The sequence below is a fragment of the Mercenaria mercenaria genome, chromosome 2 (assembly GCF_021730395.1).
Source record: "Mercenaria mercenaria strain notata chromosome 2, MADL_Memer_1, whole genome shotgun sequence".
In the NCBI taxonomy this organism is placed as follows: domain Eukaryota; kingdom Metazoa; phylum Mollusca; class Bivalvia; order Venerida; family Veneridae; genus Mercenaria; species Mercenaria mercenaria.
Window position 1 is genome coordinate 62,587,134 of NC_069362.1, and position 243,793 is coordinate 62,830,926.

Consider the following 243,793-nt stretch of genomic DNA (forward strand, 5'->3'; position numbering starts at 1 on the left):
CTTATATAAATACATTTACGAAACTAAATAAAAAGATCTATGTAGAGACAAAAATAAATGAATGAAAGCATTTGCAAACCTGAACTTCAGCATTTGGAAATTGCAGCTAAAACTCACCTGACCTGCGACTATTTCATTACATGATTTTTGGCTTGAGTCAACTTTTAGATCATACATATTCATTATATTAATATCAAATATTCAATGCACGGATTAATACTCTATACGAATTATTATTCCTTGTCGCCCTGCTGTTAAAACTTGCATTTCACATTAAAATGTCTTTAAAAAATGGATGAATACACATTGGCATAGAGGCAATTTGTAATGAATATACATGAGTCTAAATGGTGGCACCATACTGTTAATCGGGTATCTTTGACAGTACCCTTGTATCCATTACCTGCTCAGTCAAGTGTGAAATGTAAATGTCAACCAAACAGTTCCTTATCTTTAGAAGCAACGACAAGTTAAAACCGACATAATTGAGCCGTGCCATGGAAAAACTATTAGTTTCTCTAATTCCGTTAGGCTTTGAAAGCCAACAGCATGGATCCTGACCAGACTGCGCGGATGCTATGTTGGTTTTCTCATGGCACGGCTCATATAGCTAAAATGTGTAGTTTGTGATTTTCAAAATTATCTAATTTCAACTTCTAGTAACACAATTCTCAACAAAAAGATATCTATGACTTCGACACAGGAAGATTTCGTGCTGAAATCCAACGTATAAACACAAACGCCTACTTGGAAATGTAACCCACTTGACTTTCCGATAAGTCGGACTGTAGGCCATTGCCAATGCCAAACATGTGAATGAAAGAAAACGTGACAAGAAAAGTAGAAAATAGTGTTAACTCAGTATACAATGCAATAATACTATGTCTAAGATAATAATTGCTTCAAGAATGTGGTAAATGTGACAAGCATTCCAATCCGCCAGTTTTTTCATACAGGATCTTCATGATGATTTAGCCCAATGTATTATTTCTAGAACAGTTAATCTCTCAGCATTCCATACGGAAATGAAAGTTCCAGGGCTTGTAATTGGGAAAGCATAGGGATTGTTTGCAATTACAGATAGACATAATGTCACTTTTAGGAATATAATGAAAATACCTGAAGATGAGATGAAAAGAGATGAACATAATCATACAGAGATGTCAATTTTTCTTCGTATATACTACATTTCAAAACGGAACAAAACATTTTTGAGCCTTCAGTTCGTGACAGATATGTTTGTCTCTAAACATTCAGCAGAATGCAGGGTTTATCGTTAAAATCAGCATTTCTTCGGGTAAAATATCACCGTACCACACCTGTGAGACGGGGTCTCCCTTTTACACTTTCTCCCATTCTGCCAACCCCGCCCTCAACTCCTGCGCCAGTAGGATACATACACTTATAACATGGACACATCCTACGCACTCCCTAAAATCCACTTAACGCCTAAACTTCATACCTAATGACATTTTCTGCTCGCTACACTCGTAGAATATGATACAAGTAGTATTTATAATGTTAATTCTATACGGTCCACAGCTGCAAAAGATGACAAAAAGATTGAAGTTGCTCGTTAGCAGCGACAATGAAATCTAGGATCTTCAACAGATAAATGTTCTCTTTGTAAGCCAAGCCATGTAGTTTAAATAAATAAAATCCATGAAAGCAAAGAATTCGATTTGTTTGATTCTGTCCAAGACATGTAAAAAATTGTGCAACACCTTTCACGCCCACAAGCACCGGCTTTACTGGAACTATATTGTACATATACATTAAATGGATTCCATGGACTCAAAGGACTTGAAAAAAATATCGTCATCGCCTGTAAGAGATGCATGAGTTTTCTTTTAATACTACCCAGATTTTAACATTTCAGTTAAATTATGAATCTGCTAAAAAACGTTTAATTTGGTCAATGAATAAGTAAAAACAGAAACATTTTGAAACATAATACCAAAAGACCAAATAATTACATACTGAACCTTAATGAAATAATGCAAAGTTTTTTGATAACGAACATTACAATTCGAACAATTATACACAAATATATAACTTAAAGAAATGTCAAAGATCCGGCAACGTTGTAATTTAATGAAATTCTTCAGCAAAGAATGACATTGAAATAACAAAATGAAAACTAGTTTATTTTGCAACTACATCAAAAGGTAAATACAATGTTAATAATTAGGCGATTTCAATGTTTAATAATAAGTAATTGAGCCGTGCCATGGGAAAACCAACATAGTGTGTTTGCGACCAGCATGGACCCAGACCAGCCTGCGCTACCACGCAGTCTGGTCAGGATCCATGCTGTTCGCTGTCAAAGCCTATTGCTATTAGAGAAACCGTTAGCGAACAGCATGGATCCTGACCAGAGTGCGCGGAAGCGCAGGCTGGTCTGGATGCATGCTGGTCGCAAACCCACTATGTTGGTTTTCTCATGGCGCGGCTCAATTATTGTTTATCCTTTTTTCTACATTTCAATGTCTTCTCTAGTGCTGGAAATTCTGGTAAGAAATATCAGGAATTATATGTTATAGAATACAGTACATGTGAACTACTACCTTATATTATTTTAACCCTTACTCTAACCCTTGCTAAATTTCTATAATGAACTTATCCATCTTTCAATTTTGACAGTACCATTAACTGTTTATAGGAGTGCATACCAAAAATATACTGACTTAATGGCGACCAGTGTCTACACTGGTCGCAAAAGGCAGAATCAGTCGTGTCCAGCATGATAAGGGTTAATATAAAAATACCACATTTATACCTTCAGATATAAAAGAAAATACGCAGTAGTAATCCCGTTTTCATGAATATCTATATTCAAAAGAAAGTAAGAACATCTGCCTCAAGTCCTAAATCTAATTGAAAATATCAATCTCAGTAGGAAATATTATATTCTATATAAATTGATGCAGACTGGACAAAAGCATTGCTGCTTCAGCAAAATGGTTATTAAAAGGAAATGTGAACCTTATAGTTTAAATTATTGTTTATCTGGTTACCTAAACCCTGTCATTTATTCTAGATTGACTGGAACATCCGTTATAGTAGCTACTTTTTCATTGTAACTGTGATGATATGTAGATGTACTAACTTGAGACTTTTTTAAATAAAAACAGGGATTCTTCTTTAATCATTTTCAGTGATGTTTCGTAATAAAGAAAATCTAATTTTAATTAGTTCAAAAGTAATGGGTAGATCTAACAAGGGTGTCTTTTACTAGAAGTTCAGCCATCATAGCTAAGTCTCCCAGTCTTACTTTAAAATTGAATTGTCCCACATTTCAGGCGTCCGCTGTTACAGATAACTCTGTTTTGCATTTACCAATGGTTCCGGATGAGCTATTAGTGTATGCAGGTTGATTGCCTTTTATTCACATTTTTCTTAAACATCTATTGCTTAGAAACCACTGCTCAGAATAACACCATCTTTGGTATGTTAGTAGCATTCTGATATGGATATAAATGATATCATAGATTTCATCAAAAAGTATCTATCAATAATTTTTCGGCGACGCCGTCTAAATTGGTTTTCGTTACCTATGCCACGTGACTTCAGTTTGCAAATCAAACTACTTGATAACGCATTATAGATAATTTATCAAAATGGAAGATTTATGCAACACTCTGCCTGATTGGACGAGAGTGTCAATTTCTTTCACTCTGTTGATTGTGCTACGCTGAGTGAAATGTAGACAAAGCGTTTATCCTAAACGACGCTGTTCACAGTTTTAAAGCTTACTTTGGCTCAGTATATTTAGCAAGAATATTGATATATCTCAAAATCATAAGTAAGTTTAATAAATATGATAAAAACCTGTTCAAATACCAACATATATCAAATTAAAGAAAGAGCTGAATACGGTCTGCGTATCACATGAATAAGGGTGTGATAAGAGTCTTTTATGTAGAGAAGTGCTTTTTAAAAGATTTTCCTTGTTACTATTTCTCTTTTATAGTATAAATAATTTTAGCTGTTTACTGCAGAAATGGGCTCAATGTAAATAATATGGAGCAAAAGTCATCATGAGCCCATTCAAGAGTGAAACTATCTTATATATGTTCAACAAGATAGTTTCACCACATACCAGGCAATACAGACATTACTGATAGCTAAATGGGGCTTTAGTCTACAACTCAAATTTTTTAGAGTTGTTAGAATCTCAATGTGATATCTGGCAACATTGTTATTCTTATATGGTCATCATCAATATTCAGTAATAATAAGGTCCAGATATTAGTTAAGTATGCCAAAATAAAATTTAGGCAAAATGACAGAGGCAGTATATAAAAATGACTATGACTTATGTAAAAACATATTATTTAACATCAAAAATGATCTATTTTCTATTTACAGTAACAATCAGGTGGTTAAATTCGTTTTTTCTGGTTTTTCAGAAAAATCGGATTGACCTACTTGATTTGTAAAACAACTTTAGGACAGCCAATCACGACAAACCCAGACAACGCGGTTTTAACCAATCAGCTTTGGCCTGCCAAAACCGTGGTTCGGCTGAAAAATGTAAACAAACAGAAGTTTTTCAATAAATTTAGGACTTTGCTGTCTCTGTCAGACTTATAAATATAGTTTTAAATATAAAATATGTTTTAATAATTAATATAGTATAAATTGGGGAAAACAAAATGCCTTGACACACTAAATGAGGTACATGAAAGAAGATACACATACAAAAATGAAGAAGTAAAATAAGTTAGTCTTTTCTTCTAACTGTAGTTTTTATAATAAATGTATGGGATTAAGTTCCCATCTTATTCACAGTCCACTGGAGGTCACTTTGACCTACTTTAGACTGAGAATTATGGTACACACTCTACACGTAGCCTATAAAGTGTTGTTATATAATTGAAGCTATGCTCGCCCATATGGTCTTAACCGGTGGCGAGGGTAAACAAACTCAACACACACACACAATTGTCGTCTGTATATGAAAAGGTTTCTTGCTTTTGTGACTTATTCAGATTGCATATTAAAATGAATACTTGTTTGTTTTGATATATTTGTTATAAATTATTTAACTGATTTATTATATATGAATATTTTTCTTTAGTATGGTATGCAAATATTGAACTCAGTTGAAATCTGTTTTATTATATATATGCTATATAATGACTGAATCTCATTACACTGAAACGAAGGTACGCTGCATACAGTTTATCTATGTGATATGACTACGGTCAAACTTTGCTTATGAAACAGAAATATTGAAATAATTACAATTGTATGTTTTGCTTGACCTTCACTTTTTTATAGGTGTGACGTCATTGTCCAAAGATTCATGAATAGCGAATATGCATTTGTTAAAGCGGGATCAGTTGGCCTGTTTTAGAAATAAATAAAAATAATAAATAAAAAATCCTTTAATTGATTTTTTCTCATGTATTCTAATCAAACTTGATTTGTAGCATCTTTATTAGGCCCGCAGCCAACTTTGTTCAGCTGGGACATTTGAGCCCTTTTAGGGGCTGCTAGAGCTAAAACTAGAAATGCCTTTATACAGCGTCTCATGAACAGCTTGGTGGATCTTTGTCATACTTGGTCTGGAGCATCATTATAAGGTCCTCTTCCAAATTTATTTTATTGTAATGGATTTTTATCAAACTCGATGTGTAACAATATCGTAAGGTTTCCTGCTATTTTGTTACAAATGGGGATAGGGACCAATTTAGCTGAAAATATAAACACGTTTAATGACCTCTTCTCATGAACCGCTTCATGAATCTTCATCAAACTACTGCTGTAATTATTCATCTAAGGATAAACGAAACAAAATTGCAACCCTACGAAACCTTTGCGAAAAATTAAAAGAGAACCATTTAAATTGTTAAAGTGCGGTGTTTAGTTTTGCAATTTGAAAAATGTTAGATGAAAGATGAATGTTAGATGAAAAATTCATAAACTTCTTTCCTTATTACAATTCGCCGACCATCATTTTTAAAGATATTTCTTGGTATCTTCTACTTTTTATCCAAGACACTCCTGAAATACATGAACGGAAGATAAGTTGCGTTAGCAAAACACATACATTGTGTATTGACAAATTTCTCCTTCCCAATCGTCCTTCGTGGATATCGTGAAAGCCATAAAGTTCATATGTAGGTTAAATGCCTCAATTACAGTTGGTTTATATACGGTTGTCACGTAGGCAAGGCTCTAATACTTAAGGTTACGTGAAGATTTTCATTAAACGTATTGTTTGCATTTCAAACGATAATTTAGACCACATGTAAAAGCAGGAGAATATTTCAGAATATCGTATTGCTATGGAATATAATGTAACAAACTTCAAATGTCCTGAATTTGTGTCGCCTTCTAAAATTGTATACGTCGGTTGTTAACCATTTTGTTTTAAGTGTAAAACCTCCAATTTTAAACAATCTCACTAGGAACTGATGAAAGTATCAAGAACATAATTCTTAATGAAGACTTAATAGAATGTGAGTGTAATCTATTTGTTTGATATATCTTGTTTGATACGTCAAACTATCGATATGTTACAACCCAGCGAGATGTATGTTTTAAAGGCTTTAATGAAATCATCCAAGATGTGACAGAAATGCATATAATATAATCATTTATTAGTTCAACTGATTAACAAACAGCATTATGTAAAATGTGACATATACTTTCAAAGTCCGCTATATTGTTTTATGTATACATGTTTATGCGGTAACCAAATTATTCCTTTATGCTCCCTTTGTTCTAGTTTTGTTTTGCAGCAGCAGATACATAATTCGTTCAATATATTATATGGCGGCAAAACATGGAATTTATCTTTTTAAATACTGTCAATGGTGGGTGCAATGTCTGTTTAAATCAATGAAAAGGCTTTTCTGGTTTTCTCTTTTATGTTCATTGCTTGTCTTCAAAAGATGTTGCAATCCTCATAAAAATCATATGTAATACGGTTTGTAAATTATTTCGAAATAAACATCACCTAAACTTCTCCACGAATTTGTGTCATATTATCACACAAAATATTCAGCCTTTGATTTAATAGTTTACCGAAGAGTGATTTGAAAATTATAAAACAGGTTTATCGCCATTACAGGTTATAATGTTACTCAAAAATAATAGAATGCGGATCCTGAATGATTTCATGTCGATTACCGATTCGTATTTCTCTATCTGCGTTATTGTGAGATTTGACAACTATATCAGTTGTTTTCTATGTCTTCTCAATTCCGACAAAACTAAATATCCGGAAGGTTATAGCACTATTCTATCAATCAAGGCCGCACCAACGTCATAACAAAATGAAATATTGTAAAATTAGGTGAAACTGACTTCTTGGTAAATTAATTGACATCATTCGAACGTCTTGCAAAGCCGGAAATATTGGCTAAATTACTGCTAGACTGACGACGAACGTTGCGGTCACACACACACATATATATATATATATATATATATATATATATATATATATATATATATATATATATATATATATATATATATATATATATATATATAACTATGACGCAAATATAACTAAGGAAACAAGTACATGTATGTAAAATGGCTAATTTGTAACAATGTGCAAGAAAATACAAAAGGGCATAAATGTAAGAAATCGGACACACACTTACGTAACTGAAATATAAATGTCACTCAACTGTGGATATACGTGTCTACAACAAAATATTGCAGATTATTTGAAATTATCGCCAGCAAGACTTCTTTCTTCACAACTATGTATTTGACACGGGCGCTGAACGACTACATGTTATTTTATGTGTGATGCCACTTTTAATGATAAAATGATTGTTAATAAATATTCTCTCTAGGAAAGGAATGCATAGTTCTACACTGTTTTCTACATATTCGTGTGTTCGCAAAATGTCGCAGCACATATATTGGTTTGATTTCTATAGCAAAATCACCCTTTTACCCAATTTATATCTGCCAAACTTAATAGTTTTAAAGGATCATATGACAAGTAGTTCATTTACAAAACTATTTTTATTTGGAAATTGCGCGAAATCGATATTTCCTATACTAGTGAAATCATTAATATTCGTGGGGGGCTAATTTCCGTGGATTTCGTGGCTGAGTCAATCTATGGAATTCAATCTCAACGAACAAGTAAAATTCCCATTCATTTTATGTTCAGAAGTTGAAATCCACGAATTCATATCCCCACGAAATCGCTGTTTTGACCAAAACCAAGTAATTTCATGCCCATGAAATTAAATGATTTTACAGTAATATGTCTGATTGTATTGACTTATTTACCCAAAACTTCGGATTCAATAGTTACACTCTGCTTTAAATTGTCGATTTGACTTAGAAAATACGTCAAAAATGTTTTCTTTTCTTGAATACTGAAGATAATTTAAGCCGCACCATGGGAAAACCAACATAGTGCATTTGCGATCAGCATAGATCCAGATCAGCCTGCGCATCCGCGCAGTCTGGTCAGGATCCATGCTGTTCGCTTTCAAAGCCTATTGCAATTAGAACAGCATGGGTCCTGACCAGACTGCGCGGATGCGCAGGCTTGCACTATGTTGGTTTTCTCATGGCGCGGCTCAGTTATAAAAAATACTCAATAATATAATTCTAATGAATTATTTTGAATTATCTGCCTTTTGTAACAATTTAATATATTTCTAACCACTGAAAAGAATGTAACGTTTCTTAACTCAAAGAAAGATGACAAGGACAGGAAATGAAAAGCAAAGGAACTATAACTGTTTCATAAATATTTAAATGAGCCGTGTCATGAGAAAACCAACATAGTGGGTTTGCGACCAGCATGGATCCAGACCAGCCTGCGCATCCGCGCAGTCTGGTCAGGCTCCATGCTGTTCGCTTTTAAAGCCTATTGGAATTGGAGAAACTGTTAGCGAACAGGATGGATCCTGACCAGACTGCGCGGATGCGCAGGCTGGTCTGGATCCATGCTGGTCGCACACCCACTATGTTGGTTTTCCCATGGCATGGCTCAAATGATTATTTTAGTATTACTTGAAAAGCACAAGATCTATGACTCCTACTTAAATGATTATAAATTTTCTACCAATTCGATGTTACTTCTGGCATTTTTAACAATTAATACATTTACATTGACTCATCTGATGTCGTTTGATACATTCTTGCACGGCAAAGTGAGAAAAAGGCGAGCTGAAGAACAATAGGTCTTAAATTGAACCATGAATTGCATTTAGAATGATACATTGAGTATTATTTCTACCATACCAACAATAATACACAAAAACGTGCACTATCTCTGTATTGCTGGATTTTTTAGGAGTGCTATAATTTGCTGTTTTCGGGTTCGTTCTACAATATTAATCGAGTCATTATACGGTGGTTGTGCTTGTTAAGTGTATGATTGAAATGCAGTCGTGTTCGTTTAAAGATATTTATGATTTCCAATTTTTGCATACTGGACAGGAGTTCCCGATGTTTTCGGCAGTGCTTTACTGCAAATGATATGTTACAACGAACTACATTCTATGTAGTAGACTCGTACGGTATTTTTCTGGCCGCAGGTCGGTATTGAATTCACCTTTACTTCCTGTAAATATCTTGAGTGAAGGTCATTTAACAGTTGATTAAAACAGAACATTTTGATTAGTGGATGAACAATTCCGCAGGTTTTCAGATAGAATGGATAATATTTTCTTAAGGGGTGTGTGGGTGCTCTTGGCTGTGTTGTTGGGCAGTATAATCCGTTGCAAGGGACTTGTGGAAATAGCTTACATCATAAACCTGAATAAAACATCATGAACCTGTGGCCGCTATTACATAGTCAACTCGTCCCCTAGTCAATTCGTTCCTCTGTCAGTTCGTCCCCATTTTGGTTATTTCGTATTCCTTGACGATTTCAAATTGGTCATTCCGTCACCTACTTTTCGGTCCCCATTTTTAGTCTTATTTTTTTTCTTTTTTGTCAATGTTTCCTAGATTATGATTAATATAATTATAATATATAATGTTTGTTCTGTAAAAAATTGTTTTACATAAAACATGAAAATGTTACTTCAAAATTACCTTTTGTTTTGCTTCATTTCGATCGTATGTAAAAGTGCAGAGTGTATGCACGTTTCATAGCTAAAAGTGTACATTTGCTAATGAGGCAGTGTATCATTTTTAAAGATACTCCTTCTTAAAAATCAAATAGATTGATAGCTCCTCTTTCTTTCTACATGTACATTTCTGGATTTAAAAAAACGCTTTTATTTTTTACGTCGTTAACTTATTTATTATTTCATTTCCTGTTAATATGACATGCAAGAAAAAGCACTCACTGGTTGTACGTGAGGTTGAAATTTTTAACTTGGGATACTGTATGTAGCAAAAATCTCGGCAGTTACTTTCGAGCCGGATATGACAACAAGTGAAACAATCTTATCTAGCACCAGTTTCATTTAGAAATTAGGTAAAAGACCAATCACTGTTGGAAACAATCAAAAAAACTTATGAATAAACTTATGAAAAAAGACGTAAAATAGATAAAATAGTTGAAACTAGATATCTCGAACACGCTTAGCTCAAAACTCCGGTTAAGACATTTTCAAGTCCCTTTCCAAAATATGCTCTATCCCTTAAAAGTCGAAATACCGAGTTTCAGCTACATTTGGGAGATTGCTTAAAAATACAGTTTAAGGATAATGACATTTTACCGGTTTCCAAAAGAAAATTACTATTATTCATAATTTAAAAACATCGATATCGATTTCTATTTTCATGCCAATATAAATGAAATAAATTCTTACAACCTGTAAATCAGGTTTATGGTGTTTTTTACGTAAAATATACCTAAATACACTAATCATTTGACAATATTAATAGAGATCCATAGCAGCTCCGACTTATTGACTCAAAGTTATCTGGACAAAAGGTTCGTTCTTTGTCCAACAAGAGCTCGTAGAACACGAAATACTCACACCAGACACACACTCAACCTCCCCCTTATGCATTCAGTAATCTGTTTTTTTATCTTTTAAATTATCGTTCGGAAACCGTTTAACTGTTCCGGTTCACTGTGACTTTGACCTTTGATCTACTGATCTCAAAATCAATAGAAGTCATCTGCTGGTCATGACCAACCTCCCAATCAACTTTACTGATCCTAGGCCCAAGCGTTCCTGAGTTATCATCCGGAAACCAACTGGTCTACGGACCGACCGACAGACAGACCGACCGACATCTGCCAAGCAATATATCCCTCTTTAAGTTGGCTGACACGTTCTTGTTGGATATAATACATGGGTAGACAGGCAGGTGTTTTGCCAGAAAAAAAAAACAACAAATTTTTAAGCTCGTGTTTCACATTGAGCCAGATATACAGATGTAAGGCTCCGAACAGGCGTAATCAGACACTCGTACATCTGACGCCTGTCTTGTAAAGTCCCCCTCTCAAAAGGTACTTTTCAATAAACACGGTTTCGTGTCAATGACAAGTCACAAGCACATTAATGAGATAAAACATGTGCGACACTGATTACCTAAGAATACAGCCCATGTAAGAGTGATAGGCTGGTTTATCCCCCAAAAATACTGATTAGCGAGAATACGTACGACACTGCCTTACGCTGAAATTCTCCCTATCAATATGTACAAATAAGAGTACAAAAACAGCAGAATAAAATATTGACAACGGTTTGATTATTCGCTATTTTCATATGTGTACACGTCAAATCTTATGAATGTTTTCTTAGAAAAAAAAGATGTCTTTCTAAAACAATAGCTCTCTAATGTATATTCAGGAACAGGAACCTATAAATTGGGTGGCACATCTGGACAGTATCTTAATATGTTTCTTGAACTGATTTTATGTATTTGCAGCGAAGCCCGAGTGATAAAATTGCACAATAAGAGGTCGGGTGATTGCTTTCGAAGGTCACCATTTGCAAGACAGAAAGGGTGGCAACTTAACAGTGTAAATGATTTTGTCCGTTTTTGGAGAAATTAAGGTACAATATACTTTTAAGAAGCCTCTAGTTGCACAATTTAACTCTATGTCAGCTAATTGGATCCCTAGACATTATCTAAAATGCAAGTTAACCAGTAACCGTAGCCGATTAAGGGTCGCTGACTTCAAATCATTTGCCTATCATCGATATGCGTTTGAACCTCGCTTTTCAAGTAAGGAATTTACCCAGCTGGCTTACGGAAGGTCGTTGATTCTTCCAAGGTACCCGTTCCCGACAAAATCATGCCCGTAGGGACACTTTGGGTCTTCTTCCACATGACAAGCGGGAAAGTCGCCATAATGACCTATAATTGTGTCGGTTTTACATTAAACCCAACAAAACAAAAAAAAGTAACCGGATGTATGTACCGTATTCATATAATGTAATAGTTTTAGTAAATAAAAAAAGAAACAATAATGTTGTAAGCAACTGTTCAGACGTAGTTTTTTAAAGCGACTCGTCGTTCACATTTTTCCTCCAATAAATTGATATAATGAGAGTATTGTGAAAGTGACTTGCGGTAAAAAAAGAAAACTTATTTGCATATGAAATTTTGCAAGATATCCTCTCATTTTACCTCAATTAATACGCGATAAGGAGTACATTTAAACCGTTCAGGATGCTATTTTATGCCAAGCCCGCTCGCTTAGCTCAATAGGGTGAGTGTAGATCTACGGATCGCAGGGCCGTGAGTTCGATCCGGGACGAGGCGTTAGTTCTCAATGATTATTTGATAAAACTTCATAAAAGGCATTGTGTCTCAAATCATTCGTCATTTTCCACTGATTCATGCGGAGAAGTTGGCAGTTACTTGCGGAGATCAGGTTGGTATTGGTACAGAATCCAGGATCACTGATCAGGCTAACAGCCCGCCGTTCTGTCCCGCTCTATGTTTCATTATGTCGTGGTGTTAGTTTTGTTTTATCGTGTTTGCGCGAATGTTAATAACGACACACAAAACTTTCAATATATTGTTACGGCCTGTTTAGGCGTGCTAGGACAACACTACGAAATGTGCAACAGTGAACCGGAACATCGCGCGCACGCCAACGCGACATAATGAAATGTCCTTAGTCAGCCACCATATGTAAAGAATGGAAAATAAACTCGGGCATCTATATAAAACCTATTTGCACGAATTAAAGCAATCCGGTGTGAAACTAAGTCCGATCCTTTAACGTTGTTTCAAATTTCTCGCGGGAGGAAAGACGTGATGATTTAACAACAATATGAGATGGATTCTTGGTTAGGATTGAATCGTGTGATTTGTACTTTAAAGATAGATGCATGTATATTAAAAGAACATTGGAAATTAAACGTACAAACGTTTGATATTTTATTATGCTTTAAGATTATGTTGAACGGCTGTAACAAAATAGCACACTTTTATTACATTTTATAATAATATCAAGTTACATAAAGATGTAAAGTAAAATGTACCTTTTCAAAGAAGTGGTTCTCTATCATATTTTACAGTATATGTATTTATCAAATTGTAGATCAAATTTATTAGTGTTAGGAAATTTATGACTCCATTCTGATATATATCTCTGAGTACAGAGTGTCACTTTGTCATTGGTAAATATTTGCAAATTACAAAGGAACAATCAATTAGGTGCTGTTTTTTTTTTTTTTTTTTTTTTTTTTTTTTTTTTTTTTTTTGCTTTGTCTATTCTCTGTGGCGTTTCTTTCTTTGGACAGATTTCATAACAAAAAATTTATGAACTTTTTGTTATGCACTTTTTGTTATGAAATCTGTCCAAAGAAAGAAACGTATTCCCGATTTCAAAGGTTAAATTTGTAGACAAAGCAAAAACAAACAAGCACCTAATTGGTTGTTCCTTTGTAATAGACAGAGGTCGACCTTCTTGACAAGCGGAAATCCTTTCTCTTAAGAATTTGGCAAGAACCGTAGCTTTGAAATAAAATGTATACCATATATATATTGTTCTCTTGCATGTCTGTTGTGGTTCAAATTACACATTTTGTAAAGGGTTATGGCACATTTTTATTTTCTTGCCAACTGGTATGTTATATTCTCTGTCACTATTAGGAATAATATCATTACTCTGACTTGTAACTTTTGTCAAGTTTAAATCAAATTTATGAGTCGAACTTTACTAATATACATATGTATATGATTTCATTTATATAAAACATACATTGACGTGAGACCCGGAACTAGTTTTTTGGTGAATGTCTTTTTTCTAAATATTGCGAAGAATTAACTGCCTTTGACGTGTTTGTTGCCAGGGGGAAGGCGGTATACTTCGTCAAAGGCTTGAGAACACGATGGGAAAATTTCGTTTATTAGGTGTATTATCTGTTAAAAAACAAGACACTGAAATATAAATATAGAATTTTTATCATTAACTAATAATATACTAGTCATTATCAAACCTTTTTTTTCAGAATTAGCAAAATTGCAGATAAGTATGTTAGTTTGCTCGCTTCTTCTTCCTTTTAATTTTTCACTTGTTACTTCAGTCTGTTTTAATTAACTGGAGATTTCAAACATACCGCATTTTAAGTTAAATATATAAGTTACAAAAGTCATTGTCAAATCTACCATTGTAGTTAGAGAATAACATAACATAACATAACTAACGTAACGTAACGTAATGTAAGTAACGTCACGTAACGTAACGTAACATAGCGTAGCATAGCATAGCATAGCATAGCATAGCATAGCATAGCATAACATAACTTTACATAACATTACATAACATAGCACAGCACAGCATTACAAAAAATTGAATTACTCAGCAAAAGTACCTATTAAACACGAAATATAGATTAGTAATCATAAAACAAAACAGTACTCAAAAACAACAGATACACAAACAGTGAGAATAAACGAACACTTTACATAAATGTATAAAACTTTTACATACTATTTATGCTAAATAAAACATATGTGTTATAATGTATTAATTAATGTCTCTGTAAAAAATGAGAGAAAAAATACTAACATTAGGAATTTTGTTATTCTTGGAGTTCACCATTAATTATAGTGATATCTAAACAGGGATATAAACTAGCTATTTTTATTTAGGGACCTACTTTGTCAAAAATAAATGTTTAACATTAGGTATATGGGCATTTTCTCCAAAAATTTAGGGGCCCAGCCCAAAATCTAGGGGCCGTGGGCTACTTGGCCCCTGCTAATTTATATCCCTGTCTAAATGCCATGTATAAGACTTCAAGTGGAGAAATGAGACGACTGTTCAGTCAAAATGAACTTCTGAACGGTAAGTAATAAAATACATCTGCTGTAAAACTTTCAACGATCGTGTAAGATCAAAGTAATAGATATCCTGTTAAAAACACAAGCAAATCCAAATGGAACCAGAAATCGATTCCTGTATTTTCATTTGATGACAAAATTGGAGTGACATGTTTGGATCTGAGAGCTACTAGTTTGACCTTTCTAGGGGAAATTGCGAGCTGTCCGAATGATTCCTGGACAGTTATTGCTGTTTGGCTAAAGAAAAAAACTGGAAAAACGATGTTTCCTTTCCTGCCATCAACTACATTTACGAGATGTAACGGTTTTCACGTGGTTAAGCTCGCTTCTTAAACCGGAAGTCATGTTGTCATTCGATTTTAGACCTGACTGTCTCTAAGGAGCTAGGAAAATCTATTCAGGGGGATTCTTAGTTCTAAAGACGCCATAAACAACAAATTGAATATAAGTACCAATAAAATACCTCTATCGCTTTAATTCAGAATTCGTACCCGGTCCACAATACGTAACGCGCCGTTGTCTCTAAAGTTTCAACTTAGCGTGTCAGGAAATTCAGGGAAATATATTTTCTACAAAAAAAAATGAAGAAAATTAATTTCTCGTCCACATTTTCTTCCTTTATATCCCTTTAATGCTTGAGCATGTTTGGTTTAGGTAAGTAAACCCTAAAGACCTTCCGTACAATGACACTTCGATATAATAGACGAGAGTAATTGACTTATTTTCTTGAAAACAAAACAAACCTCCAACAAGGCTTTAGAAAAGTAAGCTATGTTGGTGATCTATATATTGTACAGGCTGTATCACGCAATTTCTAATTATTTGTTTTGTTGGATCGACAGAGTGTCTTATAATATTTGAGCCGTGCCATGGGAAAACCAACATAGTGGCTTTGCGACCAGCATGGATCCAGACCAGCCTGCGCATCCGCGCAGTCTGGTCAGGATCCATGCTGTTCGCTAACAGTTTCTCCAATTCCAATAGGTTTTAAAAGCGAACAGCATGGAGCCTGACCAGACTGCGCGGATGCGCAGGCTGGTCTGGATCCATGCTGGTCGCACACCCACTATGTTGGTTTTGTCATGGCACGGCTCATTTGTATTTTTCACACCAGAGAAGCATTAGTAAATCGTCTAGAATGTGCTGAATAAGCAGTGCTTGAAATGAACGAGATAAGATAAACATCACGTAAGCTCTATTGGTATTAAGATATTTTCTATGACAGCTTTTCACTGGTCCTTTGCAAGAGAGGTTTGCGATAACTTTGCAATTCACATAATAATAAATATTTTTCTTTTAACCACTGTCTTTGTAAACGTAGCTGTTAATGTTGCCCTACTACCCTTTCGTTTTCAAATTTTATGAACAATGGTGTTTTTAGCGCTTGTCAGATATTTTCAAAATAATATTTTAAAATATAAAAGCACCAAGCAAGAAAGTATTTTTGCAAAATGATCGCAAAGCTGAAATGCATTTTGTAATAAAAATACAGTCAAGGACAAACTTTGATTATTAATAAAGTGTCAGATCTGTTTATAGCTTTCCTATGGTGCCCCTAAAGTGACATGTTACGCACTTTTTTTTCCACTTAGGTAATGTGAGACGTTTTTTTATTTCGTTTAAACGAAATGATATTGTTATTTCGTTAAAACGAAATCATTTTGTTTTAACGAAATAACTATTTCGTTTAAACGAAATCATTTCGTTTAAATGAAATCATTTCGTTTAAACGAAATAACTATTTTGTTTAAACGAAATAACTAATTCGTTTTAACGAAATAACTAATTCGTTTTTTCCACTTAGGTAATGTGAGACTTTTTTTATTTCGTGTAAACGAAATAGTTATTTCGTTAAAACGAAATCATTTCGTTTACACGAAATAACTATTTCGGTTAAACGAAATCATTTCGTTTAAATGAAATCATTTCGTTTAAACGAACTATTTCGTTTAAACGAAATTACTAATTCGTTTAAACGAAATGATTTCGAATTATTTCGTTTAAACGAAATTATTTCGTTTAAACGAAATAAAAAAAGTCTCACATTACCTAAGTGGAAAAAAAAGTGCGTAACATGTCACTTTAGGGGCACCGTACTTTCCATATCAAGCCGTGAAAAAAAAAAACTGTTACGAGCGTATAATTCCACCTACTTTAAAATTGCAGTTACATGTTAGTCTATACGTGACAAATTTAAATACTCTCAATGCGTTTACTATTTTTGTCTACTCTTTGAAATTATGATATTTTAAACCACTTTGTACAAAGGTAATAAAAATTCTATAAAAGTAAAATTATACTCGTAAAACAACACGTTACGTGTTTTAATATCTTAGGCCATTATATAAACGGTGTGCTATAGGTTTTATCAACAGATAAAATTAAACAAAAAGAATCGGATCTAGAATCGTCGTGCGATGAGTTTCTATAAATATCTTAAATAGAGGATATTACATGAGTATCTTTTCATATTAAATATATTCAACAAGTTTAATAAATTCAATGTGGAAAGACACAAATGTAATATTCTTTTTATCATGTAAGCTTTTCCTGTTGAAACCTCAAAATTTCTTCTTTCTTTACCTATTATAGACAAAGTAAATTCGGCCAACGTCTTCTGTAAATAAACGATGACAATGTCAAAGCTTTAGTACACAGAAAAAAAAGCTAAGTGTAAAAAAATAAATGTGAAACGTCCCCGAGGAATAACACGTGAAATTTCCCGAAAATCTCCAAAAAAGAGAACATTTGGCAATGGCGACCAGAAATTTCCATAGAGAAACTGAAATTTAGTCGCACGGGAATACCAGACGATTGTTGCAAAAATCCTTGAAATTCTCGAGGGTGACTTTTTTTTAAATTCGAAAAAAAAAAACACATTTTATGTTCTTTGATCCCGTTCCATTCCAAAGTTGAGATCCAAAATTAGGTGGGGCAGACTATAGTGTATTATCAAATATGTAATGGGTTGCTCTTCTATGTCTGTATAATCATGGGAAAACCAAAAGAAGTCTTAAAAACCTTACATTATTTATGAGAAAAGAAGAGACACTCGATGTTAAAGGCATTCAGGTGCAGAGATTTGATTCTGCAGTGCAAAATTAACTTTTTATGCCCCCTTCGAAGAAGGAGGGGTATATTGTTTTGCAGATGTCGGTCGGTCGGTCGGTCGGTATGTCGGTCGGTCGGTCGGAATGTAGACCAATCCGTTTCCGGATGATAACTCAAGAACGCTTAGGCCTAAGATCATGAAAGTTAATAGGAAGGTTGATCATCACCAGCAGATGACCCCTATTGACTTTGAGATCTGTATGTCAAAGGCCAAGGTCACAGTGACCCTGAATAGTATAACGGTTTCCGGATGATAACTCAAGAACACTTGGGCCTAGGATCATGAAAGTTGATAGAGAGATTGGTAATGACCAGCAGATGACCCCTATTGATTTTGAGGTCAGTACGTTAAATGTCAAGGTCACAGTGACCCTGAACAGTAAAACGGTTTCCGGATGATAAATCAAGAACGCTTAGGCCTAGGATCATGAAAGTTGATAGGGAGAATAGTCATGACCAGCAGATAACTCCTATTATTTTGACGTCAGTCTATCAAAGGTCAAGGTCACAGTGACCAGGAACAGTAAAATGGTTTCCAGGCAATAACTCAAGAACGTTTAGGCCTAATGTCAGGAAAATTGATAGTTAGGTTGATCATGACTAGCAGATGATTCCTATTGATTTTGAGGTCATTAGGTCAAAGGTCAAGGTCACATTGGCCAGGAACAGTTAAACGGTTTCTGATCGTCTTGTCCAAAACCATAGGGTCTAGGGCTTTGATATTTGGTATGTAACAAAATCTATTGGTCCTCTACCAAGATTGTTCAGATTATTTCCCTGGGGTCAAATATGGCCCCATCCCGGGGGTCACATGGTTTATATAGACTTATATAGGAAAAAGCTTTAAAAAACCTCTTGTCCAAAACCACAGGTCCTAGGGCTTTGATATTTTGTATATGACATCATCTAGTGGTCCTCTACTAAGATTTTCAAATTATTCCCCTAGGGTCAAATATGGCTCCGCCCTGGGGGTCACATGGTGTACATAAACTTATATAGGGAAAAACATTGAAAATCTTCTTGTCCAAACCACAAAGACTATGGCTTTGATATTTTGTAATGTAGCATCATTTAGTGGTTCTCTATCAAGTTTGTTCAAATTATCCCTCTAGGGTCAAATATGGCCCCGCCCCAGGGGTCATATGGTTCATATAGACTTATATAGGGAAAAACTTAGAATCTTCATGTCCATAACTTACTTCATTCAAATTTGGACCACATGTATAGTTTTGAGTGGCAAGATGAACCTTGACATGAGTTGACCTTGATCTTGACCTAGTGACCTACTTTCACATTTTTGAAGGTACAGGCTTCAAATTTGATCCACATGCATAGTTTTTTGTTCCAAAATAAAATTTGACATTGATTTTGACCTAGTGACCTACTTTCACATTTCCCAAGCTACAGCCTTCAAATTTGAACCACAAGCATAGTTTTGTGTACTGAAATGAACTTTGATATTGAGATTGACCTAGTGACCTACTTTCACATTTCTGAAGGCACAGGCTTCAGATTTGGACCACTTGCATAGTTTTCTGCCGTTGATGTGAACACTGCTGATAATTGCTTGTTGAAGCCTCTAGTGGGACTCAATGCTTTTAGGACGGGACAAGGGATGTTGGGGGTCGAAAACAGATCTGGTCGTCATTCCTTACAATCCTAATGCCCAGCGTTATATTGACAACGTTCTTGCATTAGTATTCCGATAAGCTGATTCACAAAAATGCTATTCCAAAGAATATTTCTGCAGCCGATAAACGATGGGGTTTTTCTGTATATATATAGAAACAAAAAGGGAATGTACACATTTTACCTAGTACAAAAAATCCTGAAAATTATACCCTTATGAGGAAAAAGTATATCCATTTTCAACTTTCTATTTTTAAAATAAATCTTATCTTTTTCATTTGGATTAACCCACACCTGATTTATAAAACCATCATTTCGTAATTTTGTCCCCGGCAAGGCTGACGCAAAATTACTTCGTCATAACGTCACTACATGAATCCTATCGACCTAATGAACATTGTTAGACGGAGTGCAAGAACAATTATGTTATTAACAATATTCGTGAGCGGGTTTCTGTAGCCCTTGTCCAACAATGGTCGGTCCAAAAGCCGTCATTTAATGTTACGTACATTCAATGCGGTTAAGAATTTGAGAACACAGTCGGTATTGAACAAATTATAAAAATTCAAAACATATTTCCATTAGATTAATCAAGAAAATAACTTAGACAATTGACAATTCTAAAATTGCAACGTCTTTTATACTTTGCTATGACAGAACACACTGCTTCGTGTAGACAGATAAATATCGTGAATTTTGTAACCAAATTTATAAACCTTTTTACAAGAGGTGCCTGTATAGAAGAGTAAAACATAAGTGCACAGTGTCTATTTTGCGTAAGCACTAAATTAATGTACTCCATGATCCGAAAAAACCAGAAAATATAACAACACTGAGTGCAAGTATACGAGGCATTTTACGACCGCCACATGGCACTTATAGACTACTGTTGTGATACTTGATAAAATCTATTAGCAGATCTGAGCAAAAGTTTGATCGAGTCTTTCATGACAAGAGCTAAGAAGCTTTAGATCCCATAAAATGATTGACTTTTTTACCCTTTATTTTCATGATATTTGACCATGAGAAAAAGTACAATTCTACTCTAAGGGTGTCCCATTTCTATGAAGCTCAAACAAACCTGTAAAACAATACATGAAGCGTATTACTGCTTTCTCAGATGGATGAACAACTGCTTTCAAACGTTTAACCGACCATATGTGTTTTGTAGTGTTGTTCGGCAGTTAGTCGCATCGACAAGTATTAAGTAATTAGGCGACAGTCAAGCTTTTAATGGTAGATGAAGACCCAAGGTCCCCTTTCAGGCAATATTTCATGCACGGGCAAGCACCTGAGTAGAACCATCGTCTTCCCACAAGCCAACAGGATGCTTTAACATATCAATGAAGCCTGCACCACAACCGAGGTTTTGAACACAGTGGTAAAGGTCAAGCTGTTCAAAGTCAGCGACCTATACCTCTCGGCCTAGGTGGTCCCTAAGAGACCGAGTGTAATATTGTAAGATCAAGAAAGAAAGCACAGTAATCGGTTAAAAAGTTACCCCGAACAGAATAAAATCAGAAATCGATTTCCTTATTTTATTCGGTGACAAAGGAGAACTGACAGCTACGACGTTGACCTTTCTAGAGGAAATTGAGATGTGCTTGCAATTTGGCTAATGAATATTAACGCGGATGTTAGAGAATCGGAAAAATGCAAACATACATGTATGACACATTTTAATGATGATACTCTAAAATACCAGCAACGAGTTTGAAAAATGTACGTATCATGCGTTATTTCGGTTATCACAGTTCTGTAAATAACATATAGAAATACCATGAAATGATACCGTTTTATTCGTTTTAAGAACACTAATTTTAAAAAAAAATGTCACAAAAATACACATTAAAATGTTTTCCTTTTCAACAAACGTTCAAATATCGTTTATAAGGAGTGTAGATAAGAAATTATTTCTTATAATAATAAAAATATGATCAAATATCAAGCCGCATTTAATTTTCTTCTAAAAAATGGGACGATAAAAGTGTAATTTCGCTTTTGTCTGCGTTAATATGAAATCCGTTCGTTTGTTAATAATAGACATTTATTTGCATTTTTGTAACTTAATGATAAGATATCAGAGCCTTTTTTTTCAATTTCGTTGAAATTTTAGTATGTAATCTAAACCGTATTGTTGTAAACATATAAGATATTTCATAAATACACTGTTTGTAGATTAAACTTAAGTGTATATGGCTTGATTTCTCTGGTCTCGTATATTATTTTATTACTCAAAATAAAAACCAATTATCTCATACAACACTCTTTAGTCATCAAGAATATGCATTGATACTTACAACGATAGTTAAACATACGCATGATACATTTTGTAATAATTTTATTAAATTCAGTAAAAGTATTTTGACAATATTGGGAGTTGATCGGCCGCTCATGACTCATCAAGGGTCTCACTGTGTAGAGTCGTTAAAAGCACAGCAAAATTCGTCGACCGAGAGGAGAACAGACGCACCAACCCAAGGCTTGCAAAAACAACGCAACTGCGCAATCCATCGAACTTCGAATTGTGAATCCAACCCAGCCCGGGTGTCACCGGGATGCGGTCAAATGCACAACCCTAGCCAATGTAAAGCGAGGCAATATAACACAACGGACCACAAGGCAAAGCAATGCAAGACACTTTGTACTTTGTAACAGGTATCACTCAAACAACGCAAAGTAACGCAAGACACTTTGTACTTTGTAACAGGTGTCACTCAAAGGCAAAGCAACACAAGACACTTTGCGCTTTATAACAGGTATCACTCAACTGCAAACACACAACAATTTCAATTGAACGTCGAGCTACCATTCCACCCATTTCGGGTTTCACCGAGAATGAGCGAAACCGCAACACGAGTCAATGAAATGCAAGGCAAGGCAAGGCAAAGTGACACCACTGAGAGCAACGCAACATACGCAACATACGCAACTCACGCAACACTAGGAATTGCCAAGTACTAGGGCAAAACCTTTTACTATCCAGTTAACAAAAACTGGTAAACATATGATACCCCAAAGTACGCAACTTGAATGCAAACATACAGACACCGTATCCGCTCACCTCACGGCCGACAGAATTTTACCGCCACAATAAATTTATAATTTATCCGCCAAAATTCTACGGCCTTTCAAACTCTTCTTTAAAAAATCGCATCTTTTATGTAATCACCAAAAAACTGAAGTCCTACTTTCTTATACTGTATTTCATCTGACCGAAACAAAATGTGGCATAGCATCAATATCGAGCCTAATTATAATGAATTTGCCACCTGAATAAACTATCTTGCGGTAGGCCATATATTACTAAATCTAATCTTACCACTTCCAAAGCTATGATTTTGATATAACTTGCATCAACACTTAGACAGTACAAGCTCCCCTTTTAAAGATTTGGCTGAAACGGCAGAAAAAAGAAAAAAACTGACATTTTACTCCAGATTAACGAGTAGAAGTCCTGAATTTACGATCATTTCTCTATTAATTGAGATAATTAATGCACATACAGAAGACATTTTGTCTGCGCCTATAGAAAAATTTATGTGACCCGATTTCTACTCCTTAATTCTGAAATAACGGGTTTTGATAGATACATATTTCATTGTTTTGAAATTTTATATACGCATATTTGTTCTCAAATACGGACAAGTCTGAAACTTGAACAATTTGTATGTTAATCGTTTGCTCACATAAACAAACCAAAGTATGATACAATAAACAAAGTCTAACATATTTTCAACTAGTATTCCTCGTATATCGTGCACGGGAAGCAGTCGCATTTGACCTTTATTAAAAACTTTGTCGATAGAGCCCGCTTGTCTCGGGTAGCACAATTATTTCGACAGCCGTCTAACAGTTTATTTATGACGAAACCCGTATGTAAATGAAAAACCCGTGCAGTTTGTGAAATTAATTTAAAGCCCTGCTCCCGTCCTACATTTTAACCTTGAATCGTAACTGAAAAAGCAAGAAAATCCCGACTATGAACAGTGACACCTGTCAAAATAGAGTCTATTCTATATATAATTCTATATGAAATACCATTAGTTTTGCGTGCAACAGTGTGGTACGTGCCTATTATAATCATGGTTGCATACACACAACAGAATTAATTGAATAGCAGCGGGGTAGGATTTTAAGCCTGTAATGTAAGTTAAATTCGTCTTTCACAAAACAACATACACTTTAAGAAAATAATGTGATGGGGACGAGGCATTGCAATGATAAATCAAAACATGTAAATAGTTTTGACGTTACCGACGGTGTAGCTAGCAAAATGTGAGAGAACTGCACGAGATATTGGTATTTATATTATATCGACTGGGTACCAGTATCAATAGGAACCAGTTCAGATCAGCCAAGTGTAACAATATCGATGACACGTTTATCTACGAAAACAGACGACAATTTAATTAACTGGCAGACGGTAATTAACGAGCAACAATTTGAGAAAAAATAAATTAAATTATTTTAATTCTAAAATAATTTCCATTATCCAAAAGTGTGATATTACCTTATGTTCTCATGTTTGTTTGGTGATAAGGAAAAAAAAAACGAACTTGTAATTGGATATCAAGTGACAGCACGTTGTGTATTCAATGTCGTCTGCTCCTAGAATCTTCCAAAGTACCTTGTATTGTAATAACAGAATGGTTGGTATTTCATTATAAAATGGAAAAGTTCATTTTTTATTTCAATAAACATCATAATGTTACAAAATAGCTATATCTACTAATGATGTGCGCGTGAAAGGTCCTTAATATAGCATGGCGGGCATCAGGAGAAAAAGACGTTTTCAACGTGCACTTAATTGTCAACATGTAGACGTACACGTGTGTCTTAGACCCCTACTTCTTTAATATTTGAAATTTCATGTCGAAATTTACGTAGTAATTCAGTCTTAGTTACATATCAATTGACCGTAAAAAACGAGAAAAAAAACACCACAAGTAGTTTTCTGAAATATATCAGATATCGTCAAAATACAATATCCTTAGGAAGGTAAGATCCATTTCACTGGTATGACCTGTTTCATTATAATGATATTGGCAGATAATGAAAACCATATTTTCGAGTCAGTAATAAAAGGAAATTATAAAAGAATTTCCCTCTCTGAAATATGTTACTTTAATTTTCTATTGATTGTTGTGTTGTGCAAATTGAATATGCTGGAACCAAAATTTGTTTCATTTTATACAAAACAATATGTCCAGAGTTTTCCTTTGTCACTCTGTAAATAAGTAAAACTATTGCATAACACAATATTTTCCTTCAACTACCCTCTAGAGTGTCAACGAGCATTTATCTGGTGGCCTAGTTCTCCAAACAGCCAGTCGAGTTTATAAATATCAGATTGACAAACTTTCTGGAAAGTTCATGGAAACAAGGTAGGAAAAACGGCCTCTGAAAAGCTCAAACTGTTTCTATGATTTAAACTAGTGACTTTGTTTTTTTTTCCAGATGACCCTGTTTAAAACTGAAGCTGTTTTGCATTAAAAACATTTCTTATAGAGTTTCATAGGTACAAATGCGGCCAACAGAGTAACAACAGTGTGCAGTAAAGCGTTGCTCATAATCACTGTCAAGTTCGATATTGAACCAATATGTATCATATTTCAATTTCATGTTGCTGCCGTGTGGGAAAGCCTAATTTATTGACTGATCATTGCACAGTTAATTTTGGCATAAAATGTAACGATAAGCGAAATGTACATCAAACTGAAAATGAAAGTGGAATTAAAATCGATTTCACTTACAAGTGGGACCCAAATAAAATTGATATATATAAACAAGCGTTAAAAGATGCATCTTTTCAAACGTCTATCCAATCATTGAAACAGGATTTGGTGAATACATCTAGCACTGTAGACATTGATTCAAATGTCGATAGATTCTCTGAAGTTATGAGCACTATTTGTTCCCTTTTATTTGGTAAACGAATTTTTGACATTTCTGAGTCAAAAAAGAAATGCAGTAAACCATGGTTTGATGATGAGTGTTCAGTTAAAAGGAAGCAGTTCTATAATGATGTTAATATCTATAACCGAAATAAAACTGAGGAAAATTGTAACAGGATGATCAACTCACGAAAACAGTATAAACAAATGACAAGAAATAAAAAATATTTACATAGAAAAGAAAATACTGATAAATTTGTAAATGCAAGGTATAAAAATGCAAAACTGTATTGGAAGCTACTTAAGGATAGTGTGTCCTCTGCTAGTTCCCCAAATATAAGTGTAAATATGTTCGCCCGTTATTTCAAAGCAATAAACAATCCAGATAGCCAATTTTACCAAGCCGACGATGATATACTGTTCTTTAACGAAAGATATTTAAACGGAGAGATACAGGTTATGTTTGAAGAACTGGATGAGGAAATTACGATCTTAGAAATTGAAAAAGCTATCAAGCAGCTGAAATGTAACACTGCAAGTGGCCCAGATTTATTTATAAACGAATTTTTCATATACGGTATTGATCAGTTAATTAGTTATTTCCATGTGTTGTTCAATAGTTGTTTAAGCAAGGGTTATTTCCCTGAGCAGTGGAGTCAGGGTTTTGTTGTTCCAATTTTTAAGGCTGGGGTTATAAATGACCCAGCCAACTATCGTGGTATTACGTTATTAAGTACGTTGGGGAAACTGTTTAGCCGTATTTTAAATAACAGACTTGATCGCTGGGCTGAAAACTATTCCATCTACGTCGAAGCCCAGGCTTGATTTAGGAAACACATGGGCACAACTGATAATATTTTTGTTCTAAATGGTCTGATAAATAGTCCACGGCCGTTTGTAATCCCGCTCGAAAGTAGTTGAGAAATATCGCCAAATATACCAAATTATTCCTTGGTCTAAGGCAAAAGCAATATACATGTATCTCTTCTGGGGACCGCGACTGGATCCGGAAATGACGTCATCAATATGGCAGCCGATTACGAAATTAATACTGCTGAATAATTTATGAAAAAAATCAGTAAAATTGCTGATAATATCGAATATCATATCATTAAACAAGCCAATGGGACATTTCAAATATCTATATTTACACTTTTTCAGGAAACAATATATATTCAATTTATTTTAACTGTTTAATTTGTATCCCACCCACTTAATTTACAATGCATTTTTACACGTCGCTTCTACCTCTTGATCTTAACTATTTTCGACTATTCTTTTGGAGTTGAATTTTAAATAAGTTAATTTCCGAAAGGTTCAAGAAATATAACATACAATATGGGAATATATGTTACCAATATCTGCTTTTAATAAGTACCTAGAAGGAAAGGAATTTGAAATGCAGTAAAAATCAATGTCGGTACAAATAGTTGTCCATGCTCTTATTATTAGATTATGTGCAAATTACATGCATTGTTTGCAAGTTTAATTTGATTAGATTTAAGCATGATCAAGACGATTATGCCAGTAGAAGTTTAACAGATCTTTTTTAATTAATGCAAGTGTTAAATTCATGATAGTCTTCTTAATTATTCTAAATTACTGGTTAATTATATTATTAAGGCTTGACATCAACTCTGAAAGTGTTCTACTTAATTCGTCTTCAGTCCGCGATAACAAAGCTATCTACAAACAGTATTATTCATTACTCCTGCATATAAAACGTTCTAGGTTTAATATGGGCTTTCCGCAATTACGTTCAGCTAATTGCAGCAGGAAGAGCATCAGGGGCATGGGGTAGTCATTTCAATGTCTTTTTTTTTCATCATTCCTTCTCTGCAACTGAAAGTATTTCTCAAAAGAACCGATATGTGATATACTCTGCAACGCCTCTTTAAACCGTAATACTGCAGCAATGCATGTATAGTTTAGAACATGATAAATACATGAACAAAGTAAAGCATATAGACAGAAAGCTCAAAACGTAAAATAAAGGAAAAGAACGAAGTGCGGCAACGCCTTGGAACGGTCAATTGTAAAACAACGCTGGTGTGCTTAAAACAGTATTTTGGCAACAATGCTCACACTCTATATCCCCCACCATATTTCAGTGTGATATAACAGCATACATAAAAGTAAGCCGTCGGCTGCTGAATGTCTAATACACGAAAGGAAAACTAAAGGCACGTTATGTAAAAAACAAAAATGATTGGGTAAATATCTATATGAAATGCCTCTGGTCCTTTAGTTTTATGGAGTTCATTTAATATTATCACAATAGAATTCCGCTTAAGCTGGTGCTAAAGGGCGTGAGGGTATTTCACCTTTCTAATTCCCTCATGAACAAATTTAGTCAACCGAGTCTTTTATTATTTTGATTAGATGAGTTCTATACTTTCAAGGGATTTTCTTGAAGCTTTTAACAAACCATTTGCCCATGTTCTCCATGCCGTTGCAGAAAGTAGAACAACAGCAGAATATTATTAAGGATCCGACGAATCAGGAAAGCTAAAACATATCAAAGCAGCTTAGTATTAATGGACTTTAACAAGTATCATGGCGTCGTCCACCTCTTTCGTTAGACACGATCAAATAGGAAAATCTAGCATCAAGCTGACAAAGGACTGAACACGAAATATGCAATATATCTCGAAATAAGTGGGTCAAAACCGCATATGATAAAACATTTCATCATTTTACCAAATACATTTGGGAAAATTTACATTGAATTTGATAAATAAGTATTGTTTTGATACATTTAGTAATAGAAGTGTTTTAAATAGCTATAAAACGTAAAAAGCACACACTGAATTGCGATACTGACATTAAGTAGAATATTCTCGCAGCTGATAATAGCGGTATTTTTGCAAAAGGACATACTGATAACGTTCACTGAATTCTTGAAAGACGCTCTTGCAAAGATATGGCGATTACATAAAAGTAAAGGAAAATGTATTTATTAAACGTCGCATATAACCAACAGACAACATGACCTACAGCTATTGTGAGACAAACCACGCATCTAGTAACAGATACCTACCTGGTCCGATATCTTTTAAAAAACGTGTATGAGGAACATCCCCCTCCCATCTTAATAGAATGAAAGCTTGGGTAAATCAGTGTACTTAAATCGATTTCAAATATGGAGATACATGTATGTCATCCCAAGTGATGCAGTATTGTAGTCTACATTTAATAATTGTACCTCCCTGGCATAAAAAATGTCAACTATTCGAGCAACAACTAATAGTCCGTATTTGAAAACATCATCAAGAATGCGTGAATTATTGTTGATATAGTAACCACAACTGACTGTGTATAACGTTTTCCAAATCATACGAAAAAAATCTGCGACAAGCTAGGCAGAAATAGTTCTCACGGATTACTTATTACATCTCAAAAAAATGCATTCCCTAACCGGACATCAATGTTGTTCAATATGGAGAGTGTTTGACAAACTGCTTCACATGGTCACATGAACAAATAGCAGCACAAAAGAGAAAATGCTAAACTGAACTTATATGTATAAAAATGCGTTTAATTTAAGCAGTTCCTTTGTCATTCATTAGATTATTAGGTAAATAGGTATAAAGAGTAAAGAAATGATATGAAACAATTTACTGCACACCTTGTAATTGTTGGATTTTAATTTATCTAGGAATGTTTCTTTTTTTTTGCATATACTTTGTCGCGATATCGTTTCACGCGGGGTAAAATATCAGTTAGGCATGAAGTTATACGATAAAATAAATTGGTATTGGTACATGTAAAAGGGTTAAAATATCTATAAAACGAGCTTTATGTGATTGTATATGCAATTAAGGAATCCATCATAATCTTGCTGATCATCTATGCGAACTTTGAAAATACAAACTTCAGGGAAGTGATTAGAGGCCAAATCCTGTTCAATAAAAGGACTCAATATGTAGGTTTATCTACTATAAATTTCCTTATGTAAAACGTAACTATACTGTAGGCGTTAAACGAAGATGACATCATAGACCGCCTAGTATGCTGGACTAAAACGTACACAGAGAAATCTTCTGATGATTCCTTTCGTAGGTGTCTTTAACTCAGGTTTACGGGTGTGTATGTATTAATTGGATTTATCAATTTTAATAGGGCAATCTGCACTATAAAATAGTTTACGTTTAAAAGCTGTTATGTCATTAGAAACAACATTCTTAAGATTGCATTATGTAACAGATTTTTTTCTATTGATTTTGCGTTCTGACCAAATTGTCGGGACGTTAAGCCAATCTGACACACTCATACAGATAACAAGCGTATATAGATATATATAATTATGTTATTTGACTATGGAAGTGATAGAGTATTAGACTATTTCTATTTTTAATAGAGCATACTGTGCCATTTAACAGAAATTTTCTCACTTAATATCGTTATTTAGTCATTTTCGTCATTTTCTGATATTTATGGATATTTTTCATTTTAAGCATAGTTAATTCCATCTTATTTCTCACAAAAGTGTTTTATCTGCTAGAATAAACATTACCTTCACTAAATATATCAGTTTTACAATCTTAACATAGTTTTCAAAGACGTTGTCACCGTAATTATTAAGCAGTCATACATTTTCTGCCTTTCTTATTTTCTCTTTAGCCGCCATATTTATGACGTCATAACTTTTTCCAGTCGCGTGTCTGGAAAGAGATACATGGGAAATTACGGTAACTCACTTCAATCTACAATGTGGTATAGGTCTCTATATTTCTCAATATTTTTCTCACGGCGGCCTATATTCCCACAAATCGACGTGTACTAAACTACATGAAGTAGATCTAATTGTTCATGTTTTAAATATGAACTAAATTTGGATCTATTATACTTATTAAGAAACCATCAAGACCAACCAGACAAAAAAAAATTGATACAAGACGAGACAATTAACCGCCGCAAATAACTTTTGTGCTTGAAAACAAACAAAACATCGTAAAATCTGAAGAAAGCGAAAGTCACGTACGCGGTCTTAATGTATCACGCAATTTCTAATTACATGTTTTTGAGTACCTTCAAATTGTCTTACGATATTCGAACGTTCCTTGATGTCATTTCACACCAACGAATACAAAACCACATGTAAATGTACTGTATTAAGTTAACATTACGCAAGTAACCTATAAAATTGTCCTGGTTTTGAGGATATTAGTGGACTTTGATTATAGCAATCTTTATATTTCAAAAAGAAAGAACAGGGTTTCCGCTATCACAAATTCCAAAATAGGCATTCCCTAAATTTTACCCTTTATCAGTTTACCTTTTTACCACATAATGTCATAAAGGAAAAATTGATGTCATTAATTGAGAGATTATTTGCAAAAGAAAATGCTAATAATCTGACATGTAATGAAACAAGAGCATTTTTTCCAAAAGTAACTTTAGCAAATACACCTTGTCGACCTCTGTTCAGAGATGTGAAGCGTTGTGGTTTCTGATGGATGACATATTGATTGAAATTGGAAATAAAACATAGAGACAAATATTTGGTATCCCAATGCAGACTAACTGTGCTCCACTCATTGCTGATTGATTTTTGTACCGAACGTTATGAACAAGATTCCCTGCTTAGTTTTTTCCAATGAGACGCAGTTTAACACCTTTGAAGCTTTAAATGAAACCTCAAAGTACCTTGATGATATTTTGAATATGGGAAATCTATATTTTTTTAAAGAAATGGTGAAACACATTTACCAAAACGAATTACAAATTAACAAAGCCAATACGTTAAAATCTTAAGCTTATTGTTTGGATATACATTTAAAAAGTGTTAGTCGTTATTTAGAAACAAAAATATCATTACCATTAATATGATAAAAGAGACTATTTTTATTTGCCCCATCTGAACGGAGATGTCTTCAAGCAACACCAAACGGTGTCTATATGTATCATGATTTATTCGTTTTGCAAGAGGTTGTTCCAAGTTAGAGGAATTAAGTTATAAATCTTTAAATTACAAAAATAATTTATCACAGGGTTACATCAATCACAAACAATTGAAGACTACAACACAAACCCTAAACACTTCTTTTACTTAGTCTTACACACAACATATGCTTTTAAACTACAGAAAATCAAATACAAAGCTTATTAAAATCAAATATTTGTAAAATCTGTATATACGATATAGTTCAAGCTAATGTTAAGACTTTCAAAATTTAAAAACTGTGAAAGGATCAAGAATAAAAGATCGCGGTCGGTCTGTCAAAACATGCCAAGTTAAAATTAATTTTCGTATTTGTAAACAATTACAGTTTTTAATCTGAGAACTATCAGGTTGAACATTTTGGGGGAAATTAGCAGCCGTATGCAGTTTTGGCAAATGAGTCGGGTGTATATCCAATTTGCTAGACTGCAACACAACACTGTTGAGATGCTACTCTAAATTACAAACAACAGCTTTTTTGGAAAACATCTATTATTTATTTTGTTAATCCGAAACAGAAGAAACAAAATACATGTACTTCTTAACAAATTTGCAAAATGCCTTGCTGTTTGATTTTTTCTACAGAAAATACTGAATATATGATATAAATCACTTATTGACCTTGTAAAGAATTAAGTTATTTCTTTCACTTCCTGCGCTGAGTTACTGCAAAACCTAATTTCAGTAGAAGCTATATTAACATCGAAACGTTTTGAGAAAGTTTATTCAAAGAAGTATAAAATACTATTTTAATATTATTTTTATAGCTCTTTGGTTTATTTAAGTAACTGATCATACCTAAATAGCGGTCTCAATAATAACGCTTATTCTATTAGTATATAACCTTATTTACATATGGCTTGTTTATCTTTATGCTAACAAGACCAGTGAAACGAGTTCCCGCACGGACTAACCTTGCACAGACAGAGCCGCTTGTCAACATCTAGCCACTTGTGTCAATTAAATAAGAGGTTATTTGTGATTCCTAGACAATATGTTGTTCCCAAGCTAGCCATGTATAAATCAGTGTAGCAGTCCAACCGACAGTTAGCTAGACTAATATAAACAAAACATTATTTTGATCCAAGTAAAAGTTATTAGTATCCCCCACATCGCTCATAACAAATAATACCAAGAACATGTGCAGCATTTGTCCATTGTTTCCACAGATTGAGGTGTCATGTGTTTCCCACACATTATGATTTGGTTCTAGCAGTATTGACAAAGAGTAGAAGTATTTATCTAAATATACATTTTATCGCTTTAAAGTTTAGATATACTATTCTATTAATGCTTACCAAGAGGGTTGTAAGGGTTTTCTATTATATCCGTATGAAATTAGTTTATACTAATTTATTTTAGGTCCATTGTGAAGCAAGTTCTACAACTTATAGTAATCACTCTCAACACCTCATTCCTGATGGAAACCATCGCCACATCGGTATAAGAGAAAAGAGGCCAGTTTCCCTTTTAATGCTGGTGCAAAGCAAGGGATCTACTGGTACCATTTTTCACAATGAAGCACAACATGTATTTCACTAATGAATTAGAAAAACTGTATTTAACTACCATTGTAATATTCGCAGGTGTAGCTACTAGCTTTAGTATGAACGCCAGATCTTAACGATTCAGATGAGTTTTCAGTATTATTTATCTTACATTATAGCCATTTTGACTGACGTAACACTAGAATTAGAAACATATATATAATAAATGGGTCATTAAAACAGTACATTGATCTACAATGACGCATTCAGCTCTCGTGGATATTTCCAGGCTCACTTTCAGCACAAGCGCCTCGTGGGATTATCCACTCCAGCCGATTATAATAACTTTATTATACGTACTCATCATGTATATACTGTTTTTTATAAACTACATTGCGGTGATCTGATTGCAATTTTAGATGCTATGTTGATACAACTCCGGTCCAGTCCGGAATCTAGGAGGCAACTGAAACTGAAACTGAAAAGTCTATTACTCACAAAGTACAAGCAATCAAAACAAAGTTTATATCAACAGTTGATATTCTAGACGTTTCAATATCACATATTGCAACTTGTATAAGCACAGCTATCAATATATGTCTCCCAGTAAGCAAGTCTTGTCATCTTCTGGCTTTGATACAACAAACAAACCATTATGTCTGATATTTGCGTGTATATTTTGAAAGGTCATTGGATGTACTTTTATAAGAATTAGTTGGTATTTAATGCAATGGTTTTTAAACCTTTGGAAAGTCTGTAAACAACGAGTGATAGATTCTGTCTGCTTTCCCTGACCAGGGCGGACGGACGATATCCTCATTTCATTATATAAACAGATGTAGATGTTTGTACAGTCTCAGAATGATCAAAGGGCAAAGTAACAAAACGTGAATGCAGGTGAAATTTTGTTTCATCTATTGAACAGCCATTAACGGCGTTTCCTGTTTTCACTCACCAAGTATTTGTGAGAAGAAACAAAAAATGTCTTTCAAAAGACAAACGGCGTAGAGGTAATAATGTTTGCCGCATGAAAAATTCAGTATTAAACAGAATGTACAGACAGAAAATATTTGGATATGCATATACGAACACATTATTCATTTGCAAATATTCCAACTAAGCAGCAAAGTTAAATGATTAAGAGATATCCTTTCAGTGATAGAAGGTCAAAATGATATGATGTCCTGGGCTGATTCTGAAATAATTTCGTGCTGGGTCAGAATCCTCCGTAAGTAACCCACTAGCACAATATGTCGACCATCGTACAATTAGTTGGACTGAAAAAGGCTAAAGCAGTTGACATAAAAATAAAACCCTAGCTTTTAAATCACTAGTGACCCCCATAACTCTAATTACTTGATTAAGTTCTCAGTTAAAAAAAAAAACTTAAAGCAAAAAATCAAACATTTGCAGATTAGGATACTTCAATAAATGTTGAAATCTTATTTATTTGGGTAAAGTAATAGGTAAATACTTACATAATATATGATGGAATAGTGATTTTTAAATTTAATTTGCATATTGTTGTAATTGCATAGTCATTATTTTCATGAAATTTAAAATTTTTCAGCTGACCTACTGGCCTCCATTGGTGTTGTTATTGTTTTTGTCTGCGCTTTCCAGAGCGAGGCTCCAATGGGGAAAGACCTCTGGTGTCAAATTATGTAAGGAATAACACAGTTTCGTGAAATAATAACAAAGAATTGTTAAATTTTCTGCTTTATTTTCACGAAGAGCATGAATTTGCAGTGTGTGCGAAACCGCGTACAGTCCGACACCGGGTACACTGACTTACAACCAGCCACCACTCATTCATCCATAAGCGAGGTACGCAACGGGGGAAGAAGTTTACTTTCGATTTCTCTAGCGGTGATAAATTACTAAAAACTTTAAATTAGAATATATCATTTTAGTTTAGGGTAACAAAACTACTAAATATGTTCCATTTAATATGTGCCTTCTGATCATCAATGTCATTTAAGACATAATAAATTGTTTATCTTCTCAGCGCGCACCTGTTCCGTGTCCCGATCACTACAGAATCTAGGTCAAAATCCATGTTATTCAGCTAACGCCGAAAAATGTGGACTTTATAATGTTTTATTAGCACACAGGAAAGGAAAAAAATCTAGAACATTGCAGAAATCTTTTATAATTATCAATATTATCAGCTCTTCAGACAATAAAAATATATCGGTCGCATCTTTATTTCAAATCAGACCTAAGAAAATAAAATATTAATATACAGAAAACACCTGGTACGTAAAAGTTATAAATTATTCATTTTAATCCCTAAATCTAAAATATATTGATCAATAACGTTGATGAAATATTATAGGTCATCAAGAATTGCTTTAGTAGCCAATGCAGTGAATTCACGCACTCACTCACTTGAGCTATATGAATGTGTCCGAACCATTCGCAGACAATCACGCGGTCCCAATGCAGCCATGCATTAACCAAATGTGACATTTCCAACAGACTAGTCAAGAAATACTTTGATGAAAAAGTCGATCATATGTTTCCGCCATATCCTCTTTAACCAAGAAAATTCTAAATAACAAACAAAACAAATCCACAAATTGAGATGTTAATAACAATAACCTCAACATCTATAAACGAGCTGCGCCATGAGAAAATCAACATAGTTTGCGACCAGCATGGATCTAGACCAGCCTGCGCATCCGCGCAGTCTGGTCAGGATCCATGCTGTTCGCTAACGGTTTCTCTAATTGCAGTAGGCTTTAAAAGCGAACAGCATGGATCCTGACCAGACTGCGAGGATGCGAAGGCTGGTCTGGATCCATGCTGGTCGCAAACCCATTATGTTGGTTTTCTCATGGCACGGCTCAAATGATCCATAAATTCAATGCTAGATGCCGCTAATTGCAATAAGTAAGAGAATATATTGAGACTGAAGTAAAATAAACATTAAGATAATGCTTCCAGTAGCGTGATGATATTTTTATGCTAAATTCGTACAGACGTCGACTTACACATTCCCCGCAACGTGCCTGTGTCACATTACTAGTTAGTCTCATCTGTAGTAATGACTAATTGTATTTTGTCAAGTTCTTTGCAACTGAAATTCGATAAGTGATTTTAGCGTTCCAGCTGAGAATCAATCTTTATAACAGATTTAACCGATTTTTATTTGAATAAACCGTACAGTAATGTGCTACGAAATAATTCGTTTATAAATAAAATGATGTAAATTCGTATTGAATTACCTGCGAAAACAATAGTACAAGTATTTTTTGTTGTTGTTCGGCCTTCTTAATTAATTATGTCAGTGTCTACATGCTAATAGACAGGATTTCTTGTACAAAATAAATAGTTTAAATCGCAAACATTGAATATTGGTTGAAAAAAACATACTGAAGAATCGGTTAAAAATCGATTCTATTATCTTTCCTTGTTTATCGAGGCTATATACCAATAAAAGAAATTGTTCTTTGTTTCATATAAAATTCAGCTACTTGAGAACAATTTTGTTACAGTTTCTAGATTTTCACTCCGTCGTAGACCTATTTTCCACAAGATATCCATACAGTTGCTTCTAGAAAACGAAAAGAAAACGGGGTGTTGAATAGTATGCAGTGAAATGCAAGTCAACTGAAGTCAGGTACCCTCATATTGCCGCATTTCAGAAAGCGGTCCGCAGAATAAACACCCTACTTTCGTTTTCAAGTAAACAACTCGAAAACATGCGAATATTAGCATGAAAAGTGTCCTATTTTATGTAAAATTCATTCCACGACTGAAATAATGCCCATTTGGTCCCCGATTTACGCGCAAATGTGCGAAAAATGGAAAAAAAAATAGGATCTATTTATTAGGCACTTCCTTCGACTACACCACGGAAGCACATTTTGGACCGAATAACTGCATTATTACCTCGAGATCAACGCTATACATTGTTGTCTCCCTTAGATCGTGTAGCTAAATATCGATCACTATCAGATATTTTTAGGGAGTGTTGCAAACCGTTATGGTTCGGCTATCTCCGCTTATCATATCACGGGAGGTGCCGATCATAAATAACTAGGATCTTAGAGATCTACTGTAAAAACGTGGGACGGGGGAATTTATTTTACACCAATTTTAAGTACCGGTAAAACAACAACAAGAAATATAGTCATCTTTATATTTACAAGGTTACATACAATGCAACAACTTGGTTTAATTCTGTTTTTCATTAATGTAAAATACAGAACGGAAATAAAGAAGACACTACGTTATTTTATTCTTTTATTTTGCATGGTATATCAAAATATGATCAATCATTTTCAATTATAATAAATAGATGTGAAATACGTTTTTTTTTTTTTTTTTTGTTTTTTGTTACATTCAATGGAATTTTAATTGAAATGAAAATTTAACTAATTAATCAATTATTTGTATTTAATCATATTTAATTTGTCAAAACTAATTTTGCTATGTAATGAACATTTGAAAAACATATTGTCACACACTAATAAAAAAACAACAACAACCCCCCCCCCCCCCCCCCCCCCCAGAAAAACAAACTAACAAATATACTTTACAATGTAAAAGGTATCTATTTATGACATCAGGGCCTGTTAATAGGAAGTGTGACGCAAAAATATTTTCATCAGACACTATTGTGCAAGTTTCCAGTTAAGCTATTCAATGGGGGAGGCATATTACATAAAAATGAACAATTCAATGATAGATTTCCAATACAATATATTACGACTGGTCTGTTATTGTCACATTCTCTTTTAGGAAATCCGGTTATGTCCAATAAATCAGCAGCGACTTTAAAAAGACTAGAGAAAGGGCTCGGTTCAGTTTTGCCAAAATTTAGCCTCTTACCAATCCATACTAAAGTATACGCCATATTAAAATGCAGTTTTCTAAAACACAAATGTATCTATACAGATTTTGTTATGGTCGGATTAGTTCAATGAAAATCGGCTTTGAATTGGTTAAAAAAAAATAGAGAAACCCGTAAGATTCAAGAAGACATAAAAGCAATGTCTACAGTCATAAAATTTGTGTCAAAATCAAGCATTGGAATTAAATTGGTTCTCTTGCCAGTTTCAATATGGCATATGCAAACCTATTCTTCAGTTATGGACAGGGAAACGTTTTAGACTTATAATTTCACAGTACACTATCCACGAAGTGTTTGGGGCTACAAAAAGCGCTAATAAATCAGGTCAGTCACAACCGCTGAGCGTGGGGTGCTTGTTACGATGTGTGATTGGTCGTCCGTACGGGAGGGACACATATCTTGGCTGGATGAATCATTGTTTAATGATGATCTTGAAACTTTCCTTAACGAAAACGAAACAATCAATAACGAAAGAGACAAAGTGTTGCAACCAGGAGTGTCATCTCCACATTGATATTCTAAACTATGCACAAGCGAATGGAGTACTAGTAATCAGTTTATCATTTCCATTACATTGTTCACACAAACTGCAACCTCTATATCGGTTTGTAACCCAGCCTTTCAAATGGCATTTAGCAAGTGTCTAGAATGGGTTTACGCGTAACCAACCCGGAAAACTAGTGCCCATCTTCGACATACCAATTATCGTCAAATAATTTTGACAAAAAGCGCCCCCTCCTGTCAATACTGAACATAGATTTGAGATGTGTTCCACGAAGATACGTTTGCACCTAGTAGCGTAGCCACTGATGCACGATATACAGTGAATGCATATGTACGCAGTATGATGAGTCGTCTGCTAATAAAGGAGATGGCCATTTTCTCGTGCTTTTCATGCGCAGGAACCATTGCTGAAGAAATATCAAGGATATTACGTGTTATCAAATTAATTTCAAACTGGCAAATGAGATAAGTGTTACCAGGCGGTCTCTGAAATACAGAAATGGATTTTAGCAGCACCCTGCATAGCATCAAAGGTGTACCAATATCACCGCGTCCATTCGTTACTTGGAAAAACCGGATCAGTAACGCATGATCTCGGATCAAATGGAGCGGTTTTGGTGATTTTAGGTAAGAAAATTATATTTTTCTGTTATTTAGCATCTGTTGTCAAGGATGGCATATAGCGCAAGATGTGCTCCGAATATTATGAAATACTATTTGCTATTCATTTTCCAGCAAATCTAAGCACTTTTCTCAATTACTTTGGAAAACCATGCGAAAATAGCAGGTAAACAATGCCACGGCTCAGAAAAAGTATTATTTCAGTACGTTTTTCGACAAAAACACTACATTACCACTTCCACGATATTACTGACACATTCCTGTAACATATTTTATCATAAATGATGAATTATATTTCTTGGAAGACCAATATAAGGCGATTCATGACCGTACTGGTCAGTAACGTAGGAGACACAGGATCAGCGACTGCAAAATGCAGTAATATATAGGAGTTTCTTCTTTATCGTTTTCATCAATTTACAAGGGAAACATACCTTTGTTCACTTTATCTATCAAAACAGTGATAATAAGTGGCAACACAAAGAACAACATGGTCAAAAAGATGTTTAATGCTCCACTCTGGTAAGAGTCACGTCACCATATGTTGCTACTAAATTGAAGTATATGAAAATTGAATAGATGAAGTTAGAACAAACAGGACGGCTCCAATTTACCTAAGAACATGCAATCAGTACTGATTCTTAACGTATACAATTATACTGGTTGTAATAAAAACAAGCGTTACACACTGTGGACATACCATTGGGTTCCATGTTCCATGAAGGTTTACATCAGCTCGCCAGCACATTAGAATGATTTATTACATCTGTTACGCTGGAGAATTTTGTCTTTGTGTCTTTTCATATGTCTCTTCAGGTTAGATTTTGTTGATTTTGTTTGATAGCATATGTAGCACATGAAGCCATAATAATAAAAGAATAATGCAACGACTCGCCTCCTTTCTTAAATTTATTTACATTTAGAACTCCTATAGTTCCGGTAATTATAGCGCTGCCATGGGGGTATCATTAACTCTTTTTTTTTTTTTTTTTTTTGACTCACCTCCTGTTTACAGGCCATGATTTTGAGAGAATAACTTGCAAAGCAGTGGTATGATAATTTGTAGTTTTAGACAAATTGAATTATTTCTGGTAAAGAATTGCTTATCCCGTAATTCTTCAGTTTAGATACTGTCGATTTTTACTACTGAATAAAATTTGTAGCGAAAAGTCTGTGATTGTCGTCAAGGACACAAAAGCTTTTGCCTTACTTTAAGTCTGAACAAGAGCTCGTAGAACACGAAATGCACCCCCCTTGATGCATTCAGTAATTGCACATGGAACAGAAATAGTTTGGTCGCTGTACACAAATGTTCTACTGCTCTGTGTCAATGTGACCTTGACCTTTGACCTATTGACCTCAAAATCAATAGGGGTCATATGCTGGTCCTGACCAACCTTCCGATCAAATTTCATGATCCTAGGCCCAAGCATTCTTGAGTTATCATCCGGAAACCGTTTAACTATTCGAGGTTACTGTGACCTTGACCTTTGATCAACCCTCCTATTAAGTTTCGTGATCCTAGGCCCAAGGGTTCTCAAGTCATGGTCCGGAAATGGCTTAACTGTTCCGGGTCAATGTGACCTTGACATTTATACTACTGACCACAAAATCAATAGGGGTCATCTGCTGGTTCTGTCAGCTTTCATGATCCTAGGCCCAAGTTTCTTGAGTTATCATCCGGAAATCGTTTAAATGTTCCCGGTCATTGTGACATTGACCTTTAACCTACTGACCTCAAAATCAATAGGAGTCATCTGCTGGTCCTGACCAACCTTCCGATCAACTTTCATGATCTTAGGCCCAAGCATTCTTGAGTTATCATCCGGAAACCGTTTAACTATTCGGGGTCACTGTGACCTTGACCTTTGATCTACTGATCTAAAAATCAATAGGAGTCATTTGCTGGTTATGGCCAACCTCCTACTCAACTTTCATGACCCTAGGCCTAAGCGTTCTTGAGTTATCATCCGGAAATGGACTGGTCTACACACCAACCGACAGACATCTGCAAAACAATATACCCCTCCTTCTTCGAAGGGGGGCATAAAAAGGGAAAATTTAAATGCTAGTCTAAAGGATGTAAAATCACAAGGGTGAGAACCATATAAGAATAGTCACGCAGCTGGGGACAAGTTCTTACTTGAGGAATCCTTAAAGGTATACGTGCGTGTTCTTTGCGAATGTTTTTGACATTTTGGTGGAAACGCATTAATAGATGTGCTAAGGTGAGAAATAAAATTACACTGTAGTATGAAAAGTACTTCCAAGTCACAGCATTTTAATTTTGATCTCAGGAAAAATCTCTCGGAAATGGCTTTCTCGCCATCGTGCTTATAATTTAAAATGGGACAAGCTATCTGATTATATAGAAAGTATAAACAACAGGATTTAGTACATACATGAATTTTTCTGCCTAAAACATTTAGACCACAGTGCGACCGAATTCCTGCCCTTATATCAATAGTAATACGCGGGGTTTCATCAGAAGAATGAATAACTATATAAAAAGAAAACAATAAATAGAACGTTATCAGGGGACAATACTTATCGCAGTTTCTGATAGATAAATTAAATGAATAAAGGTACGTTTCCCTTTGAATTTGATGAAAACGAAGACAGAAGAAAAATCCGAAGCTCCTGCGTTACTGCATTCCTTTAGCTCCTACGTTACTGATCATTTCAGTTATGAATCGCCTGATATCGGTCTTCCAAATAATTTATTTAATCTTTTATAGCAATAACGCGTTACATGAATGTATCAGTGACAACACGGAGTTGGTGATATTGTATGTTTATCAGAGAACGTACTAGAAATAACGCATTTTCTGAGTCATGGCATTGTTTACCTGCAATTTTTGGCATGGTTTTCTGAGGTATTTGATAAAAGTGCTTAGATTTGCTGGAAAACAAATAGCAACGAGTATTTCATTATATTCAGAGCACATCTTGCGCTATATGCCGTCTCTGACAATAATTTCAAAATAACTGGAAAAGACAATTTTCTTACCAAAACCGCTCTCACAGCAACATCTTATGCCCCATCCTAAAGCGACTCCGAGAAGGGCAACAAGGGCGTAGAAAATGAAAATCAACTATTCTAACAAGTATACTCGATGAAAATGATGGTCGATGTGAAGAGAAAAAGAACAAGAAACTGTCAGCAAAAGGAACGGGAAAAGGAAACAAAAAACTAAAACAAGAAAAAAGAAATCAACATTTAATAAAAGGAAAGTTGAAACATCCGAAATGAGTGATTGATTATTTGTTGTTTACCTGTCAAAGAAACTACACAATGAAAAATACTTTAATTTGTTATATTAGACTCATTAAATGTATCAATAATGTCGTGGAAAACACAGATTTCAGGGACACTACCATTCAAATGTCTCGTCTTGACAGCGGTGTCCACCTTTCTGTGTGAGATGCAGTAACCGGTGATGAGGTCTCGAGGTTTTACCTGTTAGGGTCACACTAATTATGCAGAATTTGACAGGAAGGTAAGAGACAAATAATATAATGAACAGAAAATATTAAGTAATCCCCATTTTAGGACCAAAGGTGGCTGTAATTTTGCTTTACAATTTAATTACATATATAAGCCGCATCATGAGAAAACCAACATAGTGCATTTGCGACCATCATGGATCCAGACCAGCCAGCTGGTCAAGATCCATGCTGTTCGCTAATGGTTTCTCTAATTGCAATAGGCTTTAAAAGCGTTAGCATGGATCCTGACCAGACTACGCGGAAGCGCAGGCTGGTCTGGATCCATGCTGGTAGCAAATGCACTATGTTGGTTTTCTCATGGTGCGGCTCATATATAAATCATTGACAGACTGCGGTTGAATCCTGCTTCCGGTTGACTTTCTGGTCTTTTCCTTTTGTTTTTGATATTCGAAGAAGTTCATTTTACATTAATGGTAAGCAATGTGGTTACTATGGCAACAAATAGCAAAAGAAATCAGACCGAAAACAAAGGAGTAGCCTATAAACATTGCCTGATCTACTACCCCGCCCAACGTCGAGATCAAATAATGTTAGCAGAAAACCCAATTTGACCAGATATCGTGTGGCATGTGTATGTTTTCAAACAGAAATGAAATGACCATAAGAACATACACACGTGGGTTTTGGCGTGTGCTTCATGAACACCAAATTCATGTTTATACATTGAATTTTGCTGCTGTCTACATCCTTAGTGTAAACTGCAACTCTGTGGACACATGAACCGTAACTGTTGTCCATCCGATTTTCTTTCACCGTTTTCCTAGATATTGACCTATTTAACCTTGCGTAGCAGATGCCAGTTTTCGGACTTTTCTTAAACTCTTCCTTAAATTCAGCACAAATCGCCTACTCACAGAGACTTTAAAGAAATAAAGCATATCCAAATGTAGTAAATATGTACAATGTACTTGTGGCATTTCTTAAAATCAATGTCTGCCTTTTATAAGACTGTAGTCTATACAAAGTTGATAGTGAAACTTAGGTCCGCGAAATTATGGGCCAATTTTCGACAATAATACCATATTTGGCCTGGTGGCTAATAAGCGCAGAGTCTTACATACAAACCTCTCCCTTACCTGTTCTGCATAACTGTTCAACGGATAACTTTTTCAGTACTCTTTGCTCAGTAAGGTCACTGTTGTTTTGACATTATGAAGTAGAGCTAGCAGTCGATATTTTCAGTTTCGCATTTGACTTCAGAATGATTTTTGTTAAGGTCAGCTAAATGCTTGTCAGAAGTTGAAGCACAAAGTCAGCATTACATATTATTTCAAAGGGATACAGGACTTTGGTTTTGAGAACTACCTTAATTTTAAAATTTTGACCTCGCAAATTCGCATCTAAAGCTTGAATCTACCAACCGTTGAGCTACCTTCTGGAAAATTGGTATATCACTGTATAATACCGTTCTCCATTTTGGTCGAATATTGGAATGTTCAAGTAATTTCGTCCATCCATTTAGTAACTAAAGGTTCAATGATTTAACACAAAAAGAAGTTTATCAAAATTTATTTTTATTCCTTTCAGTATCAGATTATTTCGGGAAAAAATAAATATCGGAACGCAGGATCACAGACAGATCAACTTATGGTAAGAACGTCATATATATAGACTGTGCAAATTCATTTGTCGTTTTTTTTTCGGCAACATGTTAAACAGCGACAAGCCTGTGCTTTCTTGTTTCTACAAGTATATTCAATCATTTCAAGGCGACGTTTACAATGGAATTTCATTTACATATTCAGAATCAGCTTTGTGAATATACAATAAGCCGTTCCAAAGAAAACGAAGCATGTCCCATTTATCTTAACTGTGTTATTAATACAAGGTGATAGTTGCCAGACGTTGTGTCGCGTGGTCATTGAATGTACATCTTTCTGATTAAAGGTTAGGGTTAGTTTTAACCTTGATTTGATAGGGTACATTCAATGCGTGTGTACGTTCAATGTGTGTTAATTATAGCGCCGGCCATTTTGTATCAATAAACTATAAGTAATTTAAACAGAATTTAAATTTTACGACAAATCAGTTTGCACGATCCGTAAAACATGTCTTAGAGTACAAAAATTAATATATTTATATACACTTTATATACACTTATCATATAAATATAAAAATATACATGCCGGTTTCACACCAGCTTCATTAGCTGTTTAGCTGTTACATTTGACGCAAACACGTCCTACTTATTTAAACAGTAATGTCTTTAAAACGACTGACACATCAATAGATTCTTGCCAAAATCCAAGACTTTTGCTATCATGTCAGGTAAGACATTTATACGACCTGACAGCCAAGATGTTTATGTCAATTTCATCCATCATTCGATGTCAAACTCTAATTAAAGAATTTACCAAAATGACGTCATTTCCGTGAAGCTCTGTCTCGGTATTTCATGTAAGTTACAAAGCCTCTTTCACAATCGAGCTTATAAATCGAGCTTTTATAATTCTATCATTAATTAAAGTCAAACCAGACATCGAATTCGAGGATACACAAACTGCCAATGAATGGCATTTTGGAGAGGCGTTTCCTCGGCAACTATACATTTCCATATCAGTATTCCGAAATAAAGTATATTTTGTCAAAAACATAAAACACAACTGGGAGACATTTATACAAGACTGCATGAACATCTTAATGGTGGTATTTTCAAAAACATCTTTTCAAATATGATTTGTAAAACATGTATAATACTATTTACATAAGTTATTCTGAATAAAAAAAACAATGCAATATACAAAAATAAACTCAACATTACCTCTATGTTTTGTACTACATGTATAAATGAACTGAATCAAAGTAGCACATATAACAGAACTTTGGCAAAATACATGGGGTCAGATCGAATTAATATTCGGCCTTTGACTATAAACACTGTACAATTCACAACCGGTATCTTTTTTTAGTTTGACAGTATTATGTACATTGATCATCTTCCTCCTCGCAAACTTCATAGCCTTATTAGGCTCGAACCTACTTCCTGTCCAACTCTCCTCCTTTTAAGTATGTTTAGCCTCCAAAATGCATGGGCAGTATCAAATATCTTTTAGCAGCGGGGAAAAAAGTGTGTTTTTTTTCAAAATCATGGCACTGCAATAGAGGCTGGTGAAACCTGGTCGCATTCTTGTCGAGTGCGCATTGAATGCCACTGCGCAACCGGAACTCGGTGGGACTGGAGCATGCGCGTCCAATGGTTTGATTCGTGTGGCCCAGTAGAATATTTCCCAAGGACAATACGACCAACGAAATCATCTTTGCTTTTCGAATTGTAGTCCCAAATAGTAATGACGAGACTGGAGGTATCCAGCTGCTGGGGTGTAATGTTAAAACTGATTGATTCATTAAATACTGGGTCCAAAGTGTTCTTCTTGAAAGTGGTCTTTCTTGTTTTGACTGGTTTCTCGAAGTGGACCAGTGTCACCTTTACGAACGGATCTGCAAAAGATAAAACAATATATTACTCATTTTGTTATCAATTATTGGGGTTTCTCGGGATTTATATCAGAACACATCTACATTATGATTGTCTATAACTTTGGTATTTTTAAGACTCCACTTAACATCTGGACAATGTTATTCACTAGTCACTGAGAAAATCAATTGGGTTGGCTTGAAAAATAAAACTAAATATTCAAAGAAGACACTAAAATTACTGTCCTTTTTTATACTACATATGACGCAATTTCTAACTACACGTTTATTTTCTAATAATGTTCAAACGTGCTTCAGCCGTACTGTACGTTGTTATTACCATGAAATGTTTTGAACCTAAATGCTAGAAATATTTTCGAGAATTTATATGATACCAAAAAAAAAAACACTGAAATATTTAGGTTGTGGTAGATATTGTTTCTGTATTACGACAGATAAATGTGTCCTAAGTGTCCCTGGTGGCAACTCGAAAGTTCATATCCCTATAGTTTTGTTGTAATTTGTTAATAAAAGTCATAGATTACGAACACCCACGTAAACAGTATCGAATACCGTATAACAAACTTTACGTCATATTCCAGAAATTAGTCCATCGTCGCCATGCAGCCATGTTCTAAAATGCTTCAAGTTTTCATTTTCAGAATTTATTGGTTTCTATTTTGTAATATTACTTTTTCATTTTCCATTTTACCTTCATATAGAAGACCGAATGTATTGTTTTAATGTTCATAAAACCATACCTTATACATAAATGTACTGTAATAAACAGCTCACATATGATTCACCCGTACATAGATCTAGATATTTTGATCTCACACTGATTCAAACAAATGTCTTTCTTTTCTCAAGCAGTTATTATTTATAAAGGCAGCAGGAAAAGCACGATAATTTCGGAACTATTTACCTGAACCTCCAATTATGTCCGTCTGTAACAGCTGTTTTGCCTTAATGACATCAATGTTCAGGCGTCCCGCACTTGGAAGGTAGTTAAGTGACAACAGCAGCTCTCCGAGATCATGTCGATCCTGAAATAGGAGAGTTAAAAATGTATGGATGGTGTAATAACTACGGAAGAGCATTAGTGCCGGGTGCATTTTATTTATTAGCTCGAAATTTCGAGATACTAACTCAAAATTTCGGGTTACTAACTCGAAATTTCGAGTTAATAAATAGTTAATAAATAACATACACTTGGCACTAATGCTCTGCCGTATATAGCAGAGCCAGGCGAGATCATGTCAAGCCTAAAACAGAAGAAATAAAAGAGATATGGAAGGTGTTTTTTACAGAGCATTTTTGATATTTTCTTGCGTCATAACCCAATGGCATTGTTCAGGTGTGTACAATGATATAAAGTTATTGAAAATTTGTACCGACTGAATGGTAATTGTTCAAACTGTTATCACAAATTTTAAATTTTCATGAAGCACACGGTATAAGAAAAAAATGCGTGATCTTAGGATAAATTATTTCAGATCCATTAACCAAGACTTTAAAATCATTCAAGAAGAAAAGTAAAACATTAAACGGTAATATGAGATACTTTCTATGTTTGTTAACACCGAGAAAAGTAAAACGCTGGAATATTGCGAGTTTGTTTTATTGATATATCTATTTTCGGACCATAGTTCTATTAGGCTTGGCTGCAGAAGTTGACCCTTTTAATGCAAAATGCAAGTGTTTTCATCTTCAAAAGTTAGCCGTTAATTCTAAGATATCAATTAAATGGTTAGTTTTAAGACCATTTGCAACCCCTAGTGACCTCTACTCGGAACGTTTCAGATACCATGTGCAGCAGTGTCACAGTAGATCAAGTAGAAAAAAAACGGAATAGATTGGTCTATCAAAAACATATGCTTAACCACATGTAACCAGAAATCGATTTCCTTATTTGTAGCTGGTGACAAAAGTGAATTGACAGCTACTAGGTTGACCTTTCAAGAGGAAATTGACAGTTGTAGGCTGATTTGACGCGTATCATGTTTTCAGGCATAAAATGTTCGTCACACATTGCGTAAGTAACATATATATATACCAATGAGCAAGAAACTAAGACAATGTTAACATTCTGATATCACTTACATTGTTTATAAATGACTTTAAAGTTATTACTTTATTTGTTTTGCTGTTCGTTTTTTTTAATCCCCCCCAACGAGGTTTAATAGCGTTTGGTTGGGTGTATGAACGGTTACATGGTACATAAGAAAAATATAGCTTATTCTTGCTGATATTCCTAAATCTATAGATCTGATAAATCATAGTCACGAGAACAAGTTCACAAAGTACATTTAATTTTGTTTGTATTCGTAAATCCGAAATCTCTACTAGTCATTAATCGTACAATACGACTTTGCTGATGTAAAGTGCAGGTCATCAGGAATTGGTTTATCAGCCAAGGCATCAGCCGAGGCAGCGAGTTCCCGCACTCACTGAACTAAACAGCTAATGTTGTTTGTTAACAACATGTGTCCTCATAAATTGAGAAGATGGCTGTCTCCGGGTCATTCGCAGACAATCATGCGTTCTCAAGGTAGCCATGCGTTAACCAAATGTGACAATACAAAAGGCATTGTCAACAGAATGTTTGCCAAGACTTCAGTGAATGAAATATTACTTTGATTAATTAAAGTGACGATCATGTGTTTCCGCCATATCCTTCATAGCCAACAATATTCCAGACAAACGCAACAACCTTCTAATGTTTTCTACAATCTAAACGATGTCTGCATCTTATGTTTTTTTACCATTAATCACAGGGAGTAGGATAATGTAATTTTAATAACGTAGCTTTGACCTTTGCTGTTCATTGCTTCCAGTACTTTGATGCTATCTGTTTTACTATATCCGCACAAAGGTTGTTGCCAATGATATGCTATTTCACATTCATCGCAACGTGCTTGTATCACATTTCTAAGTTCTTAACTTTTTTTGCGTTTGTAGTTATGACTGACTATACATTTGTAATTACGCTGTTTTAAATGAAAATTTCATATGTTATTGGGAAACGTCTGGTTGAGGAAATAAACTTTCCAACAGAATTTTTTTAAACAAACTGATCGCAACAGACTTTATATGGGCGCACTTAGTGTATTGCACTGCCAAGGGAGGTAACTACAGGTATATATTGGGACACTTAGACAGAAATTTCGAAGTTTTTTTTTTTTTTGCAGCTTTTATTCAATCTTTGTATAAAGTATGTGTGTAAATATGCCTACAGACAAGATTTTGTATATTTGTACTGACTTATATTGCAAATATAATCGATTTTACTAATCTGTTGAACTTTCTGTATTGAATATTAATTAGACAAAATAGTATATGCGTAAATAAAATACGTCATGACTCTTTATTGGACTGGAGGTAAAGTTACTATGAACTATTTTCTTTCTTCTGTCGAAACCAATTTCCCGCAATGTTTATTTTGTTTAAAATCATGTCATGAACTGCTGCACCCGGCTAAGCCAGTCAAAGATACCCCTATCGAATTAAAAAAAAAAACAAAAAAAACAACAACAACAGCAACAAATCTCCTTGAAAATAAATCACAAAATTATGAAGTTTATATGCAGCCACTGTACCAGACGTGAAGTTATTTGCCAAATCATTTGTATAGCTGACGCCTCAAGGTTTATGTGACAGCAAAGGAAATTGGTCATTATGGGACAAATCGATCTTGCTGGATATTTCTCCCGTTCAGCCAACTTGTCATTGAGATCTGTGTCTATTTTTGGAAACTTGTGATTTTCTTTTCCAATGCCGGGCTGGTGTGTCATTTAAAATTCTGACAGCGTCTTAAAATGAATGCCAGTGTTAATATCCGGTCAGCTTCACGATTTTTTCCACTGGATATTTTTTCTCTGGCCAACTGGCTATTGTATTATCACGTAAATAATGTAAGTGAATTGTCAACTAGACACGACATGAAAAATCTGTTACACTACTAAAGCTAAATCAATAGTTGAACCAGACCGGTTGAAAACTCTTCTAGGCAAACACCAGAGTCTTACAATGTGATAAAGTTGACCGCTGCCTATGACATGATAACGTATACATTGTACTTTTGTTTCATCCACCCTTAAGTTAAGCCTTTAAGTTGACTGAAACTGTACCCGTGTGACTTATAAAACACACAAAAAACAACTACAATGTATGTGACATGTATAGATTTTATGTCAACGATGTATGAGTACAAGAAATTATTTCATTCTATCTTCGATTAAGGTACTTCTGTGTGTTTGATAACCCCAAAGTAACGGCGTAACGTCATTTATCCGGATAACATAGAATAAAGCCTAGACCAGGTATACAAACTCGAAAATCAATCTACGAATGATTGGCAGTTTCTGAACGACAATGTAGCTGTCATTCTAGAGATGAAATAAAATAATCAAAATGCTAATAATTATGTGAAATAATTTCAATGATTTCTTTAAGTCAGGTTAAAGAATTCGGATCTCTGTCTTCACGAAGTAAGCGAACGGACCTATACATTTTATTTACCCATATGATAGATAATACATTTATTTACGATAATTATTGTGAAACGTTTAACTCTACGTCATTAAATTGTTCTATTCACGAAAACATCGCTAAATTCGCGACTTTCCCATAGACTCCCATGATAAAAACAAAGTAATTAGTCTAGCGAAAATTCAAGCATACAACCACCTCTTCCTTTTGCCTGCTTTTCTTAGTATTTTCTGAAATTTTAACAAAATGAGGTTTAGTTGTAGAATTTTCATTGCGAACGTGCTTAAGTATTATACACGACAGCATATTTAAAATCAAATTACTGTGTACACTATTTGGACTTCCGTTGAGACCCTTAGGCACTTGTTTTAGAAACTATGAAATATGAAAGTACTTACTGTAATACAAGGTGACAGAGGTTTCCATGTATGTATGCCCTTCACGAGATTCAGTCCCTCGAGTGGGAAATGCACCTGTCCGATGTTACAATGACGGGAGTACTTATCAAAGTCTTTAATCAAAATCTCTAGAGTTCTTTCCCCTACCTCTTTAAACGGAATCTCGAACATAAAATATTCGCTCCATGTCGGTTCCTGAGTCTTGCGCTGTACAGAGGTTTGGTGGGAGTTTTTAGAGTCAGGAATAAGTGACACTCGACAATATGGATTTGAATGTGCCATATCTTGTTTGTTTTCATCTAGGCAGTACGGTGGGGGCAGTTCTTTCGCTTCAATGATTTTCACAACCAAAATGTTTGTTGATACCTCGTACTGGAGTCCAAAATGGATTTGTCCAAGCTGATATTTGGACAATTTTTCTTCATCTGTCATACATATTTGCCTGTTTACCTTCTCAGTCTCATAAAGATCTTTTTGAAAGTTTTCTATTGTTATTTCAGTTTCGCTTGGTAACCGGCGGCGGCCTTGCTTCGGTTGTATTGCCTCTTTGTTCGCCGCCCAAAACTCAATCGGTTTCATATCAATTATTGGAGTCGTCGTCGGTTTTCGATAATCAAAAGAAAACTGACTCGCCGAAGTAGCCGATGATACGGAATCGGTACGGGACACACTGTCGGATTCTGAACGCTCGCGAACGCTTTTCGGGGTAGATGATTCGTTGGTGGAGCTCGTGGAATCAAGCCGGGAAACAGAATCACGGAATGAATGCTGAATGTCGGACTTCGTAATTTTCTTCACATGCGGGGTTGTGTCCTCCCGGCAACAGTCACAGCAACCGTAGTCGCAGCACGCCAGGGACCAGACATTCTCCAAAATCTTCTTGGCTGTATTCTGAAATATAAAAATAATTTGTAGGCAAAAAGAATAGTACCAGTTTTTCTTGTTTGCTTAAACGATGGCATTTTATGCTAAAAATACTCGGCAAAATAAATCGGGAATGCACAAACTTAAAATATATAGGTAAAAGGATACGCGCTATACACATACTTTTCCAGCTTTTAATATCTCGTAAGTGAATTTTCCAATCATGAAGATATTTCTAAAACATTATTACAACCAACCATCTTTTAGAGGGTAACAATTGTACAGTTCTTCATGTATTAAGCCGTTCAGCTGGCTTATGGAGGGCCAGTGGCTCTACCCAGGTGCCCGCTCGTGATGAATAATGCCCGGGGGTACCTGGGGTTTTCCTCTACCATCAAAAGCTGGAAAAGTCGCTAAATGTCCTATAGTTGTCTCGGTGTGAAACTCTTCCAAACAAAAATACGTAATAATGATATTTAACCTGCCTTTTGTATACAGACCAGTTAACCTTAAAGAAATAATTCCAAGATATATATTTTCGGTAATTGTGTGATAAACTGTATTATAAAACGAAAATATATCTATAAATAGATAAAACTAAACAAAATGGCCATAAATATCACCGATCTCCTACATATGACTTTTTTTATCTCATTATAAGCCAGTGCGTTTTATAAATGATCTTTTTGCTGCACAATAGCTTACACCTGTGTCGTTTTTATTTAGTAGTATACATTTGCTAGAACAGTTCTAATTCTGGGCTAGTTAGTACTATAAGTGATAAATAACGTAGGTGTAGGGTTTATGGAGGTCACATCAAGTCCGTATTATTTAAAAGGGAAGGATTAAATGAAGATTTCGTTGATGTTAACGAACCTTCCCAGTTCCCGGCAAAAAGGTGAAATGGATAATTAAGACAACAGGTAGACACAGGCATAGACAACTCGTGATCACGCATCATGAACTAAAGCTTCTTTTTGAAAACTTTGTTGTCCATTATATATACGGATTTCCAGATAGAATACACGACCAAAATCTTAAGTCGGCACTTTTCAAGCAACTTTACAGTCTTGCAGGTATGAAAAACATCAGGACCACGCCTTGTCATGCTTTGGGCAACGGAATTTTGAGAGGTTCAACCAGACATTGCTCAAGATGCGTGTTACCCTAGAGGAGCATCAAAGTTCGTGAAAAGAAATAAAAAACATCAAAAGTTCTTCACACAAAACAACAATAAAACTGACTGCGTCATAGACCTAGATAGTTTGACATTTAGAGCACTCCTAAGGTCAGTGGTATTCTGTGCACCACAAAGACTCTCACAGATTCCAATCAGGTTTCTTGTGGCAATTTAATCTGATTTTATCGGACAATGATCCATAGCAATGACTTATCCTGTAGCTACCTCAAGTCCGCTATTTTATTCCGGATTTCCACAGAACGGCTATACAACAATATCTGTTGTTCAGCAACCAATCGATACGGTTGTTATTCAGTGTCGCATCATACTATTGATTTAAGTCAGATAATAAAATAAAATATCAAAACACCGACTTAGAGAAATTGACATCGATTTTAAAGTAAGAAATATCAAGCGGTCATCTGTTGCTAGGCAAACTACGCTTTCAATATGCACAAAGATCAGTGGAATTGAGCGAAATTGAATGCCATATGGCGACATTTCATTTTTAAAGAGCATACATGATTGACAAGTTCGCTTAACGCAAATGATATGTGGGGGAATATTCAGCAAAGTAACGGTTACTTTACGCCATGATACGTATATTCTAATAAAGATTTCTTGTGAAAACTGACCGTTTCTAACCAAAGGCACATATAAAATGCACTTTTAATAAAGTGATAATACGCCTATTAATTATTCGGATCGATTAGCTCCCAGACCAGTAAATAGTGCGATTACATTACGGCTAACTTCTAGGAACATGTTCTATTACAAGTTGCATAAAACTCAATCAATATGGGTCTACATAATATGTTTCTATGTGTGTCATTTAATTATATATATTATATAAGTATACATTTTACAATTTATTTTTCCATTTGCACACCCAAACGCATTCTCTGGCAGTACATATAACCTTTTAAAATATGATGAAAATTTAATTCATTTAATCTAATGTCTGTTTTATGTTTGAAAAACAACCGATTTATTAAACATGTATAATTATATTTTCCGAAAAAAAAAGGAAATGTTCTTTCAAAAATATATCATTTACAAAAGAATCTGATAAATTAAGTCTTATAATAAATATAAAATATCAATATATGATATATATTTATGAATGATATGTAATTAAGAATAGAGGAAAATAATTAAAATCTTACCGTCAACAACATCTTGTATTGTCCACTAGAGCGCGCACTGATTGGGGACAGAATCTGTTGCCTCCGCTATTGATTTAGCCTGTAACAAACACTTGAAGAATCTCTACAGTAGAGCAGAGAGAATAAAGCTTGCATCGATAACCTATGACGGTCATTCAGGGGTATTTCTGCACTGTGGAACATTAATGAAATGAACATTTAATATATAGAATACATTAACCAATGATTTTTGCGCTCCAGGTTTTCTTCCAGGTAGTTTTATAAAACCATGTTTCTGCGGGTTGATATACCGCAATTTTCTGTAGTCAGATAACTTTAACCACAAATCTGGTTAGTGAAGCAGATTTGTGTTTTTTTATCTTTATTGTGTGTCGTTGGAATTTGAGATTGTCGTAAAAGCATAAGATATAATGGAAATGCAATAACTGTATTCATTCTTTTAAAGGCGTACGCTAGAATTCCCTGTATTATGAGATGGGCGAAAATTTTCCCAATAAAAGAATTTCTTTAAACTTTGGATATTGAAGGACAATCATCTAAGAAATAAATGCAATAAAAATCATAGGTCACCGGATTCGAAAAAGAGTTATCTGCCCTTGAAAACGTCATTTTTGGGGGAAATGCCGTTTTCAAGGGCAGATAACTCTTTCGATACCGGTGACTTATGATTTTTATTGCATTTTTTGTTTCTTAGATGATTGTCCTTCAATATCCAAAGTTTGAAGAAACTCTGTTATTGGGAAAATTTTCACACCTAATTCTAGCATACGTCCTTAAATGTAATTACATGGAAATATTAGACATACTTTATATATTTAAAAGGCCCGAAGTCAATGTCATAGCCTCTCCTCTCCTCGACCCAGTTTTAACTTAAGGTGAAGGTCGATTTTTAGCATGTTCATTTTCGAAAATGTCGTCTTAAATGCTCTATTTGAAGTAGTATTTAGAGCTATAAAGCATTGAATTTCCAGTTCAAAATTGTGTTGATCTGTTTGTCGTCATTAGTTCATTTGCAAAGAAGAACAGGATCTATAACAAGACGGAAATCAAAGAAAATGCGCTTTCTTGTCCGGGCCGAACTATACCTTGTATAAATGTCTGTCACAACATGTAGAGTGCAGTATTCAGATCTTCAAGGAGATAAAGGTTCTTAGATATTTAGCCAGAATTATATCACGTGTGGCGTGCAATGTATAGGTCTACAAGCTCCGGGAAGGTCAGAAGGGACTAAAAGGGTCTTAAAATATTGCACTTCCTTGTCCAAGGCGTAACTTTTTTTTATCTTTAATGTGATTTTAATTTTCCTTTAACTCCGTTTGAGTTCTTATCACATTAGTGTGTTAAACAGGTGGAGGAGGTGCAAAAGGCTCACACAGTCAGAGGAATCTTGACAAGAAACTGCTCAGCTCTGAGCAGTAACACCTCAGCAGGAATACAGTTATGATTACTCTACAGACCCTTTGATTTAATATACCGTGACAGTTAGCTGGTGGTCAGCAATCTGAGGGATAGAGTGGGGCTGACAAGAATTACAAACACAAAGCAGAAGCTAAACAATGCTAAAGAAGACCTATGGGCATAATTTATACATCAGCATAGCAACAATTATCTCATGGTTTCTTTATTTGAAGATTGATTTTGCATATACAGTTATTGCTAATAAATGATTCTGATGCTTAAAAATAGGGTGTCAAGATCAAAGTATAATTTTAAATTATCATTCTAAATTTTGTTATATTTTAATTTCATTTTTTTTTTCAATGTCAAATATAGGAAAAACATTGCTAACAATCAAAGGCCCTAAATAGTTATAGTTTTTAATTATAATATGTAGAGTCTCTGTAACAAAATATATACTGATATCAAATACATTTGAATAGGCATAATGAGAAGGATGTACATGTCTTATTACATGTATAACGTCAGACGGGAATGAAATGAATTTGGTGTTTTTGAGTCTCCTGGTCGACATTAATTTAAACATTCTGACCTCAAACACAATAAAAAAACGGCTTTTCATGTTTTAAGAATAAATAACAATGATAATTAAAAGTATGTTTTAAATTTAGCCAACACAAAACACAATTTTTTTTCTATATTCAACTGTAGAATTAATGATCATGATTTCTTAAAAATTTTATTCGAACCTTTTGAAGCTTTAACTCTTACAAATGTACCTTGCTAAGTTTCTACAATATAAACTTGTCCATCTTTCAATTTGGACAGTACCATTTATAGTTTATAGGGGTATTAATTGAAAACTTACTGACTGAATTGCAAACATTGCAGATCATGATCTTGATCTGCAATGGTCGCAGAGGCAGAAACAGTTGCCACTACAACTGCGGCTAGCATAATGATTTAGAGTTAAAATTATTTGAAGTACATATTTTTGAACTTTTGACCTTGCTTGAACAATAATTTATGTGTTTACAGTTTTATAATATTCTCATATGTAAATCAGTAAGCATGACATCAAACATATATTACGGGGGCGGTAGTGTAGGGGATAAGGTGTCGGCTGCTCACCCGTGAGATGCGAGTTTGAACCCCAATAGGTGCTGATCGCATCTCATCAAAAGACACAAGTACTGTTTTTTCTTCCAGGAAGCGGACTCGCGAGTGACTTATAATAAGCTACAAGCTTTCTTCACAATCAAGCTAAAATAAATAAATAAAACCTAACAATTACATGTTTACAATGTGTACATGTATAAATATGTAATATGTTAATTACATACATACCCACGTAGAAGCCATTTCAACAAGGAGGGCGGGGGTCCTATTATCATGGGGATCGGGGAGGACACAAATATGAGTCTTGAAGTATGGGTTCAAACTTATAATAAAATTAAGTACATCCACAGATGAAATTAGTATAAGCAATTTAGATGCTGAGCTTACATAATACTAACACTAAACTTGTTAGGGGCAAACTACACACTCCCCCAAGCCCTGGTCTGATGCTCCCCTTCCATTCCTTCCGTCTAGCATGTCCAATAAAAGGGTTTCAAGTTTTGATCCAGAAAAAAAACATAAAAAGTTAATGTGTTACAGATCTTTTGATTACAATTTACCAAGATGCTCAACATTATATCAGCCTCCAGTTGGGCCATAATTCACTATGGTCAGTTAGCTTGTCAGTGATAATGAGACAACATGCTGGGCAGCAAACCACAGATATTTTTTGTATCTGACCAAGATTCCTTAGACTGCACAGAACTTTGCTTTTTTCTTATACAGATATTAAACTTCGTGGGATCGAGGATACTTTCTGGTTTAGTCCATATTTTTATCATTCATTTTCTGATTTTACTTCGATTTTTAAAAAGTACTTATAACACTTTTGGGTATTGAATCCGGAACTCCGAATTCAAACGTCAAGGTCATTTGAGTTGTCCATTATATAAGGATTTTCAGATAGAATACACGACAAAATCTTAAGTCGGCACTTAAAACAAGAAATTATATATTGACAAATAGGTTCCTCCTAGTACAGATATTCTAGTTCATAGACTGTTTTGGTAACAGATGATAAACAGCTATTTAAACGAGACGTATATCTTCTCTGGATGGATATTGCTTAATTGAGAAGTAAAACGTCTCGCGCTTTCAATTTGCTAAAAGCATCGTGTCCTCCAAAATTTGTATAAGGTTTCACAATAAGAAGAAATAAGTTTATACACAGCTTTATGAAAATAAGAGTTCACTGAATGTTTGGAACAAAGTTTGCAGCGGTTATTCATTTACTTCTTTTGCAGCTCAACTTATGATAGAAAACCGAATATCGCAAACAGGTTAGGAGGCCCAAATTGATCTAAGTCGCTCACATTCGGTGGAAAATACACCGTTGTACTTCTAGAAAAGGAAGATATTCTATAGTTTTCCGGTAACTCTATATAAATCACTGACCCATTATAGTGGTCCTAAATTTTACCCCATGAATTCTGCTTAAAATGCTGCAAATAGCAAATGAAATATTGTATTTCCATATCGAAGCGAGATTTCTTAAGATACCTCATATGACTCAGTAAAAACCCCTGTTGGTATTAAGGATCAGCCTTGGCAGGGGAAGGTTGCATTGGTACATGTGAATTTATTATCTTGAATCTAAGTCTATAACCTTTTCAGACGTTTTACTTTATTTATTTATTTTATTTGGGTTTTACGGTGCGCCAACACAGTATAGGTTATATGGCATCAAACAGGACTATATAACCTATATTGTGTTGGTGCGTCGTAAAACGCAAATAAAATAAAATAAATAAATAAAATAAAACGTCTGAAAAGGTTATTGACTTAGATTCAAGATAATATTTCACATGTACCAATGCAACCTTCCCCTGCCAACAGACGTTTTACATCTTCTAGTAACACTATATGTATTATACAGTGTATCAATAACCATTTGCCTCGAAAAACTTAGTGAGAACCAGCCGCAAGTGCAGTGTGTAAAACAGAAGACTAAATGACTTCATACAAAAGCAAGTGTAAATTTTGCTAGATGGCAACAAAACCCTGCCAGATCAGGGTTATATTTCTGCAAGAACAGTCTGTAACAAATTCTTTGGAGGCAGGTTGGTACGCAGTGGCCTTGTCCTACCGATCCCACAAGAATATTGGCCATCTGCTGGCCACATGCAATCATCTTATGCAGTTTGAAGATTGCCCGATTGCCGGCCAGTGATCTTTAGTTATGTAGGGATAACGCATGTTTTTTTCGTGTTATAACATCTGCAGAATCCCGAGGGATTGGTTGGTACCCGAGCCCGTTAGGGCGAGGGTACCAACGTATCCCGAGGGATTCTGCAAATGTTATAACACGAAATGAACATGCGCTAACGCTATTCTAGCATAAAACACGTAAAAACTGATAAATGGATACAATGTCTCTCAACGTCATTAATTTTCCACGAAATGCGCGGGAATGTCCGAGTTGTTTTTTACGTTGACGTCATTTCGTTTTGAATTATCCGTTTTAGGGCCGAATGACGTTTACATTTTGCCACGGAACGCGCATATATAAACAGGTGTTATAACAGCACGCGAGCGCGAGAATCTCTCTGTTAACACACGTTTTCTCTCCTGTTAAAACACCCCCGAAAAGTGACAAGAACAGCAGTTTTATGCTAGAATTAAGAGGCAACCACATTCAGTCTATTGGTCACTTAAATTTGACCTCGACTTACTGACCCCTAGAAACATATGGGTCATCTAGTGACCACACGCAATCATCTTAATAAGTTTGGCCAATGTGAAACAAAGCATCCTCAAGTGTCGGCGGATGGACCATCAGTCAATGAATATAATAGGGTTATTATAACAGTAGCTCGATCTGGGATGCAGTATTCGGCCAAATCGGATCTCACGCGGCGTGCATGCGCAGTGTGATCCGTCCTTACAAAATCCACGAGAGCCGAATACAAAATCACAATTCTAGTTGTGATGACCCTTTTATTATATACTTCCACCTTTTTGTTTATTTGTAACCGAACGAAATCTTAAATGTTAGTTGATGTTAAAATGAAATGTGGTTTTTCTGTGCGCTATTTTAATAACTGTGTCAGCTCGTGCATATTTAATGAAAGTAGTCCGGCAACATACAATATAAAAGGTACAATACGGATGGATTGTTTCTACCTGTGAAATACAATCAAAATTGTTGACAGAATTTATATAGGTATATAATAAAACACTATATTCCCTCTTCCTAGAACGGGGGCATAATAAAATTGAATGGATACCATGATTCCAAAGGACTAGGTCCAGGAGATACAACAACACTGGTGTTGGATCAAGTAAATAAAACATGACAAACAAACACATCAATATGATAATTTTTATTTCATCTGTTTTTTGGTACACTGTGGCAGTCTGGAAACATCTAACTGTAAAATAGAGATCCTGTAAAATAGACAAAAATAAACATACATTTAGCACGTGTATACATCATATAAAATGAAAGACTGTGGTAATAAAATTGCAGCAAATCCCTGTCAAATCTATCCAAAAAAATAAACACCACTTACTGCTAAACAATGAAGTTTATTTACATTATCATGTCAATATGTTATATACACAAAACAAAAGTGACATAAACATCATAGTAAACACAGACAACAAACAGTAATTTACATAGTAATACAAGTATGTCTGCATATAAATCAATTCTTAAATTCTGACATGAACCCCAAGAACAAATGGACTTCATTTACTAGAGATTTGTCAAAGTATTTAAATTTTTGGCGCATTACTTTGACTGTGTTTATATAGATCTAAGGTTAATATTTAACCTGGATTTTTCTCTAAAATCAACTGACAACTTCCCCACATGAATCATTGGAGGAGACAAATGAGCCGTGCCATGGGAAAACCAACATAGTGGCTTTGCAACCAGCATGGATCCAGACCAGACTGCGCATCCATGCAGTCTGGTCAGGATCCATGCTGTTCGTTAACACTTTCTTTGATTGCAATAGGCTTTGAAAACGAACAGCATGGATCCTGACCAGACTGCGTGGATGCATAGGCTGGTCTGGATCCATGCTGGTTGCAATGCCACTATGTTGGTTTTCCCATGGCACGGCACAAATGACCGCATCCTGTAGAACTATTTCAGAAAAGACTTCCACTGTACTTTGAAAATAGGCATAACATTATTCAATGAATGTAAATCTAAGAATCAATTCATACAGACTGAAATTTCAACAAATAACTCTTTTAGTTAAGAGAAAATATTGATTAAACATCGCTTCATTACTGTTACAAGTTTTAGAGAATATTCATCTATGAAACATCAAAGAATAAGAAATACACATCAAAGAAGAAAAGCTGATTCAAATTTGAGAACATTTCTTGATATACAAGGTTTATTTTAATCAAAGTTCAATTTAAGTTTCTATGCAACCACATCTTTAAACTACACATACATTAAATGCATATTTGACATATGTGTCTCAACTGTATGTTGAGGAAAACATTAAGAACATATGATAAAATTTAATATGATATTTTGTCATTGTAACATAATACTTAATGTGAATCAGCTTATATTGTACAAGTCATAATTTCTGAACTTTGTCACCAGCATGAGTTCAAGACAGACAATCCTATTATCTAATGAAAAACAGGTTTTTGATCCCCAACTAGTTTACTGATAGTTACACTGATATTCAAAAATCTGAGGTGTCAGTCAAACAGAAAATTTGTCAACTAACTTTGTCTTGAAGTGAGAATGTGTTACATTCAAGAAAATTATAATGAAGTGGTTTCTACTGACTTTTATTACCAATTTTAATCTCAGAGGAAATGACTGAGAGAAAGTTTAAGTTTTACTCTTAAGTTTAAATCTAGGGAAACAGAGAATTTTATTAGTACATGTTTTTCAGTGAACCAACAGAATAACAGAGTGACATATATCTGGCATTTTCACAGTGGGAAATATCAAATATATTTTTCACGGGTAAGAAACTGTTAATGTAATCGTAATATGGAATAACAAGAGTGGCAGACTGTCACAAAATACGCCCGTAATCAAATTTGGCCTAATTCAAGGGCCATAATCCAAGAGTGCCTAGGGCGATTTGGCTGGTTATCGAACTTGGCTGAGATATTTTGCTCACAAACATTGTCAGCAAGTTTGGTGAAGATCGGATGAAAACTGTTCGACTTAGAGAGCAGACAAGGCTAAATTCGCAGATTTTCGAGTAATTCAAGGGCCATAATCCAAGTGTGCCTAAGGCGATTTTGCTGGTTATCAAACTTGGCCGAGATATTACGCCCACAAACGTTGTCACTAAGTTTGGTGAAGGTCGGATGAAAACTGTTTGACTAAGAGAGCAGACAAGGCTAAATTTGCAGATTTCGGAGTAATTCAAGGGCCATAACTCCAGAGTGCCTGGGGGGGATTTTGCTGGTTATCAAACATGGCCAAGGTATTATGCCCACAAACATTGTCACCAAGTTTGGTGAAGATCGGATGAAAACTATTTGACTTAGAGGGCGGACAATGCTAAATTTGCAGATTTTGAGTAATTAAAGGGCCATAACTCAAGAGTGCCTGGGGGGGATTTTGCTGGTTATCGATCTTGGCCAAGACAAAGTTTGGTGAAGATCGGATGAAAACTGTTTGACTTAGAGAGCGGACATGCTTTAGGACGACGCCCGCCCACCGCCACGTGTGTTCACATAATACGCCTCACTCTTCCAGAGACAGGCGTATAAAAAGAAAATTTGTTTGTTTTACACATACATTCAAAATATCTTTCACTTGTGAACACCATATCTTACATTTTCACTTTTTTCAGTCATGGCTATGCCACTCATGAAAATATTGCATCTGGTGTTCACTCATGAAAGGTATTTCAATCTTACACTGAAACAAACAAATATCCTTTACGTATTCAAGTCAACCTCCAAAAAGCATTCATAAAGTATACAAAAAATAGCAAAATAAGAACCTTTCATAACACATATACAATGAAGAGTGGAATACGGTTAGTGATATCAATACTGAGGTGTCTCATTAACAGAAAACTATCAAGTTATTTGATCTGGTGAAAGTTCAAGTATCCAACTAAGTTCCTTGTACTTCCAATGACCTCTGTAAAAAAATCTTGCTTGTCTTATATGAGTTTAACATGATTTTCAAAGAACTTCATTTATGTTACAGTAAAGTGCTATTAGTTCAAGTGCCCAACTTTTCCGACTTAAAATAAATCTGTAATTATTTCACAACACCTTATCTAAATGACCAGTTGACAGTTTGTGCCATTTGAATGACACATGTGCTGATAAGCCAAATATTCAAAAATGAAACTGCTAAAATAAATTTCTGATGTCTTTTAATAAAACACTTATCAAATGGCTTGCCAGTCAAAAGTCAAAACAATTGGCCCTCATTCCTTAATTGGACAAGTCTTCAAATAGACAGAAAATCATTTATTTGGCACTGCTGAAAATGAATATAATTTTCTTTTCACACATCTAAATAGCAACCAAGTATTTAATATATGTGTCAAGTACAGTACATTAATTTCATGCGTTTTTCATATTATATATAGTTTGCTTAAAAATAATACATGCAATTTAACAAACACTTATATATTAAATTAAAACCCTGGCCTGTATTTCTTCAACATTCCAAATAAAGCTAAAATATTGTTTACTCTCTTAATCTCAGGTTTGTATGAAAATGGCTGCCACCATGAGCAGACCAACTTAATGCGTTTGCGACCAGCATAGATCAAGACCAGCCTGTGCATCCACACAGTCTGGTCAGGATCCATGTTGTTCGCTAGTGGTTCTCTAATTGCAATAGGCTTTGAAAGCAAACAGCATGGATCCTGACCAGAGTGTGTTGATGCGCAGGCTGGTCTGGATCCATGCTGGTCGCAAATGCACTATGTTGGTTTTCTCATGGTGTGGCTCAATTATGACTATTCAGCAACATTAAACTCAGTGTTGTGGCAAGTGAATACTGTACCATTTTCCGTTTAAGTCAAAATTTCGGACACATAAATTGATGAGTATAGCCACTGGTCTTTGCAAGGACTAAAATTAATATGGAATCATAATTTGTTTGTTCTCTTACATCACATGGAAAAAGACAGATGACTGTCAAAAAAGAATCCTAAACATAGTGAAAGTACAATTAGGATAATTATGTCAATATGTTACATCATAAACAATTCATAAAACTGCACACTTGGAAATAAAGCTATAGTATAAAATAGTTCCTGTTAATGGTAAGAATAGGATAGTGTATCTTACTGCTAAAATAGGGTTACATCGGAAAAATTTGTTTGTTTGTTTTAGGTTTAACACTGTTTTTCAACAGTATTTCAGTTATGTAATGGCGGGCAGTAAACTTAACCAGTGTTTCTGGATTCTGTACCAGTACAAACCTGTTCTCTGCAAGTAACTGCCAACCTCCCCACATGAATCAGAGATGGAGGACGAATGATTTTAGACACAATGTCTTTTATCAAATCATCAAGGAGAACATATGGCATGCCCGGGGATCGATCTCACGACCCTGTGATCCGTAGATCTACACTCTTCCAATTGAGCTAAGTGGGCGGATACATCGGAAAAAAGTAACAGTAACATAAGAAACATGCAGCATGTAAAATACTAATGGAATATTTTTTCCTTTTAAGGAACAGCTATGATAATTAACTGCACACAAATAGAATTTTCATAAAAATGTAAGTCCGATATTGATCAGAAACCATTTTCTGTCTCAAGGTCAATATAAGCCTGACCTTTGACCTCCCACTACTCATCTACTGACCATAGACAATAAGTTTATGGAGTACAACAGCTGCAGTGTTCTCCAGTTACTGATTATTTGCTCCATATTTAATTTCTAAAATGGAAAATCTTTGTGTACTGGAAACAAAACAACATATTTTCAGATTTTTTATTTTTGTGGCCAGTGGGTGGGGATGGGGCTGATTTACAAAGGAAAAGGTAATCAGGTTTTAGCGATCGTGTACTGTAACTTGAAAGTTTCGAGTCAAAAAGAAAGAACAAATATCTATAATATATAATTTGAACGTCAGAGCATCATCAGAGGTGTTTCAGAAAGATAATAACTCTCGATAAGTGTGAATATAACATGAACACAGACCTAAAATGAAACACACATCTAAAATATCAATGACAGACATGTTAGTCTTATATAACAAAAATAATATCTCAAACTGATGTAAACAAAAGCTTTATCCAATAATGACTTAGCAAGAATTCTATTCCAAGATAATTATTTATGTTTATATAACAAAAAAATCTATTCGAAACTAGTATAAGGTGTGTGCTGAGGTGTGTTCTTGAAGTTACAATACTAGCGTCCTACTTTTGTTATAAGTGATAACAAGAGCACCGCCTTGCGGGTGCTGACGCTCATCTGATTTTTTTTGTGTAATAGAAATATTGTCCTACCCATGATTTTCTAAGTCTAAAAAGGGCCATCACTCTTGCAAAAAGCAGGATAGAGTTATGTTTCTTGATGTACAGTGTCCACTTATGATGGTGAAAAACTGTTGCAAGTTTTAAAGCAATAGCTTTGATAGTTTATGAGAAAAGTTGACTTAAACATAATATTCAACCAAGAAAATGATTTTTCTAAGTCCAAAAGGGGCAATAATTATTGCAAAAAGCAGGATGGAATTATGTTGCTTGCTGTACACGGTCAGCGTATGATGGTGAACAAGAGCTGCAAGTTTTAAAGCAATAGCTTTGATAGTTTAAGAGAAAAAGTTGACCTAAACATAAAACTTAACCAAGAAATCTGATATTTTCTAAGTCCAAAAGGGGCCATAAATCTTGAAAAAGGCAGGATGGAGTTATGTTTCTTGCTGTACAGGGTCAGCTTATGATGGTGAAAAACTGTTGCAAGTTTTAAAGGAATAGCTTTGATAGTTTAGGATAAAAGCTGACCTAAACATAAAACTTAACCAAGAAAACTGATTTTCTAAGTCCAAAAGGGGCAATAATTCTTGCAAAAAGCAAGATGGAGTTATGTTTCTTGATGTACAGGGTCTGCTTATGATGGTGAACAAGTATTCCAAGTTTCAAAGCAATAGCTTTGATAGTTTAGGAGAAAAGTTGACCTAAACATAAAACTTAACCAAAAAATCTGATATTTTCTAAGTACAAAAGGGGCCATAAATCTTGCAAAAAGCAAGATGGAGTTATGTTTCTTGCTATACAGGGTCAGCTTATGATGGTGAACAAGTATTCCAAGTTTCAAAGCAATAGCTTTGATAGTTTAGGAGAAAAGTTGACCTAAACATAAAACTTAACCAAGAAATCTGATATTTTCTAAGTACAAAAGGGGCCATAAATCTTGCAAAAAGCAAGATGGAGTTATGTTTCTTGCTATACAGGGTCAGCTTATGATGGTGAACAAGTATTCCAAGTTTCAAAGCAATAGCTTTGATAGTTTAGGAGAAAAGCTGACCTAAACATAAAACTTAACCAGGCAACGCCGACGCCGACGCCGACAACCGCTCAAGTGATGACAATAACTCATCATTTTTTTTCAAAAACTCAGATGAGCTAAAAACCATGAGCAAGATAAATCAATATAAAGGTCAGTTTTTAACCTTGACATTGACATCAAATGTAGGTATGAATTTCTATGCTATACAAATTTATAGAGGTTGGGTCAACCTTTGTTCCCTCGAACTTGATGGGACAGGCAGAATTAGTTCCAGATTAGTTCCATCATTGGAACACTATACATTATATACGAATATTGCCAAGTCAAGCAGATAAGTTCGAGCAAAGGCAGGTGTACCAAGTATCTGAGTTCGGTCAAACGAAGATGAACTGTAGATTTAGCAAGGTAAGTGTTAAAAGCCATGTAAATGGACCATTATCAACCCTATTTTCATAGTACCACCAGTTTATCTCTGTTAAGATTACACAGCATAGATATATAAATTTGGATATGATATCATTTTAAACATCAAAATCAGACCTTTTTTTATTAATGTACCTTGCACATGATTCTGCTCAGTAATAACAAAATTATGCTGCTGGCAAATTAACTTTCAGAACACCCATTGTACCTATCATACATAAAATAGTGGTTCTTCTGAAATAATTACATGCTGGAAATATACCATACAGTCAAACTTCGTTTGCTCGAACTTGGATAATTTGTCCACCACCCTTTGCTCAAACTTGTCAAGTCCCTGCAAAATGGCTATATAATATATATTTTTCGATGGCTCAAACTATTGAAAACTTGAACAAATTATGCTTGTACCGTTGAGTTAGATGGAACGAAGTTTGACTGTAGTTTACTTTCATGTTTGCTATTTCTCATAGAAATAAAAGCAAGAACAAGACTAATGTTGATGTCATACATAAACAATTCAGAAACAGAAAAAAAACAACCTGAAAATCTGATGAAATTTACAGAAAAAAGAGACTTCTTTGTTACCGGTAGTAATATTATGCCGCAACCATAGAACCTGACAGGCTGACAAATCAACACAAGTCAAACAATAGCCCTATGAGGAGTAGCTGCCTCTTTCTACAGATGTGTTAAAAACAGACTAAAGTATGAGGCTGGACTGAAAAATAAACTCTCTCTTCTTATCATAAGAATGTTTTCTCTGTATTTTCTGGCTTGCATAAACTGACAAATTGATCATTTACAGTTTAGACGGCCAGCGAGCATATTTTTTTCATGATTTTGCTAGCTTGGCAAACGTAGTAAATTAACAGAATAATAACGGAGAGAAGATATATAGTGTACAATAAGAATAAAGTACATTTCTTCAGCCATGTATAATTATTCTTGTGATACACCTAGTTAAAGTACAGTTGACCTTGCGTCAGTGGAATTTATTCACTTATCTATTCTAAAACTATTAGATACATTAGTAATAACCATTAGTAGACAAGAGTTATTAGAACTGTTATGACACTAATTCCATTAATTGAAAATATCTGTAACACTGACCATTTGCACTTCTGTAGTGCAGTATCTATATCATTCATACTTTAAAAGGGCAAAACAAGAAATTATTGAATTATTATTTTTGAAAAGCCTTCTATTTCTCATAAAGTGTAATTCTTATGGCACCGCTACAACTGTTAGTCAGAATGCACGTTGGGGTAAATTTTTTTAGGCGAGCGAGATAAATTTATTGACATGTATCTAATTTAAAACATAAGCGATCATGTAATAAAAATGTCAATCAATGGATATGTGCTTTTGCAATGGCCCCATTTAAGATCCTAAATCTGTTGTATTGATCCAAGGCTACACGACAGACCGTCAATCTATTTCTGGGATATTATGGAAAAAAACTGGCATTAATATTTCAGTTTTTATACCACAATATGCACTTTTGTAATTCAATACAAGCAAGTGGCTATAAGCACTTTTACTGCTAATATCGGAGAAATTTATGTCTTTGAAAATGTTCTGTACTTTAGCAGAAAGTAATAAATTTCACCAATCACATTACCATAACCTGTTAACCCTTACCCTGCTAAATGTCTATAATGAACTTGTCCATCTTCCAATTTGGATAGCACCATTAACACTTAAAAGGGGTGCTTACCAAAAACATACTGACTGAATGGCGAACAGTGCACATCTTGATCAATCACATTACCATAACCTGTTAACCCTTACCCTGCTAAATGTCTATAATGAACTTGTCCATCTTCCAATTTGGACAGTACCATTAACACTTAAAAGGGGTGCTTACCAAAAACATACTGACTGAATGGCGAACAGTGCACATCTTGATCAAACTGCATGGATGTGCAGGCTGATCATGATCTACACTGGTCGCAAAGGTAGAATCAATCGCATTTAGCATGATAAGGGTTAAACAATGAACCATACATTAGAAGAATTTTTGTTGTCATAAGCTACATCTCAAATGTTTCATGTATAAAACAGCATGCAATGCATATAACATTATAACTGACATATATTACTGGCAAATTCACTGCCAAGTCTTACTTAAATGCAAAAAAAAAATTTACTTTCATTCTGCAGATAATAACTTCTAATTGTCAAAGAGTGGCAACACAGACAAAGTTAATGCATTTAACTAAAAACCGTAGTATCTGTATCCAAGCATGCAAAATGGGGACAAGAGAAAATCTATATTTGCTTCAATTTTCTACAAACTAGCTAATTTGATATTTTTCTCCTTAGAATCAGTCAGACAAATGTTTCTGACAGTATGTAATAACTCAAGCAAGGTAAGTCAATAAAGTGATATACAAACCAAAGAAGAAGAGTTTGTAAACCAGCACAAAATGCAATCTATCTGTTGGGTTTTATTCATTTCCTTTTTCAATTTATTTAAAGACACTAATATGAATCCAGAACTGATATTCTTCTTTTGATGTTGACACAAAGTGAAAAAAATTAAATATAGTTAATGAACCTAAATATTGTGTAACCCCTGTGCATAGGCAATTTCACAGCACTGCAGCATTGTTCTATAAATAGAATACAATGGAAACAGAACAAAATAGCATACACAAGATACATAATCTTGGACAATGACTATTTCAAAAGACAATAACTAAACTATGCAATTTGAAAAAGTTACCATGGATTAACAAAGTTTATATTTTGCCTCATATAAAGGGTACAAATGAGCCGTGCCATGAGAAAACCAACATAGTGGGTTTGCGAGCAGCATGGATCCAGACCAGCCTGCGCATCTGCGCAGTCTGGTCAGGATGCATGCTGTTCGCTTTTAAAGCCTATTGGAATTGGAGAAACTGTTAACGAACAGCATGGATCCTGACCAGACTACGCGGATGCGCAGGCTGGTCTGGATCCATGCTGCTCGCAAACCCACTATGTTGGTTTTCTCATGGCACGGCTCAAATTATGTTTCAATAAACAAAACAAGACATGGTTCAATTTACACTATATTGCACACTTGCGTTTTCACTCTAATCTGAAAATTTCTAACAATCTTAGATGGAAGAAACATTGTGCCCAGCTGTGTATGAGAATCTTACACTTACACTATAAGGTATACTGGAGATCAAATTTTACATACAATGATATAAAGGAAAATATGCAAAGTATATTGTAAGGGCCTGTTTATACTGGAAAAATGGTTGAAAAGGTCATTTTGAATAAGTCTATACCTTATCCATAGACTTGTCAAATGACATTTCCTATGCCAATAAAACACAAGGAAGCACAGGTGATATTTCTTCTGTCCTCCAGTATTAGATAGCATATCTGACTGGAAATCAACCTCATCTATTACAAATTACGTTTTTGTAAGTGATTCAATATCTACTACTACTATACAGTTTCCAAACAAGCACTGCTTTATAACTACCAGACAGGGTAGGTAACTGCTGTTCTTATTAGACAAAAACCAAGAACAAATTATGTATGAAACAAAACCAGCTGATGGTTTATCCAATAGTTCAAGGCCTAATATGAAGCTTCCATTTCATTAACTTACAAAAATATCTCTAGAAATGGCAAAAATATTTTTTTTTTTTTTTTAATCATTCTTGGGAAGATTTACCAAGTCAAATGAACCACATCTAAATCTTTTGATCATAAAGATGTTTAACTAAGCACTACGGAATTATACCGGATGTGTAATTTTTACACACTGAAGTGTACATTTACTTATTTTCTGACCAAAATGTTCAAATAAAGAGAAGTAGTTCATGCAATTCTAACATTTTATCATATCCTTATGTCAAATCAAATATCTTTTTTCTTCTATAACAATAAAGCGTGAATGCATAAATTAATGTATATTTTTCAGAACGGTCAATTCAGAAATGTTTAACAATGTTGCAAAATGATGTAAAACAACAAAAATAGTTTATCAATGCTGCAACTGAGTTATACAAGGGCCAGACCTTGACTACGTACTTGTTCAATACTCACTCATGCTTTAAAATATTATACAGTTGAAACTCGATATCTTGAAATCCAAGGGATTGAAGATTTTATTTCGAGACCCTAGAAATTCGACTTAAAATGATTTTTTGTGTAAGTGTTTTTGAGACGGGACTTGAAACTGTCTTTGAGATATCTGGAATTTTGATATAAGCGAATCTGAGAAATTGAGTTTCAACTGTTTACAGCATACTGCATTATGGAAATATCAATTTTTTACATAACCAAAATTTTCATATACAATTAATAATATGTCAAGTATTGCTAAAATGTTGCAGATTGGACAAAACTAGTGGGTTTTGTTTTTTTTCTGTAATATTTGAAAGTGTGATTCATGAGTTTACAGCAGACCTGATTATTATTCAGCATTACACAAGGGGTTAAATTCTTAAAATGTCACCAGAGTGACTATTGAACCACAACATAAAAATCATATCTGAAAAATACCTAACATACTAGAAAGTTAACCTGTCGCAATTCATTTTAATGAAGAGCACCATGGAGTCTGAGAGTTTTTAGCAACATTTTTTTTTTTTATGCCCTATCTAATATACTTTGGAGAACACTAAAATAAGAACAAAATGTGCCATAGAATAAACAAGAGCTGTCTCCATAGGATGACACATGCCCCCGATGGCACTTTGAATGAATAGTTATGGCAGATGTTAGAGTTTAGGACCTTTGACCTATGGAGCTGGGTCTTGCGCGCGACACGTCGTCTTACTGTGTCACACATTCATGCATAGTTATTTTAAAATCCATGCATGAATGACAAAGATATGGACCGGACATGCCCATCAATGCACTATCATGAAAAATGACCTTTAACGTCTAAGTGTGACCTTGACCTTTGAGCTACGGACCTGGGTCTTGCGTGTGACACGTCGTCTTACTGTGGTACACATTCATGCCAAGTTATTTGAAAATCCATCCACGATGACAAAGATATGGGCCGGACACGCCCATCAATGCACTATCCTTTAACGTCTAAGTGTGACCTTGACCTTTGAGCTACGGACCTGGGTCTTGCGCGCGACATGTCGTCTTACTGTGGTACACATTCATGCAAAGTTATTTGAAAATCCATCCATCGATGACAAAGATATGGACCGGACACGCCCATCAATGCACTATCCTTTAACGTCTAAGTGTGACCTTGACCTTTGAGCTACGGACCTGGGTCTTGCGCGCGACACGTCGTCTTACTGTGGTACACATTCATGCCAAGTTATTTGAAAATCCATCTATCGATGACAAAGATATGGACCGGACACGCCCATCAATGCACTATCCTTTAATGCTACGGACCTGGGTCTTGCGCGCGACACGTCGTTTTACTGTGGTACACATTCAAGCCAAGTTATTTGAAAATTCATCCATCGATGACAAAGATATGGACCGGACACGAAAATTGCGGACAGACCGACAGACGGTTCAAAAACTATATGCCTCCCTTCGGGGGCATAAAAAGTACCTGATTTTTATAGTTTTTGACGTCTTAAAATAACACCTAATAACAGATTATTTTTGAATAACATTTTCTATATATAACATTTCCATATACAAGCATCAGATGCTTGACTTAAATAGAATAGTACATCACATTTTTCTTCTGAACAATTATCGCTATATATAGAGATTTCTTAGCCGAAAATAGTTGCAGTATCTATTCATACTGGTGTGCCATTTTTACCGGACACAAGAGATGGCAATAACAAAGAAAGAACCATATGACTTTAGAGAAAAATATCATTTTCACTGTTCTTTATAGAAAAATATCAAATTTCAGCAGACGGGCAATGAATCCATTCAAAAGAGCATAAAAAGAGCTTCCAATACAGCTGTTTTACATATCTTCGACATTTATATTAAGCTGAAACCTAAGTTATGTAGATGTTACTGTATAAATTTGTTCGCTTGAACTTGGATAATTGGATCATTGCTCTTACTCAAACTCACCGTCAGGTCCTGGCAAAATACCTGTATAATGTATATTGTTTGATGGCTCGAAATACTGAAAACTCAAACGTATTTTTCCGTTACTGCCGAGTTCAAGCGAAAAAAGTTAAAAAAAAAATCCCACAAAAGGACTGCCAATGAATTACATGTAAACAATTAGATATGTACTGTATCATGTATTTTTCTGTATTTAAAGTGCATTAGCTTCTTTACAATTTGTAATGAATATATGAGCCGCACCATGAGAAAAACCAACATAGTGGCTTTGCGACCAGCATGGATCCAGACCAGCCTGTGCATCTGCGCAGTCTGGTCAGAATCCATTCTGTTCACTTTCAAAGCCTATTGTAATTAGGGAAACCGTTAGCGGACAGCATGGATCCTGACCAGACTGCACGGATGCGCAGGCTGGTCTAGATCCATGCTGGTCGCAAAGAGACTATGTTGGTTTTCTCATGGTGCGGCTCATATTATATTTCATTAATGGACCCAAATATTTTCTGTTAACATGCAATTCTAGAATGAGTGCATTTCAGCACGCATCTTCCTTTCTTAAATCTTTTTTCAGGACTAAAATGAGAACAAGGCCATATTCATCAAACAAATGTTACCAATAATTTGAAATCAAATAGCTTAGGTACAACAAATGACATACAAACTAAATTACATCTAAATACTTTGATATGAAATTGTCAACAACAAATCTACAACAATTTTCTAATAATTTTTTTTTACTTTCCATGCTAATGTCTGTAACTGTTTCCTCTTCTTTTCCTTTTCTTGTAAACAGTCTTTACTGGAAACAAGTCATGTAATTTTCTGACAAATTACCTCCCTTTATATAAAACTTCTATACTGTATTGTATATATTGTCAACTGTCTTTCAAAGCTGCGGTAAATACACACTTTCCACTAAAACTACATTCACAGTACTTACCTTTCTCTTAGAACTGATTACTTTTCTTAGAAAACAAGTATATATTTAAATATTGATGCATTTATTGAACGAAACATAAATGTATCAGCCATATTTTTGCTTATCCTGTTCGATTTCCATCTTCCTTCGGAGAATTTCTGCATTTTTTTCCTGAATTTTCTGGATACGTAAATTCAACGCCTCATCAGGGTCACCTTGAAACATAAAAATATACATGTATGCATAACTTTTAATTAATGTCACCATGTCACCATTTATTCTTCAGGTAATATGTATAGTATATTATTATTTGTCAAATTTATAAGGTAAATATTTAAATATGAAATTATTTCTTAGTTTGGAATTTATAGCGCAATAAAGTAAATTGTTTGCACATCAGTGCACTTAGACCATGTACACCAAATTAAAAAGCTGTTCATTAGTTTTGTCGCTTGTATTTAAAAAAAAAAAAAAACCACACATAATTTATTTTCATTTGTGCTGGCACTGTAGCAAAAAACCTGGTAAAACTTTGTTGATGCTAATTTTTACAGACCAAACTGTGTACAAATGATTATAATTCAAGTCTCAAATTGTTCTAAAATAGACTTTAATCACAATGAAAACATAAGCACATCATCTCATAATGTATTACAATACTTATATTTAGTCGCATATAGTTATTTCCCCTTATGCTGGTAAATCATTTTCTTCGAATGACTTACTAAACTGAGTTTTACGCCATTGGAACAGGAGATAAATACATCTACTAAATAATGGATAACATCAATCTACATTATTATGGTATGGGTAAATACCTTTTTGATGCATGTCACTTATCTGTTGTTTTTCCTGTTCAATTAAGCATTGTAAATGAAAGTGGGTGGGGTAAGAAATTCAAAATACGAAGTTGTCTTCAGGCCAATATGGACCTTGCAATTTTCTAATCCCTCCTTAGAATAATATTAATACATGTCTCCATTTCATACCTAGTTTGAGACAGAGGTCTGTATTGCAACACATAATTATTATGATATCCTATGGCCTTGAATTTCATTGTACTTTCTTTTTTTAAAGGCGGATAATCAGATTTTGGCCCTGTAACGGATTTGTTCGAAACTTTAGCATCTGATCATTTACACTCATTTATGTTCACTTAACACTTAATACAAATTAGATTTTCACTGGAGGTATTTTTAAAATTTCATTTTCCTATCCTGAATGCCCAACCAAGATAGAGTTATTTTATCATAAGTATAAATTTGATAAACATACTTTGCCTAAGGAAATGTATAAATATTAGACATATTGTAATATATTTGTGAAATATTTGCATTAAAAATTATATATTTAGATGGAATTCATTAGAAACGCAAGTTTGAAAAATTATTATTACCTCCCTTTGCCTATCTTGGTTGAGCAACCAAGATAGATTGGAAATAAATGAATAATGATAATAATAATGATAAAGTCGAAAAAAGGGCATAATTTAGTAAAAAAGTAAAATAGGGTTATGGAACCTGCATAGTGCTTATCAGCTCATGACAGTGGACAAGTGTGTGAAGTTTCAATCCAGTCCCATTAGTGGTTACTGAGATACCAGCTTACATACAAAAACTTAACTAAAAATTTCTATGTTGAAAAAGGGGCATAATTTTGTAAAAAAGCAAAATAAAGTTATGGGACCTGCTTTGTGCATGTCAGATCATGACAGTGAACAAGTGTGTGAAGTTTCAATCCATTCCAAGTAGTGAATACTGAGATACCAGCTTACATACAAAACCTTAACCAAAAAATTCTAAGTCGAAAAAGGGGCATAATTTTGTAAAAAAGCAAAATAGAGTTATGGAACCTGTGCATTGTAAGTCAGTTTATCACAGTAAATAAGTGCGTGAAGTTTCAATCCATTCCCACAAGTGGTAGCCTGGGAAGCCGTTAATAATATTTGTGCTTTGTCAGAAGAAATCATACCTAATATTTATGCATTATAGATGCTACTAATGTGCGCTAATTAGTGTTAATTGGCATTCATCAAGTTTCTGAAATTATCAAAGCCTGGGGAAATCTGAAGGATTTTCCATGTCACTTCTGATTATCGATTTTCTATAATTAGCCTAATTAACATGTGATCATATTTGCGCTTGTTTGAAACGAAAATTCGGCAATGATGCCGAAAATTCGGCAATTTTCGTAGATTACTAGGTCTGCATTAATATAACATCTTGACAACTATAACGCAAATTTAAGTTTAAACCTACATATTTTAAAGTTGTTACAACTTGCTGGAAAAGCTATGGGAGGTATAAACTGGAATTTGTTTATGGCCCGGAAATGTTCGGAAACCTTCGGAAGTACACGATTCCAATCCGTCTTTTCCGTGAGAATTCCGTTTCTATTTTTAGCCATGGATTATTGCTTTCAGAAATTATCTTTCTTTATTAAACACCCGGGTGTAATATAGGTGGCGCTGCGATCGGAAAACAGGTTTTCCCAGGCTGTCAATTTGCAGGTAAATAAAAGATCAGACTGGATTCCCAGGCTACACAAGTGGTTACTGAGATACCAGCTTAAATAAAAAACCTAAAAAAGGGGCATAATTTTGTAATCAAAGGCCTGAGTCGGCTAATGATTGATGTACTGACAGTATAGTCACCAGTTTCAGTTTGTTTTTAGTTTTTTTCTTAAAATTTCATAACACAGCTCGATATTTACCCAAAATATTATATCCGGATACGATTACACTTTTCTCCAGTTTCAACAATATGTTTTACAAATTGTGATGATACGGAGACATTTAGCAGCAATTGGCAGTATCTGACATTGAAGTTTACGGTTAAATTACCTCTTATTTAAATCTTTTCATAAAAAAGTTGTTTCGTTTCGTGAAAGCAGCCAAACATGGACGATCTACTTTCGATTTCAAAAACTACAAGAAAATACAATTTAATGTTTCGCCGATTTGTTTATTTCTCGAAAAATAAGAATTAAAATCATTTTTAATATCAGTAGTAACTAAACAAACCAGTAAGAGCTTCTTCTTCCGATAATTTACCGGTTTACTGACTGCAAAATTCAACCCACGCAAAGTTTATAGAAATCATACGATGCGTGTATACGTTCAATGTGGGAGAATTAAGGCTGATCGGCTATGTTACCTAACGCATCTAGACGATTCAGATTTTGTTTTTAAAAAAGCATTGTGTGCGTTTCTGTAATTTTATATACGTTTTTATACGCTTAGAAATTATTAGACATGCGTATTTGCATTATTTCTATACGTAATTTACGCTAATACACATCTTATCTGGCGCCCTGTGGAACTATTTTTTGTCTTTCGCTGGATGTTACGCAAGCTTTGTAAGCCTGCGCAATTCTTAAAATGCACATTTATGCTTAATGAGTTACATTCGAGTATTGCACAATTACAAGTTATAAATATGACAGATTACATCGTATATTGGTCATAGCAAAGGGAATTGACACAACTTAACTTCATTCATGCAGTGAACTGTATGAAATTTGAGAAATCTAATGGAACTACATCCCTTCACGTGTTATTCGGTCCATTTAGAGAATCACTGAACAGCAAGGACTCGTCAAAAGGCTTTCAGCCTTTAGCCGACTCAAAAAGGCAAAATAAAGTTATGGGACCTGCTTTGTGCATGTCAGATCATGACAGTGAACAAGTGTGTGAAGTTTCAATCCATTCCAATTAGTGAGTACTGAGATACCAGCTTACATAAAAAACCTTAACCAAAAATTTCTTAGTCAAAAAAGGTGCATATTTTTGTAAAAAAGAAAAATAGAGTTATGGAACCTGTGCAATGTAAGTCAGTTTATCACAGTGAATAAGTATGTTATGTTTCAATCCATTCCCGCAAGTGGTTGCTGAGATACCAGCTTACATACAAAAACTTAACCAAATCGGGACGGGGTCGTGGACGTTGACGCGGACGCCGACGCATGGGCGAGTCCAATAGCTCTACTATTCTATGAACAAATATGCCTCATTTTAAGCCACCTCGCTGAACTTACATGATTTACATGACAATACATCTGGTACTTTCAGAAATATGTCACGCATCCGATAAATGTGAATCTATTTTAAGCAACACACTTCTAAGAATTTTACCCATGTACTCTTATCAATGTAAATAGCTTGTGTTGCAGTACTTTTCAATGTGTAGTCAGCTGTACATGTAGGTGACAAATTATTTGTCCTACTTAAAGACCCACCACGACCTAGTGACCTAGTTTTTCCTCCCACATGAACTGGGTGCAAATCATTCTGATAATACAGGTATAATACAGCTATTCTACTTGATGTTAGGCCCTCCCTGAATTAATGTGTTTTCACAACTTCATCTGCAGACTTATTCAGTCTTTCTCTTTTCAGCAGTTTTATAAACATAGAATAGTAACTATCTTACACTGTAGAAACAAAGTATGGTCTAAACTCACCTTAATACATCAAGTACTGTGCATACTACTATATTAATTTAATAATATATTTAGACATTAAACACATTGTCTTGGCCTTATATATGTCACTGTCAATTTGTAACTAGATACGTGTTATTTCTCATTTTCTTCAAGCAAAGCCTGTATAATTAGTATAAATTAATTACCATCATGGAATTACAAAAGAATACAGTTATTTTGTTGCGCCTCTTTAACAGTTTTATGAAGGAAATACAATTTTAAAATGTCACAGTACTTAAGGCTCCCACGTTTGCATGTTTAAGCAAGTCCATATCTTGTTTGATTGGCAAACATTTACAAAATTTCTACCCGCTTAAACGTCAAACCATCAAAACCTGTTTCTCTGCCAAAATCAAAGCCTTGAAATGTCTGATGGTTGCGGGTTTTTGATAGATTTATTTTCTGTTTAAATGCCAGTCTATGAATATACATGAATGAGAAACAAATACAAATTTAATGTGCCTCATATCTAAGATAAATCTGCCTGACCCAGCTTGTGAATGCAACCATGGGCTGTAATACCTTATCATTGATAGATCTTATAAAATCTAAATGGTCAGTGTGAGTGGATACAGGTTGAATAAGAACTGCTTGTTCATTGATAATTCATCCGCACTGTTCATGAATGGGACTATTTTGTGTAATACATGAACATTCTTTGGATGTGATTCGGAATAAAATAAAGATGCTATGATTGTCAGAAATACACTTTAACTTTGGTAGCGGGATAAACCCGCAACCAAAAAACTGAAAGAAACAACAGTAAGCCACTTGATAATGAAATATATCCCATCATCAGGAAGAAACTATTCCAGACAGTTACAGGCTGCATCAATTTAGCTAAAATCGATTCAATTAAATGTTCCATTGTGCAATAAAATAGCATCAATTTGACTGCTGGTCTTTTCAAAAATAATACACAAAACATCCTTGAAGTTGTGAATTGTTTCAAGTCATTTTGTGAAAAAAAAAAATGAATTTAAGATCGTAGGTCATGACACAGCAGGCAATAACTCAGAAGGTCATTTAAACTGTATCATTTTGAGTCTGAAAGATCATGTAAACATTTCTAAAACTGTGTAAACCTGCATTGGAGCCTTAACTCCAGGCATTCTGGTTTACTGATAGAAATTCTAATAACCTACAAATATTTTTAACAACAAAGCTACAAAATGAGTACAATGGAAAGAACCGAGGGACAATGATTAGCAGGATTTTCTTATACATAAATTCAGTACAGGAACAAAAACGCTTTTGTTACACTTCACGATGACTTAACTTCCAATCACATTTAATAAGGAAGTTAATAAGGAAGTTCCTATTTCAGAATCCAGTATCGTCTCTTATGATCTAATATGTAAAAGAATTTTCCAAGAAATATTAGAACCCCATCACGGCACTAATTGCGGTCACCATTAAGCACCGTCTATACAACAGACTAGGGTAACTAAAAGCTCAGGAAATGCTTTCAGCCACTTTCCAGTCTACATAGAAAATCTAATCCAATGATCTCCATTAACAAGCTTTTAAGTTTCCATCAAAGACATGCCAGAAATCAGCAAGAATTTGTTTCAGAAGCTGTGCTGTCTTTGAGTCAAAGTGGTTTTCACGATTTCAATTGCGCATCGTGGCAGAGATCTCTTTATTATGTCTGTTTATCTCTGTTGGCTTACATGTCAGTTTTGCAATCACAGTTTCCACTGACATGGTCACAGAATAACAAATATTTCTCCCTAGTTAAGTGTGACCTATTGAGTGTAGCATAATGACCATAGATTACAGTGTCCTTGACCATGCTGATCGGCACAAAAACAGTAATTAATGATTTTCTTTGTGAAATTTTGTTGTCATTGGAAACATTGATGACTGACTCACTGGAAAACAGCATAAAATTTTAAAAAAATATTGTTAGTTGCATGGCATGACTGAATCAAATTTAGCACGAACGTGCAATTGGGATGATACAATGCAACAGACATAAACAAGATATAGCCAGAATTTCGTGCAAAACGGCTATTATTGGACTACTGACTTCACAGCTGATAGATTTTTTATTAAATTTAACACATGATGTTCTTCAAGTGTAATGTGGTATGAAGAAGACATTGTCAAATTTATAAATTAAAGTTTTTTATCGCAAGATACACATCTGGACAGTTTCTTTTGCTGTTCAGTATATTTTCATACATAAAAAATAATCCCCTTGAATAATTAGGGACATTACTTGTGCCTAAATATGGTTACAAAGTCCATTGTGCTATATATTCTCTAAACTTTCACAATTTCTTACAGTCACAAATTGAGACAATATATATCACTTTGGACCAACCTCATGGGACCCATTTTTGATATTTTTTTGTATTTTTCTCCGGTAAAATGGATAAACAAGAGCACCGCCTTGCGGGTGCTGACGCTCATCTGATTTTTTTTGTATAATAGAAATATTGTCCTACCCATGATTTTCTAAGTCTAAAAAGGGCCATCACTCTTGCAAAAAGCAGGATAGAGTTATGTTTCTTGATGTACAGTGTCCACTTATGATGGTGAAAAACTGTTGCAAGTTTTAAAGCAATAGCTTTGATAGTTTATGAGAAAAGTTGACTTAAACATAATATTCAACCAAGAAAATGATTTTTCTAAGTCCAAAAGGGGCAATAATTATTGCAAAAAGCAGGATGGAGTTATGTTGCTTGCTGTACAGGGTCAACTTATGATGGTGAACAAGAGTTGCAAGTTTTAAAGCAATAGCTTTGATAGTTTAAGAGAAAAAGTTGACCTAAACATAAAACTTAACCAAGAAATCTGATATTTTCTAAGTCCAAAAGGGGCCATAAATCTTGCAAAAAGCAGGATGGAGTTATGTTTCTTGCTGTACCGGGTCAGCTTATGATGGTGAACAAGTGTTGCAAGTTTTAAAGGAATAGCTTTGATAGTTTAGGATAAAAGCTGACCTAAACATGAAACTTAACCAAGAAAACTGATTTTCTAAGTACAAAAGGGGCAATAATTCTTGCAAAAAGCAAGATGGAGTTATGTTTCTTGATGTACAGGGTCTGCTTATGATGGTGAACAAGTATTCCAAGTTTCAAAGCAAAAGCTTTGATAGTTTAGGAGAAAAGTTGACCTAAACATAAAACTTAACCAAGAAATCTGATATTTTCTAAGTACAAAAGGGGCCATAAATCTTGCAAAAAGCAAGATGGAGTTGTTTCTTGCTATACAGGGTCAGCTTATGATGGTGAACAAGTATTCCAAGTTTCAAAGCAATAGCTTTGATAGTTTAGGAGAAAAGCTGACCTAAACATAAAACTTAACCAGGCAACGCCGACGCAGACGCCGACGCCGACAACCGCTCAAGTGATGACAATAACTCATCATTTTTTTTCAAAAAATCAGATGAGCTAAAAATAGAAGTTTTGTTTTATTTCTCTTTTGAAGATATTTTTGTTTTGATGGCTAAATTTTCTAACACTGCCAAATTGATACTAAAAATAGATTTCCATTTCCAAAAATAACTCACTAAAGTCCAAGTTATAATATTACAAATTACTTTTTCTAACAAGACTACTGCCCTCCAATGAAAGACACCTATTTGCTATATTTGTTGCCAAAGGAATTGACTTAACCCTTATTCTGCTAAATTTCTTTAATAAACTTGTCCATCTTTCAATTTGGACAGTACCATTAACTGTTTAAAGGGGGTGCTAACCAAAATGATACTGACTGAATGGCAAACAGTCCAGATCATGATCAGACTGCACAGATGTCACAAAGACAGAACCAATCATGTCCAGCATGATAAGGGTAAAACCAAAAGACTGCATTCTCTTCACACAACCTACCATTCTGTACATCAGACATGATAACAAGAGCTGTCAAAAGAGACAGTGTGCTCGACTATTTTGATTCTGGATAGTGAAATAGGGTACATCAGAGGAAGCTAGAGTTATCACTGGAGTGTTTAATGACTCCAACATGGATGACGATACTGGACTATAGTTTAAGTCTGAGTCAAATACAAGAGTTAGAATCAAAGTGTATCAAATATTTTGATGTCATATCACTTGGCTAATATTGTGGAACAACTACTTTAAGTTTGAATCAAATGCATTTAGAAGCTAGAAAGTGTTTTTGTCACAAAAACGTATGTCTCTCCCCTATGTATACCTTTAGCTTTGGTGGCCATTTTGTGCAGCGAAGCGGAACGTGTCGGCGATATGCACAACTAGGCTTAGTACTGATCACTCCTGTGAGTCGAAATCCAGCCAGCAGTTTGACCTGTGAAAGCCGGACAAGATTTTTCTATTTTTAGCTCTGGTGGCCATTTTGTGCAGCAAAGCAGAATGTGCCAGCGATATGAACAACTAGGCTTGGGACTGATCACTCCTGTAAAGTTTTGTCAAAATCCAGCCAGCAGTTTGACCTGTGAAAGCCGGACAAGATTTTTCTATCTTCAGCACTGGCGGCCATTTTGTGCAGTGAAGTGGAATGTGTCGGCGATATGCACAACTAGCATGGTACTGATCTCTCCTGTGAAGTTTCGTCGAAATCCGGCCAGCAGTTTGACCTGTGAAAGCCGGACAAGATTTTTCTATTTTTAGCTCTTGCTGCACCATATCGTGCAGCTAAGCAGAACGTTGTGGCGATATGCACAACTAGAGCTGCTTTTGAGAAAAGCTAATGTCTCCCACAACTGCTTAATCATCTAAATAGCAAGTCAGTCTTTATATACTGTTTACTAACTACAATTCAAGGGCAAGCACTCCAAAATGCCTGGACCAATTTGGCTCATTATCGAACTTGTTTGAGGTCTTATGGTCAAACACATTTTGTTCAAATTTGGTGAAGATCGGATGAGAAATGTTCGACTCAGAGTGCGGACAAGCGCAAAAACGCCGTTGACAAGAGTAAAAATGCCGTTTCGGTAATTCATGGGCAATAATTCCGAAGTGCCTGTGCCAATTTGGGTAGATATCGAGCTTGGCCGAGGTCTTATAGTAAAACACACTTTGTTCAAGTTTGGTGAAGCTTGCACTTAGAGCGCACATAAAGTGCCCCAAAGGGACTCCTATACTACTAATGATTAGAAGTATATGGGCCGTTTTAGCTCCCAAGACCTGAGCATATTTCGGTAATTCAAGGGCCATAATTCCAAAGTGCCTGGGCCAATTTGGGCAGATATCGAGCTTGGCCGAGGTCTTATAGTCAAACAAATTTTGTTCAAGTTTGGTGAAGCTTGCACTTAGAGCGCACATAAAGTGCCCCAAAGGGACTCCTATCCTACTAATGATTAGTAGTATATGGGCAGTTTTACCTCCCAAAACCTGAGCATATTTCGGTAATTCAAGGACCATAATTCCGAAGTGCCCAGACCGATTTGGCTAGTTATAGAACTTGGCTGAGGTCTTATGGGCAAACACATTTTGTAAAAGTTTGGTGAAGATCGGATGAGAAATGTTCAACTTAGAGTGCAGACAAGGTTTGTGACAGACACACAGACACACACACAGACAGGAGTAAATCAATATGTCTCCCACACCACTGTGTGGTGGGAGACATAACTAGGCTTGGTACTGATCACTCCTGTGAAGATTCGACAAAATCCAGCCAGCAGTTTGACCTGTGAAAGCCAGACAAGCTTAATGCGGACGGACGGACGGACGAACGAACGGACAGACGGCGAAGGCCAAAACAGTATGTGTCCCCCACCTATGGGGGAGACATAATAACTGAGATAGAAGAAAGTACATCACATTGTAAAAAGGGGGAATATTTCATGAAATATTGGTGCAATTTATGGCCCTTTGTGTCTTATGATGTGGGTGATAATGAGGAATAACTATTTTAAGTTTGAAGTAAATCCATCAAGTAATAACAGAGATAAAGCGAAAATGCATTAAAACTTTAACCAAGTTGTGGATGCGAACGTGAGTAAGATAGCTCTCTATACACTTTGTATAGTCAATCTAAAAATAACTGTTGTAAATTTAAAGTCAACAAAGAATCTATTCTTTTGTGACTCAATGATGGCTACACAGATGGACAAAGGTACAAAATATAGGACCTGTATAATTCACATACTGCTTTCTAGCGCCTCGCCCAGAACTCAAACTCCTGACCCACGATCTGTAGATCTGCGCTCTCCCTATTGAGCTGAATAGTAGTAAATATTTTGTGCTTTTAAGTTTAGAATTCGTGACCCTATTCTTCAAATGCTGTAAAAATTCAGAATACATTAAATTTTATTTTCAAAAATAACTTCAAATAAACTTTGGAAAGCTTTTAAAACCCCACCATGACTTCTCAGAAAACTCTTTAATTTTATCTCAGTATAACAGATACATTAATGTAATTTAAATGATTTTATAAAAGACAAAATAATCATAGTAAAATGGCATTTGATAAGCATTTAAACACATTTAGAGAATAAGATTTCACTTGAGCACAGCGTAATCGTACTTTTTTTTTCAGCTGGCAACCTTTTGTATCAAGGATACAGCAAAAATAAATGTACTTGTGATTCAAAAGCCCCTATACAGTATTAAAATGGATCAATATGGGCTGCAACAAAAAATACTTAAACACAGAGCAATAACAATCTATTAATCTTCCCTAATTTTCACGAAAATAGAGCTGTAATGAGAATGTATGATATTAATAGAAACAAACAAGTTAATTTTATGAATTATATGAACAGTTGCTAGGCAACTCAATATATATTTCAACAGTTTTGGAAGCATTTTCTTCAGCAATGTAGAATGATTCACATTGACTGATAATAAAAATGTATTCTTATATTAAAGGGAAGGGAACCTAATACCTACAAAAAAGCCTTTGGTAAAAAAAACAAGAGTGCCAGAAGGTCACAATATACGCCCGTCACAGCAAATTTCTTTACACTAGCACCTGTATTTGCAAATGGAATTTTAATTTTGTGGTTGTTTACAATGTTTTTTTTTTTTAGAAATTATTGTAATACTTTCATTTTTCTAAGTCCACAAAAAAAATCCTCACCAGGTAGAGATACCTTAAAAGACACCAAAAATTTGAGAGTAACATCAATGTTGTACCACAGAAAAGTGGTCTTGGTTTTTCCCTATGGTCAATTATAAAAAAAGTTACAATGTAAGTTATTTATAGTAACAACTAAGGGAAGTTAATCTTAACCCTTAGCCTGCTGGCGGCAAGTGTTTCTGCCATTGCGACCAGTGCAGACCAAGATCAGCCTGCACATCCGTGCAGTCTGATCATGGTCTGCACTGTTCGCCATTCAGTCAGTATATTTTTGGTAAGCACCCCTTTTAACAGTTAATGGTACTGTCCAAATTGAAAGATGGACAAGTTCATTATAGAAAGTTAGCAGGGTAAGGGTTAAAAGAAAAAAAAAAATCAAAAAGAAAATTGCAAGTCCATACAAAAATCCTTACAAGGTAGGGATAGCTCAAAATACACCTCAGAATTGGATGTAACATACATGTTGTACTACAGAAAAGTGGTCTCGATTTTTCCCTACAACTAGTAATGAAAAAGTTACAATATAAGCTATTTACAGTAACAACAAAGGGAAGTAATTCTAAAGAAGGGACCAGTGCATGACACTCCATCTCATGATGGTGTACAATTGTGCAAAGTTACATCAAAATCCCTCCATGCATGAAGAAGAAATGCTTCAGACAAAGTCATTCTTGTATCTGACATTTGGTCTCTGAGTGTGACCTTGACCTTAGACCTAGGGACCTGGTTTTGCGCACGACACTCCGTCTCATGGTGGTGAACATTTGTGCAAAGTTACATCAAAATCCCTCCATGCATGAAGAAGAAATGCTCCGGACAAAGTTTTCACTCTTATATCCTTTGACCTCTGTGACCTTGACCTTAGACCAAGGGACCTGGTTCTTGCGCATGACACTCCGTCTCATGATGGTGAACAATTGTGCCAAGCTACATCAAAATCCTTCAATGCATGAAGAAGATATGCTCCGGACAAAGTCATTCTTGAATTTGACCTTTGACCTCTAAGTGTGGCCTTGATCTTTGACCAAGGGACCTGGTTCTTGCGCATGACACTCTGTCTCATGATGGTGAACAATCGTGCCAAGTTTCATCAAAATCCCTCCATGCATGAAGAAGATATGCTCCGGACAAAGTCTGTGGACGCCGCCCTCCCACCCGCCTGCCCGCCAGGGCGTTCCCATAATACGTCCTGTTTTTCAAACGGGCGTATAAAAAAACACCAAAAAAAAAAACGAGATTAAATACCTATTCAGAAATAGGAAGGGCAACAGTTACAGATATTGACCTTCTGTATGTATAAATATTATTGCATATAAAGCTATCTGGCTAGTGATCACTGCCTGCTCTGATAAATTCAGGTGTATTAAAGAAACATTTGAAATTTTCACATAAACATGCCTGAAAATATTTTATTTAATGTATTACTGTACTCCTGCAAAATAACATAATTTCATACTTGCAGTTAATCCTTAGCCTGCTGGCGGCAAGTGATTCTGCCTTTGTGACCAGTGCTGACCAAGATCTGTCTGCACATCTGTGTTCGCTATTTAGTCAGTAAATTTTCAGTGAACACCCCTTTGAATGATAAGTGGTACTGCCCAAACTGAATGACCGACCAGTCCATTTTAGAAATTAAGCAAGGTTAATGAAATAACAAGAGTGCCAAACTGTCATAATATATTCAGGTCACAGCAAATTACTTCTGACTTTTATCTATTGAGCAGACTGTCAATTTTTGAAATTTTACCTAATCCAAGGGCCATAACTCCAGAGTAACTTGAAGAACAACTCCCTGGTTTATGATTGAATTTGGCCAAGAAAATAATAAACATTTAAGTGAAGTGATCACTGGATAAGAACTGCTTAAGCTGTTAAGTAGACTCGACAGTTTTCGTAATTTTAATTCAAGGGCCACAACTCCACAGCCACTCGGACAATGCTGATGGTTACTGGACATGACCAACATTATACCCATAGTGTGACCCAGTTTGTTGAACATTTGATAAGAATGAACACTTCTAATTTTTGCAATTTCCAGTAATTCAAGGGCTATTACTCCAGAGACTTGGAAAATCCAGTTGGTTATCGAACTTTGCCAAGATATTCCCATAAACATAGTGACTAAGCCTGGTGAACAATATATAAGAACTGCTTAAGTCAAAGACAGGACACTGTCAGTTTTAGCAATTTTGAGTAACTCAAGGGCCGTAACTCTAGACAGACATGGAGAATGCAGCTGGTTATCGAACTTGGTCGGAATATTATGCCAATAAAATCTGTGAACACTTAATAGAGAGCGGACAACTTTCGTGTATGCCCCCTGCCCACTCTCACAGGTGTTCTGTCTTGTAAAACATCATGTTTCAAAAGCATATAAAAAATTTTAACAAAAATATTAAAAACATATAAAAGATAGTTTCTAAATATTTTCAAATGAAAGCAATACCTTTATTTTCAGATCTGCTTTTCTTTGTATCAACTGCAGTATATTTGCTGCTATTGTCCAGTTTAATTCTTTTTCCAGCTCTAGGTACACTAATCTCATGTGACCTTTTGAAACCAGAGTCACCTAAATCTGATGGTATCTTTGATGAGGTTTTCTTGCTTACAGCGACACCAAGTCTTTCATATACAGACTTTGTGGATTTTTTCGGTTTAGGCTCTGAAAGGTTCCAAACAGTTACAAATAAATATCTTTACTTGATAAACGTGTTATAATGTTACCTTCATAATTATATTTGTAAAAGTACAAAAAGCTAGCCAAAATCTTGTATTTTTTTTCTGAAAATAAACCGTATCATCACATTCAATTTTTTGTTTCATGCCAAAATACTGTAAAATCCTTTTCATGGGTGGCTACTTTTCATGGATTTTGTGTTTATGTCAATCCCCAACAAACAAAAAACATTCATATAAGTTTTTATAATTTAACTTTGTCGTCCACGAATCTAAGCCATTATAAATCTGACATTTTGGCCAAAACCACAATTTTTTTTTGGTCTACAAAAGTAATTAATTTTACAGTAACAAGTAGGACCAGCCAAAGTAACACAGATCAACTTCTAGGCAGCACATGTGTAAAGCCAAAATTACAGCAAGAATTTAAGCTAATGCCAAGTCTTCTGTTCAGGTTTAAAGTGCCGTAAGACTTTAAATTTTATCTTGCAGCTATCCAAATAGATGTTATGTTAGAAAATCACTTCTTTCAATATTACCCGTGAACTTATAAAAGAACTTAGTGCCGTAAAGGGAGGTAATCATACACAACGAATTTAACAATATTTTCTACAACATTAATCAGTATTCAAAGCTTTGGCAAATACCGGTATGTGCGTTAACAAATTTTGAAAATAGGATTAACAATAAACAGACATAATATTATTTTGTGTTCATAACAAAAAAGTCTTGCAGCCACATTTTAAAACAATTGTATTATGAGCTTTTAAGAATTTTTGAAATGCAAAATAAACAGAAGAAAATTCATTTTTTGTATTAAACTTTCACATTTTGTTATTTTTTTTTATAAATAATCAGTGATAAACAACTGTGAAAATGCTGTGAAAACAATACTGATAAATACGAATAAAAGGACAAAGTTATTAACCTTTATCTGACAACGTATTTCTTTCTAGACCTGACCTGACATTTGTTCAAAGACAGAAAATTGAAACAACAGTGCTATTATTTACCTTACAAATGGAACAAGTGAATGAAGTATTGCTATGCAATACAAAGACCCCTACTGGAAGGCACCTAATTTTCTCTACTGCAGTATAACATAATGAACTGATATCTGTCAATGATGTATAAACAGTATTGTACTACCTATACAATATGTTATAACAACACACTTGGATTAAAATGTGCATATATAAAAACCCACAGTTGTTTTCATATAGAATTTTTTTGGCTGATTATAAAAATGTTATCATGTAAGTTATTTATAGTAACAACAAAGGGAAATTAATCTTTAAAAAAAAAAAAAAAAAAAAAAAATCTATACAATATAAGTCCACAAGAAACTCTTTACCAGGTAGAGATAGGTCAAAATACACCTAAAAATTGGATGTAACATGCATGCTGTACCACAGAAAAGTGGTCTCGATTTTTCTCTACCGCCAGTAATAAAAAAGTTTCAATAAAATCTATTTATAGAAACAACAAAGCTACGTAATTCTAAAAACAAGGGTGCCTCATGGTGGTGAACATTTGGTCCAAGTTACATCAAAATCCCTCCATGCATGAAGAAATGTTCCGTACAAAGTCATTCTTGAATTTGACCTTTGACCTCTAAATATGACCTTGACCTTAGACCTAGGGAACTGGTTCTTGCGCATGACATGTTGTCTCATCCAGGGGAATATTTGTGCCAACTGATATCTAAATCCTGCTTTGCATGACAAAGTTATAGACCGGACAGGAAAAAAATCCTCTTGACCTTTGATCTCAAAGTGTGACCTTGACCTTTAAGCTAGGGTACTGGGTGTTGCGCATGACACGTCGTCTCATCATGGGAAACATTTATGCCAAGTAATATTGTAATCCCTTGCTGGATGACAGAGTTCTGGATCGGACAGGGAAAAAACCTTATTGACCTTTGACCTCCAATTGTGACCTTGACCTTTGAGCTAAGGGTCTGGGCTTTGAGCATGACATGTTGTCTCATCATGGGGAAAATTTGTGCCAAGTAATATTAAAATCCCTTCATGGATGGCAGAGTTATGGACGGGACAGGAAAAAAACTCTGTTGTCCTTTGACCCCCAATTGTGACCTTGACCTTTGAGCTAGGAGTCCGGGATTTGCGTATGATATGTCGTCTCATCATGGGGAACACTTGTGCTAAGTGATATTAAAATCCCTTAATGAATGTTAGAGTTATGGACCGGACATGAAACAGACCCTGTTCATGCTATGTTAACATTTGACTGCTAAGTGTGACTTTGACCTTTGAGCTAGGGGTCTGAAAGTTGTGCATGACACATCGTCTTATTATAAGGTACATTTGTGCCAAGTAATATTAAAATCCCTTCATAGATGGGAGAGTTATGGACCAGACAGGAAAAAAGCTTGTTGACCTTTGACCTCCAATTTTGACCTTGACCTTTAAGCTAGGGGTCCAGGTTTTGCGCATGACACGTCGTCTCCTCATGGGGAACATTTGTGCCAAGTTATATTAAAATCTCTTCATGGATGGGAGAGTTATGGACCGGACAGGAAAAAAGCCCTGTTGACCTTTCACCTCCAATTGTGACCTTGACCTTTGAGCTAGGGGTCGGGGATTTGCGCATGACACATCATCTCATCATGGGAAACATTTGTGCCAAGTAAAACTAAAATCCCTTCAAGGATGGGAGAGTTGTGGACCGGACAGGAAAAAAGCCCTGTTGACCTTTGACCTCCAATTGTGACCTTGACCTTTGAGCTTTGGGTCCGGGTTTTGCCCATGACACGTCGTCTCATCATGGGGAACATTTGTGCCAAGTAATATTAAAATCCCTTCAAGGATGACAGAGTTATGGACCGGACACGAAATTGCGGACGGACGGACAGACGTAATGACGGAAAAGTGCATTCCTATAGTCCCCGAAACTGGTTTTTTAACCAGTAGGGGACTAATAATAGCATGAGTGCTGTGTTTGAAGCTGGATACAATTAGAAAGGTATTGAACTTCACACAAACATTTCCTAAATAACGATACAGGTTATTGCCTCCAACACTTCACTATTGCAGGAAAATTACATTTATTTAAGTGCAGAAATATGAACTTAACTTGACTGATCTTTACTTTGAACCAATGAAAATACTACTTTTGTTGCAAGAATGAAAATCAGAAGCAGGACCAAAGTGTTTATATGGCCTAGAATTTACTATCAATTCAGCAAACTAGAAATCATTCCTTAGATCCTGAAAAATGTATTTGTCAAAAGACTTATACCAGCAATTTTTTGAAATTAAACAAAAGCCAGAAGTCTTCATTTCTTTCCTCCTGTATCATTTTTATTTAATAAAATCATATAACAAAGTGGCAAATGCTGCATTTGCTGAAATCTCATCTACTTAAGCTTTTTGTCATAATTATACTCCTTAACAAACCGAAAATAAAATGAAACATAAAATTAATTTCTGAATCCACTTCAATGAATTTATTACTAAACCTACCTTCATTAAATGTGACATTCACAACTTGCTGTAGTGGAGTTTCACCTTCATCTGAACTCCAATTCTTTCTCTTTTTCATTTTCTTTTTCCTTGATTTTGTGCCCGAGATATCTTCATCACTTGACTTCTCCACACGAATAATCAGACGCTCATTTTTCGGAGACTTTTTTCGAACTTTACGGTCTTTGTCAGATTTTGGTCTTGAAACATTTATATCAAGTAAACTCGGAATTTCTTCAGTTTGTTTTTTCCGATCACTTGTCACAATACTTATTACACCACCTTTTCTAATATCTGATTCACTATCTGAATCCATCTCTTCAAACTTTTTCCTCACAGCAGTATCGTCTTCATAGAAAACCATATTTTTCTTACGATAGTACTTCTGTCTTACATTTTCATCTTCGCCATGTTTTCTTCTATCTCTGTATTCATCAGTTCTAAAATTCTGTCTTTCATGATGTTCTGTACCAAATTTTTCACTTTTAGTATGACTATTTCTGTATCTTGACTTTTTATTATTATCTCCATCCCCACCTCCTCTTTCATGTTTGTTGTCTTCTCTCTTTCTATCCAATTCTCGTCTCTTTTCCCTCTCTTTTAGTTCTCTACGTCTCCTCTCCAACTCAATATCATCTGTCTTTCTTGAAGCACCACGTTTTTTATCCCTCCAAGTTTCAGTTTCTGAATCACTACTTACATCACTTACACTAGAAACACTCTTAACACTATCTGAATCAGAATCTAAATTTTCTGTTACACTTGCTATTCTTTTCAATCTTTCTTCAATACTTTTTCTTTTATGCTTTTGTTCTTCCTTTGTACTGTGCTGTTTAGATTTTCCCTCGTTACTTTTCCGTCTCAATTTTTCATCTGATTTTCTTCTGTCTTTACTTTTATATGAATTGGAGTCTTCAATGCTACTTTTTGACTTAGATGCTTTCCCTGATGCTATTAAAGAATCACTTTTACTGGACTTGGCAGTTTTGTCTTTTCTATATGCCTCTACTGCTGAGTTGACTTTATCAGCAGAGTTTGCCCTAGATATTTTACTATGTTTCAAATTGGAAGAAGTCTCAGTTTCCTGTTTAACAGATTTTCTTGACACATGTTTATCTTCCATTTTTAACTTACCAATTTCTTCAAAGTATCTTTTTTCATGTGTTTTTTCTTTGGTATCCTTTGTCCTACATTTACTATCTTTTTCATATTTCTCTCTTGACTTACTATCATATTTGCTGTCACCTTTATGGTTTTCCCTACTGGCATATTGTTTTCTATCCAATTCAACATTACTTCTACCCTGTTTTCCCCTCTTAGCATTTCTGTGGAATATTGTTTCATCCCTGTAATTGGTGGCATCAAACTCTGGATCAGCTTTTACTTCATTTGCTGATAATCTGTCTTTCACAGATTTCTTAAGATGGAAATAAGGAGAACGTTCTCTACCACTTCTTTTTTCGGAACTCCTTGAATCTTTTTCTTTTCCCCTCCTATAATAGTCTGCTTCATTTCTATCAGAATCTGTATGTTTTTCACTTTTTCTGTCCTTCAACTTTTTCTCCCTTAAATCATTTGATCTTTTGCTTACACTGTGTAATGCTGATTTTATGTTTGTTTCTACTGGAGACTTTGATTTTTTTCCCACAATTTTGGCATCCTTCTTAACTTCAACTTTTTGTTTGAGACCTTTAGATGAATCATCAGATGATTCGCTGTCCGAAGATGATGATGAAGAAGAAGATGATGAAGATGACGATGAAGAGTCAGAATCTGATTCTGATGATGATACTGATGATCTTGATGACTTAGATGATTTTAAAGATGACAATGATGTCTTTCTCTCCTCAAGTGTCCGAGATATTATGGCAGAATTTGGTTTGGCAGAATCTGTTTGCTGAGATTTTAAACATTCTTGTGTCTCTTCTTCAGACACAAGTTCCACATTGTCAACATCACTTTCATTGTCAGCACTATCATTTCTAGACACAGACTGTGACCTACTACTCTCTTTACTTATAGAACTATCTCTACTACTTGGTACATTTTTTTCAATGTCTGATTCATCTGCAGATTCTTCTGCAGATTCGGAATCTCTTCGATTTCTTCTGTTAAATCTACTAAAAGCACTGTAAGAATTAGAAACACTGTCATCTTGTCTAAGTTCATCTCGCAATGGAGTTTGTTCATCTCGTAATGGGGTACTATCTGATTCTAATTCTTGGTCAGCAAATCCCTCAAGGTTTCTACTTGCAAGCAATATTTCTTCTAATCTATTACCACTAGCACTTCCTAAATTTTCTGGTTTGTCATTAACAGTTTTACTTATATGACTTTCTTCAGCATTGTTTGTTTTGGCAGGAATTTCTGGATCAGATTTTTCTACATTCTGGGATGTGTTTAAATCTGAAGTTACTTCATCAATAGTAATATTCTGTGACATATCTATTGCACTTTCTGCATCAGTTAGTCCTGATTCTTTTTCATTCACCTCAACTGAAATGTTAACATCCTGTTCACTATTATGAACCTCAATTTCATTATTATGTTCCTGACTTTCATGCCCATCATTTTGGTGTGTATGAATTTCTATTTCTGTGTCACTACTCACATCATCTAAAGACATGTCCATGAAATTAGCTGAGCCAGATTCTCTCCTTCGCCTCTCAACCATGTCATCATCATCTTCACTGTCGGTAGCATCATCATATCTGCTGAACTTCGATTTGTCTGTAATTATAAATTATAATCATTTAATTACAAAATAAGAAAAGTCTTTCATTAGAAAGAGTTTTGATGGCATATAGAAGTATACTACTAGAAATGTGTCCATAGGACATGGATGTGGAGTAATGGAATATGAAAATAAAACCTCTAGATAGATTTATTTGTAAGAAATTGACCTTTGGATCTGGAATCTTGTAAGGGGCATAATGAATAAGAACTGGATAAATCATACTGTCTTTAAATACACTTATCAAGGAAAAAGAAGTAAAATCTTTGACTTCTTAGTGTAACCTTGACCTTTGAGCTAGTGGTCTAGTCCTACCATGCAAACCATTGTTCATTTATGGTGTATACAGAAAATCCAATCATTCATAAAACAGTTACATTGGACATGAAAAAGAGCAAATTTTTAGATGTGCAAGTTTGACACTGACCTCTATTATCTAATCATGGAGAATATTTGTGCCAAATTATCTGAAAATTCATGCATGCATTAAAAAGTTACAGAGTGGACAAGAAAAAATAATTTAAATCTTTTACCACTAAGTATGGCCTTGGCCTTTCAACAAGGGGTCTACATCTTCCAAGCAACAAATCATCTTAATATGGTTAAAGTTTGTGCCAAGTTATTTGACTATTAGTGAATGCATCAGAAAGTTAAAGACCTAAGAAGAAAAATGACCTTAAACCTTCGACCTCTAAATCCAACCTTGAACTTTGAGGAAAGGGTCTGGTTCTTCTAAACCACACATTGTCTTTTCATTGAAAATGTTTGAGCCAAGTTTTCTGAACATCCATGCACACTGAGGAAAGAAGTTATTGAGCAGACAAGAAACAAGACGGCCATGATGGCCCTATATCGCTCACCTGAGTTTAATTGCTTGCTTGAACAAATTTGTTTGCTAAAGCTTCAAAAACAAAAACAAACATTTTTCTAAAATAGACTGGTTCATTTTTGAATTTGGGCAGTACCACTTATCAATCAAAAGGTGTTCACTGAAATTCTACTGACTGAATAGCAAACAGTGCAGACCATGATCAGCGTGCAGGCTGATCTTGGTCCCCTCTGGTCGCAAAGGTAAAATTACTTGCCACCAGCACGCTAAATGTTAAATTCTCTCTCTCCCTCAGGATAAAAACTCTAAATGCTTCAAAACTATAAACTGGTTCCGTACCAAAACAGAAATGGGAAATCTTTTTTACAAGATTTTAGCACTAATCTAAGTGTCTTAAAAGCATTTTGAAATGACAGAATCTGAAATGGGAAAAATAGACATAAACTAGTCTTACCATATAAAGAAAGTTGTTTTTACTATTTTGTTAAATTATCAAGTTAACAGAAAAATCAATGCAGATATTATTAACCTTTAGCCTGCTGGCAGTAAGTGATTCTGCCTTTACGACTAGTGCAGACCAAGATCAGCCAGCACATCCATGCAGTCTGATCATGGTTTGCACTGTTTGCTATTCAGTCAGTCAATTTTCAGTGAACATCCCTTTGAATAGTAAGTGGTACTGCCCAAACTGAATGATGGAGCAGTCCATTTTAGAAAAGTAGCAGGGTAAAGGTTAAATTTATACAGTTTTACATCTTAAAACCATAAGTTTTAAGACTGATGGACATAACACATAAATTCCTGGTGGTCTTATATAAGTTCTTTAGATGACTGCCTAACACATGTGGGCATTGTTCTACTAAACCACACCAATGTCAATAGGAAACACACCAATATATAACATATTCAGTTAAATTAATTCCCAGGAAAGTAGTTTACACCTACACAATGTGAGAAAAACACTCCTTGCAGTGACAGATTGCAAGTTAATATGGTACAAAAGTATCTTTAAATAAATTCAACCTTTACATGCAAGTCATATACCATGATGGTTACCAAAATTTAGCAAATCATAGACTGGTAAATCTTTTTCATGTGGGGTCTCTTTTGATTTTTTACATAAATAAACCTGATACACCATTGTAAAGATCTATGTTTAGGCAAAATGCAAGACAGAGGTCCTGACCTACTTGCACAACTATTGATGATAAACAAACGAACAAAGTCTCAAGGCTACAGAGTATTAAAGCAAAACATTTTAAGAACAGATGTTCATGAAACAGTGTGTTTGACTATTCTACAATGTCTAAGTTCAACAAGGGCTATAACTTGGCAAGACTTATGTAATTGAACAATTTGCATTACAATTTATTACAAATTACAATTTTATTATGACAATGACAATAACTTGAATGAAATATATGCCAAAAAGTATGACCTTTGACCCTAAGTGTGACATTGAAGCAAGCCATCCAAAACATGTGCTCTGCTTAACATCTGTGCCAAGTTTCTACAAAATCTTTCAAGCAGTTCAAGAGTTACAGAGTAAACATGAAACAAAGTCATATGACCTTTGATCCCAAAGTGTGACCTTGATCTTGAAGCGAGCCATGAAAAACATGCGCTCTCCACGTCATCTTGATGTGGTGAACAAATGTGTCAAGTTTCTTCGAAATCTTTCAAGGGTTGACCTTTGACCCCTAAGTGTGACCTTGACGTGAGCTATCCGAAACATGTGCTTTGAACGTCGACTCAATGTGGTCAACATTTCTGCCAACTCTCTTTAAAATCCTTCAAACAGTTCAAGAGTTGCAGAGCGGACACAAAATAAAGTTATATGACCTTTGACACCTAAGTGTAACCTTGACCTTGAAGTGAGCCATCCAAAACATGCGCTCTGCATGTCATCTCGATGTGGTGAACATTTGTGCCAAGTTTCTTTGAAATCCTTCAAGCGGTTCAAGAGTTACAGATGCTGATCTTATTAATGATGACTGGAATGCATAGCTTAAACATTAATTTTAGGATGTTATAATATTTCTGAATATTCTATAATGTTATGTTTTTGTGGATTTTTTAAATCTGAAATCATTTAGGGTATGTCCCTTTAACCTAAGTTGAAAAGGGTCATATTTTACATTAATTCCAACCAAAATGTATCTAGCTTAATCATCTCAGCATAGCTGATGACTGGGAAGGTTAATTCAGTAGGTCTGAAGACTAGGAAACCCTTTGTTTAAAACTTCAATCCAATAATGCAATGGTTACTGATGTACGAACTTGCATGCAAAATTTTAACCAAGGTTATGTTGCAAACGCTGATTCCTTGGTAAGTAGAATAGTACTTATTATTCTCTGAATAGTCATGATTAAAAGGGCATAGTTCTGAAAAAATGCAAGAGAGGGTTGTGGTGCTTTGTCTACTTACTCAAGCAATAGTGAAATAGAAGAGTATATTAGGCTACAGCTCACAGATATCAAGAAAATCTGACCTTAGGGAAACATTTAACCAATATCAACATGGACACTGGTAATTCAGTAACATTCAGTGACCTTGTTAGATTTTTTTCAAACAGACAAGCTAATAATATCTACAATTAATTTTCCTTTTCAGGTTGACTGTCCTAGCACACCTGTTCTTACGTAAAACCTTAACTTGATTAACTAAATTACCCTAGTATGTACCTAAAAAGTACCCATGTTGGAGTTGACTGTTCTAGATGTCTGGTAATTCAAGAACTTGAACACATATTAAGATTAATATCAACAAAAGCATAACTGATTCAGTTAATGTCAACCAAGACCATCAAGTACAAACTAGAAGCTTTTGTAGAAAAGTGCATGTCTCCTCCAATGCATAGTAGTAATGGGCAAGAAGTCAATAGAGGACAAGAGCAAAAGTCAAAGAGACACTGATGGTTGGCTGCAAAAGGGAACACCTACTCAACATGTCCAATCAACCCACAAAGTTTCAATATTCTTGGCCTAGTGGATCTCAAGTTATGGATTTGAAACAGTTTTCCATGTTCTGGTCCCTGTGACCTTGACCTTTGATCGAGTGACCCCAAAAACAATAAGGGTCATCTACTCGGCAAGACCTATCATCCTATGAAGTTTGAAGGTTCTAGGGCAAATGGTTCTCCAGTTATTGACCGGAAATGGATTTCTGTTCCGTCCACTGCAACCTTGACCTTTAATAGTGACCACAAAATCAATAGGGATCATCTACTCTGCATGTCCAATCATCTTATGAAGTTTCAACACTCTGGGTCAAGTGGTTCTCAAGTTATTGATGGAAAAGAGTTTCCCATGTTCAGGCACCTGTTGCCTTGTCCTTTGATCTAGTAACCCCAAAAATAATAGGGGGTCATCTACTCTGTAAGCCCTATCAACCTATGAAGTTTGAAGGTTCTAGGTAAAACGGTTCTACACTTTATGATCGAAAATGAAGTGTGGACAGATGGCCCCTGTGACCTTGACCTTTGACTGAGTGACCCTCAACCCCCCCCCTACCCCCCCCCAAAAAAATAGAGGTCATCTGCTCTGAAAGTCCTATCACCTATGAAGTTTGAATGTTCTAGGTCAAATGGTTCTCAAGTTACAGATCGAAGATGGATTTCCATGTTCTGGCTCCTGCGACCTTGACCTTAAATAGAGTGACCCCAAAATCAATACAGGTCATCTACTCTGCATGTCCAATCATCCTATGAAGTTTCAACATTCTGGATGAAGTCATTCTCAAGTTATAGATCGGAAATGCTTTTCCATGTTCAGGCCCCTATGACCTTGACCTTTGATGTAGAGACCCAAAAAATATTAGGGGTCGTCTACTCCATAAGCCCTGTCAAGCTATGAAGTTTGAAGGTTCTAGGTATAATGGTTCCCCAGTTATTGTGACGTTCGGTCATACGGACAGGGCAAAAACAACATGTCTTCCCCAGTGGGGGGGGGGGGGAGACATAACAAGCAAGTTCAGTGACTTAATATCCCCAGCCTAATAGGCTGTTTTTGTGAATGAGGGGACTGTATTTTGAAAGATTTTTTTTTTGTAGATAAAACAAAGCATTAAGCAAATATTGCCAAATAAACAAAATGTTTGGACTACCAGACAAAAATATTGGTAGCCCAATGGGCTACCAATAACAAGAGGACCATGATGGTCCTGAATCGCTCACCTCTTCCCACATGACCCAGTTTTGAGTATGTCGTCGTTTTTTCTATTATTTGACATAGTGACCTAGTTTTTGAGCTCATGTGACCCAGTTTTGAACTTGACCTAGATATTATCAAGATAAAAATTCTGACCAATTTTCATGAAGATCCATTGAAAAATATGGTCTCTAGAGAGGTCACAAGGTTTTTCTATTATTTGACCTATTGACCTAGTTTTCGAAGGTACGTGACCCTGTTTTGAACTTTACCTAGATATCATCAAAGTGAACATTCTCACTAATTTTCATGAAGATCTCATGAAAATATGGCCTCTAGAGAGGTCACAAGGTTTTTCTATTTTTATACCTACTGACCTAGTTTTTAACCGCACATGACCCTATTTCGAACTTGACCTAGATATAATCAAGGTGAACATTCAGATCAATTTTCATGAAGATCCATTGAAAAATATGGCCTCTAGAGAGGTCAAAAGATTTTAATAATTTTAGACCTACTGACCTAGTTTTTGACCGCAGTTGACCCAGTTTCAAACTTGACCTAGATATCATCAAGATGAACATTCTGACCAACTTTCATACAGATCCCATGAAAAGTATGGCCTCTAGAGAGGTCACAACGTTTTTTCTATTATTTGACCTACTGACCTAGTTTTTTAAGGCACATGACCCAGTTTCAAACTTGACTTAGATATCATCAAGATGAACATTCTGACCAACTTTCATACAGAGCCCATGAAAAGTATGGCCTCTAGAGAGGTCACAAGGTTTTTCTATTTTTAGACCTACTGACCTAGTTTTTAACCGCACATGACCCTATTTCGAACTTGACCTAGATATCATCAAGATGAACATTCAGACCAATTTTCATACAGATCCCATGGAAAATATGGCCTTTAGAGAGGTCACAAGGTTTTTCTATTATTTGACCTACTGACCTAGTTTTTGAAGGCACGTGACCCACTTTCGAACTTGACCTAGATATCATCAAGATGAACATAGAGACCAACTTTCATACAGATTCCATGAATAATATGGCCTCTAGAGAGGTCACAAGGTTTTTCTATTATTTGACCTACTGACCTAGTTTTTGACGGCACGTGACCCACTTTCAAACTTGACCTAGATATCATCAAGGTGAACATTTGACCAATTTTCATGAAGATCTCATGAAATATATGGCCTCTAGAGAGGTCACAAGGTTTTTCTATTTTTAGACCTACTGACCTAGTTTTTGACGGCACGTGACCCAGTTTCGAACTTGACCTAGATATCATCAAGATGAACTTTAAGACCAACTTCATACAGATCCCATGAAAAATATGGCCTTTAGAGAGGTCACAAGGATTTTCTATTATTTGACCTACTGACCTAGTTTTTGATGGCACGTGACCCAGTTTCGAACTTGACCTAGATATCATCAAGGTGAACGTTCTGACCAATTTTCATGAAGATGTTGTGAAATATATCGCCTCTAGAGAGGTCACAAGGTTTTTCTATTTTTAGACCTACTGACCTAGTTTTTGACCGCACGTGACCCAGTTTCGAACTTGACCTAGATATCATCAAGGTGAACATTCTGACCAATTTTCATGAAGATCTTGTGAAATATATGGCCTCTAGAGAGGTCACAAGGTTTTTCTATTTTTAGACCTACTGACCTAGTTTTTGACGGCACGTGACCCAGTTTCGAACTTGACCTAGATATCATCAAGATGAACATTCTGACCAACTTTCATAAAGATCCCATGAAAAATGTGACCTCTAGAGTGGTCACAAGCAAAAGTTTACGGACGGACGCACGGACGGACGACGGACACCGCGCGATCACAAAAGCTCACCTTGTCACTTTGTGACAGGTGAGCTAAAAACGCACTGTTGAGCCCTGTTTAAGACACCTGTCAGTCACTATGCCCTCCTAAGCCAGTCCCTCTACCATATCCTAAGATATTTTTTTGCTATTTAGATGGCAGGCAGAAACTACTCTAGCCAAATTAGCTAACCAGAACCATTCATAAAAGATTTTACCTACAAACTTTACATGACATTTTTTCAAGGCTGAGCTCAAAAACTTTCACATGATTTAGGATGGACCGCAGTTATTTACCTTTTGGCCTGGTTGGTGTTGAACTTTGACTGCCACTTTCTGTTGAAGCCCACTTGTCCTGTGGTCTCAGCAACAGTGGGCGTGAATCTTTTGATGTCTCAGATATCTTTGGTTCCTCTTCCTGTCCTCCAGAGGGCTAACATATAATAAAATGAATTGTTAACATAATACTTTTCATGGACAAAAAAAACATCTGTGAACCATATGATTTTGCAAAGAATTGTCCAATGCAACCTTCTCAAAAACAACTTTAACAGTAAAGATATAAACAATTTTTACTGAACATATTTTGAAAATTTCAGATAGTCAAGCTACTTTGACCATTGTAAGACCAAACACATCAGAAACCAAATGTCTACTGATCAACCAACAGACAATAAGCAAAACAAGGGGGGATATAACAAAAGGAAAGTATGTGAAACATCTTAATCTAGATGACCAAATTTCATACAGAACATTTATTTTCATTTTGTTAGGTTTAACGTCACACCAACAAAATTATAGGTCATATGGCGACTTTCTAGTTCTGATGATGGAGGAAGATCCCAGGTGCCCCTCCGTGCATTATTTCATCAGGAGCGGGCATCTGGGTAGAACCACAGACCTTCCGTAAGCCAGCTGGATTGGCTTACTTTATTTTTGCACATGTATAACTGTATTTCACCTGTATCACTATAAGGGCACTCTGGGTTGTTGGTTGTGGTAGAAACCTATTCCCTCTGCCTCTGCCCCAGCCTCTTCCTCTGTGGAATCCCCTACCACGTCCACGGTTCTGCTGCTGAAGAACTGCCTGCCGAAAAGCGAATGGCACCTCTTCGTATTCTGTGTTTCTGTATCCATAGTCTACATCAGAATGTGGCACTGGCTCCCCTGTCTGCAATACAGAGAAACAATGACATAAAATTGGGAACCAGAGATGTAAATTTCATACACCGATTTTTACTTAACTGGAGTTAGTAAAAGTTAGCAAAAGATTTATAATCTACCCTTACACAGTATAATGCCTCAGAATTTCAGGTTTGCTCATGGGAGACAATGTAATACGAAAGAGCATGTACAACACCCAGAAGTGCTGATGTCTTTTTTTTAAATCCACAGCATGTTTTACCGTTTTACCCGACCACCTAAAACTTCGTAATCAGGTTTGGTTAAATTCAAGACAAATGATATAACCTTTCAATCTAACTCTACTTTATTCATTATGAGATATATCAAATGGATTGCTTGACACTTGATCATTCATACACGTATACCAGCAGAAATATATTCTTAGAACTATTTATTTCATATACTGGTATGTCCTCATACATCTTCTGTGACATGCAAAACCCATGTGTACTTCCTCATTCAGCTGACTTTGGATTACTGAAACTGACTCTTTTAATAACAACAGCTTTCTCATGACAGCACACTCATCTATTTAAGACACAAAAGATTCTGCCTTTGTGACCTGTGTAGATCTTGATCAGCCTGCACATCTGTGCAGTCTGATCAAGATCTGCACTGTTCGCTATTTAGTCAGTATCTTTTTGGTAAGCACCCCTTTAAACAGCTAATGGTACTGTCCAAATTGAAAGATGGACAAGTTCATTACAGAAATTTAGCAGGGTAAGGGTTAAAAGCTTGTCAGTAAAATGGATTTCCTACCTAAGTAGTTATTTTGTCCAAATTCAAGTAAGAATTACAGAACATGATACTGCGATGTTCAATCGCAACCGACATCAGTGTGAAGTTCCAACCAAGTACCTGCATTTAGTTTGAATAGAAGTTTTATAATTTTTCAATTCAATATTTGCATTGACTTTGGAAGAGCAACTTGTATGCAAAATCTCAATCCAAGAAGGGGAATAATTTTGTTAAAATTCATGTAAGAGTCATGGGACTTTGTGTTGTAACCTTCTTTTATTACCTGAAAGAAGAATGTAATGTTTAAACCTAGTATCTAAAATGGTTAAAAAAAAAAGGGTACCTTTTTGTATTGTACTCTGAAAATCTTTAACCAAAATTTATAAGTTAAAGTGGGGGGCATAGCTCTGGAAATACTGCAGGTACAGGTTACACATCTTGTCACACTAATGTGTATTGTCACAATCAGCAAGTACAGCAAGTTAAAACTGAATATCTTAAGTACAGAAGACGACATTGGACTTCATAAAAAAAACTTTCACCAATGCTGATGCTGACACAAATGGTGGGGAGCGAGCAACAGCCCTCCTTATTCTTCACATACCCGGCTTAAAACATCATCCTTCAAAAGTTTACTCAAGCATCTGGAGCCATTTGTCACACTTCATTTTCCAAGTGCACCTCCTCTCCCGGCTTTCCATCGTGGGGAAATACTTAGTTCTTTTCCATGTAAACATTTCAAGGTCTGTGGTTTTCCTGGTTCATATTAGTTCATCTTCTTGTTGACAATAATACAACCGATATAATATTGAACACCTGACATTTACACTCCCAACATTGACTCCTAAGACATTGAATCTCTTTAGACAAGTTCCTTGCCAAGAAATACCACAAAAAATCTGACTAACCAACTAAATGATTTGTTTTTTTTACAATTAATACCAATAATCTCATTTTTTTTCAATTAAAACCAAATGTCATAATAATTCAATGGAAATAAAGTGAGACTTATTTTTATAATGTTATTAGTTTTAATCAGTAAAACTGGTCTTCTATTCAATTATAAACACTTAAAATCTAATAGCTTGTTACCTTTAAAGACAAAAAAAATAGGATTTTATGGGTTCATGTTGTTGTAGTGCGAGACAATTTGTTTTTATTGAAATTATTCTTAGTGCCATAAAGTGAGCTGTCCTTGTGTCATATAATCTAGAACAATTCTTAGAATATTCAATTGACTTTCCAAGCAATGCATATCTTGATTTGTTTGTCTTGAGTTAAATGCCATTTTTTTAAACAGTATTCTGGTTATGCAATGGCAGACAAATCACCTAACCAGTGTTCCTGGATTCAGTACCAGTATAAATCTGTTCCCAGCATATAACTGCCAACTTCCCCACATGTATAAATAAGAGGTGGAGGACAAATGATTTCAGACACAAAGTCTTTTGTAAAATCGTCATGAAGAAGATACACCTCACCTGGGGATCAAACTCACAACCCTGTGATCCATAGATCTGCGCTCTACCTGTTGAGCTAAGTGGGTCGGCTGCATATCTTGAGTATCTGCATTTTTAACATACACGCATCTTGAGGACTTATCAATCTGCATCTATTAACATGACTGTGATCAATTTAAGGACTTCTGTTTTGTTCAACCAATGCCTATTTTAGGAAATCTGCATATTTTAACTTACGCATGTCTTGATGACTTCTGCATTGGTTACCCTACACACATCTTGAGGACTTCTGCATAACTTAACTTATGCACATCTTATTAACTAACATGTAATCATCTTAAGGATTTCAGCATTGTTTAACCAAGGCAAATCTTGAGGACTTCTACATCTTTAAACCAGTGCATATCTTGATAACTTCTACATCTTTAAACCAGTGCATATCCTGATAACTTCTACATCTTTAAACCAGTGCATATCTTGATAACTTCTACATCTTTAAACCAGTGCATATCCTGATAACTTCTACATCTTTAAACCAGTGCACATCTTGATAACTTCTACATCTTTAAACCAGTGCACATCTTGATAACTTCTACATCTTTAAACCAGTGCATATCTTGATAACTTCTACATCTTTAAACCAGTGCATATCCTGATAACTTCTACATCTTTAAACCAGTGCATATCCTGATAACTTCTACATCTTTAAACCAGTGCACATCTTGATAACTTCTACATCTTTAAACCAGTGCATATCCTGATAACTTCTACATCTTTAAACCAGTGCATATCTTGATAACTTCTACATCTTTAAACCAGTGCATATCCTGATAACTCCTACATCTTTAAACCAGTGCATATCTTGATAACTTCTAAATCTTTAAACCAGTGCAGATCTTGATAACTTCTACATCTTAAAACCAATGCATTCTTGGAAACTTCTACAACTTAAAGACTTTAAACCAGTGCAGATCTTGATAACTTCTACATCTTTAAACCAGTGCATATCTTGATGACTTCCATATCTTTAAACCAGTGCAGATCTTGATAACTTCTACGACTTTAAACCAGCACACATCTTGACTACTTCTACATCTTTAAAACAGTGCATATCTTGGTGACTTCTACATCTTTAAACCAGTGCATATCTTGATAACTTTTACATGTTTAAACCAGTGCATATCTTGATAACTTTTACATCTTTAAACCATTGCTTATCTTAACAACTTTTACATCTTTAAACCATTGCATATCTTGACAACTTTTACATCTTTAAACGAGTGAAGGAGCAAGTTTCATCAATATCCATACATGTTTTTAGAGATGATACAGTTCGAAGAAAATGCGTAAGACACTGGACAAATGCCAGATGTAAAGTGGCCCTGAGCATGTAGTGCTTAAGCAAGCTATAGGAAGATTCAAACATTAACAAACTTCCAACACATGGATGAACTATGAACGCACTAGTTTTGCAGTCTTCATATTTTAAAGGTCAACTTTCTCCCTGCAAACTAAACTGTTTCAAGGTTAATTATGAGTTCAATAGAGTTGTGTTTCTATAAATCTATAAACAGCATTTACAGGGGGAAACTAAACCTTAACAGGAAGGCTAGAATTTTCACTGTGCAGCACAGAAATAGTCTTTTAATGATTTCAGGCCTTTTCCTAATTGGAAACAAATGTTTCCTCTAGATTTAATTAATATTTTGTTTCTGAAATATAGCTTTATAGGAAAACTTATTGATAAAATGATGTTATGCAATATTTTCATGTCAATTCAGCATGTCGTAAAAGCCTGTCAAACATCTGTGTATAAAATTAAAATTTACCCAGTTTCAATGTAAGTTTGAGAATTTAGAGCAAATGCTTCTGAAAAGGAGAATATAACAAATCTACAGTTTCCCTTAACTCCTTTCATTACTGGAACTATTGACCAAATGTACCATCAAACTTACACTATTGACCACCACCTCTTGACCACAAACTAAAATAAAGACCACCTCAAAATAAGGACTACCTTTAAAATGAAGACCATCAATACATAAAGACCATCTCTTTAATAAAGACCAACTCCAAATAAAGACAATCTCATTATAAAGACTATCTCCACATAAAGACCACCTCTAAATAAAGATTAACTCCAAACAAAGACCACCTCTGAATAAAGACCATCACTTAATAAGAACCATCTCCAGATATGGACCACCTCTAAATTAAGACCACCACTATTATACAATGCCTTTAAAGGTAACCATTTCCTCTTTCTGTTTACATATAAAGTGTACAATTTACCTGCTGAGAAACCCCTAGAAAGACAGTCTGTATAGTTTTATAAACTGTCTATCCAGCATTATTAGGCCCGGACAATATTCTATTATTTTGCACTTTATTATTTTCATATGCTGTGAACTCATGACTAACTTTTGTGGATTTCAAGTTTATGGCAATCTCTGAAATGAAATCCCCACAAACAAAATAAAATTCCTATTAATTTGTTTTTATATTCAAAAAGTCAAAATCCACAAATTAATATTCCGATAAATGAGAAATTTAAGCCAAAACCTTGGAATTTTCTAACCACAAAATTAAATGATGCCAGACAAAAAACAATTAAAGACACTTCAATCTGTCAAATTCTTCATCTGCCTAACAAAATACAAGATTGTTCACCTGAGAAATGAGACCGCAAGCTAAGTGAATCTGATCTAAATAAAAATTTGTTATTACCAAGTCTTGCAGTTGTGAGACACAATGTACATGGAACTCAACAGAATCTGTCAGTGTTTACTGGAAGATGAGATCTCTTAACATGGGGAAAAAATCCAATCTAATGACAATATATTATCAAGGGGCTAATATCTGAGAAGTTTAAACCTAATATGGTGAACAAATATGAAGTAAGATCTTGCAATGAATTAATACCCTCAATTTTTTTTCCTTTACATGGAATTATGTCTGAGACTTACAATGACACAGCATTACATCAGCTGCAAGCTAACTTACAAAGACCATAATTATAAGAGCATAATAATTACGTGATACATATTATAATGACATAATGTGCATATTCTCGACACTGCCCTGCATTCAGGTACCCAGTCTCATGAAAAGATCTCCTATATCTCATAATTTCTGCATAATCCCAATTTTAGTCATACTTTTAACTACTTGTTGCCATAGTCACCAGACTTTGTAAAAGCACCAAAAAATGAACGGATACATATTGCATTTATTCCATATTGTCCCCTCTGCACCAAGTTTCATGTAAAAAAATCTTGTACCTTTAAAATCATACAAGGCAGTCTGAACGACAACTAAATCCCCTGCCGCTGTTATGGATAGTGAAAGGATTGATGGTATTGGGTGGAAGCATTGATGTTAAGTATATTTCATAGTCCATGTATGATGACATCAATGATTTTGTTCCAAGCAGTATGCAGCCAAGTCATATTAAAATCCTTCAAGGGGTTTAGGAGATACAAAGCAGACATCAAATGAAAGGCTCAAACCTTTGACCTTGAGTTGTGACCTTGACCTTAAGCCAACATGGCTGACTCATTCGTTCTGCACATCGTCTTGATGAGGTGATCATTTGACCCAACTTTCATGAAAATCCTTCAAGGGGTTTAAGTTATATAGAGTGGACACAATTGTTACGAATGGACAGACAGAAGGATGGACAGAGACCATTCCTATAACCAGATAACCTAGAATGTGTCTGTAGGACACAAGGTGTGCCCCCACCGGTACATTTGTCACAAATAAGGGGCAATTATTCAAATGTTTGCAGATTTAAAGGGGTATAGCCTCAACAAACATTTTATATAAAGGATTCATTATTCTAGGCCATATACTTTTTGAGCTATTAGCATCACAGACAAAAAATCATCTAGTTTGGCTATTTCAAGGGCTGCAACTCTGTAATTAGCGCTAAAATCTCAAGAAGAATGCCAAGTGTACAAGGTCACATCATGATAAAGACTCATGCAAGGTTTCATGAATTTACATCAAATACTTCTTAAGCTAGGCAAGTCTTTAGGTGAAAATGTGCATTTTCTACTATTTCAGGGGCCGTAACTTTGGAAATAGGGGGTGAAGCCAGACAAAAAATAGAAGGTGCGCAAGTTTATTTCATGATAAAGACTCATGCAAGTTTTCATTAATTTATATCAAATACTTTTTGAGCAAGGCGTGTCACAATGTGAAAATGTGAATTTTTGACTATTTCAGGGGCCATAAATGGAGGCGGAGTCGGACAGAAAATAGGATTTGCGCAAGTTCATCTCATGGTAAAGACTCAAGCAAGGTTTCATCAATTTATATGAAATATTTTTTGAGCTAAGTGCATTTAAAGGTGAAAATGTGCATTTTTGACTATTTCAGTGGCCATAACTCTGGAAAAAGGAGGGGCGCAAATTCATAAAATGATAAAGCGTAATGCACGGTTTCATCAATTTATATGAAATACTTTTTGAGCTAGGCATGTAAAAATGTGAAAAATGTGCATTTTGTACTATTTCAGGGGCCATAATTTGAGCTAGGCACATCACAAACCTTTTTCGGACAGACGGACGGACGAGACCAAATCTATATGCCCCTACCACTCATAGTGGGGGCACAAAATGTCAAAAATCAATTGTTTTGATGATATGAGTTGGGTCTATTTATGTAACTGACTACTATAAAGTAATTAACTTATATTGAACAACAAACACACTTGTACAGTTCGATTACTAGGGCATATTTACACGTTTTCAAACCAAAATTTTTCTACTTACAAAATGACCTTTCTACATTTTGATTATGTTTTGTTTTAGCTTGAGCTCACGTTTTTCACAAGACACGCTAAAATATGAAACCCTGAGTTAAGGTTACAAAATGCAATCTTTAATGTTTACAAACATGATGTTTACAAAAACGAACTGTACATCAAGTCTACCTGATATGCCTGATAAAATACAAACGTCCTTCAACTATTTTTGCATTGTGGTGCATTTTAAGTGTTTTTGTTGATAAATTTTTCAAGGAAAAACACTCCAAGTTAACCTAGATACAAATAAAATTTGTTGTTTAATCTGTAAAAATTAAATGCGCAATTATATTTCAAGGTTAAACAACTAATTGTAGAACAGTGGCTAACTCACTTCTGTAACTGTACATTGTTTTATGACTCTAGGTGAAATATTCTTTAAGATGTCTTTCAAGAACTTTATGTGTATTTTTCACTTAGTGAAGGTCCATAACTCTGACCTGGCTGAGGGAAATCCTAAAGTCTTTAAAAGAGAACATTAGGTACACATCTTCACATCCTATAAAACAATCCACTAGTATTTTATGACTCTAGTTAAAGTACATTTTTGAGATACATGGAGCACAAACTTTTATTTTCTGACTAAGTCAAGGGACATAAATCTGGTCTTGCAAAGTGAAATAAAAAAAATCAGATGCACAAATTCACATGCTGGGTAATATTTCTACATGGTATCATAGGTGATATATTTTTCAAGATATTATGCAACACAAACTTTTAAGTATTTGTATTTTTCTCAAAGTCAAGGGACATTACTCTGGTCTTGCAAAGTGAAATAAAACAAGAGGGCCATGAAGGCCCTGTATCGCTCACCTTACCTATTGACCTAAAGATCATCAAGATTAACATTCTGACCAAGTTTCATTAAGATATGGTCATAAATGTTGCCTCTAAAGTGTTAACTAGCTTTTCCTTTGATTTGACCCTGTGACCTAGTTTTTAACCCAACATGACCCAGATTCGAACTTGACCTAAAGATCATCAAGTTTAATATTCTGACTAAGTCTCGTGTAGATATAGTCATAAATGTGGCCTCTAGAGTGTTAACAAGCTTTTCCTTTGATTTGACCCCGTGACCTAGTTTTTGATCCAACATGACCCAGATTCGAATTTGACCTAAAGATCAACAAGTTTAACATTCTGACTAAGTTTCATGAAGATACAGTCATAAATGTGGCCTCTAGAGTGTTAACAAGCTTTTCCTTTGATTTGACCTAGTGACCTAATTTTAAACCCCAGCTGACCCAGATTTAAACTTGACCTAAAGATCATCAAGATTAACATTCTGACCAAGTTTCATTAAGATATGGTCATAAATGTGGCCTCTACAGTGTTAACCAGCTTTTCCTTTGATTTGACCGGGTGACCTAGTTATTAATCCTACATGACCCAGATTCGAACTGGAACTTAAGATCATCAATATTAACATTCTGACCAAGTTTCATGAAGATATAGTCATAAATGTGGCCTCTACAGTGTTAACAAGGTTTTTCTTTGATTTGACCTGGTGACCTAGTTTTTGACCCTAGATGACCCAATATCAAACTAGTCCAAGACTTTTATAAGGATAACATATTGACCAAGTTTCATTAAGATTGGGCCAAAATTGTGACCTCTAGAATGTTAACAAGCTTTTCCTTTGTTTTGACCTGGTGACCTAGTTTTTGACCCCAGGTGACCCGATATCAAACTCGTCCAAGATTTTATTATGGGTAACATTCTGAGTAAGTTTCATTAAGATTGGGTCAAAAATGTGACCTCTAGAGTGTTAACAAGCTTTTCCTTTGATTTGACCTGGTGACCTAGTTTTTGACCCCAGATGACTCAATATCGAACTCATCCAAGATTTTATCGAGGGTAACATTCTGACTAAGTTTCATTAAGATTGGGCCAAAAATGTGACCTCTGGAGTGTTAACAGTCAAATTATTGACAACGGACGACGGACGGACGACGGACGCCGCCGGACACAGGGTGATCACTAAAGCTCACCTTTGAGCACTTCGTGCTCAGGTGAGCTAAAAAATCAGGTGCACAAATTCACATGATGGGTAATATTTTTACACGGTATCATAGGTGAAATATTTTTTACTTGTATTTTCTCTAAGTCAAGGACCATAACTCCATAATAGTTCCACTGAGTGAAATCCGAAACAAAACACCAGGTGCAAAACTTCAAATGCTATAAAACAATCTCTTAAAGTTTTATGGCTAATTAAGTCAAATACTTTTTTGAGATACAGTCAAATCTCAATATCTCGACTTCGTCGGGACCAAGGGCAAAAAGTCGACATATCGAAATATCGAGATAACTGAAGTTAGGTCAACTTTGTTTGGTAGGTGGGATATATTATAATGTAGTTTTGTGTTCATAAAAAGATGTTTTTTGAGACAAAATATGTATATTTGTACATAAATATTATGTTTTACATATTATTTGGTAATTACTTGTTGAAATAATAATTTATCAACCTGTTTCCTGGTTTCTAATACCTCTTTCCACCACCTTGTGCTTTGTGCCATGCACATGATGTGAAATTCACTCTTAGGTTTAAACTTAACTACGATGTAAATTGCACAGAATCTTCATTTCTTTTTGTTTATAATTGCAATTAAATTTGGCAGACAATTAATGTCCACTCAAGATAACCGATGTCAAAATAGAGTAAATTTCAAAAGTCGGGAACTGAAAATTTAGTCCAGATATCGAAAAAATCGAAATATCCAAATCGAACTATCCATAGTTGATTTATATGAAATCAGAAGGAAAAAATCAGGACCGAGAAAATCAACTTGAGATATCGAAATAACCGAAGTCGATGTAACGGTTTTGGACTGAACATGTGACACAAACTTGTATCCCAATTATGCATATTTTTGACAATTAAGGGCCATAAATCTAGTCTATCTGGCAGAAAAACAACACACAGGTGAACAACTTTACATGCTGAATAATATTCCTATGATGTTTCATAACCCAAGATGCCTTTTTATGCATATTTGTGATTAATTCAAGGGCCATAACTCTGGTCTGGCTGAGTGATATCTCTAACAAAACCCTAGGTGCACAACATCGCATGCTGAATAATATTCCTGTAATGTTTCATAATATTGGGTCAAAAACTTTTAGAGATACATGCGACACAAACATGGGCTTTTTATGCGTATTTTTTACTAAGGGCCATAACTCTACTCTGGCTGTGTGAGAGCCCAATTAAAACTTCTTGTGCAAAGCTTCACATGCTAAATAACAATCCTATGACGTTTGATGACTCTAGGCCAAATACTTTCTGAGATGTGCATAACTCAAATTCGGACTGTTGGGCAGTTTGTAGGGCTGTAACGAGTATCCGAGTACTCGGATATCCGCGAGTTTGACCAAAAGTTCAAGTACGGATATTCGTCATTGTCAAGATCGTTGGATCGCGGTCTTTTTCATTAATACATGCAATATGTATAATTCTATCAATAAAACTAAATTAAAGCCACGTTAAACGTCTTTAATGAATTTTCTTGCACATCTAAGACGAATACGCGTTGTCAGATCCTATCGTTCATCTGCAAGAATGGCCAAACATTACAGACGTCCACCCGCAAAACCTGACTTTAATTAATGAGCAAAACATTAAACAAATATAGATCAAAACTATTAAACTGAGCACCATGAGAACTGCAAAGTTTAGATTCCATAAAGAAAAAAAAAGTACAAAAATAACAGGCTTGCATTTTTGTATCATTATAAGTTGTTGCTGGTGATCTGTGGTTCGATCTGTGAATTGTCAGCTCTGACTCGCGGATCGGATCGCCACTTGTCTGACGTTCCACAGCCCTAGCAGTTTGTTTGTTTGTTTTGGGTTTAACGCCGTTTTTCAACAGTATTTCAGTCATGTAATGGCGGGCAGTTAACCTAACCAGTGTTCCTGGGTTCTGTACCAGTACAAACCTGTTCGCCGCAAGTAACTGCCAACTTCCCAACATGAATTATCAGAGGTGGAGGATGAATGATTTCAGACACAATGTCTTTTATCAAATAGTCACGGAGAACATACGCCCCGCCCGGGGATCAAACTCGCGACCCCTACTGAGCTAAGTGGGCGGGGCAGACTAACAGACAGACACACAAGGGCAACTCTTAAGATTTCCCCTAAAAAATTTGGAGAGGACCTTATAATGCCTTTACCAGGTTTGATGAAGATCCATCATGTGGCTTATGAGAAGAAGTTCTTTAAAGGTTTTGCTATTATTAGCTCTAGTGGCCCCTAGACTTTGACTCAAGTTGAGATCTTGCCAGGTTTGATGTAGTTCTGATTAGTAGTTTCAAGGGAGAAGATATCTATGTGATAATGTTGAAGACAGATGCAAGACCATCCACCTACACTTAGTGTAACAGCTCACCTTGAACCTTTGGTTCAGGTGAGCTAAAAACATTGTAGCAGAATGAATGAAGATTTTCATCATCTGATTCACAATCATTATATTTGTGATAGCAAAGATTAATGTATTGCTAGGGCAGGCAAATCGCTGCAGGGAACCAGGCCAGTCATTTCTTTCTACTGATTTTATTTACAAGGCCTTAAAACACAATGATTTTCTTAGGACAAACTTTCAGTAACCATTAACAATGTATTTTTAGTGAAATGTTTGCTGTCTAGAGAAAGATTTAATTAAAATGTTGTTGTTGTTATTGTTGTGACGTCAGTGAATGGCTTCGGTGATGGATGAAAATCTCTGAAAACCTCAGATCATGTCTGATTACTCTCATAAAGTGTATTAGATTTGAAGACTGTCGGGTGTGCTAGGTGTATTTTGGTGTTCTTTCTTAAGCACGCTTGCTAGATTGCGATCAGCCTATGTTCCATTCATATTTTCAAGTGACCCTGTGTTTTTGACATTTCATTCCTCACAGGTGTTTATTTTATATATACAGGGTTCAAGCTAGCCCAGAAAAATTGGGAGAAGTGACTTCTCCCTTCAGTGAAAATAGGGAGAAGTTTTCTCAGAACAGGGAGAAGTGAGGCTGCGGGTCAAAACAGTCATTAATTAAACCGTATATTACAGTTTTGATGGTACAGCACAAAGGAATAACATTTCAAAACAACACATATTTTACTTATAAATAAGTACAAAATACCAAGTATCAAATACAAACACACACAGTGAGCATGTATTTATGCAGTAGTTTGAAACATTCATAAATAATACTAAATCACCATCAGTATTATAACACGCATGTGGTGTTATTTGCTGTTCGGCTCATGTGTCATGACCCCTTGCATTGCATTATCAAATTTTGCCAGTCTACATATAACACAGTGCGATTTGCCGGGCTCATCTTCCTTCCACCAGTCAAAACTAACAATAGAAAATTATTTTTCAATTCTTATCCATGCACACCCCTGTTTCAAACCCCAGCTGGTCAAAATCCGGATATCCAAAATTTTATGTCCGGATACTGATACACTCATAAGCATTGCCCAATTCTCGAGTCTAAAGAATATATTTGACAAATTGTGATGATGGAAAGAAAATTTAACGGCACTGGACAGTATCTAATATCAAAGTCTACAATGACAATACCTTTTATTGAAGAAAATTAAGAAAAATGTCCATGAAATACTGGCAAGTTGTCACCGCGAGCAGACATTCTGACAGCCTACTTTCGTTTTCAAAAAACTTTAACAAAAAGATAAAAGCTAATGTGTTCTTATCTAAAATTGATTGTGACTGATTGAAATTAAATACATGTTGTCTGAATTTCAATTTAATTTATGTATAACACGAGAATATTTACGTCTGGCAGCCGCAATTAAAACCATACATTACGAACAACTCTGGTTATTATTCAGAGCTTTTCTTTAGGCCCTATCGGTCAATTTGCGATGGGCTGTCATCCTATAACCAGCTACTGACTCTTGCGCCGACATACTTGTGTTTTTGTTTTTATTTACCCTACTTTTGACAGTTTTTAGTTGTTTGTTTTCACACGTGATGCACACACTTTTTATCCGTGATGCACAAAATCAATTAAAGGCAATTTTGTTTCGCCTCGTTTGATTGGTGTTTCCAAAGTTTTCGACCAATTAAAATCATCCTAACGATATTCGGTGATAGGCGGAGCATACTTTGTTGACACGTGAAGTTCACAACCCGTAACGGGAGAAGTTTCGCTAATTGATTATGTAATGTTTTTACAAGCTGATTAGAAGCTGATAGATGTGATATATACATGTATGATAACTGCCTCGGGCGCCAGATTTTAGGGCGACTTGTTTTTCGCTTTTCTGTACAAACAGAGCGAAGTCATCAGAAAAAAAGCGACCACTTCGCTCACGTCGCCTAGAAGCGTGGACCCTGATATAGGGGATTTTTTTTTAAGATAGACTTCTGGAGTCTTACTGATAGAATTTTAGACTCCTGTGGACAAAGTGGCATTACACAAGTCACTTAGAAAGCAGACATAAACATAAATTTGTAAATAATATTAAGTCACCTACTGTTCAAATTAAAAGTTAAACATCCATTTTATCCTATGCCTAGTGTCCCATTGATAGCTAAATACACAGGTGCCTGCCAGTTAACTAGATGCCCACAGGCAACATGCCCTTTGACCCCTAACTGTGACTTTGACCTTTGAGATAGAAACCTAGGGTTTGCACATGACACTCTGTCTAACTGAGTAAAACATTGAGTTAAACATCCATGCCAAATATAAACAAGATTCCTCAATGCATGTCAATATTATGGGCCGGACAAGATCTGACATAACCTTTGACCTCCAACTGTGACCTTGACCTTTGAGATATGAACCTGGGATTTGCGCATGACACTCCGTCTCACTGAGGCTAACATTCATGCCAAATATACACAAGATTGCTCCATGCATGTCAAAGTTATGGTCTGAATAAACAAATCCGTACGAACGCATGCAAACAGCCATTTGTACGACTATGTCTCCACTTCCGCAAAAATCAGTAAACAGTGTTCTTGATGTCTATGTACATGGGCATTGCACCCCCCCACCCCCCCCCCCACCCCACTTTGATCTTTTACATGAAAGCTTGATCTCCCTGCAGTGGGTGTAACATCATTTTTGAGGGTAGTGGTGTGTGTAAAATTCTAGTTCACTTGGTATTTTTAAACGCACTGATATGAAAGAAAAGCTATGTGACCACAGCTTATTTTTTTGCCTTTTATAAACCAAGATAAAACTGGTATCTTGAATATTCTGGACATTGTTACCAATGTACATTTTATTTAAACCAATTCTTTGATCTAGCTGGGACAGTAAAAGTATCTTTTTTTTTTGTGTAACAAAATTCACTTTCACTTTCAGATAAAAAAACAAGAGTGCAAGAATGTCACAATATACGCCCGTCACAGCAAATTTCTTTACTCTAGCACCTGTATTTGCGAATGGAATTTTAACTTTGTGATTGTTTAGTAATAACTAAGTGTTTTGTTTGTTTTTGTCCACAAAAAAACTCCTTACCAGGTAGAGATACCTTAAAATACACCTAAAATTGGAAAGTAACATCTATGTTGTACCACAGAAAAGTGGTCTTGGTTTTTCCCTACGGTCAATTATAAAAAAGTTACAATATAAGTTATTTATAGTAACAACTAAGGGAAGTTAATCTTAAAAAAAAAAAAAAAAGAAATCAAAAAAAAAATTGTAAGTCCTCACAAAAATCTTTACCAGGTAGAGACTGGTCAAAATACACCTCAAAATTGGATGTAGCATGCATATTGTACTACAGAAAAGTGGTCTCGATTTTTCCCTGTGACAAGTAATGAAAAAGTTACAATATAAGCTATTTATAGTAACAACAAAGGGAAGTAATTCGAAAGAAGGGAACTGCGCATGACACTTCGTCTCATGATGGTGTATAATTGTGTCAAGTTACATCAAAATCCCTCCATGCATGAAGAAGAAATGCTTCGGACAAAGTCATTCTTGCATCTGACCTTTGGCCTCTAAGTGTGACCTTGACCTTAGACCTAGGGACCTGGTTCTTGCGCATGACACTACGTCTCATGGTGGTGAACATTTGTGCCAAGTTATATCAAAATCCCTCTATGCATGAAGAAGACATGCTCCGGACAAGGTTTTCATTCTTGTATCCTTTGACCTCTAAGTGTGACCTTGACCTTAGACCTAGAGACCTGGTTCTTGCGCATGACACTCCGCCTCATGGTGGTGAACATTTGTGCCAAGTTATATCAAAATCCCCTTATGCATGAAGAAGAAATGCTCCGGACAAAGTTTTCATTCTTGTATCCTTTGACCTCTAAGTGTGACCATGACCTTAGACCTAGGGACCTGGTTCTTGCGCATGACACTCCTTCTCATGATGATGAACAATTGTGCCAACTTTCATCAAAATCCCTCTATGCATGAAGAAGATATGCTCCGGACAAAGTCATTCTTGAATTTGACCTTTGACCTCTAAGAGTGACCTTGACCTTAGACCTAGGGACCTGGTTCTGCGCATGACACTCCGTCTCATGATGGTGAACAACTGTGCAAAGTTTCATCAAAATCCCTTCATGCATGTAGAAGATATGCTCCGGACAAGGTCTGTGGACGCCGCCCGCCCGCCCGCCAGGGGCGTTCCCATAATACGTCCCGTTTTTCAAACGGGCGTATAAAAAATAGATAAAAACAGATCATTTTAAATAAATAATGGATTAATCTTTAACCAAGACATCAACAGGTAGCGGATTTTATTCAGTTTTATCTCCTTTATTTAATAAACCATATCTGATTCAGTAAAATCGGGAATTGTCTACAACAGACAACTTCTACATTTATATTTGATCTTCAAATACTTCTGTTATTTGAATATTTTGTCCTGACAAATAGGTTATTCAAATATCCCAAATCCACTGTAATTCACAGGAAAAAGCACGTTAAGACTGACTTAAAAATATGATATCATGGTACCAGATATACAGCTGAAATTTAAATTAAACTAGGGCTGTCATCGATAGAAACGATATCGATGTATCAACGATATTTTTTTGTCGATCGATTATCGATTCCCATTTTCAAAAATCGATATTTTACAGAGAGAAAAAACTATCCAGATAAACACTCAGACCCTCAAAAACTATTAAGTTCACAAAGTTGTAAATTTGGATAAATGCAAAAGAGAAGTGGAGGCAAAATAAAAATGAAAGATTTTATTAATTTTTATTATTTTCTTTAATTTCATAAATACAAATACAACACAATCAAACAGTAATATGAAAAATAGGCAATAAAACTAAAAATAGCATTTACAGGAAGGTATATAGTATGCACAGGAACAAATAGATTGTAAATCTAACTTAATAATCGATATATCAATGTATCGTCGATATTTGTCTTCTGATATATCGGTATCGTCGATATGCCTAAGACCCAATCAATGACAGCCCTAAATTAAACCACAAAATTAATAATTGAACAGTGACTAATTCACATGTAGGGTTAAAAGGGAATGTTATGAAATCCTATGGTGATCTTCAAAGAATAAAACATGGAATGTATGGCTACTTCATCGAAACATTTGTCTAAAACATTAGACAATATGGGTTATAGTTTTGAAATGATAAAACATCGACAATTTAAGTTTGAGGAATCAGACAAGCTTTACAACAAATACAATTCGGATGGAATATCGGCATATCGTGTAACTACAGGAGGTAACGGGGAGGGTACAACACTTCACTTCGAAAGTGACACTGATCATTTGTTTCTAATTTTTAAAGTTATCTGCACAAGCGAGCCAGAAAAATACAGGAATACAAAAATGATGACTGTTTTTGAAACCGACATGACAAATACACCAGGAGGATACACAGAACTAAAATTAGCAAGATTTGACAGCCAAAGTTTCAAAGACACAATTCAAGATTCGGTATTCCAATCAGAAAAAGCGGAAAAATATATCTCCAGTGATTTTTTTTATAAATGTTATACGAAAACATGTTCAGGTAATTATGAAAGATAAAGGGTTTCAATGTGCAGCCAGGAAAGGTCCCTCAACCCCTGCGGCAAATCCATACGTTTGTAGAGATAACGTTTATGCCTTTGACTGGGATGCCAAAGAATATCTGAGAAAATGGGTCATTCAGAAAAGACTGACTGAAAGGCCTAGAAGTGATGTTGTAAGAAAGATGGCAGAATTAGAAGGAGACGTTGTGCCAGTTGGATTCAGAACAAGTCACCATCAGTTCCAAGAATGGCGAATTGGCTTCACAAAAGCGGAACTTCTGTTAATGAGAAGTTTAAATGAAGTGCAATTAAAAGTAGTGGTTCTTCTGAAAAACAAGAGCACCGCCTTGCGGGTGCTGACGCTCATCTGATTTTTTTTAGTGTAATAGAAATATTGTCCTACCCATGATTTTCTAAGTCTAAAAAGGGCCATCATTCTTGCAAAAAGCAGGATAGAGTTATGTTTCTTGATGTACAGTGTCCACTTATGATGGTGAAAAACTGTTGCAAGTTTTAAAGCAATAGCTTTGATAGTTTATGAGAAAAGTTGACTTAAACATAATACTCAACCAAGAAAATGATTTTCTAAGTCCAAAAGGGGCAATAATTATTGCAAAAAGCAGGATGGAGTTATGTTGCTTGCTGTACAGGGTCAGCTTATGATGGTGAACAAGTGTTGCAAGTTTCAAAGCAATAGCTTTGATAGTTTAAGAGAAAAAGTTGACCTAAACATAAAACTTAACCAAGAAATCTGATATTTTCTAAGTCCAAAAGGGGCCATAAATCTTGCAAAAAGCAGGACGGAGTTATGTTTCTTGCTGTACAGGGTCAACTTATGATGGTGAACAAGTGTTGCAAGTTTTAAAGCAATAGCTTTGATAGTTTAGGATAAAAGCTGACCTAAACATAAAACTTAACCAAGAAAACTGATTTTCTAAGTCCAAAAGGGGCAATAAATCTTGCAAAAAGCAAGATGGAGTTATGTTTCTTGATGTACAGGGTCAGCTTATGATGGTGAACAAGTATTCCAAGTTTCAAAGCAATAGCTTTGATAGTTTAGGAGAAAAGTTGACCTAAACATAAAACTTAACCAAGAAATCTGATATTTTCTAAGTACAAAAGGGGCCATAAATCTTGCAAAAAGCAAGATGGAGTTATGTTTCTTGCTATACAGGGTCAGCTTATGATGGTGAACAAGTATTCCAAGTTTCAAAGCAATAGCTTTGATAGTTTAGGAGAAAAGCTGACCTAAACATAAAACTTAACCAGGCAACGCCGACGCAGACGCCAACGCCGACACCGACGCCGACGCCGACAACCGCTCAAGTGATGACAATAACTCATCATTTTTTTTTCAAAAAATCAGATGAGCTAAAAATAGCTCGTCATTTATTGAAATTATTGAACACCAAGACGATAACATCTTACATCGTGAAAAATGTGGCTTTCTGGATTTTTGAAAGAACACATACATTTACTGAAGATTATCTACTCCAATTAACACTCAACTCTTTAAAATTTCTGAAGATATGCATTGATGATAACTTTCTTCTAAAATTGTCCGATGACAATTCAAATCAATTCACACAGCCATGATGTAAATTAGCAGGCAAAACTTCCTGTCAAAAAACCATAGTTATATGTTCAACTAATAGTGAACAAGTGACCGAGTATTGCAGTGGCAATACAGAAATCCCCTACCGTTACAAAACTTGGTGGTTGTTGGCAATATGTGCAGTGTTATGACTAAAAATGCTTCAAGGCATTTAGGATCTAAGAAACAAAACCATTTTTACTTAAATTTCAATAGTGACCTTGACGTACAACACGGATCATGTACAAAACACATTGTTCCATTATGGGGAACATTTGTGTGCAGTATATAATTAAGATAATCCATCAATGTACATAAAAGTTATGGAGCGGAAACAAATTTTTACATGACCTTCAATAGTGACCTTGACCTTTGTCAAGTTTGACTAACACCCGCAACAAATAGTCTAATCATGGGAACATTTCTGTAGTAACAAAAAAAATCCTTGAATGTAATTAAAAGTTATGGGGCAGAAACAAATTTTCACTTGACCTTAAACAGTGACCGTGACCTTTAACCGACAAGCATAGATCATGTGCTGAAATATTGTCTCATCATAGGGAACATTTATGTGTATCACTAAGATAATCCATCAATGCATACAAAAGTTATGAAGTGGAAACAATTTTTACTTGATCTTCAATAGTGACATTGACCTTTGATCTGCAAGCATAAGTCATGTATGTGCATTACCTACATATTGCCCTCTATACTTATGAACCTAGCTGAATACTTTTTGAGTAATTGCAGGATCCAAATTTGTGAACGGGCAGACAGACAGCATTACTAAAATCCTCTCGGTGTTCCACCAGTAGGGAACTAACAAGTTTTGTACAAGTGCTTATCAACTCATATATAATTATGATAAAGACTTAAATGGTTATCAGCCAAAAATAAAACTACAGAGCTATCACCTGAATTTATCTTATTTTGCATTTAAAGAAGTGGATCCGTAATGACAAAAGCAAATTTCTGTTCAATTCAAACTCTATAATATTATATGAAATGTCAGTATTCTCCGGTGTGAGTGGAAAGCTAGGACTGGTGCCTGTATGAGCTACATTACGGTCAGCAGAGGGCCGAAATGCTATAAAAAAATACTTTATGGCAAATAAATTACTTAATGCCATTAAGAGCCCACGACTTGAACCCTTACCCTGCTAAATCTCTATAATGAACTTGTCCCTCTTTGAACTGTGACCAGAGCGGTGGGGATGACCGTGTGGGTACACAACTTCAAATGTGGATAACAAATATTCATGGAAAAAATGAAAGAAGTGCAATGAAATTCTACCAATTGGTTAGTTTGTTATGTACAAATATGTGGATTTTTAAACAATTAAAGGGCAATAACTCTGAAGTTACTAAAGAGATCCTGACGAAATTGAGTGTGCACTACCACATTACAGTGATCTGAATTTAATTCAAGTTTCATAGTTCTAGGTCAAATATGTCACATGTTATGAAGCAAAAATTGCCATATTTATAGTATCCTATATTGTTAACACTAGACACTACAAAGGGCCATAACTCTGGTGTTATTTGGGCAATCCTAGATATGGCTCTGGACGCGGATGGACAGAACTCTTTACAAATGGATACTTATGTGGCTAAGCTTCTGTTCTCTCTATTGTTAGAAAAAAATAGCCTCATAAGAGCTTACGGAATGAATTACATAAAGAACAAGAGCTGTAACAGGAGACAGCGCACTCGACTATTTCGATGCTGGATAGTGAAACTGGGCACACTGAGGAAGCTATAGCTGTCACTGGAGTGTTTAATGACTCCAGTGTGGATGAAAATATTAGACAATAGTTTAAGTCTATGTCAAAAGTATTTAGTAATATGAGAGATAAAGATAAATAGTATCAAAACATTAAGTAAGTATAATTCATGAAATATTGGTGCAAGAATGATGCATCTTGTGTCATATGATGTGGGTGATGAAGTGGAACAACTACTTTAAGTTTGAATCAAATCCATTTAGTAGTAACTGAGATAAGGTGAAAGTGTACCAAAAATTTAACCTGAAATTCTAAGTAAAAAGGGGAGATAATTGATGAAATACTTGTGCTAGAGTTATGGTCCTTGTGTCATATGATGTGAGTGATGATGTTGAATAACCATTTTAAATCTGAATCAAATCCTCTCTGTAATAACAGAGATATAGTGAAAATGCATCAAAATTAACCTTAAATCCTAAGTGAAAGGGGGCATATTTCATGAAAAATTGCAGCTAGAGTTATGGACCTTGTGTCATATGATGTGGGTGATGATGAGGAGCAATTATTTTAAGTCTGAATCAAATCCATTTGGTAATAATAACTGAGATAGAGTGAAATTGCATCAAAACTTTAACCTGAAATTCTATGGAAAAGGGGGGATAATTCATGAAATATTGGTGTAAGAGTTATGGCCCTTATGCCAGATGACGTGGGTGATGATAGATAACTATTTTAAGATTAAAGCAAATCCATCGATAATTACAGAGCTAAGGAGAAAAAAAGAGGAAGTGTAAAAAACTTTAACCAAGGTGGGGATGCCTAAAGACGCCAATGTTGGGGTGAGTAGGATAGCTCTCCATATACTTCGTATAGTTGAGCTAAAAATTACAATTACCTATTGTTCCTATAGCCACCTAAGTATCCAACTGTTACCACAGACGGACGGACAGATGACGCCAAAACTATATCCCTCTGCCTTCGGCGAGGGATAAAAAGCCCAGGCAAGAGACTATAAACACCAATTTGGTTTTCAAATACTGTGGTTCTGTTTTTATACTGCAAATATGCAAAACATGAGAATTCTGTGTTTTGAAGTAATACTCGTAGCAGAGATTAGACACAAAAATTTATTGGAGAATGACAAGGGTTCTGCATTAAGAAGTGAGAGAATAAAATGCATTATTCCATCATATTGTCTGAGCTTAATGTGTCAGAGTGTGTTGCAAGATAACAAATTTGTGAAGCCTCAGACAGCTTCTACAGCTATGTTGTTTTGTATTTTTTGATATCTTTTAAATCATAAAACAACAATGGTCCTATGGCTGTTCCCAAGCTATAAAGATTATATTAAACTCAAATTCACATGTATCTTATGTGAATGCAATATTAACATGTTTGTGTGTGTGTTAAGTTAAATTAGTGTGTGTGTGTTAAATTAGTACAAACGTAATACATGACTATTGCTTAGAACAGTATAAATGTACCTCTAAAACAAGAGCACCGCCTTGCGGGTGCTGACGCTCATCTGATTTTTTTTGTGTAATAGAAATATTGTCCTACCCATGATTTTCTAAGTCTAAAAAGGGCCATCATTCTTGCAAAAAGCAGGATAGAGTTATGTTTCTTGATGTACAGTGTCCACTTATGATGGTGAAAAACTGTTGCAAGTTTTAAAGCAATAGCTTTGATAGTTTATGAGAAAAGTTGACTTAAACATAATACTCAACCAAGAAAATGATTTTCTAAGTCCAAAAGGGGCAATAATTATTGCAAAAAGCAGGATGGAGTTATGTTGCTTGCTGTACAGGGTCAGCTTATGATGGTGAACAAGTGTTGCAAGTTTCAAAGCAATAGCTTTGATAGTTTAAGAGAAAAAGTTGACCTAAACATAAAACTTAACCAAGAAATCTGATATTTTCAAGTCCAAAAGGGGCCATAAATCTTGCAAAAAGCAGGACGGAGTTATGTTTCTTGCTATACAGGGTCAACTTATGATGGTGAACAAGTGTTGCAAGTTTTAAAGCAATAGCTTTGATAGTTTAGGATAAAAGCTGACCTAAACATAAAACTTAACCAAGAAAACAGATTTTCTAAGTCCAAAAGGGGCAATAAATCTTGAAAAAGCAAGATGGTGTTATGTTTCTTGATGTACAGGGTCTGCTTATGATGGTGAACAAGTATTCCAAGTTTCAAAGCAATAGCTTTGATAGTTTAGGAGAAAAGTTGACCTAAACATAAAACTTAACCAAGAAATCTGATATTTTCTAAGTACAAAAGGGGCAATAATTATTGCAAAAAGCAGGATGGAGTTATGTTGCTTGCTGTACAGGGTCAGCTTATGATGGTGAACAAGTGTTGCAAGTTTCAAAGCAATAGCTTTGATAGTTTAAGAGAAAAAGTTGACCTAAACATAAAACTTAACCAAGAAATCTGATATTTTCTAAGTCCAAAAGGGGCCATAAATCTTGCAAAAAGCAGGACGGAGTTATGTTTCTTGCTATACAGGGTCAACTTATGATGGTGAACAAGTGTTGCAAGTTTTAAAGCAATAGCTTTGATAGTTTAGGATAAAAGCTGACCTAAACATAAAACTTAACCAAGAAAACAGATTTTCTAAGTCCAAAAGGGGCAATAAATCTTGAAAAAGCAAGATGGTGTTATGTTTCTTGATGTACAGGGTCTGCTTATGATGGTGAACAAGTATTCCAAGTTTCAAAGCAATAGCTTTGATAGTTTAGGAGAAAAATTGACCTAAACATAAAACTTAACCAAGAAATCTGATATTTTCTAAGTACAAAAGGGGCCATAAATCTTGCAAAAAGCAAGATGGAGTTATGTTTCTTGCTATACAGGGTCAGCTTATGATGGTGAACAAGTATTTCAAGTTTCAAAGCAATAGCTTTGATAGTTTAGGAGAAAAGCTGACCTAAACATAAAACTTAACCAGGCAACGCCGACGCAGACGCCGACGCCGACGCCGACAACCGCTCAAGTGATGACAATAACTCATCATTTTTTTTCAAAAAATCAGATGAGCTAAAAACTGTTATTACTGACTGTATAATACCTGAAATTTCATTGTGAATGTAGCTCTACAAACACACTTAATATATTTGGTCCAGTTAAATTCATCTAATAAGGATAAAGTTTGTACCTAAAAATGAACATTGTTTGCAAAAAATGGACACTGGCTATCTTTAACCTTTACCCTGCTAAATTTCTAAAATTGACTGGTCTATCATTTAAATTGGGCAGTACCATTTATTATTTAAAGGGGTTTTCACTGAAAATTTACTGATTGAATAGCGAACAATACAGACCATGATAATTTCTTGCATACCAGACTGAGATTTCTGGTGATTACACCGGTGCTGGAAAACTCCGTCTTACACCCCGGGGTGTAAGATGGCTCTCGTGCTGTAAATGACGTATAACGAACTACATAATTATGTACAGAAGATATGTGTAGTAATAAAATGTTTTATGTAAAACGGAATAAAACTCAAATACCTTGATAGTTTCTCTTTGTTCATTATAACATATTTCTTGATTCAGAAAACGTCATTTTACGGAATGCACAGAACATTACACTGCAGATGATTAAACAAAATCGGAACTATTACGTTGTTTTCGTCTTTGTTAAACGTCATGACATACTTCCTGTTTACAGACGTAAAGTTCCCGTACTTTGTTAATACGCTACTATAAGAAAGAAGTGCTATTCTCATTTGCTTGAATTTGTTTTTTACTATTATTTGTTTAATATGGTATGGCAAGAAAAAGATTCTATCACTGGCTGTAGGTGCAGATGGGAATTATATCCGGCTCTCAGGTAACTGTTTGGAGCCTCTTTACCACCTAAACAGTTACCCTCGAAACCGGAAATTCCCATCTGCACCTCCAACCAGTGAAAGAATCTAATAAGCCTGCACATTCGTGCAGGCTGATCTTGGTTTGCACTGGTCGCAAAGGCAGAATCACTTGCTGACAGCAGGCTAAAGGTTAAATAAATAGCAATGATGATACCTTTAATCTTGCTTTTGACCAAGTTTGGTTAACAAGAGGAACCATTTGTACAAATTTGAACGCGGATCATAAAAGAAGGCTACAAAGACGTATCAAATGGTTCAACATAAGTTGTTTCAAGGTTTTTAGCACTTGTGGCCCCTGAAATTTGAACAATCTGAATATACTTAAGAAATGTCCAAATGTTACAGGATGCTACAGACCAAGTTTGGTGTTATTCTGGCTAGTAGATGTTTGTTTGTGTTGGGTTTAGCATAATTTTTCAACAGTATTTCAGGTATGTAACAGGATACAGTTAACCTTACTAGTATCAGTGGATTCTGTACCAATTCTAACCTATTTTTGGCAAGTTACTGCAAACTTTGCCACATTGACTTGGAGTAGGAAGACAAATAACTGCTAAGGAAAACATACATTGCCCCCAGGAATCAAAGTCACAACCCTGAGATCTGTATAATAATAAATTATTATACACCTATACTAACAGCTCACTCTGAACCATTTGCTAAAATAATCTATATACAAATGCTTGAATTAAGCACAGATATTTTGATTTTTCCTGATCATAGCAGTAAAAAGAAAGAAGAATCAAGACAAATATTTCCAGAAATGTTATCATCTAAAAAATTTGCAACAATTCCCACCTTTTAGTCACTCAGTATAGAAGTAATTTTGACATCAAACATAAAATTAAGATCTTGTTATTATGAGGCAAGCGAACGACTTTAGGACCAATAACACCTTCTTTAACTGTTTTTTTGTTATAACTATGTATTGCAGTCAAATGCCTATCAAAGTTTCACAGCTTCTTTCTATCTTCACTCCCAGAAATGACCCACCTTTACAAATGAAATATGGTTGGGAGACCAATGATCAAATGTTTCACAGTTTATCTGTTGCACGTGACATCTTGTAAACATGTGTGATCTTGCAATCACATGCCATCATCAAAGAAAAAGGCAACTTTCTCAAATAAAATACCAGTAAAGGTTGGAGACTAACCAATAGACAATTCATAATTTCTTGCAGCCACGTGCCACTTTGCAATCACGTGCTACTGTGATTCCAAAAAATGACCAACTTTCTCGAATGAAATATGACTGGAAGACCAATGACCAAGCATTCAATGTCCATCAAATAATGGAAGTTCAAAACAACCATCCAGCCATGGTATATACCATGAATCCCATTTTCTTGCCTAGTAAACACTAACATACAGACTTGTTAGTGTTGGTATCGATACAGCTGATCCTGCATTAGCAGCCACATGTATTGAAGCAATCATCTGCCTTAAGCAGACAGTCAGTTAACTTCCCAGATTGACTTTGTTCTAATTTCAACTTATCTTAAGCTGCCACCTGTCCTAAGCTGCCAGACTGTATCACTGCCTTGGCAGACTGGTTAATACAGGTTTTGACTGTAAATATATGTGTACATATCTTAACTAATCAAACTGGAGTACATGTTCTCATCTGTCACTAAGAAAGCAAGTATTGCCAGTATTTTTTCCTACATATACTGGAATAATTCTGCAGTATCATCCACCTGCAAGACACCTAGAGCAGGTAAAATTAAGTTTGGACAACCACTTTTTGCTTCTACACATATATGCATTTCAAGTTTTCCCGAAAGAATATGTGCAGGTCCACTATAGCAAAACAACAGCAACTACATTTCAAATTAAACTGCAAAACTACTAGTATTTGTACTTATGTGTGTTCATTTTATGTTCAAAGGTCAATATCCATGAATGTTTGTCCCCATAATATAGCCGCTCTGGCCAAAAACCACTAATTTGTGTGCCAACAAAATATAAGTATTTCATAGTACAATGTAGAACAACTGTGCAGTATTAGCAATGATTAACAAAACATATATAAAGGTTTGTCTGGTTAAACACAAGAAAAGACCCGATTGTCAAAATGCCAGACAGCATCATTTGCAATCAGTCAGCAGATAAAGACACAGCTGCACACCAAATATCAAAGGATTTCCTACGAAAGTAGAGCAACGGATGCAGTTCTCATAAAATCATAACATGAAAATCTGATTAGCTCACATCTTTTGTTTTCCATCCAAAACAGTTTTGTTGGGTTGACTGTCAAACTGACATAAGTATAGGTCATATGGCAACTTTCCAGCTTTTGGTGGTGGAGGAAAACCCAGGTGCGCCTCCGTGCATTATTTCAGGCACGAGCGAGCACTGGCATAGAACCAACAACCTTTCATACGCCAGCTGGATGGCTTCCTCACATGAATTCAATGCCCGTATCAAAACTAAAACCAACATGAGTGAAGGGCAAGTGACTGGAAGTCAGCTACCTTAACCACTCAGCCACCGAGGCCCTCCAAAATACTTATCCATTATGCACTAACTTTGCATTGTTTTCAAAGAATAAAATATAATGACATCATAAAAAGGACAGACTATTTATAGATTGAGTAATACTGATACATCCTTTGAAGGGTACCTATGTTCGGCATATCGTAAATTAATTCAGTTGGTTCTATAGATCTGAGTATAAGACAAATCAAACAATATCTTTGATTTATATAGCAGTGTACTTATACCACATCTTCATGTAAAATTTGTCTAAAGTTACAAAAAAGGGAACTTTTTCAAATTTCTGCCTTTGGAACTACTACCTTAATATGATTAGAATTGTGGAGAGAAAAAATATGCATCAAGAAACTGCATATTGCTACAACTGTAATTTGATTAAATTTTACAATTTCTGTATTTTTTTCTGTTTTGAACAGAAACTTCTCCTGAGGTTAAGAAATAATATGTTTCATGATGATTTATTACATAACAGATTCTTTAAAACACAAAAAATGCCTTTTATTCAAATAAGACCTTTTCGCTGTAAAGTGCTTATTACAAATATAATTTAACCATTTTACTAAAACAAGAGGACCATGATGGTCCTGAATCGCTCACCTGTCCCAACATGACCCAGTTTTGAACTGAGTAGGACGTCGTTTTTTTCTATTATTTGACATAGTGACCTAGTTTTTGAGCTCATGTGACCTAGTTTTGAACCTGACCTAGATATCATCAAGATGAACATTCAGACCAACTTTCATACAGATCCCATGAAAAATATGGCCTCTAGAGAGGTCACAAGGTTTTTTCATTATTTGACCTACTGACCTAGTTTTTGATGGCACGTGACCCAGTTTCGAACTTGACCTAGATATCATCAAGGTGAACATTCTGACCAATTTTCATGAAGATCCATTCAAAAGTATGGCCTCTAGAGAGGTCACAAGGTTTTTCTATTTTTAGACCTAATGACCTAGTTTTTGACAGCAGCTGACCCAGTTTCGAAATTGATCTAGATATCATCAAGACGAACATTCAGACCAACTTTCATACAGATCCCATGAAAAATATGGCCTCTAGAGAGGTCACAAGGTTTTTTATTATTTGACCTACTGACCTAGTTTTTGATGGCACATGACCCAGTTTCGAACTTGATCTAGATATCATCAAGGTGAACATTCTGACCAATTTTCATGAAGATCTTGTGAAAAGTATGGCCTCTAGAGAGGTCACAAGGTTTTTCTATTTTTAGACCTACTGACCTAGTTTTTAACCACAGTTGACCCAGCTTCGAACTTGGCCTAGATATCATCAAGATGAACATTCAGACCAACCTTCATACAGTTCCCATGAAAAATATGGCCTCTAGAGAGGTCAAAAGGTTTTTTTTTTTATTTGACCTACTGACCTAGTTACTGAAGGCACGTGACCCAGTTTCAAACTTGACCTACATATCATCAAGGTGAACACTCTGACCAACTTTCATGGAGATCCATTCAAAAGTATGACCTCTAGAGAGGTCACAAGGTTTTTCTATTTTTAAACCTAATGACCTAGTTTTTGAACGCAGCTGACCCAGTTTCAAACTTGACCTAGATATTATCAAGATGAACATTCAGACCAACTTTCATACAGATCCCATGAAAAATATGGCCTCTAGAGAGGTCACAAGGTTTTTTTATTATTTGACCTACTGACCTAGTTTTTGATGGGACATGACCCAGTTTCAAACTTGACCTAGATATCATCAAGGTGAACATTCTGACCAATTTTCATGAAAATCCATTCAAAAGTATGGCCTCTAGAGAGGTCACAAGGTTTTTCTATTTTTAGACCTAATGACCTAGTTTTTGACCGCAGCTGACCCAGTTTCGAAATTGATCTAGATATCATCAAGATGAACATTCAGACCAACTTTCATACAGATACCATGAAAAATATGGCCTCTAGAGAGGTCATAAGGTTTTTTTATTATTTGAACTACTGACCTAGTTTTTGATGGCACATGACCCAGTTTCGAACTTGATCTAGATATCATCAAGGTGAACATTCTGACCAATTTTCATGAAGATCTTGTGAAAAGTATGGCCTCTAGAGAGGTCACAAGGTTTTTCTATTTTTAGACCTACTGACCTAGTTTTTAACCACAGTTGACCCAGCTTCGAACTTGGCCTAGATATCATCAAGATGAACATTCAGACCAACCTTCATACAGTTCCCATGAAAAATATGGCCTCTAGAGAGGTCACAATGTTTTTTATTATTTGACCTACTGACCTAGTTACTGAAGGCACGTGACCCAGTTTCGAACTTGACCTAAATATCATCAAGGTGAACACTCTGACCAACTTTCATGAAGATCCATTCAAAAGTATGACCTCTAGAGAGGTCACAAGGTTTTTCTATTTTTAAACCTAATGACCTAGTTTTTGAACGCAGCTGACCCAGTTTCGATCTTGACCTAGATATTATCAAGATGAACATTCAGACCAACTTTCATACAGATCCCATGAAAAATATGGCCTCTAGAGAGGTCACAAGGTTTTTTTATTATTTGACCTACTGACCTAGTTTTTGATGGCACGTGACCCAGTTTCAAACTTGACCTAGATATCATCAAGGTGAACATTCTGACCAATTTTCATGAAGATCTTGTGAAAAATATGGCCTCTAGAGGTCACAAGGTTTTTCTGTTTTTAGACCTACTGACCTAGTTTTTGACCGCACGTGACCCAGTTTTGAACCTGACCTAGATATCATCAAGATGAATATTCTGACCAACTTGCATAAAGATCCCATGAAAAATGTGACCTCTAGAGAGGTCACAAGCAAAAGTTTACGCACGGACGACGGACGACGGACGCTGCGCGATCACAAAAGCTCACACTGTCACTTCTTGACATGTGAGCTTACAATACAAAATTTATTTCCCTTTTATTTTATTGGAGACAGTGAATTTATTACCCTTTTATTGGAGACAGTGCTATTACATGACCATACCACGTAGGGGTGGGGGGTGCAAGTCGCACATGAGGATCAAATCTGCAACCTCTCAATTTCAATGTCTTGTGCTTTTCGAGTTAATGGTACAGGTTGTTATAGAGAACTAACATGGTGATTGTACTGGTCAGTTGTTCGAGTTAAGTTAATGGGACGGTCTGTTATATAAAACTTACCTGCTCATTATACTGATCAGCTGTTTGTACTGCCGATAGACTGACCCTGCTGACTACCTGGATTCCCTGTGGTGCCTGAGCTGCTTGTTTCTGAAAAAATACAAATACTGCAAGCTCTAATACATGTATAAATTTAACAAAAAGTTTGCAATTTGCTGATTCTAGATGTTTGTTTCACAAGACTTAGTGAAATATTCGCAAATCGCCAAAAGCAAGACTTAGTGCAAAAGCCAAGTTTGTTTCTCTTTACTTATCTTTAATGATGCGTGTCCGTGAACATTGAAATCTATGCCGACTGATATTTTCGAAAATTCAAGAAATTTGCAAAATCCACAACCATTTCAAAGTTGCAAACTTACCCACTTATACAGTAGCATAATATGCTTTCCGTACTGACAGCATTACAGTCCTTTAAGACATCTTGCAAGTAACTTTCTACACAGACCCACTGACCATCACATCCCTCCCAAGTCTTATCCAGGAATTTAACTCACAAATTCCTGATTGACACATACATACACTTCCGTCCAGCTTTAATATTTTCTACTTTTATGAATTCACTTAACATTAAGTTTATATTGAGTTGCTATTTAGTTGACATTAAGTGGACATACCTGTCTCAATGATGCAAGGGCAGCATTCCTCAAAGCCTCAAGGTCTTCCTGGAAAAAAAGAAAACATAAACTTTACTTTTAATTCCATATGATATTCAACATTCTAACAGGGCCCACATTATTTACCTATTGAACAAAGAACTGAAACTGTGTGTTATTTGTATTATGCAACATACACATAGTTTGTACATCACTGTTATCACATCATAGCGCCAAACTTCACAGTGGCGCTCCAAAAAAGAAAACGAGACAAAACTGGCAAATATTTGGTGAATATCTTCAATGATGTAGGTAATATCCCTTAAAAATGTGTAATATCCCTTAATAATGTGTTAGAATCGTAGGTAATATCCCTTAATAATGTGTTAGAATCGTAGGTAATATCCCTTAATAATGTGTTAGAATCGTAGGTAATATCCCTTAATAATATGTTAGAATCGAAATAATATATCTCATTTAGTGATTGGTCTTGATCAAATAAAATCATTGTCATTAAAATGTGTACCGTTATATCATTTCTGCTGCGCCCTCGTGATATAATTCCTTCGCATCTGAGCTAAAAACAATGATTTTCTTCAACGACAAATTACTAAAGGCGCTAAATTATTTCTTAACTCTTACCCTGCTAAATTTCTATAATGAACTTGTCCATCTTTCAATTTGGACAGTACCATTAACTGTTAAAAGGGGTGCTTACCAAAAAAGATACTGACTGAATAGCAAACCATGCAGATCATGATCAGACTGCATAGATGTGCAGGCTGATCTTGATCTGCACTGGTTGCAAAGGCAGAATCAATTTAGGGTTAATTATAATCACCCTAAAAACTTTTCCGATAACTTTAACCAAAAGTAACTATCTGTCTTATAAACCAGACTCAGCTATTTATCTTACCAGTAATCAGTAGCAACCACTTATCTAAACCAAAAGCAACCATTTATCCTTAAAATATGCAGCCATTTATTAACCAGAAGCAGCCAGTTATCCTAACCAAACCAGCTTTTCATCCTAACATTGAAGTTTTAAAGAAAGTTGCTGCAGTTTCTGGAATGAGAGATGGGGCAAAAATTTCCCAGTAATAGAATTTGTTCAAACTTTGTTTATGAACACAGTTTCATCTGAAACAGAAAAATGCAAAAACAATCAGAGGTCACCGTGCTTGTTTAGGAGTTATCTGCCCTTAAAACTGGATTTTTCTTCCAATTTGCATATTCAAGGGCAGATAACTCCTGAACAAGCATGGTGACCTATTTTTTTTTTATATTTCTGTTTCCAACATGACACTGCGTTCATATACAACGTTTGAACAAATTCTATTATTGGGATTTTTTTTATCCAAAACTGCTGAATGTGTCCTTAAGCATCAAGCATTCATCATATCCCAGACACAGCCAGTGACAAGAATTTTTCTTTTCTGTACCTTGTGATAAATTGTTTCTGAACATGGCATAAAGTATGACAAATTCCAGAAATACCTCTGCAAGAATTCTCTTATGAATTTCTGAAAACTTTTACGAGTGCAATAAATAAAGTATTTCCTGTTACTGTCAGTACTTCCTTGAACATAACAAATTTAGAACGAAATGATTCTTAATATTAAATAATTTACAATTTATTACGAGACTATTTACAGACACTGTACTTCCGCCTGATAACAAATAAGGAGTGTGTCATAAGAACTATGAATGTATGCAGACTAGTGTGCAACTAAATCGAGCTGGGCAAAAAATATAACAAAAAAAAAAAAAAACTAGAGCTGCGTTTGAGAAAAGTGCATGTCTCCCGCAACTGCCTAATCATCTGAATAGTTATGTATCTGAGTCAACCATGCACCAATACATGTATCACTGGCATCTGTGTACAGAAGGATTTTCGATACAATTCTGAAATGCCCGGGCCGATTGGGTTAGTTATCGAACTTGGCCGAGGACCTATTAGCAAACACATTTTGTTCAAGTTTGGTGGAGATCGGATGAGAAATGGTCGACTTAAGAGCGCGGACAAGTGTGTACAGAGTGATTTTCGGTAATTCAAGGACCATAATTCTGAAGTGCCTGGGGCGATTTGGCTCGCAATCAAACTTTGCCGAGAACTTATTGGTAAACATCTTTTGTTAAAGTTTGGTGAAGATCGGATGAGAACTGTTCAACTTAGAGTGCAGACAAGATTTGTGAAACACAGACACACGCACACAAAGAGAGCTGTAAATCAATATATCTCCCACACCACTATGTGGTGGGAGACATAACTATTTTGTCTTTGTTGGGTTTAACAACACACAAACACAATTATAGGTTATACGGCAACCTTCTAGCTTTTCGTGATGCAGAAAGACCCAAGGTGCCCTTCATGCATTATTTCATAAAAGGCGGGCACCTTGGTAAAAACCACCAACCACTCATAAGCCAACATGTGAATTCTACGCTCCAAGCAAGGCTTGAACCCACTTGGCCATGCAGGTCCCTAAAAATCTTTTTTTTTTAAATTCTGTAAAAAGGCCCTTGTGCAAAAATAGATCTATAGCAATAACTGCACCAAATTTTGATAATTCAACAGCAAAAAAATTGATACTGACTATAATACAATCTGCGGAGCAAACAGACGAGACGGTTTAAACAGAAAACAGAAACACACGATATGGTCATGACCAAATATGGCTCCACAAATACAGTAGTACTGCAATTACGGCAACTGACGGTAAAGTAAACACTGCGTCTATAAATGAAATGTCAGAAAGTTTGTTATTAGGAGCATTAAGTACATTACTGGTTCTTGGAAATGTTAATTTGAAACCCACAACATTACCCAGGAAACATTTTTATTAATTATTTGAAGTAAGAAGAACTTAAAACACTTTAAGAGGAATCATGTTGACAATACACAAGAGAAGAAATGCGGAAACGCTGAGAAAACCAGTCTTTCAATGTTTGCGGAAACAATCTTCCTGTTTTAATAACAGTGTAAGTGTAATTCAAGAAAATCCCTGTTACAGATTATGCAGTTAAAACAGTTTTTTTGTGTCTGTTGGGTTAAACGTTGCACCAACACAATTACAGGACACATGGCGACTTTCAGCTTTATTATACCGTCCATCTGTAATGTTGCGATACTTGACATTCGAGGTAACGATATGAAATAAGAAACAACACAACAGAGTATTTCTTAAATTCTTTACCGTAATATTTCATGTCATATGCATCAATAACTGTGTGAAAATAAATCAGATATCATCGAAGAAACATCAATGTGTACTGAGAACAACAATAGTCAGCCATTGTCATCATGTGACGTCACATAATTTCGCGGTATAGGTCAACAATTGTGTCAATCAAACTATCAAAGGTTAAAAAGCACTAAATATTATCCAAACATTGAAAAGCTATCAAAGTTAAACTAACAGGAACACTCAAAAGTAATTAAACGCCAATTTGAACGTTTTATATCATCTGTTTATAATGGCACTATCGAAATTATTCTCTGGGCAGTGGACACACCAGATATTTTGCAAGTAAACCACAAGGTCGCGGGCGTGGTCATAATGTTTCGGAGCCTAAGAATTGTACTATTACTGAATATTTTCTATCTGATACTTATCTAACATGTTCAAATTCACTGCTAAGTATCATGGGTGTATTTTGAGGGGATGGTCGCGAGGTCCCCATCCCCTCATCCCCCTTAAAATCCCGTCGAGTTTAGACGTTTTGATGTTTCACCTAACACTGATATTTCATTCATTTTTTGCCTTGCTGGGTATGTTACTTAAATTTGGTGTTCTCTAACCTATGGGCAGGACTTAATTTGCATAATTAATGAGGACAAATGCAAAACGGATGGTAGACAAACTTGTAAACATTGCAAATATTTGCTTAATTTATGGATATTTTTTAATTTTTTGCAATAGCTGTGCAAAAATACGCTTTTGATAAATATTAACAGATATTTAGCATGGTAACTGCAGGGAAGAACGTTTTTTCGCTAGCATGTGCAAAATAGGTCACAAACTTTGATATGTAAACACCATGCAGGTAGCAAAACTCAAATACCGCAAAATTAGTGATGACGCGAGATTAGTGATGTCGAGTATAGTAGTGGAAGACCCCAGGTGCTCCTCCCTGCATTATTTCATTAAGGGCGGGCACCTGTGTAGAACCACCGACCTTTGTAACCCAGCCGGATGGCTTCCTCACATTAGGAATTCAATGCCCTGAGTGGGGCTCAAACTCACATCAGTGAGCCTGTGGGGTAAGTGATTCGAAGTCAGTGACCTTAACCATTCGGCCACGGAGGCCCCTAGATCAAACAGTAGATCTAGATTCTAGCCATAGTTGTCTTTTGGAGGGTTTTCTTTATTCAATCACAACAAGAGTGCCAAAATGTCACAATATATGCCCGTCATGTAGATGTTACAGTATAATATACTCTGTATAAGTTTGGTAGACAGTAAGCCCAAACAATGATATGTCCGATTCTAACAACCAGGTTAAAAAGTTTCAAGAATAAGCTATTTATAGTAGCAACAAAGGGAAGTAAGTTCACAAGAAATCTATAGTTTGTTTTTCTAAGTCCACAAAAAAAATTCCTTACCAGGTTGAGATACCTTAACATACACCTAAAAATTGAAAGTAACATCTATGTTGTACCACAGAAAAGTTGTCTTGGTTTTTCCCTATGGTCAATTACAAAAAGTTACAATATCAGTTAATATCTCAAAGTTATTTATAGTAACTACAAAGGGAAGTTAAGTCCACAAAAAAATCCTTACCAGGTAGCTATATGTCAAATACACCTTAAAACTGGATGTAACATGCATGTTGTTTTTCCCTTTGGCCAGTAATAAAAACGTTACAATATAAGCTATTCACAGTAACAACAAAGGGAAGTAGTTCTAAACTAGGGACCTGGTTCTTGCGCATGAAAGTCCGTCTCATGATGGTGAACAATTGTGCCAAGTTACATCAAAATCCCTCCATGCATGAAGAAATGCTCCGGACAAAGTCATTCTTGAATTTGACCTTTGACCTAGGGACCTGGTTCTTGCACCTGACACTTGGTCTGATGATGGTGAACATTTGTGCCAAGTTACATCAAAATCCCTCCATGCATGAAGAAGAAATGCTCCGGACAAAGTTTAAGAACGCTGCCCAGCTGCCAGGGGCATTCCCATAATACATCCCGTTTTTTAAGACAGGTGAACAAAAAAGAAAACAAAGCAGCAGCTCTCTCGTACACTTAGAAATATTTCTGTTGCAATGCCAGATATTATTAATTTGTTTATTGCAAACAATATTTTAATGGTTTAATGTGAAATCAATAATATTTGTGGAGGACTAATTAGTGTGGGTTCTGTGGTTGAGTTCTTCCATGAAATAAAATATCAATGACCAAGTAAATTTTCCATTTATTTTTCATGCAAAAAGTTGGAATTCTCAAATTCATGTCCCCACAAAAGCATCTTTTTGACCAACACCACAAAATTTTGTGCCCACCAATATTAAATGAGTTCATCTTACCTGACTGACTTGTTGAATAATCATACAGAAGGGACCTATCTAAACACTTTTTACCTTATTTTGACTTATTATGTGATGTTAACCTAACTGATCAGGGCAGACCAAGATCAGTAAATTTTCAGTAAACTCCCCTTCGAATGATACATGGTATTGTCTAAAATGAATGATAGACCAGTCCATTTTAGAAATTTAGCAGGGTAAAGGTTAATTTGCTTTTGGTAATAGTAAAGGAAAATATTTTCTGGGGATCAAATTCATGAATTATCTCGAATAAGGCTGTCTAAAATTGAAATTCTTTTGTTAATACATCTGACAGTTTGAATGACTGTTGACAGATAAATACTTTGTGAATGTTTGTTTGTTTTAGTGTAAGACCAAAATATCATCTCCAAGTGAACACAAAATGCAATACTTTCATAAGTGTGTAAACCACGAGTGAAAAGGCGAAAATCACTGGCACCAGACCAGAAAGAAAACGGCTCAAAACGCCACTTCTTATCTAAAATGCACAATTCAGCAAATGGATACTATCCATATTCCAAGGGGTTTTTTTACCAGGTGGGGAAGGGGCCCAGGCCTGTGATTTAGGGAAAAGAATAGTCGGTATTTGCGCAAACTGCATGATTTAAAAGAAATTTTCTGAGGGGAAGGGGCCTATTAACAGCCCCTATTGTGAAGGGAAATAAACCCTGATATTAAACATTTCACAACTGATAATATATCTACCATTATGCAACAGTCACATTTTTCAAAATTTCTAATCGCAAAGACAGAGCTTTTTTTTGGTCATCATTGGTAGAAAAACTTTATCATTTCTATACTCCAGCTTTTCCTTTTCAGCACTCCTTCAAAATAATTATATTTTTACCCCTTCATAACAATTAATTTGCTCATGTAACATTTTTATCATAATAGTCTGCCCACAGAATTTTCTCCTCATTACTCTATTTTGTCCATGAATTATAATATCAAGTTCTACCAGTAAAAACTATAAAACAGCTCAAAATTTCAGAGGCACACCTCCAGATATGTTGCATAATAAAGTTATGCTTCTATGAGAAAACAAAGTACAGTGGTATTGCTGTTTTGGAAAATATTTAGGTATCATACTGAAGTTTGAATTGTATTTTGTTTGTTTGTTTTGGGTTTAACACCATTTTTCAACAGTATTTCAGTTATGTAACGGCGGGCAGTTAACCTAACCAGTGTTCCTGGATTCTGTACCTGTACAAGCCTGTTCTCTGCAAGTAACTGCCAACTTCCCCACATGAATCAGAGGTGGAGGACGAATGATATCAGACACAAGTCATTTATCAAACCATCACGGAGAACATATGCCCCGCCCAGGGATTTAACTCATGTCTCACGATCCGTAGATCTATGCTCTCCCTATTGAGAGTGGGATTGCATTTGTTTTAATCATGTAATAGACATTGTACACTAAATCTGTTTTCCCGATCAGTTGAATAATGCTTTTTAGTGATGTGCGTATTACTGATAATACAGTCTATTATGATTAGTCTGTAAAAAGATACGTATCACAGTATCAACTTTGCAAACCAACATTCAGTCGTACAACAATGCTCCCATCCAGATACACAACTGATGTAAATTGTGTGCATTAAAAAAGAGAAATTAAATTTCTTTGAAATTTAAAATATCACCTGCTCCATGCTACGGCAATATGTATAATAACCATGTATAACCATCCGACTTGTCTTATGTGTAACTAGCACATTCAAACCACATCATTCAAATTGTTATACATGTCCCTACAGTCTGCTTGACCTGCAGCAACTCGGAACCCAACGATGGGTTATTCTCCTATTTCAAAGGGAGAGAATCAAACAGATAAAATGCCAAACTCCTCACAGCCATTATCTCCCCTAATGCTACACTAATCACTGAAAGTGCATTCACAAGTAATAGGCAACTATGAAAATTCTTAAATAATAGGGGACTATGAAAATTCTTATGCTCTATTTTAATTTTTTCAGTATTAAATTTACTGGCATTCACCTTATAGATCACTGAAGTCATTGAACAAATTCAATAACAAATAATGAAAAAGAAAAGCATCTTTACTGCAAGGGGAGACCACTCTAAAGGCAAGGGGCAGTTTTTCTTTCTTAAACTCACAACTTCACATTACCAAAGAAATGAAATTAATATCACCTTGAATTTAAATTTGGGCAGTACCATTTATTACTCAAAGGAGTGTTCACTGAAAATTTACTGACTGAACAGCAAACAGTGCAGACAATGATCAGCCTTCATGGAAGTGCAGGCTATCTTGGTTTGCAAATTAGCCCGAGGGAATTTATCTGTTGAAACTGGACACTAATGCTGTCAAATTTCCGTGTCCTTGACGTAATTTCAATGGAAAGACCTTTGGTGTTTTTATGCAGTTGCAGTTGTCATCGAGTTGTCATGATTTTGTTAAACTCTGATATTTATCTGATCATTTTTTACCAAGCTTCATGACATTGTTATATGCCATAGCAACAAGTAGTTGGAACATGGTGCTCAGTAGTGTCAGGCTATGGTAACCATTGTATGAAAATATTAATATTACTGAAAAATAACTGAATTCATTTAATGATTTTCTACAATCACTATTTTTGTCAGCCAGAGAAAGACTGTACTTCCTTGCTGTATGCTAGATATGTTACAGGTACAGGTATACCAGTCAACTGTCACAAATGACAGCTATGAGTCTGTGATACATTATGTAAACCAGATTGCAATTTTTGGTTGTTTCCCTGTCAGCAACTAATTAGGCATTACTAAACAAGTTTCTGTTTACCATGAACCAGCTTTAAAACATCTGATTAATGGTAGTTCTTTATTTTTCAAAAGAGCATATGAATTTTAAGAAAAACAGTCTCTTTAAAGACATGACTATCTGAATAAACAAGTATGAAAATAAATTACATTCAACCGATTATTTTTCCGATACATCGCATCGGTTTGCTAACCGATTCCAACCGATAATCGGTTTTCCAACCGATGTCCCATCACTACTGTGTATGATGACATCAATGAATCAAAAGGCTTAGGAGATAGAGCGGACACAAAATGGAAGGCTCAAATCTTTGACTCTAAGTTGTAAATAAAATTCCTTCAAGGGGTTTAGGAGAAACATAACGGACACGAAATGGAAGGCTTAAACCTTTGACCTTGAGTTGTGACCTTGACCTTGAGCCGACATGGCTGACTCATGAGTTCTGCATATCGTCTTGATGAGGTGATCATTTGACCCAAGTTTCATGAAAATCCTTCAAGGGTTTAGGAGATATGAAGCAGACACAAAACTTGACAAAAGTGTTACGGACGGACGGAAGGAAGGAGACCATTCCTATAACCCCCCCCCCCACCGCTCGTGGCAGGGGATTAAAAAGGGGCATAATTTTGTTAAAATTCAAATCAAAGGTATGGGATTGTTTCTCCTGGTGTAGACTTTAATAGTAAATAACTAATATTTGACATTTCAAGTCAATAGTTTGATAGCAACAGAGATATTTGACTTGATCAAAAATTTTAACCAATGGCGATGCCGACGCAGAGGCGAGTACAATAGCTCTACTGCGGAATTATGATTTTGTGAACGCCAGAGTTGTTAATTTTCATGCCTTGCCAGGGATAAACAAAAACATGATTATGTGACGGGTAGTTGTTATGTTGTGATTCATGGGGTATTAACCTTTAATGAATATTTATGAGGAAGATGTGACCAGTGAGAAGACATTGTAGTTAATTGGTGCACATCGCTACGGTATTCCTTCGCAAAGATATAGTCCCATAAAGTTAAGGGCTTTTTTTTACAAGAAATACAGATTTTTCAGTCATGCACCATGTATCATTAAAAAGGAGACATTCTAAATTTTTATTTGATACCAAAATCATTTTTCGGAAACGTTTACTGCCCTGCATTGACTGGCTAATTTAGTGATTTTTCAGTTTCTGCCTCCGCGCTTGAACTCTTAACAGTTAGGCACAGTAACATGGCCATGCCCATAGCGTCAATAAAAAATCGGGCAAAAAAATTAGCGAAACTTTGATAAATCTTCTTATATTATAACGGTATGTCTGAGGGAATTTATCTGTTAAAACTGGACAATAATGCTGTCAAATTTCCGTGTCCATGATGTATAAAGAAAATATTACAAAGCTTTATAAAATATGATGGGTTTGACTAGTTCATAGTTACTTTAAAATATAAACCAATACTTGACTAGAATTTCATATAATACTCTCTTAAAAATGGCGATTGTGTTTTTTCTTTTTAGCCGCAGACTCCCTATTTCTTTAGGTTTGCAATGCGAGAGTCAGCTGCAATAATATCTGCAGTAACCCGGCTGTTTCCAATATAATTTACATCTATAAGTAGCGATTTTGACCAATATGCTAGACCAGAATATGTCACTGAATGACAATAGGCTATGTCATTCTGTGCTATTTTTAGGAAATAATGCTGCTGAAAATGAAATTGGGATTGCAACCTTGTGACCAGTATTATTTTTACTTTAAACTCGTATCGTTCAATTCCGTTTTTACTTTGCGTCTCATTTCACAATGGCCTTCAAAAAGTTGCCTACATACCAATTTTTTGGGTATTAAGATACTTTTACGTCATAAACACGAACGCTGCATATCATGTTTTAACTCAATAAATTGTGTGTAAGGGACTCAACATAATGCTAGTAGGTGCATTTTGCAAGTAGGTGAGCTTAAATTCGAACCCTGGAACTTTCAGAAACATGGTTCAGGTCGTACTAGAAAGTGGTCCGGGTTGTCCTCAATGTGGTCTGGGTTATCTAGTCCGGGTTGTCATTGATTCACGTGCAACTCACAAGAATGAAATTGGTACAAAGCGGGCGAGGCTGGCTTAACTGGCGAAATCCGTGTAGTATACACACCCGAGTCCACCTAATTGTGTCGCGGAAACAGGTGACATTACAGCAAAACATTAAAGATTTATGGCCAGACATCATAAACACCTTATTGTCAATAATTTTCTCTGCGCTTGCTTAAATCAAAGTTTATTTCCTCTGCTAAAAATAACATTTTAAAACAAAACTCGTTCTCAAAACGGGGGAAATGCGTAAAATTTTCATAAATTTTCACCTCATCGGATGACGCCATCTTATTTAGGCATTATTGATTGTAATAAGTACACCGCGCTTCGACTGAGAGAATAATATTCTACCTTTGCTAAACAATTAACAAAAGGAAAAATGGGCAGCCAGGTCGGCATATCAACAATTTAAGCTGATTTCCTAGTGAAGAAGATTAAAAAGATGGGATATTGCCGAACTAGGCAGTATTTATAAGCTCACCTTCCATCTATCGTAAGGCGGAAATATATCCTTTACTTGTTATTGTAAACGTTTTAATCTATGAAAACATGTATTAAAGAAGTTGACCGTGGTGGTTCTATTTCAGAACCGGAGTTGTCGCATCGAACAGACAAAGGTTATCCGGAACAGATAAGTTTTTACATAAAAAGTGAACTTAGACCAAAACCGTTGTTATTATTCAAAATCTGACAGGCAATGTCTCTAAGAAATCTAAATTTATGACGTTTCATATGATTAATTTAAGGACTTAATTATGACATAAATGTCGAACGATTTCATTCATTTTAAAGACCCTCCAGAAGGAATAAAAGCAGACGTACTTCTGTCATTAGTTTACCAGCCAATTTTGTTGTGCCAGTCAATGATTTCCTTATGCTAAGAAAACGGGTTTTGAGGTATTTTAGTTTATTCACTGGAAAAAACTTAGCCGTATTTATCAAATAAATACAATTTAAATAATTTTTACATCTAGAGACATTAATTTAAATTTATTTGTTTAAATGAGTTCAAGGTGCTATGCATGTGTGCGATCAGCGGGCTAATGCAAATAAAAAAAGCAAGTGTGACATACTTGCATTGATTGGTCACAAGTTACGTTTTTCCTATTTATGTTTTTACATAAAGCATGTTTTTCAGCTTAAAGATCTTAACATACCTTGACCTAGGCGGATCAAGAAATATTTGATTTGGGTGGGGGAGGGGGTGGAAGAGCAGAAGTTTAGAATGAAGGTGTCATTGGGGAGGTGCATAGCGCAAAGATGAAATAGGTCAGCCACTGTTGGGGAGGGGATGTCAAGGGGGTCTCCCTGAGGATTATTATACGGATATGAAATGGGGGTCTCTTGTGCATTTTTGGTCTTAGGTTTGAGGTACTTGAGGGCATATTCCTGTCAGTTTAGGGGGTCAGGGGGTTCTCCCCTGCAAAGTTTTGAAATACAGGTGGCCGCTGGTGCATTTTCTGGTGTAAATTTTGAGGTTCTTGAGGGAGTAGGGTGGGGGAAGGGGTCAGGTATGAAATGGTTGCCTCTGGTGCGTGTTTGGGACTAAATTTTAAGGTACTGGAGGGTTATTCTTGTCATTTTAGGGGGCCAGGGGTTCACGCCCTGGAGGGTTTTTTTTATAATACAGGTAATTGGAATGGCCGCTCTGGTGCCTTTTTTTTATCTAAATTATGAGATACTGGAGAGGGTAACCACCTCATTATTGGGCATCAGGGAGCTCGAGATCTCTTTCCTAGAAATTCTGATGCAGGTATGAAATGGTGGCCTCTGGTGCTATTTTTTTGTTTAAATATTAAGGGAGGGGATACCCCCTGGAGAGGGCTCTCCCCTGGAAAATTTAAAATGGTGGCATCTGGTGCATTTTTGGGGGTCTAATTTTTGAGAAAATATTATTTCTTTGCCGAAATAAATGTGTGTAAGTTTGATGAGTATGGGTAACTTTTCAGCCAACTGGACATACATAGATCTATGTACTTTATAAGACAGTTAACGTAACGTTCGGTCTAGTACTAAATACAATACAAACTGTGTTCGGAAAAAGACGCTCTGTGAAAATTCATTAGTGTATTTCCGAACACACAAATTACGTCATTTAAAGTGGTCCATTGATCTCCAACAGCCGTGAAAACATAGTAAAATGTATACAAATGTGTTTATCTACTTATAAAAGCCACAAACAGAAATGCTTTAGACACAAAACCTTAACTCGTGATGTTCGCAACCTTATCGTTTTAAGTATTTTTTATTAACACTGTCTGGTATACTTACTGGGTCGAAGTTTAAGCGTCACTGTAACGTGTGTGTAAAATCAATATGTAGAAACCGAGTGAGGCTTCCAATTTTAATTGTTTTGGCCGGTTTAGAACTTTGTGCAATGTCGCTGACAAAAGTTATGACGTCATGAAAGAATGTTCGGCTCAGACACGCCAGTCGGAAATGCCCGACCCCGAGCGGGTGTGGGTATTTCCGAATAGTTAAGCAATAATGTTGAATGTTCGAAAATACCCACTTATATTGCCATTTAAAAACAACTTGTTTATAGAGTGATTCCAGCTGATTTAGCGTGTATAATTCCGAACTATATAAGTATACAGATATTGTCAGTATAGTGTATTGAAGATATAACCTATTGGACGTGTATTTCCGAACAGAGGGGGTAATTCCGAACAACAGGGGGGCTAATTCCGAACAGTTCCAACTTCTTAAAAACAGAATGTTTGTTTGTTTACAATGATAAACAAAGACATTCTTTACGGTATTACTTGCATTTTTAACAAAGAAACTTTATAAAACAAAACATATAACTGGAATTTACAGAGCATCTGTATCTAAACCTAAATTTGCAGAAGCACAGCACAACATCTGTGACAACTTTCTACATGATTAATGTCCGAAACATTTAATATGGTATTAACACCCTTATACATGATGGAGTGTGCAGTGTTAAAATGTCTTAGAATCTGTGTTTAAATTAACAGTATTTGCATTCAAACGGAAGTTCGTCTGTATAGCCCAATAATTCATCTGCCACACATTTAGGGTGAAATCTGCATCCACAATTGGTGCATGTAGGGTTTTTTCACATGCATAGCAGTAACGTGGACCTTGTCGTGCAGGGTTGTCTTGGCACCCAAAATTTGCTTGCAACTCTTGACAAGCTCATGCTGTTGCTACATGAGTCGCCGCCTCCTCTACCAGAGTCGGATCATATTGCACATGTTTAAAACAAGCCAATATGAATGAAAGGAAGTTGAACTCATTTTACAAAGTAGTAGATTTATTTATTTGTTACTGTAACATTTTTTTATATATATATTTATTTATCAACTTATTTATTTATTTATAATCTAGCTCTAGTTATTTGCTTCAAATATAGTATAAGTCTTTATATATACTTATTTTGGATAAACTGTTCCTCATACATTGATTGTTTGGAATTAGCCTCACATTAATTAACAAGTGTGTCTAATTCCGAACGGCTTCTTTGATCTTTCGACGTTTTCCATAATGAGAAATGCAGTTAACTCCCTTCCCACGGGACACTTGTGATGTAAGAATTCCATCAAAACATTGTCAGCGGTAAAAACCAATTCTTTTATATCCTTACATACTACTTACATCAAAATACGAAAACAGGTAAGAACGACATGCATGCAAGCTGTCGTATAAATTCTAGTCTGTTATTTTGAAAAGGTGCGCGACAAAACTTTGCATTCATTGCAATATGATATGGAATTCGTTGTTATCATGTATGTGACGCCGTGGATTAGATTGGTGCCTTTCAAGAATACGAAAATGTCATTGGAAAAATGTGTTCGGAATTACCCCCCTGTCCGGGATTACCCACACCCGCTCCACCATGAAATAGAACTACCCAATTGTAACTAATTCAGTGAAGCACAGATTTTTAAAAAGTAATTTGGAAATAGTTAAATTCCTAACTTAGGCTGCGGTAAGAGCTAGAGTAAAATCCCTTCCACCCATTGGTAAGGCGGATCACGATATTGTCTTTCTTGAATACGACATTAAGTCCAAAAGATCTTTGCAATCTCCTAGGAAAATCCATTTATATAAACGTGCAGATATGCCTGGTTTAAAGGATTATCTGGGTAAATTCAGAGACCAAGTACTGCCTCGCCCATCCTTGAACGCAGCAGAGGAGTTATGGAATGAGATAAGTTTGTACCATCAAAAATGACCAGGACCCGGGTAGGATACCCATTGGTTGACAATAATATAAAAAGTCTGATCAGGACACGTAATCGTCTCTTTAAGAAAGCTCGTAAGAGCAAGAACCCCCACATATATGACAAATTTAAGGAAATGAGATCCTATGTACAAAATGTAACAAAGGATGCCCATTATAGATATGTTAATAACATTTTTGAGGAACGGGTACCCTCCCTAGAAGGTGATAAATGTAACAATAAAAAATTTTGGTCATACGTTAATAACCTAAAAAGTGGCTCCAAAGGTATTACATGTCTTAGAGACTATGGTATCCTTAAAATAGACAATAAAGAAAAGGCTGATATTTTGAATAAGCAATTTTATTCTACCTTCACTGTCGAAGAAAACTTATAAACGCCCGATATGGGGCTTAAGATAAGATAAGATAAGATAAGATAAAATTTATTTTGAGTCGGCAAGACATTTACAAATAACATAAGCTCTGAAGAGCTTTTTTAACCGACTATATAACAAGTGTATGTCAACAAAAGTAAATAAGCTACAAGTAAGAAGGATAATTTACAACATAAAATCTATGAGAAACATGCTAATCTTACCAAATTTGGTTTAAAAATGCTTAAAAAGATGGAATTAGTTACAAGTTGACCAAAAATATGGGGCAAAGGTGCCATATTTAAGAAATATCTTAAAAAATCAGAATATCACTCAAATCAGATTTGAAAGTGACCTGATTAGCATCTTTTTCATAGGGTAAATCAATAATCATTAAAATGAACATGATTAAATAACATAGGAATATAGATTGTATTATGGTTAAAAAATTTACTTCGTTTAATTAAGAATTTGCATACAGACATGACATATAAGCTCTATCATTAGATTTTCCAATAGACTGACAGGGTTGCAAGCAACAAGGTACTTCGCAGTTAATAGGTAGAGTTTTAGAGCTTAGCATGTACCCATCAATGTCAGACATACATGTTGAGAGTAATGGGGTCTTTAAATTATTAAACAAACTCAAACCACACAAAGCGTCAGGTCCAGATAGTATTAATGTCCGTATACTTAAGGGGTGTTCTGGTGAACTTGCAGACATATTGTCTATCATTTTTAACCTTTCCCTGCGCTCAAGACAGACCCCTAATGACTGGCGTAATGCCTCAGTAGCTCCTATTTTCAAAAAGGGTGACAAGTATAACCCGATCAATTATAGACCAGTTTCCCTTACATGTATTTCATGTAAAGTCCTTGAACACATAATTGTTAGTAACTTAATGAAACACGTTTCATTATCTAACATTTTGTCAATTTTTCAACACGGTTTCCGAGAGAAAAGATCGTATGAAACGCAACTAGTACAATTTATACATGACTTGGCCCACAACCTGGATAATGGTAAAACCAAGAAACATGTCCAAACCGATATATTAATCATGGATTTTGCCAAGGCCTTTGATAAGGTGCCTCATAATAGACTCCTGCACAAGTTAAATTTTTATGGTATACGGGGTACCACCCTTAAATGGATTGAATCTTGATTAAATAACAGGTCTCAGGTGGTAGCCCTAGATGGTGCAGAGTCTGACCCAGTTTCAGTAGTATCTGGTGTTCCCCAAGGCTCAGTTCTTGGACCAGTATTATTCCTCTTGTTTATTAATGACCTACCTGAGGGTATCATATCAATAGTGCGTCTTTTTGCTGATGACTGCGTGTTGTATCGCGATATCCATTCCTACTCAGATTGTCTGACCCTACAAGATGATCTGAATAAACTGCAACAGCGGGAGCAAACTTGGTTAATGAAATTCAATGTGGCCAAATGCGAAGTTATGAGAATTTCTAGACATAAACAGGCAAACCTTATTAAACATAATTATTTGCTCCATGGCCAAGTCCTAGAGGCAGTTGACTCTGCTAAGTATCTTGGTGTAACTATCACCAAGACTCTGAATTGGTCCAAACACATAGACAATGTGGCTAGTAAGGCCACTAGAACACTGGGTTTCATACGTCGTAACCTCTCTTTTGCCCCACAGGGGACAAGAGTTTTGGCATACAAAACCCTGGTTAGACCCCAGATTGAGTATGCATCCCCAGTATGGAATCCCTACACCCAACAGAATGTACAGAGGATTGAAAAGGTGCAACGCACTGCGGCAAGATGGGCATGTAGGAGGTGGCGTAGGACCAGTCATGTGGGTGACATGCTGACAGAATTAGACTTGGATAGTCTAGAGCATAGAAGAGACGTCACAAGTTTAACCTTTTTCTACAAAATTCATAACAATCTAGTCTGTATCGATAAGGATAGATACTTGACCCCTATTACAATTAGGTCACTTAGAACCAAACACAGTCATCCTTTCCAGTACTATAGATTCTCCCCACATACAGATTGCTTTAATTAAGTATTCCTTTTTTCCTAGGTTAATACCAGTCTGGAATGGCCTGTCTGAGTCAACTGTCTCCATTAGTACAGTGGACTCCTTCAAGAAGGCCATTATGACAATGTAAGGTAATATAGCCCTGTACATAGTTTTAACAGGTTGTGTCGGCTACCCTTTTTAAAAACATATAATTTGGCTGTCAGAGCGATTTTGGCATCAAAATGACTTATTCGTTTTCATTAACTGTATTATATATGGGTAGTTGTTGTTTTTATCAACTCTTCTGACTGTACAAATTGCCACCCGCATGATCAATAATGATCAAAGTCATTATAGGAAGGAAGAAAGAAAGAAAGAAAGGTAAATAGAACAATGGTAAAAGCGGTCCATAAAAAACCTAAAACGTCGAAAAATATTGGTTACAAAGTTCTACATACTAAACATTTGCCTTTAAAAGTGGATTTCTCCTGTTGAAACATCTAGTACAGCTAAGTAATCATTTTCTCATGAATTTTTGTAGCCAATGTTGGTCAATTTGAAAGAACGCAGTTCAACTGTCAAAACAAAGAATAGCGCTAATGTGGTGACTAATCATTCGTTCAGAAGAGAACAGTTTTAAACTACATTTCTTAAAGGAGCCTTTCTTAAACAAAACTTAAAACAAGACAGAGTAACTCTTGTCTAAAATATATTAAGACTTGATGTTTTTAATTGGTTTCATGTATTAGATAAAAGCATTTTGTTATAGTCCGACTTGTACCATCCTTAATCCTTGTATGCTTTCAAAGACGCATTGCAATATTTTATATCTAAAGTGATTTTTTTCCAGCTAAGAAATAAACGACGTATGATAGACATGTGTTTTTAATAACAATACGGTCAACTGCGAGATCATGTGCAAACTTTTTGGCATAAGCAATGTGTAACAATTTTATACTGATTAGATGATTGGCTGTAACAAACTGTCAAACTATCTTTATGGCTGTTTATGACGGTTTATCTAGTTTACTGAATATATTTCCAGGAGGACTCTTTCAGCACTATTTCTTTATTCGAACACAATTCAGTTAAATACTTAGTTTTTTGTGCATGCATCAATATACTTTAATGGAACCAAGCTGACAAAATAAAATTAACTTGCAGGTCTGTTTAGGATGATAATAGGTTTCAGTAGCACAATATAACAGCTTATCCAACTGATTTCTAAAACATGGACAAGCGACAGCCTCATTCCCAGATCGCAGCCCCCAGAAACAAAAAACAAAAGCAGCGTCTGTCTGTTTGTCTGTTTCTTTTGTTAGGTAGCAAGGTACACTTAGATGCGAAAATTTTGGTCACGGACGGTCTTACATGTAGCGAGTCGCAATATTGCACTTCCCCTATGAGCAAAATTTGGGTGGCTATTTTATAAATTGCGTGCATGTTTTGTGCTTTTAATTAATGGCAAGATCAGGATTCTCATACAAGAATAAAGAAAGTTATCAAAGCGAAAGGTTTACATCATCCATGAAAAATAGCGTGCCAAAATCATCAATTTTGCACCTTTTGAACAGTCTACAAGGATCCCGCTGCAAGAACACTGTCCAATTTTATTGCATTTCTTAATTTAATAGTCCTTACTGAACGTCAGGACATAAACGGAATGGGGGCCCATCCAGCTCGTTTTTTCGGAAAATAACGAAAATGTTCCTGAGTATCAATCAACAAGCACAGAACCCTTCCGTGAATTGAATTTTTCCGCGAAATGGTGTCTCATTGATCATACAAAGCTACCAGCAGTTAGTTTTCCAACTGACATCAGAATTTTACATGTATCGGCTGTATAAATTTTCTAAAGAATTAATAATCATTATCTCTCACCTTAATTTACAGACATCCAAAATCACGATGTTCTCTTTATAACAAATATTGACAGGGGCCAAAATTCGAAAGTGTACCCTGCTACCTTAAGATTTTTCAGTTAATGAACAAAAGAGGGTTTTACTTGTTCTGAACTTTTATATGTCTTTCGCCAATTCAACCAAATAAAAATGTTTTCAATAGCATGAAAAGAAGTCTGTATGAGAGACTCTTAACTTGCCCACCCCTAATGCACAAATTTAGCCAAAAGTTACAAATCGTCGCTACGAGACAAAGAACGTACAATACATTCGTTTTTAAACCATTTTCTGACATGATTTAACGTATTTTGTCATTAGGAATGATATAGGGCAATTCTGCACCATTTTGCGAAAATAAAATGTCTCCACCCCTTATTTTCTTATTTCATGGGGTCCCCACCGTCCGACCATCCCCCTGATTGACGAACTGCATAGCTGGTGGGCCAAGTATGCGCTGTGTGGGTTAATAACAATAAAAATGATGTTTTTACTGTACCAGAACCTTGTTACTGGAGCTAGAATCCAAAAAAATCGTATGCGTGTATATTGACTTTTATGCTTTTATGTGTCCTCACCGTAACATTTTTGAGCTGCTGTGCCGTCAGGTAGCGTTTTAAGTGCCCAGAAAGTTTAGAATATCGAAGAAGTGGTTCTAAACTATTTGAAACCGCACAAATTTAAGAGTTCTTTCAAAATTTAATTTTGGCAGATTTTCCTTAAGGTAGCAAGGTACACTTAGATGCGAAAATTTTGGTCACGGACGGTCTTACATGTAGCGAGTCGCAATATTGCACTTCCCCTATGAGCAAATTTGGGTGGCTATTTTATAAATTGCGTGCATGTTTTGTGCTTTTAATTAATGGCAAGATCAGGATTCTCATACAAGAATAAAGAAAGTTATCAAAGCGAAAGGTTTACATCCTCCATGAAAAACAGCGTGCCAAAATCATCAATTTTGCACCTTTTGAACAGTCTACAATGATCCCGCTGCAAGAACACTGTCCAATTTTATTGCATTTCTTAATTTAATAGTCCTTACTGAACGTCAGGACATAAACGGAATGGGGGCCCATCCAGCTCGTTTTTTCGGAAAATAACGAAAATGTTCCTGAGTATCAATCAACAAGCACAGAACCCTTCCGTGAATTGAATTTTTCCGCGAAATGGTGTCTCATTGATCATACAAAGCTACCAGCAGTTAGTTTTCCAACTGACATCAGAATTTTACATGTATCGGCTGTATAAATTTTCTAAAGAATTAATAATCATTATCTCTCACCTTAATTTACAGACATCCAAAATCACGATGTTCTCTTTATAACAAATATTGACAGGGGCCAAAATTCGAAAGTGTACCCTGCTACCTTAAGATTTTTCAGTTAATGAACAAAAGAGGGTTTTACTTGTTCTGAACTTTTATATGTCTTTCGCCAATTCAACCAAATAAAAATGTTTTCAATAGCATGAAAAGAAGTCTGTATGAGAGACTCTTAACTTGCCCACCCCTAATGCACAAATTTAGCCAAAAGTTACAAATCGTCGCTACGAGACAAAGAACGTACAATACATTCGTTTTACCATTTTCTGACATGATTTAACGTATTTTGTCATTAGGAATGATATAAGGGCAATTCTGCACCATTTTGCGAAAATAAAATGTCTCCACCCCTTATTTTCTTATTTCATGGGGTCCCCACCGTCCGACCATCCCCCTGATTGACGAACTGCATAGCTGGTGGGCCAAGTATGCGCTGTGTGGGTTAATAACAATAAAAATGATGTTTTTACTGTACCAGAACCTTGTTACTGGAGCTAGAATCCAAAAAAATCGTATGCGTGTATATTGACTTTTATGCTTTTATGTGTCCTCACCGTAACATTTTTGAGCTGCTGTGCCGTCAGGTAGCGTTTTAAGTGCCCAGAAAGTTTAGAATATCGAAGAAGTGGTTCTAAACTATTTGAAACCGCACAAATTTAAGAGTTCTTTCAAAATTTAATTTTGGCAGATTTTCCTTAAGGTAGCAAGGTACACTTAGATGCGAAAATTTTGGTCACGGACGGTCTTACATGTAGCGAGTCGCAATATTGCACTTCCCCTATGAGCAAATTTGGGTGGCTATTTTATAAATTGCGTGCATGTTTTGTGCTTTTAATTAATGGCAAGATCAGGATTCTCATACAAGAATAAAGAAAGTTATCAAAGCGAAAGGTTTACATCATCCATGAAAAATAGCGTGCCAAAATCATCAATTTTGCACCTTTAGAACAGTCTACAAGGATCCCGCTGCAAGAACACTGTCCAATTTTATTGCATTTCTTAATTTAATAGTCCTTACTGAACGTCAGGACATAAACGGAATGGGGGCCCATCCAGCTCGTTTTTTTCGGAAAATAACGAAAATGTTCCTGAGTATCAATCAACAAGCACAGAACCCTTCCGTGAATTGAATTTTTCCGCGAAATGGTGTCTCATTGATCATACAAAGCTACCAGCAGTTAGTTTTCCAACTGACATCAGAATTTTACATGTATCGGCTGTATAAATTTTCTAAAGAATTAATAATCATTATCTCTCACCTTAATTTACAGACATCCAAAATCACGATGTTCTCTTTATAACAAATATTGACGGGGGCCAAAATTCGAAAGTGTACCCTGCTACCTTAGGTTTAGAGACACATCGACACAATTTAAGAAATTATATAAGAATAAAATCTAAAAGAAGATCCTTTGGAAACAAAGAATGCAACCAAGTAAAATAACAGTAGACTCCGTTTTACTGAGTCTGTTTACGAGACTTAATGGAAAGTGCAACACCTCTAACACTCCGCTTGGCACTGGTTTAAGTGGTATTCTGTTACATATATATTGAATGGACTCCATGGTTCCAAAGGGCCAGATAATATAACAACATTGAATCAAAGTATGGGGTGGCTTTTGTTGTTGCGCCAATTAATAAAATCTGTCAGAAGATCATTTTGAAGCGTAATAGGGTTGAGTATAATAGCGCACTTATACCTCCTTGCTATTGAGCTAGCTTTTATAGCGAGGTGGTAGAGTGTCAGCCTTAGGTGTGAGAGGTCCCGGGTTCGATTCCCGATCAGGACTGAAGTATTTTTAATCTATTACATTTGCACTTATACTTCCTTGTTATTGAGCTAGCTTTTATAGCGACGTGATTGAGTGTCCGCTTTAGGTGTGAGAGGTCCTGGGTTCGATTCTCGATCAGGGCTGAAGTAATTTCAGTCTGTTGCAGACGTATAGAATGCAACCAAGCAAAAGAATAGCAGCCTCGGTTTGACCGAGTCTTTTCATGAGGTGTAATGGAACGCATCTCATGTCCCTAACACCGGCTTAAGGTATTAGATCACTAATAGTAATGTTTACAAAATGGCCTTTGCTTGGTATATTCTGAAAGGTAACCGTGTTTTGCATTATTTTGCAATTTTTAAACAACTTTTACCGTGCCGTTATCTATAAATTTTGTATAACTTATGGTATCTCCTCAAGCTCAAGTAGAGACAAATTTCAAAGTGATAGCCACTATCCAAAACGTTTGCAGAGAACTCATTTTACCATTAATTTTAATAAAAGAAACATCAAACTATTGGTAAACAATTATAAAACACAAAATAAAAATGTCAATATCATTTTTTTCTATGGTGCCTCAAGTAAACGGATTTAATGAGACAGAATTCATACTTCAACATTGAAAAAATGAGGTCGAATGCTGTGTTTCTGTTTTTAATTTTGCTTACTCCATTTAAAAATAACCTTAGGGCAGACGTAAAACCTACCTAAATTTCTTCCACGATATATAATCTAAGAGTGAAAGCAAAATAAGAGAACTTTCACCGCGTGTAACTCAATATTTTTAAAGATGTGCAACTCTACCCGTTCTGTTTAAGTAGTAAATTCACGTTGGACACCAAGAAATCGCTTATAAGATTCATCTTTTTCCATTTTTGTACAAGAAATCAATTGTAAGTCTTGAAAGAAGTAAAAACTTACTAGAAAAAAGGAAAATAAGGGGAAACAAGAAATATCTTTAAAAATGATGGTCGGCGAATTGTAATAAGGAAAGAAGTCTATGAATTTTTCATCTAACATTCATCTTTCATCTAACATTTTTCAAATTGCAAAACTAAACACCGCACTTTAACAATTTAAATGGTTCTATTTTAATTTTTCGCAAAGGTTTCGTAGGGTTGCAATTTTGTTTCGTTTATCCTTAGACGAATAATTACAGCAGTAGTTTGATGAAGATTCATGAAGCGAGGTCATTAAACGTGTTTATATTTTTAGCTAAATTGGTCCCTATCCCCACTTGTTACAAAATAGCAGGAGACCTTACGATATTGTTACACATCGAGTTTGATAAAAATCCATTACATTTTAGTGGTTTATGCGAAGAAAGGCATATCTACTTTTAGCTATAGTGGTCCCTAATAGGGCCCAAGTTCCTATATGAATAAATTTGGAAGAGGACCTTATAATGATGCTCCAGACCAAGTATGACAAAGATCCACTAAGCTGTTCATGAGACGCTGTATAAAGGCATTTCTAGTTTTAGCTCTAGCAGCCCCTAAAAGGGGTCAAATGTCCCAGCTGAACAAAGTTGGCTGCGGGCCTAATAAAGATGCTACAAATCAAGTTTGATTAGAATACATGAGAAAAAAAATCAATTAAAGGATTTTTTTTTATTTATTATTTTTATTTATTTCTAAAATAGGCCAACTGATCCCGCTTTAACAAATGCATATTCGCTATTCATGAATCTTTGGACAATGACGTCACACCTATAAAAAAGTGAAGGTCAAGCAAAACATACAATTGTAATTATTTCAATATTTTTGTTTCCTAAGGAAAGTTTGACCGTAGTTCATATCACATAGATAAACTGTATGCAGCGTACCTTCATTTCAGTGTAATGAGATTCAGTCATTATATAGCATATATATAATAAACAGATTTCAACTGAGTTCAATATTTGCATACCATACTAAAGAAAAATATTCATATATAATAAATCAGTTAAATAATTTATAACAAATATAAAAAGCAAACAAGTACTCCTTTTAATATGCAATCTGAATAAGTCACAAAAGCAAGAAACCTTTTCATATACAGACGACAACTGTAACAAGGAAAATCTTTTAAAAAGCCCTTCTCTACATAAAAGACTCTTATCACACCCTTATTCATGTGATACGCAGACCGTATTCAGCTCTTTCTTTAATTTGACATATGTTGGTATTTGAACAGGTTTTTATCATATTTATTAAACTTACTTATCATTTTGAGATATATCAATATTCTTGCTAAATATACTGAGCCAAAGTTAGCTTTAAAACTGTGAACAGCGTCGTTTAGGATAAACGCTTTGTCTACATTTCACTCAGCGTAGCACAATCAACAGAGTGAAAGAAATTGACACTCTCGTCCAATCAGGCAGAGTGTTACATAAATCTTCCATTTTGATAAATTATCTATAATGCGTTATCAAGTAGTTTGATTTGCAAACTGAAGTCACGTGGCATAGGAAGCGAAAACGAATTTAGACGGCGTTCGCCGAAAAAATTTGGTCCCAGTAGGGCTTGAACCTACGCCCCCATAAGAATTGCAGTAAAAGTAGGTGTATGGTAGGAATTGAATACTCTTCAAAAAGGAGGTTCTGTATTAGTGATCTAATACCTTAAGCGGAATTCTATTGAATAGATTACACGGCCTCCATGATCCCAAAGGAACAGAAAATATAACAGCACTGAAACCAAGTACGGAGAGTCATCAGCAAAATCGATTTTTTTTTGCAAAAAAATGATATACTGCAAAAGCAAAAAATTTCGCGAGGGTTTAATTTTCGCTATATTTGCGAACATTAATCCTCGCGTAAATATTAACCATTTGTGTAATGCAAATCAAGACACTATACAACACTTCAGAGTTAAATGCCATAGATATTTTGGAAATTCAATCTTTTAGAAACCCGCATGCCAGCTGCTTGCAATAAGTTACAGTCAGTGGCCGAAGTGTCGAGGAAATTGATGTGATATGATAGACCATGAAAAATGAACCACTAACGACTTCTGTTGCTTTTATTTTACAAAACAAGGTAAACATAACTGACGAAATAAGCACACAGACTCCGATAGTTTGATTTAGTAACAAAAGTATGGCAAAATGACAGAAAATCTATCGATACAATTTTAAAACACAAATGTATAAGAATTTACCAAGCGAGCAGTTCGAAATTTCCATAACAATATTTAGACAATTGATACATTATAAATATTGATGCCATATAATCATTGATGCTTTTCTTATAATTTCAGAAATGAGATGTGTTTAAGGCGACCAAAAATAATAACAATATGAGAGTAATTATATAATGAATTGCATAAAATGGCAAACCAACATACACAGATGAATCATACATATTTATGAAAAATCACAAAAATACGCTAAAAATTGTATGATTTACAAACTAGCGAAAAGCTATGAGGGAAGAAAATGACCGTTGAAAATAGCGATCGTTGTCTGCTCTATCGAAAAAGAGATATTTATATGATATTTAACTATTTTCCAGTAAAAAAAGGGTCAAAATTTACACTTCTTTATTCTGATTCGTTTTCTAAAAACACAACTTTTATGCGTATTTTTATAACTTAAGGGGACGCATATTGCTACATTCACAGTTCATACAGCAATGAGGAAGGGGTGCATATTCAACAAATCGATGGTGGGAAAATAAAAAACATATTCCTAAACTGATATAATACTGATGGACACCTGTAATATTCAGTATTTTGTGGATAAGGATGTGGTACTATGAATGTAATAGGAAAACAGAGGTGTTTGTGAAAGTACATTCAACACAAAATATTAAGCTTTTGTATAAGGAAAAAACAGGTTTTTTACAATAACAGTGTTCCAAATAATGTTGAAGGGATGAGATTTTCTTTCTAACACAACCAGGTTTGCTTAAACATGTAAAAATTTAACGCATGTCAGTTCATTCTCGGGATGGACGCCATATTTCTCATGATAAAAAATGCAAACAAAAAAATCAGTGTGGGATTAGCATTGCAAGGGCATAACATGACATTCTACACAATGATACCTGAGAACAGATATCTAAGATGCTACACAGGTCAGGCGGGTTAAATGCATAATGTCGATCACTTGAAATTCATCTTGAAAAGGTGGTTAATTTTAGTTTGTTTACATGGTTTTTAATTTTCCCACGACTTCTCGGCGATTCACTGCAAATGTATTACTGCGCCGGACGAAAGGTAACTCTAATAAACAACGGGAGACAACTTAGGTGTCAGCACGTGTACGATTTTTAAAAAAAAAACATGTCGATGATTATAATTTCTTATCAAATAATGAATCCTATTCAGATATTTGTCTTTAATTTGAAAATTATTAATTTCTGTGGACATTTTGTCAAAAAATATTACCTACAGTGGACTACTTTGCGCATCAAACTGGTTTCCGCTTCAGTTGTGAGGCACTTCCGTTATACTTTTGACAACAATAACAAAACACAAAATGAATCAATAAAGTCACTTATAAACCGACTGCTACTTAAATCAGTGTACGTAAAGTTGTTGTTACAACATTATACATGTTCGTTACGTTATGAGATAAAGTTTATCTTGAACTGCATAATCCATTAACTACGTTTACATGATATGCATTTACAACTTATTTGACCCCATTTTTTTACGTGAATGACAGCATTCTCGTGCAACTCGTGCAAACAGTGTTATGAAAAGTATGGTGGAGAATTCAAGGACAAATTATAAATGACATTAAAATGGGGATAACTGTATATTCGTCCAGTTTTGATCATTGACATTCCTGCTGTGTATTAGTAACTTTTGTGAACAAGATTAGAATGTTGCTTTTGCACATATACACATTGATTGGACCTCTCAACCAAATTTCATACCTTATTTTAGGGATTTTTAAGACAGTACATTTTCAAAAGTTTGTTGAATGTGTTTTGATATTTAAGTGCATTGCAGTTCATGAATACCAAGTTAAAAATTAATAATGGCAACATTTCTAGGCCTTATTGTAAGCCACTAGACTTCTGTAATGATAAATGTTTAATGTTTTAAGGGGAATATACTCTTTTAGTTTTGTAATGTGGCATTCCTTGACCACCGTATCTTTTCTTATGCACTACTTTGTAAACAAACTAAATAATGTGTTTTAGCTCACATATGTAAAATGAAAAGCAAGACAGTGAACTTATTTCACATTCTTTCTTTAAATTAGAATCTGTAGGACATTGATAAATGTTTGGACAAAGTGAAGCACTATTATTTTCGCACCAAAAAGTCTTAATTGTTGACTTTGAATGTACACAAGAAGTCTTATGTAATTCAACAATAACTTTCTTGTTTCAGTTTTTCTCATTTTTATTTTAGTGAGCAATCCTTTGTGTACTTATAACAGTTGAAACAGTATTCATTTCATTTACCAAAACCTTGTACTTTTTTGCAGGTAAATTTTATAATACCCCACCCACTTTTTTCTAATTTCAAAGTATGCCTCCCCTTAAAATTGGATGTGGCAGTAAAATGAATAAAATTATATATATTTCCATAATTCCAATTTTTTAGATATTGACTAAATGACGGGTCCTCTATTTTGTTCGGTGCATATAAAGAAGCAGTATACAAAGTCATACAAATAAAAAAAAAGGAATGCAAAGAAATCATATATTTGTAATATTTTGTTAAAGGGGAATATTCAACATTTGACAATATATATATTTAGAAAGAGTTTAATGAAAAATATATTCTAGGTTACATTCTACCAATTCAGTTCCTTATTTATTTCATATAAACAATAAAATATTCAGACCTCATTTTCAGAGCATTTCAATTATATGAAAACCATATACGGTCATTTAGTATGACATGTCTTCTTATCAAAAATAGAAAATTATTGACATGTTATGTTATATATTAGAAAAATAATCTTTTCTGATAAACTTCACTTTCTAAAAATGCTCCCATGAAAATAGCCGTTTAGCAATAACGCGTATGAAGACATTTTCTCAAAGAATAAAACTTATTCCTGGCAATTCACAATGAAAATAGATCTTTTCTCAATAATATAAGCAATAAAACTAAGACAAACATGTAACTGTCACATCCTCATATGACTCATTATACCAGATTTCATCTACAGCATGGAACTATTTTGGACTACTTCACTTGTAACACTGAGTAGTCGCTTCCTGTTTGGTGTAATCAGTCCTAAACTGGCGAATAAATATGAAAATCGGACAACAAACAAAAAAGACATGGCAATTTATATATCATCAATTAATGAAACGGCAGCCATTTTTGGCACATTGACGTCATCTTTCTTTCCTTATAAGGCATTACCAAATATGGTATTTATGGCAATTATAAATAATACAATTAAACATGGAGCTTAAATTTAAAGTATAAACTTTCACACACATACTAGGATTCATATTATATTATGGCTAACAAAATATGATTCTCTTAGTTGTCATTCACTGATTTTCCATATATGGCAATGTTATCCGATTTTGACACTTTTTTTTCGTCAGTGTTAATATTTCACCTAGTTCTTTCTTATAATAAATGTTGTCAAATGTTGCATATTCCGAATACGAGTACGACAGTCATATAGGTATAATTTGAATATTGAATTTAAATTATTTTTCATAATAAAATGTATGCATTTTTTTTCATTAAATCAATAGTTAGCAAACATTTATTTTTCACTGTATATTTTATATAGAGTACGCTTCGTCCTAGAAACTGGTATGCTTCTTTGGAAGCATAGAATGCAACCAACCAAAATAAAACGGACTCGGTTTGATTGAGTTTGTTCATGAGAGGTCATGGAAAGTGTAACACTCCTCACGCCCCATAGCACATGTTTAAGCGGAACTCTATTACTCAGGTATGGGTCCCATGATCCCAAAGTACCAGAAAATATAACAACACTGAATACAAGTACTGGGAGACTTACAACCGCCACACTGAACTTAAAGATTGCTGTGGTGATAGTTAATAAAGATTAACAACGTTCCAAATCATTACGGACAACTGCACAAACGAGAAGGGTACGTAGAGACGTTCCATATTTTTCTATCTATCTATCTTCCGATTATGTCAAACACCTCACGGGGACGTAGACATTTGGCGCGTCAAACCACAAAGAATATTAAAAGATTGAAGTGTTAAATGACAGTTAAAAGCAAAGAAAATAGCCTAGTTGGTTAGTCAAACCACAAAGAACATTAAAAGATTGAAGTGTAAAATGACAGTTAAAAGCAAGGAAAAGCAGCTTGGCTGGGTAAAAGCATAAAAGCAGCTTATAATCATGCAATTTAGGCTGAGACATGGTCAATGCAGCGCAAATGGCTGCATTGAACTGCTCGGGGGTTGGGAGGTGGGCAACAGCAGGAGGGAAATAATTCCATTTATAGACTGATCTGGGGAAGACGGAATACTTGAAGTAATCTGTGTTTCGTGTGAATATCTTGTAACTAACGGAATGGAGGTGACGTGTTTGACGGGTGAGGGGAACTAAGTAGCCTACTTTGGGGATGGCGACTAGTTCATGGGGGATTTTATAAATAAGGGAAAGTCTATTATCATACGTTGGAGATATTGACGCAATTGTAGCAAGTCTGTGACACTGGAGGTTTGACGGTAGTCAGCCTTAATCTAACGAGCTGCCCGTCTCTGGCCATCTTCTATCTAGTATATGAGTGTTTAGGTATAGGGTGACCATTATGGCGTACCATTTGAATCCAAAGCATACAGATACCACTAGTATTAATAAAATTGTACCCGCGGGTATAATTCTATATAGTGTGTACACATTCTACTCATTTTTATACCCGCAGGTACAATTTTTATACCTGCAGGTATAATTTTGTACCTACAGGTATAATTTTTATACCTGCAGGTATAATTTTTATACCCGCAGGTATAAAATTATATCTGCAGGTACAATTTTTATCTTGCAGGTATAAAAATTGTACCCGGTACTATATACATCCACGGAGTCCTACTCGAATCAGTCACCTCTTCCAAAATACTTTGACGTGGATATATCAAATAATCTGTCGTGGGATGCATCAAGGTCAAATCTGAACCCCTTAAGTTCATGGCTTACCGAACCTCTTAAGTTCATGGGTTACCAGGCACTTCCTAGACCTCAGCTGGTATATGGCTCTGAAGTATGGTCTATGGCGTACCGTTTGGGTCAAAATTTCCCAGATACCACGAGTAGTAAAAAAAATTATACCTGCATGTATAAATTGGAAATGTACCTGCGGGTATAATTTTTGTGCTTTGTGTTTGGAGATCTACAAATTATTTTTACAATATTCAGTAGGACTTCCTCGTGGCTGACCTTATCGAAAGCCTTACTGAAGTGAAATCTGAGTATGAGATCTACTTGTTTCTTATCATAGACTGAAGTAATCAGGTTAATTACAAACAATACTAGTTGAATGACACTGTGGCTGGTGAAATGTTTTCTTACTGAGGAGGAAACAATGTGTTCCTGTACTTTGCACAGAAAACATATTAGAGAAATAGGCCTATAGTTGGCGGGTTTTATTTTCACCTTTTTCGTAAACGGACAACTTTTGCTGACTTCCTCTGGGAAGGTAGCGATCCTTAATCTATGGATTTCTGGAATAAAACCTCAAGAATTGAGGCAAGTTCTTTAGATAAAGATTAAAGTATGATGGGTTTTAATTGATCAGGACCACTAGCCTCATGGGGGTTGAGAAGTTTCTCTATCCCATTTGAGCTAAATTGATATCTGGCAGGTAAGCGATGAAACTACCATTTTGATTAACAGACCTGTCTTGCAGTTTCATTTTACAGAGTGAAGCAAACAAAACAAAGACAAATATCAAACAGGGAATGCCACGTACCAAAATTGCAGCCTCCCCAAAACGAAACCTACAGCACGCAGACGTGCACACCACAAACACACACACATACACGTGCACACACACAAAGCCAACACACGAGGACAAAACGAACAAACAAAGGAACACACACACATACACGCGCACACACACAAAGCCTACACAAGAGGACAAAACGAACAAACAAAGGAACACAGTGGGGCACCGCCTTGGAACGGTCAGTGGCAAAAACACCACTGGGGAGCTTAAACCGGTTTACTACTGTTTGCAGATCAAATTGCCCCTTCAACATTTTTGAAATCGATAGAGTTGCACGTTTACGTCACAAAAACGGTGAAACTGAAGCTATTTTTGCAGTAATCCTGACAGGTTAACCCCGCCTCATCCACAATAAAATATTCATTCACCTTGTCGTGAAACTTTTTTTCTTTATCTTGACGTCACACAAAGCGCGCGCTCTGACTCTATCTTTGAAGTATCGTACTTGCATACATTGTAAAGTGCAATAATTAAGGTGATATTAGATATGTTGTTTTAAAAGTAGAATATAGAATATTTCAACTACGTTCAAATGAAAACAGCGTTTTTTGTTTGTTATGACAATTATTATCGACGAAATTTCCAACCACGCAAGGTATAGCCTACAAGGTTTTATAGAAAGCTAACACTGAACCTTCAAGCTGCGCAACACTTGTCTAATTGTCATATGCATAAAAACTGGTTTATTTGATATTCAAACGTTTGCAGTCTTCCGTAGCTTAACTATCGCAAATCTAACTCCATTATATATCTTCTTTTTTTATTTTATTTTTTGGTTGGGTTTACGTGAATACATGTGAATTTATCTACTATTTATTTGAAGTCGTTTAAACACTATTTCAGTTATTTACATACAGGCAATTGATAAGCCTTGTCTTCGGATGTCCGCGTTTATGGAAAGAACCAGTTATGGACTCACATAAGTCAAAATAATTCGACGTTTAGTTTGTTTTATATTTTTGACGGCCACTCTAAAAGGACCAAAATAATTGAGGATAAATCACAGTACACCGTCATGTAAAGTTGTTTTATCGCTTGCACATATGTAGACTATAACGTTAATCGTGTTAAGGGGAATTATGATATTTTTACATAAATTAATGAGATAATGAATCGCCCTTTTGATTAGACTAAATAATGAGACCTCGGGTAGACCGATTTTACATTTTGATATTTTACGTTGTCTACATAAAGGGGATATCGACCAATCAAAAAATATAACGATATTCAACTCTTGAGTACAATTACTTGGACTACCTTTAGATACATGTATGTTTTATTTGAATTTATCTCATATTCGCAACAAAATCAGCATTTAAACCCAAATCTAGTGATGACAATTTCTTTCAAGTGGAGAAAATAACTCGTAACTGTTCCCTAGGATCGCGTAAAATTAGTTAGACTAAGACTCACATATTTCGTAAGAAACTGCCGACTTTTTTCAACTAAAGAGGCATGGTCGGTTCCGGAAATCTAACTTATGTCCTTCAATCAATGATGAGCGAATCCAACAACTCGAGTCAGTCGCGTTTTATAATTATTGTGAAAACAACTAAACACGAGATACATTTATTTAAAAGAAAAGTCTGCAGCAAAAGGTACTGAAATTTAGGCAGAAAAGGCCTGTAATGTATAAGAGGGTGTCTTTTGTTCACATCCACGCTACCTAAATGTAGTGTACATTGTGGCAAAATTTTAAATGAAGATTAGATCTAGAACATCTGTTATATTCTTAAATAGCATTTCTCGGTCATGCAGCCAATGTAAACAAGTTCATTTTACTCGTATCGGAAAGGCGGAGTTACCTGTATAGACGAGATCCAAAAATAGCTTCAGCATCGTTGCTTTTGTGACGTAAAGGTAAAAGTCTATCGATTTAAGAAAAGGCGAAAGAGCAATTTGATCTGCAAACAGTAGTATGGTGCGCACCCAACCTCACTCTTACCCCCACCATGTTCCAAAGACACGGGACAATGTACACGGAACGCTACACGACACTCCGTAAGAGCACCCAGTACGAATGTCGCAAAGCCTACAACAATTATGTCCGGGATATTGTAACCGAAGACCGGAACCCAAAGAAGCTATACACCTTCATCAAGGGCAAGCGGTGCGACAGCAGCGGAGTATCATCTTTGAAGAGCGACGGCATTGCTCACAGTGATCCAAAGGTCAAAGCGTCTCTATTGAACAAACAGTTCAGTAGTGTCTTCACAAAGGAGGATACCAAAGAATTCCCAACCATGTCGGGCGACCCATTCCCAGCAATCCACCACTTCTGTGTTGACCAACAAGGGGTTCAGAAACTACTGCAATCACTCGGACTTCATAAAGCAGCAGGACCAGACGCCATACCTACGCGTTTCCTGAAGGAAATGGTCAAAGACATAGCACCAGCAATCACACTAGTGTTCCAGGCATCACTGCAACAGGGAAAAGTACCAGAAGATTGGAAGAAGGCCCATGTGACCCCATCTTCAAGAAAGGTGACAGAAGCCTCCCGGTAAACTACAGGCCGATCTCCCTAACCTCTGTATGTTGTAAGATGCTTGAACATATAATCGACAGCCAGATCATGACACACCTCGACTCACACAAGATCCTGTCAGAGCAACAACACGGCTTCCGCAAGAAGAGGTCCTGTGAATCCCAGCTCATACTTACCATTCAAGATCTCACAGCTGGACTAGATGCTAGTGACCAGATAGATGCAATCCTACTTGACTTCAGCAAAGCCTTTGACAAGGTCCCTTACGAAAGACTGCTGATTAAGCTGAGACACTACGGCATCAGGGGTACAGTAGTTGACTGGATTCAGAGCTTCTTAAGTGACAGGAGTCAGCAGGTACTTGTTGAAGGGCATATGTCAGAATCCGCCCCAGTCACCTCAGGCGTGCCACAAGGATAAGTCCTTGGCCCTGTACTCTTCTTGATGTATATCAATGACCTCCCTAACAGAGTGAGTTCCACTTCTCGTATCTTTGCTGACGACACCCTCCTCTATAGACTAATCAGGTCTACCGAAGACTCTGCCAAGCTGCAGGAAGACCTTGATAGACTACAACAGTGGGAACAGGACTGGTTGATGTTTTTCAACCCTTCTAAATGCGAGGTCCTCCACATTACCAAGAAGAGAAACCCAGTAAAGTCCTCATACAGAATCCATGGACACAATCTCGCCACGGCCAAGACAGGCAGATATCTCGGGGTGACCCTTGCAGATGACCTATCATGGAAACCACACATTGACGCCACCACCAAGAAGGCAAACAACAGCTTGGCATTCCTCAGGAGGAACTTATCCAGCTGTCCACCAGAGACCAAAGAACAAGCTTACAAGTCCTTGGTAAGACCAACTCTGGAGTATGCGTCGTCAGTGTGGGACCCCTGCACACAGGTTTGCGTCCAGCAACTAGAGGCAGACCAACGCAGAGCGGCAAGATTCGTCACAGGTGATTATCGCACGACAAGCAGCACCTCCCAGATGATTTTGGACTTAGGTTGGCAGTCCCTCCAACAACGTAGGGCCCATGCAAAACTAGCCATGATGTACCGCGTCATCCACTGCCTCGTAGACATCCCTGCATCCTCGTTCCTCCGCACCGCAACTGTTGCGACGAGAGGCCACACGGTGGGCTACATCATCCCATACTGCAGAACAGACTACCTTCGTCACTCTTTCTTCCCATCCACTACACGCCTGTGGAACCAGCTACCAATGCACATCGCCACAGCACCCAGTCTGGAGGCATTCAAGGGAGGGTTGGCGCACATGTAAATAACACTGAATATGTACAAAGTTTTATTGTTTTTTTTTTTTAATCTGCACCTTTTGCGCCTCACCACGACCTTGTACAGTCACATGGTACGACAATGCTCCAGAGAGGGTAATGTACAAAAACGGAAGAAGAAGAAGAAGAAGAAGAAATAAAAGTAATCCCCTCCAGGTGAATCTCTAACACACGTAATGGAAACAAAAAGGCATGGCATGTAAAACACAAAAATGCTCATGTATAAAAATATAAAAAGCAAACCTTTAGAACCAAAAACGTATGTACTCAATGCCTTTTCAGAAGACAGAGCAACAAGAGAAACACCCTTAAGGGCCCGACGAAACAGGCCAGAAGACAAATATCAAAACAGTTCAGTCCTGGTAGGATTTAAAAACTGCTTATCATAGAGTCCTCCCCCTATTCCGTCAGACACAATCAAAGAGGGAAGCGTAGTGTCCAACTGTAAACGGGTTGAACACTAAACATGCGGTATGTCTCAAAACAGTTGGGTCGTAACCTCTTTTAATAAAACGTTTTATAATTTTACCAAATACATTTGGAAAATTGCCATAACCCAAGATTTTACGAAGTTTGTAAACCACATCCCCATAAAAAACGGGTTTAGAAATACCTTCTCGCAGAAGTGTCTTTAAATTACTATTGAATTTTAAAACTAAATCAGAATTACGATAGTAAAATTTAGCAAGTCTCAGGGAAGATGAAAATGCTTGTTCAGTACTGTGGTCTTGGCGTTTTCCTCATGATGGAGCTTCTTGTCACACTTTAGGGGTGGCATGTAAGAAAAGTCTTCTTTAGAAAGTTTAATTAATGAGTATAGTTATTTGGTCTACTTCGAAGGTTGGCATCAGTACTATGTAGATTTAGGATGTCTTCCAGATATTCGTGATAAGCCTCTTTGATCTTTTTCTGTACTAAGTGTTTCAGGTCTAGGAACTTCTCTTCCGATCAGAAGACTTGTTTGACTTCCTGGCTATTTCAAAGGCCATATTACGTCTTCTGATCATTCTCTTAACGCTCTGAATGACCCAGAGAAGATGATCCCTTACTAATGACTCTTTGGATGGAATCCATTTTTCTGTTAGGCCATTTAGAACTTGCGAAAAAAAAACTTTCCCATAACTCTTCCGTGTTTAGTGCGGAATATTTTCCTTCAGACATTATAACCTGGTGATAGTCGTTTAGTGACTGTTTTATGGCCTGCCAATTAGCTTTCTTGTACAGTGGAATCTTACTAGGCTTTTGGTAACAGATCCTTGCAGATGTATTAATTATAATTTTAACTATGTTATGATCACTGATGTCTGGTAGGATATTGATCTGATTTACAAAAGAAAGATTAATTGTGAGAAATAGGTCCAGGATATTACTCTCACGGGTTGGAAGATTAACTATTGGGGTAAGATTTATCCTAACTTAAGCCACCTAGAGCTGAGTCTGCTATTATATTGCTTGGTAGCGGTCTTCCAAAGAATTTTTTCACAATTTTTTTGCCCGATATTTAAGCTACAAATGCATATTCTAGTTCTGTAAAATCTTTTCTCCTTCCATTATAACAATCCGATAAAAGTGATCGTTTACTTCCACAAACGCGTTACAAGAGGTATGTAAGAACACTCATCAAATTCCACACTGCAATAACGACTATATACCGCAAAGAATCCTACTTCCCAAGGACGATCAGGGAGTGGAATGGGCTGCCTACGGACATAGTGTCAGTTGGGACCCTAGAAACCTTCAAGTTTGAGCTGTCCAAACACTTTGCCTAATCTCTGTAAGGTATTATTGTTTTTAACATTCCTCTGTATAAAGTATACCTTTTAACTCTGAACTATTTCTGCGCATACTCCCCAGACGTCAGGATAATCAATATGTTGATTGCGGGCGCAAACTGGCAGAAGCAGAAGCAGTAGCAGAATCAATAAACAAGATATATATACATTACGCCCAAGCCTCATTACGCCTCATTTTTGCATCATTACATTACTTTATTATAAGGCCCCCTGTTGTGAAACTTTGATTATGCTACAAAATAAAATTAAAATAAAAATCAAGCAGACTCTTTTACGCATTTTGATTGGCTGAAAATAGTGGCACATTTGAAAGAACATAGAAGATATCCTCCTTGTTTTTGCAATTATTCTGTTAAATATCTGTAATTGTGACTGTCACGAGAAGTGTCAGTCGTATAAATAGAACATTTCATTATCTGAGTAAGTTTCAATGCTACCGAAAATGAGACAATCTTCTATAGATCTGGCATACACCATGGGCCGATATCCCCACTTGCACAAAATCATGGTCTGTAAGGTCCGGTCTATAAACATGATAAACTACAGGCAGTGACAAGTCCAAAATTTGTATGTGTAGTTTTCAGTTAATAACCTTTACTGATGTAAATAAAAGAAACATTAAATATGACATTTATTTATTTAGATCAGAAAGTGCATGCAGGGGTGTAAAATTCCACTCGCCCGCTCACATTAATCTGGAGAGTTAAAGTCTGGATAGGACGAGTTGACCTCGCTGTATACTGGACCGGGCGAGTGGTTTTTACATCGTAACTTTACCAATTTCAGAAATTACATCGCGAAAAATTACCTGGATAGACAGGAATTTACCCACAAATCGTAAAGATATCAAAACGTCATGCTGGTAATTTTCCATTCCACGAGCACGTGCAACCTATCGTAATATCTAGTTTACATCACTGTTACTTTCGTTTAATGACACACAAAAAATGCGCGTAGTGCATTCATTTTTTAATATAATCGCTTCAGATTTTCAACACCTCTTGAGAAGTAATACCAGTGTTCGAAATTTGCGGTAGTCCGACAGCCCTTGGCTACCAAATTTCAGCTCGGGCTACCTATTTTCCGCAGGTACAAGCCCGACCAGGCTACCGAATTTTCCCAATTTGTTTAAAAAATCATGCTAATTAAACGAGTACTGCGTCCAGACTGAGAAACGTTTATGGAATAATTGTTGGTTTTGCACTCTCACTTATTGACAATCAAACACAGTGTCAAAGACATAACCACAGCGCTAATTGGCTGAATACAATCATCTCTAGCGTAACGGATAATTTGATTAGCTTTCATACTTCTCGCGAAATCTCACAAGTACCTGCAGTAGGCGGAGCTTAAATTATGCTATCAGTGTATGTGTAAATGTGTATTCAGCACTCGTTATTAAATCTTGCAAATTGTCAACAGTCCTAGTTGCAGTAATTGGCAAGTGCGGATCCTACAAAATCGGGCGTAACAGTTTAGATTTTGTTTTGGCAAGGAGTGTCATGTCCGATGCTTTTGGACTCTGACGATGCTGATCTGGACTGGAGTATTTAGAGTTAAAATTTTTCAAAAACATGGCAAACATGTATTGTATGTCTTTTCTTCAAACATGCATAGAGATGTCTGTATTTTAACAAAATGTTATATGGTGCAAAAAATATGTATTTTAAGGTATTAAAGTTCGGGCTAGTGAAATTGGTGTCGGGCTTGGAAAACTTCCAATCTGGTAGCCCGAACGGGCTAGTGGATTCAAATCTGAATTTCGTACACTGTAATACAGTTTGAATTCTATAACAATTTTAATAAGATATCGACAGAAATGTAGGCGAAATTCTGTAAAAACGATCGAATTTTCATAAAATTATTTGTAAAATTTCCAATGGCGAGATCTTAATTATTCATTTCTTTCTAAAAGTAAATGAATGATACATACTATATGGTCATAAAATTCAGACTTTTGACCAGAAAGTACAAAAAGACAGAATTAAAAAATCTTAAATAATGAAAAAGCGGCAGCAATTTAAATACATGGAGTAAAACGATTTTTGGCAAACAGATATCTGTTAGTGCGGCAGAATAGGTTACGTGACTTCGTGAACGTAATGTGGTTTTAAAATAAAGCAGTATGATGTCATTGCGGTTTTTAATAAGTTTTAAACGAACCTTTATACATGTATTTTTGACACAACAGATATTCTTCTCAGACAATTACGTAAATTTCTTGGGGGCAAATAGGTCACAGAGGTAGGATACTGTGAAATCATTTAATTTCGTCGGCACGAAATTTCGTGGTTTTGACCAAAACGGCTGTTTCGTGGGGACGTAAATTCGTGGATTTTCAATTTTTGAAAAAAAAAAATCCAAAAAATCTTTATTTTCACAGGAATAAATCTACCAGTACTTTTGTCCTTACATGTGAAACCTACATGTGTCAAACAGCGCTACTATGGTTACCGAATTTGCAATCAACGCCGCGGGAGATTAGCGAGTGATCATGTGTCAATTAACGACTGCGTTATCTATAATAATACGACCCCTAATTTGCAATTTTTTTAAAAACTGAAATATTCAATAAGAAAAGTCGGCGCCAATTAAAAAGTGTCAAAACGTAGCACCTTGCAAAATTAGCATTCATAATTGAAACAAATAAAGTTGATCATTTGATCGTGTTAAAAACAAGAACTAATTATTGTACTGCAAATTAAAACACACTATTATACTTTTAAATAGTGCTTGTATAACCATAATAATTCTTACATTAACTATTATAAACTGGTCCGACATTTGTTCAAAATGAATGCGCGTCTGCTGTTGAACTTGTGCATGTGTTATTTTCTGCCGAGAAATGTGAATTAGGTATTAATGCATCGGATACGAATCGTACAATTAATTTGTAATATTCAATAGTTCCAAAGTCATAGTATTTTACTACATGTCAGTAAAAATAAAGGCTAGTGTATAAACATTGCATAGCGGGGCCGAAATAATCATATAACAGCCGTATTATAGTGCAGGTGGCACGTGACGCTACGTCAAACTTCTATACTTAGTATCTACTTTCACTTTGACAAACTTGTCATAAACAAATCACGGATGCATTTCTAAATGAAATAGTCGGTTTTGTTTCCACGCATACTTATGTTTATCGTTGATGGAGTCTCCATAAACTACACGAAAGCTGCAGGTTAGTACTGTCGCATGCATGCAACTACGGATCAGATCGAACGGCTATAGTGTCTTTTTTGGCGACTTTGCGTACAATTAAAAATTATCTGGGCATAATTTGTTCGTTGGGACTTAAATTCGTGGTTGAGCTCAACCACGAAATCCACGAAAATTAATCCCCCACGAATAATAATGATTTCACAGTATCCACTATTATCGTTTGACACATTTACCTGTCAGTTTATACGGGATATTGCACATTCGCTTTAAGAAAAAATAAAGAAGAAACTTTTTTTATTGATATCTTCTCAGCAATTTAAAGAACCAAGGTGGTATGATCAGACAGTGATGTGTCACATGGTGCGAAAACATGACGTAATGCCATGACAATCACGGGCAACTATACCGCTTTGATCTCCACTTCAGATGCCATAACACCGGCTCTTTGCTCACCACACTATTCTACACAGTCCTACACAGTGTGAACAGATAAATTTAAATAGCAATTTCAGCCCTGTCACGGTATCACTATACAGTGCATTTTTGATGAATAAAATTGCAGAAACAAACCGCTATATATACATTCAGAAAAGGTCAGTGGGGCAATTTCATGCTTTATTGTCAAGATAAATGCATTACCAGTGATGTAATCATACCAAATACATCGTATTTTTACCATAAAATGTTCCCAACGGGTTTTCATTGGGGATTTCCTAACAGAAATATGCAGAATAAGTTTGGACGTGAAGGGACGGCAACAGTCAAAAGTTATCACGTGGTCCCTAAACATCCTTTTATTTGGACTACAAATGATGTAAACTCTGACTTCCTCAAGTTCATTTTGCCTCATTTCATACAAATTTTATAAAGTACACCTGTAGGTAAACAAACAGAAACAGTACGTAAATATATTTTATTTGTTCCTTGACAATTCGAATTGTTCCGCATTGTGAGTAAATTACGGATTTGTTTTGAGCTTGCGCAGAAGGCCTGACTATGCGCAAATGTCCGGTGCGGCATCAACTGATACATGTACATTTTTGCAGGGTAGATTAATGTAGGTTTCTTGCATATATATATAGTTTTTTGTAGATGTCATTTGATAAATTTTTTGTTTCAAACTAATAAAAAATCAGCCAAATTATTTCAACGTTGAAACAACGTGGATTTTTGACATCTCATTGTTGACTACCCAACGTTGGATCAGCGTTGTTTTATGCCATGACCTAAATACAACCATATATCAACATTGAAATGATGTGTGCCTGCTGGGATGTGTCTTGAGGTACGTACAGATCTGAAGTAGGCGAGGCTTAAATCATGCCGTTGTCTTGTCAGGTGTTAACAGGCCAATAATGGGCAGCTAGCGGAGTGTGGATAAAATACTCGAGCAACTTGAATTTCTCTTTGATGTTAGATTAGATTGAAGTGGGGAGCTCCAAACAATGTCACTCAAGTCGCCCCCATAGCACAAAGCCCTGACCTATAGCATTACAAATATGAATGTGAAATTCACAGGTACGCAGCTGACCAGTTTTCCAGTTGATATTGACATTGACTCCCATTAATTGGCAGGGCTCCAGATAACTTTCTTGGCCCATGAGTATTTACTCATCATAATTTTTGTGAATGAGTAAAATGGTAAAGTCTGAAATTGACTAGGAGTAATTTTACTCCTAAAAATTTGTAAATAAGTTTTATAAAATATTTATTGGGTGAAACACCCATGAATTTGTTTGCAGTTCAGTTTCTTCAGCATTCAAGATTTTGCTTCTTTCCGCTTGGCTTGCTTTGGCTTCACACTCACTACCGACTCCAATAGAATATTCAATGTACCTTTAACTATGTTTTGGGGATCAGTTTTCGTTGGTTTAAAGAATACATCAGCCCTTTTTTTGAGAATTTGGGGAAAGGTACCGGGACCCTTTGAGGGGGGAAATTTACATCGCGAAACCCTTGGTTTGGGGAAAATGAAATGTGACAATGAAGAATATTAGCAACTTAATTTCATGAATAATCAATAGAAACCAAAGTAAGCACTGTTAGTTTAACAATTTATTTTACTCAAGTCAACAGATTCACTGCCGGTCGAAGAAACAACATGAACAAGTGTTGATTCAGTGTTGTTGTCGGATTTTTCATTTGTACCTGACAGTGCTCCTTGCTTAAACAAAAGATCTATGCGTTTTGTTCATTTTGCTACCGATTTATTTATTTTTTTCACGTAACAGCGGGAATTATGTGACATTGTTTTGTATGACAACGAAACGTTTGATTTACTATAAAAAATAATAAGCGCCTAGTGATGCCGAACTGACGCTTGTTTTCTATTCATAAACCTTAATAGCGCCTTGCGATATTGATCAATGACGTCATAGGAAGGTTTAAAAGTTGGCACATGAAAAAATTATTGCGGGACGTAAAAAACGAGCAAAAATGTTTGAAATCGATTTTTTTTTTTTGCTTGGGGAAAATTTTCACAAGGTGGGGAAAAATATATACTTTTCAGGTTGGGGAATGGGGCCGAATATCGGCCCTAAAAACGGCATAAAAAAAGGGCTGTACATAAGAGTGTTTCTTCAGTTTTTACATTCTTAGAAAGAGACATTTTTAGCTCAACTATTCGAAGATATTGAATTGAAACTTCACATGTGTCTTTGGGGTTATAAAACTAGTTGATAGCATCAAGTTTCATAACTCTGACCTTCATTTTGGCCAAATTATGCCCCCTTTTGGACTTAGAAAATCCTGGTTAAAGTTTTGTGTGCAAGTACATAAGATCAATTACCAACCTCACTGGGTCAAGTCCCATTACTCTGACATGTATTTTCGGCAAATTATGCCCCCTTTTGGACTTAGAAAATCCTGGTTAAAGTTTTACATGCAAGTTGCTATCTCCAAAACTAATGCAGATATTGAATTGGAAACTTCACATTTTTTTCGGGGTTATAAAAGTAGTTGATAGCTTCAAGTCCCATAACTCTGACCTGCATTTTGGTTAAATTATGCCTCCTTTGTACTTAAAAAATCCTCGTTAAAGTTTTGCGTGCTAGTACATACAGCTATTACATAAAAGCATATAGATTTGAAACTTATTTTTTCATTTTCTAGATAAATTAACAACCTCACTGGGTCAAGTCCCATAACCCTGACATGTATTTTGGGCAAATTATGCCCCCTTTTGGACTTAGAAAATTTTGGTTTAAGTTTTACATGCAACTTACTATCTCCTAAACTAATGCAGATATTGAATTGAAATTTCACTTGCGTCTTCGGGGTTATAAAATTAGTTGATAGCATCAAGTACCATAACTCTGATATGCATTTTGGTCAAATTATGTCCCCTTTTGAACTTAAAACTCTTGTGATATTTTAACATTTTGGGTAATATTTTCCTGCTTCTGGGACAATATTTCGAATAGTCGAGCTTGGCTGTCTTACTGACAGCTGTTGTTGTTGTTTACTCTGTTCCGGAAGTTGATATTTTAAATCAACACCACTTTAAAACATACTACCATACCATCATATTAATTCCCAACTGTTTTATTTACACATGCATTGAGTGTATAGTATAGTTATTGAGTACCATTCAATGTGTATGTTCAATGTAGGAGAATTAATGCTGACTGTGCTCTGTTATGTAAAGCATCCAGATGATCCAGATTTTGTTTACACTAGTAAAAAGTCATTGCATGCATTTCTGTAATTTTATATACGTTTTTATATGCTTAAAAATTAACAGACATGCGTTTATGCATTATTTCAAAGCGTAATTTATGCTAATACGCATCTTATCTGGAGCCCTGAACTGGTAATGTAATAAAAAGATACTAGAATAGGCACACTATGTTAGCATGGGGCAATATTTGGCCCCCCAAAAATTACCATGAGGATGCTCTGACTAGTTGACTTAAAAATTGTCACACACTTAATGATTTTATTCTGTGCAGATTCCATGCTTTGAGAAGGGGCAAAAATGAGCTACTCAGAACTAAAAGGTCTTTACCACCTACGGGAGACCATTGGTTCAGGTAAGGAAGTCTTCAGTGTTTGTTAAATGTCTTGCATCTTACTGCCAGTTTTTGAAATGGTGCTTTTTAATTAATCCCCCGCCACGAGTGGTGGAACTCATAATTCACCAATATGTGCTCAGGGTCAAAGTCACAACTCAAATGTTTGAGCCATCAGTTTCCCAAACGATCACCTCTTCAAGACGATGTGCAGAACTCGTGAATCAGCCATGTTGGCTCAAGGTCAAAGGTTTGAGCTTTCCGTTTTGTGTCCGCTCTGTATCCTCATACATGGACTATAAAATATACTTAACAACAGCAATGCTTCCACCCAGTACCATTGACCCTTTCACTGTCCATAAAAAACAGCGGCAGGGGATATAGCTGTCTTTACTTGTTGTAAAACATTTACTTTTTAAAATAACTTGGAACAAGTTCAAATATTATGAACGAAGCTTAATATATAAAAAGATCAGTTTTTATGATGCTGTAAAATCAACAAACAGTTTTGTGTAAAGTCAGATTTACATGAATTGCACTGAACTGCTGTCGTCATGTAGTACTTAGCATGTATATATGAGCCGTTCTCCAGCAAAACCGGGCTTAATGACATTTTTTTCGATTTTTAGGTTTTGACATTTTCCAATTTATCAAGCTTTAACAAGTATGACTGTGAAAACCGTTTTATTCTATGTAAATAAGTTTTTTATTTATAGAGTTTTAAAGTTACATGGTGCTATGCACAGGAACGTCAAAAATGCGCTGTTATGACGTCGTGATAACGTCGTAAAGAGCTTTATAAAATGTGTTTCGGTGTCAGTTATAATTACTATTCAACATTATTCTGCAGACTATAACTATAGGAGAAAACATTTCTTCTGTCAAAATAAACGTCTTATTCAGTATAAGATACATATATGGTAATTCGTCTTTCGTTTTGATATACATGTAGATCTAGTGATCATTGCGATTTTAAAGTAACTAACCAACAGTTTTCCAAGATTTTTTCAACATATTCATTTTCACCAAGTTTGAAATAAAATGAATTTGTAACATTGAAAAAATGATAAAGTTGGTGAAAAGAAGAAGTAAATATCCGTAAAAACACAAAAATAATGTATTTGTTTACATTATTTGAAAAGCGTTGCAACGGTTTACTACTGTTTTCACAATATATTTTGTCATTCATAAGGACATCTTTGACAAATTCATATCTCAATTAGTTTGTGCCACTAACAACTTTCAGAATAAACACATACTGATTTTTGAAAGAAAAATATTTTCGTCAAAAATGTGTGGGTTAGTCCCTTTCAAAACATGGGAGTAAAACTTAACTGTATATAAAATTCTTGAGTCTCATCGATTTTGCCCTTTCAAGAAACAATGTCTGTCTAGTTTCACACTTATTTAACATTATATTTAAACATATTGTTATAATAACAACGTAAATATAACAGCAAAAATTAAATAATTACTAATTACTAATCGTTTTAGTCAAGACGTACCAGTACATATGAGCCCCGACACGAGAAAATGTGTCTTCGGGAATCTTCGTGAATTTCCGGAAAGTGTTTATTTAGGCTGTCCTCAGCATTAATACACCTGAAAATTGCATCTTCAGGTAGAATAAGCCTTCTTTGACGTAACAACGAACAGTGTGGGCCCTGATCGTACTGCGCGGATGCGCATGTTGATCCGGGTCCACGCTGGTCGCAAAGCCTCGAAGATTCCCGAAGGCACATTTTTCCGTGACGCGGCTCATATATAATCTATCATGGATATAACTGCATTCGGCCCATGTGTTGACGTTCCATCTTTCCCAATAATTTCGTTTTCATCTATTAGAAGGTTCAACTGTTTAGGCATTCCATCGATCCGAAAACCAAAAATCTGCACTTTTCTCAGAGTGAGAAAATACAAGGGGCCCATTTGTCTGGAATGGTGAGGGATACTAACATTCTGGCAAAAGTCAAACAAACTCTCCAGCTCCTGAAAAATGATTGAATATATTTCAGTGTGTTTTATTTCTTCGGACAAAAGTGATAATTTGGTGCAATAAGCAAGGAATTGTAAATCAATCTAGTCGCAATCTTTATTTCTCTTCTACTGTATCGTTCAAGAATTTGATGCAAGATTTATAATTCACCATAATACTGTTTTCCTATATAGAGAGTTATAGTGCTTATAGAGAAATGTAATTTCGGATGATAAAAGAATGACTTCAATTTAGATTCTAAATGACGAGCCAATCTATATCCAAAAATAGTAAATTATTTAAATTCATTCAGTGAGTTTTTTTTTTAAAGTTCTCATTCTAGAAAGACATTTTTTTCGAATAATAGAAATATTGTAATTTTATTGAGTAAAAAAAAAAAGAATTAAAAAAAATCCTCTTTCAGGTTTCGAACCCACGCCTGTCTGACTACCAAAAGAAACACTATAAGTACAAGCGCCTTAGACCGCTCGTCCACTGACTCAGTAGATGCAATGAAACCGATTTTTATTGTATATAACCATAATATATCGTAAGGCAGCTACGGCCCGCTTAAATTTTTGCTTTTTACATTTTTTTTTTATTTTTTTGTATGTTTGCCGTGCCAATTGATCTCAACAACATATAAGCTGGTGTCTTTGTATGAAAAATAAGTCTCTCAGATTGCATCGAGCATTTAACGGAAACTTGACGATGCAATTTATATAGCGGGTGGGGACACGGGGAATCGTAGAAATGATCTGATGTAGATCGAGATGCTTTACGCTAAATCATGAGAAAAAAATCTAAATAGATATATCTAGCGAGACAAAATTATATTTTCTTCCTTTCTTAGGTCTTCATCTTTGAACTTTTGTCGGGTTTTCTGATACCTACTTTCTGAGGTCACCTCTGTCTCAGAAGTAAACAAATGTAAACACATTTCTAAAATGCACAAAGCAATGCACAAATCATTATTAGTGAACTATTGGTTTAGAAGAAAACTCTTACCTCTAACTCCTCATCCATATTTAATTATCATTAACTAGATCTATCCAAAAACAAGAAAACAATCATTTAATTTACACACGTGTTGTTTGTAAACTTTCTGAAAAGTTGATGACGCACTGTGTTGATGACGTCAACCTTTAAACTGGAATTTCCAAATAACGTCAATAAGCCCGGTTTTGCTGGAGAACGGTCCATATCTTAATGTAAATGACTTGTATTAAACAGGTGGTTTTGCGAAGGTGAAACTTGCATATCATTCCTTGACAGGAGAAAAGGTTGCTATAAAGATCATGGATAAAAGGTCTTTAGGGGTGAGTTAAATGGAGTTACATAGTTGATTTCTAGCTTTTCTATTTGAATTTTTTTTTTTTTTTTTTTTTTTTGTCTTGCTGATTTTAGAGGTGTTAATGAGTCGATTCCCAGTGGGAATAGGTATCTTTTTCCCCAAATTCGTGGCAAAAATTCCCAGTTACCCTTCGACAATTGTAGTAAAAATCGATCCAGTGCAAAAACAGTAAAATTAATTTGGAAGAGCATTTTAAATGCAAATCATATTATTAAAGAAACAGATGTCTGTTTCATAACGCTATCTTTGTTAGGTTTATTTGCTGAAAAGTTTTTCCACTTTGACTGGAATACTGCCAAAATTCTGGAAACAATGGGTCTGGGTCATCTTCCCAAATTACTGTTGAAAAACGTGCTTTTGTTGTCAATATATATATATCTTTATTATGCCCCTTGTTACATGTTGCTGGATTGTCAGTGTCTACCTTGGTTGAAGTTTTGGAGAGAAAAAAATAGATAACTAAGTATCAAGCTGTATCTAAGTAACACTTATAATATGTTTTAGATTAAATCTTCCCACAAATCTAAGCAAAAAGTTACCAAATCGGTCTTTAACAGTAAAGTGTGCTGTCACTCTGAAACAATTTTTGATAGTATGAATGTGATAAAACTTTACAAAATGTTTTATTCCCCTTTAGGAAGATCTTCCTCGCGTAAAAACTGAGATTGCAGCAATGCAGGATTTATGTCATCAACATATTTGTAAACTATACCAGGTGATAGAAACTACAGACAGATTCTATATGGTTCTTGAGGTAAGATTGATCATGTTCAAAATTTTTCATTCTGTCTTTCCCAACAACCTGGATAGGGAGACATACTACAAATCTGGCCTAACAAAAGTGCTTGGCCTTTCATATTCTCTTTGATATTTTAAATAAAAACATACCAGTACATATGTTGAGCTTCTACATGTATGAAGTTCCTTTGAAACATCATTCCTATTATGATATGAATCATAATATGGAGTTATTGTATCATAATACATCAAAATAAGAGTTTTCTGATTTAATAATAAACACAGACTGATATATCTACATACAGAAATTTAAGAAAATGGAAATTGGCATTTCACAGATGGATTTAGAATTGCAAATTACATAATTCGCTTTTAAAGATAGAAACAATGAAAATTTCACTTCAGTCAGTGACAGTTGGTTACGTAATTCTTCATCTACAATTTTTCATCACAGGAATAGAGGAATTGCAAGCTTTTAAACATTCTTGTTTATTATTATTATTAACAGTATTGTCCTGAGGGAGAATTGTTTGACTATATTGTTGCTAAGGACAGACTTGGGGAGGAGGAGGCAAGGATATTCTTCCGTCAGATTGTTTCCGCTGTGGCTTATATACATAACCAGGGATATGCTCACAGAGATCTGAAACCAGAGAACTTGTTACTGGATGAGGAACAGAATTTGAAACTAATTGATTTTGGTCTCTGTGCAAAGCCTAGAGTAAGTACATGTAACTTGTTTGATTGTTTTATATCAGAATAATACAGTCAAACTACACTTGAACTTATCGTTGGGTCACAGCAAAATTACTATATCACTCAAGTACCGATAACTTGACCTAATTTTGCTTGTACATTCTATTTCCAGCAAACAAAGTTTGATTGTATTAGTGATAATAGTTTCATAGTAGGACTATAATTAGTCAATGTATAAAATGTAGCCTGGTAATTGGAAGCTACATGGAATTCTCCATTACATGCTTTACTTACAAAACCTCTTGAGACTGAATATTGCTGGGAAAATTAGTGTGTTTCTTGTACAGCACAGAGGTTGTTGCACTATACAGCTCGTTTATTAAGAATTTGAATTAACTGAAAAGAAAATATATGTCTTTGTAGAGTGGTATTTTCTCTTTAGCCTTTATTGTGCTAAATTTCTAAAATGGTGGGTCCATCATTCAGTTTGGACAATACCATTTATCGTTTTAAGGAGTGTTCACTGTAAATTTACTGACTGCACAGTGCAGACCATGATCAGTCTGCACATCCAGTCTGCACAGATGTGCAGGCTGATCTTGGTTTGCGCTGTTCACAAATGGCAGAATCACTTGCCGACAGCAGGCTAAAAGGTTGGAGGTTTTATAGGAAATCTGTTATTTATTTTTGCATACAGGGTGGTATGGAGAATCATTTGTACACATGTTGTGGCAGTCCTGCATACGCAGCACCAGAACTTATCTCAGGGAAGGAATACCTTGGAGCAGAGGTATGTACAGTTGAAATAGTACTTCATGCAGTAAAAGCATGGTTACAGTTCTAATAATACTACAAATTCATCTGTTTTAAGGCATATTTTATCCGTGTGTTTCATTGCAACACTTATGTAATATCTGAAGTTACAGATTTTATGCCCCTGGCATCTACTGATGCGGGAGGCATATAGTGATCGTCCTGTTCGTTCGTTCGTCAGTCCGTACGAGGTTAACCAAATGGGACCGTTTCGTCTAGCATCAATACCCCTTACTAGAATGACTTGATACTAATGCAGATGTAACCTGTGACCATTCCTCATCTTCAGACATCACCTGACCTCAGTTTGACCTTGACCTCATTTTTGACTTAGGTTGCTTTATATGGGCCATCTCTTGGTTAACCAAATGGGACCGTTTCGTCTAGCATCAATACCCCTTACTAGAATGACTTGATACTAATGCAGATATAACCTGTGACCATTCCTCATCTTCAGACATCACCTGACCTCAGTTTGACCTTGATCTCATTTTGGACTTAGGTTGCTTTATATGGGCCATCTCTTGGTTAACCAAATGGGATCGTTTCGTCTAGCATCAGTACTCATTACTAGAATGACTTGATACTAATGCAGATGTAACCTCTAACCATTCCTCATCTTCAGACATCACCTGACCTCAGTTTGACCTTGACCTAGTTTTGGACTTAGGTTGCTTTGTACCGACAAGGATGCCACCGGGGGCAGCTTCTTGTTTTCTCCATGTTATATTTAGGGCAGATGCTGCAAAGTCTTAGTACAGTTACCTACTTGAATGATAAATGCTTTTAATACTTACGTTCTGTCTATTTTGTTCACTTGGCACTGTTTTACACATTACATGATTTTTAGCTCATCTGATTTTTTGAAAAAAAAATGATGAGTTATTGTCATCACTTGAGCGGTTGTCGGCGTCGGCGTTGCCTGGTTAAGTTTTATGTTTAGGTCAGCTTTTCTCCTAAACTATCAAAGCTATTGCTTTGAAACTTGGAATACTTGTTCGCCATCATAAGCTGACCCTGTATAGCAAGAAACATAACTCCATCTTGCTTTTTGCAAGATTTATGGCCCCTTTTGTACTTAGAAAATATCAGATTTCTTGGTTAAGTTTTATGTTTAGGTCAACTTTTCTCCCAAACTGTCAAAGCTATTGCTTTGAAACTTGGAATACTTGTTCACCATCATAAGCTGACCCTGTAAAGCAAGAAACATAACTCCATCTTGCTTTTTGCAAGATTTATTGCCCCTTTTGGACTTAGAAAATCAGTTTTCTTGGTTAAGTTTTATGTTTAGGTCAGCTTTTATCCTAAACTATCAAAGCTATTGCTTTAAAACATGCAACACTTGTTCACCATCATAAGTTGACCCTGTACAGCAAGAAACATAACTCCATCCTGCTTTTTGCAAGATTTATGGCCCCTTTTGGACTTAGAAAATATCAGATTTCTTGGTTAAGTTTTATGTTTAGGTCAACTTTTTCTCTTAAACTATCAAAGCTATTGCTTTGAAACTTGCAACACTTGTTCACCGTCATAAGCTGACCCTGTACAGCAAGCAGCGTAACTCCATCCTGATTTTTGCAATAATTATTGCCCCTTTTGGACTTAGAAAATCATTTTCTTGGTTGAGTATTATGTTTAAGTCAACTTTTCTCATAAACTATCAAAGCTATTGCTTTAAAACTTGCAACAGTTTTTCACCATCATAAGTGGACACTGTACATCAAGAAACATAACTCTATCCTGCTTTTTGCAAGAATGATGGCCCTTTTTAGACTTAGAAAATCATGGGTAGGATAATATTTCTATTACACAAAAAAAATCAGATGAGCGTCAGCACCCGCAAGGCGGTGCTCTTGTTATCTGGTATATTTCATTGTTACTTTGTTATGATGTTCAAGTACATCATTATAAATTGAGTCGCACCATGAGAAAACCAACATAGTGGCTTTGCGACCAGCATGGATCCAGGCCAGCCTGCGCATCCAAGCAGTCTTGTCATGATCCATGCTGTTTGCTTTCAAAGCCTATTGCCATTACAGAAACCATTAGTGAACAACTGCCTGGATCCATGCTGGTCGCAAAGCCAAAGTTGGTTTTCTCATGGCGCAGTTAAATTCTGTTGTCTTTCTAAAATACTATTTTCACAGGCTGATATATGGAGTATGGGAATATTGTTATATGCATTGTTGTGTGGTTATCTCCCCTTTGATGATGAGAATATACCACAGCTTTACAAGAAAATACAGGTAAACAATGACCAAGCATTAGGAACATTCAGATGACCAGTTTAATTCTTGAAGCAAAGGTCATTTTGAATTCGACTTCACATGTCAAAAATAGAATTATGCAGGGACTTATTTTTGAAGTGTTTTAGACTATGAAAGAATGTTTTCAGTGGGAAAAGTTAATTTCATCAATGAAAATCTTTATCTGCCATTGCGTGAGGCATATATATGTGATTCTTATAATCAAAATGTAATGTTAAATTATTTTCTCCAGTTATTGAAAAAGTATTAAAGAATGATAGTTAATTGCTTTTTATACCCCCACCATTACAGATGCAGGAGGCATATAGTGATTATTGTCCTGTCCGTCTGTACGAGTTTAACCTAATGGGACCATTTCGTCTAGCATCAATATCCCTTACTAGAATGACTTGATACTGATTCAGATATAACCTGTGACCATTCCTCATCTTCAAACATCACCTGAACTCAGTTTTAGCTTGACCTTGTTTTGGACTATGGTTGCTTTGTATGGGCCATCTCTTGGTTAACCAAATAGGACCGTTTTGTCTAGTATCAATACCCCTTACTTGAATGACTTGACAAATGCAGATGTAACCTGTGACCATTTCTCATCTTCAAACATCACCTGACCTCAGTTTGGCCTTGACCTCGTTTTACAATTTGGTTGCTTTGTATCGACAAGGTTGCCAACGGGGCTGGAGCATCAAGAGTTTATTGAAGAATTTATATGTAGCTTCTTGTTTAAACCACATTTTATCTGGTTGGCTTTGAATAACTGATATTTATAATATTATACTATAGAGTGGTAAATATGACACTCCTTCCTGGCTGTCTGGTGAGAGTAAGGAGTTAATAGCCACAATGTTGCAAGTTGATCCGAAACGTAGAGCTACAATTAACCAGCTAGTTGAACATCCATGGTTAATGAAAGGTGTAGATATACCTGTGGAATGGAATAGTAAATTTAGGGTAATATATGTAGATATCAATCTTTCTATGTTTGCTGTCATTTACAAAACTGTTTTTCTTTATTGAAAATTTTTTGCTTTATTTCTTTACCTACTATTTAAAGTAATTTTATGCACTGAGAAAGCTATTGGAATTAAAATCTGCTCTGTACTGGCAGATTTTTGCAGTTCTAAATTTTGACAGCTTGTGTTCCAAGTGCCAAAAGTGAGAATTTTACATTAAAAATTTCATTAATAATGAGAAGTAAGTTAGTTCTTATGAGGTTACGGATTGACAAGTGTTACTGATGTTTGTTTATTTGGATTGTCTAAAATTATCTTGTGGTTTTTAGCGGAAAGTTGATGATGACTGTGTGACAGAACTGGCTGTGCATTATGGGAAATCTAAACAAGATATGGAAGCAGACGTCCAACAGGTAATTATTGATATCTTGTATATATGTATTTATGTGACTTACATGATCTTTTCTCTGTCTTGCACTTGTAATAAAATAACCAAAAAAATTGCAGTGAATAACAGTATGTTGGCTTTCATATTTTGGACAAAGTCATGAACCACAGCATGGAATTTAGTTGAATTTTACCTCATTAGTTTTCTGGTTTTAGATAGAAATACAAGCAAAGCACACCTGAACTACTTATTGGATTTTGAACCATCTGAGCCATTGTGTAGCTGTCGAGAGCGTATAGCTATATCTATAGATTTGTTATTTATGTAACTTAAAGTCATTGTGTTAGTGTTTTGTTAAATATTCATTCTTCAACCTTTTCACTGGACATTTTACTGTTTAGTTGCAAGAAAAGCATTTCTTAAATCATGTAGTATTACCCATTTCGTGTATTTATCGCTATATATATGATTTGTCACATTAAGAGTGACAATTCTATGTTTTTAATGAAAGTGTAACATGTTATATTACAGTGGAAGTTTGACTACCTGACAGCCACGTACTTCCTGTTACTGGAGAAGAAATTGAAGGGACGACCTGTCAGACTTATACAGCAACAGCATAAACAGTCACAAGATACACCTAGGGTAGTATCACCAGTGTATTCATATATTTGCAGTTTATTGTTTGGATGAAAATTATCTGGTGCCCTGATAGTTAAAACTTAATTCTATGGTTAAGTTCAAAAATGCAGTTTCTGGGGGTTGGAACTGTGGTTTGGAAGTAGAAAACACAAAAGGAATTTTGGGTATTTGTTGGGATTTTATTTCACTGACTTACCCTACCATGAAATCTACAAGAATTAGTCACCCATGAATATTAATGATTTGATTGTATAAGATGGATAGCCTAAACAACTGAATATCAAAATCAAATTGATGTAACCAGAGATATTGTAGCATAATCAGTGTAGAAAATTGTCTTTTAAACATGCCATTCATGCCGAATACCTTCTGAATGTAGAGCAAACAGCTTTACTACAGCTGGTAAGTGGTTTGAAAAAAAAAGATCTATGTGGAAGTTTAAAAGATTGTACATTATAATAGATGAAATGTGGAACCCCTCATCAGTGTGGGTTTGAGCCTCACTCGGAATGTTGAATTCTTCACGTGAGGAAGCCATCCAGCTGGCTTACAGAAGGTCAGTGGTTCTACCCAGGTGCCCGCTCTTGATAAAATAATGCACGGGGCACCTGGGGTCTCCCTCCACCGTCAAAGCTGGAAAGTCGCTATATGACCTATAATTGTGTCGGTGTGACGTCAAACCCAACCAGAGAAAAGGAAATGTGGAAATTTATTACTTACCACAGAGGGACCAAGCATAATTAATGCATGATAAAAATCACGTGAATTTCCTGTTCCTGTTATTTTGTACTTGTACATGAATGATAAAAGATTTTATGTTGCAGCCCCGTAGTCAAAGTGCTGACTCGTGCAGAACTCCTACAGAGAAATCAACAAATGTTCACAGTCGAACCCAGGAAAAGTCTGCACCAAGGACTGAAAGACCAAAATCTAAAGCTAGGGAAAGACTTGCCTTCTCAGATAGTAAAAGCAGTAACAAAGAAAATAAGGAGAACTTTCTTATACCAGAGACTCCCAGTTACAAGAACAAAACACCGAGAGCAAGAAATAATAATAAGAATCTTATAGAGCAAACAAACTTTGAAAATAAAAAACCAAGATCTCCTCTGATGGCTAAACAGTTACCTGTGGCACTGGATGATACATGTAAGTCGTTTGTGGTATCATTCTTGTCAAGGAACTCTATGGTGGGAGTTAATATTCCTAACAAAATTCTTGCTTCAATCAAGGGTTTGACCAAAGAATGTGTTTAAACTGTTTTACTGACATTCTTGGCTAAAGAAGCCTACCCAGTGAGCTCTGTGTGTACAGTATAATGATAAGAATGGATAAATGTTACAAGTTTGATTTATCTGCTAGATGTAGGTAGGACACGGGGGTATGACTCAACAATGTTACGGGTTTGATCTCTTGATCTGATGTAGGGAGGTCACTGTGGTATGACTGGATAGATGCTGCAGGTTTGATTTCTAAGCTAGATGTAGGTAGGGCACTGGGATATGGCTTAATAAATGTGGTTTGATCTGTGGACCAGATCTAGGTAGGACCAAAGGACATGACTTGATAGATGTTAAAGGTTGGACACTGGTATATGATCAGTTGATGTTGATGTCCAGGCTAGAAATATCTGTAGGTTGGACAGGGCATAGGGATGACCCCATGATGTATAGATTAATTAAGCAGACAGCAGACCTGGGGTAATTAAAAATGTAATTGTAATTAATTGCAATTAAATTACATTTCCCATGTAATTTGTAATTGGGTCATTTATCAATTACATGTAATTGTAATTTAATTAATTACAGAACAGTTCTAGGGTGTAATTGACAATTACATTTCAATTACTTTCCAATTACATGGCACATGCTAATCCAGTTTGTTGAACAAATAGTATATATAATTTGTTCAGCAAACTGGATTATTATTTTATGTTTATTACCAGTGACACTTCACTTTAACATGCTAATATGCATTTCATAGCTGTGAAAAATAACAATAGAATATTATGGTAGGTGTTAACCCATTGGACATAGCTCCTTTGTTCTGATATTTGTTTCATTAGAACCAACTGGTAATCTTTGATGATGTTTGTCACTATGTTTTTGGAGAAAATGATCAAATTAGAATTTGAAATTGTTATTTGCATAATTATTATTTAGATTTTTATCGGAGCAAAAATTGAAATGCTTAGCATTTAGTTTAATCATTTTTTATCTGTGATAAAATTTGTTGTATTAAATGATATAAACAACATAGCATTTCACAGTTCTAACAAGATAAAAAATAATTATTATTGTAGACATTATGAGTATTCTACAGTTTTAGTGACATAGTTATTCTAGGATGACTCATGAATGTTTTACAACTTATTTTCAATGTGGTCCTTTGGATAACTTGTAGTGTCAAGGATAAAAACTTAAAATATATGTTTAATATGTAAATGAATAAATACTGAACTAGACTAGTTAAATTTGAAACATATTGCAGAACCATGATCCTATAAACTTCAGAGAAACTCAGACCTCAGAGAAATACTTGTCTTTACATGCATTTTCTCTGACGAATTCTGCTAGACGATGTATTAACTATTAATTAGGCCAGAGAAAATAAATGTTTAGATTCTCATCCAAATTTTGAGAAAAAATGGGGCGGGTGGGCACTTTTTATTTTTTATTTTTATGCCCCCGAAAGGAGGCATATAGTTTTTGAACCGTCTGTCTGTCGGTCTGTCCGCATTTTTCGTGTCCGGTCCATATCTTTGTCATCGATGGATGGATTTTCAAATAACTTGGCATGAATGTGTACCACAGTAAGACGACGTGGCGCGCGCAAGACCCAGGTCCGTACCTCAAAGGTCAAGGTCACACTTAACCATTAAGGGATAGTGCATTGATGGGCGTGTCCGGTCCATATCTTTGTCATCGATGGATAGATTTTCAAATAACTTGGCAGGAATGTGTACCACAGTAAGATGACGTGTCGCGCACAAGACCCAGGTCCGTATCTCAAAGGTCAAGGTCACACTTAGACATTAAGGGATAGTGCATTGATGGGCGTGTCCGGTCCATATCTTTGTCATCGATGGATGGATTTTCAAATAACTTGGCATGAATGTGTACCACGGTAAGACAATCTGTCATGCGCAAGACCCAGGTCCGTAGCTCAAAGGTCAAGGTCACACTTAGATGTTAAAGGTCTTTTTTCATGATAGTGCATTGATGGGCGTGTCCGGTCCATATCTTTGTCATTCATGCATGGATTTTAAAATAACTACGCATAAATGTGTGACACAGTAAGACGACGTGTCGCACGCAAGACCCAGCTCCGTAGGTCAAAGGTCCTAAACTCGAACACCGGCCATAACTATTCATTTAAAGTGCCATCGGGGGCATGTGTCATCCTATGGAGACAGCTCTTGTTTAATTTGGAAATATGGTATTGTGGAGGTCAATCTCACAAATTATATTTAAAATATCACTGTATTGATATTCTAGTGTGTATTGCTGTGTCTTTGAAATGCTTGTATATGTAAAACCCATTTTGAAATAATTTTGAAATGAACAAAATAATTTTATGTCATAAACTTTTATCTTGTTTATAATGTGATAGTTAATCATTTTGTCTGATGGTTGATTGTATCCTATACAAAAAAGTAAATCTACAACAACTGCAAATTTATATTTGTCTGTTCAGTGTATTTGAAAATTCAAAATATTTAGTTCTGTCGAAGTACAGCCACGATTTTTAAAGAAAACAATCAATCTGTCATTCCTGCTGAGCATGTGCTATATACCGTGGAACCGATGATGATGATGATGATATTGACTTTCGAGCTTAAAGTTTAAAATACGAGGAATCTAGTATTTCTACACTTGAAAAAAATCAGATATTTCTTAATTAGATGCACTTGCATGCACAGCATATTTTAATCCTATTTCCATATCTATGAAACAAATAGCGCGGTAATTCAGTATACTTTGCACGTGAAAATGGCGTGTCAGGCTTCCCCACGAAGGCAAATGTCCATGTTAAACACAATTGAAATATTGAAATCCAGACAACAGATACTTATTTCTAAACAATAAAAATCAATAACAATCAAATAAGGATAAGAAAATAAATTGGCTTTACCTTTTTCTAAAAGTTTTTGAAATCGAAAGTAGGTTGCCAGAACGTCTGCTAGTCGTGTGAATTGCCGATATTTTATGATCATTTTTCTTAATTTGTTATAATAAGAGGTAATGTCATGGTAAATTTTAATATCAGATACTGTCAAATGCTGTTAAATTGTCTTTGCATTACCATAATATGTTAAACATTTTCTTTAAACTCTAGAATTATGCAATGTTTATGAAAGTGTACCAGTATCCGGACATGAAATTTTGGATATCTGGATTTTGACCAATAAAAAATTTCGAGGCGGGGGGTTTCAGATAGGGGCGGGCGGGGATGAGAATCTAAAAACTAATTTTCTATTGCCTTAGGGCTGATTTTTAGCTCCTTTTGCAATAATACTAAAGACAGAGTAATGTTCTCCCTCAAACACAGATTTTACTTTGAGCTTAAATTCAATTTTGAAATAACTGAAATCAGTTTACACGTGGATTATCATATTTGTGTAGTACAAAGTAAAGAACTTTGCTACAGTGTTTGTGTAAGAAACACCACATTTGGTATTGTAATTGAATGTAATTAATTACAATTTCCAATGTAATTGTAATTTAATTAATTACATTGCTAAATTTCATGTAATGGTAATTTAATTGGACATTTCTCAATGTAATTGTAATTCAATTAATTGCATTTTAAAGTAATTGACCCCAGGTCTGGCAGACAGGCTAATGAACTTCTGTGTAGTTACTTCAAGATAATTTTTTGAAGCTAACTGTATAGAGGATATTTGTTTATTTTGAGTGAATATGGAATATATCTCACTTTGAAGTGAGAAAATTTCAAATATTTTCGAGCGCGTAGCGCAAGTGAAAATTTTCTCACTTGGAAGTGAGAGATATTCCATATTCACTCAAAGCAAAGTAATCTTCTTTTTATTTTATGCTTAATTACGTTGAGATGTGCACTTTGCAACAAACTTTAATCTCTGCACAGGAAACAGATGCGCATAAACTGACATGATGTCATACAAGTTGTTATGTTCAAAGAATAGTCTAGATATTCTACTCACCCTGGCGTCGTCTTCACACCTTGGTTAAGTTTTTGCGTGCAAGTACATACAGCCATCAATTAAAGGCACATAGCTTTGAAACTTATTTTTTCTTTTTCTAGGTCAATTACCAACCTCTCTGGGTCGAGTCCCATAACTCTAACATGTATTTTGAGCAAATTATGCCCCCTTTTGGACTTGGACAATTTTGGTTAAAGTTTTACATGCAAGTTACTATCTCCAAAACTAATGCAGATATTGAATTGAAACTTAACATGTGTCTTTGGGGTTATAAAACTAGTTGATAGCAGCAAGTCCCATAACTCTGACCCTCATTTTGGCCAAATTATGCCCCCTTTTGGACTTAGAAAATTCTGGTTAAAGTTTTGCGTGCAAGTACATACAGCTATTACTAAAAGGCATATAGATTTGAAACTTATTTTTTCTTTTTCTAGATCAATTACCAACCTCACTGGATCAAGTCTCATAATTCTGACATGTATTTTGAGCAAATTATTCCCCTTTTTGGACTTAGAAAATCCTGGTTAAAGTTTTGCGTGCAAGTACATACAGCTATTACTAAAAGGCATATAGATTTGAAACTTATTTTTTCTTTTTCTATATCAATTACCAACCACACTGGGTCAAGTCCCATAACTCTGGCATGTATTTTGGGCCAATTATGCCCCCTTTTGGACTTAGACAATTTTGGTTAAAGTTTTACATGCAAGTTTCTATCTCCAAAACTAATGCAGATATTGAATTGAAACTTCACATGTGCCTTCGGGGTTATAAAACTAGTTGATAGCTGCAAATCCCATAACTGATATGCATTTTGGTCAAATTATGTCCCCTTTTGAACTTAAAATTCTTTTGATATTTAACCTTTTTGGGTAATATTTTCCTGCTTCTGGGGCAATATTTCGAATAGTCGAGCTTGGCTGTCTTATGGACAGCTCTTGTTATATTTTTGCTGCCTAACGTTATGAAATTCTTATTAAGTAAAATAATTTGAATTGAAAAATATTAAGAACAAAGTGTGACTATAATTTTCATCCTGTTTTAAGCAAATAATTTACAATACAATTGAAAATGGAAGAACAACTTCAAACTGGTTATTATTTATTTAAAATTTATACACAATGTACAAGTAGATCTGCATTTACTGTGAGTGATATGGATTATATCTCACTAATAAAATACAATATTTCATCAGCATAAAAAAAGACTATACCAGTTGCACCAGTGGTTACTTTAAAATTAACAAAATATAAAATAGTTCGTGAAATTTGATTTATACACATAAAAGTGTTAGTTTTGTTTCAGTATGTACACCGGGAAAAACACACAATGGTTCGATGCTAAACAGTACACTGTCACCATCACGGTCTTACGATTCACAACTAAACAATCTACAGAAGGAAACTCCTCTGAGTGCTTCAAAGAAGTAAGATTTTGCATTACTTATGTGTGTTTGTACACATGTAGGACTGCTGAGATAAAATCATTTTATAGCATGTTATATACTTATATACTGCTTTAAAATAAAGCATTTTGCACTGCTTATTAATATTATGCAGAAGGGAGATACAGGAAAAGTGTAGTTTATTAAATTTATGTAAAAGTTATAAAATTTTGAAAGCCCCTTTACAAAAAATATAATAACCAGGAGCAAAAACTACATTGCCTTGTGTGATCATGTAGTTATATATGAGAAAAAAAAATGGTTTATTCAGTGGCTGAAAGCTTTATTTGCATGGTCCGGGGGAAAAAATGAAAAAAAAAATGTGACTTTAATGCACATACTTTGTGTGATATCCCCGCCTGAGTTATGTATGTCCAGCTGAAAATGAATTGTTTGGTTTTTGTTAGCTCACCTGTCACGTAGTGACAAGGTGAGCTTTTGTGATCGCCCTTCGTCAGTCCGTCGTCTGTTCACAATTTCTTGTAAACACGATAGAGACCACAGTTGCAATCAGTTTTATCAAACTTACACACAACTTGTATTGGCATAATATCACGGTTCCTTTTGAAAACTGGCCAGATCCCATCATGGGTTCCAGAGTTATGGCCCTTCAATGGCAAAAATTTACTATTTTTGGCTTGTGTCAGAACACGATAGAGACCACATTTTGCAATCATCTGAAATCAAACTTGCACACAAGTTGTATTGGCATAACATCTCGGTTCATTTCAAAAACTGGCCAAACCTCATCATGGGTTAGAGTTATGGCCCCTTAAAGGGCCAGAATTTGTTATTTTTGGCTTGTGAACACGATAGAGACCTTATTTTGCAATCAACTTTAATCAGACTTGCATACAACTTGTATTGGCATAATATCTTGGTTCCTTTCGAAAACTGGCCAGGTCTCATAGGTTCCAGAGTTATGGCCCCTTAAAGGTCCAAAATCTGCTATTTTGGCTTTTGCAGCCATTTAGAGACTTCATGTAGGCGTTGATTTGTTACAAACAAAATATCTTCAACAACAATAAAACTTGAATTCCATGATGAATCTGTCAGATCCAGAGTTAGTTTATATCTGATTACCGTTCCTGATGTTAACTAAAATGGATTTATGTCAGTAAGTACTTGTAGGACTCATTTGAAATTTCATTATTGTCATCAGTTGGACTGAGACAATCAGGGTAGATAACTATGGACTGATTTTATGTCAAATTACCCTCCCTTTATTTCAAATTAAAATGGGTATATATCTCTGTAACTGATAAAGATACTGATCTGAAATTTCATGTTTGCCATCAGATGGACTTTGACAATCGGTGAAGATACATATTGAATGAATTTATGACAAATTACTTCCCTTTGTTTTTTGTAAATAAATATACCTTAGCAGTTTCTAATGAGATTGGTTTGAAATGTTATTTATGTCTTCCGTGGTAAGAAAATGTCATGTTAGATAACTCTTGTTTAAACATGTTAAAAGAACTGCAATAATTTGAAACTCTTCAATAGTAATCAACATTGTGAAATGACATTTGTGAATTAGATTTTATTTTGCCTATTTACAAATTATTTTCCATTTATAAAGAAAATTTTGATAAAGCTGTTGTTCGTGTGGAAGGGTCTCAAATAGTCAAGCACACTGTCATTATACAGTGTTTGTTTGTGTATAGCATACATCGGTTCACAGGGCTTTTTCACCCTATCTCACGGGGCCGATATTCGGCCCCATTCCCAATGCCAAATATGCTCTCTTTTCCCAATCTGGAGCAAAGAATTTCCAATCCAATGAAAAATTTCCCAACTGAAATCAGTTTTCTGTTTTTCAAATTAATTTTGTTTGCCAAGTAAATCAAACAAAATTTTGGAAAAACCAACTTGTTTCTATTTTTAGTAACATAACGTCTGCAACCTCGGCAAAAAATAATTACATGATTTTGCTGAAGAAATGTATGATTTGTATGCCAAAACATCTCCACCAGTAAAATTTTAAACTGAAGATTTAAACAAATATTATTAATTAAAAACTCACCTAATTTGTCAGTATATTTTCCCAAATTTGACAATTTACTGCGTTAAAAATTCCCAATATGACCAGGGGCCTTTTTCCCAAAACTCCCTGAAAAAGCCCTGGTTCATACAATTTTTCTTCATGATTGGTCCTCTACATTGCCTGAATAGTACTTGTATGAATAATAGATAATTCATAAGAGTGTTTTATAGCAATGTACAGTATCTTGTAGATATGTAGATATGCGTGTTCCATGGAATACCCTGTTCAGCTCATTTTACAGGGTTCGCACAGGCCTTGAAAAGTCCTTGAATTCGATGGTAGTCCTTGAAAACTCCTTGGAAATGACAAAAATCCTTAAAAAACCTGGGAAAGTACTTGAATTTTGAAAAAAAAAAAATGCTTGAATTTGACCTTTCACTCTTTGAAAACATTCTGTCCGTAACTTTGCTTTGCAAAATGAATAAGGCTTAAAATAAATCGGACAAAATGAAAATAAATTCTTGAAATTGCCGGATCGAGTCACTTATTGATTTCTCCGTATGCTATGGTAGTGGTCTACGGCCGCATTTTATCAATATTTACAAGTAGAGTGCTATTTCTACTGTATCACCGTTTGTATATTTCCGTTTCCTTTTAAATATTCCGGTGAATAATAACTCGCAATTTTTTGCTGTTTGCGAGTGTTTCCAGTGAATTTAAAATGAGTAAGAAAATAAGCATGTTAGCTCAAGTAAGTGGGAGACAAAGGACGAATATAAACAGTGGCTGAAGCGCTATAAAGCAGACTGAACGAAGGGTATATGACGTCGTATGACAAAATTCTTTACATATCAACAGTGGGAGTGCGCTAAAAAATCACAAGAAAAGCGATGAACATCAGCAAAATAGTGAATCACATCAATCTAACAATCCAGTTAGTCATTTTCAAAGGTGTGACAAGTGATGGTTGTTTTATTTTTGCATTACATGATGAACACAATAAAAACTCGTTAAAAGTTGTTCAGATTAGGTCACGGTTTTGAAAAGAAAATAGTCCTTGAAAATTTGTAAATAGTCCTTGAAAAGTCCTTGAAAAGTACTTGAATTTTGTCTCTGATATTCTGTATGAACCATGGTTTATGATTTCATTTAGAAGTATACAAATAAGAAACTTTGCGGCATTGTTTCTTGCTCGGATATTCAAAGACCTCGTATAGTAGCGTAAAGCATCAGTATGCCGGTTTTCCTGTACCATACACTGTCCTAGTAAGTTCAGTGCTGTTTCCCTGTGACCTAGGTTTGATTCTGTTTTAATGGTAGTGTCAAGTTCTGCAAGTGCATATTGTTGATCTGTCAATCTCTGAAGAGCCCTGTAAGTCTTGTATTGTAGGAAGTAGAGGTAAGGGAGACAGTCTACCACAGCGCAGTCCATCCAAGTGTCAGATAATTCATCCCTTTCAAGCTTGTCCTCTTGTGTAGATCTAAACATTTCATACTGCAACTCTTTAGGAACACAGCAAATTTCACACTGCAGAAATCTGACACAAAATGCTGTTTTTTGTTGTATTAGTTCTTCATTTCCATTGTTAAATTTATGCATGAATCCTTGCCATGGGTCATTCAAGGGATGATTGTAACATTCACATTCAGGTTCAACAGTATTCAGATCATACTTTTCTTTAGTAATCCTCAGAAAAAACTCTGCTCTTTCCATATCTCCTGCACTGTATAATGCTGATGCAAGTTTCAGTTTACCAGATGCCACATCTGAGTTCAAACCAGCTGAAAACCAGGCCAGTGCTTCTGAAGATATACTGTGAGCAGTTTTAATGTTGTGAGATGCTATCACAGATCCTAGGGAAGATGAAAGTGGAAGTGCTAAAAGCTTCAGTGCAGATTTTTTTAAACTGCTAAAACCCACTTCTCTGTACATTTTAGTTAGTGTTAACATAATGTTTGATAAAGTCTCACGCACTATCGCATATTCCTTATCATGATTAATTTTTTCACAAAGGAACTTGTGACTGGCACCTACTGTACCAGCAACATCAAGTAGCAGCTGTGCTGAAATTTGGGCATGTATTTGGGCTGGAGTTTTATGATACTGAAAAGCTCCATCTATATTCATTTTCACCATTAGTCTTGTACCAAGGTCATCAATGCGAATCTTCAGCAGTGCACGGCCCTCACTTTGTATGATATTTTGTAGGGTTTCAAGATCCATAATTTTGTCAAGAGGAAAAATTCTTCCAGACATAAGGTTGTTTTCATGTATGATAAAATGCGGACATTTTTCTTGTCTTACACAGTTCTTCAGTACTGTAAGGCAGCACATCAAACATGGGAGTAAGTTAGATTGCACCCAGTTATTTGAATGTGTATTCTGTATACAATGGAATAAAACTGTTTTACACATGAAACTTGAAAGGACACCATTACACCGAGTTTTAAGAATCATCTTCATCAAAATGTAACATCTTAATTGTGTGATGTTTAAATTGAACATTAGACATCTTTCAGCCTGGGAAGTAGATATTCTCCATTCAAGTTTTTCATGCTGGCCATTTTTACTGCTCACTGGTACAACAAAACATCCTGTATTCTCACAGTATCTCTTCACGTCCTCTGTAGGCCATCTTCCTATACCTTGTCTTGATAACCATGGCTGGGCTTCTGCAGGCCATGAGTTACAGTGGAGTGCTGCAACACAATCTTGATCAGAAAAACCAGGTAATCCTTGCATTGATGCAGCAGGACCATTTATAACACTTCCTTCTATAGCAACATTTCTATAAAGTGTGTTCTTCAGCAGCAATTTGTCTCCGATAACTGTATGATATATGTCTGGTTCATGATCAAGTGCAGCAGTACAAATAGGAAGAGGCTTGTCATTCCTCAGACTTTGTAGTAGACAGTAACCAGGTGATGTGGTCTCATCCTGTATCATCAGTAGACTTTTCCTGTCAGGTTGCCACTCCCCCCAGTGCTGTATCACATTCCGCTCATTATGGCACGTAAGTGTATCAGCATCTGAATCGAGTCCTTTTGTTGTAGACCCTTCAGACTGGCTACCAAAATGATAGATGGAAAGGTTCCTGCCCATCAGTCTCTCTGTACAAGTCGACATAGTTTCCTTCAACAAGTACATCCTCCTCCTCTTCAGAATCATTCCCTCATTGACACCAATATCATTGAGCACCTCTGACAGTTTCAGTGATACAGTTCGGTAATAATCAGGTTTATGTGACATTCTGAAAATGTAAGACAGAAAAATTTTGATGCTTTTATCATTGTATTATTTCTTTAAATGTATTTTTTTATTAAAATATTAGAGTAGCTCAGAAATTTTGGCATTATAAAACAGGGCTCCGGAAATTTTGATAACTCAATCGGTCCGAAACGAAAATCCTGACATTGGCGCTACCCCACCCACCGCATTCCCAATATTTCATAGTTTGTAAAAAGTGATAATAGAGTAAAGAAATAAGCATGTCATGCATTAAAACTGAGTAACCGGTCACCGCAAGTTACCATACAATGAAGACAGTTATTCAGTGTTATGTGTGATCATTACTTTGTTTAAATTTCGATGTTTTTCCGAGAAAAAAAAAAATACTAGCAGGGATAAAATTGCCGAGGCATTGACACCGTGTACGTAACTAGTCTAAAAGCCAACGCTCGTGACTTCGGTACCGTATACACGACAGATACTTTGTGATGTTTCCTCATTCTTTGACGGAATAATATAAAATACAATGCGTCAAAGTGAATTACATGACACATATTCTCTGCTAAACAGCCTCAGTATTTTAAGAATACTCTGCCGCGGACCGAATGTGTACGTTATGTTGTGAACGCCGAGATTGAATTTCCCACATGTATAGTACCAAAAGGTCACGTTGGTTGGCCACGGCTATTTCATTTTTCTTACGTTGTACTTCAATACACAACTACATTTTATAAAGTTATAATTTTGCTCTCTTCTGATGTAAACTAAATTTCATTTTGAAACGTTTTTTAAAAGACCGATTTGATAAATAGCGCCACTCCGGTTTTCTTTATCATTCGTGTTTGCCAGTCCATTTTTTCCTTTTTCTCTTTTTGTACAGTCCTGTTGCAAATACGATTTTCTGCACTTGTTTCAACTAGAACCCCAACAGATGAATCATGCAATTTTTCAAATCAAGTAATTATAGAAATTATTTTTATCGGTTTTCCGTGTTGTCACAAATTGACATACGGGCCTTATTTTATCTGTAGTGTAAATGCAGGTATTGCATCATCTTTTTGTAAATTTTTGAGTTATTGAGGTAAATGTCAGATTTCACGCATGAAATACCTCTCATGTTTTTCTGTATTTCATAACTTAAATTTCCATGTAAATTTCATTAAATTCTGTTCAGTAATAAGAAAGTTGATATTTTATAAACTTCAGTAATTTATGTTTTTATCCTCAAAACCACTATAATGGGCCTCAAATTGTCAATTTAAATTCGCGCCAAAGTAGTTAGATTTCCCGGCTATATCGTGAATCCCGTGAAAATGACAATAGTCATAGCTCACGGCTTAGCCGTGAATCCCATGAAATTTAGTATTTGGCGGGACATTATCCTTTAAATAGACTGGACTAGATATGCCTTGCGCACACCACCTTACGACTTTATAGACGAATCTATGTCTGAATTATTTTCTTGCTAGAAATTTATGCTCGATCGAGGTAAGAAATTTATTTGTTAGATTTTTGTATGATTTTTGCATTACGATTTTTATTTGGTAAATTTTTGTTCATTCTACAGAATTCTGTAACATTTACTTTTCGGCATATGATTTTAGCTAGTTTCGGTATGTCAGGATGATTTATTAAATTTTTCAGACTTTTGTAAATTATTTCGAAAGAGGAATCTAAAATGTTTCATTTATATAAGATGTAAAATTTGTACTGAAATTTGTAACATGATATTTATAAAGTACTTTGTTTCAAAAACTTATGTCAAACATTTTGTTAATTATGGAACGCCATTACTGCATTGTATGGTTATGTATAAATCTATATGGCAAGTCTAGTGCCATGTTTGTAATATATTATTGTAATATGAAATTGTGTGACAGTCTATTGCACACACATACAATGTCCGTTTTAGTGTATGGCATTAGATATTATATGGATGCCAACTATCATATAACGTTTGATTTACATTGAATTTTGTTAATTTGTAGTTGTAAATAATGGCTGCAGTTTATCATTTATAATGTTTCCTCATATACTTTTCATATCATTTCATACTTTAACTTTAGTCTTTTAAGTAAGTAATCTTTGTAACACGTGTGATGTCTTTGATTAAATGCAGTGACCATTTGTTTTTTAACCCGTGATCAAACAAAGCCTTTTGAAATAAACCATCCGTCAGATTCTGAATAAAAGAAGTGGATCCCCGTTGAAATGATTTGGATCCAGTCAGAAACATTTGGAAACCAGTCAAAAATGTTTAATACATTGCAGTCGACTGTCTGCAAACAATTAAGGATGTGCTGCGCGAGCGCTGATTGCGTCACATGCTAATTACGGACCGATTATGAAAGTGACAATCAGACAGTTTGACACGTTTATTGATTATCTGAGGGTGCAACCAACAATTTTCCTGCTTGGCAGGTGATCGTGTATTGAGATATCAGACCGAAATTTATACTTTTCTTCATTTTTACAGGACCGATTTTTTCGTTTTTTTTTTTTTGTTTTTTTTTCACTTTACGAATTGGTCTGAAAAGTCAAAAATCGGACCAAAACCGACAAACCTGCAAATTTCCAAATCCCTGTTATAAAATATGTACCTTTTTACTTTCTTGTGCTATATGATATATTATTACTGGTTTTAAAGGACATGATGACTTTTTAACAGAATAAAGTTTTTATTAATATGGTCAAGTGTGGCATATCTGCTGTAAATACATAGATATACTTTACTTTTTTTAAGAAGATGTGCCAGCAATGATCCACTCACCTTAAAATTTATTTCCTGTAAAAAATGTGAGTTTATTAATTGTCTATTTTTCTGTCTTTAAAGACATATGATGTTGATGACTTTAAATTTACTTTCTTTTTTACTTTTTAATGGAAATTCGATTCAAATTTACTTCCTCTTTTGGTTTTAATCAACTAAGAGAGGTAATTCATTCTCTAATAATAAGACAACTGCTGATTATTTCCCTTGACAGTATTAAATTACTAGAGAGGCATAGAGCTTGAGAAATAACTGGAGTTAAGTGTCCTTTTAAATAAGGCATTGGGAACCACTAAATCTAAAACAAATTCTTAACTGAGAAAAAGTTTAAGTACATGTACATAAAAATGATTAGTAACATTTAAGACTTAGCCATACATTTTAAGAAAAAAAAAATCACATAGAAAGAAAAGGTAATATAATTTTGGATTTTGATGAAACTTTACACACATGATCTCTGGGTAGCTCTCTTTCAAATTTCAAATGGCTCCTGTACATTGAATGTATTGGTATTTTTTCCTTTTTCTCTTTTTGTACAGTCCTGTTGCAAATACGATTTTCTGCACTTGTTTCAACTAGAACCCCAACAGATGAATCATGCAATTTTTCAAATCAAGTAATTATAGAAACTATTTTTATCGGTTTTCCGTGTGATGTCTTTGATTAAATGCAGTGACCATTTGTTTTTTACCCGTGATCAAACAAAGCCTTTTGAAATAAACCATCCGTCAGATTCTGAATAAAAGAAGTGGATCCCCGTTGAAATGATTTGGATCCAGTCAGAAACATTTGGAAACCAGTCAAAAATGTTTAATACATTGCAGTCAACTGTCTGCAAACAGTTAAGGATGTGCTGCGCGAGCGCTGATTGCGTCACATGCTAATTACGGACCGATTATGAAAGTGACAATCAGACAGTTTGACACGTTTATTGATTATCTGAGGGTGCGACCAACAATTTTCCTGCTTGGCAGGTGATCGTGTATTGAGATATCAGACCGAAATTTATACTTTTCTTCATTTTTACGGGACCGATTTCTTCATTTTTTTTTTTTTTATTTTTTTTTCACTTTACGAATTGGTCTGAAAAGTCAAAAATCGGACCAAAACCGACAAACCTGCAAATTTCCGAATCCCTGTTATAAAATATGTACCTTTTTACTTTCTTGTGCTATATGATATATTATTACTGGTTTTAAAGGACATGATGACTTTTTAACAGAATAAAGTTTTTATTAATATGGTCAAGTGTGGCATATCTGCTGTAAATACATAGATATACTTTACTTTTTTTAAGAAGATGTGCCAGCAATGATCCACTCACCTTAAAATTTATTTCCTGTAAAAAATGTGAGTTTATTAATTGTCTATTTTTCTGTCTTTAAAGACATATGATGTTGATGACTTTAAATTTATTTTCCTTTTTACTTTTTAATGGAAATTCGATTCAAATTTACTTCCTCTTTTGGTTTTAATCAACTAAGAGAGGTAATTCATTCTCTAATAATAAGACAACTGCTGATTATTTCCCTTGACAGTATTAAATTACTAGAGAGGCATAGAGCTTGAGAAATAACTAGTGTTAAGTGTCCTTTTAAATAAGGCATTGGGAACCACTAAATCTAAAACAAATTCTTAACTGAGAAAAAGTTTAAGTACATGTACATAAAAATGATTAGTAACATTTAAGACTTAGCCATACATTTTAAGAAAAAAAAATTCACATAGAAAGAAAAGGTAATATAATTTTGGATTTTGATAAAACTTTACACACATGATCTCTAGGTAGCTCTCTTTCAAATTTTGCCTTAAGGCAAAATATTGCCATGCCCGTATGACATGTACTTACTATAGGCTATATATATGCATCTTTGAAAATCTTCCTCTGAATACATAATAGCTAGAGCCTTGATGTATGACATGTAATATCAGAGTTTTACTGTACAGTGATTGTTCAAATTATTGCCCTAGGTTCAACAAGAGCACTGCCTATAGGTTGCTTGTTTGCAACTGCTGGACAATATATAAGAAAAAAGTTATAATTCAGATTTTCTAAGTACAAAAAGGGCCAAAATTTATCAGAGTTACATTTTTTGGCCTATATAGTCATTTAATGATGATTAAGAAGTGTGCAAAGTTTCACAGTTTTACCTCATATAGTTTTTGAGAAAAGGTTGGCCTAAACAAAAATTTTAACCAGCACTGACACCGACAATCAAGTGACAAGAATACCAAGTCTTGTAGAATTTTTAAAAACCAGAAAAAAAATGTGTGTGATATGTTTATATATAGGCTAACATAGAAGAAAGCTAACTCTGTACTTGCACCATTAATACATTATACAAACACACTTGAAGTCTTGTACACAGGTGAGCACTTTAGGGTCAATGACCCTCTTGTTTGATGTTCAACCTGTATCCCCCTTTAACTAATGGCTTGAACAGGTGCTCATTTAAGTAGAGAATATGTATATTAAGTAAAAAAGAAGTTACAGTATACATTAAATGAGCTGCACCATGAGAAAACCAACATAGCGGCTTTGCGAACAGCATGGATCCAGACCAGCCTGCGTATCCGTGCAGTCTGGTCAGGATCCATGCTGTTCTTTTTCAAAGCCAATTGCAATAAGAGAAACTGTTAGGGAATAACATTGATCCTGACCAGACTACGCGGATGGGCAGGCTGGATCCATGCAGGGTGGTCCGGATCAATGCTGGTCGCAAAGCCACTATGTTGGTTTTCACCTGGCGTGGCTCAGATGTTGTCTGCTTTAACAGCCTGGTTAATCAGCAATTTAGTATCATTGCTTTAGTTTTCATGACTCCTGCAATAGGTGAAATAGTAATATTGCAACTTCCAAAGTGTGAGGGGGCCTCCGTGGCCGAGTGGTTATGGTCGCTGATTTCAAATCACTTGCCCCTCATTGATGTGGGTTTGAGCCTCACTCGGGGCGCTGAATTCTTCATGTGAGGAAGCCATCCAGCTGGCTTACGGAAGGTCGGTGGTCCTACCCAGGTGTCCGCTCGTGATGAAATAATGCACGGAGGGGCACCTGGGGTCTTCGTCCACCATTAAAAGCTGCAAAGTCGCCATATTACCTATCATGTGTCGGTGCGATGTTAAATCCAACAGAATAAATAAACACTTTGAATCGAGGAAAAATGGGCAAATCAGCAGCATACTTGATTTATAGTGTTGTGTGTAGTAGTGTTTTGTTTGCTAGCCATTGATCATTTAGCTGCTTGTACATTTCATTTCTAGAAATACATTTTGTATGCACAAAATACAAAATTTAGCTAAGTTTTCAAGACAGGTTGGTTTTAATTGGAAAACTGTTTCAACAAAAAAAGAGAAGGAAAACAAGATAGATTGTATTCCTGTCTGTGATTTTGGCATTATCAACACACTTTCTTAGATTGTTTTCATCCTCTTTTGACATTGTTTCAATTATTGTTATTAATATACATGATGTAATCAGATGTAATGTAAATATGGGATAGTTTACTGTTGTTACTAGAATGATAATTTCATTTAATCTTTTGTTAAAGGTCAACTTCACAGTAACACAGATTTAAAGATTAAAGTTAAATTATTTGCCCAATCATTTTGATTTATGTGTATTGGCTTTCATCTTCATTCTGTCCATAAGTTATGATTGCTAATAGTATTAAAAGGATGATTTTATTCTATATTTCAATGATGTATAGCAAATCAGTTTTGGTATGTAAATTTTTACTTCCATAATCTCATCGCCTATTGCTTAAACAAAATTGTCATTATCACATCACAGCTTACTAGCATAGCACAGATATAGCCAGAAAAAACTGTAGATTAGAAAAAGATACTTCATTCAAAAGTGACTCAGTGGTCAAGGCTAAGATGTCTTTTTGTTTCTTCGTGTGTAACTTATAGCCAAGTGCGTACTCACTCTAACAGGGCAACCTCAGTTGATGACGAGTTATACAAAGCTCACATGGACACAACCCCGAGTAAGACGAGGAAAGGGTCGGTGTTTGGTAGTCTGGAGAAAGTTTTTAACATGCTTACACCAAAGAAACAGAGAGGATCTTCTTCAGATGGTCCAAGGAAGGTCAAGGTCAGTGTTAGGGTGTTGGATGTGGGTTAAGTAAGTCTGGCAGCATGGTGTTTACAAATTTAAAGGACAGGATTTGAAGCCTTAATTAAGGGAACAGACTGCCTTACACATTTTCTTGGAGCTCCAATAAAGATTTAAGAAAAAATAAGATGTCGTATGTCTTTTAAGTCTTTAAAGATTTTTATGCCCCCGAAGGGAGGCATATAGTTTTTGAACAGTCTGTGGGTCTGTCAGTTTGTCCGCAATTTTCGTGTCCGGTCCATATCTTTGTCATCGATGGATGGATTTTCAAATAACTTGGCATGAATGTGTACCACAGTAAGACGGCATGTCGCGCGCAAGACCCAGGTCCGTAGCTCAAAGGTCAAGGTCACACTGAGACATTAAAGGATAGTGCATTGATGGGCGTGTCCTGTCCATATCTTTGTCATCGATGGATGGATTTTCAAATAACTTGGCATGAATGTGTACCACAGTAAGACGACGTGTCGCGCGCAAGACCCAGGTCCGTAGCTCAAAGGTCAAGGTCACACTTAGACATTAAAGGATAGTGCATTGATGGGCGTGTCCGGTCCATATCTTTGTCATCGATGGATGGATTTTCAAATAACTTGGCATGAATGTGTACAACAGTAAGACGACGTGTCGCGCACAAGACCCAGGTCTGTAGCTCAAAGGTCAACTTCACAGGAATGATCCTTGGGTGGCCCCCTTTCAAAATGTTCAAAGAATTGAATTCCATGCAGAACTCTGGTTGCCATGGCAACCGAAAGGAAAATCTTTAAAAATCTTCTTGTCCAAAACTGCAAGGCATAGAGCCTTGATATTTGGCATGTGACATCATCTTATGGTCCTCTATCAAGATTGTTCAAATTGTGCCCCTGGGGTGAAAAGAGGCCCCGCCCTGGGGGTCACAGGTTTTACATAGACTAATATAGGAAAAAGCTTTAAAAATCTTCTTGTCTAAAACCACAAGACCTAGGCCTTGATTTTTAGCTCACTGGAGTCAAAGGCTCAGGGTGAGCTATTAGGATCACTCACCGTCCGTCGTCCGTTGTCAGTAAACTTTTACTTCAAATGACATCTCCTCATAAACCGCTAGGCAAATTTCATCCAAACTTCACAGGAATGTTCCTTTGGTGAAGCTCTTCAAAAATTGTTCAAAGAATTGAATTCCATGCAGAACTCTGGTTGCCATGGCAACCGAAAGGAAACACTTCAAAAATCTTCTTCTCAAAAACCAGAAGCCCTAGAGCTTAGATATTTGGTGTGAAGCATTGCCTAGTGGACCTCTACCAATTTTGTTCAAATCATGACCCAGGGGTCACTTGATTTTACAAATGAAAATCTTCAAAAAATTGCTAAAAATAAACCAGAAGGCCTAGAGCTTAGATAGTTCACATGTAGCATTGCCTAATGGACCTCTACAAAATTTATTATACCCCCACCAAACATGTTTGAGGGGGGTATATAGGAGTCAGTTTTGTCACGTCGCGTCCCGTCCCGTCCCGTCCCGAAATCTATTATCTCAGTTATTACCAAATAGATTTGATTGAAACTTAAAATACATGTTCCACCTTATCACCCACATCATGTGACACAAGGTGCATAACTCTGACACCAAGTTTTCATGAATTATGTCCCCTTTAACTTAGAATTTAAGGTTAATTTTGTTGTATTTTCACTATATCTCAGTTATTCCTAAATGGATTTGATTGAAACTTAAAATAGATGTTCCACCTCATCACCCACATCATGTGACACAAGGTGCATAACTCTGACACCAATTTTTTATGAATTATGCCCCTTTTTACTTAGAATTTAAGGTTGATTTTGATGTATTTTCACTGTATCTCAGTTACCACTGAATGGATTTGATTCAAACTTAAAATAGATGTTCCACCTCATCACCCACATCATGTGACACAAGGTGCATAACTCTGACACCAAGTTTTCATGAATTATGTCCCCTTTTACTTAGAATTTAAGGTTAATTTTGTTGTATTTTCACTATATCTCAGTTATTACTAAATGGATTTGATTCAAACTTAAAATAGTTGTTCCACCTCATCACCTAGATCATGTGACATAAGGTGCTTAACTCCGACATAAATTTCTTATGAATTATGTCCCCTTTTACTTTAAATTTAAGGTTGATTTTGGTGTATTTTCACTATATCTCAGTTATTACAAAATGGATTTGATTCAGACTTAAAATAGTTGTTCCACCTCATCACCCACATCATGTGACACAAGGCGCATAACTCTGACACCAATTTTTCATGAATTATGTCCCCTTTTTACTTAGAATTTAAGGTTAATTTTGATGTATTTTCACTATATCTCAGTTACTACTGAATGGATTTGATTCGGACTTAAAATAGATGTTCCACCTCATCACCCACATCATGTGACACAAGGTGCATAACTCTGACACCAATTTTCCTTGAATTGTGTCCCCTTTTACCTAGAATTTAAGGTTAATTTTGATGTATTTTCACTATATCTCATTCTGATTGGCTTAGAGCCAAAGGGAAGTAACCTTTTTTTAACTTTTGTACTGAGTTTCTTCCCCTTAAATTCCAGGAATTAGTCTATTTTTAGAAATCCTATTTTTAGATTTTCAATATTTTAGGTATTTTTCTAACTTTTTTATTATAAGTCCTATGTAAAAAGTAAATACATTTTTCTGTGGTAACATGGATCGGTAAGACACTTTTTTAGCTCACCTGTCACAAAGTGACAAGGTGAGCTTTTGTGATCGCGCGGTGTCCGTCGTCCGTCGTCCGTCCGTGCGTCCGTGCGTCCGTGCGTCCGTAAACTTTTGCTTGTGACCACTCTAGAGGTCACATTTTTCATGGGATCTTTATGAAAGTTGGTCAGAATGTTCATCTTGATGATATCTAGGTCAAGTTCGAAACTGGGTCACGTGCCATCAAAAACTAGGTCAGTAGGTCTAAAAATAGAAAAACCTTGTGACCTCTCTAGAGGCCATATATTTCACAAGATCTTCATGAAAATTGGTCAGAATGTTCACCTTGATGATATCTAGGTCAAGTTCGACACTGGGTCACGTGGGGTCAAAAACTAGGTCAGTAGGTCTAAAAATAGAAAAACCTTGTGACCTCTCTAGAGGCCATATTTTTCATGAGATCTTCATGAATATTGGTCAGAATGTTTATCTTGATGATATCTAGGTCAAGTTCGAAACTGGGTCACGTAGGGTCAAAAACTAGGTCATAAGGTCTAAAAATAGAAAAACCTTGTGACCTCTCTAGAGGCCATATTTCTCAATGCATCTTCATGAAAATTGGTCAGAATGTTCATCTTGATGATATCTAGGTCAAGTTCGAAACTGGGTCACGTGGGATTAAAAACTAGGTCAGTAGATCTAAAAATAGAAAAACCTTGTGACCTCTCTAGAGGCCATATTTTTCATGAGATCTTCATGAATATTGGTCAGAATGTTCACCTTGATGATATCTAGGTCAAGTTCGAAACTGGGTCATGTGGGGTCAAAAACTAGGTCAGTAGATCTAAAAATAAAAAAACCTTGTGACCTCTCTAGTGGCCATATTTCTCAATGGATCTTCATGAAAATTGGTCAGAATGTTCACCTTGATGATATCTAGGTCAAGTTCGAAACTGGTCACGTGGGGTTAAAAACTAGGTCAGTAGATCTAAAAATAGAAAAACCTTGTGACCTCTCTAGAGGCCATATTTTTCATGAGATCTTCATGAATATTGGTCAGAATGTTCATCTTGATGATATCTAAGTCAGATTCGAAACTGGGTCACGTGGGGTCAAAAACTAGGTCAGTAGGTCTAAAAATAGAAAAACCTTGTGACCTCTCTAGAGGCCATATTTTTCATGAGATCTTCATGAATATTGGTCAGAATGTTTATCTTGATGATATCTAAGTCAAGTTTGAAACTGGGTCACGTAGGGTCAAAAACTAGGTCATTAGGTCTAAAAATAGAAAAACCTTGTGACCTCTCTAGAGGCCATATTTCTCAATGCATCTTCATGAAAATTGGTCAGAATGTTCATCTTGATGATATCTAGGTCAGGTTCGAAACTGGGTCACGTGGGTTCAAAAACTAGGTCAGTAGATCTAAAAATAGAAAAACCTTGTGACCTCTCTAGAGGCCATATTTTTCATGAGATCTTCATGAATATTGGTCAGAATGTTCATCTTGATGATATCTAGGTCAAGTTCGAAACTGGGTCATGTGGGGTCAAAAACTAGGTCAGTAGATCTAAAAATAGAAAAACCTTGTGACCTCTCTAGTGGCCATATTTCTCAATGGATCTTCATGAAAATTGGTCAGAATGTTCACCTTGATGATATCTAGGTCAAGTTCGAAACTGGGTCACGTGGGGTTAAAAACTAGGTCAGTAGATCTAAAAATAGAAAAACCTTGTGACCTCTCTAGAGGCCATATTTTTCATGAGATCTTCATGAATATTGGTCAGAATGTTCATCTTGATGATATCTAAGTCAGATTCGAAACTGGGTCACGTGGGGTCAAAAACTAGGTCAGGAGGTCTAAAAATAGAAAAAACCTTGTGACCTCTCTAGAGGCCATATTTCTCAATGGATCTTCATGAAAATTGGTGAGAATGTTCAGCTTGATGATATCTAGGTCAGGTTCCTAACTGGGTCATGTGCAGTCAAAAACTAGGTCAGTAGGTCGAAAAATAGAAAAACCTTGTGACCTCTCTAGAGGCCATATTTTTCACGAGATCTTCATGAAAATTGGTGAGAATGTTCACCTTGATGATATCTAGGTTAAGTTTAAAAGTGGGTCACGTGCCTTCAAAAACTAGGTCATTAGGTCAAATAATAGAAAAACCTTGTGACCTCTCTAGAGGCCATATTTTTCAATGGATCTTCATGAAAATTGGTCAGAATTTTTTATCTTGATGATATCTAGGTCACATGTGCTCAAAAACTAGGTCACTATGTCAAATAATAGAAATAACGATGTCATACTCAGTTGAACACTGGGTCATGTGGAGATAGGTGAGCGATTCAGGACCATCATGGTCCTCTTGTTTATATTCACCTTTAGTGTATCTCTAATATTAGAGATTTTTTATATTTACTAGTATTACTATACTAGTATTACTTATATGTGGAAGCCCAGGATGAAGTACTCCAAAGACTAAGTATTTTTAAGATTTCGTATGGTTGCCATTCTTCTGTGACAAGACCGTATGGTGGGGGTATGAGTCACTCCTGTGACAGTTCTAGTTAAAATCATGACCCCCGTGTCAAAATTGACCCCGCCCCAGGGGTCACTTGATTTTACATAGGAAAATCTTAAAAAAATCTTCTTCTCAAAAAGCAGAAGCCCTAGAGCTTAGATATTTGACTTGTAGCATTGCCTAGTGGACCTCTACTAAAGTTGTTCAAATCATGACCCCGGGTTCAAAATTGACCCCGCCCTAGGGGTCACTTGATTTTACATATGAAAATCTTCAAAAATGTTCTTAAAATAAACCAGAAGGCCTAGAGCTTAGATATTTGACATGTAGCATTGCCTAGTGGACCTCTACAACATTTGTTCAAATCTTGACCCCCAGGGTCAAAATTGACCCCGCCCCAGGGGTCACTTGATTTTACATAGGAAAATCTTCAAAAAAATTCTAAAAATAAACCAGAAGGCCTAGATCTTAGATATTTGACCTGTAGCATTGCCTAGTAGACTTCTACAAAATTTCTTCAAATCATGACCCCAGGGGTCAAATTGGCCCTGCCCCATGGGGTTACTTGATTGTACATAGAAAAATCTTCAAAATTTTCTAAAAATAAACCAGAAGGCCTAAAGCTTAGATATTTGACATGTAGCATTGCCTAGTGGACCTCTACAAAAAATGTTCAAATCTTGACCCCCCCCCCCCCAGGTCAAATTGACCCAGCCCCAGGGGTTACTTGATTGTACATAGGGAAATCTTCATAAATTTGCTTAAAATAAACCAGAAGGCCTAGATCTTAGATATTCAATATGTAACATTGCCTAGTAGACTTCTGCAAACTTTGTTCAAATCATGACCCCGGGGTAAAATTGGCCCCACCCCAGGGGTTACTTGATTGTACATCGGAAAATTTTCCAAAAAATTTCTAAAAATTATCAGTTTGACATTTGAAACATGTAGCTCATATAACTCTGGTGAGCGATCCAGGGTCATCATGACCCTCTTGTTTGTATGTAGCATTGCCTGGTGGTCCTCTACCAAAATTGTTCAAATTATGCCCCTGGGATGAAAAGAAGCCCTGCCCCAGGGGGTCTCCATTTTTACGTAGACTTATATTGGAAAAAAAAAGCTTCAAAAATCTTGCCTGAAACTGCAAGGCCTAGGCTTTTGATATTTTGTATGTTGCCTTTCCTAGTGTTTCTCTACCAAAATTGTTCAAATCATGTCCCTGGGATGAAAAGAGGCCCTGCCCTGGGGGTACCAAGTTTATCATAGACTTATATACGAAAAAAAATAAAGATCTTCTTGTCTGAAAGTTCAAGGCCTATGCCTTTGATATTTTGTATGTAGCATTGCCTGGTGGACCTCTAACAAGTTTTGTTCAAATTATGCCCCTGGAGTGAAGAGGCCCTGCCCTGGGGGTCACTTGTTATAATTATGAGTTATACAGGAAAAAATACTTCAAAAATTATCATATCATATTTCCTAGACTGTTTAATTATAATTTCCTGATGACCCTAAGCAATTAGGGATCACTTGACTGTGACCTTGACCTACAGACCTACTTTCTTGTTTTTTTTTTATGATACAGCCTTGAAATTTGGATGACATGTACAGTTTTACACACCGATCTTAAAACTGACTTTCAGTTACCATGAATGTGACGTACTGACCTACCTTCTTAATATTTTTGCATCAGTTTACCATTTGAAACATGGCTTACTTAGTATATTACTCAGGTGAGCTATCCAGGGTCATCATGACCCTCTTGTTTACATGTTAAATTTATTAAGCATTGAGCTATAGGTAAATCAGGCATGGCTTAAGAAAGCTTTAGTTTTTCCGCAGATTTGTTTGTGCAGTATATGTGCATGTATAATGGAGTTATTGTAACAGTAGCCTGATTTGGGATGTAGTATTTAGCTGGAGCTGATTTTGCCACACCAGATAACACAAGACACATAAGTTTATGCACTTTTTAGCTCACCTGTCACAAAGTGACAAGGTGAGCTTTTGTGATCGCGCGGCGTCCGTCGTCCGTCCGTCCGTGCGTGCGTCCGTCCGTAAACTTTTGCTTGTGACCACTCTAGAGGTCACATTTTTCATGGGATATTTATGAAAGTTGGTCAGAATGTTCACCTTGATGATATCTAGGTCAAGTTCGAAACTGGGTCACGTGCCATCAAAAACTAGGTCAGTAGGTCTAAAAATAGAAAAACCTTGTGACCTCACTAGAGGCCATATATTTCACAAGATCTTCATGAAAATTGGTCAGAATGTTCACCTTGATGATATCTAGGTCAAGTTCGAAACTGGGTCACGTGGGGTCAAAAACTAGGTCAGTAGGTCTAAAAATAGAAAAACCTTGTGACCTCTCTAGAGGCCATATTTTTCATGAGATCTTCATGAATATTGGTCAGAATGTTCACCTTGATGATATTTAGGTCAAGTTCGAAACTGGGTCACGTGGGGTCAAAAACTAGGTCAGTAGGTCTAAAAATAGAAAAACTATTTGACCTCTCTAGAGGCCATATTTCTCAATGGATCTTCATGAAAATTAATCAGAATGTTCACCTTGATGATATCTAGGTCAAGTTCGAAACTGGGTCACGTGGGGGTAAAAACTAGGTCAGTAGATCTAAAAATAGAAAAACCTTGTGACCTATCTAGAGGCCATATTTTTCATGAGATCTTCATGAATATTGGTCAGAATGTTCACCTTGATGATATCTAGGTCAAGTTCGATACTGGGTCATGTTGGATCAAAAACTAGGTCAGTAGGTCTAAAAATAGAAAAACCTTGTGACCTCTCTAGAAGCCATATTTCTCAATGGATTTTCATGAAAATTGGTCAAAATGTTCACCTTGATGATATCTAGGTCAAGTTCGAAACTGGGTCACGTGCAGTCAAAAACTAGGTCAGTAGGTCTAAAAACAGAAAAACCTTGTGACCTCTCTAGAGGCCATATTTTTCAATGGATCTTCAGGAAAATTAATCAGAATGTTTACCTTGATGATATCTAGATCAAGTTCGAAACTGGGACACGTGGGGTTAAAAACTAGGTCAATAGATCTAAAAATAGAAAAACCTTGTGACCTCTCTAGAGGCCATATTTTTCATGAGATCTTCATGAATATTGGTCAGAATGTTCACCTTGATGATATCTAGGTCAGCTTCGAAACTGGGTCACGTGGGGTCAAAAACTAGGTGAGTAGTTCTAAAAATAGAAAAACCTTGTGACCTCTCTAGAGGCCATATTTCTCAATGGATCTTCATGAAAACTGGTGAGAATGTTCAGCTTGATGATATCTAGGTCAGGTTCATAACTGGGTCATGTGCGGTCAAAAACTAGGTCAGTAGGTCGAAAAATAAAAAAACCTTGTGACCTCTCTAGAGGCCATATTTTTCACGAGATCTTCATGAAAATTGGTGAGAATGTCAAGTTTAAAGTGGGTCATGTGCCTTCAAAAACTAGGTCATTAGGTCAAATAATAGAAAAAGCTTGTGACCTCTCTAGAGGCCATATTTTTCAATGGATCTTTATGAAAATTTGTCAGAATTTTTTATCTTGATGATATCTAGGTCACATGTGCTCAAAAACTAGGTGACTATGTCAAATAATAGAAATAACGACGTCATACTCAGTTCAACACTGGGTCATGTGGGGATAGGTGAGCGATTCAGGACCATCATGGTCCTCTTGTTTTTATCAGGTCTGGCAAAATCAGCGAGAGGTGAACCACAGTATCCCAGATCTAGCCACTGTTATAATGACCCCCTGTATTATACACCTCCAGCTTTTTGTTTATTGTATTTTAACAAATGATGACGAAATATTCCTCTGAAAAGTTATTTTTGTGCTCTATTTACAAATATTGGTCAGGTCATGAATATTAATTAATGAAAGAAATGTAGGATTTTCAGTGCAGTACAGAATTTTTCTGCCTATTGGTAATTGCTTGTGAAAAACAATCCATATGTTTTACAGAATTTACGTAGATTTATATTAAATAAATATATCAAGGTGTATGTGTATACAATAATTACTCTGTATATTTCTTATGGCTTACGGCCTCCAGCGATGTTTATTTATGTTCTCAGACTTTAAAACTTTAAAATATTTTTCACATATTTATTTCAGGCTTTACATAATGTGTTCAGAACAAATGAAACAAATGCTGATGTTGTTCTCGCCAGTTTAAAGGCTACTGTAGAAAAGAAATTTATTCCATTTAAACAGAGCGAGTAAGTAATTTTGTCACTGTGTTCCGTAGAGTTCAAATCTGTCTGTCCATTCATCTGTGCAGTTAATAACCTTGTTTTTATTGCGGTGCAATTTGTCTGGTATTTGCTCTAAACTAAAACTAATTGATAGTTCTTGTTAGAAACATTTTTTGCTCGACTATACGAAGTATGGAGAGCTATCCTACTCGACCTGGCATCGGCATCCTTCCGCGTCCGCACTTTGGTTGAAGTTTTGATGCACTTTCTCTTTATCTTTGTTATTACTTAATGGATTTACTTCAAACTTAAAATAGTTGTTCCTCATCATCATCCACATAATATGGCACAAGGGTCATAACTCTGGTACCAATATTTCATGAATTATCCCCCCTTTGTACTTAGAATTTCAGGTTAAAGTTTTGGTGCACTTTCACTTTATCTCAGTTATTACTAAATGGATTTGATTCAAACTGAGAGTAGTTTTTCCACATCATCTCCCATATCATATGACACAAGGTCCATAACTCTTACCATTATTTAATGAATTATCCCCCTTTTACTTAGAATTTTGGGTTAAAGTTTTGATACTCTATCTCAGTTATTACTAAATGGATTTGATTCAAACTTAAAAAAGTTGTTCCGCGTTATCACCCACATCATATGACACAAGGTCCATAACTCTGGCAACAATTTTTCATGAATTATGCCCCCTTTTACTTAGAATTTAAGGTTAATTTTGATGCATTTTCATTATATCTCAGTTATTTCAAAATGGGTTTGATTCAACATGACACAAGGTGCACCAATATTTCATGAATTATGCCCCCTTTTTGCTTAGAATTATACTTTTTTAATGTTTTGATACACTTGATCCATATCTCTCTTATTACTTAATACTTTTTACACAGGCTCAAGCTATTATCCAATATCTTCATCCACATTGTAGTCATTAAACACTCCAGTGACACATTCAGCTTTATCAAAATGTGCCGAGTTTCTCCATCCAGCATCGAAATAGTTGAGCGCGCTATCTCCCGTGACAGCTCTTGTTCCTTTTACTATTTAAGACTTACTTTTGCTGTGTTCATAATAGTTGTAACAAAAACTGGAAGCTAGTTTAGTGACTATCTCTGCTAGATAAAAACCAGTGCTTTGGGCTTATTATGAGTTACAGTGGATTCTTCTGAAGTGTTTGAACCAACATATCTTTTGGTTATGTATCCAATATAATGTTCCTTTGACCTTATGTTGACCAAATATACCAGTGATGATGTGTAACTAATACAGCTTATTGCATTGCAGTTACACCCTTCGTTGTACTGTGATGGATGATTGGGGGCGTGTCAAACTTGCCTTTGATCTGGAAGTGTGTGCTATTCCTAAGATGACATTTGTTGGCGTGTGTAGAAAGAGAGTTAAAGGGGATACATGGCATTATAAAAAACTTTGTGAAGATATTTTATCCACTGCAAGATTGTAAGTTATACATGTTTTTCAGCATTGGAAAAAACGGGATGTACTATGTGATGGTGCGTCCGTCCGTCCGTCTGTCTGTCAGTTGTAATTTGTGCCCAGAATATAACTTTAAAACCATTAAAGGTATTGACTTTAAACTTGCACTATAGGTAGATGGGTGATGTGCGCATTTGAAACGGCTCTGTAGGTTAAAGGTCAAGGTCACAGATTGAGCTAAAAGGTCAAAACTGTCGATCATATTTTGTGTCCGGAGCATAACTAAATAACCATGCAAGGTATTGACTTCAAACTTGACATGTGGGTAGGTGGTGATGGGACGATTTGCAGAGCACATGAACCAGGTCTGTAGGTAAACAGTTAAGGTCACAAATTAAGCTGAAAGGTCAAATCTGTCCGTCATATTTCTTGTCTGGAGCGTAACTTATTAACTATTAAAGATATTAACTTCAAACTTGGCATGTAGGTAGGTAATGACGAGATCATGTGCAGAGAGCATAAACCTGGTTTATATGTCCCGTCATAGTGTCAGTGAGGAGCATAACTTATTAACCATTCAAGGTATTGACTTCAAACTTGAAACTTGGGATGTAGGTAGGTGGTGATGAGACAATGTAGGGATTTTTCTAGACCTCTAAAAAGGGCAGGGTGCTGCTAAAAAGGGGCAGGGTGCATTTTGCGCATTGCGTACCTTTGTCTACGAAAATCATAAGGTAGATTTCCATGGTTTATGTTGTAATGTCTACATTGTAAGGTACTACAGAAAGATTTGCAAAGAATCTGAATCATTCAAGAATGTCAGGAAAAACATTAATACCTGTTTGTCTATATAACATGCTTATCATTTATAAATACATGCAATTTGTTTTATGTTTGCATGCATTATTTTTGTCTTGAAAGTTTTCTTGATTAGAAATACAGTATACCATAAAGATACTTTTGAATAATTTAATAATTCTGGTGCAGATCTGTCATTATACATTCATTATATTACTGAACGTACCGTTGATACTCGTGTATAAATAAATGACCCCCTCCCCCCACGAATCGTGGGTGCATATTATACAAAGGTGTAGACAATTTTCCAACTACAAAAAATAACTTTGTTTACGATTTTCGCCATTTTGGTAAAGGGAAACTACTCTACGCGCTGACTGTCTACGCTAAATTCTGATATTGCCGTTACGTTCTGTAAAAGATCGAGTGGTTTATTTTCTTTTAAACAAAATTAATATCATACAAATTTAATAGTATTTTGATGAAATAAATATAACAAAATCATAGATATTCTGATAGGCAGTGATACTAATTAAAGATCGACTGTTATCTTCAACCGAGATCAAACTGTGAACAACAAAATTGACACGAGGTGCCACGCTAATTGCAGATAATTACTGGCCATTAATCGGCATTTAATAAGCAGCAGACTTTGTGTTAAGATATGTTTTTTTCTCCTTTTTTATTCTGTTTTGCAGTTTGCTTTAACTGCTGACCTATCTAATTGTTGTTTATTACAATTCGGTCGGTCGTCGTCTGCTACTGATACTGCATACATGCCTCGGGCAAATACACAGCACCTGTGTATAGTTGGTGTGTGTCATAACTTTGTATCTACTGACAATTATTTGGGAAGGTATTTTCAACTATTTTGACAGATGATTGATGGGCAGTTCGTTTAGAAATACTTCATTAATGGTCAAAGGGGCATGCTAAAAGGGCAACGGGGTGCTGAAGAAAGGCAAAAGGGCGGCGATTTCGGGCAGAGGGGCGGCGCTAAAAATGGGCAGGGCGCTGCGCCCTGCTATTCCGCTCTAGAAAAATCCCTACAATGTGCAGAGTGCATGAATGGTAGGTCAAAGGCCAGGGTCAAATCTTCCCATCATATTCGTGTCCAGAGCTTAACTTAAAAAATACTAAATGTATTGACTTTAAACTTAGGAAGGTGGTGATGAGACAATGTGCAGAATGCAACAATATACATTAGAACCCCACCCCACAAAGAAAAAAGTGTTGTTTAGTTTCTTGCCCTTTAGTATCCTGTTACCACCACCACGCGCGCGCACACACACACACACACACCTCACACACAAAAAAATAATCAAATTTTGCTTCCGTCGTCCTCTGATATGACCCTTTGGACGTATATTGCTTGCTTGGTGGAGCTCTTGTAGTTACCACGGTAGTTGGCATTTTTAGCTCTTTACAATTTTTGAAATATGACAACTTTTGTTCTCACCATTTAATAATTCAAAATACTCTTTATTTAGTATATTTGAATCCTGTTGACTGTTTGAAAAAATAGCATATTACAATGACAATAATTATAGTTCTTAATGTGTGAGTATGTTCAAACTTTGCTGTCGCTATGAAATTTCTTCGTTATGAATCTATTTTATTTTTATATTTCTTCAGAATGTGCTGATGATGATGCCCAGTTTACAGCAATAGTGCCCTAACTTACACAGAGTACTGTGATATATCTATAAATGCATACCTCACACTGAGAACGTTGAATCCAGTACAGAAAAGACAACCAAACTCTTCCTACTGTGATTTGTTACAAACTTGATTTTTGTTGGAAATAATCATAATTGAGCTGCGCCATGAGAAAACCAACATAATGGCTTTGCGACCAGCATGGATCCAGACCAGCCTGCGCATCCGCGCAGTCTGGTCAGGATCCATGCTGTTCGCTAATGGTTTCTCTAATTGTAATAGGCTTTGAAAGCGAACAGCATGGATCCTGACCAGATGCGCAGATGCGCAGGCTGGTCTGGATCCATGCTGGGCGCAAAGCCACTGTTGGTTTTCTCATGACGCGGCTCATATATATAAGCTGCAACGTTATGAAGCATAACATGTCTAACAAATCTTGTCTGCAACAAGCAGTTTGTGTCAGTAATTCCAGATGTGTGTGTATTTAACCAGATAAATGTAAATGTTAAGTAGGCAAAAAATTATGAATGTCAAATGTATGAATTTTGCTTTTTAACTGTGTACATATTTTACAATGTATTTATAGACATTTTACTTAACGTTTTTCTCTTACTGTTTTAATTGTCGAGAAGTTTTATCGCTGTAAAAAGACTCATTTTTGCAATGAAATATATGCATGTGTATCTTTGGAAATTTTGGTATCATTTAATAAACTTGTGTTTATATGGGTCTTCACGGCAAGGTTATGAATGTTGCTAACTTCCTACTACTTGTCCCGCCATGCAAGCATTAACATTGTTAAATTTTGTGTCGGGGGTGAAACCAGCCGACTAATGCAAAGTTGGTATCAATCCGTGTCTCATAAAGTACCAGTACACATAGGTGCCATATATGATCTAAGCTGTTTGTGTGATCATAAGTCAAACAAATTTTATGGACCATGAAGTATCTTTTCTTACATTCTCTCTGTTTTTCATAACTTGCTTTTTCCTATCTTCAGGAGGCTCAAACTTCTCTTTTTTCCTATCTTAAACAACCTGTTTTTCAAAAACTGTTCATTTCTTTTAGAACAACCCAAATCAAGGTAATTGGTAGCTGATTAAGACTGTGATAAGGTATGTTTTAGCCAATGGTTACTTGAAATACTATATGTAATAATTACTGGTATGAAATTTTTTAAAGTTAGTAACTTTTTTATTAGTTAAATGCTCGTATTTTATCTTGCATGTTGTAAAATGTGATATAGTTGAAATGTCTTTGTCTTACACTTGCATCCAGTAATTAAGATTGCAAAGTTATTGTGTTATATGTGGCCTGCCAATGATTTGCTGATAATTTGCTAAGATTCTAAACCCGTACACTATGTTACTGGTAGATTTCTGTAGTCACTATAAATGCATTCAAATGTGAGAAATTACATAGAAAACTAAGCAAGAAAATATTCTAATATTTTTTTTTATTGTATTTTGTAGGGAAAACACCTTTTATTTTGTGTTATAACATCTGAATCCTGAGGGATTCTGAAGATGTTATGACACAAAATGAACATGCGCTAATGCTTTTCTAGCATAAAAACTAATAAATAAACACATTGTCCGTCAACGTCATTAAATTGGCATGAAATGCGCGGGAACGTCTCGAGTTGTTTTATCGCTTTGCGTCATTTCCTTTTGAATAATCAATTTTGAGGCTGTAATGCATATAAAAAGATGTTTTAACAGCACTCGAGCGCGAGAATCTCTCTGTTAACACATGTTTTCTCTCCTGTTAAAACACCCCCAAAAAGTGACAAGAACAGCAATTTTATGCTAGAATTCAAATTAATGATTATTTGTGAGTAATATATGTAAGCTTGTGATATCATTGTTAACTAACAAGCTCAAGGCTATCAGCAGATTTATGAGAACTTTAGTAGTCCAGTTTTACTTTAATCTTCAGGAAATAATATTTTTGCAATTTGTATTTTTTTATCATTAAAATTCACCATTGTGAGCTTCTGGGTTTCCATAATTGCATTTCGTATTAAACTGCCTAGGTATATATAGTTTGATATTACATCTTCAGGAAATGCCATTTCTGCAATCTGGTAATTTTATCATTAAAATTCACCATTGTGAGCTTCTGAGTATACATATTTGCATTTCATATTAAACTGCCAAGACATAATTTTAGCAGTTTTGTGTTGTGTATACAGCTTGTCTCAAATGTAGAATTGTAAATACTATTTTGTATGTGCAGCTGACATAATGATGCATTATGTAAAATCATGTCATTGCCTTATGAATATTAATAAAATGTAAAAAACGATTGTGATTATATTTTCATACCCATATTTCATTCATATTTTGTCCACTTTATTTCAGTTGTCAAACCTGTACTTAATGTGGTAAGAAATAGATGTGGAAAGTTTGATATTACATGCATTTTAAAATAGCAGAATGTAAATGATCCAGTCAAGATTTTGATTCAATCAGGTTTGAAAACAAGAGGACCATGATGGTCCTGAATCGCTCACCTGCCCCCACATGAACTGAGTATGACGTCATTTTTAGCTCGACTATTCATAGAATAGTGAGCTATTGCACTCGCCCATGTGTCGGCGTCCGCGTCCCGATTTTGGTTAAGGTTTTGTATGTAAGCTGGTATCTCTGTAACCACTTGTGGGAATGGATTGAAACTTCACACACTTATTCACTGTGACAAACTGACTTACATTGCACAGGTTCCATAACTCTATTTTGCTTTTTTACAAAATTATGCCCCTTTTTCGACTTAGAAATTTTTGGTTAAGGTTTTGTATGTAAGCTGGTTACTCAGTAACCAGTTGTGGGAATGGATTGAAACTTCACACACTTATTCACTGTGATGAACTGATCTACATTGCACAGGTTCCATAACTCTGTTTTGCTTTTTTACAAAATTATGCCCCTTTTTCGACTTAGAAATTTTTGGTTAAGGTTTTGTATGTAAGCTGGTATCTCAGTACTTACTAATGGGAATGGATTGAAACTTCACATACTTGTTCACTATCATGATCTGACATGCACTAAGCAAGTCCCATAACTCTACTCTCTTTTTTTTCAAAATTATGCCCCTTTTTCGACTTAGCAGTTTTTGGTTAAATTTTTGTATGTAATCTGATATCTCAGTATCTACTAATTGGAATGGATTGAAACTTCACACACTTGTTCACTGTCATGATCTAACATGCACTGTGAAGGTCCCATTACTCTACTTGGCATTTTTACAAAATTATGCCCCTTTGACTTCGCAGTTTTTTGTTAAGTTTTTGTATGTAAGCTGGTATCTCAGTATCCACAAATTGGAAAGGATTGAAACTTCACACACTTGTTCACTGTCATATGACATGCAGTACAGAGGTTCAATACCTCTACTTTGCATTTTACAAAATAATGCCCCTTTTTCAACTTTTGTATTCATTCAATTGACAAGGCTGTTGAATAGTCGAGCGTTCCTGTCCTCCGACAGCTCTTGTTTCTATTTGACACAGTGACCTAGTTTTTGAGCTCATGTGACCTACTTCTGAATTGACCTAGATATCATCATGATAAAAATTCTGACCAATTTTCATGAAGATCCATTGAAAAATATGGCCTCTAGAGAGGTCACAAGTTTTTTTTTTATTATTTGACATAATAACCTAGTTTTTGAAGGCATGTGACCCAGTTTTGTATTTGACCTAGATATCATCAAGGTGAACATTCTCACTAGCTTTCATAAAGATCTCATGAAAAATACGGCCTCCAGAGAGGTCACGAGGTTTTTCTATTTTTAGACATACTGACCTAGTTTTGACCGCATGTGACCCAGTTTCGAACTTGACCTAGATATCAAAGGTGAACATTCTCACCAATTTTCATACAGATCCCATGAAAAAATGTGACCTCTAGAGAGGTCAAAAGGTCTTTCTATGTTGAGACCTAGTTTTTGACTGCAGCTGACCTGGTTTCAAATGTGACCTAGATAAAATCAAGAGGAACATTCAGACCAACTTTCATACAGATCCCATGAAAACTATGGCCTCTAGAGTGGTCACAAGGTTTTTTCTATTATTTGATCTACTGACCTAGCTTTTGACCGCACGTGACCCAGTTTCAAACTTGACCTACATATCATAAAGATGAACATTCTGACCAATTTTCATACAGATACAATGAAAAAATGTGACCTCCAGAGAGGTCACAAGGAGTTTCTATTATTTGACCTGATCTAGTTTTGGATCGCATGTGACCCAGTTTCAAACTTGACTTAGATATCATCAAGGTGAACATTCTGACCAATTTTCATGAAGATCCCATGAAAAATACGACCTCTAGGGAGGTCACAAGAATTTACTATTTTTAGACCTACTGACCTAGTTTTGAACCGCAGTTGACCCAATTTCGAACATGACCTAGAAATCACCAAGATGAACATTCTGACCAATTTTCATGCAGATCCCATGAAAAATATGGCCTCTACAGAGGTCACAAGGATTTTCTATTATTTGACCCACTGACCTAGTTTTTGACCGCAGTTGACCTGGTTTCAAACTTGACCTAGATATCATCAAGATGAACATTCTGATCAACTTTCATGCAGATCCAATGAAAAATACGGGCTCTGCAGAGGTCACAAGGTTTTTCTATTATTTGACCTAGTTTTGGACCAGACGTGACCAAGTTTCGAACTTGACCTAGATATCATCAAGATGAACATTCTGACCAATTTTCATGCAGATCCCATGAAAAATGTGACCTCCAGAGAGGTCACAAGGATTTTCTATTATTTGACCTACTGACCCAGTTTCGAACCTGACCTAGATATCATCAAGATGAACATTCTGACCAATTTTTATGAAGATCCCGAAAAAAATATGGCCTCTAGGGAGGTCACAAGAATTTTCTATTTTTAGACCTACTGACCTAGTTTTGGACCGCAGTTGACCCAATTTCTAACTTGACCTAGAAATCTTCAAGATGAACATTCTGACCAATTTTCATGCAGATCCCATGAAAAATATGGCCTCTAGTGAGGTCACAAGGTTTTTCTATTATTTGACCTACTGACCTAGTTTTGGATCGGACGTGACCCAGTTCCGAACTTGACCTGAATATCATCAAGTTGAACATTCTGACCATTTTTCTTGCAGATCCCATGCAAAATATGACCTCTAGAGAGGTCACAAGGATTTTCTATTATTTAACCCACTGACCTAGTTTTTGACCGCAGTTGACCCAGTTTCAAACTTGACCTAGATATCATCAAGATGAACATTCTGACCAATTTTCATGCAGATCCCAAGAAAAAAATGACCACAAGAGAGGTCACAAGGAGTTTCTATTATTTAATCTACTGACCTAGTTTTTGATGGCACGTGACCCAGTTTCTAACTTGACCTGAATATCATCAAGATGAACATTCTGACCAATTTTTATGAAGATCCATTGAAAAATATGGCCTCTATGGATGTCACAAGGATTTTCTATTTTTAGACCTACTGACCCAGTTTTGGACCGCACATGACCCAGTTTCGAACTTGACCTAGATATCATCAAGATGAACATTTTGACCAATATTCATAAAGATCCCATGAAAAATGTGACCTCTAGAGTGGTCACAAGCAAAAGTTTACGCACGCACGGACTGACGACGGATGCTGCGTGATCACAAAAGCTCACCTTGTCACTTTGTGACAGGTGAGCTAAAAATTGCAATGCATAATTGGCAGGGGTCATTGTTGTAGATTAACAGTTTGCATTAGGCGTAAATGTGATATCTTTTTATCTTTTGTTCATTTTTATTGGTGCCACAAGGTTTTACTATTATTTGACCTACTGACCTAGTTTTGGATGGGACGTGACCCAGTTCCGAACCTGACCTAAATATCATCAAGATGAACATTCTGACCAATATTCATAAAGATCCCATGAAAAATGTGACCTCTAGAGTGGTCACAAGCAAAAGTTTACACACGGACTGACGGACGGACGCTGCGTGATCACAAAAGCTCACCTTGTCACTTTATGCGACGATGCTCCTGAGTGGGCCCCGCATATTAACGAAAGAAGTTTATAAAGTAAACTTATAGTAAACATACTATGTACAAGTTCTCTCGGTATGTTTTAACTGCTTGTTGACTGCTGTCTAAAATGCAGACCAGGGCCTCTGAGTGATTAAGGTCACTGACTTCGTATCGCCTGCCCTTTACCAATACGGGTTTGAAACCTCCCCAGGAGTGAAGAATTCTTTATGCTAGGAAGTCATCTAGCAGGCTTATGGAAGTTTGGTGGTTGTACCCAGGCGGCCATCCATGCCATGAGCGTCTGGGGGTTTCCTCCCATAAAAGCCAGAAAAGTCGCTATATGGCCTAAACTATGTTGGTGCTATTCAAAATAGGTACAAATTACAAACCAGTGCCTGCATGGAAGGTGGTTGTAGAGACAGTGGTCAAACTGTTATCACCAGGATTCCAAATACAAGACTAATGCTCCACCCTAGTTTATAATTTTTGCTGAAGTGTTACTTGAGGAAACAGTCTAGTCAGATTTTAATCGTTTTCGCCTAAATAGGTAGTTATTATGTCTGAATAATCAGTAGGGGAACTATTTAATAATCGATGATTGAGGGATAACACGTTTAACATCAGTATGGGTTTATCAATTTTCATTTTTGATCTAATCAGTGGGGGAATATAAATCAACACAGTCCCCTGGGCAACTTCTTTTAATCTTTTTCAAAAATAAAATTCTACCTTGGTATCAAAATGTTCAAGAATAACTGAGCCTTTATTTTGATACTGAACCAACACTTGCTGCCAAAGTTTTAATGTCCAATATTATTTTCTTTCCATACTTCCTTGATGTGACCGCTGAAGATCAAGTACAGAATTTTTCGCTTGAATTACCATCTCTTACACTAGACAGGCCTGGGATTTTTCAGGACTGGTTCTGATTTCAGGCTTTTGACTGCCAGAATTTCCCTATACAGTGTAACTTCTGAAAACCGGAAACCTTTGAAAACCGCATGAAACTCAAGGTCTCGTTTTTTTCTGTTCTTATTTCTATATATTTTTAACTTCTGAAAACCGAAACTTTCGAATTCTGAAAACCGGACGATTTTTGAAGCACCGTTTATATTTTAACACTAAAACTTGACTTTCGAAAACCGAACAGCAAAATATTTGCTGGATTAAAAGTGTCACCTGATAATCCAAAAACGCTGTCAACATGTTCTTTTAACGGCACACATTTATTTTGACACGCTATATAATCACAATGATCATTTTATGCAAAAGTAAGGAAGTAATCAGCGATAACTTTCATTTGTATTCAATGAAAACGTGATGAATTAAAAATCTTACGTGTTAAAAACTTTCTTAATGTTTGAGAGAAAAAAAGATAGGTGTTTTAATTTAGTTACATTGATTAAACTGTGCATTATCAACATTAATTAAAATTTAATGTTGACGAACTCGGGACTCCCGAGAAAATGTTTGCGTAAATGCTATTATTAAAGATGTGTTGTTTCTTTTTATATTTGTTATTTATGTATTTATTGTCCTTAATGTTTGTAATTAATTAATTAATTGATTAATTTCTTTATATGAAATTGTAAAATTAAAAAGGATAATAATCTCCTTCATCCTACGTGTAAGAAAACATAACTCTTGTGCACCACATCTACTTTGCCTACAAACTTTCAAACTTCTCAATTCCGGAAACCAAACTTTTAGGCCGGTCCGGAGGTCGTACGGTTTTCGGAAGTTACACTGTATAACTGTATTGAAAGTAGGGATTTCAGGCTTGAAAATGTACATTTTCAGGCTTTTGATTTTTGACTGAATCCCAAGCCTAACTAGAATTGCCCATTAACGGATAGAATCATCAATGATTATAATTATTATTTACAAAGTTTGCACATTAAACTATATATCACTATGTATCTATATGTGTCGAGTGTAACATTCCTGTCTGTAGACTATGTAACTGTCCCATACTTTGTTGTATTTGGCAGTATGACTGGAAACTGGTCTGCATGGCACTGAGGGTACTGCATAACTCCGATATCATAGCGTCCTAAAATCAATTCAATATACTTTTATAATATACATTCAAACACAATTTCGATTTTTATTACAGTCATAGTTGCAATGAAAATGTTTCAAATAGAACTAATGCCGAGAGATATTTTGATCTAATATTGAAATGCTCAACTTTCCCATTTCTTCGCCAATTTTGAAAATTCTTTTAGTTCTAAATGATTTTGGAAAACCAAGAAGACAGAACTGGTGCTAAAAGAATACTGCCTTGCCATTTAACTTTATTTAATTTTAACCAACATGACGGCAGACTACCAATTTTAGCATTAATAGGTATAGTTTACTTACAAGTCTTCCATCCTTGAGTGAGAGCGACTTTGCCCAGACAATATTCTCTAGGTTTGTTGTGAGATCTGCTAGAAGTGGAGTTATCTGTGGGAACACTTCACAAGCAAATCTGTGCAAGCAAAATGAAAGACAATAAGAAAGTGTAGGTACCAAAAGATTATCCATTTCGAAATAAAAGATAGACAGAAAGTGCACCTGAAATTCCAATTCCAAGGGGGGATCATTTATGAAATATCTGTGCAAGAGTTATGGCCCTTAAGCCATATGATGTGGGTGATGATGAGGAATAACCATTTTAAATTTTAGGCAAATCCATCAAGAGAAGGTGTGGATACTGAACAGACGCAAATGCCTGGTCGAATAGGACAGCTCTCCATATACTTCGTACACTCGAGCTAAAAAGTAGTTTCAGACTTAACATACAGGTAAGACATAACAAAATAGACAAAATCTACAATAATTATTGAAACCCTTCCAAAAAACTTGGATGCAAATTACTTAAGTCTAAATAATAGGAAATTAAAGATGGCATGAAAATGAAATAAACTATCTGTATAAGGCCTAACTAGAAATGTGTCCATGGGACACAGATGCCCCCAGTACATAACAAAGGACACAGATCAACTTTGGGAAAACAATATGTTGCTTTTAAAAAAAATGCAAAAAATAACCATATATAATGTACATATAAACACATATGCTTTCTTCAGATTTTTAGGTACCTGTCCATCACTGCATACATTAAAATGAAAATTTTTTCCATGGTCAGGGGCCATAACTCCTACAATACTGAATGAATCCGGACGCGAAACCCCAGGTGCACAACTGCACATGCTGACCAACATCCCTGTAAACTTTGGTAACTCTAAGTCAAATACTTTTGGAGCTACGCGATACACAACATTAAAATGACCAATTTTTAACTAAGGTAGGGGCCATAACTCCAACATGATTGAATGAATCCGGACGCGAAACCCCAGGTGCACAACTGCACATGCTGATCAACATTCCTGTAAACTTTGGTGACTCTAGGTCAAATACTGTCCGAGCTACGCGCGACACAACATTCTCGGAAAGACGGACAGACAAGGGCAAATCTATATGCCCACCCGCCAAAGTGGGGGCATAAAAAAAAATTAGGGTAGTTAGGTCGGAAAAAAATTTTGGGGGGGATTTTTTTTTTATTAAGGGGGACTTTTAGGAAATTATTTTTGTGTCAAAAAATTATTACAAATAAGGAGGTTAGGCCTTTAGAGCATCAGTAAGTTGATTTCTAACATCAATGACCATGTGTAAAGCATAGAAAGTGCAGTTTTGCAACTTTTTGTTAAAAAGTTGAAAAAAATATTCTCCAATGCCATAAAAACATTTTGGGTCGGGCCAAAAATTTAGGGTAGGTCGGGATACCGGAAACAAACACTTTTTTTTAACGCCTAAACCAAATTAATACAGCAAGGACTTACTTGTGGTACTGAGCTTCAAGTTTAAGGTAGTCTCCCTGGAATGGCTGCTGTAAACGCTGTATCAGCTGATCTTTGCTCTCTATCACACTTTCAATATGACTGTTTAAACTTTTTATCTTTGCTATCCTCTTCTCTGCAACAAAAACGAAAACATCTTAACAGATCTATGCAAGACCTCACTTAAAAGAAAGTCTATCGCATAACAATTTTAAAGAATTTCAAGGTGGTTTTTTAGCTCATCTGATTTTTTGAAAAAAAATGATGAGTTATTGTCATCACTTGAGCGGTTGCCGGCGTCGGCGTCGGCGTCTTCGTCGGCGTTGCCTGGTTAAGTTTTATGTTTAGGTCAGCTTTTCTCCTAACTATCAAAGCTATTACTTTGAAACTTGGAATACTTGTTCACCATCATAAGCTGACCCTGTATAGCAAGAAACATACGGTAACTCCATCTTGCTTTTTGCAAGATTTATGGCCCCTTTTGTACTTAGAAAATATCAGATTTCTTGGTTAAGTTTTATGTTTAGGTCAACTTTTCTCCTAAACTATTAAAGCTTTTGCTTTGAAACTTGGAATACTTGTTCACCATCATAAGCAGACCCTGTACATCAAGAAACATAACTCCATCTTGCTTTTTGCAAGAATTATTGCCCCTTTTGGACTTAGAAAATCAGTTTTCTTGGTTAAGTTTTATGTTTACCGTAGGTCAGCTTTTATCCTAAACTATCAAAGCTATTCCTTTAAAACTTGCAACACTTGTTCACCATCATAAGCTGACCCTGTACAGCAAGAAACATAACTCCATCCTGCTTTTTGCAAGATTTATGGCCCCTTTTGGACAGAAAATATCAGATTTCTTGGTTAAGTTTTATGTTTAGGTCAACTTTTTCTCTTAAACTATCAAAGCTATTGCTTTAAAACTTGCAACACTTGTTCACCATCATAAGCTGACCCTGTACAGCAAGCAACATAACTCCATCCTGCTTTTTGCAATAATTATTGCCCCTTTTGGACTTAAAAAAATCATTTTCTTGGTTGAATATTATGTTTAAGTCAACTTTTCTCATAAACTATCAAAGCTATTGCTTTAAAACTTGCAACAGTTTTTCACCATCGTAAGTGGACACTGTACATCAAGAAACATAACTCTATCCTGCTTTTTGCAAGAGTGATGGCCCTTTTTAGACTTAGAAAATCATGGGTAGGACAATATTTCTATTATACAAAAAAAATCAGATGAGCGTCAGCACCCGCACGGCGGTGCTCTTGTTTTAAATTAATTTTCAGCTCATCTGATTTTTTGAAAAAAAAAAAATGATGAGTTATTGTCATCACTTGAGCGGTTGTCGGCGTCGGCGTTGCCTGGTTAAGTTTTATGTTTAGGTCAGCTTTTCTCCTAAACTATCAAAGCTATTGCTTTGAAACTTGGAATACTTGTTCACCATCATAAGCTGACCCTGTATAGCAAGAAAAATAACTCCATCTTGCTTTTTGCAAGATTTATGGCCCCTTTTGTACTTAGAAAATATCAGATTTCTTGGTTAAGTTTTATGTTTAGGTCAACTTTTCTCCTAAACTATCAAAGCTATTGCTTTGAAACTTGGAATACTTGTTCACCATCATAAGCAGACCCTGTACATCAAGAAACATAACTCCATCCTGCTTTTTGCAAGATTTATTGCCCCTTTTGGACTTAGAAAATCAGTTTTCTTGGTTAAGTTTTATGTTTAGGTCAGCTTTTATCCTAAACTATCAAAGCTATTCCTTTAAAACTTGCAACACTTGTTCACCATCATAAGTTGACCCTGTACAGCAAGAAACATAACTCCATCCTGCTTTTTGCAAGATTTATGGCCCCTTTTGGACTTAGAAAATATCAGATTTCTTGGTTAAGTTTTATGTTTAGGTCAACATTTTCTCTTAAACTATCAAAGCTATTGCTTTGAAACTTGCAACTCTTGTTGACCATCATAAGCTGACCCTGTACAGCAAGCAACATAACTCCATCCTGCTTTTTACAATAATTATTGCCCCTTTTGGACTTAGAAAATCATTTTCTTCGTTGAGTATTATGTTTAAGTCAACTTTTCTCATAAACTATCAAAGCTATTGCTTTAAAACTTGCAACAGTTTTTCACCATCATAAGTGGACACTGAACATTAAGAAACATAACTCTATCCTGCTTTTTGCAAGAATGATGGCCCTTTTAAGACTTAGAAAATCATGGGTAGGACAATATTTCTATTACACAAAATCAAAGGCCTGAATGGCCTGAGTCGGCTAATGATTGATGTACTGACAGTATAGTCTACCAGTTTCAGTTTGTTTTTAGTTTTTTTCTTAAAATTTCATAACACAGCTCGATATTTACCCAAAATATTATATCCGGATACCATTACACTTTTCTCCAGTTTGAACAATATATTTTACAAATTGTGATGATACGAAGACATTTAGCAGCAATTGGCAGTATCTGACATTGAAGTTTACGGTTAAATTACCTCTTATTTAAATCTTTTCATAAAAAAGTTGTTTCGTTTCGCCAAACATAGACGATCTACTTTCGATTTCAAAAACTACAAGAAAATACAATTTAATGTTTCGCCGATTTGTTTATTTCTTGAAAAATAAGAATTAATATCATTTTTAATATCAGTAGTAACTAAACAAACCAGTAACAGCTTCTTCTTCTGATAATTTATCTGTTTACTGACTGCAAAATTCAACCCACGCAAAGTTTATAGAAATCATACGATGCGTGTTTACGTTCAATGTGGGAGAATTAAGGCTGATCGGCTATGTTACCTAACGCATCCAGACGATTCAGATTTTGTTTTTAAAAAGCATTGTGTGCGTTACTGTAATTTTATATACGTTTTTATACGCTTAGAAATTATTAGACATGCGTATTTGCATTATTTCTATACGTAATTTACGCTCATACGCATCTTATCTGGAGCCCTGCTGGAACTATTTTTTGTCTTTCGCTGGATGTTACCCAAGCTTTGTAAGCCTGCGCAATTCTTAAAATGCACATTTATGCTTAATGAGTTACATTCGAGAATTGCACAATTACAAGTCATAAATATGACAGATTACATCATATATTGGTCATAGCAAAGGGAATTGACACAACTTAACTTCATTCATGCAGTGAACTGTTTGAAATTTGAGAAATCTAATGGAACTACATCCCTTCACATGTTATTTGGTCCATTTAGAGAATCGTTGGATAGCAAGGACTCGTCAAAAGGCTTTCAGCCTTTAGCCGACTCGAAAAATCAGATGAGCGTCAGCACCCGCAAGGCGGTGCTCTTGTTACATATATAATTAAATTCTGTGAAAAAAAATTAAGTTGCTGCATTACCAAATCAGAACAGGAATCTAGCACTCCTTTGGTTCATATAAAACAGCAAGTAAGCCATTGTAGATCTATCAAAACTTTGGGGTAAACAGTATTTACTGGGATTGCAATTAATCCAGTCATACTGTCAATGATACATGATTTCAAGTGACATAAGTACCATTTTAACCTACCAAGAATGTCTAAATGGGTTATATCTCTTGTTTCCTTATCTTGCATACGACACTGGATCTCAAAATTTATCTGAAATTTAGAGAGAAAAAAAAGACCTACAAATCTATTTTCCACTTCCCAATCATGCAAGTGTCATATACATTTTGATATAAACATAAAATTCTGCAACATCCAATCACATGATATAAGGAATTTTCATTGGTTGTACTTGTAGGTGCAGATGGGAATATCCAGCCTGGAAGTAACTGTTAATAGTTTATGCTGTAAAGAAGCTCTAGCAAGTTACTGCATAAACAGATTCCTGACATGCAGATATTTCAATCTGCATCTGCTTCCAATTCTATGATGCAAACCATATTATACAAATGATAAAATAAAAGAAAATGAACAACTTTCTTTACAGCACCATATTTGAACAAAGTACAGGAGATGCTATGTTAGTAAAACGAATGACATCATGACATCTCACATGTGGACAAGTTTCAGTTAAGCTTTATTACTGTAGCGTAACTTTATGTTGTTCTTGTGTAATAGCTTTTTGAATCAGGATCTTAACTATAAAGAACAAAGTGCAACTATCGCGACATTTAATATTTATCCTGTTTTACATAAAAAGTAAAACTTAACCCACAAATCTTCTCATAGTAAGTAATGTCATTTAAAGCACGAGTCATCTTACACCCAGTGAAGTAAGATGGAGTTTTCCAGCACAGGTGAAAACACTGGAAACTCCAGTCTATGCAATAATTTAAAAATCTTCCCTAAAACCATGGAAGGGTTACAATCAAAAACTAAAAACTAACCTTGTTCAGTTCTGCCTTTGCCTTACTCATCTTTTTTAACACCTGTATGAGTTTAATTGATGGCAGCTGACTATGGGCTTCATCATCCAGTTTCTCATCTTCATACTCACTTCTCTGTTAAATATTAAAACAAAAAAAAGAAATTCATTACTTTCTATAAATCAGCCACTACTTAAACAAGTAATGTTTTAGATTACTTCTGTTAAAGTAATTTCCACTCTGAGGTATATTTGAATACTGTAAAATCATTTAATTTCGTGGGCATGAAATTTGTGGTTTTGGTCAAAATGGCAATTTCGTGGGGATATGAATTCGTGGATTTCAATTTTTGAACATAAAATGAAAGGGAATTTTACTTGTTCGTTGGGATTAAATTTCGTGGATTCACTCAACCTTCGGGGTTTTGTCCTTCTTGTAAACAAGAGATCACAGAGTGATCTTGGCGCCTACCATTGAGCCATTTTTGATTGTTCCAAATTTCAAGACTAGCACAAGATCAATTTCAGGGTCAAAGTTCATTTCGGTATACAAAACTATGCATGTGCTTTAAATTTGGAGGCTGCAGCTTGAGAAATGTTAAAGTAGGTACTAGATAAAAATCAATGTCAAATTTCAATTCAGAACACAAAAATATGCACGTGATCTAAATTTGAAGCCTGTAGCTTGGGAAATGTGAAAGTAGGCCACTAGGTCAATCTCAAGATCAAAGTTCATTTAGGTACACAAAACTACGAATGTGGTCCAAATTTGAAGGCTGTAACTTGAGAAATGTGAAAGTAGGTCACTAGGTCAAAATCAAGGTCAAATTTCACTTCGGAACAAAAAACTATGCATATGGTCCAAATTTGAAGCCTGTACCTTGAGAAATGTGAAACTAGGTCACTAGGTCAATGTCAAGGTCAAAGTTTTTTTTCGGTACACATAACTATGCATGTGGTCCAAATTTGAAGGCTGTAGCTTGAGAAATGTGAAAGTAGGTCACTAGGTCAAAATCAAGGTCAAATTTCATTTCGGAACACAAAACTATGCATGTGGTCCAAATTTGAAGCCTGTACCTTCAAAAATGTGAAAGAAGGTCACTAGGTCAATGTCAAGGTCAAAGTTTTCTCCAGTGCACAAAACTATGCATGTGGTCCAAATTTGACGGCTGTAGCTACAGAAATGTGAAAGTAGGTCACCAGGTCAAAATCAAGGTCAACTCATGTCAATGTTCATCTTGCCACACAAAACTATACATGTGGTCCAAATTTGAATGTTGTAGGTTATTGACAAGATTTTAAAAGCTTTTCCCTATATAAGTCTATATGAACCATGTGACCCCTAGGGGCGGTGCCATATTTGACCCTAGGGGGATAATTTGAACAAACTTGGTAGAGAACCACTAGATGATGCTACATAACAAATATCAAAGCCCTAGGCCCTGTGGTTTTGGACATGAGGTTTTTCGAAGTTTTTCCCCATACAAGTCTACATAAACCATGTGACCCAGGGGTGGGACCATATTTGACCCCAGGGATATAATCTGAATCATCTTGGTAGAGGATAACTAGATGAGGCTTCATACCAAATATCAATGCCCTACTAAGGCTCTGTGGTTTCGGACAAAGTTTTCAAAATTTTTCCCTATATAATCTATGTAAATTATAAAAATAAACAAAGGGCCATAACTCACTCAACTAGAGCTATCACTAAAGGTGATGAATGTACCGCCCACATGCACTGACACAGTACATTGCAATTTGACACACACACGATTGCATAATTATGTGGACTGTATGTATATAGACCGTATGTATACAGTATAGTAACAAAAAACAAAGTCCCATAACTATGCAGAATATTTATCTAAAAGAACGTAACATGCACCATGCACAACTAGGGTTGGTACTGATCACCTGGGTGAAGTTTAATTAAATTGTGTGCAAGGGTTCGGAAGATTAGGCACGCACAAGATTGCATATGCAGACTGTATGTACATAGTATGTTAACAAGACACAAAGTCCCGTAACTCTGCAATTTTTGTCGTTAAAACAACCTAACATGCCCCACAAGTACTGTTGTTACTGATCACTTGTGTGAAGTTTCATTATATTGTGTCAAGGGGATGAGGAGAGATGGTGCGCACAAGATTGTGTCTATGTATATAGTATAGTAACAAAAAACAAAGTCCCGTAACTCTGCATTTTTTTTTTCTGAAAGAACCTCTGTGATTTTTTCCTTCTTTATAAAGTTCCCCTAAAAGGACTTTTTCCCAATTGAAAAATGCAATCTTTTTTCCCAATTATCATCCAAAAATTCCCCAAATGACCAAATTAAGTTTGCATTTTGATGATTGCAGAAGGAAAACTTAGTTACATTGACATTCACCATGATTTAACCATTCAAACAGTTTGTTTGATGATATTTACTTGGAATTAAAGGAAGAAGCATTCTAAATGATGTTATTAATTAACTATAAAAATTCCCAATCTGAGTAAAAAACCCACTATTTTTCCCAACTTATCCGGTACCGGACCTTTTCCCAAAAGGTCAAAAAAATCACTGAACCTAACATGCCCCATACACAACTACTGTTCTTACTGATCACTTGTGTGAAGTTTCATTAAATTGTGTCAAGGGGATAAGGAGAGATGGTGCGCACAAGATTGTGTCTATGTATATAGTATAGTAACAAAAAACAAAATACCGTAACTCTGCAAAAAATTTTTCTGAAAGAACCTAACATGCCACATGCACAACTACTGTTGTTACTGATCACTTGTGTGAAGGTTCATTAAACTGTGTCAAAGGGATGAGGAGAGATGGTGCGCATAAGATTGTGTCCACGGACAGACAGACAACCTGAAACCAGTATACCCCCCATTACAACTTTGTTGTCGGGGGGTACAATAATTGTTGAACCAGTCTGACTTTCAGGGGGACACAACTAGGGTACCAATACATCATTCTGACAAAGTTTGGTCAAAATCCCCCCAGTAGTTTCTGAGGAGATGCGATAACGAGAAATTGTTAATTGACAGACGAACGGAATGACGGACGGACGGACCACGGACGCAGAGTGATTTGAATAGCCAACCATCTTATGATGGTGGGTTAAAAACATGAAGGGGTTTTTGTCCTTGTTAAATTTAGCGAAGGGGATTTTGTCCTCTTTGTAAAAACGATGAAGGGGGTTTTGTCCGCCTATGCAAAAATGAGCGAAGTGGGTTTTGTCCGCAGGGGATTTTGTCCTACACTCGGTAAAATGAGCTGATTATTTATAACACTATCTGTGACTACACATGACTGATTTCTCCAGTACACAATAGAATGCATGCTAGGCATACAGTTACACTTACAGGAAGACACTTCCTATCTATCTTCCGTTAACGTCAAACCCCTTGCGGGAACGTAGACATTTTGCGCATCAAAATCAAAAAGAGAAAGAATATAGTGATAAAAATTTTTAGTGGAAGAAACTAAAAATAACTTTGGTGATGTAAAAAGGTTAAAACTTGAGTTTGCAGGATAACTAGGGTGAGGCATGTTCAAGGCTGCAAACTGCAGCACTGAACTGCTCTAGGGTAGGGAGGTAAGCGACACTGGGGAGAAGGTGGTTCCAATGGTACACTGTTCTCGGAAAATAGGAAAACTTGTAATAGTCAGTGGTTGCAGTAATTAACCTATAACTTAGGGAATGGCCATAGCGGACACATCGGGTCATTGGGGTCAGGTAATCTATGATTGGAACAGCAACCAGATCATGATGAATCTTATAGATGAGTAATAACCTAGAATCTATACGCCTTAAATCCAGTCGACGAAGGTTTAGGGAGTGTAACATATTTGTTACACTGGAAGTACGGCCGTAGTCGGTCTTGATCCAATGGGCGGCTCTCCTTTGGACACTTTCAATTTGGTCAATTTGAATTTGGGTGTGGGGCGACCATACCTTGGAGGCATATTCGAGCTGGGGTCGGACTAGAGTCTGGTAAGCAATGGGTTGGGATTTGACCTTAATGTTTCTTCGTAAAAACCCTAGGGTTTGGTTAGCTTTCTTGGTTGGCCTGTTTATCTGATTGTCCCATGATAGGTCATTTGAGATATCCACGCCTAGGTATTTAGCTGAGCTGACCGATTCAAGTTGGACTCCATGTAGGTAATACTGGGTAAGGACAGGATGTTTCCTTCTAGTGGCATGGATCACTTGACACTTGGAGGGGTTGAACTCCATATCCCACTCCAACTCCCACTTTTCTAGAAATTTTAGGTCATTTTGGAGAGTGACAAATTGGTCTGCAGATGACAAGGTTAAATATATATTGCCGTGTCATCTGCAAATGGACAGACTTTGGAACTGACGTTTTGTTGGAGGTAATTTATGTGAGCTAGGAAGAGCAGGGGACCAAGTACAGACCCCTGCGGGACACCTGACGATACTGGGATGGCATCAGAGGTAGTGCCATTTAGGACTACTAATTGGATCCTATTATCTAAGAAGCCTTTGACCCATCTTAGTGTGTTACCTCTGACTCCATATTCCCTATGTATACAGGTGATAAGATTTGTACATGAATATTTTTTATACTGAAATAATTATACGGGAAAACCGAAGGTTTTTCCGTCTATAGATAATGTGTACGTGTATATGTCAAAGTAAACCTATATACCGTTCAACTTGGGAATATGATCTATACCTTCACCGTTTTCGTTGTTGCTGTTTTTACCCACGATTCCTGGAACTGCTGCCGTGCAGTTTGCGCAATAAATAATTTTCAGGACGATATTTGATAAAATAAAATTGCTTATGAACGTTCCGGCGCCGCATTATCAAAACAAATCATTCTATCGAGTTGAAAATTTGCGGTATTCCCGGATTCAGAAATGTGTATTAGAGAGATAAATTGACAGCAAAGGCATGATCGTTGAGGCGCATGGCACCAAGTGTAGGTATGTACCAAAGAGGGTATACTGAACAGTTTTAAAAATAAGTATGTATGTAATTGGTGGCTTACTGGTACTGAAGATAAACCCGGACAGATGATAAAGTCGACCACCTTGGAATTATTTGATTGCAATTGGTTATTTATATAATTGAACACACCATCTAATAGCAACCACTTACAACACCAACTGGTGTAAACAAAAACAAAATTGTAATATTCTGTATAAATAAATGACCTACATTTATCTGTATAATAAAATATTTATCCAAAATTACTGGGGAAGAGGGTGTTTTTTTCGCATGCTCACTGTCAACAAATAAAGGCCTGCCATTGGGTCACTTTTCATTATTTGATCCAGAATGACTGTTGCAGCATTTTTGGGAAAGTTTCAATATAATACTATGAGGAAAATTTTATAAATGACAAAGTGGTCGAATTTATCAACGTTCTTACAGTCCCGATTTTACATACTCTTTTCAGGCCCTCACTTCATGTGAGTTTGCTTACTAAATACAAATCTGAATTATGTAAATTTTTCAGCAAAATTTAATGTTTTAAGCATTATTTTGATACAAACCATTGATAAAAATTTGCAGAAATAAAAAAGTTACACGTAAAAAATCCCTCATTTTCTGTCCAGGTTTATCATCAGTACCAGTATGGGTGCATTTTGGGACTAGATTCTGTGCACCCAAATATCACTATTATGATAAGACTTTAACTCACAGGGGCGTCGGAAGTGGGGCCGCAGGGGCCGCGGCCCCAATAATTTGCCCAAAAACGATTTTTTGTAAACAATACACGCTCTCCAGAGCAATGTGTTACCGTGGTGACGGTGACACGATCGGGGGGTGTTAATTGGAGTCATACACACGTGTCCGTGATTGGACTTAATTACGCATGAACAAATCAGCATGTTTTTAATTGGCATGTCTTTAGTTAATGGTACGTTTAAGCTTTGCCCGCCGCAAAGATCTAAGGTATTAATTTTTAAAATTCAGAAAAATAATTATCATGTTTTTGTTTAATGAAAGAGGTAAATGTTAAGATTTATCACACCGCTAAGATGTAAGGAATTAATTACATAAATTGCTTTTACTCGAAAAATTATTGTTCAGTACATTAAATACAAAAAAAAAAAAAAAAAAAAACATACATGCATTCTTTGTATTGCGTTACACATTATTAATTCTGATAAGTGTTTATTAAACTTTATTTTGCTTATAGTCATGTAAATAGTAAGAAAATACTGGAGACTTGAGATGCGATTCAGTACCCCTAAAATGCACCAGATCTCGCCATTTATGATCCTGTTTTTTAAAAATTTTCTGGGGAATATCCCCATACACCCCTTACGGGAGGGGGTATCCGCCTCTCGTACCTACACCCTCGCGGCCCCAATATCAAATACCTTCCGACGCCCCTGACTCATGAACACTTTTTTCCATTGTCTGTCTAGTCCTGACACATTTGAAGAAATGATTAGTTCTACGTTCATTTAAACAAACATTTTAAAACATTTTCCTTTGTTAATTTTTACAACAAGAGCAAAACCATCAGGCTTACTGTCAAAACTGAAAGCCAAAATGAAAATATCAGAAAGAACAATTTATGCAGAAAAAATAAAGAATCCGTACGACTAGGTTTTCCCGTCAGATAGGCAGCGCCTAATTTCAAATTAGCTGTTTGCTAACAGCTGGAAGAGCCTGATGATAGCCCTGTAAATCATTAACTTAAATGACCTTTAAAAAATGTGGCCAACAACAAGTCGGTTCTTGAATCAGAGGAAATTCATAAAACACAATTCACAAACCACATCCTCACATTTGCAACGTGACCAGTCCTCTCTCCTAGGAGAAGGGCTTTCTTAAGAGCTGTCAAAGATTTATCTTGATTAGCCCATGGGTTTCCAGAATCGGGCAAATGCGACAATTGTGTTTCCATGTTTATTTTTTTCAAAGTTGGTGCCGAAATCACAAAATCCTCCAATATGAAGAGTACTTGCTTGTACTTACTAGGCGCATTCGGCATACAAACCCGTGTAACTCTGACTAGATCACCCGAGTTCATCTGAGTGACACGAATAACACCTGTTGTCCGAACGCTTTATATCGAGTAACTGAAAATGATGGAGAACGTTACCTATATGCTAACAGTTCAAAAGCTTCTGAGCTGTAACAATAATAAAGAATGATTGCTACTTTTGACACATAATGACTTCATTTTTCAAAATAAGCAGCTGATCAGACGAGACAGTATCCATCGTATCAGAAATTCTTTTGAATTAGTGGACTACATGTTTATGATTTATGTAGTGATGTTAGTTGATTGCGTTGTATCTTACATAATGTTTGCATTTTCAATGAAAATGAAATAAATGATTTTTTGTGAAGAACCTAATGCTAGATATGTTTGATTACCATAATGAGGACAGACAGTCTGGTATCGTTGTTAGAGATGAACTGGTACGACTTTTGTCAGAGTGAAAAATCAGGCTGGATTATTATCAATCAACTATCAAGTAACACTTGGAAAAAAATGTTCAGCCCATAATGTTTAATAGACTAGAATTTTCTATTTTATGTTAATTTATACGTTAAATCATTTCTGAAGCAAGAGCTACAACTTATGTAAATCCTCTAATGTCTACACATGACTCTACTATCCCGACCCATTTCAAATTAAAAGGGTGCTTGGATTAATTATTTCTTTTTTTTTTTAATTTTTGTGACTGAAATTCATTTAAAGAAACAGTGGAGACCCTGATCACATGTTCTGTTTTGCGGTGTTCAATCTGCAATGTTTGCCAAGACCCATTTAAAGGACACTGGGCATAATGAATGTAGGACGTTTTGGCTAGCGGACGTTTTAGCCCGCACGTTTTGGCCTAGGATCTTTCGGCCTAGGATGTTTTGGCCAGGCATTTTTTGAGAGTAGGACGTTTTGGCCTAAAATAAATTGTGGTTTCATATCGTGCAAAATATGGTTTGGAGATTATTCTAAAGAATGTTATAGTAAAAGTGAACAAATTAAACTGATAATATTTTAATAATGACTCTGGACGGTAACCATTGCCACGCAGGTGTGAGAGAATCCATTTTCCACATTTAAGCTGAATGCCATGAACAGGTGCTGATACATTTACCATTTTCAACTACATGTACTTGTGTATATCTTGACAGGTGGTCGAATCCATAACCTTTAGCCAGGGACGTTGATATCACTTAGCCATGTCCATTGAAGAAATATGTTATGAAAATGAATAAGCTCAACTCTGCTGTCTCTATTCCCCCATGCTAACGATTGTTTTTGTTTTTTTTTTTTTGGATTGAAAATGTCTTTGTTTAAAGTGACATAACTGAATTCACCATGCTCACAAATAGCACATTACAAACAGTATGTTTTTTTTTCAAACCTTGTACGTAGTACAGCCATGAAATGTGCTTAATGCTAGTGTGACTTTTAAAAGACCAAGTACCAGTTCTTTATGTTGCTCAACTGGGTTCAACACCATTTCCAACAATCTTATTGCCATGACCTTTGGATTGGCAGTACAGAGCATCAACTACTGAGCTAACTAGACAACAGTACCATTTGTATCTGTAGAAAGGTTTGTTGGCAAGTAGGGAGGTTGAATGTTTTACTTACAACTTCAACATCAGTGTCTGGCTACTTTTGTGGATTACTAGTATTTGTCCTCATCACTCATTATGTGTTCGTAAGCCTAAATGTTTTTCTCAAAGTTGTACCTTGTGAACCTAGAAAGAAAACGCTTGTAAAGCTTTAAGAATCAGATCGAGAACCCTCGAAATATGCTTGACATGGATGTTGCTGTAAGAAGCAGATTTCCCAATCTCTATCATATCCAGCAGTATTTACAGATGGAGGCATGAATGCCAAAAGAGCATTTCAAAATTACTCTGCATTTAGAAGAAATTAAAAGGTTTTAAAAGAACAATGACAGCACGCTCTACTATTCGAAGGCAATTGTCAATATGAATGATTTTCGGTTTTAGAACTGAAATACTGTTTCAATGATTATTTGACTTGATTCTATGATCTCGCTTTAAAACCCTGAATAGATATAAGAAGTTTTCAACCCAGTACCGCCCTTAGTTTTGACAAGAGCAACTTGATGGTAAAATTTTAACCGTCATTTTCTTACTACAAAAAAGGGACCTAACTTTGCCAAAATTAAAGTAAGTTTTTTGCTTTACAACCGTGAAAACATGTGGGAAATGTTAACCCAATGCCCCCATTAGTTTTGGAGATAGCAACTTGCATGCAAACACAACAATATCTATGCAAAAGAAAGAGGGTATAACTTGACCAAAATTAAGGTTATTGGAATTGATGCTTTGACCTTCCTTTACATCACCCAATTGCTTTGACCTTCCTTTACATCACTGGAGACATATATGGAAGTTTCAATCCAATATATGCATTAGTTTCTGAGATAGTAATTTGCATGCAAAACTTTAATAAACAGCTTTTTCTAAGTTTAAACAGTGTGGCCTAACTTGGGGAAAGTTCAAGTAAGAGTTATGGAAGTTGATGTCATATCCTTTACAACATGGAAGACGTGTGTGAAGTTTCAACCGAGTATCTGCATTAGTTTAAAAAAATAACTTTCATGCAAAACTTTAACCCCCAAAAGGGGTCTGACTCATGTAAGAGTTATGAGGATTGTGATATGTTGATATGACCTTATATCTTACAGACCCGAAGAAATATGTGAACCAAACATCTGCATTAGTTTGGATATACTAACTTGCATGTAAAACTTAAAACTGCATTTTCTAAGTGCAAAAGGGGCATAATTTTGTCATAATACATATTAGAGAAATGGGGCTTGATCATCTGCGGTTAGTTAATGACCTTGAAAAAGTAAAAATAGGTTTCAAAGCAATATGTCTATTTATAATAAATAAGACCCATAATTTACAGTAGATTCGGTCAAGAATTATCTAACTTGATTATTCTGTTAGATCTGATAAGTGGAAAGACCTGTTTGAAGTTTCAATTCAATATCATCTCTAGTTATTGAGCCTTGATAGTAATTGCAGCCAAAATTTTACTAGGCTACCAACGACGCCATGTTTAAAGTGCTAATGCATTCGGATACGCTCACCCGCCTTCCCCAGCTTCAGGAGGTGGGTAGAATTCGGGTGACACAACTACCATCGCCCGGGTTACACGAGTTATACTCGAGTAATACCCAGGGTGACTCGGGTTAGCTCGAGTATGTATGCCGAACGCGCCCACTCTTACTTCCCATGACGGACGTAGTACCAGTCATTCAATCAATACCATTCAGATATGTTTAGTTGTTTCCATTGGCTCATGTAAATCGGTATGACTTTAGGTGGCAGGGGAGCGGTTTCGTAGTTTGGCCCCTGTGATTTTCTGTATAAACAGGACAGGGTAGATATAAAGGCATATCTATCTTACTGGTTATTTATCATTATTAATTCTTTAATATATCTGGGGAATGTGAAACGGTTAATGATTCTACATGACGGGTGTTTTCACAGGCACTTGGTTGCACTGATGGTATGTTGAAAATTCGCTTTTTAAAGAATCTTAAAAATTTGGTCTCAGGATAGATATAAAGATAAGGTATTGCACTCCGCCATTATCGGCCATTATCGGCAACGGAACTACGGTCGACTGGTTTTGCAAACGGTAGTAAGCCACTAATTTATCGTGGCGTGGTAACTAGAACTACCTAACTTATTTCATGCGTTAATATTACATATTAACTCTGTATTACTAAAACAGATCAATGGAAAAGACTGTAAAACGAACTGGAGTACATGTCGATTTTTGCCTACAGAGCCAGAACCATAACACAGACACGTCGACAAAGATTGTACAAGAATTATCATTACAATTTTCACAGAATTCATGATGGACCTCCAGAAATTTATAATTTTAACATGACATCACCGTACGTTAGGGATTCTAACTGACCAATCAGAGAGCTGCATTTTCGAGTACATGCCAGTTTCTACTTGGGTATAACGAAGTATATTTACAATGAAAATAAAGTAACTAGAAATAAATATCACACTATTTTAGATATCAAATTAAGATTTTTCAATGCACATGCTTCAGACGATGCAACAAACAACAAAACTTTGAAATTTTTTTCAAATATTATATGGATTTAATACCTTTATTTTAGTTTAAAGTTTGAGATTTTACAAAGGGGTCTACGATAAAGTCCGAGTGAAATGTAATAATCACCAAAGTGGAAATAATTATCATTGCGCAATGTTTTGGACATGATAAAATTATGAATGGTAATAACTGATTTGGTCTATTGCTGTACAGTTATTTTTTCCTGTCTCTTGACATGGTATTTTTCAAACATCTGATGTTGTTGGAGGAATACATAAGGTGTGCCTGCAGGTATAACTTCATTAGACACCTGGGTAGAACCACCAACCTTCCATGTACCAGGATAAATTTTTCAAGCGAAAGATTTCTACACCAAAGCAGGACTTATAATCCACACTGGTGAAGAGCATGTAAATGTTACTCCTCAGTTATGATGATAGTCTGTGTAAATATTTACTTACCAGCAATATGTAGGGTTATGGAATAACCTTTTTGACATTTCACTGGTTTAAGACCACAAACACTATAATAATCTATTTCATTTTCAAATTTAAAATTATAAATCCGTATTTAAACAAATCAGCACTTTATCTTAAGAAAAACTGACTTCAAAAACTTAAAATTCTATAGCCTTCTGAACATTGCCTCCATAATATCTGAAATTTCCATCGATAAAAT

General features: G+C 35.6%; 5 protein-coding genes across 7 annotated transcripts; 1 reads left to right on the forward strand and 4 right to left on the reverse strand.

The window, feature by feature from the left end:
- Positions 1-44,264: 44,264 nt before the first annotated feature.
- Positions 44,265-54,460, reverse strand: LOC123564130 (synaptotagmin-17-like). Its single transcript, XM_045357475.2, has 4 exons — positions 54,285-54,460; positions 51,075-51,965; positions 47,111-47,231; positions 44,265-46,209 (listed from the first exon to the last, which is right to left on the reverse strand). Exons 1-4 carry the CDS (start codon positions 54,294-54,296, stop codon positions 45,857-45,859), a joined length of 1,377 nt encoding a protein of 458 aa, XP_045213410.1. The 5' UTR covers positions 54,297-54,460; the 3' UTR covers positions 44,265-45,856.
- A 5,649-nt stretch (positions 54,461-60,109) lies between these two features.
- Positions 60,110-143,119, reverse strand: LOC123564128 (zinc finger CCCH domain-containing protein 13-like). The gene is made up of 8 exons (XM_045357473.2): positions 143,060-143,119; positions 132,422-132,469; positions 131,808-131,897; positions 101,752-101,961; positions 101,088-101,223; positions 91,249-93,978; positions 87,534-87,749; positions 60,110-73,806 (listed from the first exon to the last, which is right to left on the reverse strand). The coding sequence occupies exons 1-8, from the start codon at positions 143,075-143,077 to the stop codon at positions 73,697-73,699; spliced, it is 3,558 nt and encodes a 1,185-aa protein (XP_045213408.2). The 5' UTR covers positions 143,078-143,119; the 3' UTR covers positions 60,110-73,696.
- Positions 143,120-169,113: 25,994 nt separating this feature from the next.
- On the forward strand, positions 169,114-220,183 carry LOC123564126 (maternal embryonic leucine zipper kinase-like). Of its 3 annotated transcripts, XM_045357468.2 has the most exons (17): positions 169,196-169,247; positions 173,200-173,277; positions 175,943-176,023; positions 179,211-179,296; positions 179,969-180,085; positions 180,578-180,790; positions 181,463-181,555; positions 183,726-183,824; positions 184,629-184,796; positions 185,128-185,211; positions 185,718-185,831; positions 186,653-186,974; positions 192,316-192,436; positions 204,356-204,539; positions 213,885-213,988; positions 215,270-215,443; positions 217,853-220,183. In XM_045357468.2, exons 3-17 carry the CDS (start codon positions 175,969-175,971, stop codon positions 217,860-217,862), a joined length of 1,944 nt encoding a protein of 647 aa, XP_045213403.1. In that variant the 5' UTR covers positions 169,196-169,247; positions 173,200-173,277; positions 175,943-175,968; the 3' UTR covers positions 217,863-220,183. The 3 variants fall into 3 exon arrangements, with proteins under 3 accessions (XP_045213402.1, XP_045213405.1, XP_045213403.1); XM_045357467.2 differs by lacking the exon at positions 173,200-173,277 and having other exon boundaries at positions 169,114-169,247; XM_045357470.2 differs by lacking the exon at positions 173,200-173,277 and having other exon boundaries at positions 169,114-169,247; positions 204,380-204,539.
- LOC123564127 (uncharacterized) lies at positions 195,040-200,595 on the reverse strand. The gene is made up of 2 exons (XM_045357472.2): positions 200,444-200,595; positions 195,040-197,695 (listed from the first exon to the last, which is right to left on the reverse strand). Exon 2 carries the CDS (start codon positions 197,692-197,694, stop codon positions 195,466-195,468), a length of 2,229 nt encoding a protein of 742 aa, XP_045213407.2. The 5' UTR covers position 197,695; positions 200,444-200,595; the 3' UTR covers positions 195,040-195,465.
- A 4,403-nt stretch (positions 220,184-224,586) lies between the features above and the next one.
- On the reverse strand, positions 224,587-238,990 carry LOC123562791 (uncharacterized). The gene is made up of 6 exons (XM_045355384.2): positions 238,817-238,990; positions 232,068-232,181; positions 231,264-231,333; positions 227,729-227,861; positions 226,266-226,374; positions 224,587-225,954 (listed from the first exon to the last, which is right to left on the reverse strand). Exons 1-6 carry the CDS (start codon positions 238,934-238,936, stop codon positions 225,814-225,816), a joined length of 687 nt encoding a protein of 228 aa, XP_045211319.1. The 5' UTR covers positions 238,937-238,990; the 3' UTR covers positions 224,587-225,813.
- Positions 238,991-243,793: the final 4,803 nt, after the last annotated feature.

What these genes read in the sequence shown, in the direction of transcription:
- LOC123564127 (XM_045357472.2), bottom strand. Translation starts at nt 197,694, where the DNA reads ATGTCACATAAACCTGATTATTACCGAACTGTATCACTGAAACTGTCA.
- LOC123562791 (XM_045355384.2), bottom strand. Translation starts at nt 238,936, where the DNA reads ATGGAAACACAATTGTCGCATTTGCCCGATTCTGGAAACCCATGGGCT. An exon ending in CAAAGGCAGAACTGAACAAG is followed by an intron (nt 231,334 to 232,067) that starts GTTAGTTTTTAG and finishes TCTAAATTTCAG; the next exon opens with ATAAATTTTGAGATCCAGTG. An exon ending in CACTCAAGGATGGAAGACTT is followed by an intron (nt 225,955 to 226,265) that starts GTAAGTAAACTA and finishes AATTGATTTTAG; the next exon opens with GACGCTATGATATCGGAGTT.
- LOC123564130 (XM_045357475.2), bottom strand. An exon ending in CTCTGTCACCTTGTATTACA is followed by an intron (nt 47,232 to 51,074) that starts GTAAGTACTTTC and finishes CTCCTATTTCAG; the next exon opens with GATCGACATGATCTCGGAGA. An exon ending in GGACATAATTGGAGGTTCAG is followed by an intron (nt 46,210 to 47,110) that starts GTAAATAGTTCC and finishes TATCTTTTGCAG; the next exon opens with ATCCGTTCGTAAAGGTGACA.
- LOC123564128 (XM_045357473.2), bottom strand. An exon ending in AACACCAACCAGGCCAAAAG is followed by an intron (nt 93,979 to 101,087) that starts GTAAATAACTGC and finishes TTATAATTACAG; the next exon opens with ACAAATCGAAGTTCAGCAGA. An exon ending in AAGCAGATCTGAAAATAAAG is followed by an intron (nt 73,807 to 87,533) that starts GTATTGCTTTCA and finishes TTATGTTTCAAG; the next exon opens with GTGACCCTGATGAGGCGTTG.
- LOC123564126 (XM_045357467.2), top strand. Translation starts at nt 175,969, where the DNA reads ATGAGCTACTCAGAACTAAAAGGTCTTTACCACCTACGGGAGACCATT. An exon ending in AGTCACAAGATACACCTAGG is followed by an intron (nt 185,832 to 186,652) that starts GTAGTATCACCA and finishes TTTATGTTGCAG; the next exon opens with CCCCGTAGTCAAAGTGCTGA. An exon ending in ATGGTCCAAGGAAGGTCAAG is followed by an intron (nt 204,540 to 213,884) that starts GTCAGTGTTAGG and finishes TATTTATTTCAG; the next exon opens with GCTTTACATAATGTGTTCAG.